The following is a 286,000-nucleotide window of genomic DNA, read 5'->3' on the forward strand; positions in this document are numbered from 1 at the left end:
TGAGTTAGCTCTAAGCTGTTTTGCTACTCAGAAACAAGGGTAGTATCGTATTTACTCAGTTACAGATAGATGACAGATACATATACAGCTATGCATTTAATGTCTACCTCCATGTGTCTCCATGCTTTTGTCTTCAGCTTTGACAATTTAACAACTTGGAGGGATACTTCATTAAGGGACAGGTAGGTTGGGATTGATGAAATCATCATTTAAAAGCTATGTATTTACTCAGGATATATTTTTCGGATATTAAAATTTGCGTGATCATCTGAAACATAATGCCACAGCAGCAGTCTCATTATATCTTGACAGTTTTGATATTGAAATTAATATTCATAATGTAATTGTTGCTTAAACTCATCAGTAGGACATATAAATCACACTTACTTCTGGATTTTTGCCCTGTGGATAAAAATAAAAGTCTTCATCCTTTTGCTTTCCATCTGCCAAAGTAAAGTTAATAGTCCCATTATAGCTAATGGATTGTTCTCATAGTTTATCCAGGGCATCCTTTTGCCTCTCCATTGTCTTTGGTTTCTGGGAAGCTGCTAATGGGACGCCAGCAAAGGATTAGGTAAACTGTTATGACTAAAAACAAAAGAGTGTCCTGTTAACAACAACAGCAAACAGACAGGAGAAGAATGAGAAGGAAAGAATAAACAAATAAGCACGGACATTTTCAGTTTGTCACAAAAATGTAATACAAAGAATGAAAGTTTGAAGAATAGAATCTGATATGTATTTTTCAAACTTTGTGTTTTAAGTTATTTAGGTATTACAAAACGGGGTGATTAAATCCAACGCGAATAAATCTGTTATGCAGTAAATGCAAAACTAATCAGCTGCTGCTAACAGCCACTTTACTGCCTTACCTTAAAGGAGGGTGTAATCAGTGTAAGTGCAAGCAAAGTGGATTTGGACTCCCAAGTGCTTTCTAATCAGCCTAGATCAAGTTTGCATGAACATATGATTGAATGCTTTTGTTGCACATGTTCTTTCCTAACTATAGACACGCTGCCGCACCTGAGCCCAAGTGAAAAAACCTTCCCCATTAGATTCAACTATTTTTAAGACTTGCTTTTTGTTGCAAAAGCAATACACTGTTCAATGGTTAAAACAGATTTGTTTTCAACATGAGGGATATAATGGATAACACACATGCATGCGCTTTGCTGACTGATCCTGCAGAGAAACAGGAAGGAAATGTTTGCTTATGCACAATCAGCTGATGACCACAACAATGTTTCCTGTTCTAATGACCTTCTGACTGTACTGCAGGTCCACTGTCAGGTTGCAGTAACGTCTGTAGTGTATGAATGAGCCATTCATAGTGGCTTGCTGGAAAATGAGGATATCCACAGATGATTTATCAGAAGAAAGCAAGCTCAGCCAAGGGCATGATTTACCCAAATACCAGTCTGTTAATCTGTCTGCAGCCATAACACACCAACACAGAGCCGTCAAAGTACAGCGGTCTCAGTTTGAGGGTGACAGATGGTCACATGCTGCCATCAGCTGGTCAAAACATATACAGCACTTTTGCTGGTTGTATAAAAATGACTACTTACTGCAGTCATCCGTAAATAAGTCAGTGTTAATGGGTTAAAAATCTTTTTAAAGGCTACGCAATTAGCTTGAACACTAAGTAACTTGAGGGATATTTCTCCAGGCTTCTTGAAGAGCATTCAAAGCTCTTCTTTGGATGTTGGCTGCCTTTTACTCTGTTTTCTGTCCAGATGATCCTACACTGCTTTAGTAATGCTAAGGTCCGAGCTCTGGAGAGGCCAGTCCATCACTGATAGTGTTCCAATGTTCAGCATTGGTAGAGTGTTAGGGATCATTGTCATGCTGAAAAATGCCAAACACCTTCCAGATGGTATTGCATGATGGATCAAAATCTGATTGTATTTTAATGCATTTACAGTTTTATCAGTTTTGACAAGATCCCCAACACCACTGGCTGAAATGCAGCCCCAAACCATGACAAAGTCTCCACCATGCTTTACACATCGCTATGAATAACTGTTCGTATTAATCACTAAACCTGATGGTTCATGATTTTTGCTCTAGTTCTTGTGTAAATTGGCATACCTCATTCTTTTCTCTTTAATTCCTTGATTAAGAAAGGCTTCCTGACAGCCATCTTTCCACTGAGACCATTTCTGGTGTGTTGACAGGGCGCACACAGCTAAAGGGGAGGACAAAACAAAGACGAGGGTGACACTACACACAACATAACAAGGGGATATGACGCTCGAAACAGCCGTTTCGACACTGTGCTGAACTTCTTAAGCGGGGATGTTTCCAAACGCTTCTCCGAAGCGTGAGTCAAAACACCCAGATCACGTGACCACGCCTAGGATTTGGTGATCCAGTTCCTGCTTCTAGACATATCCAAGCGCAAACTCCCATTTTTTATTAACCAGAATCATTTGGACTTGTAATTACTGAATCAATGTTTTTTGATGCGACAATTTTAATTAAATATGCGCATGCGTAAAAGAAAACAATACTCTATTTCATGGATTGTGAAAACTAGACAGAAGATTCTAGACTATCTAGAACATTATATAAGTATACAAAACCTATGTAATTTATATATCACAATATATAAATATCTTTTTTGAATGATTACTAGAATATAGATTAAAGAAAGCAAGAAAGAAAGAGACTGGTGGGTGAGCTCCATTCACTCCTATAAGTAGAAAGAGAGAGAGTTGCACACTTTCAACAGAAAATGTCATTTGTGGCATTAAGTGATTCCTCAATATATATATTTTTTGGAGGGGCGGGGGCGCTTTTTAAAAAAAAAAAAATTCTCACTGACGCTTCTATTGTGAATAACTCAAAAACAACTGGAGTTATGCAGGTTCACTGTAACCAAAACTCCAGACTCACACTGAGTAAAACACAGTGTTACAATATGGAAAATCCATAGCAGTGTAAAGTTCGGGAAAGCTCCCTCATGGTTAGAGGTTGCTAAGCAGAGGATGATTTAAACATGCCTGAAATGTATTTTTCCGATTGGTCAGAAAATGTGATCGACGTTAACTCCCAGAAAACTCAAACAAATATATCCAAAGTTTGAGGGCTGTGAGCAAAAAAACGAAGACAGCTGTAACCCTGTGTGACTATTACAGTAAATACGGCAGTGTTTTCCCTCTGTTTTACTTAATGAATAGATTTATGGTGAAGAACGCGAACGTTAACAGATGGAGAATTTTGCTGATGACTACAGTCACAGGTTGCGGTGTTTAACAGTCTCAGATTTTTTTTTCCCCTTGTTTTGGGGGAGATTTCTCCAAAACGTGATGATCAATTACTGACGGTTTGGTATAATAAGTAGCTTTGTTTGGAATCGTGCAGGGTTTGCCTGCGTCGTTGTTTCACAGAAAAATATCGAGATGTGGCGATAGCAAAGTTGGCCAGCAGGTGTCACTGTTGAGATAGAGTTCAGTGTTTCACGAAGCCTTGCTTTGCCCATCACTAGGGATGGGAAACAGGTGGGAACACAGATGTCAACAATCAAGAGAGACAAGACAGGACAAGACAGGACAAGAAGCTGAATCACAGACAGATAAAAAACTACAGACAAGGCATGAGAAGACAGAGGAAGCATGAAAACTAAAACGAGGGACAGAATACAAAACAGCCTTAACTGAGAACAGGTCAGTAAAAATAAGAAGACCTCAAGCTAGAAACACAACACACAGAGAGAAAACTAATGAGAACCAGAACTACAGGCTAATCACTGAGGAATTACAACTAACTTGACACAAAGGGATATGAGATAAGAGACAAAAATGGCACTAGACCAGTCATGGAAATTCAAGGGATACAAGGATTCGAAATAAACTAAAACCCCAGATCTAGATGTGAAACAAACCCTTTGAATATCAATATACAGAAGAAATCCTGAAAATTAACAAAACTGAAAACACTGCATCCTAAACAGAGGGATCCTAACATCAACAAACAGTAGATTAATTGATTTCATCTCAGGTTCTGTGTCAGTGTTTTGGTGGGTTAAACAGCCTTACATACTTTAACATCATAAACTAATTATTTTTTTCCACAAGAGCTTGGTCTATACATTTAACTTTTAAGCAACATAAGGAACACTACACTGTTTTGGGGTTTGTTTGTTGTTGTTTTTTTGAGTTAGTGTTATCATTTTATTGCCATTATTGAGGCACTGCAGGCCCATAGAAGTACAAGGTACTGTAGTTGATGTGTTTTCTTTTTTTAGGTTTGCGCTCTTATGTCTTCCACTTGTTCAGTTTCCTCAGCTTTTTTGAGGAAACACTGAACAGCATGCCGAAATCTGCCAGATTATCTGCTAAAACCTCTTTGGGAATGACCATTTGTGGCTAATAATAATATTAATATTTTATACCAGTAAAACTGTCTCTCATGGCATTTTTTATTTTTTTTTTGGCAAATTCAAACACAAATTATGTGTTCAAGCTACAGGCCGCTATTAACAAAGTGCTTAAAGATGCAACTAAAAACTGTTTCTTTGCTAAACTGGTGTCATGTGTGGACACAGCACCCTTGAGTTAGGTGCCTAATTCACAGGTCTGTGTCAAGTTGTTCAACCAATCAGGACTGGACTGAAAATAAGTGACAAAAAACTTCGAGTGTCTGGCTACGTCGAAGCAAACTGTATATAAATGAGGTAGGCTAAATGCTTTTTCATATATTATTCAGAAAATAACCTATGAAAGCCTATGTAGAGAAGTAAAATATAAAGCTATAAAAGACTGTTGTTATCGTCATCATCATTATTACTATTATTATTATTGTTGTTGTTATTATTATTAGTGGTAGTACGCCTTTGTCACCAAGATTGCGCAAGAACTGACCGAATATCGCAGCACTAGGAGGAGTGAATAAACTGAGATCTTTTTAGAGCCTCGAGAAAAGAATAAAAGAAAAACCTGTTTCAATTTCCTTCCTCGGACCTGCCCACCCGTGCCTGCAGCCCACCTTCACGAATCGAGCACACCTATTAGGGGGTGAAACTCAAACTTTCACGTTAACCAATCAGCTTTCTCGTTCACCGACGGCCTAGCAGTTGATTGGTTGAAAATCCAGCTTGTCAAGTCTGACTGCACTTTGACATTTCCGCCTTGTTATGTTTTTTTTTTTTTTTTTTTTTTTAATCTACAGGGGCTTTCTATGAACATTGTGGGCTTCGTGTGGAGGTGAATCAGTGATCAGTAACTAATTTCGGGTTTTGATGAGGTACTTGAGTCTCGGTGACTTCTGAAATCCAGAGACATGTCGTCTTTAAGGTAAGCAGACTTTACATAAACCTCAAAATCCCTCAGTCTGAAAGTTTTTGAGTTTGTGTTAAGGCTGCATGATCGATAAATGAATAAAATTACGTCGGGTTATTTATTAATACGTTAATGACTAGATTTTTGTTGATAATATTTTCTTTGCTGCGGGTTGTCGGAAGTTGAAAGAGTTTTCTGTTAAGTTACAGTTGTGTAATTGCGTGTTTTGCCATATCACTCCTGTGTTGCTGATTGTGACATTAAGTCTGCTTTCTCAACATCCCAGAAATGTCTTCCGGCGCAGCTGGTCTTGTGATGAAAAGCTGGAGGGAAAAGTTGTTGTCATCACTGGAGCCAACACTGGCATCGGCAAAGAAACTGCCATTGATCTGGCAAAGAGAGGTTCGTCTGACTGAAATCATGAAATTTTAAACCTTTCTTAACTCTCAACTGTTTTTTTTTTTTTGTTTTTTTTTAAAGTGGGGATTATTTGTGTTACGTATCAGGATATGGAGTTAGGAGGAAAAGGGAAATATTAGCAGGAAATGTTGACTTTTAGATGCACAGATAAAAGACTACAATGAAGTAAACCTTGGAGGAAACTTGTTCAAACCCCACATAGAAAGGCCTCACCTGACCAGCAGGTTCAAGGTCAGGACCTTCTTGCTGTGAGGCCACAGTTGGATCACTCTGCTGCCTCTAAATTGGTTGCAGGTGCGGACGTGAATTTGGTTAAGATAGATGGATGGATGGATGTTTCTGGCCATCCGTTGAGTATAAATCCATCCAGGGCATGGCGTGCCTCTCACCCTGTTCCCCCATAACCCTGAAGTGGATCAGCAATGGGGATCATAGTTACACACAAGATTTTGATAGTCCTAAAAGTTGGGAAATAATTTTGTTTTTACTGCTGACAGTGTGTGCTTGTGTTAGATGCCTGTCCAGGGTTTACCCCGCCCTATGTCAGTTTGGACAGTCTCAATAGCAGTTGCCTCTGCCACCATGAGTCCTCCCTAGTTATTGCTAAGCTCCACATACATGTACATGTACTTCTTTGTGAGCGTCTTGTCACTCTCATCTCCGGTCCTACAGGTAAGAAGAGAAGTTAGTCATGTCCAGCATGTGTGCCACCCTCCTCATCAGGCACCGCTCCCCCAAACACACTGCTCCACCTCTCCCTACTGCGACCGATCACAGGAACCGCGCCGTGCCATCAAGAAAATGATTACGATAAAAGCAGTTTATTTAAACACAGATCTGCCAGTATTGATTCTCCTGTAGATAAATTATAAGGAAGGCTAACACAAGTTCTATTGTTCTGTGTAAATTCTGAGCATGACTCAGGCGTGGCAATCCTCCACTCCCATGATGTTGGTATCATTGTCGTGCAACATGTGGCTGTCAGGAAATGTAGCTGAGTAATGGAACAATTTGGAACCAGTTCCTGATTTAGATCTTTAGGCACAGTTCTTGTTTGGTATAGTAAAATTTTTCTTTAGTTTTAAAGTAAAATACAAGGACAAAATGAACTCAGACACAGAGCATGAAGCAATGTGTTAGTGTGTCTTAATTAGAAGAAAAAAAATGAATAGTCGTGGACAATTATTCAACAATAAGAAGCAGAATTTTTGCACCTACCTTAGTGGGTCTTCTTACAGTCATTTTATGAAATTGTCTTGCTTTGTCAGAACAAAAATATTAGTTACACACAGCCATTCACTCTTTTAATGAAAAGGCTGTTTTCAGTGGTCACTTTAGTAGCTACACCTGTTCAAGTGCTTTTTCAAGCAAATATCTAATGAGCCAGTAACATGGCAGACAGCAGTATTAATGTTAATTAATATTTTAAAAAAAGTATTTTTGTATGTGCACATGGCTGAAAAGGCCAACTTTGGTATGTGGTGTAACAGGAGAATTACACAATTAAGGTTCTGCCCAGAAATTAGCAATTGTGTGCTTTTCATTTCGACAACAGTGTCTGAATAATGTTTAATCTGGGAAGGGTTAAAACGCCATTTCCAAACAATACGAAGTCCCTTATTTTATACTGAGAAAGATTATTAAAAAATATTCAGGACAGTTGCCAATTTTCTCAGGAGCGGATGTCCCAGAAAATTAGCGCCAAGGTTCAGTTCAGTTCAGTTCTTTTTTTATTTCAAACATATACATTCACCAACGTTTCATAAAATCATTCCATACAGTTGTTTGAAAAGGAGTAGGCAGAAGTATATACTTATTTAGCCCTACCCCCTCAGGTTTACATCCTCATCATCTAAATTTGAACAACAAAAACGTATACAATGCCTTCAACTTAGAACATAACATCTCAAAAAAATATTTTCACATGTTCAACTAAAACTATATTTAGATTTGCTAATTTGCAGAAGAAAATAAACATGAGTTTGACTGCTGTCTTGGGTTAATTGCATTTTCTTCATTCTTATACTTATTTAATATTTCTTTTTTGAGTTGTATTTTAAACTGGTTTATATCACTAGTGACCTTTATTTCTTCTTTTAACTCATTCCAGATTTTAACTCCCGCTATTGAAATAGACATCCTTTTCAATGTTGTTCTTACTCTTTGTAATTTTAAATTCCACTTCCCTCTAAAATTATACCTCCCTTCTCTTTCTAAGAACCATTTACTTATTTCGATTGGGAGCATCCCTTTCCTTACCTTATATATTATTTGCACTGTTTTAAACTTCACCAGATCCTGGAATTTTGTAGCTTGCATCCTAATAAAGAGTGCATTTGTGTGAGCCCTATACCCCTCCTGATTTATTAGTCTAATGGCCCTTTTCTGCATTATGATTATAGTCTGAATATTACTTTTATATGGCGACCGTGGCTCAGGGGGTTGGGAAGCGCATCTGTAACCGGAAGGTCGCCGGTTCGATCCCCGGGCTCTCTGTCCTGGTCGTTGTGTCCTTGGGCAAGACACTTTACCCTACCGCCTACTGGTGTTGGCCAGAGGGGCCGATGGCGCGATATGGCAGCCTCGCTTCTGTCAGTCTGTCCCAGGGCAGCTGTGGCTACAACTGTAGCTGCCTCCACCAGTGTCTGAATATGAGAGTGAATGAATAGTGGCATTGTAAAGCGCTATATAAATCCAATCCATTATTATTATATGTATTTCCCCAAACCTCTACACAATAACTCATGTATGGTAATAGTAAAGCACAATATAACATATACAATGTTTTCCTATCCAGAAACTGTTTTACTTTCCCCAAGACAGCAATGCCCCGTGCTAACTTTCCCCTCACATAAGTGATGTGTGATTTCCAACAGGCCTTTTGATCACTGATCACACCAAGAAATTTTATGGCATTAACCCTTTCTCGATATATATTATCGACACAAATTTCAATGTTAATGTTTTTCTTATAGTTTCCGAATAACATAAATTTTGTTTTATTTAAATTTAAGGACAATTTGTTTCTATCAAACCACTTGTTTAATATCTTCAACTCCTGTGTGATCACCTCCGGTCATGCAAGGTCATGCAAAGCAAGGCCATGCAAAGCTCAGAGAAATTGCAAAAAACCCAAGAGCTACATCTCCAACTCTACAAGCCTCAGTTGAATGTTAAAGTTCAGAAAAAGACTGAACAATTGTGGGGTGCCTGGAAGGGTTGCGTGGTTAGAGAAAAAGTATCTGAAGAAACAAGATTAGAACAAAAGTTGACCAGTGGTTGGCAATAATGCATAATGCCACATTTGGTGAAAACCAAATACAGGAAACTATCACCTACACCTCATGCCAACTGTAAAGCAAGGTGGTGGAGGTGTGATTATTTGGGTTTTGCAGCCACAGGACCTGGGCACATTGTAGTCATTGAGTCGACCATGAACTCATCTAGTGTACCCAAAATATTCTAAAGTCAAATGTGAGACTGTTTGTCTGACAGCTCAAACTTGGCCAAAAGTGTGTCATGCAGCAGAAGCAGAGCAACTCTAGCAGAATGGCTGCAAAAGAAAAGAATCGATGTGTTGCATTTGTCCAGTCAAATTCCAGACATCAACCTGATTGAAACGCTGTGCATGAATAAATGCATGCAAACCTCAATGACCTAAAGTAATATTGTAAAGAAAAGTGCGCCAACATGTGTCCGCAACAATGTGAGAGACTGATACTTGAAACAGTTACTTAGTTACAAGTTATTCCTGCTAAATGTGGCGCTACAAGCTGTCAAATTATGGACTTTTCCCACAGTACTTTTTGTTAAATAATGACACAGTGTAATATGGCACGTGTTGTTCAATCTGAATAATCGAAAATATTTAAATAATTGTAAGACCTGGTAAGGACCAACTTTTTTTATAATTGACTGAGGGTGTAAAGTTGGCTCTAGAATTCTTTGGGTACAAGTTTTGTTTGTGGATTATTTAAAAAAGAAAACATGGACAAATCCTTTTGCAGTCAACGGTTAGTCAAGTCTGACGCTGCCTGACTCCGAAACCCATAGATATCATTATACGATGTGTTTCTTTGCTAGACATGCTGTGGTGCTGCTTGTTTGTCGGTCTTTCTGCCTGTTACTTTAAAAAAAATCTTGCTTTTGCAGTGCACTATATGTACTGCAAAAGCATATGTGACTATATGTGCCTTTGGGTATCTCAGACAGATTAGTTTCTGGGTTTTTTTGTGTTTGTCTTTTCCGAGAAATGTGGTTGTTTCTGATATCTTAAGTGATTATTGGTCTTTCTTACTGTCCCCATTAAAAGCTTCGCAAGTTATGAAAAATGTAATGTGCACATTTTGTCATGAGAGGGCACTCTCCACCCACTGAGCTACACCTTGCTTTTATGTATTTTCGCCATGCATTCAGTGCATGTGCTGTTTTAACTCCCGTCTTTTATTTTTCTTTGTAGGGGCAGAAAAGGTGATCATAGCATGCAGGGACATGGAGAAAGCAAACGCAGCCGTGAAAGACATCATCGAAAGCTCAGGCAATGAACATGTCGTTTGCATGAAACTTGATTTGTCAGACAGCAAGTCTATACGAGAATTTGCTGAAGCCATCAACAAAGGTAAAATGATTTTCTGGCTAAAGAAACATCCATGTGAACACACATGAAAAGTTGCATATTTTTAAATCCCCCCCCTTTATTTTTTTCTTTTACTTTTTTCTACAGACGAGCCAAAGCTGAACATCCTCATCAACAATGCAGGTGTAATGGTCTGTCCCTTCGGGAAAACAGCTGATGGTTTTGAGATGCAGATCGGTGTCAATCACCTGGGTAAATAAAATCAGGCCTCAGTCACACCTGGCCTGACTTATACATTAGTACCAACTAATCCTTCTCCAGACTTTTTGATTTGGGGGGAGAGATTTGACAAATGAAGTTGTACCCAAAACAATTAGCACGTCCCAGGACATTTCCAAGATTTCTTTAAATGGGGTGAAAGAAATGAGAAAATAATATCTCAGGTAAAACTCAAACGGAAGCACACAAAACTGGTTGAAAATTCTTTAAAAGGTTTTTAATAGAGTTAATAAATTACAGTCTGCTTATGACAGGAAATATTTAATTTTACTCAGTGGTACAAGTAAATAACAGTGCCTCACATCCTAAATGACTCGAGGAGTAGTAGGCAGTGGCTTCAAACCACTCTGACGCACAGTGCTATGCAAAAGTCTTAACCCACACCTTCCACTTCCACTCCCTTCTATATATTCTTCTCCCAAGGAAGCAGACTTTTGTATTTTTATTATTATTTTTTTGGACCTATAAATCATTCAAATATAAAAACGGACTCAACTTAACAAAGAGCCACTTTCAAATAGTATCTTTTGCCATTTTTTTTGCAAACAGTCTGTCACAGTAACACATAATTTCTTCCCGTTTTTTAGCTCTATCTGCAACAAAATGCCAAAGATGACACAATTTGACAGGCATAAAATTATATTTGTGTACCAACAAGGTGATTCCCAAACATAAGTCAAAAACTTACTATGAGCATTGGCCCAAGACGTGTTTTTATGGTATCGTATGAACTTGAGTGCAATTTCCATCCGTGGCTGCATTAACATGTCAACACAATTTTGAGGGTTGCGTTCAAATTTCAGGTTGGACTAGTCCCACCCCTTTTGACTTGCCCCTCCCGTCAGCTGTCAAATCCTTCAAAAGGTCACAAATGCATAGAATTTTTCAATACTCATTTCGTGATGTTGAAGTTCGATCTGACACTTCAGCCTAAATGCAACATTTCTTTCATAATCAGCATTTTTATGACTTTACTGCAGAACCAGTAAAGTTTAAGCACATGCTTTAGATGTGACAGACAGACATGAAGTAAAAGGTCAACTTCCTGCGACAATATTTCCTGATTCCAGCTTTTGGAATCAACTGATCATCAGTTGAAATGTTGTTTCCAACATGAATTTGTGTTAACTGACCATTAACATAATGCAACACTGGACAAACATGAGATGTGTCACCAAAATTTTACACATCACAGGTGTCCTCGTGGTTATTATAGAAATTTAGTTTTTAAAAAAGGGTTTTGCCCTTTTAACTATATTTAGGAAAATAACTTCACACATCATAAGTCTGATAAACATGCCCCACCAAAAGACACAGACTCAAAACTTTTAACTGACATCTCGCACTTTTTAATTTGATGTTTTTGTGCAGAATTAGTGCAGCAGGATAGCATTCCTCTTGAAATAACAGGAGCCACTTGTGTTGTTTGTTATTTAATTTAACGTAATTAAATTATAAGGTGTGGGTGGTCTTTGTAACACATTCTGTCTTATGGTATTTATTTGATGTAGTACATTTATTGTGAAAGTCTTTACCAAGTTAAGGTAAGTATTTTGGTAAGTACAGTATTTCGTAATTAGTGAAGTGTCACTATTTCCAAATACATTACCCTCACTCTGTTTTCTGAAACTGAAATTTGGATTTTAAAGTCATATTTCCTCCTCCTCCAGGTCACTTCCTGTTGACATATTTGTTGCTTGACCTGATTAAAAAGTCGGCACCAGCTAGGATTATCAATGTATCTTCCATGGCTCACTCCTGGGGCTCCATAAATCTAGAGGACCTCAACAGTGAGAAGCATTACAGCAAGAATAAAGCCTATGCTCAAAGCAAGCTAGCCAACGTCCTCTTCACCCGATCACTGGCTAAACGATTAGAGGGTAAATAATGCACCTTACACGCTGTCATTTCTTTCTTTTAATTTGCCAGTTTTCTGTTCAAATCAAATGCATGACTAGTAGCTTTACTGTTGGTGATTTCATTCACTTTTTCCTTACTTTTAGGCACAGGAGTGACGACCTACTCTCTCCATCCTGGAGTTGTTCAGACTGAGTTAATTCGTCATCTGAATGGTGTCCAGCAATTCTTCATGAAGATGGTCAGTCCTTTTACCAAAAACTCTGTCCAGGGAGCGCAGACAACAATTTACTGTGCTGTTGACCCATCATTAGAGAAGGAGAGTGGCGGATACTACAGGTACACTTTTTGCTGTAACACACAGAAATTATATTGCAGCTTGTTACACATAATCTAGTAGCATATTAATACAGTGGCTTTCAACACTTAGTAGTTTTAGACCAATGAAAGGTAAACATGATGTTTAACTCATCAGCTCAGAGTAAAGAGTACTTTCTCAGATTTTGCAATCTGGAAACTAAATCAGATGAACAGTAAAGATATTTGCCATGAAGCAGTTATTTAAAGGTGTGAAATATGCAGCGAGATAAATGTCCAGTTAAAGTCAGAGTTTTCTGTGTCCCAAAAGTGTCTCTCTTTTAACCTGGACAAATCACTGTGATGACTTGAGCTGAAGACATAAGCTGTTCGGGAACAGGTTATGTTCAAGGTTTTAGTGAAAAATGTAATGCATTTAATACCATGTTTTAAATGCAATATAGATTCCCTGGTAGGTGAATACATGTCATATGTGGAACTTAGACGTGAATTACTAACATCACAAATGAAGCTAAGCTGCAACGTTACAGCAGTGTAAACTGTGCACATATTGTCACCTGAATGTGCTTCAATTCATTTGGCAATGCAGAAAACGTATGCATGTTTGTATACTTGATTCAAATCTGCTGCAAAGTCTCATTTTACACTCCTGGCAAAGCAGCTCCTAGAACACAGAATAGAATAGGATTTCCTCATTGTTACAGTAACATTTACAACAAAATTAAGTGCAATCTCAAGAGTGTAAAGATCATTAACAGCAGTCTATAAACTGTAAACTATAAACTGTAAAAAAAACAAAACTATGTAAGATAAATAATACAAAAGCAACCTGTCTCTATTCTCTCAAATTGCACAACCCCTAATTACACCGATCACATTCAAGTGGACATTGTAGCATTTTAATACTTTTTATAGCTCTGAGAGAAAAACTGCTATTCAATCCTTCTGTCCTTTCTCTAACTGCACTGTCTGGCAGATGGTAAGAGTTCAAGAAGTAGGTGACCAGGGAGAGATGTATCCATTATGAAATTTTTAGAATCAGAATCACTTTTATTGCCAAGTTTGTACACAGTGTCATGGTGCAAAAATATATATATATATATAATATATACAACTCTATATAAATATTACAAATAAGTACACAGAAAAAGAGTGTATACAAACTACCTACAGATATAAATATTATAATGTATTAGATATTATAACTATAATGTTTAATATTTAAAAGACTTAGTATCAAATTAGAGAGCACACATTTGTTAAGATTAAAATGTCCATTCTGCCGCACTAGATCTCAAGTTCAGCAGTTTTTTGTGGCATTAATCTTGCTTCCTATATTTGAAACAGTGTAACATTTTACTTGGGGGGGGGGTTAAATCTTCTTTGTACATTTCTGTCACCTTTTATGGTCATTATCTGATAACATCTCGAGTAAGCGGCACCCATAGCGATTATTTTGTGGAGAAGAGCTTGAAGAATGAAGAATGAAACACCAGTTTTTATGTTAGTGTTCACAGATCCTAAAACAAATATAGTTTGTAACCATCACCTCTATCTGTTATCACTGACTGGGGTTTTAGGCTTTGTCAAGTCAGCTAATGCAAAGAAAACACGACTGTGATGAATTCCCATCTTAGTACAAACCTCTGGACTGGCAGGCATCCATCCATTCGCTTCTGCTTATCCTTTTCAGGATCGCGGGGGGTGCTGGAGCCTATCTCAGCTGTCTTAGGGAGAGAATCGGGGTACACCCTGGACAGGTCGCCAGTCTCTCGCAGGGCTGACAGACAACCAATTGTACAACCAAATTTCCCCTTGTGGGACAATTAAAATATTAAAGGATTATTCTAACCATTCGCACTCACATTCACTCCCACATTCACACCTATGGGCAATTTAGATTGATCATTTAACCTATCCCCACCAACTGCATGTCTTTGGACTGTGGGAGGAAGCTGGAGTACCCGGAGAGAACCCACGCAAACACGGGGACAACATGCAAACTCCAGACAGAAAGACCCCGGCCTGATGGTGGAATTGAACTTAGGACCTTCTTGCTGTGCGGCAACAGTGCTAACCCACAATTTGCAGGCAAAATATATGAAATAACAGCTTCTCTCCATTAAAGAAAGTCGGAAGCAAAATGAATTATTCAAATGCAACGCAGAACAGAAAGTATTTAAAAACTGCAGGATTGTATTTTTTGATTTTGTTAAATAAATAAAAAAGTGTAGATTATTCTACATTATTTGGTTACAACTGAATATTAAATTCCTAAAACATTTTTAATGGCAAACTTTTGATTCATTGGATGTTCTTCATGCTTGCTAGTGTACAAATTTAGAAAAAGAAGCCACTGTTAATGTTGACTTATAGTCTTTAAGCAACAGTGGCTGACAAGCAGAGTGTTATTTGCTCAGTAGATGTTAACAAACATAAAATGTTCGTGTTACACAAGTGAACAAAGTGCTCACGTGATACATCCTTGCTTACAGTGACTGTGCTCCTGCTAACTGTTCTGCGGCTGCCAAAGACGACAACGTGGCGGAGAAGCTGTGGGAGCTGAGCTGCAGTTTGCTCTCTTTAACGTGGGACTGAGACATTCAGAATTGAAAATAAAATCCTGGCAGTATATTCTGTTTCTTTATTACCTGATGATTTTCATTATAATGTAGGCCACGACAATCTTTAAACACTTCATTTTTATCTCAACAACACAGCTGTAAAACTTTCTTCTGCACGCTGCACAGTTCTGACGTTTTATTTGTTCCTTGGAAAGAATTTATTATGGTCACATTTGCCTTTGACTCACACAGTGAAACTGGTAACTACACTGTAATTCTGTGAATAGCAAGTGTAAGATCAGTGGAAAGCTTATAATACTGATTTATAAAAATTAAAAGAAGCTTAAATATTTGGTTTATCAATGTTTAATATAAGGTTTGTAATTAATTGGATAATATCTGCATGATAATTCATAATAGACTGCAGTCTTGTCTACATTGTTTACAAAAACTTTTCTTTTTACTTTCTGACATTAAACAGACTTATGGAGAGCATTCATTTGTTTATGTCTGCTTTCAAAAAATGTTTAGGTTAATTGTGTTATCGCCAGTATTATATTAGTCAACTGGATCAATATCACCTCAATTTTTACGGCCTCATTAATCCATAAAAGGATTTATAGTCTAGTTTTTTGCAATAAACAGATCTTATAATTGTTAGCTACACACAGTTGTTAATGTAATTTTCTTTACAGTAAGCTTACTGTAAATAACAGTTACAGTTACTTCACTGTAGATAGACAAACACACAGCAAAAATAAATAAATGTGCAGTAACTACTGTAAATGTAAATTTCTGTGAAATCCCGTCAAAGCAAATTTATAGAAAATGCTGTTTCAGCAGGATGTAAAAAGTGCTTACAAACACAGTTCCTGCGAATCCTTTTACAGCTTATTACTTGCATCCATATGCCAGTAAGTTGCTGTAAAATTTACAGCAACCTGTTTACAGTGTGTGACGCTTTCATGATAACGCTTAAAGTTTAATGGTTATACGTGGCTATAAAAAACTAAACAAAAAATTTGTTTTTTCACTTTCAATAAAATAAATTTTAATCAGTATGGCTGTTATGCTTTCATGTCTCGTTTTGTGTGATAATAAATGTTTTTCTCCAAAAATGAGTGTTTATTTCATTCACCAATAATTGTCCTCATTTCTTTTCTGACGAAAACAGGATAACTATGATCACATGTACTGACAGTTTTGTCAACGAATAAAAATGAGGTCGAATCAGAACTAATTGAGCTGTGTAGAAAATTGGGGCGAGTTTGGAAGTGATCAAATCAAAAGTAATTTCCTTGTTCAGAAAGGTTAGACTGGTGTTGTGCCAAACAATGATCATCTGCAAGAAAGTGATTGCCACCCACGGGAGCGCGCACAGCTGCTTAAAGCTGTAGCGCCCAGATTACTTACAACTACTTCCATGCAACTGATATAAGGTGCGGTAAGCTGAACACAGCTTCAACTGTCTGTTTGTTGAAAAATAGTAACGCGACCGCACCGCATTTTCTTGTTAGTAAGGGTAACAGCGTTGTAATGATAGGAATAGTAATTAGTTAGATTACTTGTTACTGTAAAAAGTAATGCCATTAGTAACACCGTTACTTGTAACGCTGTCATTCCCATAAATTGTACCAAGACATTGCCAGCGGGTTATTTGGACTTTCAGTATAATACTGTACAGTAGTTAAAAAGCTACTGTCTGTAACCTGCCTGTGCACCAATCATTTGTTTTTTTTGTTGTTGTTTTTTTTTTATATAAAAACTGACTCAACAAAGAACAACTTTTAAATAGTATCTTAGGCACTTTTTTTGCAAGCAGCCTGTCACATGAGGGGGAGTGCAATTTCCACTCATGGCTGCATTAACATGTAAATACAATTTTGAGGGGAGCGGTCACATTTTAGGTTGTACTAGTCTAAATCCTTCAAAAAGTTACAAATGCATAGGATTTTTCAATTCTCACTTTGTGATGTTGAAGTTGGATCAGATACTTTCGCCTAAATGCTACACTTGTTTCATAATCAACATTTTTATGACTTTACTGCAGAACAGCAAAGTGTTAACACATGCTTTAGATATGACAGACAGACATGAAGTTTAAGGTCAACTTCCAGATAAGAGATTTGACGTTACAGTGTACTGAATTTTCACTTCCTTTTAGCCACACTCACTTCAAAATTCATTTTCCTCATTGTGTGTGTTTAACCCTGACATTTCCATAAATAGTAGTTATATTGATTGGCTTCTATAATTAGACACTGAAGCAATAATATGTTTAAAGAGGTAGATAGGGCTTTGGTTAAAAAAAAAAAAAAAAAAAAAGTACAGTTTATCGACCCTGCTATTAGAACATTTTTCCCTACCAAGGTTTAGTAGGCCACTCTAATGATACAAAAAATCTTTAATAACTTTTGTATGGTACCGTTTTACAGTCTAAACACAACACTCCTTTCAAGACCAACATTTTTATTACTGCAGAACAGTAAAGCTGCAGGAAAATGTTTTGAACAAAAGGTAAGCCTTTATTTATGGCTGCTCAATATTGCAAACAGGTGGAACAGAGAAAACATGGGACAGGAGGGCACAGAGTAGACAACACACAACACAGGGAAGCCAAATAACAAACCCTAAGAACTAGAACTCCGGAAATACTAGGACAGAAACATAAATAACAGTGACAACCATGAATACGAACAACCAAGAAACACAAATTAACCAGATACAAAACACTGGGTCACCGACCCAGGACCGTGACAGTTATATTGATTGTCTTCTAATATTAGACACTGATGCAATATATTTGAAGAGGCAGAGAGGCCATTGGTTAAAATCAAAGAGTACAGTTTATCAACCTTGCTATCTGATCATTTTTCCCTCCTGAGGTTTATAAAGTCACTCTAGTGAAGATATTTTTTTGTTTCAATAACTTCCTTGCCTGGAAGCTTAGTCACTTTAACATGTTATTACTATTATTTTTGTCTCTCACGATAACAGTTTAAAAGAAATCTGGATCTATGTAGTGCCCTTGACTTATTAGAGGGCACAAATGGACGACGCTGTATTACCCATGCAGGCTTCATCGATGCAATGTGAAGTTACATTTCAAGTGAGGTACAGGTCAAGGTTTTCTAGTTACCCACATACCTAGATTACAATTCACCCGTCATTAACTGTTGTTTGGCTATTTCTGCTCTGAGACTGGAAAAAACAAAAGATTTAAGACATTTGTGTATATCTTCAAGTCTATATTGAGGACTTTTGACTTGTTGACTAGTTGCAACAATATTTACCAATTCCAGCTTTTGGAATCAGTTGAATCCGGAATTACTGACCATCAGTAAAAATGTTGTTTCCAACATTTCCAACAGAAGACAATGAATCCGTGTTAACTGACCATCAACATAATGCAAAACTGGACAAACATGAGATGTGTCATCAAAATTTTACACATCACAGGTATGCTTATAGTCCATCCATCCATTTTCTTCTGCTTATCTGGGGCTGGGTCGCGGAGGCAGCAGCCCAAGGAGAGAAGCCCAGACCTCCCTCTCCCCAGCCACCACCTCCAGCTTGTCCGGGGGAACACCCAGGCATTGTGAGATTATTATATTATCTTATGCCACGTCAGAGCCGTAATTAAAGATTGTGAAATCATTATGTAGTTTTAGTTTGCATTATTCTCCTGACTTAGAAGAAGGTGATAACTATTACAGTTATTAAACTGATTTGTATTACATTAGACTGCTGATTTATTGTGAATGAATGATATTGTTTTATGATGTATTATACTGCTGAGGTATAAGAAATACTGTGTGCAGAGAGTCATCACCTTATTTGTCTTATTAGAAAAGAACAGAACATACTGCACAGGAAGCCAAGGTCATAACTTAGGCTCACTGAGAGAGAAAAAGAATGTGGATGTTTAGGTTTTATGACTAGGTGGAGGGGGGCTGAAGCTATAAGAATGTGAGGAACACTCAGACACTTCCGAGATCAGGCGGACACCCTCGTGCGCTCATCTCCCCTCTGGATGGTTTGTGCGCAGAAGTGTTGTTTGGAATAATAAGATTTGTATGGAATAAAATGGTTGTTGATTGAGCATTTATACACCGAGTATTGTCCTTCCTTCAGCCCAAAGATCAAAAGAATTGGGAGGATTTAACAGCGTTCCCAGGGCAGCCGAGAGATATAATCTCTCCAGCGTGTCCTGGGACTGCCCCGGGGCCTCCTCCCGGTGGGACATGCCCAGAACACCTCACCCAGGAGGTGCCCAGGAGGCATCCTTGTCAGATGCCCGAACCACCTCAACTGGCTCCTTTCGATGTGAAGGATCAGTGGCTCTACTCTGAACCCCTTTCGAATGTCCAAACTTGTCACCCTATCTAAGGGAGAGGCCCATTTCCGCCACTTGTATCCGCGATCTCGTTCTTCCGGTCACTACCCACAGCTCGTGACCGTAGGTGAGGGTAGGGACGTAGATCGACCAGTAAATTGAGAGCTTCACTTTTACACTCAGCTCTCTCTTCACCACAACAGACCGGTACAGCGTCCACGTCACTGCGGCCGCAGCACCAATCCATCTGTCAATCTCCCGCTCCCTTCTCCCGTCACTCATGAACAAGACCCCAAGATACTTAAACTCTCTTAAACTCTCACTTGGGGCAGGAACTCGTCCCTGACCCAAGTGGTCACTCCACCCTTTTCGGGCTGAGGACCATGGCCTCAGAATTGGAGGTGCTGATTCTCATTCCCACTGCTTCACACTCGGCTGCGAACCGTTCTAAGGCGAGCTGGAGGCCATCCCCCATTAAGCTAACAGAACCACATCATCCGCAAAAAGCAGAGATAAAATCCTGAGACCACCCAAGTGAAAGCCTTCCGCCACTTGGCTACACCTAGAAATTCTGTTCATAAAAATCATGATCAGAATCGGTGGCAAAGGGCAGCCCTGGTGGAGCCCATCACCCACAAGGAATGAGTCAGACTTATTGCCGGGTATGCAGACCAAGCTCTTGCAATAGTTGTATAGGGACTTAATGGCCCATAGCATTGGGTCAGACACCCCATACTCCTGGAGCACCCCCCACAGGACCTCCCAAGGGACACGATCACATGCATTCTCCAAGTCCACAAAACACATGTAGACTGGTTGGGCAAACTCTCATGCGCCCTCAGTATCCTTGAGAGGATGAAGAGCTCATCCAGTGTTCCATTACCAGGACGAAAACCGCATTGTTCCTCCTGTATCCGAGGTTTGACTATCGGACGAACTCTCCTCTCCAGCACCCTGGCATAGACTTTCCCTGGGAGGCTGAGGAGTGTGATTCCCCTGTAGTTGGAACACACCCTCCAACCCCCCCTTTCTTAAAGATGGGAACCACCACCGTGGTCTGCCAATAAAAGGGTACTGCCCCTGATCTCCACGCAACATTGTAGAGGCATGTCAACCAAGACAGCCCTACAAGATCCAGAGCCTTCAGGAACTCGGGGCGGACCTCATCCACCCCAGGGGCTATGCCACCAAGGAGTTGTTTAACTGCCTCACTGACCTTGCCCCCAGAGATTGGCGGGTTATCCCCTTCGTTCCTAGACTCTGCTTTCTCCAAGGAAGACATGCCAGTGGGATTAAGGAGGTAAGTATTTCTTCCACCGCTCGACAATTTTCTCAGTCGAAGTCAGCAGCGCTCCGCCCACACTATACATAGTGCAGGTAGAACACCGCTTTTGGGACAATCCATGTCCCAATTGCCAGTCTTGGTAGCCGGGGATCGGTCCACCAGGACCTCGCTCCTGGCTGCTGCCTGGCTCACAATGCACCCGTTCGTGGTTATTATAGAAATGTAGTTTTTAAAAAAGGATTTTGCCCTTTCAATTGTATTTAGGGAAATAACTTCACACATCATAAGTCTGATAAACATGCCCCACCAAAAGACACAGACTCAAAACTTTTAACTGACATCTTGCACTTTTTAATTTGATGTTTTTGTGCAGAATTAGTGCAGCAGGATAGCATTCCTCTTGAACGTAATTAAATCATAAGGTGTGGGTGGTCTTTGTAACACATTTTCTCTTTTGGTATTTATTTGATTTAGTACATTTATTGTAAAAGTCTTTAACAAGTTTGGGATACAGTATTTCGTATTTAGTAAATTGTTACTATTTCCAGATACATTAACTTCACTCTATTTTCTGAAACTGAAAATTGACAATTTTAAAGTCATATTTCCTCCCCCTCCATTTACTTCCTGTTGACATATTTGTTGCTTGACCTGATTAAAAAGTCGGCACCAGTTTGTATTATCAATGTATCTTCCATGGCTCACTCCATAAATCTAGAGGACCTCAACAGTGAGAAGCATTACGACAAGAATAAAGCCTATGCTCAAAGCAAGCTAGCCAACGTCCTCTTCACCCGATCACTGGCTAAACGATTAGAAGGTAAATAATGCACCTTACACGCTGTCATTTCTTTCTTTTAATTTGCCAGTTTTCTGTTCAAATTAAATGCATGACTAGTAGCTCTACCGTTGGTGATTTCATTCACTTTTTCCTTACTTTTAGGCACAGGAGTGACGACCTACTCTCTCCATCCTGGAGGTGTTCAGCGTGAGTTATGTCGTTATCTGAATGGTGCCCAGCAATTCTCCATGAAGATGAAATTGAGTTTTTGGGTAAAAGGACTGATCATCAGTCCTTTTACCAAAAACTCAATTTAAAACACAATTTACTGTGCTGTTGATCCATCATTGAAGAAGGAGAGGGGCGGATACTACAGGTACACTTTTGGTGTAACACATGGAAATTATATTGTTACTTGTCATTACCTAGTAGCATATTAGTACAGTGGCTTTCACCATTTGTGGTTTTGAAAGTTAAACATGATGTTTTGCAGCAGCTTATTGGCTTAGAGTAAAGGATACTTTCTCAGATTATGCAATTCAATATGAAGCAAGATAAATGTCCTGTTAAAGTCAGAGTGTTCTGTGTCACAATAGTGTCCCTCTTTCAACCTAGCTAAATCACTGTGTTGACCTACAGTTGAACATATAAGCTATTCGAAAACAGATTATGTTCAAAGTTTGGGTGAAAAATGTAATGCATTTAATAGTCAAAGGAGCTTGCAAAGAAAAGCGTCTGGACTTCTTTAAGTTACTTGAAATAGTCTCATCTGAGAAGCTTCTTCAGTTCTAAGGTCAAATGGTGGGGAGTCCCAGATTTAAACCTACTGAGAGTATCCCCCCGCAGAGGGACAAAAGGACCCACTGATGATCCTCTAATCGCCTGAGCCAAGGTGTGAAACTGGGTGTGGGACAAGGGCGTAGATTTGGCATGGACGGAAGGGACATGTCCCCACCAATATCCAGCGATTATTGAATTGTCCCCACCAATAATTTGATCTCTCCGAGTAAAGAAAAACAAAACCGATAGAAATGTAAAAAAAAAAACGATCTGTCAACGTCTCATTCACCCAGCGGTGCAGAAAGAGTTAAATTACGTTCTCTACCGGAGTCCTATATCATGTGACAAATATGGCCAATGTGATTGGCTGTGCCTTTCAGGGAGCTCTGTTTAGTTTTAGCAGCGGCAATCCTGCGCTGCGTGGACCTGCAAGGAGGAGAGGAGGATGGCAGCAAAAAGAACCTGGATATAAGAAAGTGTTTTTCAAAGAAACCTGTAAGTCACTTAAAGTCAAGTTCACTCATAAAATCTGTCCATCATAATAACGTTACAGGCTATGCAAGGCAATACATGCCCCTCTTATTACTCTTTCTGGGTTGCAAAATAAACTCTTAAAAAATTTTCAGGTGAGAATGTAGCTGTGCAAACTTCAAATATCTGAATCGGGGAGAACAGCAAACTCCCAGCACATCGTTTTAGGCTTTGGCCCACATCAGTCTAAAATTGTATGTAACCATGAATAACGTGTTACCATGTCCACCAGGAGAGACTGGACAGTATAGATGTAAAACAAATATGCCAGCAGTTTATCTCAGTTAATGAGAGGAGAAGGCATGTGTTTGGCTCCTTCACATAGTGAACATTGAGTTGTTGTGTGGGACACCAGTAGTACATATCTGTTGCTGGAGCAGTAGTTCATGTTTAGAGTAAATCATCCCAGCTCACTGACTTGATCGGGGCAATAGTGTGCCTAAAATGTTGCATAGTTTTGCTAAGAGATCTTTTACTTTGTGGTAATCTTAGATGAGTAGTTTTATGGACAAAAACCACCAGGTCATTCAGTGTTCTCTTAGTGCTAATGTATAAGAGATGATGGTGTAGTATAACTGAAGTAATGTTGCTAAGTCCTTAAAGTCATATTATTTTATTGTCATGACTGTATTTTAAGCTATTTTTATTTTTGTATGGAATATGGTTGAAGTAAACTAAAGTATAAAATACTTAGTCAGTCATTTGTTTAATAGTAACTTAACATTATATAATTCACATATAAAACTATGAATTATAATTTTAAATGGTTTAAAAGCATGTAGAATAGCATATGTAGGCAAGTATATTTCTCCTTTTTTCTTTTTTTAAATCAAGAAGCAAAGACGAAAAGGAAAAAAAAAAAGAAACAGGGCAGGGTTCGGTGGTTGAATCATCCGTCCCCACCAATGCCAAAACCAAATCTACGCCCTTGGTGTGGGCGTATCAGCCAGAGTTTTGGATGAGCTCATTGTGAAACCTGGCCCCACCTTATCATGCGAATTCCTGAGGTCAGATGGCCCAGGATGTGAGTGGGCGTTAAGGCGTCTGGGGAGGGAACTCAAAACTGGATTATAGATGGAGTTTTGGATAGATTATCTGGATTATCTATGGATAGATATAGATCCATCTATAATCCAGTTTTGAGTTCCCTCCCCAGACGCCTTAACGCCCACTCACATCCTGGGCCATCTAACCTCAGGAATTCGCATGACAAGGTGGGGCCAGGTTTCACAATGAGCTCATCCAAAACTCTGGCTGATTGGGTCCCACACCCAGTTTCACACCTTGGCTCAGGCGTTTAGAGGATCATCAGGGAGCCCTTTTGTCCCTCTGTGGGGGATACTCTCACTAGGTTTAAATCTGGGACTCCCCACCATTTGACCTTAGAACTGAAGAAGCTTCTCGGATGAGAGGTGAAACGTCTTCAAGTAACTTAAAGAAGTCCAGACGCTTTTCTTTGCAAGCTCCTTTGACTACGATGACCTGGATGACTGAGAACCTTCACAGACAATGCATTTAATACCATTAAGTGCGATATCAAGAGTGCAAACATCATTAACAGCAGTCTATAAACTATAAACTATTTTAAAAAAAACTATATAAGACATAGAAAAGACAAAAACAACCTGTCTCTATTCTCTCAAATTGCACAACCCCTTATTACACCAAGCACATTCAAGTGGACATTGTAGCATTTTAATGTTTTTTATTGCTCTGCTATTCAGTCCTTCTGTCCTTTCTCTAACTGCGCCATGACAGTGTCATGGTGCAAAAAAAATATATAATATATACATCTCTATATAAATATTACAAATAAATACACAGAAAATGAGTGTATACAAACTACCTACACCAGTTTTTATGTTAGTGTGCACAGATCCTAAAACAAATATAGTTTATAACCATTGCCGATATCTGTTATCACTGACTGGGGTTTTAAGCGTTGTCAAGTCAGCTAATACAAAGAAAACACAACTGTGATAAATTTCCAGTGTAGTACAACTGAATAATCAATTTTTGGCATCATTGCCTGAGCACTTATGGCCAGGCCACACCAATCTTTAAACACTTAATTTTTATCTCAACAACACAGCTGTAAAACTTTATTCTGCACGTCGCACAGCTCTGATGTTTTTATTTGTTCCTTGGAAAGAATTTATTATGGTCACATTTGCCTTTGACTCACACAGTGAAACTGGTAACTACACTGTAATTCTGTGAATAGCAAGTGTAAGATCAGTGGAAAGCTTATAATACTGATTTATAAAAAATTAAAAGAAGCTTAAATATTTGGTTTATCAATGTTTAATACAAGGTGTGTAATTAATTGGATAATATCTGCATGATAATTCATAATAGACTGCAGTCTTGTCTACATTTTTTACAAAAACTTTTCTTTTTACTTTCTGACATTAAACTGACTCATGGAGAGCATTCATTTGTTTCTGTCTGCTTTCAAAAAATGTTTAGGTTAATTGTGTTATCGCCAGTATTATATTAGTCAACTGGATCAATATCACCTAATTTTTTTACGGCCTCATTAATCCATAAATGATGTCTCACAGGTTTGTTGCCCATGGACAACATCAACACGCATTCATCAGGTATAAAGTAACTGTGCATCCCCTTCATCAGGTTTTCATCATCTTTAAACATTAAGCGCCCTCAAGTAATAATAGAAACAGTGATTTAAAAAACTTTAAACTGTGCAAAAAAGTTAATGACATAGGTTAATTTTCTTCAAGAGTAATGGATGAAAATCGGCCTGTAGGGCTAAATCTGGCTTATTTACTTAGTAATAAGTAATGTCACATCAAATAAACAAAAGCAAGAAAATATCTGATAGTAGGGCCAAACAGGTCAGGGGGGAAATGCTAAGAGAGGGCGGACAAAGCAGAAACTCGGGAAACGCTGCAGACCTGAACTAAACAGATAACAAATTGATAAATGGGTTTAAACTGTGACTCACTGCCAGAACAGGGTTCAAGAGGCCAAGTTATCAAAGGACACTTGAAATAAAACTGACAGCAGCTGGTGGGAATCCGAGAGAGAGAAAAGTGTAGGGCTTATGAACAGGTGAAGAAAACCTGTGAAGTCAACTCTATATTTTTATACTTGGACTTCACTGGAGCAACTTCACATGGTTCACAGTTCAAAATAAGTATGATCATATGGAAAATATCCCCTCTATATGGCACAGTCTAAAGGAGAGAGGTGCATCTGCTGGTCTTTAAAGGCTCATTGGCGAATCTTCAAGCAGTTTAACAGCTTCACCTCTTGATACATGGTGCACATGAGGAAATGGGGTACCCTCACACAGATCTGAACTAGGGCCGCGCAGTAGCTCTGGTTCGTACTGTCGCCTCACAGCAAGAAGGTTTCTGCTGTAAATCATGACTGGGGCTATGAGGGAAACACAAGTGCAAGTCCTACAAATGTGATGTTTCCTGCTACAGCTTTAAATTTATAGTCTAGTTTTTTGCGATAAACAGATCTTGTGTCATGCATGTTGATTTAATATTGATGATTATAATTGGTATCTAGACACAGTGGTTTCTGTCATTTTCTTTACAGTAAGTTTGCTGTAAATGAAATTATGGAAAATTACTGTAAATAAAAGTTACAGTTTGCTTTAGATAAATAAACACACAACATAAAAATATATTTGCAGTAACTGCTGTAAATGCAAATTACTGTAAAACCCAGTCACAGCAAATTTATAGAAAGTGCTGTTTCACCAGGATGTAAAAAGTGCTTACAAACATGGTTCCTGTGAATCCTTTTACAGCTATGACATGTATTGACAGTTTTGTCTACGAATAAAAATGAGGTCGAATCAGAAGTAATTTAAGTTGTGTAGAAAGGCGGGGCGAGTTTGGAAGCGATCCAATCAGAATTTATTTCCTTGTACAGAAAGGTTCCCGGGAAACGTGGGTGTGGGTGGAGGGGCTCATTTATTCCCATGCTCTTCTCACGGAAATCCAATACAATTTCAGCATTTGTAAGGAGAAGAGCGCACCTACCAACGCATTTCGTATTTGATGTCAAGGAAAATAAAATGGAGCAACTCCTGCTGGTAAAAACAGACAAACTTTTACACTTTTTATTTTTCAAATCAAATGAGTCAAATTTAGATTTATTCTGCTATCATCTTGTGATGCCTAGTCGACTGAAACTAAAATAATTTAATGCCTTAATTATGACTAAAACTAAATCCTAATTTGCTGTCAAATTCAACACTGGACCTGCTAAAGGTTAAACCAGCCTGAAGCCTGAACTCACACACTGGGTACATTACTTTATCCTTCATTACTTCAGCTCATTATTATTATTTATTACTGAGACAGACACATTATTTATCATCTAATAATAACTTATGAACGTCTGCGTTTCCTTGTACCAAAATATTCAATGTTCTGCTGTGTTAAGACCCTGAAATATTTTTATCAAGTTAATAAAATCATGGATTTGATTCATTTAATCATTAAACAGAAAGGGACGGTAATAAAGACAATGCTTGTTGGTTGCAATTCTACCTTGTAATTCTGTGGGGCTGTGGTTTCTTGATAATGGTAATAAGATCATAACACTAACCAGGAAAACCAGTCTATTGTTCCTTATGTTGCTTAAAAATTCAATTCATAGACCAACCCTTTGGGGGAAAAGATAAATAATTATTCATTGTTTTAAAGAATCTTATGCTGCTTTATGATCGATTGATGATTCAACATTTAACTTCATATTTTAAATTCAAGTCAACCATAAATTTGTATTTTTATTCATTTATAATTAGATCAACTGTGATCATTTTGAGTAATTAGAGGAACTTTGACATGCAGCATTTAATAAACATCCTCCTAATAAGTAAGCTATTTGTTCTGTGGTATTATTAGAAACTATTTCAGTTCAAAAGTTACCTTAGAGATATTGTTACTCCTGGACATTCTTGGCTTTGAATATCTACTTTGACCTTAACTTATCTAATCAAGTAATCAACAAAGTTATGTACAATCACTGTGGTATGCACATTGTAATATTGTATATGTAATAACACTTATGGCTTACTTATTACTTACTTGTCTTATTAATTAACAATATGAGTTAGTGTAAAATGTCTTTTTTTTAACCATTTCCAGATGTTTCCAGGATTTTAAACATGATAATTAGTTAAACTGAAACTGTGATAGGGCCATGCTATTATAGAACATATTGACTTGCCCATTAAACATGGTCTAATCATTTGCGAGGCACCATAAATGTGTGCACTGAAGTCCTTCATCTCCATGGCCACGTATAGCATGAATCATTAATGTTTGATAAAGAAAAGAAGCTGCCTATAAGAACGGCAAGTCCAGCAGTGATACCATCAGTGAGGGAAACTGCCAACGGGATGGATGTAAGGATACAGTGTTGCATGACTAAACTGGACTAACTACACTGTTTCACTAAATAACTCGCTCCACTTTTTTCTGATCTGCTGCCATGGCGACTGCATGCTGACAGAGTAAAGATTTCTGTTTTTTTTTTATTTATTTATTTTTCAGTGATTTTCTGTCACAATGGAAGAAACTGAAGACAGCATTGCAGTGGTGGGAATTGGATGCAATTTTCCAGGCGGTGAGGACACTTTAGGAAGTTTCTGTCTGTCTGTTATTATTTTACTACCTAATTTGATTGTTGTGCATCACATGGTGTATAGTCAGATCTAGAAGTATTTAGACATGGACATTTTGTGTTTTTGCATCTGTGAACCACCACGGTGGATTTGAAATCAGTCAAGATTATGAAAGTGCAGACTTTCAGCTTTGATTAAAGGGGTTTGACAAAAGTATTAGATGAATTGTTTAGGAACTGCGGTCATTTTCAGAGGCTCAAAAGTAATTTAAAGGGTTGTTACAAAAAACTTGATAGCTGTCCACTGGAACACCCAAAAGATTTGTTCCTGAGGTGAAGGAGGCATTGCTAGGCTTAATCTAGTAGATTCTTAAAACAGGGGCGATTCTAGGATCAAAGCTTTGGGGGTGCTGAGCACCCAGAGAGCTGCCCAGCCAGGCAAGATAAACCTGTCTCTGTCAGTCCCTGCATCCTTAAATGTTGTCCCGAGTTCTCCGTGACTGTCACTTTGGTGCATTTAAACCCCTGTTCCTCCCCGTCCTCGTCGTCTGTTGTCTTCGTCTCCGTTATCAGTCATCATAATTTTATCATCTCTGTCCAAGTCTGCAAATTTCTTTATTAAATCATAAGATTCTTAAATTCATCAAGTCTTTCTGTGCCTGGGTCCTCGTCACAAAACACGACATCATCGTTTTGTACATTTTAACACAATTTAATCCCCACATTTGTGAAAGAAAAGCAAAACACTTTTTTGAAAAGTCTGTAACCAAACCATCAAATCTGATCAAGGTTATTTAAATGCTGCCAAAGAAGAATGGATTGGAATAGAAAAAGTACATATCCTAACCTTAATTACTGGGGGAGAATAATGAATGATGCTCATAGTGAGTAAAAAGTAAACTGAGTACATTTTTTGGACAGAGATTCACTTTTAACATGTATGTATAATATAATACAGATACATAAAAAACACTCCCAAAACAGAATAAATTATTACAAATAAATTATTACAAAATATTAATAAAAACTATAAAAATGGAGGCAACTTTGCCTGTGGTAGAATGTATACCATGCATGAAAAAATCTTTACTGCAGATACTAATTTTACTAATTTAATAATAATAATTTTGTGTTGTAAGATTTATGACTTTCATGCTTTCATAGTGGTACTTAGGAGAGCTTGACATTTTTATCAGGTGGTACACACTGTAAAAAGTTTGAGAAACACTGATAAGTTAAGTGTATGTGTGCTTTTGGAAAACATTTGAAGCTGCAGTACAGAATCTTTGAAACAAGCTTAAAACATCTTTAGAATATGAACAGAGCACTCTGCTTCTCTTTACAGCTCCTCACTCCACCAGGACACTGATTGGCACTTTCTGATAGTGTGCAAATGTGATGTACGTACTGCGGCAGTCATGCAGACAACTGGACAGTCCAAAAGTTGGCCTACCTATTACTGGCTGAGGTTTTAGTAGAGTTGTGGCTGAACCACATAAAAATATATCATTAATTTTAATCTCCCCAATCAATGATAATGTTATGTTGGAATGTTGTTAAAGAGGGTCAAAAATGTTTCAACCCAGTTTGTTTAGCAGATTCTGTATAGCAGCTTTAATATAGGGAGGACACAACTTCCAGATTGTATGAGTAAAATCTTTTTTTTTTTCTCTTTGTCAGTTTAACAGTTTCTGTTTTGCCTGTCACTGTTCCCTGTCTGTTTTCTTACCTGGTTCTTCCTGACCTTGTACTTTCTCCTCACATTCCCCTCTTTCCTCTCTCCCTATTTGGATTGACAATCATACACAAATAGATTGTATTCAATTAGATGAAAAATTACATTAATGTGAAAAAAACTTCTATTAAGATCACTAACAAAAAGTTCTCTCTAAGTGTACTTTCAACCAAAAGGCAAATAACCAAACCACATAAACATCTAATACAAGATATAAATATTGAAACACTGATCCAACATTATTCTTGATTGACGGATCATTTGATCTTACACTTTTACCTGAATGTGGCTCCTTTTTTTGAAAAAACTTCCTTATATCCATTATGAACCTGGCTGTCTCTCTGTACGTACACACACACACACACACACACACACACACACACACACACACACACACACACACACACACACACACAACAGGAGTTATAAGGTTAATGGGCATTCAGTCAGTTAGCTAGTTAGTATCCATTTCAAACAGGACAGTAGTAACAACAGCAGGCTACGGACAATTCTAAGTTTTAGATTTTAAAGAGGCTGTATACATTTCAATGGGAGCAACAGGACGGTCAACACTGCAGGTTACCTGGTGTAATGTTTTTCAGCTAAAAAGAAACATGGTCTGACTCCTACCTAACTATATAAAGAGTAACTGAAGGTTAAATGCAGCCAACATGTCCTGTTTTAAGCCAGGCACTTACACCTCCACTCCGCTGCGTCTCAGCCAACATCGCTCTGGCAGCAAGAGCGCTAAAGCCAGAGTAGGGGAGAGGCGAGCTGGAACAAACCATTTTGGAAGGGGGGGGGGGGGTTATCTATACTTTTGTTGTTAAAATGTTAACTCAAACAAGTACAGTACTGTATGCTTTTTATATTTTTAGTAGTGTGTCACACAAACAGCAAATATTGTCAAAAAAAAGTAAGAAGTCTTTGGGGGTGCTTTGATTCATTTTGGGGGTGCTGAAGCACCCCCAAAAATGGGCTAAAATCGCCCTTGTCTTAAAAAGACACAAATGGTGGTATACAGAGGTAAAAACTGTACCATTCCCCAAACAGTACATTAAGAACAGTGAAAAATCTTTCACTATAGTTACATAAAATTTAAAGTGTTTTATATGTATCTTCTCCCCAAAAACAGGAGAGGGGCTTGACAATTTCTGGAAGGTTCTGGTGAACGGGAGAAACTGCTCTGTGCCAATTCCCAAAGAGAGATTTGACTTAAGCAGCTGGTATGATCCTGATGACAACAAGCCGGGTAAATCCCGCACAGCCAAGGCTGCTCTGATTGACGGGTATGGCCCCTTATCTCGTTTAGATCTGCTTATCTGTTTCACAAATGTGCGCCTATCAATACAGTCATATTAACTTTTGTTTGGCAATTTCACACAATGAAGTGTTGATTAATGAAATCACACTGCTGCTCCTAATTTGTATTAAAACAGAGACGTACCATTTTGATGCTTTTCCAAAGACGGTTTAGTTTTTTCCCCTTTTGAAAATAAAACAAGTGCTCCAAACACTGGACTACTCAAATATGGCCTCTTAACATGATAAACCTCCATCAGTTAGCACAATGTTCCATGGAAATGAGTCTGTTTACATATGTCTAGATGTCCTATTAATACTCGTGAAATAATTTATGATGCATGGTTCAATTTAACCCATTAACTGTCACTGAAGGTTTTTCTTATCAAGTCCATGTTATATTAGATAACAACAACCCTGCTTTATTTTCAAACATAGGGCCATTTCAGAGTGACTACAAAAATTATGAAAAGCAGTTCATTTCTTAACTTTAGGCATCATATTAGATTACTTTAACCTACCTCTGTGCAGGGAGGCAAATTGCCAGTTGATTCAGGTGGTGTTGTTCCTGCTGGAAAACTGCAGAATTCACTCGGTTTTGGCCTTTCCTGCTGAATGTTCTCAATCAGATTCTTTGGGATCTTAGAGTGTAACTCCACAAAAACGTTTTCACCCTGGGAGACCAATTCATGAAGCATAAGTGCTCATAATAGGACTTTTGGGGAATGATAATAAAATATCAGTTGTGCTGTAATCCACCTGGATCGAAGATGACCTAATGGACTGAACATCACCTATTGGCTGTATATAACTGTGAAATACAAATAACAAGATAACCCACTTACAGTGAACTGACTGAGCTGCTTGTTTGACGCTGACAAAGAACAACTGTCTCATATGTTAATCATAAAATATAAGCAATTTAGTGCTCAGTCACCTTCGGTCATAAATGTAGCACATGAACATTAAGGCAGTAAAATGAGTCACAGCGCTGATGGATGCAGTTGTGTTAAGAAAAAAGTTTTGAGGTTTTACATATCAGGATGTAATAAAAATCATCCAGTTCTATCAGGTCTTAAATTTGGGCAAGTACAACCTCAGATGAACTACAAAACGTGACATATTACGCTGTGTCATTATGGGTTTAATTCAAATTGAGCCAAAATGCAGAAGCAGTGTGTGAAAACCTGAGGACACCCCATGATTCAGTAGCTTATAAAATCAACTTTAGCAGCAATAACTTAAAGTTTTCTGCATGACTTTATCAGGCAGGCACTTCACTGTGGAGGAATTTTGGCCAACTCATCTTTGCAATGTTGTTTCAGTTTATTGAGGTTTGCAGGTCTCAACACATCATTTCAGTCTGTTTGAGGTCTGGACTTTGAGGTATTCCAAAACCTTGATTATTTTCATTTTAGCCGTTCTGTTGTAGGATCATTTTCCTTTTGCATGACTCAAATTGGGCCAAGCTTTAGCTGTTAGACAGATTGCTGCACATTTGACTCTAGAATACTTCGGTAAACAGAAGAGTTTGTGGTTGACTTAATGACTACAAAGTCCTCAGATCCTGTGACTACAAAACAAGTCCAAACCACGATCCTGATATGTGTTTACTGTGTGTTATGGCCAAACATCTCCACTTTGGTCTCATCTGTCCAAATGAGTCCTGTGGTTTCTCCAGATGCAACTTTGCAAACTTAAGCAGTGCTGAAATGTTCTTTTCTCTCTTGGCGAAGGCGGTCGCACTTTTTCTCCTCTCCTCCTTCCCCTTATCTTCCCTGCTTAGCCTCTTGTGTCCTTGTCTCGTCTTGTGTGTATTACTTTCCCTCGAACAGTCTCTCACTGTTGTTCTCTAAAACCTAAAGAGAATTATGGATTTGATCAACTGGTCTCTGAATGCTATTGACACCCTTTAACGAGAAGTCTGGGCTCGGGAGAGCCCGAGTGCCCTGGAGGGACTTTCCCTGCCGGATACACGATGGACGGGTGGCAGAACTGGAGGGTCATGTGCCTGGCGGGACTGTCGATCGAGGACGCTGAAGATATCTACCTATTCGGAACCATGATAACAGGGTTCTTGCTGATCGGAGCTGGCTTGGCCCTGACTTATCGGAGAAATAAGAGAGCGGAACCAGCTGTTCAAACCCCCCCCCCCCCCCCAAGGCTGACCGCTGGAATTGAAGCGATGGAACGAGGCGCGACCTCTCACAACGAACGCAGCATGGTTAACACCTTGGAGACGCTTACAGCTGCCGTGAAAACTCAAAGTAACAACATTGAGCGTATGATGGGATACATCAGAGAGGGGCCTGCTCAAAATGACACCCTTGAGCGAAAGTTGGATCACATCGCAGAACGGCTCACTGCAGTTGTGGGGTCTCAGAACCAAAAGAATGACAACACCACGGAACAGAAGTTTGATACCATCATGGGGAGGCTCGCGGCTCTCCAACGGGAGATCGAGAGACCAGTGTCTCTTTTTTTCCTCTTGTACTTTTCCCATTGTTGTGTACTTTTTCAGTGTTTTTTTTTTCTGTAACGCTGCCGATCTCCGACTGTATTCCCATGTGATGTCTTTGTTGTGTGTGTAAGTCGGGGGGGGGGGTCCTATTCCTCTGCGGGGCAACCTGCATATGGCCAATAAAGTATTCATTCAATTCAATTTAGAGAGAAGAGGCTGGTAAACCTTTTCAAACACACCATAAATGTCTGAACTTGAACATTTAATGTTCTAACTGAGGCCTGCAGAGTCTAAGATTGCATTTCACAGGCTGACCTTGAGGTAAATTTGCTGGGACTTCCACTCCTGGGACAGTGAAAAACTGTCTTGAAAGTTTTCCACTTGCCTATAATAATTACCACTAGTCATTGCTGTCTTACCTCTCTGACATTGTTATATCACAAACCCGAATACTCCAGACTAACAAACCACCAAAACACAACTGATCAACAAGTGTGAGGTGCTCAAACTTTCGGATCAGTAAATCAAGTTTGTTTGATTTACTGGCTTGGCTGCTAGTAAACCAGTTAATTTCTATGGAAGTAGTGAAGATCTACTTAGTTTTTCAAAGTTTTTCACACATCGCTTCTGCATTTTGGCTTAGTTTGTTTGTTTGTTTTAATAAATAAAAAGCATGGTGTAATATGTCATGTGTTTTACTTCACTTTAGGTTGTATTGACCTATTTTTGTGACCTGGACCAAATTATATTTGTCATGTCCAGATATGTAAAATTTCCGACTGGAAAGAGAATGTACTTTATTTTCACCATGATTTAGGTTTTTTCTTTCATTGTGTTTTACCAAACTGCAGTGTTTTGTCTTTAGCTCTTTGGATTTAAGCAAATCTGTCTTTCATTTGCATTAGTTTCCTTTCTTTTGGTGGAGTATTGCACAGAAATTGTGGACAAACCAAAAATAGAAACTGATTATAGCAGGGGTAGGCAACCTTTCTGATGGCGAGTGCTAGGGCTGGGCGATATATCGAGTTTTTTAAAAATATCGATATATTTTCATACGAGATATAAGATCTGACAATATCGTTTATATCGATATAGTCTATGTTACGTTATAATTATACTTGTGGAGCCACAGGTTTGCCTCTCTTTCGTCCACTTTTGTCTTTACGCAACGTTACTCGGCCTCGCCTCTCCTTCACTGAACACAACTCCCCCTCCCCCATAGCTTCACCTGCAGGCAATGACAAGATGAAAGCGGAAAATCTCCGTTAACGAGCTACTGCGGATCGCCCCGTGCGTGGGGCTGGACGGCGTCAACGTGTTAGCGAGCTAACCGCACTAACGACATGCAGCCCGGAGGGGCTGCACGGCCTAAAATCCTTTCCTTTTCTCAAAAATCGACAGTGCGCCTTATGTATGAATTCTGGTTGTGCTTACTGACCGCGAACCGATTTTATGTGGTACACAGCGCTCAGCAATCTGTCAAAAAATGTTTTAATATGACTTTGCTAAGCTACGGAGCTGCACCGCTTGATGGATTGTCGGTGGATTACGGCTACCGGGGAGGAGCCTTGCGGAGTGATACGTACTGTGCTTCAACGTAATATTACCGTACTGTGTGTGTATAAGGACCACAAATGGCACCTGTTCAGAGACGTGGTGCAGCTGTGAAATCTGTCTCTTTGTTATTATGCTCAGCGTCTATTAGTTTACATTTTGACTGCACAATTGTGAGCTTTTTGTTATGCACAAAAACAACATTGTTTTCTTTTATTTATGGACCATGATTATTTAATAAATGCTGATAATTTATTTTTGAGTAATTTCTTCATGTACATCTACGCTGTATGTAAATAAAAGTGCCCGTGTGACATCTGGGACACAGTGTGACTAAGAACTCTCTTTTTGTTCTTAACTTATGGCTTAAAAAAAAAAATATCGAGATATATATCTTATATCGCCATCCAGCTAAAAAATATCGAGATATGAATTTTGGGTCATATCGCCCAGCCCTAGCAAGTGCCATTTAAAATTTCCTCTGAAGTCAGTGTGCCATATGATTGCATTAGCAATAAATTTCATAACGCTCTATATGAACAGTTACACAATATATAGAACCACTTTCTAGAATTATATTTGTTTGCAGATGTTGGCAGCTATCAGCAAATAGTTATCAGCTATTTTGAAACAATACAGACACCTTTTATCCATAACAAGAACTCCATAACAGCAAATGAACTGTACAATGGAAAATACAAATGCTTTTTATGGTCTCCTCACAAGAATGATAAGAAAAATAAACTAAGCCAATATGGCATGTCTGTTAATACAGAGACACACATGTTAATGTGATCTTTGGTCTCCCACTCTGAGACACAGGTCTCCGAGTGTCCAGCATTCAGATGGCTACCTGAGGACTCATATGAGAGAAAATCTGCTCACACAGATATGTAGAGCAAAATACTGTCAATAAGGCCTCTGCAATGTTCTGAAGACAGTTAATCTTGTCAGGTAGTGATGTCCAGCAGGTGAAAATGGATTCCAGCTGCTTCAATGTTGCATTAACTGGCATTAACTCAACCAGTTAATGCGAGACAAATCTAGCTGCTCATTTCTGGTTCGATCAGAAAATAAAACATTGGTCCATACACCTGAAAGTGCCAAAAATCCATTGTGTCTCGAGTCTACGGATGTATCCATGTATTTCCGTGGTGCTGAGGCTGTGCTGAGCGGAAAGCTTCTGAAGCTTTTGAAGTGTCGGAATGTGGAAAGCTAACAACGTCCCCCTCACCAGTAGGCTAAGTTATTTTTAGCCAATTACAAGTTGAATCTGGTAGTTGGGGTTGTTAGCTAAGATACCGTCATTAAGAAGAGAAAAAACTAATGTGTCTATGCGAGCTGATTTGCGATGTGCACCGCTGGCGCAGCCATTTATTTTTTGATGCACCTTCTCAGATTAATTCACTGCGTGTCGTGCCCAGGGCTGGACTGGGACAAAAAAAAAAAAAAAAAAAAAACAGCCCGGGCATTTTAACTAAAGACCAGCCCACCAGGTATTAAAGCCATAAAGCCTTTGAATGAAAACAAACGCTGTTGTGACAGTGATGTACAATGTTGTTGGTATATGTATGATTTCTATACATTTTATGTCAGATAAAAACTTTGGTTGTAAGCTTCAGATAATTATTTAATAACAGCCAGACATTTTAGATGAGAATTAGAAAGTATTTCTTTGTGCCCCTCTTTCCCTGCCCCACCTGGCCCCCCGGGCAAAACTTTGCTAGATCCACCCCTGCACAGTTACCAGTCGTCAGCTACATAGAAAAGGATCCTGATGTTGTCTCTCAGAAACAGTTCATAACTTCCCTCCAACTTATTCATGTCACCTAAAAGGTAAACCTGTTTCTCCATCACCTGTTCAGCTCTGATGATTCAGTAAGGACATCTCCTGGTTTCATCTTCATGTTTCCCTCTCACCAGATAACCAAACCGACATAATGACCAGCAGCTTTTGCGGCTGTGGCTCCAGCAAACATCAGCTGATACTAGAAACTAATATTAAATAAATTCTAACAACAGCTGATCAAGCTTAAACATGCTGCTGCTGTTTAGCTTGACATCTGGCACAAAGTGGGTGATAAACAAACTAGAGAGAAAAGCCAATCAGCTGATCATTGATCAGTTTCATGATTAAAGTAGCAACAGGAGAGGGAGGGGGAGAGAATGAGAGTAGAAGAGGCAGCTGTGCAGCATAATGACAGAATAAATCCAGCGTTGTGTCTTTTTCCATCCTAGCTGAAGTACGGGACAAACTGCGTCCCTTCTCAGCACAACACAAAACGCTAATAATTTCTCTGAATGCGGGACGATTCTGTCTTTTTACAGGACGGTAGGCAACTCTACTAACTAACCTTATGAATAAAATAAAGTTCACTATCAGTAACACCATAGCACCCACCCAGCTGTATAGAAATTGTTAGCAATAACATATAACATGCTAGCTAGTACGCAGCACGAGTTATTGTAACTGACTGTAAAAAGTAAGCACAGCGAAAATAAACTCCACCTAAACTTGGTTTATATCTGAACCAGATAGACTGCAGGTCATAACTTCTTACCTGAAGTTCAGTTCACCGGACGGGTGGCTGCCTCGGGTCTCTGCTCCTCCTGCCTCCCCTCTCCCTGATCCACCTGCCAGCCTTCACTACTTGCTAATGTTACTGAATCTGTGGAAGCTCTGCAATGCCACCACCAAACAACTGAGTTATTTTTACACACCGGCCAGCATCTGGCCAATCCACCACCTTTCATTGTTTATACCGTTACAAAAAAAAAAAGAAAATTATCGGGCCACCAGCAAATGCCCGGGATGGCTAGTCCAGTTATGGTCGTGCCATCAGTTAACCCTTCGCGAGCCAACTGTGGCACGTGTGCCTAGGGTTGCCGACCCCTGGATTATAGGTTTGTACAATAGAAACAGCTGTACAGCTTTAGAGTCTGTACATGCATTACACTGTAAATGCAAATGTATGAGAAATAATCTAAGAAGGAAGAATTTAAACCATAATTAGAACATCCCATTGCCCGAATCTGACCTTGTTATTTTTTTGGTATTTTCAGGTTTAATGAATTCGACCACAGGTTTTTCGGCATCAGTGACAGTGAAGTGGAACAAATGGATCCTCAGCAAAAACAGCTCCTTCAGTGTGTCTACAGGGCTTTAGAAAATGCTGGAATTCCAATGGAAAAAGCCAGTGGGACCAGAACAGGAGTGTTTTTTGGTAAGGTACTAAAAGCTTACTTGTGTTTTGTGTTTTTATTGTTTTGTGTTACAATAATGGGTGCTTGATCCAAAACAAAGCTACTTTTTATACCAGAATTACCATCAAAATTTACATCCATTCAAATGAATAATGTTAAAATGATAAGTGCATGACCCGTGTGTTTTATGTATCTCTGTAGGAATAATGAACAGAGATTATGAAACAAATGCTGCACATGTGCACCCAAGTGTGATCAACCACTGGACTGGCACAGGGCTTGCCATGAGTATTGCAGCAAACAGAGTCTCCTATGTCTTCAACTTCACCGGACCTTCGCTGTCCTTAGACTCTGCCTGTTCTTCATCCCTTGTGGCTCTTCATCTTGCCTGTCAATCAATAAAACAAGGTCTGTCCAGCATAGATAACTTCAGGTTAATTAGCAATAGAGGAAATCATTCTGTAGTGTTGTATTTATTTAGAAAGTGGCGTTAGCGTTTAATTAGTTGGGATGATATGGTGTCTTTTATCTTATCAGGGGATTGTGAAATGGCTGTCTGTGGAGGGGTCAGCTGCATCCTTGAGCCAAGAGTTTTTGTTGCGCTGAGCAAAGCCAAGATGATCTCACCTGATGGAACCAGCAAACCTTTTTCCAGTAGAGCAGATGGATACGGCAGAGGGGACGGATGCGGAGTAGTTCTCCTAAAGCCACTGAAAAAGGTCAACATATGCAGATTAATTATAAGAAAATGTCAAATACTTCAGGAATTTAAACATTAAATGGACAGTTTGCCAAAGTGCCAAACCCGGACATTGGCAATGTAGTAGATCAACCAGCTGATGATCCATCACAATTCATAGATTACTATAATACATGAAGTACAGAAAGGAAGTTATTAGTTGTCTTGTCATTGATTGCCTCTGTTGCACAAACTAATGATAATTAAAATCCACTGAGAAGTACAGCAGGATCACAAACTGTCATATTCATTACAGTTAATCTAGTTTAGCTCAAATCTGAGAAATATTCTAGGGGGAGTTGCAATCCTTGTGAATTATGGAGTGACAGACAGATGGGCGATGAACACATCTCATAGACCTGTTGGTCCTTCGGGAGGATGAGCTAAAAACACAACAATGACTCCCTTTTTTTTCATATTGAGTGATAAATTGCAATTAACTGCAGTGACCAACTGTACACTTTCCATCAAACGTGATTGACCTGCTCGCCTAGCCTATAAAAATTGTCTCCAACAGATTGGTTTAGCATTTCATTTTCATTTTTGCACACTTAGTTTAGTTCTAATTAACCAGCTTGAACAAAGGATATTTTCAAATGTATTTTCTGTAGCTGTACAAGTGGCTCCATAGTGCAGTGGTTAAAATGTTTGCCCAAAATGTCAGGAGAAACATGGGTGATTGCACTGAAAGGGCAAAATATTTTTGCCAAATCAAAAATATGGATCCATCCACTGTGTCAATTCGTTGTGAAAAGGGAAACAGTTAAAAGAAGGGTTTCTTTTTTTTATACCTTTACGCAAAATATAGAACATTCCGTTTGATTTAAGACAAAGTGGAAATCTCTGCGGTATTTATCCTTCAGCTGAGTAACTCACATCAGTGCAATCTAGTTTATATATTTATAACTATAAGCTAAAGTTCAAATATGTCATGTAATATGTTTGACTCTGGTGTTAGATGTTCTTTATCAATACACACTTTTATTCATGTTTCATTTTGATCTTTTTGTTGCTTGTCAGGCTCTTCAAGACCATGACTATATCTGGGGTATAATCAGCAAAACTGCTGTAAACCAAGATGGCCGCTCTGTTACTCCAATCACCAAACCATCCATGACACAACAAGAGGAGCTTCTCCGCAGAATCTATTCAGAGTCTGACCTTGCAGATGTCCAGTACATAGAGGCACATGGGACTGGAACCCCAGCTGGAGACCCAACAGAGGCAAGAAGCATTTCCAATGTCATTGCTAAATCTAGACCTCCCGGTTCAAAGACACTCTGGATTGGCTCTGTAAAGAGCAATATTGGACACACAGAATCTGCTGCTGGAGTCGCTGGACTCATTAAGGTTCTCCTGATGATGAAGCATGAGACCATTGTTCCTTCGGTGTTCTACACTGATAAGGCTTCCAGTGTAGATGCCACAGCACTAAACATTAAAATTCCTAAGGAACCAGAAAAATGGGAATGCTCTAGTGCAAGAGTTGCAGGAGTTAACAACTTTGGTTTTGGGGGAACAAATGCACACGCCATTGTCACACAGCACATCCAGCCATATTCTAAGCAAAGGCATGATGAGAAGCAAGTCAAGTATTTTGTCATATCTGCAAATTCTTCAAAATCACTTAACATGATGATGGAAGATACCATCAGTCAGCTACAGGCAGAAAACCGGTTTGATCTAGATTCTTTGCTCTACACGTCAGCTTGCAGAAGAACCCACCAAAAACATAAATACAGAAAAGCCATCACAGTGTCTTCTGTAGTTAATCTAAAAGAGAAGCTAATTGCTACTGTTGGTAAAAATATCAGTGTTGCCTTCTCAGATCCAAGGTTAGTGTTTGTCTTCTGTGGAAATGGTGTCACCTACCATGGTATGTGCATGCAGCTACTAAAAAACGAGCCTATATTCAGAGAAAAGATCAAAGAAATTAAGGAACTTTTCCAAAAGCTCAGTCCTCTGGATATACTGGATACTCTTGAGAGCAAATTTGAGAGCAGTGACTTCAGAAACCCAGACGTTGTCCAACCCCTCCTCTTTGCTATTCAGGTTGGGATTACTACCTTGCTCAGGCACTGGGGAGTCAAAGCTGATGCAATTCTTGGACACTCTGTTGGTGAAGTGGCAGCCGCTCACTGCTCTGGACTCTTGTCTCTGGAGGATGCAGTAAAAGTCATATATTTCCGCAGCACTCTCCAGAGAAAAGTCACCGGGGGGAAAATGCTCGTGATCAGCAACATGGCTGTATCAGAGGTATCTTCACTGCTCCCTCCTTACTCTGGTAAAATTTGCCTTGCTGCATATAACAGCCCACAGTCCTGCACCCTTTCAGGTGAGACAGACGCAATTGAGCGCTTCCATAAGGAGCTAAGCACCTCAGCCAATAGTCAGAATCTGTTCCTTCGTGTGCTGGATGTCCCTGCTGCTTATCACAGCCACATGATGGACCCAATTCTACCAGAAATTGTGGAAAAAATTGGTCTCTTTCAGGCAAATGATCTTGACACAGAGTTGTTCTCAACAGTGACAGGGAAGGAAGTCCAGCAGGGAGATTTCTGCACAGGTGAATACTGGGCTAGAAACATTCGTGAGCCGGTTGCTTTTGAGCAGGCAGTACAGTCAGCAACTAGAGGAAAGAAGCACACTGTGTTTGTTGAGATAGGTCCAAGAAGGGCACTGCAGAGAAACATTATGGAATCTCTGGGAAATGACACGGCTGTCCTTGCCTCTGTGCAGCCAGAAAGAGATCAAGAATCAGTCATGTCTGTTGTCTCTAAACTGTTTGAACTCGGCGTTCAAGTAGATTGGAACACCTTCTATAAAGGCTATGAGACAGTACCTCTGCCTTTTCCTAAATATCAATTTGACTGCTCAGACAGGGATGTTATCATTGGGGCAGCACAGAATAACACAGCAAGCAATCATCCTGTGCTGTGTCAGACGGGAAGTGAAAGCAACATTTTCACTTGTGATTTAAAGTCTGACTCTTCTTTCTACTTGAAAGAGCACAAGCATAATGATGTACCCATCATCCCTGGTGCTTTCTATGCTGAGCTGGGTTTAGCTGCGTACATGGCCAGTGCTAAACCAAAAGTACCTCTCAGTTCACTGCAGCTCAGTGTCAATTTTCACAGACCATTTGTTTTAACACAGAATCCACCTGAAATGAAAGTGCAACTAGAACAAACAGAGAGGGAAACCAGATTCACCGTTTTCTCCTCATCTGTAGCTTATGCATCAGGCACTGTGGTTTCAAAGAAAGAGAGGCTGATTGAGGAGCAGCGCATTTCACTAAGCTCCATCAACAAACGATGCACATCTGTAGTGAGCTTTCAGGAGTTTTATGGGTATCTCTCTCAAGGAGGCTTTCAGTATGGAGACATCTTCCAGAATAAGAAGGATGTGCACTATGGAGATGATCTGAAAGAGGCTTTTGCAAAAGTCTCAGTTCCAGAAGAACTTCAGCCTCATTTGCATGACTACTGCATTCATCCTGTCTTGCTGGATTATCTGATGCAGCTTCTCCCAGTTGCAGTAGAGCACATCTTTGCTGGCAGGCCAGGATTTCCTGCCAAAATAGGAAGTCTTACAGTCTTTGAACCTTTGCAAAATGAGATGACTATTTATCTGAGAGCAACTGATGTGGGCACTGATCACTTTGGGGTTTGTGGGTGCTTTGCAGACAAGGAAGGCAGAGTGTTGGTTGAGGTCAAAAATGTCATAATCAAGTACCTAGGCAGTCGTTCTCATGTGGTAGATGAGTACTTCTACCACAATGCCTTCGATGTTGTCCCAAATGATCACATTGCTACTCTTCCTCCAAAGGCGTTGGTGTTCTGTGATACTTTAGGGATTGCTGATGGTCTAAAGAAACATTTGGACTCAGCATCTACTTACATTCCCATCACATATGCAAAGGACATCTTGGGCAATGGTTTCCCTTCTCTTTTGGCAAGTCTTAAAATCAGAGATATTAGAGAAAACTTTGATGAGATCTTATTTTTGTGGGGCAATGAAGACTTCACATCACGGCCAGTTGAAATCATCCTGCAGAGTCTAGCTGACTGCTGTGAGATTTTCCGCCAAATAGTTGTTGAGCTAAAGCGAATTCACTTCCCAAAATCAATTAGAGCCATAACCTACCGTTCATCTGACATCACAGTAGATCATGTAAGTCCAGGTTTTGCTCTTGTTGGTATGACACGATCGTTCGCTGCTGAGATACCAGATCTTTCTTTTCAGCTGATTGATATGAGCGGGATCTCTCCTGAGGACATTGCAGCTCTGTCTGATGTCCTAAGGTCATACCCATGCAGCAAGCACCCAGAACTGGTGGTAAAAGACGGACAGGTTTTAAAACCTTCCATTGTGCGCACCCCACTAGAAATCACTGACAATGAGATTGGCACTTATACATCTACAGTGTCTGAACCTTGTATTTTTCTGACAGCTGATCCACATGAAATTACGAAACTGAGTGCCATTCGCTCTGACGAGGAGGCTGAGCCGATCAGTGATACATTCATTGAAATCCAGCCCAGTAAGATATGTGTTCACTCATCAGACTATTTCCCAGTCAGCACTTCAAATCTAAAATTCGGCAAAACACTGTATTGGAACAAGCACTCATCTCAGAAACACAAGCTGCTCGCTCTTGACTTCAGCGGTACTGTCATTGCAGTTGGAAAACATGTAAGGAAATTCAAAGTGGGAGAACATGTTGCTTCCTGTTATCCTGTGGTGGCAGCAAGTAAGATCAGAGTACCACAGGAAGTGTGCTACAGCACCAAAAAGTTCCCAGTCCTCAGAAAAACACCTTGTGTTTCCTACTTTGTGCTAGCATGGGAAATCCTTCATCGAGCCTTGCTCGGAGCCAAGCGTAATATAACAATCATATGCTCTGTGCCTGATTCTGCACTATTGAAAGTCTTGGCACTTAGTGCTTGCAAATCAGGCTGGAATGTGAATGTTGAAACGCAGTGCAATGGGACTTTTGTAGGTGCCAGTCAGTTGGGTGCAGTTGTCATTCTGCCTCCATTTGATGAATCCCTAACTGCTCAAATTTGCAACTTTTCAGGGTTACAACATGTTGTAATCGTATGTGAATCTCCGAAGCAGGATCTAGTCGTTGAGGAAGTGTTCCAAAGTGCAAAGGAAGGTGTTCATGTACAGATAACTCAGATGCCAATCATTTTCCAAAAGGGATCCCTGAGAACACACAGGCCATACCTTTATCACTGGCTTAAGTCCTTAAACCTTAATGTGAAATTGGCTCTAGAAAGCTTTACCTTTCAGAGTGCAAAATCTGAACAAAAAAGCATTGATTCAGCAAAACCAGACTCATATTTCAGCTCCAAGAAATTGGCTGTCGTAGCTCTAGAAAATGATGTTGGCAGCACACTGTCTGAGATTCCACTTCTCCCAACAAAAAAACGGCTTTTTCAAAAGAGGTCTGTGTATGTAGTGGCAGGTGGTCTTTCTGGTCTGGGCTTTGAGACTGTTAAGTTCATCTCACAAAGAGGTGGTGAGTACATTGTCATTCTCTCCAGAAGCAAGCCCACACCAGAAGTCCAGCAGGAAATCAACAATGTGGAGAAACTGTGTGGAAACAGCATCACCAGCATGCAGTGTGACATATCTGTTTATGAGAATATGCACAAAGTCATCAATGTCATTGGCAAGAAGTTCCCTGGTTTTCCGATCAGAGGTGTGTTTCACAGTGCAGTAGTCTTGCATGATGGACTGATTGAGACCCTTAACAGATCTCTGTACGAGAAGGTTTTCAGGCCAAAAATAAACGGTGTCCTGAATTTGCACTATGCAACAAAGCACTGTCCGTTGGATTACTTTGTATGTTACTCCTCCATCTCCGCTTTCCTGGGAAACGCATCGCAAACAAACTACGCAGCAGCCAATACATTTCTCGATCTGTTCTGTCAATACAGGCGCAAACTCAGCTTGCCTGCACAGTCTATCAACTGGGGAGCTCTGAACCTTGGTCTGCTCTTGAACAAAGAACATTTCCAGCGTTTTCTGGAAGCAAAGGGAATAATGATTTTAGATGTGGCTGAGATTTATCAATGCTTGGAGCAATGCCTTGTGCTCAACCGACCCCAGCAAGCTGTTTGCAGGTTTCACTTCAAAAACATCAGATACAATATCCTCTCCCAAAATAACGCCTTGACTATGCGCCTTTCTGCATTAGTTGAGGCAGCCTTCCAAAAATCTAGAGAGACTTACTCTGAAACTAAACAAGATGTCTGCGTCTCTCCAAAGGACTATGTTGTTTCTCTACTTAGTGAGACTATTGGGATGGAGCAGAGTGAGCTGAAAGATGATTTACTACTTTCATCCTTAGGCATTGACTCTATGCAGGCTATGACTCTGCAGAATTTGATCTTTCAGAGGAGAGGTGTGAATGTGCCTTTGGTGAAACTATTGGATCCCAATGCAACTATTGCAACAATGGCAGCTCTACTGAGTGAAGGAGCTGAAGGCGAAAGTGTCAGTGAGAACCCAGAGTCTCTACCAGATGAAGCTGAAGTTTCTACCAGATTGTGAAAAACTCAAATGGAGATATTACTTTATGAATACAATCAGCCATCAACAGTAAGAACACTACAATAAGGGATTCAATATATTTTTTCCACTGAGATTCAGTTAAAAAATAAATAAATAAAATGGCCATTGCAATAAAAGAAAGTTCTGATATTAATGCTACTTGTTTACAGAACTTTGCATCCTTTTTGGCACTCATTTTTAGATTTTGGTTGATTTTGTTTTTTGTAATGCGTTTTTTTTAAACAAATGGCATATATTGTACTAACTAGAAGTTTTTAAAAGATATTTTATGTCACTGTTTTACTCACCAATATGGTACAGAAAAAAAGCGGATTGCAACTAAACATGTAAGTCTGTATAAATGCGTTTACTGCTAAATTATGTAAAGTAAGTGCCTTATCTTGTATTATTTTTTAAAATTGAAATAAATGTTTTATCTTTATAATTGGTCTTGCTGCATCTGTCACTGGGTTCTCTCCTTCTACTATCTACTATCAGTGCTTATCACTGTTAACTGATTAATTCTGAGTGTTTATCAACTTTATGACACTAATGGAAAAAAGCTTTATGAATGATCATTTGGCAGCACACATGATTTCTGAACCTTCTGCTGAGCACAAAATTATCATATCGTATGGAAAGGTCAATTTGGTCCCAGAGAGATGAATATGTGATAAAATAAAATAAAAAATATCATAGAGCAATTTAATATCCACTGCACTTTGGTTTTAAAATTTGAAAAGGTTTCACCTAAGCTATCATGATGTATCATGTCTTTATTATAATTCTTTCTTTTTTGACACAGAAAAATCAAACTTGATAACATTGTTTTCTTCTTCTTTTTTTTATTTATTTTTTAAAAAAGGTACATAATACATGAACCATTTCTAACTGGCATAGTCATTTCAATATGCAAAGCTTTCAATGGCAAAAGTCATCTATTTTGTACACTTAGACACAAATACCCTACGTTTCAAAGCTGAATTAAAAGAGATTTAAGCTTATTTTGTTCTTTAATTTATTTATGTACATACATCATAGATCATAGGGATAATATGTGTAACTCACTGCTTCATAATCAATGCTATGCAGACTTAAAATATTATTACAATGGAGCTATGACAAAGGGCATAACAGTTTTAGAGTACTAGACACAAACTTCGTCAAGCTTTTAATACACAACACCAAATAATGAAGCAATGTTTTCAAAGGAGGATTATTAATTTCTTGAAAATACAAATTAAAAAAGTAAAATAAAATAAGTAATTAAAAAGTAATTAAATTATGATCTGAAACAAATTAAAGAAATTTGTAATCACAACAAATAGTCGAGGTTCTCATAACAAGTCTTGTACAGAGCGCTTATAAGGTGACTGTAATACTCATGGGATAAAGAATTATTATGTTTTGTTTTGTCATTATTTTTTATTATATTTTGGTTTCAAGCAAACAAGCAGCAGAAGAGTTTTTAGCAGAAGCTATCTAAGAGTGCTCACTTATAATAAACACAACTAGCTGCTTCTTAACTACGTCTACATGTTCAAAAGTATTTTTAAAATGGGGATTTTTCCACTTTTATGTTTAAACATGTCCGTCCACATAAAACAAAAAAATGTGTCATATACTGCCAGTACTATGCCAAAGTTAATCAGCAAACCGGAAGCTTGCAAAGAATAACACAGCACAAAGTGTGACGTCCAAAAATGGGGCATAAAAACGCAAGAAGACAAAATCTTAATTTTTCCTTGTCCACACTTAAGCAGAGTTTCTGAAAGGAGGGTTTTGAAAGCTCAGTTTTCAGTGACCTAAAATGGCATTTACATGTGGACAAAAGGCCAAAACATAAAGAAAAGCCTATATTTACCAAAATACCTATGTATATGTGAGCAAGGCTTTATACGCAAATGTACTGTAAGATGTGTTGTAAAGTCTGTTGCAGCATTTATTCAGACACATGTGCCATGGGGACAGGATGTACTGTACTAAACCATTAGATAACAAAATAGCGTGCATTAGCAGGATGTTAGCAATGTATGTACGACATTTACTCCCCTGGAACCCAAATTAATGGACTTTAGCATCATTTAAAATCTATACATACAATCAATACAATAAATGTAGAAAAGTAAAATGAAATGGAATTTAGGGTTTGTTTAGAAGCTGGGTAAATAATTATTTTAGCTAATTAGCTCCAATTATCTTTGAAAACACTGCCTGGGGTTTATTTAACAAGTTAGACAAATGTAACTGTTTAGTTAAAATGGCATCAGTAGTAATAGAATAGCAATTAATTATTCACTCTTTAACACATTAGTTACCAAACTGGTAAGTGTACTGTTTGGGTCCAGTATTACAACCAAAGGTATATTTACGCCTGCCTCCTGGAAAATCTTGTTCTGCAGAGTCATTGCTAACATCGAGTCAATCCCCAAAGCACACAGATTGGAGTCATGATCCAGTTCCTCTGCACTTACATTGATTATTTCACTCACAATATTCCTCACATGTTCATATGTGGAAGAACTTTGGGTTTTGGGTTTGTTATGTACTTCATCTTTGAGCTCCATTTCTACCAAAGGTAACAATCGCTTTCTGAGAGACCCATTTTGCGAAAGGACATGGATACTGAGATTTTTAAAGCTGAATTTGCATATTACCTGTTGGGGTCTGTTCATCAAAAGACTCTTTTTAAGTGTCTCGTGAACCTCACAAACATCCATTATCATCATCCCCTTTGCCTCTAGAAACTTTTGTAAATGATCTTTGTTCAGCAGGAGACCAAGGTTCAAAGGACCCCAGTTGATGGACTGTGCAGATAGGCCGAGATTTCGTCGATAATGGCAGAACAGGTCGAGGAAAGAATTGGCTGCGCCATAGTTACATTGTGAGGCATTGCCAATGACTGATGAGATGGAAGAATAGCACACAAAGAAGTCCAGTTTGTTGTGCAGTGTTGCATAATGAAGATTTAGAGCACCACAAACTTTGGGCTGCAGCACCTTTCTGAAGAGAGACTCATCAAGAGATTCAATCAATGCATCGTGCAACACTGCAGCACTGTGAAACACTCCTTTGATAGGGCAACAAGGGAATGTTTCACCAATTTTTGAAATTGCATCAACTACCTGCATCATCACAGAAACATCACACTGGATGTTTATGATAGCAACCCTATATCTTTTCTGGAGGAGATCCATTTCAAACTGTGTTTTATCTGAAGGTCTTCTTCTTGACAGAGTTGCAATACAAGCTCCACCATTGTGGGCCAAAAACTTAACTGTCTCAAGACCCAAACCAGACAGCCCACCGGTTACGATATAAGTACAACTTTGTTTAAAGAGTTGTCTAGGCATTGCAAACATAGGGATTTCAGATGCCAGGCTACACGATTCTTCATGGCCTAAAACTATTTGCTGCACTGTCTCTGTTGTGAAATAGGACTCAGGTTTTGTACCGGACCAGGACACTTTTGAGTCTGAATACAGATACAACTCCCTTCTTAGAGGTAGAGATCCTGTATCAAAGCCTAATGATTTTAACCAGTTGCAGATATTCCTGCTTCGTGCTTGTAGATAAGCTTTCTGGAGAACAAAATCCACATCGAGTTTATGCACATGAATGTGTTCGCTCTTCGGAGTAAACAATCTGTCTGAGACTGAGGGTGGCATATGACTGCTAAACACGAAAATCATGTGTTTTTCAAGAGCCCCATTGTCATACATCTCCTGCCAAGCGGCATCAAATGGTGGCAAAAGAACGAATGCGTGACTCTCATCAAAACATGGAGGTTCTCCAGTGAAATGTGACTGAGAGGAAACACTCCAGCCTGACCTGGTTGCTGTGAGAGCCAGAACCTTCGTCAGAGCAGAGCCTGAGTTCGGGGAAACAATAGTCAACTTTCTGTGCTGCTTTTTATCTTCAAACAGTATGCTCTGCAAGACCTCCCATGCCAGTATGAAATAAGACACACATGGAGTCTCTTTTAGAAATGGAAATGTCTTAATGTTGTAGCACACTGCTTCAGGAATTACAATTTTTGAGGTGGCATGAACTGGATAACATGACGCAATATGGTCTCCAACTCTCAGATTATTGACATTTTTCCCCACAGCTGTGACAATGCCACTGAAATCTAGAGCCAGAAGTCTGTGATTCAGTGATGTATGCTTGTTCCAGTACATTGCCTTACCAAAGATCAGTTGAGAAGTGGTCACAGGGAAGTAATCTGATGAATGCAGGCAAACACTGATTAGCTGAATTTCAGCTGTCTTCTCTTGGAGAGCTTTTCCATTAGTGTCACAGTGGGTGGCAGACAAATGGGCTATACTGTATGGATCAGTACTGTGTAGAACAAAGTCTCTTGGATTCACTGAATGTGTTTCACCATCAAACAAAGCTTTATCTGTCAATCTGGTCCGTGCCATTTTTGTTACTGCTGCCTTCCCTTTACTGATCCAAACCTCTTGGTGTCTGCAGGTGTTTATTACCTGAGCAAGTGTTTGTATGTTTTCACTGGTCACAGAAGCAAGGTCAATCAGCTGAAAAGAAAGATCTGCCAACTCTGCTGCACAAGCCCTTATCATACCAGAAAGTGCAAAACCAGGGCTGACATGGTCCACACACATTTCTGATGATCTGTAAGTAATGACATGGACAGAGCATGAGCGTTTGCTCTCTTTCACAGCCAGAACAATATGGCGAAAAATCTCACAACAAGTCATCAAGCAGTCCAGCATCTTTTCAGATGAAAGATGAGTGAGGTTATCAACACCCCAAAGGAAGAGAATATTTTCCACATCCACTCTGCTGGTGAGACACTGGAGCACTAAATTTCGAACTTGGTATGCCTTCAAGTGCTCTTTGCTCTGCACAGTGATTGATTCTGGGTGCAAATATGGCCCGAGTCCTTTAGCAATACAGAGGTTATCTTCAAAAACAATTGCTCTTATTTTGCCATTTTGCAATTCTTCTTCAACAGCAACCACTTCATTTTGGAAGAACAGTGACTGGGAAACATTTGAGCTGCAGCCCAAGAATGAAATCCTGACCCCCTTAAGTTCCACTAATACGTTGCCCTCTCTTGTGGAAAAGCAACCACACACATCAGTAAAGTCAGGAGTTTCTTGAGTTGCTCGCAAGTACATAATCATTTCTTCCTGCAGTGGTGCTGATATGACTATATCTGTAATACCTGAAGGGAATCCCTGCTTGACTGTTAGCTGTCCCATTGCTAACATAGCAGTCATTTGCAGAAAATAGTCAAGCAGCACAGGATGAATAAAATAGTCATGAAGATGTTTCAGAAGATCACCAGGGACTTGAATTTCCATCACAGCTTCCTTGAATTCATCCCCAAAATGCACATTATCAAGCTGTTTGAAAAGAGGGCCATACTCAAATCCTGCTTGAGAAAGAATTGAATAGATCTCATTTCTCGTCCAAACCAACTTGCACCGTTGGAAGATCATTCGAGGACAAATGTTTGATTCCTCTAACAATGGCTTGATATCTTGATATGTGTATCTTCCAGAGGCATGCGTTGCATTAGAGGACTGTATTGCAAATGAGCCCTCCTTCTCTCCATGTTCTACTCTCACTTTCAGTTGTTGAGAGTGTGAGTTGAGTGTTAACACACTTTCAAATCTAACACTGAGATGGAGCTGGGTAATAGTTTTACGTGGCTTAAAACTTGCCATCACAGAGGCAAAAGCTAGTTCGACATAAAATGAACCCGGCACAATGGAAATGCTGTTGTTTTTATGCTCCCAAAGGTATGGCACGGTCTCTGAAGAGAGGTTGCTCATGAACTCTTTGTTATCCCTCTTTATCTGGGATATGAGTGTATGGGGAGTAAAGGAAGAATGCTCATCACCTTTCCGCACGGATTCAAAATTCAGGTCTTTCTTTGTGTTGTCAAACTGATAGACTGGAAGAGCTGTGGGCAATGTCTCCAAACCCCTGTATAGCTTATGCCAGTCCACGTTCATGCCAAGTTCAAATAGCTTTGCCACTGTTGAGAGGATTGTGCCATAATCCTTATCAGGGTTTACGGTGGAAAGAACTACAGTATCATTGCCCAGGGTCTCACATATGTTCCTGTGGAGAGCCCTACGAGGTCCAATCTCCACAAAGACCACATTTCCCCTCGTCGACTTGTCTTTGATGGCAGCACGGAGCGTTTGTTCGAATAAAACAGGCTCTCGGATGTTCTTGGCCCAGTATGTGCCTGAGCTGAAATCACCATCTGAACATTTGTCTCCAGTCACTGTTGAAAACAGTTTGCACTCCATGTTGTTGGTATCTAAAACATCTATTCTTCTCTTAATGTCCTCTAATACTGGATCCATCATATGGCTATGGTAGGCTGCTGGAACATCTAAGACATGAAGGAAGAGAGTTTCATCTTTAAAGATGCTCTTCAGCCTCTCATGGAGGGTGTCTATGGCATCAGCATCTCCTGACAGAGTGCAGGACTGAGGGCTGTTAAAAGCAGCTACACTAATTTTCCCAGTAAAGTTCGGAAGAATTTTTAATACCTTATCTACAGCCACATTGCCAACCACGAGCATTTTCCCTCCTTTGACTTTGCCCTGGAGAGTACTACGGTGGTACAACACCTTGACAGCATTGTCCAGAGACAAGAGACCTGAGCAGTGAGCAGCAGTAACCTCTCCAACTGAGTGGCCAAGCACGGCATCAGGTTTAATACCCCAGTGTTTCAAAAGAGTAGCAATGCTGACCTGAATCGCAAATAGAAGAGGTTGCACAACATTTGGCTCATTGAAATCATTGTTATCATGCTCACTAGAAAGCCATCTACTCATGCTGAAAGATCCATAACTCTGGAAGAGAGTCTCAATTTCTCTCACCTTATCACTGAAAACAGGAAGCTTACTCATTAGCTGCCTGCACATCCCCTTGTAGGCAATCCCATTTCCACAGAACACAAAGACTACCTGGATGTTAGACCTTACTGCCTGAACCTTAGCCTTCAGTGCAGACATTAACTGGTGTTCTAAATCTGAGAGAGAAGATATTAGGAAGGCCTTCCTATATTTGTGTTTGTAATGACTTCTTCTGCACGCTGAGGTGTATGAGAGTGTCTGCAAATCAACTGACTGGTTCCTGCAAAGTCTTTCATGGGTGTCAGTGATGGACAGGCTTAATGATTTCTCAGACGCTGCAGATATGACAAAGACTTTTGTACAGTCTTTCGGTGTTGGAGAGGGAACTGTAGCATTTGTATACTGTCTTACAATTACATGTGCATTTGTACCTCCAAACCCAAAGCTGTTGATCCCAGCCACCCTTCCCATTGGCCCATTTGTCTCCCACCTAACAGATTTAGTTGGAATACTCAGATTCAAGGCTTTTACATCTATACTTGAACTATCTTCAGAGTAGAAAACTGAGGGAACAATAGTGCTGTGCGTCATCATTAGCAGTACCTTAATGAGTCCAGCAACTCCAGCTGCAGATTCTGTGTGTCCAATGTTGCCCTTTAGAGACCCAATCAGAAGTGTCTCAGAACGAGTGGGTTTAGCAATGACATTCGAGATGCTTCCCGCTTCTATTGGGTCTCCAACAAGGGTTCCTGTCCCATGTGCCTCTATATATTGAACGTTCATGATGTCGGAGTTAGAGTAGATTCTTCTCAGCAGCTCCTCTTGCTGAACCATGGAGGGTTTGGTGATTGGAGTGACGGAGTGCCCATCTTGATTGACTGCTGTCTTGCTGATAACACCCCATATTTTGTTGCAGTCTCTTAAAGCCTTGACAAAGAAAGTCACATCATTAGAAGACTGGATAGTATCTCAATTATATAAAACTACTTGACACTAAAGATCAAATCATCAACCTACATGTTTCAAAGGCTTGAGAAGTACTACACCACAGCCCTCTCCCCTGCCATAGCCATCTGCATGGGCGGAAAAAGGTTTGCTTGTTCCTTCAGGTGAGATCATGCTTGCCTGTTTGAGGGCAACAAATACCTTCGGCTCAATTATACAGCTAACTCCTCCACATAGTGCCATTTCACAGTCTCCTGGTTGAAAGAAAGGTCGTTAAATAATTAATTTTTATACATCATCCAATAGTTTATTTTTTTGGCAGCCAAGCATAAGTATTTTACCATGCTTTATAGCCTGGCTGGCTACATGAAGAGCCACCAAAGATGATGAGCAGGCGCTGTCGATGGCAAAAGAAGGGCCAGTCAGATTGAAGGTGAAGGAAATCCTGTTGGCTGCAAGACTCATGGCCGTCCCAGTGCCATTGTAGTGGGTTATTGTGCCAGGACTATTATTTCTGAGCATCTCATAATCCCTGTTCATAAGACCTGCAGCAGCACAGTCACAATCAAAACAGACTTAAAATTGCTGGATTTTTAAAATTGCTTAGGATTTTTAATGTATCATAGATGGTAGCAAGAGTACCTATGTAGACACCAGTTCTGGTTCCACTGATGCTTTCCATAGCTATTCCTGCATCTTCTAATGCCCTGTAGGTACACTGCAGCAGAAGTTTCTGCTGAGGGTCCATGAAGTCAGCCTCCGATTCAGTAATACCAAAAAACTTGTAATCAAACTCATTAAACCTAGAATATAAAATAAGTAGATCCATCATAATTCAAAAATCTCAAAGAAAAAAAATAACTTAATTAAACTTTTATATATTGTAGGTAACAAAGAAATAATACAGTTTACTCATCACTTGTCATTTGTAATTTATGTCACTTTGTTAGTAGTTTGTGTTATACACAATACTTTACAAATCCTGTATTGTGTCATAGCTAACAACAGACACCTCCATTTAAATTCTGATGCAAAGCTGTTGTTGCATACAAATTTTATTAATGTTACTGTATTATGTTTTTGTTGACCTTTACCAAACATTTTTGTCATTGTGTTAAACCAAAAACAAAACAAGTCAAAAACAGGCCATTACTAATTTCAACTGTATCCACTTTTTTTTGTCCTGAAAGGCTTAGATTAAGCCTATTTCTGTCCTTTACTCTGAGGGCTGTGCACCACACAGCAGCTTTTAAGTGTGTTAATTGTTAACCAGCAGGCAAGGAGGCACTCAGGTCATACAAACTCAAAGGACAACCATGAGTTGTTTCCCATCCAGAAAATACAAAGTTTTACACCCACCAGGTTAAACTTCATAATTGTCCTTTAAGGTTTACAAATTGTAATCAATAAATTTGGTACATTTAACAATTTAACGATGTATCATAACTATAAGCTGCAGCTTTATGATCTCATCTAAACATAATATAATAATATAAGATAAAAGCACAATAAAAAATATATAAAATATATGAATAAAATAATATAATCTTTATAATGCTTGTTATGAATTATTATATTATGAACATTGTAAATATGAATATAAACATAACACATAACAACATTTTAAATTTCAAGCCAACTAGCCATTAGTTTACAACGTAAACTCATAAATGTTACATATGTGATTCAGTATTTATACACAACTTCATCAAAGCTTACAAATGATTAGTAATTAACCAATTAATTGTGAATAAATAGTCTAATAATTCTATTACAATGAAATTACTGACTGCCGAAGCACTAAAAGCAACAACATCAATAAGAATACTAATAATTAGTAAACATTTCATTTTCAATTACTTTTTTTTTCGTTAACAACTTAATAACAAATTAACAATGAGCTTGCCATTTATTTAAGAGTGGTTAAAACATTTTTAAACTCACCCTTCTATTAGAGCTGCTTTGGTTGTCTGTATCTTCCCAGGTTTGTTACCTTCTGCATCATACCAAAGAGTGGTGTCAAACCTTTCAGCTGGAATATCCACCACACAGCTCTTTCCCTCCAACAGAACCCTCCAGAAACTGTCCACCCCCTCACCTAAAATATAAAGTATCACAACAACCTGAGTATACATTATCTTAGAATTTCGACCTTTGGAGAAAAAAAAATGCAGATATTCAGTATTGCTTTAAATGGTGTCAAAATGAAGTCGTACCTCCGGGAAAATTGCATCCAATCCCAATAACAGCTATGTCATCATCAGCGTCCTCCATTGTTCCTTTGGGGCAATCATAAGATTGCTCCGAGAGCTTTTTTGAAAACACAAAATGAAATTTCAAGTTTCTTCATAGTAAATGTTTCGCACTGGTTGCTGCTTTTGGTCAGAACAAGTAGTGTTGCACCAGCCTTTTTAAATAGATGAAACAATCGGACAGTGTCTTGGTCTCTTAGCCTCTCCCCCAGAGTCACCTGGAACTTAAGACACTAATGGCAGGTTGAAGGTAATTTAACCGCAGCCATAATTAAGCCTTTGCTCCTGTTAACTGGCCAACAGAAGATGCAATGTTAGAAATGTGCCACTCAGTAGATTAAATAATCTGATTTGTCATTTTGTCTGCATTTCCAAAAGCATGATGTTCTTTGACACTGTGTAACATTAGAAAATACACTCATCAGCCACTTTAGTCTAGATTCAACAAGGTGCTGTAAACATTTGTCAATTTCACTGTGATATCACACATACTTAATGGTTTAAAGCACTATTTAAAATCTATAAACCATCACTAATATTGACCTGAAGTTCCCATCAGTTCTTTGGAGTACTTTACAGTCTTTCAGCTGATTGGTTTAGTATTCTAGCTCTTACGAATATTTTGATTGAGGTTAATTTCCACTCCTGTTTTCAGCTATGACAGACAACAGTGGAAAAGGCTTCAATAAACTCTGCTACCTGAATTATATTGAATTCTAAGCAATGTAGAGACATATATTAGATGTTATTTGTTGTATATATTAATAATTAACTAAGGCCTTTTTATCAGTTTTATAAGGTGATGATGTGTTAATGCTACAACTTGTTTTAAGAACCACAAAACAAACAAACAAACTCCAAAAGAAGAATCAGGGCTGATTTGTAAGAGGAATCTTTATTTGAGCTTTATGAAGGCTTTAATCTAAAGACACAAACAGAAGCACCAATGCATTTCTTTTACAAGCTTACAGTATATACACAACTTCTCATTTATCAGCTACAGCTGGTCTTACCTTTGGGCACTTCAATAAATAAGAACAAAGGAAAATAGATATGTATATGGTAAATGCAAGCATATTAAAAAAAAAACAAACCTGAAGAGTTCAACAATGAACAGCAGTAGCACCTGTGCCTGATCATAGCCAAAAGGTACTTTCCAGCTTAAGGTACTTTAAGGTCCCATTGTGATCACTGGTTAGTACAAATATGTGAGAAAAATCTGACGGCAAACAAATTCATATGAGACGAAATATGACCTTGGTGCATAAACCGCTGCTGAGGTTTTGTTTTTCTCTCCCTGTGAGAGCTGAGAAAGAAAAAAAATGCCCTGAATGAAACCATCTTTGTGACTTTTTGGGGAGAACAAATAGTTATTTTCACACAGTTAAACTGAGATGATTTACAAATCACTGAAGGAAAGTAAATGATGAGACGTATCAAAGCGTTGATGATTGTTTCAGTGTCATCTTCACATTGAAAATAAAAGGGATACAAACAAAAAAAGGCCTCCCAAAGGCCTGTGCTTGATTGCACAGTTGTGCATATATATGTATGAGTCTACAACGCCTGCTGCTGCTGCTGAGGTCTGTAGTGGTCCAGTGATTTGCCCTCCAGCACCATCTGGATCTCTTTGGCATCCAGAGTTTCATATGTTAGGAGGGCATCAGCCAGCTTCTTGTGCTCCTTACTGTAAGTCTTGAGGATATCCTTAGCACGTTCATATGAGTCCTAAATAAAAGAGAGAGAAAAAACATTTTGAGAAATAGAATAGAAAAAAATTCTAATTATTATTTTTAAATGACACATATTTTGCTCACCTTTAGTAAAGCTCTGACTTCCTGCTCAATGGCTGCTTGTGTTTCGGGGCTTTGCTTTGAAATGTCTCCATAGGTCATGACACCGAGCTGTAACAAACACATAACCAAGATGAATGAACAATGGGTCTTCTCATGCATCGACCACTTGTAGCTAGTGATTACTGTAAAGCGAGTTACAAAGGGCTTTTCACTGAGCTGTGTGTAATTACACCCAATGACACAGTAATGTTAGAGACTGCAGTTTTTAGGTCCACTCCCCTCTTCTTCTTCTTCTATTACAGATTTGTATTAACTTCAAGATTAATTCATTCAATACAGTAGCTGTAGATGTGCTACTGTGTTTGCTTTTAATATAACAAAGTTTGGCTGACATAAATTGACTGAGGACAATTGTTGTGTATGGCTTCATAACTTGTATCTTACTGTAAATAAAGACGTACGTCTGCAGCAGTATGTACAGTTAAAGCCCAGATCAGCACTGCTAAGTCCTTAAATGCTGATTGGAACAAAAAACAGACAACAAAACAAACAAACAAACAAAAAAACCCCATAGGGATCATCTGCCACACAAGTCTAAATTCTCACCTTGTCACTCATGCCGAATCTGGTCACCATCAATTTTGCGATTTTGGTTGCACCATCAAAGTCGCTGGAGGCACCTGAAATGGTTAACAACGTTTTTTTTGTCATCTTCCAAACAATCAGAGCGTGAGACTAGAGACTAGTAATTTATAAAAACTTCTTCAAACCACACAAATTTATTTTCTTATGTTGATAAAAGCACACAAATAAGTGTATTTATACTTGGAAAAAAGAAAAATCCCAGGGTGTTAAATGGTAAATGGCCTGTATTTGTATAGCGCTTTACTTAATCCCCATGGACCCCAAAGTGCTTTACACTACATTCAGTCATCCACCCGTTCACACACACACATTCACACACTGGTGATGGCAAGCTACATTGTAGCCACAGCTGCCCTGGGGCGCACTGACAGAGGCGAGGCTGCAGGACACTGTCGCCACCGGGCCCTCTGACCAAAAATCAGGTGTTAACCTGATAAACCTTTAAATGTTATAATCATAAAATACTATTCATAGCTCAAGCATTTTATATTTATGAATCATGTCCTACCAATCAGTCCCTCTGTGTCTCGTACCTGTGGTGATGTTATCGTTCCCAAAGATGAGCTCCTCTGCTACTCGGCCGCCCATGCTGACGTCCATCTGAGCCAGCAGCTGGGCTCGTGTCTCGCTCCAGCGGTCATTCTCTGGAAGCATCGACACCTAAAACACGGCACGCTTTATCAAAAACACCCAAAAAGATCCCAGCAGAAATACGTACAATACTGCAAAACTGTAACAAAAGCTCACATGGCCCAGAGTTGGTCCTCGAGGCATGATAGTAGCCTTATTGATGGGCATTGCATCTTTGGTGTAATAGGCAACAATGGCATGGCCGGACTCGTGGTATGCGGTAATGGTCTTATTCTTCTTGTCAATTACAACACTCCGCCTCTCAGGGCCTGAAATGTGAAATGGAAACAAAGAAATAATCATGATGGTGTTCCTGTCTCCTCACTTAATAATGTACAGGTGATCAGTGTAATGTGAAATGTAGTGCTGTGGGCTGCACCGTGATCACTCATTTACCCATGAGGATCTTGTCCTTAGCGAACTCCAGGTCCTTCATTGTGACCATCTCTTTCCCATCCACTGCTGCCTTTAGGGCTGCCTGGTTGACCAGGTTCTCGAGCTCTGCCCCCGAGAAGCCCACTGTGCCTCGGGCAATAATCTCTGCATCAACGGCTGGGAAAGAACAAACAGTGTTTGTAAAGGTGATCAAAGACAATGGCGTCATTTAGAAAAATGGCAAACACAGGTTTCTTCTCAGGCTTAGCTCCAGCAGAGAAGGATAATAGGAGAAAAAAAAAAAGGTAGTTAGAGATATCCTTAAGATTGTTGAATACTTTACACCCAGACCTACCTGGGTCTACTTTGATCTTGGACAGGTACCAGTTGAGAATCTCTGTGCGGCCTTTCACATCAGGGCGAGGGACCGTCACCTGCATGTCAAACCTTCCTGGTCGAACCAGAGCGCTAAAGAGTGATGCAAAGCAGCAATAATTAGTACACAGAAGTTTATTCTGTTTAAGTTTTATTTAGGAGAACAAATACTACTTAAAACTATCGCAAAACGACACTCAAAATGTCTTACTAATATCTGTAAAACGAATGTGTTTCATCAGAAGCTGCATAACTGCACAATAACTACCTCTGATAGTAAATGCTAAAAAATGGTTTAATTTTACTGTCACTTTACAAAAAACTTAACATGTTTATGGCATACATAAAAAGCATTTCATCCTAAATGTTTACATACTTATCCAACGCTTCAGCAAAGTTTGTAGCACCAATAACAATGACTCCTTCATTTGGTTTAAATCTGTAAAAGAGCAAAACGAAACATTAGCAACTGTAAATTTAAGGTATCTACACCACTTATCACACTATTCAGTTTAACTAACACTGACCCATCCATTTCAGCCAGCAGCTGGTTGATGGTTTGTCTGGAGTAAGGATGCATAGGGGACTCTATTCTCTTTCCACCAACGCTGTCCAGCTCATCAATGAAGATGACACAGGGAGCATTGGCTTTTGCCTCTTCTGCAAAACACAAAAATAGAGGTTATATTTGTTTTTAAAATACAATTTTAAGTGTAACTAAACTTTCTCACATCCAGTAAACTTACTGAAAAGGTTCCTGATTCGGCTCGCACCAACGCCCACAAACATCTCATCAAACTCCGATCCGGAGGCGTAGTAAAAAGGAACATCGGCCTCTCCGGCCACGGCTCGTGCCAACAGAGTCTTTCCTGTGCCCGGGGGACCAACAAGCAGGATCCCTGAGGAGACCCAAACAGAAACACATAAGAAAAAAAACAAAAACAAAAATCCCCACCCTATTCAATTCACTGAATTTTCTTAATGATCAGTAAAAAGTGATGAAAAGAATTAGCAGCATCGATACCTTTTGGCAGCTTTCCACCCAAAACGGTAAATTTCTGTGGGTTTTTCAGAAACTCAACAACATCTTGCAGTTCGCTCTTTGCCTCCTCCACTCCTTTGACATGCTCAAATGTCACATTCTTCATCTGGATGGGGTCGACTGCAGAGTCAAGACCGGATGTGGTGCGGAACCTCACTACGAGATCCCCAAAATAATCAGTTCAATAAATACATATTTGCAATGTCTGACAGTAACAGCTGCTTCCTGCAGCACACATTTATTTTCTACCAGTTATTCATAAAGCACGAACACAGTAATGAAATAAAAAAAATAGTTTGTATAGATATTTACATGTTAAAGCACAGTATCATGCACCAAAATAATCTGTCAAACCCTACATGCGCACTAGTACATTTATTGTAATAAATACATAAATATATATATATGAATATTTAAGCTGAAAATTTGGTGAACATTAAGTGAAACACTCCTTTTCTAATGCTTTTGCACCCTTGGAAGGTGTAAATCAGCAGGCAGTGTGCATATAGGATTATGATTTAATTTGAAAGCTTAAGAAAGAATGAAGACTGAAACAAACCAGCATCAGAAAAGGGGCCTTTACCGGAGAGAAACGGGGTTCTTGAGAGGCCATAAATACCAATGAGGAGGAGGACCAAGAGGATCAACCTGGTTCTCCTCAGTGAGTCTGTAAAACATAACAGACAAAAAAAACAAATCAGCCAATCTTCATCTTTGTACTCAGCTCAGCACTGCCACCAACTGTTATAATGAAAAACAGGTAAGTGTGTCTTTGTCGGGACCACATGCCTTGTGTTCTCTGAGTCAAAGCTTGAGACCTCATGAACCCCTCAGTGAAACCCGTCTTGAAAGCCTCCTGCTGGTTTTCTGGAAGGTTTTTTTGTTGTATCACTTGGTCCAAAGACTGCGCCTCAACTCCTTTTTCTTTCAAGAGCAATCCCTGAGAGGGAAAAAAGTAGACATGTAAATCTGCTTTCCCCCCTCTTTTAAATGTGTGCTTCAAATAGCAACTCAAAATCTGCAACGACTTGGTCAAGTTGTAGACAGAGCTAAAGGGTCAAAGTACCGTAAATCCCGGACTACAGAGTGCACCTGATTAAAAGCCGCATGCTCTAATTTTAGAAAGAAAATCAATTTTGTACTTGTACAGGCCGCACCAGATTTTAAGCCGTATGCGTTTCACTTGTAATATGAGATATTTACACAGAAATATTACACGTGAGGATTTTTAACGTTTAATTTAATCCATAAGGTAACATAAACATGGAAACATAAACGTTATGGTACAAAAATACATACTGCAAATGCTTTTTTTCCTCGAACAGCGCCTGTAACACGGCTACCTTTAAGTATACGTACGTATCGGTAACACACAAATTACGTTGCTTATGGTTTTTTTACAGAACAGTGCACAAACAACATTACAACGTCTCTTAACAACCGGTAAAAATAAATACCGTATATATACTACTTATCAATTTTATTGGTCTACTGTTACCAGGCAAAATATTTTTGGCCGCATGAAAGAAAATATGCATTAGCTGCACGTCAGTATAAGCCGCAGTGTTCACAGTGTGGGGAAAAAAGTAGCAGCTTATGACCCGAAAACTACGGTATGTTGTTCATTCTAACTGCATAACTAACTGTGCGGTGTCCGAGAAATAATGCTTATTCAGTAAATACTGAATTTATGTTGGATTAACCAACAGTCTGTATTCAGAACAGTGCAACAGATACATCAGTCGTGTGGTGGCATACCTTCATGAAGCCTGGAGTGTAGGCTTCAGATTCCACAGGACCGTCATAACCAGACTCCGCCCGTCTGGTCCTTGATCGAAGTGTCTTGAAACCGCGACTTTGGACCCATACTACACAGACAGAAAACATGTGACTATATGTCAAGTATCTTTAACCTTTTTCAGACATGGGGTATATAACATTTCTGGCTTCTTCAGTCTGTTAAAATGACAGCTGTTTATCATAAGTAAGTCTAGCTGTGCTCTAATCGCATGTAACTATACTTTTGAAAATGTAATCATTGCCAGTGTCGTTGCAAAACAGCATAGTTTTTGTGTGCAGCACGGTATTGCTGTTTATATAGGGGCCCCATTGGTGGCTGTGCTTTAGCTCAGGCCCTTCTGTGAAGTCCAACTCATAACAAACAGAACCTGTTTGTTGTAAAGTGAAACTGAGTGTTAAGGACAGTGAAAGCCATCCAGTGGAGCCATTGATAGCCCCAAATTGCTTTTTCCATCTTACTGCTATTGAAGGCCTAAACCAAGACTGCTTTTTGAGAGCTAAACAACTTAACAAAGAGCATATACAGAACATATATATTGGACCTGTATAAATTGTAAGATTGTGTTTTGACTTTTCACTCAGGCATGAGGCCAAAAAAGCTCAGGTGCCTTCAGATAAATGGAAAGGAGTGCATGCCTGAAAGGGGCTTTAATGCCTCTAAGTTTGTATAACGTCAGCTTCTTACCAGGCAAAAACTGTAGTTCTGAGCAAGCTTGTCTTAGTGGGCTGTGGTATTGTCTGTGGAATAATCGTGAGCCAAAAAGCCCCAAATTCCTGTGTGAGAACCCTGTGAGAGAAATCGTACAAAAAGAGAAAAAAATCTCAAGGTCTGTTTCACATTAAAACATCTGGTTAAATAAATAAAGCTCGACTGAGCTGCTCACCGTGCTTGTTGTGAAAGAAGCTGTCTGCAGAAACGTGGCTCGTTCTCCATATCGAAGGAACAGCGGGAGGCTCTTCTGGTCCCGGTGTAGGCAGTAACCTGCTGACGAGCTCGTCCAGCTGACTCGCCCTGAGCTCGGACAGACCCAGATCCTTCAGACTCACACTGGGCTATAAGTGAAGGACAGCAAAGGTAGGTCATCTACAACTCTAAGGTAGGGCTGGGCCATATCATACTGTTCACGGTAATACCGGTATAATGTTAGGCAATAATAAGAAAATGAAATATCGCGATAGAATATGGGTAAAACGCAGGTGCGCAGTGCCTTTGTTCACATATTATATTATCATATCGTGATAAATACTTTTGGCCATATTGCCCTGCCCTACTCTATGGAGGAACTGATCACCTAAAAGTAAGTAAGTACATAAGTAAAGATGACACAGAAAAATAAATAAAAATGAGAAATAGTCACAATAAAAATGCAATAGCCTCCAGTCTTCAATCTCACCTGAGGAACAACCAACAAATTCTGAGCCTAGGATCTCAGACTGTGAGCAAGAGCGTGTTTAAGAAGAAGTTTAGATAAACAGAATGTAACTTGGCCATTTAGTGCTCTTTATTCTAAAATAAACTGGGAACAAATGTAAGGAGTATAAAACAGGAGTAACACAAGCTTGCTTACTAGGATATATCAGCATTTTGTATCAGCTGGATTCATGACATTTTCTCAAGTTCATCTGAGAAAACTATACCTTACAATTTAGAAATACTCCTTAAATTGAAAAAACAAAACAGGTACGTCAAAGTAGATGTTGCATGTGAGTCAAAGCCCAGAGAGGAATCAAATATAACACCAAGATTATGAAGACTGGACTTAGCAGATAAGCAACACAATGAACTATAATCACAGCCTATGTGTTTTTGGAATACATAGCAAAGTAATTACTGCAGATCCAGTAACTTATCCGGATAAACATTCAGTTAGGTTGGACAATCTATCCAGCTGATAAGGCTTGAAATTCAGCTGTATGTGCATTTTACTGGCATGAAAATGATGAAGGTTTTCAGAAAAAAAACAAATCTAATAATGCCAGCTAAAGGAAGAATGTAGAACGAAAGGCAATAATGGACCCAGGATTAAGCCTTGCAGCTCACAGGTTAGAGAAACAGTGTTAAAGGAGAATATATTCAACCTAACAGAGAAAGCCCAGTCAGATAAATATGAGGAAAACCTGTCTAATGCAGAGCCAGAGAAGAGTCCCAAACAGGTAAAATCTCTAACGAGGATGATGAGGGTTTTCTTTTTCCAATTTTGGTAACCAAGACTTTTAGTGTTATTGTCTTCATAGAAACAGGGAGACTTTTCATGGAAAGTCCACTGCCCTTTTCAAACATCGATTTACAAGCAGACTACTTTGACACTTTATCAGAGCATGTTGATGTAGAGGATCACTCCTATTATGATTCATGAAATTACTGAAATAAGAAGATCTAGCCTCTTTCACTTCCTCATTAGAAGAGTGGAGAAATCCTTTAAAATTTTCTCTATGGACAGTCAGACCCGTGGTCTTCCTTAGTCGCTTGTTGCAAAATAAGCTATGACCTATTTTCTGAGGAGCAACCTGATCCATAAGGACAAGGCAATGATCGTTAAAACAGCGAACAAAGAGATATATCCTTTACTTAGACACATTACTATGGTACAGTATAATATAGTGTGTGGCCATTAAGAGTAGTGAAGATTCAATAAAGTTTACTCATAAACATACTTCCATAAAGTCGCCATCAACAGATCTGTGGTTTACCTTAGATAGTCCACTTTAACAGAACATGTACTATGTCACCATCAGCTACTATCCTCAGGAGATGGATCTCACCTCTCTCAGAAATGCACTGTGCTCTGGATGGAAGTCTTTGTGAAGAGCCTGGATTGAAGCTGTGGCTGAATTCTTCAGAGAGTGGAGGACATTGATGAGCTGGCTGAGAGGCACTATCATCTGGGAAGACACAAGAACAGCAGTAGCTTAAAACACTCTCATAGCACCTCACATTTTCTGCATGTACATTTAACGTTTCCCATTCTACTTGTTTTTTGTTTTTAAATGAGACTTCCAGGCGGAGACAGCGTGGTCAGGACTGTTATGTCAGTGTTATTCTGCACATAGAGTGGTTTGGCCCACATACGGCAGACGCGTTACGTAACCTCTACTCTTTGAATGATTTTTTCAAATACTTTGCTTAAATTAACCTAGATTTTCCTTCACGTATCTCTGGGTAAAGTCACGACCGAAACCTCACGTATCACGCTCGTCTCCGCACCGACACAGGGCGACAGCGTGACGTAAGCATGGGCTTATTCTAGAGTAATGTTCTTGCTAACACTAGGTGAGCTAAAGGGAAAAAAGGGGGTGAAATAAGCAACAGGCAGCAGAGCTACATGTCGATATAACTCCCATAACAGTCCTAAAATAAACACTAATTTACAACTAAAGACTAAATTCACTCCGAGAAGAACAAACATGAGCTAGCCAAGTCAATAAGCCGCTATCTAGTCGGCTTACCTGCTGTGGCTGAAATGACGAAGACAGCGAAAACATTTTTGCCGATGGATGCTACAAAAACTGACTTTGGAGGGCTGGTTTGTAAGGACAGACCCTCTATATAACCCAAATGAATGCGTCCTCCCGAAAGGGGCGTCCTTTTGGTTTTCCTTGTTACACAACTTTCAACAGTTACACAACTTTTTTTTCAGCTAACAACGCCAAATGGATCCCCCGGCATCTGAGGTCAAACGGACTACAAAATGACGTAACGAAGAACTACAACCGGGTGATGCTTGCATCATTGCGATTGTTTCCTTGAACTCATTAAATTAATTTATAATGCATAGAAATGACAAAAGAAATCTTCACTTGCATCAGGTGCCTTACAGTAAAAAAAGCGCAGCAGTTATTATTAATTTTTCTATTTAATTTTCACGTTCTTCTCATTTTGGTCTGTTCGTGAGTGCCTGATCAAAATTTAAAAACAGTTTCCAAAATAATGGATTTCTGGTAAATAATTGTTTTAATTGTAATTAGACGGCCAAAATTAACTAGCGTCTAATTACACTACACAGGTTGTTCAAGTACAGGTTGTTCTTTTTCACGCAGGCGCTTTCTTGGACAACTAAGTGGGGTCCCCGTGAAAGATCTGCGGAATTCAAAATTTCAAAACAAACCAGAGAATCCGTTCTTTTGCAAGTGCGTGTTGTTTACTTTGAGCTGGCTGGCTTACACAGACGTAACCCTCATTTTAAAGCAGTTAAATAATGGACGCAGAGGAAGAGCACCGCTCGTGCGCCGACGTGAAATCTGTAGATCATCACCCTAAACCGCCGTCTATCAACGATTTCGTCGTGCTGAAGCCCATCAGCCGTGGGGCTTTTGGCAAGGTCTACCTTGCACGTAAGAACTGCAACGCACGCTTATATGCCATTAAGGTTAGTGGGTTTTTAACCTGTGCTTATTCTAAATCATTAAAGGGAGATCTAGCCTACTTAAATGCACATTTCTTCTGCCTCATAGGTGATGAAGAAAGCCGATATGGTGGATAAAAACATGACAAACCAGCTGAAGGCTGAGCGAGATGCCCTCGCTTTGAGCAAAAGTCCCTTCGTGGTTCACCTGTTTTACTCCCTTCAAACAGCCACCAAAATCTATCTGGTAACGCCCAGAGATGAAAAAATAGACTCGCGTTAAACATGTTAACGACCCCGTTTATTAAGTCATTGTTTATGCTTACAGGTAATGGAGTACCTCATTGGTGGAGATGTCAAATCTCTCCTTCATATCTATGGCTATTTTGACCAGGATATGGCTGTAAAATACATCTCAGAGGTCGCACTGGCTTTAGACTATCTCCATCGTCATGGTATAATTCACAGGTACTTTTACAGTGTATGCAAATCTTGCACTTTCATTCAATTTGATCGACGTTTATATGCATTTTTTGAACTGTAACAATTTTTTTACAGAGATCTGAAGCCAGACAACATGCTCATATCCAACGAAGGCCACATTAAACTAACAGATTTTGGCCTTTCTAATGTCAAGCTGGACAGAGGTTTGACTTCCCAGCAGCTTTTGCACATTGTAACCATCACCTTTAGAAATATTATTAATAGTTCCTTTACCTCTGTGCTTTCTATATTAGAGCTGAGTCTTATGGATATCCTCACTACCCCATCTTTGGCTAAACCCAAGAAGGATTATTCCCGCACGCCAGGCCAAGTCCTCTCTTTAATCAGCTCCCTTGGATTTGTAAGTGAATTCAAATCACTTCACATGCAGGAAAACAATCAGATGTGTTGTTTTTTTTGTGTGTGTGTGTGTGTGTGTTACATAATTCCTATTTTTTCCTTTATTCTGTTAAACACAGAATACACCAGCAGCAGAAGGCAAGCGTCACTGCAGCGCTACTGTGGTGTCCAGTCCCATGTCGTGCGGCAAAATAAAACCAAGGAATAAATCTCTTGATTCTCCTGTAATGAAGAAAATAGATCGCCTGTCTTCACCTGCTCTCTACCCTTGGAAACTGAGTATGTCATCAAGGACATTTTATTTTGGGGGGTTGATTTATTTATTTTCTTTTTGCCTACATTATGTTAGAAATTTTACTAAAAAGGGGAAATAATAAGGGTTCCCGTTAAATACATGCTTTAAAGTTGGTAACAAAATGGTTATCAATATACCAGGAAGTTTCAACATGAAAGCATATGATGCAGATTTTTAAGTGATAGGTCATTATTAGCTGATGCTGTCAGGCTGTAGTAGACAGCCAAGAGCTATCCTCTTGGCATTTTGTCATTCTTTGTTCACGTGGAAAGACGAGTTATGCAGATAATGAAAATGTATGCTAATTTCGCCTTTATTCAGTTTTTTTCTTCTAAATTTTATCTGATAGGACCAAAGAGCAACGTGTTTAGTCCTCATAATTTGACAAAAAATCTGACTCCCACATTGATGAAGACCAGGAGCAGGTTTCAGACGATGAGTGCAGGCAGCACTACTGACACTGACGGTGGCACCAGTCCACTGTGGGAGTGTGAGGAGGTAAGTGGATTTTCTTAATTCTTATTTTTATCCATGTGTAATTAAAGACCAATAAAGTTTTTTGGCTTGGAGTTTCCTGTTCATAAAGTGTCTCACTCACATTTCATTGCATATTGTGACTTTTTTTTTTTTCTTCAGAAAGAGAATGAACACATGAATGACCAGAACGGGAGAGGGCGATCTGAGTTGAAGGTGCCCAAAGAGGACAGTCCGCCCACAAAACGGGACACTTTTTGCTTTTCTGATAAGGCCTCTTGCAGTCAATCAAAAAAGTCAAATGAAGCTCATCTTGTAGAAAATAAATCCCATACGAACAACCAGGAGTCTGTCTCCACAGCTCAGGAGAATGTTTGTCAATTAGCAGTTCCCTCATCTGTGAAGAGAACATTTTCAGATTTACAAAGAAGTCCAGGGACGCCAGAGATCCGAGCCAAAAAGAGAAACACAGACTACAAGAGGTTCTATGAGATTCCTGTGGAGACTGAGAGGTTTCACACCGGCTTGACTGGAACATTTTCCACCATCAAAATAGGCGACTTCATGGTCTCCACTGAAGGGATCGGGGCAACTGAAGAGCGGGTGCCGAAGCGCTCCAGTCCCGTTGCTGTAGCCAAAAGTCTGTTTTATGAACTGGAAGAGCCGGGGGAGGATGTATTTGAAGGTGGAGCCAAAGACCTGTCACACACGAGTTTCACGTCACCACTTCCTGGGACAAGTGACATTTGTAGGAACCTGAGCATGGACTCTGACGGGTCTATGCACGAAATGTCTTTCACTATAGACAGCCACCCATCCCTCCAGCCAACTGAGCCTGTCAAACACAGGAATTCATTATCACCAGAGGAGGACAAAGAAAGTAAAGACTCCTTCTATACTGCATCACTACCAAAAACTCCTGTGGCCACTGTTGAAACACCTAAACTTGGTCATTTTCTGGAGAGAGATGAATCTCGCTGTTTCTTTGCGAACCGACTTCCCGAGCTCGCTTGCAGTGATGCGGAGTCCCCTTTATTCCTCAAGCCGCGAAATGTCGTGGCCTTCCGTAGTTATTGTAGCTCCATTAATCGGTCCAACGTGTCCGGGGTGTCCCGACTTAGCATTGGATCTGTGGAAGCTATGGACGTGTCCACAACGGCTTCTTATAACGTCGCATCTGGAGCTGCAACACCAGTGCAGAAGAGACCCAGCTCCAGTGGTTCTCTCTATCAGGTAGGCACGGAAGGACGAGGAATACAGCAGTCTGCATAGCCCCAGAAACGCAACCTGACGCTCTCATTGTTAAGACAGTACTTTTATTTTTGTGCTCAACTAGAGTAATTTTGCTTGTCTCACAATTTAAATCAATTGCTTTTTTATCTTATCAACTTCCTGTCCTCTGACTTTAAGTTGACTTTCTTCTAATTGGTTGCCCCTCTTTAACTGAAGTTCGAAGATCTTCTGCATAACTGACAATGACAACCACTTTAATAAAGTTTGGCAGTCACAGGTTACATTTATGATTCAATAAAAGGCAGTTCTATAGGATTATGTACATATTAATGAAATTAATGCTTTTGTTTCCTCAGACTCCTCAGCCCATGTCGACCTCTCATACCCCTTACAGGACTCCAAAGAGTGTCCGAAGGGGAGCACTGCCTGTTGAGAGAGTACCAATTTTAGGAACCCCTGACTATTTGGCTCCAGAGCTGCTTCTGGGAAAACCACATGGTAAGAGAGAGAAATCTTCAAAAGTTCTGTAACGATGACAAAGCCAAAGTCAGTCAGTCTCAGTCTTGTTTTAACTGAATAGTTTGCTTGACATTGTAGCTCTTGTGACAGGCACTCTCTTTTAGTTTCAGGAAGTGGTCAGTGTGGTAAGTTTTTAACATTAATGTTTCTTTGCAAGCGAGCTTGCATGTTCCCCGGCCTGCTAATACGCTGTAGGAAGTGAGCGGATTCCTGCCCCGTTTCCCTTTCCCCGCTGTTTCTGCCCTTTGGATCGGTGAACAAACTGTGGGCCTAATTAAAGGGGAAAGGGATGGTGGTTCAAGTGTGTGATTCTAAAGGTTAAAGCATTGGGTCTTTCAAGTCTCTTTTAACACCATTGTGCCAGCAGGGGAATCAGATTAGCTGTGGCTGATGTGCTTTTAATTTGGCAAAAAAAGATTTTCTTCTTTTTGTTCTTATAAATCTATAGAATTTGAGCAATTCTGACACACTGTCAATGCACAGTGGCACTGGCATCACACAAAATGTCATCTAATAATAACTTATTGATCTGCCATGCTGTTATTAATTCAAATGTTAACACATTGAGGGCAGTGTCGCCTGTCAGTTGCACAATGCCATTTTGTAGCTTGATCGCTGCTATTTGACTTCTGTGACATGAATTTATTCATCTATTGTCTTATTCGCTCAATAGTAGAGACTTATAACTGTAATCATGGTTTTAAGTCTGTGCAGCTATCGAGAACTAAAAAATAAGTCTTGAGAAGCACAACGTTTGCAGGCACCCTGTTTGTTTTACCCTCAATGAACTCTGCTTGTTTGAATTGACATCAAATTTTAATACAAACGAATCCTAATGATTTGTTTTTAGGTTTTTGTATGTGAGAATGAAAGAATGTTTTCTTCCCCAGTACTCAGTATCTAACGTAGTCCCTGCTTTTGCCACTGCGGTGCAGTTAGTGTGCACTCTAACAGAAATCACAGGGAAAAGTGAGGCGTTTGAGGCCCACGGCTGTACAAAAATGTGACTATTCCTTCTTCTTTTGTTGTTGTTGTTGTCGTTGTCTACCCGGGCAGACTTCATGGTGGATTGGTGGGCGCTTGGTGTGTGTCTTTTCGAGTTCCTCACAGGTGTGCCGCCATTCAATGACGAGACGCCCCAGCTGGTCTTCCAGAATATTCTGAACAGAGGTGGGTTTGCTCTTCTCTTCCAACCCTCAACCACAAAACCATCTAAAATATGTAACTCATTAAGCTTCTTTTCAATTACCAACACGCCTACGTTACTATCAACTATTGTAGATATACCCTGGCCTGAGGGGGAGGAGGAGTTATCTGTAGACTCCAGGAATGCCATTGAAATCCTGCTGACCATGGACATGACAAAGCGCGCTGGCTTAAAAGGTATAGACCACCTTTCAAAATAAAAGACCAAAAGAGAAAGAAACAACTGGCTTTATAAATAACTATCCCATGAAGTGAAAATTTCAACAGTATTTGTCATCCAAACAGAAATAAACACATCAATAAAAAACACAAATTATTATATTTTTTAAACATGAATAAATAAGGAAAAATGTAATGTAAATGCAGAAAATTCACCCCATTTTAGAACAGATTAACTTAACATAAAATACTTATACCGACTTTAGAAGTTGGAAGTTAATGTTCTCAAAAACAAAAGAAGAAGAAGAAATGGGTTGTTGTGTGTTTTGCTGTTTGTCATTTGTCTATATTTTCCATTAGAACTGAAGTGCCACCCCCTGTTTCACGGCCTGGACTGGGACAACCTGCAGAACCAGCCGATGCCTTTCATACCTCAACCAGACGACGAAACCGACACCTCTTACTTTGATGCGAGAAACAATGCTCAGCACATTGCCGTGTCCGGCTTCAGTCTATAGAAGTTGTTCTCTCGCTCGAATGTATGATGTGAGAGTGATTTTTAAACACTTCAGATCATTACCTTGGATTTCTGCAAGTAAATGCGAGGTGAAGATGTGGATTAGGGTGGCTTTTCCGTTCGCTGTTGTAATATTGTTTTTAAAGAAAACATTTTACATTTGTTCAATCCAAAAGGGCCACTTAGCTACAAGAAATATCTTTTTAATGTTAGCACTACTGCGTTGCATTACTCTACTAGCAAGGCATCCCTTTATCTGCTGCTTGATTTTGTTGTGATGAGGATGTTAAAGTTAATATGCTCCATTTTCTGCTGTACTGGTACTTACTGTCATGTTTCAGTGTTGAAGAAAAACATATTCATAAATAATGTCTTATATACTGTGTGTAAATTTAGTGTAGCGTCGTTTCAAGACAAGACTGTTACTTTATCCCAGCAGGACTTCTTTTACGTAATGTTTCTAATTTTGATTGTTGTACCTGCTCAGTTTTCCACACTACTGGTTAATTCTTGCTACATGCACAATTTTATCTTAATTCTGAGGAAAAAAGAAAAAAGAAATAAAACCTGTTTGTAACAACATGTGTTCTTTGAGTATTTTTGCAGAATTTTATTTGGAGAAAAATCTCAACTATACACTTCTTAAAGAAATTAAATGTGAAGGGAATACCAGGAGATGAGCAGTTACACAAGGTGGGCTGGACCAGGCCATAAAGTGGTATAAACCCAGCAACAGGACTGGTATCTGCTGCTTTTTGTGAGGTGGTCTGCCACCCTACTGCTCATCTACATGTACACTCAGAACTAAAAGACCTGGTCACCCTGTTCTCTTCACAGATGAGAGCAGGGTCACACTGACCATATTTGACGGATGTTGAAGAGTCAGGTGAACGTTAATCATCTAACATGAACAGTTCAGTGATGGTCTGGGGAGGCCCATCCAAAGCTCGACCTGCGAACCACTTGTACTCAGAGTGCTCTTAGGTATTTGGGATGAAATCCTCAGACCCACAACTGCTGCTGGTGTGGAGGCAGTTGTTGCTGGCTAGAGTAGATTTATTGTGAGGTCTCAAGTAACCACTTATTTGAAATAAAGTGGACAAACCTGCTTTGTGAAAACTTTATTTCAGGCTGAGATTATCACATGCAAACACCACTCTATCCACAGGCAGAGAGGGTGAGAAAGCCTTAGTACATTTCAGTAGAAAGGTAAACTATTGCATTTTTTTTTCTTTAATTAAAACATAATAGCGCTGGAAAGATCAGTGCTAATGCAGATGCAATACTTTGTAAATATGGCATCATATTACACACAGATGCAATTAAAATATTGCATTTTTGTTTGGACTGTACAGCTATTGTATACAATTTATATGGAGCTCGCTGCTCTGCAAACAATTCACGATTACTATCATCCCAATGAAATTCTTCACACATTAAAATGAAACAACACAGAAAACAAAAATGCATAAACGACACAGACGGTGACAAACATTATGCATTAGATATCGGATATCAGATTGGAAGATTTCTGCTAATTCATGGCTCACTAAGTAGTACAATTAGTCTGAATTTGGTCCAGAAATGCAAGGGTTATGCTACAATAAGAGAATGTAAGAAATCATAATGCCTACAGTACAAAATACCTTGTAATGCTGAGGCACTTCTTCTATTTAGAAACTGAAGTACAAAACAATCTGAAGTGATATGTAGCAAAACCGTTGATGAAAACATCCTGAACCTGGTCTGACCTACACGCAAACGTTCACTTCAACAGAAATCTCACTTTTACAGCTGAAAGCTGGCCAGCAACGTCTTCATTGCAACTGTTGCTAAAAGCAATAAATATTAACTTAGAATTAAAAAGAATCTCACATTTCAGTACATTAATACATTTATTCCTCATTTCTACAGTAATTACAATATTTTACTATAGCAGCATTACTTGGGCAACTAATGAAAGGGAATTGGGGACATTTCTAGTAACATCAAATGAAACCTTAAGCTGAAAACGCCGATTTGTGTGCAATAATATCTCGGTTACGGAAATAATTGAGAAGCTACTCTACAGCTGGACTCAGACCATTTCTTACAGAGAAAAAAAAATCCAATACAGTAGATTCATCTTGAAACAGTTGGATAATCACAGACAGCAAGCCCATACTTTCATCTTCCTTTGTGACTCCACATCCATGCTGCAACGCGCCTGAGAGACTGCTTCCTCGCTCTCGTTAGTTTTAGGGGCTTTCTTTATAGTGCAAGAGCTAATTACTGGGCCGTGGGTCTAAGCAGGGGAAGAGTTACAGCCATTAGCAACCCATCCGTAATATTTTGGGGATTTGTTATTGTCGTGCCCACGGTGATTTAAGGTGTCACTGGGTTCAGTTGATTCGTCTTTTGGAGAAAAAGAAAAAAGAAAATAGAAAATAAATGAAATTAGTTAATATGAGAAATACCTGAAAAGTGTGGGACACTTTACGAAAGCAAAGACCTTTTTTTTTTTTTTTTAAACCTTAAAGTCAGACAATCTTTTAAGCACTTTATAGCAAAACCACTGTAGCCAAAGAAATGGAGTGAACCTCATATGAGTCAATACGATTTTAGTAAGATTAAAAAACAAACCAAAAAACTTCCACTCACTCATCTTTATTGTTAACGACCGAGGAAAAGTCTGTTAAGTGCAGGTTGTGAATTTTCACCTAATTTTGGACTGTGTGTGTTGTCCATATATTTCTTACCTTCTCCTCCTCTGCAAGTATAGGCGGATAAGCCACTGTACCACAAATGGCCATATAAGAGCAAAGGCCAAACTGGTTGGTGAAATGTCAAAAGGCCACCAGGACGGTTTCTAGGAGGACAAAAAAATATACATTGCTATTACAAATGAGACTTGTTAACTTCTAATAATGAACACATGGTTTAAATTAATTGAATCAGCTGGAAATTCAGTAGATTGTTTTCAAAAATTTAATGAAGACTGCAACTGTTTACCTGACTCCTATTATTCACTGGGGGAGATGCATAAGTAGGAGACAGAGCCACTGATCTTGCCTGCCAAAAGAAAGAGTCCATAATCTGTCATTATGGGTACATTTAAAAAGAAAGAACTTATATTTATTTTATTAGTGATTTATTAAGCAATTCATTTAACCTTTATGAGATTTAATTTAAGAAACTATTTTATTGAGCTAGTCTGTTTTTTTATATTTGTTTGCTGTCAAAGTGATTTCCCAGCTTTTGGGATAACTGAAGTATATCTTATCTTAAATTTCTAAAGCCACATAGAAATCTATATATTATAGATTTTTGATATTGGGGGGTTTTTTTGCACAAATTTTACTTCCTTTTTGTAAATGTTATTAAGCGGAGCAGTTAGCGGATTCCAACAAGCATTTAAGCTTTTAAATGAATGTCTTTTGCAAACTCCTTCTGGGTAAACAGTAAGCATCAACAGAAGCTGAAGGTTCTTTGTGTCCAAGGTCTGGACCGTGGCTAAAAAAAATATATATTTATTTGCTTTATACACACAGAACTCATCCTGTGCTACATCCTGAATATGATACAAACTTCTGTTTGTTTTGTTAGAGTCATCTCTCCCAGTAACTGTTATTTCAGCTGCTTTTCCACTTCGTCTACAAATCTGCAACATCTCTTTCTCAGAAACCATTTCTTGTGAGTTACTGGCCTTATCCACTTGCAAGTAGCCTTTAAGTCCTTATTATTCCATGTCCTTTTCCACTGGCACCAAAAGATGGTGACAGGTTAACCTGCAGTTTTGGATGAAAAGTGTCTGTCAGGCCGTGTTAACTTTTTAATATTAGAGTAAATCAAAATATGGGACATTATCTAAATGTGTGAGACAGGATGGAAATGAATGATATTCAGTCCCACCTGAAGCGGGATACCTGATCGTCCTAATGAATTCAATACAGCAAAATATGGCCAGGTGCATTTCATCTACCTCACATCAACGGCGAATTACAAATGACTGATTAACTGAACATGTCTGTTTTTGGACTGTGGGAGGAAGCAGCAATACAAAGAGGAAACCCGCGGAGGCACACGGAGATCCTGCAAACTCCACACAACAAGTGCTAACCACTGCACTGCTGTTTTATGTCAATAGTCTTATTAAGACAAAGTTCTTGGTTCTTGAAACAAAGACCAGTTCTTATATATTATTTATATTAAAAAATCCATGTAGTTTAGCATAATTCACCACTACGTGCATCATATTTGAATTCAGCTCTTCAAACTGTTGCCTTTCACTTGTTTTATTTATGACACTATGACCACCTGTGGTTCCCTTCTCTGTCCTAATGTCACTGTGTATAAAGTGTAACCACTGCTGTTTGAACTGCAGCCAATTTTGGACAGGAGACTCTTGCACAATCCCGGCTTCCTGTTAAAATGAAATACACATAAAAATAAACCTGTAGCATTATGATAAGAAAGCACCTACTGTTTAGAGAGGTTACTTAGGTAGCTTCAAGTTTTGTTTACCTTGTCTTCATTATTTCACAGTAAGTTATTATCCTGTCACTAGCCAGCTGTCCAGTCCTGTAGCTGATGCTACTTTATTTAATATATCACTGAAGATAATTAAATTTGCCTAAACATTATAAAATGAGTAGCACAATCAAATTCCATTGCCAGCTCATTTTACTCACCATAGATAGCTTAACATTGCTGTCAGCCTTGCAGCCTATAAACCGCAGAAAGCCACCACGAGTAGTTTAATCATTTGCTGTATAGTTCTAAGTTTACATATAGTGTAATTATGACAGGAAATTTTGATTTAGATTTAGTCATAGTTTTTTGACTAAAATGTCATAAGATTATGTGTGTGTGTGATTATTGTCGCTTAAATCTAAAGCTGATTTAGTTAAATAAAACAAAAAGTTGTAAAAGCTTGCCGTGTTTTTACACATTTGATGTCAGTTTTTTTCCTGACATCAAATGTGAAATGTGTCCATATGCCTAGTCGAGTCAAATATGCATGTCTGTCCTTACTGCACTAGATTAATTTTCAAAGAATTATTATTTTTAAATAAATTGTAAATAAATATAAATGATGAATAAAATAAAAATAAAATAATACTGACATTTTTAAAAAAGGCAAAAAAAAAAAAAAAAAAAAAAAAAAAAAAAAAAAAAAAAGAAGGCAAGCTTACTCTTTTTTTTTTTTTTTACACAACTTACTTAGCTCTGATTGGCTGTCACCTCGCCAGACTATTTTCATCTCATTGTTATGCGCTGACAAAAGTGTATGTGCACTTTATCATAGTTTTCTCTTTATGCATTAATTTTTATTTAGTTATTATTTTGTTTTCATCAGGAAAAAAAATAAATAAATAAATAAATAAAAGGTTGTTATTTTACTGATCAGCGATCAATGACATTGACACAGCTATGTTTATATTTTAAAAAATAGTGTTATATTTAACTTGCTTATAAAGACCAGAAAGTATTCACACAGAGTGGAAAGATGTAGATAACACTTGATGTTATCTATTTTTTTTTTCTTAGTTAAGCCTCAAAGAAGCCACATTGTATTTTTTGTTTCGAGTCACTTTCATTGGAATATCATCAGACCTGGCTTGCAGTTAGCGCCTCCAGTGTGTGCAGTCTCTCCAGGACGCTCTGCATGTCCTCCTGCAGTCTGGCCAGCGCCACGACGATCTGCTCATTCAGGTTCGCTCCAGGTGTTCCTGCGCCTCCCCACTGGCCCCCGTCTCCATCTCCAGCACTGTGCATGGGCATCTGAGATCCAGGGCGAAGGCCTGGAGACCTGGAGCCTAAAAATAGAACGGAATTTGAATAACTGACACATGCTCGGGTGTCAGCGCATACAATGGAAGGACAGTCTTTGTGACACTGAAAGGCCACTAAATGGAAAAACAAAAGCCACACAGAGCTGCCGGCTCCACAGAATCATGCTGTCATCCTTGTGATTGCATTTCATAACATTTAAATGTGAGTGTAAAACCCTGTGAATGCAGCCTTACCCCTTCCTCTTCTGACTGAAGAGCCACCAGGCACAGTCACATTCAGCCTCTGTGACATTGCTCCACCTGCCTCTCCATCTTCTCCTCCACATCTGACAACCTGCAATGGACCCTGTACATCCTCCTGAGTCTCCCGTCTCTCCTCTAGAGGCGGCTGGAGGTGGTTCTCTTCTTCATCCAAATCATCCAGAGAGCGGTTATGCTCCGAGTTCTTCAGAAAAACAACAAGATGAGTAAAAAACAGTTCAGTGGGCTAAACCCAGCTGATATTTCTGTGATGTTTAAGTTTTTACTTGCCTCTTCCTGTCCGAACTGGTCCACAGAGTCACAGTACACCTCGCTGTCTGAGTCGCTGGTCAGGTGACTGGGTGCAGACGCAGCTACACTTGGATCTAATGTCATTACAAAGAGGGCAAAAGGGCACACAAAACTCAAGACTTGTTCTCCATTATGATGACTAGTCTGCACTGTAATTACCAGAGTGACAAGGAGGAAGTTCACTGAATTAGGGGCTTTTTCCTCAGTTTCTACAGAACCATTAATTTTCTCCATTAAGCCTGTCCCAGGAGCAGCGGATGTGTTAAGTGTTGAGATTCAATGTGTGCTGCAGCTCTGGGAATGAAGCTTAGCAGATTATCTGATCACATGGTGCTCAGACAGCTTGAGTGTTGGTGAGTCCTCAATGACTGTTTTGGACCGCTGCAGGGATGTACTGTGGGCTGAAACAGAGCCCCATGTTGGAATATCGGTTTTCCTACCTGGATTGTGTCCGTTGAGCAGAGGCTCGCCAAGTGAACCCTCCTGGGACTTGTCGCTGTTCAGAGCAGCTCTGGAATGACTGCCATTGGTCAGATGGGTGGCCCCGTTAGCGACTTTACCGTTTGACAGCGGAGCTTTTTGTCTCCTAGCTAAAGTTTTCTTCTTTGGTTGTGATGGTCCAGATTTTTTGTCTGTGGAAAAAAATATAGAAGATAGAGGAAATCTGCATCTAACATGTAATAATGTCATTTCAGATATTCATACTCAAAAGGAGCAACTTTGTTACCTTTTCTGACCTCCCTTGTCACCATTTCTTCTTCTTCTTCTTCTTCCTCCTCCTCTTCATCCTCCTCATCGTCATCTTCCTCCTCCTCCTCCTCATCATCATCATCATCCTGCAGCGCATCTTCCTCTGACCTCACTTCCTTCTGTTTAAGCCTTGCAGGCCGTGTCTCCAGAGTGCCGTTCATTTCCATGTTTCTAACAATGCTCTTTGCAACACTTTTTGATGCCATTGAATTCATCATTGTGCCAAACCCTACAGACAACCACACACAAACAGAAAGAATTTTATAAGCTCACGAATACTTGCTTAAGATGTTAACATATTAAAATGAAATGGGTCCATTTCTGATTGTAAGGGGAACCTTAACTGTGGTAAGCTACAAGCAAGCTTTCTATGACTGCTAATAAGGACTCAAAGCATCTGAGCTACAACACCAGACAGGAAGTAAAGTATATCAACAGACCCGTGTGTTTACACAGTAATGTACTTGCCTTCCAGTTGCCTAGCAAACTGAGTCAAACGGGCTGAGCGTATAACAAGAGGCAAAAAAAGAGGTTAAACTCCACATCACAAAGTAAAACGTGTGGGCAATCCACCTGGCGAGGAAACACCAACCTGTGCTCAGGTCTGATATCTGCGCGATCTTTTTCTTTTCGTCCACCAGCTCGTAGAACGGGCCGAGGACCTTTAACAGCTCCTCCACCTCGTCAGTCATGGGCATCCCCTCTAGGATCTGAAAACCAAATCCAGAGCGAGCACAATGAGAATATTATCCCACAGTCACAAACAACCAGGAAGTGCTTTAAATTCAAAGTACCGGTATTGCGGCATAAATTATTTGGTGTAACAGGGTTATTCCTGATTCAGATGACTGTAAAGGCAATGTATCTGTGTTACTCTTCACATGGCTTGTGTCATTTGATTACACACAAGGACATGAAACACGGACAGGTTAAAAAGGTGCTTCAAGAGGTGGGAGATGGACGGCAAACGTACCAGTTTCATTTCATCAACATAGGATGCCATTGCTTCTTCTTTGGACATTTCTCCAAGAGAATTCCAGGCATCCCTATCACAATAAATACATAAATAAAATAAATAAAAGCAAGTGAAAGAAGAAAACATGCACTGTTATATAATTTAATAAGGTGGAACACACAGAAGAGAATGTCATGTGTTAGCAAAAGTGTGTTTGAAGGCCTTTGTGCCAGTTCCAATTTTCAGCTGAGTCAATATGGAAAGACTATTTGAGGACACAAACTAATTTACTAACTTTGGATCACAGTCTGACAGACACTTAAACATTCATTAGAAACTGTACCTACCCATGAAACGTGTTCATTTAGCCTTTATTTAACCACGAAAATATCATGTTTAAGATTAAAAATAACTTTTTCAAGGGTGTCCTGGGCAGAACAGGCAGCGGTGCAATCAGCAGCTGCGTAGAAACCAGGCCAAAAACAGGGCAGGAGAGTTCAAGCAACTGCCTCAAAGTCCTTTAAAATTCATTTATGAGACCAGATGCTTAACAGGTACAAACAAATTGACCTTTTTGGTATTAATCAAGTTATCTGAATCTAAACATTTAAATGACTACAGAAGGAATAAGTCTTGAGACCAAAAACAGTAACATCCCGCACTTCTTTTGACCAACCTAGTAGATCAAAAACTGCCTTGCAAATAAGAATATAGCTATATCTGAGTCTACAGAAGGACAAAGCAGATCATGGTGAGCAAGGGCTTCAAGGTTTGTGATCAAACTCAATGCTTAATGACAGACAGTATCCAGCATGTGTAAGGACTGAGAAAACACACAGGTACAAGCCCCTCCTTGAGAGAAACTGTCCAGCTTTGTGGGTAAGAGGTAACTGATATATTTTAATGAGTCCAGAGATCACCTGACACAGCCTGAGCTTAACAGAGTGAGATTTTCATTTCTGAATATCACAAGCTGTCTTGATGTGATCGTCAGAGAATAATAAAATATGATAAAACATTACAGCAACAGGGTTTGTGTCTGGGGGACTATTCTTAAAAGTACACTGATCCACATAGATTTAAAACAAGGAGTGTGGGGAAGTGCATGCATCTTCCTGTTACACCATTAGTGCAGGAGAAATAGAGTAGAATAGACTTTATTACACACATCGAGGGAAAATTGTCTTTGGTTCACCAAGCCATAAACAAATCAAACAAATCATAGCAACACAGCATCTCATTATTTAGTATACTGATTGCTCTTGGCACAAATTATTCCTTTTATACCCTGAAATCACATTTTTTTTCCCCCATAGAATTGAGTTCTGAAGGAATCCTAAGCGCACAACCACCACCGCCCCCTAACTTACCATTTTGCCTTTCCAACTACATCCCAGAAGCTAGGTCGGGGTATGCTGCATGGTCCCACAGTGGCCTGTTTATAGTAGCTGTAGAACTTGAGCATCATGTCATTGGAGGGCTGAAAGGGACCTGAGGAAAAGAAAACTCTCATCACATAAAAAAGCCTTACCCTCCACGTGCAGAGTTGTGGCTGATTTCTATTTCTTTCAAATCTGTGATGGCTTGGGGACAAAGTGGATTATTTAAATCGCACAAGCTGCTGCACCGCACCTGCCCGGGGGTGGCTGAGCTGGTTGAACTGGCCTGTGTGTGTATATATGTGTGTGAGAGAGAAAGAGAGCTTCGAGTGAGGTGTTCACTCACCATTCGGGGGTAAACTCTTGATCACCTTCACGGCGGCATCAAACCTCATCTGGGTCAGGCGCCCTTCATCTTCCACGCGGACGCTCTCCACCTCCATCGTGTCACTCGCAGACAGCACAACAACAACAACAACACCTGCAAGCAGTACACAAACTCACGACAACTGCAAAAACAAAAACAAAACGTTAAAAGCGTTTGTTTATAGCATTTATGCTAGCTCTGAGCAGCAGTTTGGTTTGTTTTCGTCTGCAAACGAGCAGACTTTTGCGACGCTAATGCGACCAGCTATACTTGAAAGTTAACTGTCTACAATATGTTACGACCACCAGTAGGAGGAGGCTGAGCCAGTTGGATATCTAGGACACAACGTTTAACGTGTGGCACAGCTTTAGCGACACTGTCGTTTCCGCTAAACGGTATCTACGCTGACACACTTTCGAGAAAAAAACCGCTTAAAACCGTCGTTACTTACCGTTAAAATCACGGGCCTATCTGTTTGTCAGAAGGCGACTTGTCATTAGCCCTTGACCAGACGCCATGAACAGCACACACTGTGGGAATTGTAGTCTTATTGTTGTATATCGACGGCGCCTACAAACTCCACAATCCTCTGCGTCCACATGAAGAAAACAAACTGTGAAAATATGGTTTGGATATAAAAACAACATATTAAAGTCAAACGAGTGAGAAAGCTGATGAGAAGTGAAATATATAATGTTACTTCGCTCTTATGGCTGAAAACACAAACTCATGTCGCGACAGTTCGACACGCAAAACTACATATCCCAACATGCTCTAGACAGATCCATGTTTTTTCTTTCCCCCTCCCTCTTCGTTGGAAAACTGATAGGTCGACAGCAGAAAAAAGCTAGAGCTCTCACTTTGTCCTTAGATCCTTTATCTTATCTGTCTGAAACACACCTTTTTCCCTAAAGCTGCGACACTGAACGCGATCCTACAATAACTGCATGCAATATTCTTCTACCTAATTCCGCGTCCACACCTCGCGACATACATTCTGATGTAAAGTGGACTTACATTACATATACACATTACATATACATTCCCTGCTAATATATATTCCCACATCTGTATAGGTATGTATCTTTCTGTATTCGTGGTTCAGTATGAACTCAGGGCTAGAGGTATGCTTAAAACATATATAAAATAAATATTTTCTTCAAATCAAATCAAAATTCTTTATATTTTGCTTTCAAGTAGCCAGATGTTCTTGTATTATTATTTTTAAGTGCTCTTGAGCAAAAGTTCCCCAGGCTTTCTGAATTCTTTCTAAGTTTTTCTTTGGGTATGGGCTGCTGAGGATTTTCTTCCCCTGTTCCTGTTATCCCCTTATAAAACTGACCTGTGCATCATTTAAGCATAAGGAAAGAAGCCCAACTCAAGAGAGGACCCACTGTTGTATCTATGCATAACTTTTTGTGCACTTTATGTTCAATATATGTATTTTTGTTGTGCCTGAAATTTTTGTTGTGCCTGAAATGAACAAATAAATGAACGAATGAAATGAAAATGAATGAATAACAGACAAACCTGTAAAGAACCAATTTTTAAATTTAAATAGTGTCTTTAGGCACTTGTTTTACTTTTAGTCTCATCTAAAAAAAAATCCCAAAGATAACACAGTTTGACAGGCATAAATAGAATTTTTGAACCAAAAACCTGAAAACTCAGCACAGTGTGCAGTGCACCCTTAAAAATTGAGGAAACTGGACAAGTGGAGGACAAAAGAAGAGGTGCTAGGCCTAAAAAGCAATCAACAGCAGATAAACAGTGTCTGGAAGTCTTGTCCTTAAAAAAAAAGAAAGAAGATAAAACCCCGAAAGAGACTGGACTCATCAAAAAGACATTCAAAAGAAGACAATCAAGCGTATTATAATTGTACAAACTGGTTCTGTCTTTCATGCTATATTTCGCATGTATGTTTGCTCATGTTTCAATAACATGTTTGACATTTTCCAGGAAAAATATCTAGAAATGAAGGCTGGGTCAAAATTTTGCTCAGTACTGTCACAACAATGAATTTAAAATGTCTAAAAGTGTTCTATTAATTTTTAAAATGTAGCATTTTCTCTGTTGTCATAAAAATGTTGCCATTTAGAATATTGTAGAATATACTGCAATAAGATAACGTTTTATTCTTTTCTTTCTATTTCCTTCAAAAAATAAAACAATAACTCACCTAAAATTACTTTCTTTATTCCAAAATTACCATTTTCATCCAAAGTGAATTAAAATTTCTAAGTAAAACTGGTCAAATACATATATTCACTGTAAATTATCAATTTGGCTTTTTTTTTTCTACAAATGTTTTCCTAATATATCTCAAATACTCTCAATACACTTGTTTCTCCTGTTCCTTGTGCTGAATTAAAATGAAATGAAATCGAGAGTAAAATGTTCGTACACAATATTGCGGATGTAGTGATCCTCCTCATTAGTACACACGATCTTCGCTTTGACGTTACGCCAAAGCGAGGGCAAGCAGGAATCCCACAATAGCAGGCAAAGGTTTTTTTTGTTTTTTTTTTGAGGCAGAGCTGGGCTGGTGGCTGTTTCAATCAAAGGAAAGGCAGAGAGGGAAGGGAGGCTCTGCGGAGAGATGTTAAGATGGCAGAGCTACAAATGTTGTTAGAGGAAGAGATTCCGGCCGGTAAAAGAGCGCTCGTGGAGAGTTACCAAAACCTGACGAGAGTAGCAGACTACTGCGAGAACAATTATGTCCAGGTAAGTGAGTGAGCCACAGGGTTGTTGTATCTGTGGTCCGCCTTTTGTCGCGGAAAGCTCCGGACTGAATGGTTGTTGGGGCAGGAAACGTGGATAAAGAAGTGGACTGGCTCGTCAAATGATCACTAAAAGCTCGGAGCTGTGATAACACTTTACCCACGGGGCTTTTACGGCCGTGGGACGTTTTAAAGAGCCCCCGTCTGCCCCGCACCATTGATCACATTCATTCCGTTTACACAGAGGGTGTGTCTACTTTTTCTTTTTTAAACAAAAAAATTAGTAGTACACTGGCTCGCTTCTAAACTGCCTCCACTGTCACTGCTGATAAGGAAGGCCCGTGTGTTTTTCTTTAAGACAGGCCATTGATTATGTTACACCCTATCCTAAAAAATAGTTTTATTCCGAGGACAAAGTTACACCAGTTTCGTTGCTTTAGTAGTGAGTTGGGTTTACGTGCGTTAAAGTGAAAGCCACAGTATAACTACAAGTCCACATGAACGTAGCAGTCCTTTACATTCCTTAAGGTCAATAAACTCACCATTTAATACCACAAAAACAGTTTAAGCCCCCCACTGGGATACTTCAGGGACGTTAAAGTGATGCTATACTGTCTACATTATGGACTTGCCAGCACTTAGTGCAAATGCTCTGATGTTTATTGTTGCTGCATTACTTCTAAACTGTTAAATGTACTGTAAAATCATAGAATGTGCAGAAAGCAGCTTGTTCAGGATAATATAGTTGGCTTGGAGCTGGGTTGTGAAGCAGAGAAGACTATAAAGTCCTTGTTAGTTGGTCAATAAAGGTTGGCAGTATTGATTTTTTTTGAAATCCCTCATCCAGATTATTCATGCTTTAATTTCTGCTAGGTTTCTTTTTCATAACAAGGCAGCTAATTTACTGTAACCTAATACGGGGAGTATTACTGTGTCTGCGTGCTGTTTTTCTAGAATAAATGTGGGCCAGGATGTGATGTGACGTGATTACCATGCTGCAACTTCATTACAAAGTCTAATAACCACCAATGGCTTTGCTTTTTTTAGGGCACTAACAAATGTGGTGAGCCGCTGCTAAAAAAGACAGAGCACCAATGTGACAGGCAAACATTTGCAGTGAAAAGAGAGCCCACTTTTTTTTTTTTTTTTTTCTCAGCAGGAAGACAACCCACCCATATCAGCTAAAGAGGGTGTGTCCTCTCCAGCTGTACTCCCCAAGGACTCCCTGTAATTTTGTTTTCTTCCTTGTCCTCGCAAGATTAGGCAACTTTGCCCTGCAGCAGGGTGCCTGCGCAAATGCTGCAGGGCAAAGCTTTGACCACTTTGTCTCATTTTTGAGGCCGTCAAGCAGCTTTTCTTGCCACTTTTGCCATAAAGTTGAGAGTTTTCGTTTTCTTTCTGTTTCCTGTGAAAAGCAGTGCTGTGGAACTAAACGTGGGAATTTCCTTGTTATGGGATTTTCTGTGCTACAGCCAGTTGTAGAACGAGAGGTCTCAATGTGATTTCCCACAGTGAAGCAATACTGACAAACTTTAAAATTAAAATAGTCACTTAAATCATAGTTTGTCTGCTGTAAGTTCATTTTTATCAGCGTGCCTCGTTTTAAACGCTCGCACTCAGATCTTGTGGTCGAGATGGGTTTGCTTTTTTGTGTTGAGCTCTGAAGTTATTTAAGCTGGTGCGACACAGATAAATTTGTATCTGTATGTAGAAAAAGAAACTCGACGATCAGCTGATTCTCATATAAGCAAGCGTTTGGCAACTGTGGGGAGGAAGAACTCCCTTTTAACAGGAAGCCTTAGGCTCATGAAGAGCGCACAACTGGTAGAGGGGTTAGGAGAAACTATTTAAAACTTTTTAATCATAACAATATTGATTACTAATTTCCAGTTTTTGCCCCTTCCTTCCCTCCTTCCTTCCTTCCTTCCTTTATTTATTTATTCTTTTCCGTCATTTTTGCTGCCTTAAATGAATTGCTCAGTTTATTTGTGCTTTGTCCAAAGTGACTTGCAGTTAGTGCATTTGGGGACTAGAACCAGGCAGATTTCATCAGATTTCATCACATTAAAACTAGTAAAATAGGCTTTTCTTCTTCTGCTTTCTCAAAAATTACTTGTAGATTGAGCTTGATAACGCATGCTTTTTTTTTTTTTTTTGCCGTGTAGATCTTTAGAAGATGCTCCCGAAATGGTGTCATAGGACTCAACCCCCTCCAAACTAATGAGCTGAAAACTCGCAAGAACATCTCAGCGGCTGCCTTCTGATGTCTTTATGTGTGCGTGGCTGTACATAAAAGGTGCAGCAGGAGTGGATGATGCTGACGGGCCGCAGCTCAGTATTTGATGTAAATTTAGTTCAGACTTTAACTAAACTGTACAAAAAGTTCTGCGGCGTGCGTCTGATCCTGCCTCTGTATTTTAGTCGAGCACCTTGTTTGAAGCGCTGACGTCAAAAAAAAAAAAAAAAAGAGGGATTTTTAAGCTTTTCAGCACACGTCGCCAGCTCTCTGTGAAGCGAGTGCACTTTTCATAAGCCCTTTCTGTCTGCTGCAGACACTCTCTCCTGCTCTCTGTGTCTGATAGAAACGCACACACTCGAAAACACGCACATATCAACATGCCTCAGCTTGAATCGGCCCGTCCTTTCTGCACTCCTCCTTCACATTTCCATCCCTGCTTCTTTCTCTCTGTGCTTGTGTCATCGGGACTTTGGGGTTATGCGGACTATAGTGCAGCTCAGCGGGCTGAAGCAGATGGTGAGAGCTCTGTTTAACCAAGGACAGATCTCTGCCCCACTTTTCCAACTTGATAGTGACTTTTGCTGGTCTGAGAGCGCGTTTCGAGCTGTGCGTGCGTGGCATATGACACACTGACGGGTCAGAGTTATGCTTCCTGTTTGCCCTGCTGACTCTGAAGACCGACTCCCTGGAAATGCCTTTTCTGTGTGTCAGGAAGTGCCTCTAAAAACAAGACAAGATTCGCATTAACATACCTCAGTTCAGTTTATTCTGATTGATCTTTTGATTAGAAAGATTGGAATATTTAGCTGTTTTCAAAACCCTTTTTCATTCATGCAAATCAGAGCCATGTTTGTGTAACCTCTGCGACAAGGACGCGTCTACCGTATGCAAAGTGGGCCACCTGGCCATGTTGGCTAGAGGACGCACTGAGAGGGTTGTCAGCACAGTAATGACACAATTCAGGCTTTAATAGTCATGCTTAGGCTATATTTGTTATCTATAGAGCTCAGGAAACAACATCATAAAAATGAATTAGTCAGCTGAGTTATTTTTCAAGCAAAAGCCAAACATGCTCTGATTTCATCTTTTCAGATAAATGTATTTAGGAATTTGTAATAAAGGTTATTAAAAAGAAGCTAAAAAATAAAAGTATGTTTCAAAGAAAATAAAAACAGCTGGACTGATGAAAAAGACTAAAACTAGCTGAAACAATTTTTTACTTGAACAAGAATTATTATTATTTTTACTTTTTGACTGTGTGTTTAAATTTGCCAAACCAACAAGGATCAGGAAGCTAAGATTCCTCTACAGCATGAGGAGATATATTTGTATTGTAATGTCTATTTTCCACTGACAAACACCACCCACATCATGGTGATTTAAAACCAAAACTAAACGGAAATGACCAAAACCCACTTTGGAAACTAACCGAATGGAAATTAAACTGAAATTAGAGCTAATAACTATAATTGATCGGTTTCTTATGTGTATATCATGGTTAACAGGATCTTGGGGAGCACTACTGCATATACATTTAATGCTATTTGTGGCCCTAAAGGCAGCTGCCTACTGTCTGGATAATTCTGCTGAAAGCTAAAAATGTAAAACTAAAGCTTATCTAAACTTAATAAATATTTAATCTTTAAACTAATAGTGACAAAGTGGTTAAAACCAATAAAGGTTTTCAAGCAAACATGAGTACCACCCAGATTGTGGTAAAAACATTAACAGCAGCTTATCCTTGTTCCTTTTTTCTTGGTCTTTGGGCAGGTATCCATCAAATGTCTTAAGAGTTCGTCCAACGAAAGTTCAGAGTTTTTTGTTGTTGTTTTTTTTTTTTTCAGCATAAAATATTGTGCCCGTCAGTTTTTTTACTTAAGGATAAAATCCATTTTTGTTTGTCAAATGTTCAAAAAGTGCAGTAAAACCGACAGATTTCTGTTAAGTAAGGTAACACAGACTCTGTGTTAACTGTATGTGAACAAGTCATGCTTATGTGCATAGTCACTGTTTAAAGGCCTTCTTTAAGCCAGATCTCAGCTGTCATAGGGCAAAAGGAGTGGTACACCAGATCAGATGGTCAGTCCTGCCGATCATATTTAACTCTCTCATCATTTAATCTCTACATTTATAGTCAATAAATCTTTAAAATTTTCAGCGGTCATTGTGCACGATCATTGTCCAGTCATTTCCAAACAAGGAAAGGCGTTTGTGGCACTTAATGTATTTTGAATGGATGCTTTTCTGACACTCCTGAAGCCACCATACAGGGCCATTGTGTATTGTATGTGTGGTCGGCAAGGTCAGTCTCTCAATTGCCCCTCGGGGATAAATAAAGTCTTCTGAATCTGAATGTTTCCACTATCTGAATACCAGCAATGCACACGCCTTTACTACGCTGATAATTGGGAATTCCTTAGAAAGGTCTTGCCTGCAACTTGGTCCAAATTCCTGATGAAATCACAGCGATGTGTGGCAGCGCTGTATAGTGAGATGTGTACAACGGAAAAAAGAAAAAAGGGGAAATGGAAGTGTTATGTAGAAAACCAGGAGGTCATAAGTCAGAGTAAATTCTGTCTTGCAAGAAAGTGGTTTTTTTTTTTTTTTTTTTTTTTTGTTTGTGCTGAGGCAGCACGATGCCCACTTTTTCTTTAAAAAAAGGAAGTGCGGGCTGCTCCTGAATGAGTTGTTTTAAAATATGAGCTTGTGATCGATGCAGGCAGCATCACATGAAAGAAGCGAGGCCTGGCCATCGATCAGTAGTTTGACAATCCCGGTCATATAACCTTGGTGTACCTGTCCTGTGCTGCTTTTCCCAGGAGAATTCGTGAAAGTTTTTCTCTTGGAAGAGGGCCAGTCTTGCCTAAAGGTGATAAATATAGGTTTGTGGGTTTTTTTTTTAACATAGCTTTGCCTCTCTGGGTTACTTTGAGTCCTCATTTCCTGTCCTTTCTCTCTGCCTCTCCCTCTCTCCTGCTCTCTGTGGAGTGGCCTGGTTTTTCTTGCAGCACGGAGAGGCCTAGCGGCTCTGAGCCTACCAGCCAGACCCATTCATCCTTTTGACCACCTGTCACTCCTCCCCCTCAGCTGATGGGGTTGGTTTGATCCAGACTGTTGAACTGATCTGTTACAGTGTGGGAGTTTTGGACAGTCGGATTCATTCTGATGGTACTGTTTCGGCTTACAGTTGGATTCATAAGGAGTAAAGCCTTTCCCAACTTTTAGTGTTTCTTTTATTTTGCTTGTTTATCAGTTAAGCACTTTGTGCTTTCTGCCAGATGAAGCAATTACCAAGTCTCTCAATAAAGGTTAATGAGTTTCCTTCATGTGCAAACTTCCCCTTTGTGTCTCTTCCCTGACACACTGAAGGAATTTCTAATAGCGTGCTGGCAGATTTTCAAGGTCAGGTAGACCTTATGGCCTTTCAGTCAGCCTCCATCTGCCCCTTTGAGGGAGGAGAAGGAATTATGAATTCACTTATCGTGCTGCAGTGTTATTTTTTTTTTTTTAATTTTTAATTTTAGAGAGCCGAGACCTTGTAAAAGGAGGGACTGAAGTTGTTTCATGTGCAGGTTTTCTTTATTCCTCACACGTTCCAGAGTCACTTTCACCATCCTGTCTCGGCAGGTAGGTCGTTCTTAGTTTAATCATCTCAAGGAGTGGATATAATAATGTATACGGAAAATTGTTAATTCAACACTTAGCACCTTCTTAAACATTTAGGCTTTATAAAACAAAGTAAAGCTTCAACAGTTCTGTGATAAACTGACTTATTAATTGGCACAGATTTAACCAGAGAGCATAAACATGTCTTTATATGAGTATGGAGAATCTGTAGGCAAGGGACAAGATTTGTGGTTCTGGTATCTTTCTGGTTTCTGTTTGTAGTCCGTTTGTAGTTCTGTTGACCGATCGTGTTTGGTTGCATACAGGTGTACAGTCATTCTATCAATTTATCTTTTTATTATCTCTTTAAAAAATGTCTTCATTTGTAAACCAATGGGAATAACAGATGGAACAGGACATCTTGGCTTGGGCAACTTTTGAAAACCCCAAGAAATTAGCTGTTCCTCTGAGAGGCTAAAATAGGAGATCAGTTGATGGGCTCCCAGACTGATACTTGATCATTTCTGAAGTCAGTTTTTAAAGGACAAATACCCCAAAGTTAGTGGTAGCAGCCTCTCCAATATAAATATCTGATGGGTTTTCTTAGAGGTGTATGGTAGCGAATTGAACGCCCTATGAAGTTTGGATTTTCTCATTCATAACTGGTAAATTGGGAATGTGGCAACCAGATACCATCGAAAAGTTTTAGCCAAGCAACTGAAGCAACTACCAACCACAGGGAAGAATACTGTCGATTGACATATGAGGGGGTGGTAAATACATTGGCAGTAACCAGCACCCAGAGCGGTAAATGTCAACTAGGGAACAAAGTGACCAGCAAATTGTTTCCAATGTAACCTTAGAACAAGGAAGTCAAACAGAAAACCTAGTCAGTTCAAGAAAATCTCACATTTGTCAGCTGTGGTTTTAGTTCAGAGTGAAGTCCTTTCATGGTTGCGTCAGATACCTGCTGCACCGAAAGTAGCTTTATTTCCATCATACGTAAAGCAACAGACTGTAATTGCCTTGAAATGCATGTTACTAGACTGGTAAGAAGCAGAAAGCAAGGTATTGTCTTAAGCTGGCTGCAAAGTAAAGCTCAACCACAGTTCAGCCATATCAGCTGATCTACTTAGCAAATATGATGGATGCGTGGGGAAGTCCCAGTACAGGCGGACACCACCAAAGATAAATCACAGCAGAAGCAAACTGGAAACGACAGTCTTCCTTTAACTTTAGTGGTACTGACATAGTTACATTTGGTCTCAGATTGCTATCACAGTTTTGCCTTCCGTTTGAGCTGTAATATATCGCTGCACGATGGCAGAGGGAACTAATTGATCAGGTAATAGCTTTGGTAACACGTGGTCAGATCTTAAACGTGTCTCTCGTTCATGGGCTCCACCTTCCGCACATCAATACAACGGCTCACTAGCTCTCGGCTGCCTCACTTATCTTGCCCCGTCCAGTCTGCAGTAATCAGCGGTCGATACATCACTGGGCAGCAAAGTGCCATGTGAGCTCTACAACCTTCCAGCTGGATTTAGGCTCATTCTTTCAGCTCAGCACAGTACTGCTTTGGGAAGAGGATTGATCCCTGCTAAGGTTTTCTTCCTTTAGACAAAGTTGCAGGAGTTGTCAAGCCTAATATCTAGGATTAGTTTTTCCTCATGTTCAGTCTGAAGATTATAGATAAGGAAAAAAAAAGCTCTGTACTTCTGTCCCATTGTGTTTGTTTTTGGCTTCTGCGAGCTCATCCCCCACACTTGTGGTTCATGGCGAAACCCCTCAGCAGCTCTTGAGGATGTATGACATGTTGCGGAATTCCAAACATTCCTGAAAGTGTGTGGGATTTAATTTTTTGTGTGTGTGTGCTGAGCACACTTGTGAACAAGTGAGAGCGCATTAACCCAGATGGGTTTGTCAGCTGTGTAAATCAAAAGAAGCAGAAATGTTTATGCAAGTTCTAGCATTTGCTGCAACACCAACAAATGTATCCCACCACTGAACCCTTTGTGGGGGTTTTTTTTGTTTTTTTTGTCATGTTCCTAATTTCTGGATGATTCAGTGAAACAGACATTTGGTCTCAGTTCCTTGAGTCCTCTTTTAGTCGTGTTAGATCATCAGGAGGAATACTCATTTTGTCCATTTCCTACTTCTGCTACTGCTTTTGGGCGGAACGGAAGCAGGAACCCGTCTGACCCCGAGGAGTTTTTCCTTTTTACGGCACTTAATGCAGCCAGCAGAGCCTGACATGGAGGCGTCTTGTTTAAGAAAAAAAAACAGAAACTCGATTGCGCTTCAGTGGCCGTTATCTTGCCAGACTGGATGGGTGAGATGAAGAGTGTCTATCCTTCCAAGAGCTTCAAAAAACCCTGCAGAAAACAGGAAAGCCTTTCTTGTGACTGCCACTCCTTTATCTTTTTGTGAGTTTTTTCAGCTTGAGTACGTGCAGCATTCAATTATTTTGGGTTTTTGAAGAATTGTCACTCTGATTGTGTGTTTGTGTTTTATGCTGTCAGGGTGGTGGTTGATTATCTCGCTTGCCCCAGCTCCCAGCTACATATTTATTGTGCGTAGTCAGCCCGCGCATTCCTCTCTACTCCCCTTATAAACCCAGCTCAGGTGCTGACAGCCTGTCTGCTGCTGCCTGGATATTCCATAGTCTCTTTCACTCAGTCATTACTCAGCTCAGAAATATGAGATAAAGTGCCCCAGGAGCGCTAAAGCTCTCTCAGAGCCCACCTCATTCTCTGCATCTCCCTGCCGTGGAAGAGTGTACTCAGCTTGCCGGTGCTGTTGTTTTGAGCTGATTGTGCACACCCTTTGTTCCTTGTCTGCTAAAGCGCTGTTTGTTCTCATTTTTTAGGATCTACTACATCTCTCCCATTGTCTTTTTTTTTTTTTGAAGAAATGTGCAGATTGCTGGGTAATTGGACAACAAATCTGGTTGGGTTTGAGGATTTGATGCGTGAACCAGCAAAGGGACTAGGGATGCCAGGGATGTAACTAGAGCAGGAGGATCTAAGATTGCCGCCAGTGGCGATGCAATCAAGTGTTGCATCTGTCCTCCCGGCACCCACCGCTGACCTCATATCACGGCTCTGGCAGCTAATGCAGAGTGAATCATTCTGTTCAGAAAAAGAAGAATAGAGGGCAAAGAGGGATCTGTTATTTAACTATTTGGGAAATATATAGTGAAATAGCTGAAAAGCGGGCTGTGCAGCTCACTGAGAGTGTCAGTTTTTGATTAATGTGCAGGTAAAACATTTACCTTCGTGTAAACCAGGAAAGATCAGCCTGGCCTTTTTGCTTCGTCACGTCAGCTTTCTTGACGCACGAGTCGTTGTAGCGTCTGCGTCTCAAAGGAGAGGAAACAGCAGCGAAGGGCAGCCTGTGGTGCACTAATTTTAAGTCCTGGCCTTGCACCTTCAATTTCAAAGTGATACAGACTGGTTAATTTGTGCTGTCATCAGCTTACATGTTCTGTACTTAACACCGCGGGAAACTTTGAGTCAGCAGGACGGGCGATCGTGCATGTTTTGGAGCGTTTTGCACTGCAGCCGTTCGAGAACGCAGGCCAAACAGCATCACGTTGTTTTCTTTTCTTTGGATTTAAGCTTTGGCAACCTTGAATGAATTTGTATGTCTGACAGAAATGGAGACAGTAGAGTTTACACATCACACTTGAGCGTTTGTGATCCGAAACATCAATGGGCCTGGTTGTCTGTGCTGTTCACAGCTGCAGTGCATTAACAAAAACAACATAATCATGCAGTTTTTTTTAGTTATAACAGCATTGCAAACAACATATTTGCATTTGCAGTCTGTATATCTATAATGAATGGATCTTGCACAACGTCTCTTCGGGGCCGTGTTTATTTATTTTAAACTAACTTGTGGCGTGATATGTAGGCCAGCAGTTCTGCACAGCTAAGCACGAGCTGTTCACTAATCTGTTTATACAGCAAAAATCTGCATCCTCTTGCAATTTGGAAATTGCTATCATGGATGTAAAGGCTGGTTTGTTTGTTTGTTTGTTTGTTTTTTTGTTTGTTTGTTTGTTTGCGGTTGTTGTTTCATCTGTTTCCCTCCAGCTGTTAATCCACGCACCACATTGCATATTGCGGCGTCAGTGGTAGGTGTCTGCGTGCACGCATGAACGAGTGTGTGATTTCAACAGATGGCCTTTTGCACTGAACCCTCTGGAGGAATCTTTCCTGCTTCCTGAGGCTGTTATCGCCCAACACATCTGCCGCTTTGATTCCCGCTAAAAGAAACACCGGCCGTGGAAAAGCCGGCGCTGCAGCTCTCCTGGTCAGGAGCTTTTAGCCAGCCACATGGACAGTTTGTGTATTAGTTGCGTCGATTGTTTGTTTTCTTTTGCACTGTCACCTCTCTTGTCTTCATATGGTCAAATTTTTTTCCCCCCCCCTGTTTTGCCCCCTTAATGCTACCATTAGCTATCATCACCTCACCCACTGCTGCCACCACCTGTCTTCTATTACAGCACCCTGTTATCAAAGCCCAGCGTTTACCCTCCAGGCAGTGCTCTTTGGACTTGGTGACTGAGAGCAGTGTAGGGAAGAGCCCACAGAGATCAAACACAACAGCTCATCAGCTTGGAGCTATGCCCGTCTGAAGGGAGGTGGCTGAACAACATGTCGTTAAATTGTTACTGAATACATTGCTGCATACATGTAAATGTTTAGCTTCATATACGTCGAGTGGGCCAGTTATAGGCCACACAGACATGCTTGATTATACCAAAAATATGATACTAGGTGTTTTTCGACATGATGATATATAAAAATGTACTTTAATTGTGTAGCACCTTTTTAAAAAAGTGATTGGGTAGATAAAAAGAAGAGTATTCATGTTGTAAATTCACATGGAGAGCCAAACAGAATAATTGGAAAGCTTTTTAAAAGGGTGCAAACAAAAAAACATAAAAAGGAAAAACTAGATTAATAGAAACAAGAGAAGACAGAAGGGGACAATAAAACTGCACGTAAGATAACGTTGCAAAGTTTCCTACTTAAACTAGATGTGAAATAGCAGAGGTGTGGCTGTTATCTGATCTTGAATTACAAGTGAACTGTTGCTATCAACGCTGTGCTTTATTATTGATAATACGAATGAATTATTGTGTTGAATCTGTCAGGTTCAGCTCTGTGAAGCAGTCTCTGAGTTTAGAAAAGCGGATATTTTGCTCTTGAATGGTGGCTTCAGGATCCGTTACAGTGTGGTATCTCAGAACTGAGAGTTGGGGGAGAAAATGGTCTTTGCAGTGTTTTTGGCCTGAAGCCAGCACAAACCTGACTTGTAGATGAGGTTAAAAGGTGGCTGTTATGTCAATTTTAATAGTAACTGACATTTTTATTTCTGTGCACAGGCCCAGGACAAGAGGAAAGCTCTGGAGGAAACCAAAGCCTACACCACCCAGTCCCTGGCTAGCGTGGCCTACCAGATTAATGCCTTAGCCAACAATGTGCTGCAGCTGCTGGACATCCAGGCCTCGCAGCTGCGGCGCATGGAGTCCTCCATCAACCACATCTCTCAGGTCAGAAATACACACAGAAACTCCTGGCCACAGACCAAGCAGCTGTGAAGATCGCTGCCCCACGCTTTCCACTTCTCCTCTCACTTTCACACAGACTCGGTTATTTTAAGTCACAGCATGAAACAGTAGCATCCATGGTTCCCTTTATTGGTTTATCAGTCTTACTCACGTCCTGACTGGTGGTCTGTTTGTTTTTATTTTATGTCAGCGTGGTTGAGAAGCATAAAAATGATGAAACAGTTCCCCCAACAGCCATCGACATCCTCAAAACACAGGGTTAGATTTGTCATAGCTGGTTGTAATCCATTCATCCACAGCATATTACTTTTGTTTTTTAAATAAATAAGCGAAAATAACAGCATTTGAAAGCTTGATTCTGTCGCCTATTTAAAGAAAAACTTTTCTGTCAGTCACAAACTGTCAGAAGTCTATTTAATGCTGTTTACTTTATTTGTTTTTTTAGATTTTAGCTTGTGTAGAAACAGGCATGTTGCAAGAAACAAAGCCACACATCACGCTGTTTATTGCCCAAGCAAAATGAATCCTGTCCTAGATGTGCTTTTTAAAGTACGCAAAACTTTGCATCACATACTTTACAGCTGAAATGTAAAAGTTTGAAAACAAATGTTCTCCGTCCTCTTCGGTTTCTTTACTACTTAGCAAGTCGTTTGCAAGTGTTTGCAGACAAGCCGGTGTCTTCCACACAAAGAGCCGGTGACTGCACTTTACTCGCCAAAGAAATGCCAGCAACGTACCCACAACCACTCACCAACACGTTGAGCAATACATGTTTTTCCCTAAGTGGTTACCAGTGGGTCATTGGCAGATCTGTAGGTCAGAGCAAGTTTGGCTTGAGCAACCAATTTCACAGCAACTGCCAGCAACCTACAACTGATGGCAAATACTCAGTTTTAGCAACCGGTGGTTGCCAGGCGATTGCAGCCTCTAGGCCTGTGCGACCGGAGCCTTTGATACGAAGCCCCTGGTCACTTTTGTTCAGTGCCAGTTCCAATAAAGCTTTTGCAAACACGAGGTTTGTATCCTCAGGACTGACATGAGGGGAAAAAAGAGATGATGGAAGTTTTTCTCTGGGGAAAATATCAACCTGAAATTGCATTATGTAGTTCATTATGAATGTGGTTCAATTGTTAGTACTGTTAGTACTGTTAGCAGCCTAACTGTTAAACGCTTTTGTTAAATGACTTTAACCACATTGCTAACACTCCTGTAGCCGTTCCTCTCTGCAGGGTGAGGGTTTTGCCATGTGCAGGTAAATCCAGCCGCTCATCCAATGAAGGCATTAAGAGCTCAGACAAATCAAACAAAGAACTCCAGCCATGTGGCATCTCATAGATTAGAACTGGGAGAGATTCACCACACCCTGAGCACGCCAAAATTTGTGTTAAAATGACTATACTTGGAGTGGTTGGATGACGACTGGAGGCTCTAGTTCCTTTGATTTAGTTTTCCCTGCTTTTTCTTGATAACAAGACGTCCTGAAGGTCACATTTTTAGTCTGGTGGTGGAAAAGATCATTTGCGACGCCGGAGGGTTTGTGAGGGAAAGGAACAGACGATGACTGATGATGAGCAAAGAAAGCGGAGAGAGACTCCCAAAAAGACAAATTTACTTTAAGTTTTGAGTCAGTATCCTGACAAACAGCCTTCAGCTGATACCAAGGTCACTGTGACACCACTGCCTGCCTCAGTCTCCATGACAACCCCCTGAGCTACATCTAAAAAATATTTGAAAGACAGCTCGACACGTTGTTTCAGATCAGCAAAGAAGGCCGTGCACTAAACACTCCGCTTAGTTTACACTATTTGACTTTGTTTCCATGGTCTCGTATCTTGTCGTGGGAAATTCCAGACTTCCTTTGCTATATTTAAACTCAATGTTGTGCACAGTGTGTAGCCATGGAGAAGCCTCTAAGATGACTAAATAGTGTCACTTTAGGTCAGCTGACAGCCAGGTTTCCCCTCATTATGCTTATCTTTATATTTATCTTTATATTTATATCTTTATCATTTATTTAAAAAAAAAAATTATAATAATAAAGCAAGAGCACCAAAAGAGCATCGATGCACCAAATGCCACTTTCCTTGGCTGATTCTGATTTTGCTTTTTAAGAAACATAAATTTGCATTGTTCATAAAAAATGAACAATAAAAATATTTTCCACAGCTACACCTGATTATACTTTTTTTTTTTTTTTTTCATTTAATCACACACTTGGATAGATCTTGGAATAAAGTGCTCCCTGTTACTGGGCAGAATTTACATTGTAAATGTGACTTACCCAACATGTTGTACCTTCTTGTAAAGCTTCTAATTTTAAAGGAACTTCTTTCCTAATCACTTGAATTTGAGAATAAATGTCAGACTAACGCCTACATCCAGCGTCGAAGAAAATGGCCAACTCTGACCACAGTGGTAGAAATCAAAGGTGTGTACTCAAAAGCAACGTAAAACCATTTAATATCACATTGTTATGTAAATGAAATTGATTTTAAATGGCAGATAGATGCATTGCACTTATTCCAAAAGCTAAATTAATTTGATGAGTGTGGCTTATGTTAGCCAGTTGGCATGTTTTACAGTACTCTGGTCAGGTGGTTATGCTTGTTTCTGCAGCCTTCATGGAGCCATCTATTTTTGGTAGTGCTAGTAGTGCTACTGGTAGTGCTATTTTTGCTCTTTTTGTCAAACTCTTGAACGACACACTGCACATCATACCAAGATTTGATGTTTTAGCTAATAGCTCTTTGGGAATCTCCCTGTTGAAAAACCTTAAAGCCTGGGGAACTGTTGCTCAAGATCATTGAGCAATAAAGTTTTTACACAGTACTCTATTATTATTATTATGATAGGAAGGCTGGTCAGAGGTCAAGGCTAATTAGCTGAAAAGCCAGTGACCAGTTGGTGCATATCTACTTCAAACTACTATTTTCCCCAGCTGACAGCCTTTGTAGCTACAGGAATAACACTCTGCAGCCTCTTTTTTTTTTAAATATAATTGGTCTCTGGAAATGTAAAGGATTTAGCAGCTTTGTCTGTTGCCAAACATACGCCACAGTGCTTAATATCCTTTTCATTCATTACGCCTTCTTCTCTGCCTGGTTGTTTTTATGAATAAGTGAGAGCAGAGGTCTTAATGAGTTAGGCATTATGAAGCATATCTCTGTTTTTAATAACAAAAAGGGAGGGCTGTGTGAGCTCTGCAGGCTGTGGGTTTGTTATAGCTCTCTGCTGTCGTGTTCAGAGGTGGATCATTATCGTGATGCCCTCACAGCTCATGGATATGAGATTAGCGGAAGCCCTAAAGGCCACTGTTGCATTCTGCTGAATGGTTAATGGAGAGGAAAGCCTGTAACTTGCGGGGGAAATTTCCTCATTTGCCTCTGAAATATGATGAACACGCTGTTGCGTGCGCTGGATGAGTCCTATAATTCTCCCTATAATCAATTTTTATCAGTATCATAAGCCTGTACCAGTTCCTGCTCAAAGCTAGAGATGCCTCAGAGTACAGTCAGTGCCTGTGGTGAGACGTGTGCTGGCGTCATGGCAGCTTTCTTTGGTTTGCCCACAGTTAGGAGGGATTCACTCTGGTCAGGGTGTGTCTGCTTAGTGATGGCATCTCTCCGTCTGGAATATAGCACATTCATGTTGTTTACCTTTGTGCTGGGGTGCATACGAGTGACTAATGGGTTCGGTTTTGCCAAATTAGAAAACTGTAGGGTGCTCCGTATGGCACATGAAAGTTATTTTATTTGTTGTAAAAATTTCCACCATGTGTTTGTGATGTCGTACAATAGGAGTCCAAAGAAATCAGGCAATCCCTGCTTCATTTTTCCCGTTTCTTTCTTTTTCCAAACTCGAAACAGCTGTCTGTGCCCTTATCTGTTGGCCTTCTTGTTTCCAGTACTTGGTCCCTTCTTCATCATGAGTCTTGAGAAATGCCAAGCTATGACTGGCCAGCGACCAACTTGTAGTTTGTGCTGTCTCTGCCAAGGCACAGCAAGAAATTATGACTTGTTTTTGACTCAATCGACAGTGTGACCATCTTGTCAGACAAAATATTGTGCTTTCTGCAGGCTCGATATGAAGCAGGTGGACACAGAAGATGAAGCTCGGCTCATTTGTAGCAGATCAGAAAACATAAATGTGATGTCTTTATATTTACAACATTTTGTAATAATTTAGTCTCTGCTACATTTGATCGTACCCAAATTACTTGTTGTTATTCAGTGGATATCAGTGTCCTGCTGCAGTACAACTTACATAAATGTTTCAATGTGTTCCTCTGGGTGTTTGTTGGCGTGTCACCTTCCCTGCTGTCATTGCCATTTACAATCTCTTTGCAGTATTCAGGCGGAAGGTCTAAAGGGAGAATAGAGTAGCTAGCGGGGCTTCCACCTTGTGCTGCGTGTGAAGTGGCTGCTAAGAGGCTGCGAACAGGGAGTGCTTTGTTTGTCCGGCGGAAGAAAGCGGTGCCTCGCATTGAGAACCTCTCTGTGATACCCCGAATAGAGAGGGAGGACGGGAAGAAAGGGTGTATGTGTTTTTGGATGCGTTCTCCTTAAATTCAGTCTCCATTGCATAATTTGATTTCACGCAATTCACCCAGAGGCACTGAAAATACAGCAAGAGAGAGTAAAGCCTCTCTCATTTACCTGCGATAGATGTCTGATTCAATCATAGTTACATCAAGTTTTTCATGAGTAAGTGTTAGATATGGAAAGATGGGACATGATGGAAAAACAAAGTAATTTATCAAGAAAGACACCTGAAGAAACTCAAAGATGGCTCTTGGCTACTATTTTGGTCAACACTTTCTATTAGAGGTGATGACGTACCTCTCCTCTGCTTGCATGGTGAAACAGAGAGCAGAGGAGAGAAACTTGACCAAATAAAGATATTAACTATTAAGCATTTCATTTAAAAGCAAAATTGATGAGCCATAGATGGGGCCGCCACGATTAGTCGACTAGTCACGATTACGTCGACTATCAAAATCGTCGACGACTGATTTAATAGTAGACGCGTCGTTTGAAGCTTTGTAAAATCACAAAAGACGCAGGAATAAGTAGTAGGAATTATGAGTGCAATAACGGACTGAAACAGAAGATGGCAGCACTGCATGTACAAGGATGCCAGCTGCCGTTAAACCCCGAAGAAGAAGAAGCTGTGTCCCAGAATTCATAGCGCAGCCCAGCTCAGTTTCCAACAATGGCGGCAGCTAGTTAGTTTTAATATTACTCTTTTTATTCTTTCTGGGTCACAAAATTAAACGTTTAACATATTTTCAGGCGAGAATGTAACTGTGTAAACCTCAAATATCTGCTCAGTTTATCAAGACACCACATATTTTCAAAAGCGCTCCGATGTTTTCGGAGACGTCTGTTACCCACTAGCTCGATAGCTAGCCGGGTGCAAGGCTCACTAGAGCCCGTGAGAACACTGGACTCCCGGCAAATCGTTTTCAAACTCACCGCCGTCTTTCACTACTCAGGTTAAATATATATAAGTCACTTAGATAACTTAAAAATGTTATTGTTTGGCTTTTTTTAGTATTTTATTTGTTCCTGAGTAAATCGGTTTGGCTGAGATTAAAGTTATAGTTTTTACACAGCTGAATAAACGTCAAGCAGACAACTGATTATCAGAAGTGTGACATGCTCCAGAATATACTCCGGTGTCCCGTTATATTTTAGATAGCAAGGAGTTTATTAAACACCACCGAAACAATCTGCAAATTTCATTAAAATTTAATAAACTATCATCTTGTCTTTATTTTTAGTTAGCACATACCTTACACACTTAAAGCTGTAAGCTAATGATAGTTCTATAAGAGCAGATGCATGCTGGTGCAGTAAGCTGTACGTTTTACGTCCAATGGATGCATGATCTGATTAGTTGACTAATTGCAAAAATAATCTGTGACTAGTCGACTATCAAAATAATCGTTTGTGGCAGCCCTAGCCATAGAATTACTGGAAGAGTTACAGGCCAGAGAAAGGGGAGAAACAACCTAGTGAATATAATAATGTATCTTAAAGCTTCCAGGGTAAGTAGGTATTACATAAACGCTTTTATGCCAATACTTTTGGGTGGTGGTGAGTCTGCAGTGTCGTTATCAACTCAGTGACATGACTTCCTGTTCTTTGCTGCTCTGCTCACAGTGAAACAAAGAGCAGAGGAGAAAAACCAGCACAAATAAACAACAAATGATGCAGCAGAGACAAACTGAGCTTAAATGAAAGAAAATATATTAGATTATTAGAATGAATATGTGATTTTTGTGATTCTTTATTTTTGTTTCAGCTCTGCTCTCTTTCACAATGGTGGATTTTTTTTATTTATTTATTTATTTTTTGTTTGTTTGTTTGTTTGAAGAAAACTACACAGTATTCACATTTTCTTTAATGGGAGTGAATTAAACCAACATTTATAGTTGTTCTTATTGGCTACATTTTGGTGAAAAAGACTATTAAATAACAAAAGACATTTGTTAACAGATGTACAACATAAGGAGTTAAAGATTTTGAACGTCTGCAGTATGAGCAAAATTTTGACGGTAATCTTCTTATCTTTTTAAATAAAATGACTCAATTTTTTGTAATGCTTACATTTGCTAATCGAAGACGAGAACGAAGCAAAGGTAATGTCGGTAAATTGAGCATGAAAATATGCCACACTAAAAAAGACAGGCACATACTTAAGCTCACATTCTGACCTATAAATAAAGACCCGGTGATTTGTGTGTATATATGTGGTTATGACCATTTTTAGTGGCACAGTCTTAAGTTCTCTTGACTCTTGACTGATCGCATCGGGGAAGAAACTCAATCTTAGGCCACAAATGGAGGAAACTGTGATCGTTAAGACCTTTTAAGATGGTGCGAATGCAGCATCAATACAGCACAACAGAGTAAAATGATATCAAAATAAAAGGAAAAGTGCAAGTAATTAAAGCCTGTAAAATATTCAGATGAATTGATTTAACTTTTTAGCATTTATCCTGTGAAACTGTAGATTGCACTTGCATTATAGCACAAATCGATCTGTCAGTGTTGACTAATCTAATGAAAATGATCCTTTGACAGTGTTGTAATAAATCAAGTGACGCATGCCGTTATTGAAAATACTTTACTGTTTGTTTTGCCAGCTCATATTTATTTGTAGTGATTTCAACCGCTCTGTCTTACATTTGGACCTGGCTTGTGTGCAGACTGAACTCAGTGAACGCAGTGAATGCAGAAAGCAGCTGATACGCACACACACACGCACGCACAATGAAAACTCAGTTTGTTCCCACAGCTGTGAGGTTCACTCAGATGGCGTTTCTACAGTTACACAATATTCTTATCTGATCACATGAGCCAGCCCGTGTTTGTGTTCAGAGTCCGATTCGGTTTGTGTTTATGAGGCCAGGTTGGCACACTTACTGTTTCAGTTATTTGTCATTTCAATCGTCATTCCTTGCATGAGCAGTTGCATGCCTTTACAGTCCACTGCTTGTGTGTGTAAAAGGCTGTGATAAGACAGCATGCATGCTAGGAATTAAGGTTGTGTCTGTGCTGCAGTGCTGACTTGCTGACCTCCTGTTGAGGAAGAAATGGCTTCGCTCCAAACAGGAACTGGAACCTTCTCGTTCTGTCTGCGTTTCTGTGTGCTTCTTGTTTCCTGCTGATCCCTCTGCTCGCTCTCTCCTTTCTCTCGCCTGGTGGTCTACTTTCCACTCTTAGATATTTACACGTTTTTCTACATGACTGTTCAGTGGATTATAGTGATGTGGCAGGATTGGCGGTCAGATCCTTGTGTGGTCTCTTGCCTCTTAACAGCAGTTATTTAAAATATGGGGTTTGTATTGGAAGGTTTGGATTCACGAAAAAAAAGAGGGGGGGGGGGTTAGAAAATGATTCTGTGGAAAGAAATTCACAAATCTGTGACGTCTAAATGAAGTTAGACCTTTTTTTTGTAATTCTATTGATTAAATCACATTGACATCTTTTCTATGTCTCTACAGATTCACAAGCATATAACCAGTAATTGAGTGTCTTTGTCCAGTAATTCAGCAATATTTCTGAAGCCTTTTTTACTCATTATGTTTAGCAAAATGCAATGTGATTGCATTGGAGATTTCAATGTGTCTTTGATAGATTTATAGACTGTACATGCTCACTTTTAAGGATCTCTGAGTTGACTTTGGAAACTATTGTGCTATTTTTCTTGGCATTCCTTTACACTGCAGTTTGTGGGATGTTTTTTTTGATGGCTGAATAAGTTAATTGTGTTGCTTTGTGACACAGACGCAACTCCACATCACTTGCACTAAAGTTTCCAAACAGTGGATAATGACGATCAGCTTGTAGGGATCACCTTCTGTTTTGCCAGACATTTGGTTTGTGCTTCTCTAACCTTTTATCTGTTGTGTATATATTCGTCTTTTGACTTGAATACATCCTGTATATGTAAAGCTGCACGGTGCAGGGAACGGCTGTAACTGCCACTCACAGGCATGACATCCAGCAGTGATTTAGGGAGCGCTTAATTTGCTCATGCTTGTGTGTCATTGGCAGAGCTTTTTGAATATCGGTCAGTCGTGTTCATTTAATTCTGGTTGGACAAAATTAATTATGATTCTTACAACCCAGTTGGAATCTTCTCACATTCTCATGGATCATATCTTGAATGAATGTGATTTGACTCATAAAAATAACATCTATAAAAACGTATAAACAAGTCTGACCTGAAAACAGACTTTTACTTTTGCTGACGTAACAGCAAGCATTAAAAAGAAAAAAAAAATGGATGATCTACAAAAAAATTTGTAAAACACAAAATGTAGCAAATTTTAAAATCAATTTTGTTGATCAGCTCATCAAACCTGTAAGAAAGGAGACCAACAGATCCTGTTTTTTGTTTTGCTTTAAAAGAAATCTAACTGCCCCTTTGGGAATAAAGTGAAACTTTTCATTCTGTTTGGCAGTTATTAAATTTTCCCCTTTTTAATTGAAACATGTTTGTTCTATAAAATATTTAAAAACAAATCTTTGCATTTGAGAACTTCAAGAAATAATTGTTTGTCATTCTCGCTAAATAAATAATTTCAGCGTTTAATGATTTTTCTGTTAATCTCATATTTTCTGTTGTCGCATTTTTCTCGTCCTTGTAGCATTTGTAGCTTGAATGCGACGCGTGACTCTGTCCTGCATGGGTGGATGCTAAAGGGTGGATGTGTGATGATGTGAAATAAGTGGTGACTGAGGTTGTTTAGTGATTCATCAGCTTCTCTGCTCTGTGGTTACTCCTCCTTCCTCACTAGCAGAGTGCCTTCTCATTATTACCAGTGCATTCTTTCCCAGCCAACAACTCTCCAGTTGCATCTAATCATTGCACCTTTGTTCTGCACCACAAGAGCAGTGTAGGGAATTGTTTGACACCTTTGCATCAACACGGCCGATTGGGAAATGCTTTTCCTTCACTTTTCCTTTCATTTTGCAGCTGAGTCTCAGTTTTAGGTGTTTGTTCTCCTCAATTTTGTCTACCTCTTAGTCTGGGAATGGTAAATACTTGCTCTCAGCTTTCAGTTTGTATGTAAACTTCAGCTCTCAGTCAGAATGCTGCCTTGGCTGCCGCCCAAGTGAGACTGCAAAGGCCAGCTGAGGTGTTTCCATATGTGCTGTGTTAGCAAACACTGCGTCGACCTTGGCATGCTTTCCCGGCTCATTTTAATAGTGTTTTTCTCTCTCTCTCTGTCTCTGAGAGCCTTTCTTCGAGGTTTAACACTTGTCCAATCCTGGCTCCGTCGTGTCACACGTGGGTTGTTAGATTTACCAGAGGGATCGGATTTTTGAGGGATGTTTAACCGAAGCTGCCAAACTGAGAACTCCCCACAGTGCAGTTGACCTCCCATTTTGGCTCAGAGTGCACATGGAAGCTCTGGCATGCTCTGTGTCGCTTTAACCGCTCAGAGAAGCGGCCTCGCTGCAGGGCCGTTTTGGACAAATGTTAGACTCTACAGATGACGGGATTCAGATGTGCTGGCTGTAATCATGCTGAGAAACGCATTGGACAAAGAGGCATTTGCTCTTGTTCAGCAGCCGTTTTGCCTCACTGTGGATTTGGGAGTGTTGGATGGAGCTTCTCTTACAGATGAGGCTGGACACAGTTAGTGGGAAGCTACAGCTACAACGCACAAACAGAGTTAAGAGGTTCAAATCTAGGGCAAAGTCCTCAGGGCCACTGGTTCACAATACTGATAACAAAGCAGAAAAATATAATACATATTTCTCAAGGAAATCAGAATATTTCCTCTGTTTTCCCCCCAGTGTTGGCTTTATCTTGTGAAATACTGACAACTTTTACATTTTCAAGCTCCTACGCTCTATTAAAATGCAGACTTTATTAACAAATAAAGCTGTTTCTGCACCAAAACAGCACTTTCTTTAACATCCTACTTTGAGGAATGCGAATGCCCGTACAAACCATTTGTACTATGTCGCAAAAGATAAAAAAACCCACAAACAAACAAACTTGTCTTACATTTAAAGGAAAAGTTTGCATTATGGGACATTTATTTGTTTAGTTTCACAGGGGTTTTATATGACTGTAATGTGGCCTAAATTAACCCATACATGCATGAAGGTAGCCTGCACACATCTGATTCCAAATTAGACAGAATTAGGATTTAGATTAGGAACGTTTTAGACAGTTAATAAGTGTAATGATCATGAATCTGACAAACTTTTGTCATTATTTCACAAAACTAACTGCTACACAAAATGCCGGGCCTTTATTAAAGCCACCAATGATGTTCATTTTGAACTACAATGTTAAAACAATCAAAATAATCCTTATTTGTGTTGTACAGTTGCATGGCACTGCAGGAAACAAGCCCTTTAAACTCCTCTGCCTTTAAGGACTCTGTATTCTGATTGGCTCCCTTGTAAACATCTGTTCTCATTGACATCATAGGGAGCCAAAAGTAGAAAAAACTGTCTGAAACCTGAGCGTTTGGCCCACGGGCATTGCTTGCACGTACACTGACCTTGTTATTTGAAGGCTTGGCCATGTTTAATATGGGCAATGAAAGCAATGAAAATTTGCATATGTGACAGAAAACAAGGAAAAGCATAACAGTTCCACTTGAATGTGAAGCAGTGTTTTGTACACTCAATTAGAGCAGGGCGATATGGCCAAAAATATTTATCACGATATATATTTGAAAATTTGCGATAACGATATAACTGACGATATAATTGATGCGAGACAAAATACAACTCCACAACATTACTAGCGCAAAAAGACAACCTTCCATTTATTTTCACTTAAACAAGAAGCTGGTTTTTATGTACATTAAAGCTTTATAAAAATGCAACAGTGCAAATGCAAATTCCTTGCTGAAAGTTTTAACCAAAAGGCATTTCCAGTAGAAATGGGCTGACATATCCTGAGCATAACCATGTATAATATCCACTGAAGTTAAAAAGAGGTGCTTTGCAACATTAAACTGCAGTGTGCAGTACGTATTTTTCGGACCATAAGGTGCATGGGATTATAAGGCACATTAAGCGAAACAAAGCAGTCAGATAAATCAAACTTTATTAAATTCATTCTTCTTGCTTCCTCCACTTCTGTACCATTGATTCATTAATGTTGAATTCTCTGGCAGCTGCTCTATTCCCATGTTGTTGCAGTATATTAATCACTAACCTTGTATTGTGGATGGATTATCTCAGTTGTTCTCCTGACTGAAGTTTGGTCCGTTTACAGCATCCTGCCATGCGATTGCATTTGTCTCTAACTATCAGGAACCTTCACGTTAACTTTTATAAGTGGAAAAGTGTTAGTGTTCTCCTCCAGCTTCACTGTTTATGTTATGCTAACATAGCTGTGTCGCTAGCGATCACGTAGCACATCATTATATACCAGCTAGCCCAACTTCAGTAACCCTACAAACGTCACTGCTGTTTAGTTTTCTGTCTTCATTTATGTTGGAAGTGATAGCAGAGCTGTACGTTTGATTTTTTTTTTTTTTTCAGAAATCTCTCAGTCAGAACATGCAATATCATGCTTAGCTCGCTAGTTTCGAAACTAGCGAGCTAACTTCCGCTAGCTTCCTGCTAACTTCTTACTCCGTTAAATGTAATAAATTTTGTTTTCATGGATGCCTGGAAGTTAAACTTCATAGTTACACCTGGTAAAGCAGCAATGCTGATCGTTTTATTAAAGATGAAAGAATTTAGACAGTTTTTAACTCTCAGTGATGCTGCAGTGTTCATTTGACCTGAAAAAGACGGAGTTCAGGACCCAGATTACTCCCAGATTTAAGAGCATCTTAGTCCGACAAATACAACAATAACGACGGCCGCTTGCATGTTCTGCAAAAAAATGTGCTTTGTCGTGTATCTGACGGACAAACACCAAACCAGTTCCACATCACTGAAGTTGCACCATTTTTACAAACCAATTCTGGTTCATCTGTTTCACTCAACAATCGGCCATGTGCGTATGAAAACAAAGGCACTGCGCATGCGCGTTTTACTCATATTCTATCGTGATATTTCATTTTCCTATCGTTGCCTAACATTATACCGGTATTACCGTGAACGGTATAATATGGCCCAGCCCTACACTCAATTTTTAAGCTTTTAAGAGATCGCTCACTTAACACCAACACTTTGTTTTGCTTTCATTTGTTCCATCTTTATGTAAATGTCTAATAGTGTCACTGGCAACAGGTTAGATTGACTCGGGTAGAATTACACATCGCACAATTAAAAACCCAAGCCCAAGTTTGTTTGTTTTTTCTTTCAGCTTTACGTGCCAGTGTTGTGAGATTGATTAAATAATCCTTTTAAATGATGTATCAAGTTTTTTCATTGGCTTGCGTCCTGCTACTTCTCATATGCACGACTGCAGAGGTCGCTGATGAAACGCACTGCGTTATGCAATAAATATGGACTCCTGGCAGGCAGTTTTATATTGATCAATATGAATGAATATATTCATATTCACAGTCATTTTCTCAAATATAAATCACGTCAAACCCGTTTCTGCATTTCATTACTTGCGGAACATTCACTTGTGTAGCAAAGTCAAACTTTAATGCCAGGCCTGCGTCATTAAAGAAGGAAAGGATTATGCAAAGATGAGAAAGCACATCGACTTATACATGAGTAAATAACAGTTCTTCATCTGACACGATGGCTTCTCCTTTTAAAGCCACGCCTTATGCCTGATGCTGAAGTACACAGAATGGTTTATGGTTATCCATCTTGTGGCATCTGTAAGAAGTTATAGTTGATCACAGAAAAAGCTTGTAGAGCCTCCTCTGTTAGAACCACACTACAAACTAAAAGCAGTCATTTGCCTTGAGATTAACAAGTAATGCTGCCTTATATGGATTCTTTGGGAGTTGTTTTGTTCTTATTTTAGGACACCGAGGGTTGGATTTTTAAGAGATCCTTGTGGTTTTGTGTCTTTTAATATAAAAAAGTTGTTTTTATTTATTTTTTCTTCCATTGAACAGTCACAGTCTCTCCAGCCAAGATGAGCCTAATTATATAATTGTGAAACACAACCACAAGATGTCTTAATAGTACGTCTGAACTCTAGATCCTTTGTGAGCTAGTGTTTCCACGTTTCACAATAGCAACATTTTCAGGACTCTTCTGTCATGAAGTTATTTTGGGAAGTGTAGGAAATGGTCTAGGTCTGTGGAAGCAGACCTAGAAGCAGGAAAACACTTCATCATGAGATAGCTGCTTGAAGACACCGAGCATTGCAAATTGTTCAAATCTGCTCTTTGTAGGTGGGGAAAAGTGCTTTGCCGAGAGAGTGTATTTGCACATGGTCAAGATTTACTGGAGATGTAAGGCTGAAAAGAAGAGATGGCCTGATTAGGCTGTCTTCACCTCACTCCTTAATCTGCAGCAAGGCTGAAATTGAGGTTCAGATGTTTGAGTGAACGGCGTAATCGCACAGTACAACAAGGACCTCCAATGTCTGGACATCATCATCATGTAGTCCTGATTTATGGTGGTAAAAATAGCTCTCATGGACTTAAGAACATAGATATTCTCTTCTCTCATCAGTTTACTGAACCATTTTATTCAGATCTTATAATTATCTGTAGCTGAAGTCTGTTATTAACTATTGACACATTTGTCTGGTCTGGCAAGCCACACACAGAAACATCGGTATGTAGGGTGTGTTTGTCTAGCTGTAGGTTTTTCCCCATGCTGAGTGTAAGTGCCCAGCTCATCCTTACTACGCCTACAGTACACGCTGGGAAGCTTTTTGTTTGTCCGTGCGTTTATGCATAGTTGGCGTTTTACCGAGGATATCATCCTGCGGCCAGTCTGCCAAAGTGCTGAAAAAGGCTGTTTTCTTCTCTTTCCAGTACGTGTCGAAGGGAAAGCAACTGTCTCAATTCCAGATAAAGTGTACTCGTTTTTAGTTCTTTTCTTTTAAGTCGCTGCTCAAGTCGCTCGCCAAAACACTGTGTGCTTGTCTGGTGGGAAGTTGTCAAGTTACGTTTGTTCAAGATTTTGAAATTCCAACCCTAGACCTCTGCTTGGCCGTTCCCACTTCACTCAGAGATTTATGCCCCTTCTGCTGATCTCGTGTGGATACATTCTGTCAATGTATGACCTCCTTTCCCAAGTAGTCCAGCCTTCCCCCCTTATCTGAGCAGTGGGCTGCACTGGCCTGAAAGAGGCAATAAGCATTCATTGAAAGTGGGGGTCGACTTAGATTTGAAGACCAGAAAGCGATGTGTTCTCAAAGTTGGGTATTGTTTTTAAATTAGAGGAGTCCTCCTCTACAGTGGGTGCTTAAATTATGGGGCCTCGGGTTTTATTAGTAGACTTATAATTTTTGTGTCAGTTGTTGACCAGTTGCTAAGTGAAATTGGACATAAAGATTGTACTACATCAAAAACCTCTGTGCAATTGCTTTGGTTACTAGCAGATTGCCATGGGCGTCCATAGTTTGCATGGAAGGACTGACTTGTCTGCAAACACTTACCAACTGCTCACCAAATGGTCATGAAGCTGTAAATGTGCGATGTAAACTGGAAATGGAAACCCTTGGCCTTTCTAAGTAAAAATTGTGCCTTAACACTGCAGTCGATACATCTCAAAGGTCACAGCTATCCATATACCTCTTTGCGACCAATTTCACCTATCAACTGGCATCAATCACTGGTGAGCAGGCTGGGAGGGACATTGATCCAAAGCGATCTGTTGTTATTGGGTGGGCTACACTGACAGTTACAATAAGTTGTTTGCAAAGTTTTTTTGGCTTTTGTTGACGTTGTGTTGTATGTGTTTTTGTTTTTTTTTTTTTATTTATTTTTTTTTTATATGCAACCTACAGTGAAAGTTGAGTACACTGCATAATGCGAACATTAGCAAAGTAATGTTGATGAACCCAAATATTTTCTTTTGACGAAGCACTTGGCAACATTATGTCCATATTTCTGTATGGACATATTGCAAATCAATTTCCCATTAGGGACAATAAAGTTACCATTGACCAACAGTGGGGATGCTGCTTAGAAATGAAAACCAGGCACAGCCTCTACCAAAATGGTAACAATCTGGCTTCAAAATAAATAAATCCTAAATATTTAGCCACTGGTTGCTACTAACAACACAACAAGAATTTCTCATTGTGGCAAGCACTGCACAGACTCCCTCATATTCCAAAATGGGGAAAAAGTCTCCAAGTCTAACGCATTCTTGACTGAATGTGGATGACGCTGATGATGTTGGCAGTAGCTCCAATTTATGACCTAAATCCCTGCACTAGTCATAGATGGGTGACTCCTCTGGGTGTGGGAAGAACTACAGGGTTAAAAAAGAGAGGGGGAAAAAAATAAAAGGATGCCAAAAAAAAAGGACTTCAAGGTGACAAATGAAAAGAGCAGTTCAATAAAAGCAGACAACGAAGTGGGGGGCACTTTAAAGTCCTAAAAGCCCTTAGATGATGGATAAGCCAAACACCAACTGCTCAGTGTTTTGGGAAAACAGCCGTAGGCCTGAGACATATGGGTGGCAGTGGTTGAGAGCACATGTGAATCATGCACCTTTCAGTTTGGCAAGACGTTTTCCACCCAGCAGATGGACCATTGGGATCGAGTAAACACCTTTTTAGTGCCAGTTGAAAAGTCAGGGAAAGCGTTTTCCCGCTCAGTCGAGGGAAGAGATGGGCTGTTAAGTCGCAGTTGCTCAGATTTGGGTTCCCTGCTGGGTGAGTCCGATGGGGTGAAGCCAGAATGCACTGTCATACTTAGACCTTTTTGTCAGATCCATTTAATGTTCTTTGGACAGTGGATTAGCAATGTGATATCCACGGGGTGCTCCTGCTCGCTGTGTGGAAGTTTGCTAAACAAGGTGGGTTCAGATTTACCCTTCTGTCAACACTTGTGTAACATCAGGGCTCTGCACTGCTGCAGCAGGGCTTGTACAGGATGGAGATGAACTGTTACGCTGCTTCTAACTTCCTGCCCCTGCCAGCTGCGATGACGTTTGTCTGAACGCTGTTCTCTGATATGGGGAGTATGTACAGCCAAGAACAGATGCTTTCCCAGTTTAGCTGCTGCATTTCAACAACTGTTCTCTTTCCAGTTTCAAGTGAACTTTTCATGTTTTGTCTACTTCCTCATAGAAACTTATGGCAGTGTGCAACGCCTATGACTTCAGTTTTCTTTAGAATCAGTGGTGAAATGTGAGCAAAGCTGTTTTCGAAGTAAAACCAGGTCTAGATTGACTGAGCCCATCCCTCGTCCTCCTTCTCCCCTCTTTCTGCCTTGTTCCATCTCAGCCGATCACTGAGCTCCATCACATCCCCTGCAAATGGAAGCCAAATGGGCTGATTCGATTTTGGCCCAGTTGCTTTCAGATGATCATGATATATGACAATTTGGGAGTTATCTCTGAGCTGCATGTGGAGTCAAAGCTATTGGCTCAAATCCCATCATAATGGGGCTCTTATCCACTAAATTGTGCATTGGTTTGTTCGCAGCACAGGGAAGATATTGTCACTACAGTTCGTTTTTATGTCAAGAGCCTCTTGTATCCTGGCAGCTTGTCTCAGGTTAAAAAAGATGACTGTAATCAGCACTCTGTCATATCTCTTAATTCAAATAGACACAACAGGGCACTGGAACAGAACGGACGCTCCTTCTTTGCATGGGAAGTCTCTTAGGGAGCAATTATGCAAGAATATCTTTGGCTCTTATAAAATATTGATTGCTCCTTTTTTTTCTGCAATTTTGAACAATCCGCTTTTTTAATACCCCTGCATGTCCTGCAGGAACCTGCTATGCGTCAGTCTTAATAGATATTCGAGTTTGTTGCCAGTTCTCAGGCGAATATCTCATTAGTGTCATAGTTTAAAATTAGATTTGATGTTACCCAGAGAGAGGAGAAAAAGAGAGATGTTGTTGGCGTGATTGTGCTGTGCTGAGCTACATATAAGCCATCCCGAGTGTTACTAATTCCCTCAACTCTGGGATGAATGATACTTGAGGGCTAAGTCTGTACATACAGTGGAGCAGTGCAGAATAAAGAGACAAAGCTCAGTCCAGCCTCAGATCACTGTGGGATGAAAGGAATCCTCTGTTGGCGCTGGTTTCTGACTCCTTCCCCTCCACGAGAGACCACCGTTTTCCTGGTCTGGCCTCTGCAGACATTGCGGCCTTTCATCTCCCATTGCAACAGCAGCAGCTGCTCTTGGGCTCCTTTTGGCTTGATGGGAGGCGTTCAATGTTTGGTTGTGTAGTGAGTACTTGTGAGGTTATAGCCGTGTGGATAAACATTAAAGGCCACAAAACAAACACCAAAAAATACACAAATGTGTCATAGACAAGCACAGATTATATTAAGGTTTGTGAAGCCCTGTTTGAAGCACCATTGTTAGACACAGCTACCTTCTACATAGTGCTAAGTAACAATCAAGTAAAACACTAGAACTGGACTCGCAAAAACTGGAACAAATGCTTTTATGGATGAGCTGTTAAGCAAACCTTGTTATTTGTTAGATCACTGCATTATCAGTGATCACAAACACAGTAAAAGGCGACTTACCCCTGTTTCAGCCTCTAATTTTAAACCTAAATAAAGTTCTGAGTGTCTGAGGAATAATAAAATGAATAAAGCGCTGGTGGATAGCTATAATGATGTGGTCTCATCTTTCCAAGCTGTTGCATCATCTCCCTCTGTATAATCTGTGAATCTGCACTGATACATCATCAGTACAGAAACTCAGTCTTCAACAAATCTGCATAAATCTTGGGTTCGTTGGCATCTAACATACCCTTGATATTCCTTATTTATGATGCTTGGAAAGAATAGAATATGACCAGAAATAAGTGAGCGGGCCCATAAACTCATTAAGAAAGTGTTTACAAAGGTCATCACTCAGGGCTGTTTTCCAGTAGACGTCTAAAGGACCAGAAGCCTTTTTCTGCAACCACAGGTGCCACCAGCTGCTACTGGCACCTCTGTGTTGTCATTTTCCATAGAAGAGAGAAAAAACAGATCTGAACTCCTGACAATGTCATTTCTGACTCTCTGAAAGTCTAGTTCTGGAAGTCTCTGGAAGCTGGTGCTTGTCTCGTGTGCACAAGCGATAGTCATCTGCCCAAATTTAGTAATACATGATCAAGTGTATTAAGAAATCCAAATTTGTCATGTCATTTGGAAACAGCTGTATAGGAGTGTGACCAATAAATGAAACAATGGGTCAGTTTCAGGAGAAAAGCAGCCACCAGAGGCATAAATGAAGCATTTGACCCTTGCAAAGCATATTGGAGGGACACGCTTCTCTGAAAAAGTGAAAATTGTGAAAACAGGATTTAAACTATATAGTAAATTTCAGTTTATTCTTCTTTTGAGAGATTTGCGCGATCGCTCCAACAGCTCTTGCAACCGTAAGTCATCTTTGCTTAGTGTCTGCGTGCTTTTACCTCGCTAATATGCTGAATTGCCGTGTTAGATTTAGATTAAGGCCCCACTGATGAAAAGCACAGCCTCATGATTTAATTAAGCCTTGTTAAGTTTTCTGTGTGACACACATCTTCACTTCTCTCATTTACAGACGGTGGACATCCATAAAGAGAAGGTGGCCAGGCGAGAGATCGGGATCCTGACCACTAACAAGAACACAGCAAGGACTCATAAGATCATAGCGCCGGCCAATATGGAGCGGCCAGTCAGGTACATCAGGAAGCCAATTGACTACACTCTACTGGATGATGTCGGCCACGGCGTTAAGGTGAGCAGATTTTTCTTGTTTTGTGTGTATGTGGCACTAATTTTCTGCTCGCATATAATATTTCCCTCTGCTCAGTCCATTAGTTTTCCCATCTTTTTCCTCTCCCTTCCCCCTCTTTGCTTTCTCGCCAGAGGTACTCCTATCTCCCTCTCTCCTCTCCCACTTTGTCTGTTTTTCTCGCTCAAACGGCGTCTCTTGTGCTTTCTCTTTCATCTTCAGAAAACACCCCTCTCTGACCCTGCAGGAATATGTTGCAGTGTGTGTTAGTGGGAACTGGTTCGGGAGGGTGGAGATGGAGATAAACTTAAAAAGCAATTACGTCATGTAGCTTTCAGAAAACAGCTCTGTTCTTGGATTGTTGTGAAAATGGTGATCAGAGACACATTTGTGGGACGTTTTTTTTTCCTTTTCTTTTTTTTAAAGGCACTTTAGCCGCTCTCATAATCTCATTATGGCGATGATGTTATGGTTCGATTTGTAGTTTATCTAACTTCAGTGTGAAAGGTAGCAAAGAAGCTTTTTGATGTGATAAACTCTTCAAAACAGAGACTCACCCGCAGCTCCCAGCCATTAGGGCTCGCTCTAGGGGTCGCTCGGTGACATCATTTCCTGACAGCTGCAGGCAGTTTTTCTATTTATTTATTTTTTTGGAGATCTCCATTCTCCCTCATGAGCGTCCTCTGCGCCATCAGTCAGCCAATCAATCTCAGCTGTCAGACAGATTGGATTAAAGACCCCGCCATTAGCGTCCCATAGTGTTACAGGCATTGATAAGACCAGATAAAAGCCATTGTGCCACTCTCAATTTTCTGTGTGGGGAGTTGCATTGAAGCCCTCTGTCACGGTTAATGGGATGTGAAACATTTTGTTCGGGTGTGTTTCACCCTAGACTTTCTAGACTTTCACCAGTAATTATGACTATTGGGCCGTAAATGTGAGGCTATTTACAGTTTCAGGAATAATAAAAGCAGGAGTCTTTCTTCCTGTGAGTAAGATTCAGAGAAAATGAAATAATTGGCAGATACAGTTTACAAAAAGAGATAGTGATAGTGGATTTGGAGTGGCGATACAGATTTTTAGTTTTGGGTCCAGACCGAAACTACCACAGGAAATATCACACAATCACAAACTCCAGAGGTGTGGCTGAGCGATAGAACCAGAAATAACAGATTTCAACAGACTGACAGTCCAGCCTCTTAAGTCTTTCTTTTTTTTCACAGCAGTGGATTGATGTGTCATATTTACAGTGGTTAGCCACAATGTAGAACAACCTTGCAGTCTTATCGCTTCACTGCTATGCTACTCTGCTACATGTGGTACAGACGGCCCTGAAAGTATTGTAAGCTGGACAAACTGTGATGATGCTATTTCTTAATTATTCCAACTATCTTTTTTTTTGCAATAAGTCTTTGTTTTATTTTTTGTGCTTATCAAACATCTTTCCCTACATTGCTTAAAGAGGGGAAAAAAAGTAATACTTGCAAACTTTGAGGTGAGGTTGTTGTGTCCACTGTTTCCATCTAGTAATGTTCATATCTAATTAAAACCAGGATCACCAGGCATAACCGTGCAATAAGGTCCATTTTAATCATCCCCAGTTCTGTACCTACTCTTTAGATTGAATAAAAGAGACGCTCAAAATTAGGCCTCGTCGATGCACAATAAATTTATATCACTGTAATTGTCGTGCTCCTGCACGGCTGCTTTAAAGCCGTTTGAGTCTATTTTAAGATTATCACGTAGTACTCTGAGCCTAATCTCTGTGGATTTTCTGCCTTAAACGTCTTTGTCTATGCCGCGTTTAGCCTGTGAATGTGGGGAGCGCACACCCGCACATCCGGCAGCCCTACATCACTCACCACCTCTCATCTATGCATGTCGAGAGCCAGAGAGCGATCGATACGCAACATCAATACTCCACATTAATTCATAGCGCATGCTGCAATGGCAGCTGTCAAAAGTCTGAACGTCTGTAGCCGCGTTTTATTTACTGACCAGAATCGATACCTTAATATGAGTTCAGATCGTGAATATCGGCTCCAGTTTGCTTTCAGACTTGCTGTGTCTGCCTGAGGGTTAGCTTTGGCCTAAATGTTGAGTTGGCTTTACGACCTTACAAAAAGTTGGTGTTAGACACCTGCGGAGAGGAAAATAAAATTTGGTTTGCTAACATACATTATTGAAGAAAAGTTTTTCTATAAAAGGGAGGTGGGGGGAAAAAAAGAAGGAAGATGAAATTCATGTGGTATAAACAAACAGAACACAGCAGTAATCACTGCAGTCTCACAACTGACAGATCAGGATGCTCCTGCAGGCTTTCTGACAGCAACATGATGCTTTTTAGCTTTAATACGAAAGATGAGATTTATTCTTCCAGTCAGATGATGCTTAATCTAGTCAGCGAGGCTTTCAGGAATGCACCAGGCACGTCGGCTGTTTGAAGTCAGATTTCAGTCCTTTGATATTCTGTCCTGTGTCAGTTAAGAGTTTACAAGATTACTAAAGGGGATGGTTCAAGTTCTTCATGACAAAGACGGCGGCTGCTGTTGTTCCTCTGTATCGGGGATGTTTCTGGTAACTCGTTTCCTAGTTGAGTAAAAATCTGACTAATCCACTGCTGTGAGTGTATGAAAACGGTCACAAGTGAGCACAATTCTAATCTTACACATTGTCTGTAAACATATTTAAACTATATGAAAGAATCAGTCTAGCATACATCAGGCTAACATACATATGACATTTGTGGTGTAGCCAGGCACGGCTGTACGATCGTATTTGTTTGTACCGCCAGTTTAATGATTTATCACTGATATATCATTAAACTGATGGTTCATAATGGCCCCGTTAGAACCAACAGTTAAGTGGTGTTGCGTTCCAACCAGAGACTGTATAAAACATGGACATTACACGGTAGTTTTGGCCTCCACCAACACTTCGAGCCTTAACATTGGTCAGATAAATTCAATGAAATGCAACAACGGCACAAACATGGTAGAGAGCTCTAGTTCAAAGACGTGAATTAGTTGAGGTGAGGCCTGTCAGACCCATTCAGCTGCCTCTGCAACTCAAACCTATCATGTGTTTTTGGAGCAAGCCTGAAGAAGGCGAACTGCAATTTTTGGCGGCTCATCTTTAGATTAATTATTTATTTATTTCTTAAGCACCGCAGATTGCTCCCTTGGTGACTGCTAGTTAGGGCAGCAATGGTTAATTGTTCAGTTCTGGCAGATGTGATGACACCCGACAGGCTACTGATACAAGACCTTTACCCTTAGCAGCTGCAGGCATGTTCAGATTTCACACAAAGGCAGGCGAGAGCGCTGCAACTTTAACTGGTTACAGTTGCTAAGTTTTGCCTTAAAAACCTTTAAATGAGCATTTTCCAGCTGCTTTTTTTTTTTTTTTTTTTTAAAGCTCAGTCACATTAAACTCCAGTGGCAGCGGCTGCTTCACAAGAAGGGCTGCACCACATTAAATAAGTTCAACGCTTTTAAAGGGAAGCGGCCGTTAACACAGGTTTAATAAGATGTAAGATATATTAACCGGACCTCCGGCAGTGTCTGTTGCCTTCATGCACCTTTGACACACTGCAGAGCTGTAGTTTCTTTTTTTCACCCTGAACCTGTCAGTCCATAATTCACCTTTGATGTCAGTAAAGCATTTCCACACTGCCCGTCTGTTTTATTTATTTATTTATTTATTTATTTAGTACAGCAGAACAGAGATGCAGCATTTGCCAGGAAGATAAGGCGAGGCAGTAGTGGGCCTTGGCATTTCCAGCATGACCTAGATTGTAAATTGAATCTCTTCTAGCTGTGATAACCCGAGGAGAGTGAAATCTGAACATGAAGTTAGCCTTTCGCAGCTGCACTGAAGCCGTTTCCTGTTTTTAAGCGTGCAAAGGTCGGCTCCTGTTGACCTGTGCTATGAATTTACTCTTGATTTCATCCGTTCTTTCTGTTGTGGTCCTGTGACGCTACAGTGCTTTCTGCAAAGGCCACTGGGGAAGCTGCATTATAGATGAGCCACTTGACTCTGTAGTTGTCAAACTGCAGATCAACCCCGCTGCTATGCTGGCTCTGTTTTCAGACAGAAAGCTACACAAGTATGAGTTTTGAATTCGTTTTCTAGGGGTGCCAGTGAAGCGATGATCTGAAATTATGCAGTTCACATCATAGAAAATGCATAAAAGGTTACCAAAGGTTGGAGTGGTTCTCTGCAACCTTTTCTTATGTCATTTTGTCGATGCACAAAAATAAATTCTTCAGTTTCTTTTGCCATTAGATCCCTGAAAAATCTTTGCTGTCTGGCTCTTGCTCTGGGTGTGGTGCTGGAGTAAAGGGCACAAGTCAGGAAACAGTGTTTTTCTATAAATGGCATGATTTTTACTACTGACTTTCTGAGGTCTTGCTACGAGTTAACAGTGTAAATACAAGGAATCATTTTTCTGCTGCTCACTTAACTTGGACTGATCCATTTACATGTGGCTGTTTTGACATGCCCTCTTTCTGTCTCTTTCTCCTGTGTTTTTTTTTTTTTTCTTCTTTTTTCCTTCGCCCACACTAAGTGGCTAAAAGCCAAGGTAAGTCTGCTTTGTCACATGACCCATTTTGCTCCGATGTATTATTGATAGATTTGTTCAACTCCCTTCCACGGCAGACTCGTCCTCGTGTGATTACTGTCATCATCTCCCATGTTACTTCACATTAACTGACCTGTAGTCCTCCCACAGATGAGCGTAGTCTTTGTCACACTCCCTTGTCTGTTTACCAACCATGTATGTGTTGTTATTTACTTTCATGTTGTGTACTCGTCCCTTAATGTCACGTAGTTTGTTTAACGCTTACGGGTTTCCCAGATAACTGCTGTTGCTCCAAAATTCCATCAGAGTGTAAACTGCACACCCTGGGGGAGGGATTACATCTCCCCTCAAATATTACGCTGTGTCATCTGGGCAGCCTGTAAGAGTAGATTGTGATCACATTAGTAATATTCACCCACTGTGACTGGAGGAATGTGTGCATAAAACAAGCTTCTTCTGGGGTTTCTTTCCAACCACAGCAACATGGAAACAATCAGTCGATCAGAGGAGGAACACTATCGAGGACCAATCCGCCGACGCAAAAGCCGCCCAGTCCGCCGATGTCTGGGCGTGGCACGCTTGGGTAAGATTTCCATCAGAGTCACCAGAAAAGGAAACCCAGTCCTTTAATTATGAATAATTTAAGCACGTCGCTTGTCTTTATTTTTTGCTTTATAAGTCCAAGAGATAAAAACACAGGGCACATTTGCTGAGGAGTGAACTTGATGGATCAGTGGTCACTTTTGCTGGAAAAGAAGCTGATAAGTGGCAGGATCCAGAAAAAGAAACATGCAGGGTTGTTGTAGTGCGTCCTGCCCCGGTGCACAAACACAGACGCTGATCAGATATTAATTCCAGGGATAAACAGCGATGTTTAGCGCGCCTCATCCAGCTGGGTAAACTGATAGGATTTACAACGCTTTAGTGGACACACCCATAACGTTCAGATAGTAGGCTTTACGCTCAGTGATGATCATTCTTTTCTTTGATTTTATCATAATTTGTTTATCGCGTTTCATTTTTGGGCCACTCCAGACGCAACACGCCCTACAAGACCCTGGAGCCAGTGAAGCCGCCCACGGTTCCCAATGACTACATGACCAGCCCCGCCCGACTAGGCAGCCAGCACGGACAGCAGCAGAGCCCCGGGCGCACGGCGTCGCTCAGCCAGAGGCAACGCACGCACAGGTAGATGAGGAAAGAGGGAAAAATCAGTGCATGCAGCTATGCAGGAGCTTCTGTTGCTTTTCTGTATATATTACTGTAACCAGAATATTATATTATAACAAGTTAGGACAGCAAGCTGTTTCCATAAACTGTGCAGTGATGCAGAGACCTACTAATACCAACTAAGTAACACACAAATAAACAACTACACTTCGACACTGAAGAAAAACTCAGGACAAACTATTTAAGGACTTGTAGTACAATTAACCACATATAAAATTCCAATACGGACGTAAAGAGGCTGAAGCAGTTAAAAGAAGTGTGGTAGTAGCACGTGAGAGGAATACGATCCGAGTACATGACCAAAAACTGACCAAATATTGATGCTAGAAGAGGATAAGAGTCACAGAAAAATACTTTCATGCAGAGTGCAGTTTAAAATCTGCAATGCTAATCAGGCAACAGGCACGTAACACTTTTTTTTTCTCCAAAATTTTGGGAGGTTGAAGTGGAATTAGGTGTTCCAGCTACACCACTAAAACTGCTCACTGAATATAAACCTAGGGTTTGAGTAATGTGTGTAAAGCATCTATCCAAAAACACCGGTCCCCTCTATGTCGGCTAGTTCTAATCTCTTCATTCAGTTCAGCGGCTTAGAGCACTTTCACACCTCTTCCTCTCCACTACACTAAATCCAGCATTTGTCTGACAAGGATTGGAGGGCTTCTGAATCACTCTGATATTAATATCTGTAAAAGCCTTTGAAATAAAGTGCTGTTAAAAAAAAGAAAAAAAAGTCCGCCACAGCATGGAACCCCTTGAACATTACTCTCAAGGATTGTTCCCCAGAAATCTCCAGGAGCTTTCATCAAATTTGAGTTACGAGTGAGTGAAGTCTCCTCATTAGCTAAAAAGCCTGTAATGCTGGCTGTGATGCTCGTAAATATTACGTATTTATGAGCAAATTTTATTTATTTTTAAACCCTCTTTGTCCAACTTCCCTTTTAGTTTCATGCTTGTTGCTTCTTTCCTACAGCTGTTCTGCCTCATCTGTTAAAACGTATTTGAATGTGCACAGTTTTAGGTTCTTTGGCGTCACCGTTGCCGATCTGCTCTGATGTCCCCTTAACAAACCGAATGCTGTCCTCAGAGTCCCAAACTCCCTGCTGCAGCTAATATTGCTGTGGCATCACTATTTGATTACACTGCCTGGAAGTAAGCTGTGCTTGTTCAGCTCAACAGTCTCTGTCATCTTCAGCTGAGGTCTGAATTCAATATAGGCTCCCGTGTGCTGCTACACGTTCCCTGCTATCATCTAATATCTTTGTATAGGAGCGATTACACTCTTGCGTGCAGGGAACGTTTTATTTTAGGAGCCGTGCTAATTTTAGTCACTGCAGAATGCTTGGAGTAAAAATTTGCTCTAATCTAGCATTACAGGTTTGGATATCTGGGCAGAGTCTGTATGTTAAAGATGGTGTTTGGCTTTGTGGACACAGCATGTCCCAAAACATAAATGTTAAACATAGTTCCTGTAGAACTATCAACTTCTTCTTTAACTGCTATACCCATATTCTTTATGTCATTATAAAGCAATTCAAAAGTGCAAATGGTTGTTTTGCTATCTTTCTGTTACATGGTACCCTAAAAGAACACCCCAAAAAATGTTTGCTGTGCAAATCATACAAAACATTTTGTGCCATGTGAAGGAAATCAGCTGTTCTTATGGTTAGATTATGGTTCCATACACAGATGCATAAAATGAGTCACAAATGCACAACTGTGGAAGCACAGATTAAAGGCTTTATACATTTATTGCTGTTTAAACTCACTACCGCATCAGGTCAGGTTTGGTGTTGCTTCTGCAACTTTACAAGTGGGAAGTCCGACCGTTCCGGTGTTGTGCCAAAAAATAATTGCTGGTATTTAAACTGTTAGGCTGTCAAACATATCTGTCAAAAATGATGTCAAGCCTTTTTGAACCAGGAAAAAAAACCTTTCCATCAGAGAGACACTGCAATCAGCTTTTGGAAAAGTGTCTTTACATATCTGTATTTATTCTTTATACCCCATATTTATAGGATGTATCCTATATCATATCCAGATCTGGCTGAGCTGGGGAAGCAGAAATAGCGACAAATGAAACTGGGCAGGGATAGCTCAGTAGGTACAGTGGTGGCCCCATGATCGGACGGTCGGGGGTTCGAATCCACTTAACAGCGACCCTGAGGTACCCCTGAGCAAGGTACACACTGCTCCCCGGGTGCTAGATTGGTGGCTGCCCGAGAGGAATTTCCCTAAAGATGATCAATAAAGTATACATTGGTCAATTAAAAATATATTTTTAAAAGGACAGGATTGGATTTAATGCAACAACAACAACAAACTTTATTTATATAGCACATTTAGAAACCAATGGTATACCAAAGTGTTTAACATACAAGAGGGTCAAACGTAAGTAGTAGAGAAAGATGAAGGGCACGGCAAAGTACCAAACATGCTAACAGGTTGATGGCACTAAAAACACAGAGACAAAAGAAATACATATAAAAGCATAATAGAACAATATGTGTAAAAGACAAGAGAGTCAATAAAAATTTAAAATAATTAAAAGTAGTTAAAAATAGAACGAAAGTAGCAACAAACATTAAACTAACTAACAAACGAGCATTAACTGGTATAAAAGGCGACGTTAAATAAATGAGTTTTTAACCACGATTTGAAAGATTGAAACTGGGAAGATGATCTTAGATTATACACCCCTGCTAGAGCACTAAGTAGTTCAGTGAGGTAACTTGGCACTATATTGTTAATAATTCTAAAGGTGAGCAGCATGATTTTGAATTGAATACGATACTTAACGGGGAGCCAGTGCAGGTCAGCGAGGACAGGGGTGATAGAAACACGCCGCCCAGTACCAGTAAGAAAACCAGCCGCCTCATTCAGAACAATTTGCAGTTTATGGAGAAGAGTAGAGTTAAGACCAGTAAAGGGAGTTGCAATAAGTACAGACGTCCTTGTGCGGGACATAATGTCTGGCCTTGCAAATAAGACGCAATTGATGAAAGCAAGATTTCAGAGTCATAAGGTCCTGGCAGAACAGGTAATTTCCTTATTTTATACATAACTTCTTTGCAAATCCTGTTAACTGCAGTCTTCATCAATATAACCAAAGATTTTACTTTTTGGCTCAACACTGGCTTGAAATTCCAGTTAGGAGTTTGGGATTCCCGACTTCCCACTTCAAATGAAACGTCAAAGCTGCCTATTTACAGTGAGTATGGATAAATACCAGACGACTACCTTTAAATATCAGTGTCACAGATGGCTTTAAAAGGTGAATGCCTCCTTCCAGGAGATGATACTCGTGTACGCTACAGAATGCTTTTATTTTTTTTGTTCATTTTCATGGAGAAAGCTGTTTTTTCCATATTGGCTCTAGAGATTTTTGTCAGTTGTGAGCAAGTGAGCTGGAACTTTCTTACGCCTCACAGTTAATTTATCAACAGTTCCCTGTTATAAGTACAGACTGAAAGAAGGAGGCGGAGCAGCGGAGAAAGAGCTCATTGGTTTTATTTGACACCATTTTGAAACAAAGACCACTAAAGAAAGCTAAAGCAGGGGAAGAGATAAATGGGTTGGCAAAGGAATGGTAAGTTATAGAGAGATTAGAAGGGATAAATCTAAATCACAGAGATGAGGAGGAAGGGTGTTGACTTTAAAAGAGGGCACAATATTGTTTAGCCTCTATAGTCACAGACAGTTAGCTCCTACTGCCACCGTCGTCCTTTAGAGGAGTAACTCCCGCTGTTTGTGCCCGGAGAGCCCCAGGGCTTGACTGACACAGATCAGAGAGGAGGAGAGGGCAGAGGGGAGGGGAGGAGGGGTGAAGGGAAAGGGGGATAAGGGGATGTGGGGGAGGTGGGAGTGAGCAGGGGTTCAGAGGGGTGGAAGGAATCAGAGGAGATGAGGGAGAGAGGGGTTCTGGTAGATGAATGGGGAATCACTTTACAGGCGATGAAGAGATCAGAGAAAGAGGTCAAGGGATGGTTAAGGGTGAGGGGAGGATCAGTTGAAAAACAAGGATGAAAGCGGCAGGGGAAAAAAAAGAAGAGGTGGGATGAGGGGTTGTAGCAGAAATGAGGATCAAGGCCAGCCTGAGAGATGGCGAAAGAGCGGGAGGAGGGAATTATTTGTCCTGGCCATTGATCTACGAGCTGTGGGGTCATGTACAGGCTGAAAATGCAGAGCTGACGTACATATTACATACACATGACCTACATCCAAGTGCTGGGCAAAGCTGCTGAAATCCAGTAAAAACATTATGTCTGAGCAAAGCTCCTTTCAGTTGCTCCTTTATTCACACGGGGTGACAGGAGAGCGGAGCAGGTAGCGCCACATATTTGACGTAGCTAATTGTTATGACGAATACCTTTTGTGACACAACCCACAAAGGCTTTGTCTCTATGTGGGATGGAATGGACAGACTTTTAAGGCAAGTCTGTCAAAACAATGTCGATTTTCCACAGAATCGCCTTTTAAATGTTTGATGATCCATGCATTTATCTTCTACCGCTTATCTGGGTCGCAGCGACAGCAGCGACTTCTCTCACACCGGCCACCTCTTCCAGCCAGTCCTGGGTCTTCCCTGGGGCCTTCTCCCAGTAGGACATGCCCCTAATACCTCGCCTACTGGGAGGTGTCCAGGAGGCATCAAGTCAGATGCCTGAACTGGCTCCTTTTAATGTGGAGGAGCAGCGGCTCTACTCAGAGTCCCTCTGAGCTCCTCACCGTATCTCAAGGGGAGCCTAGGCACCTTTTGGAGGAAAGTAATTTCCAATACTTGTATCTGCGACCTCATTCTTTCAGTCACTGCTCAGAGCGCATGATCGTAGGTGAGGGCAGGAACGTAGATGGACCAGTAAATCGACAGCTTCGCTTTTCTGCTTAGCTCTCGCTTTACCGCAACAGATCAGTACAGCATCCACATCACTGTGCTGGTTTCATGAATTTATTATGAGTGGAATATTTTTTGAGAACAGTAGATAATTTGTCATAAAAAAAATATGAAAATTGCCTGTGATTTGGGTCCTGGGAACGCATGTCTTAAAATTTAAGTCCAACACCTCAAAATATTTGACTTCAGGATGTTGAAAAAGTTGTTCATCTGTAGCTTTGGTTATTTAAAAAAAACAAACGGCTAATCAGTATTCACCTCATTCTTTAACATGACTCCATATGTCCTTTTTCTTAACTGCAGTGTTGAGTGAGAATCAGGATCCACAGTTCACAGGTCACCAGTTCGTCGCAGAGAGACAACTGTCACGTCCACATCTACAGTCAATTTAGTCACCAGTTAGCCTAACAAATAACTCGCACAAAGAGCCATCCAGTGATAGACACTGCAGATTTGTTCAGGCTATAAATGCAGTGGTGTGAGGCGTTAATTCACGTGTCACACTTATTCCTGTACCAGTAAGTCTACAAATTCTACATAATACTGGGTGTGTAGTAGGAAAACATTCACAAATACGTGCGCGTTGGTATGATAAATTCCAATTTCAATAATCTTTAAATCCTGCTGACTAACCTGCTTCTCATAAATGTGTGCAAGCTGCAGTAAGCGTGCGCGCATGTGTGTGGCCTGCTTAAACTGATGTGCAGACTGATGTTCCGGTTATACAGTCACGTCTTTGTTCCTTTTATTTCGTTCTCTAAAAATAAATCATGTGGAACATTTAGACGTGTTTGGCAAGGCCTCGTATCATGTACAACAAAAGTGACTGTTCCCCCCCATTACTCTCAAAGCAAGGCTTAATGTTGGTGATTATCATCCACACTATATGATGATCACTGTAAATTTGTGTTTGGGGGGCAATTGGAGTGTCAAAAGCAAGATATTTTAAGGTGGTTTGCATGCTGAATGCTTAAATACCCTCTTAAATCCTGGAATATTTACTTTTTATTCAGTTTCTTTGACAGACTGTGACCAAAAATGCTTCAATAGGGTGACTCACGTCTTTTTCACTTGGGTGTGTCACCCTGCAGCTCAGTCTTAACAAGCCAATAGACTGAATAAGTGTGGAAGAGCAAAGTCACCCTGGAGTATTACTTAAAAATGTGGAGTTTTTGGCCTTTTACTTCTAAATGGGACATAAGCAGCGAAGCAGCAGAGTCCCCTATATCTGCAGTGTTACCTGCTGTGCAGTCTAAGCAGGTTGCCCTGAATAAAACAATGTCCTCTTTTTCCTTCTGTCTCTCCTCCCTCAGTGGAAGCAGCGGGGGCAGCGGCAGCAGGGAGAACAGCGGCAGCAGCGGAATTGGCATTCCCATCGCCGTGCCTACACCCTCCATCCCCAACTCTGGACCAGGTGAGCTTGACAGTGATGGTGACTTAAACAGTAAAAGGTAACAATTGGCCAGTCGGTGTCCAAATTATGCTGATTTTCAGTGAGGCTTTTATTGGCTGTTGTTTTTTATTTTTAAGTGTTTTTTTTTTAATTTTTGTTTTTTTTACCTGGATTAGAAATGCAGGGAGAAATATTTGCTTTAATGAGTAAGAAATCTGTGTACACCCTCAGGAATGTTGTCACTTGAGTTTTGGTGTATTTTCCACCCAGTTAAAACAAGATAATGACACTACAGGACTGCTCTGTTTGGCAAGATGCACACCATAGACTTCAACTAAATCAAATCTAGATGTAGCTTCCAGGTCTGAAATGGTCACCAAAGGGCGACTGCTCTTTTTAACCCTTTAAGACCTACCATAGAACCAAGTCCGCCAGAGCTTATATTATATTTTTACATGCTGTGGAGCCATTTTTGGGAGCATTTCAAGTTGCTATACATCAATACAACCATTACAGCCTAAATTTTAATAATATGTATGCATTAAGTGCATAGTACCTACATAAATTGCAAAAAAGTGCAATAAACTACAAAAAAATTGAAAATCGTTTTTGTTTTTTTAACATATATTTCTAGTTAGAGAAATTTAAGAGGCTTAACCCTCAAAACTGTAAATACAAAAAAGTTGCACAAAATAGTTTCCCACCACAGGAAATTTATTTTGAGTGTCTTCTTAGTTTTATTTTTGAAATACACCAATTTCTATACACTGCAGGAAAAACGAAAATAAATATTAGAGTGCAAATTTGCAAAAAAGCAGCATATGCATCAAAATAAACTATTTCCAGCAGTGCAATATGAGTCCTAAGCATCCCAGAAACGACACAGAAAGTCATAAAGTCAAACATAACTTTTAAAAACACCAGTATAGGCTCATGAGGCCTTGATGGTAAAAAAACTACATTTCCGCGAAAATGACGTCACTTCCGGTTTCGGGCAGGTCATGGCAGACATGCGATAGTTCGCACTGATGGACGTAGGAAGTTTTACGAACAGCTGATCGGATCGGCAAAGCGTTTTTCTGGAATATTATGTTTTTGTTGCTGCAAGTGCTTTTTATGCAGTTTTTGCAAAGCTATATGTGGAAGGAAACTGTGACCTAGGACAAGCTGATGGCATAAGATGTAAGTACAACTCCTCCGGTTTCATATGCAAAAAAAATTATTGCGCTAGCTCACGTGGTTGCAGAGCTACCGGGATTTAAAAATAGTTACGCAAAACGGAGCGTGCCCGCTCTGACCGGTTTTAAAGGGTTAAAGATGAGTCCAGTTTCACAGAAGTCAATGAGAAGATGATCCTACAGCTCAGTTGATATTCGACCTCCGTAAACATCTAATGAGAATGTGTCCTCATACATTAGCTTTAGCTAATAGCTAATGCAACAGTGTTCATTTGTTTAAAGTCATTATCATTATTTAGAGTGAAATAGACAATAAAAAAACAGTATGCAAGGTGACAACCTTGGACTTCTTATTAAACATCTGGGACAGATCAATGTTGCTACTGATTGTCCATCTTTTAGGTACAGTCTGTGGTGTGTTCTTTGTGAATCAAACTTTAAACACATACATTTCTCAATCAATATATGGCTAAAAAAATACAATTTAAATAAGTATTTTTAAGCGTAAAATCTGAATATATGATGAAGTTTGATAAAGTGTAAATGTATGACGCTATTGGCAGATAGAGAGAGTGTGCATCACAAAGCCTGTGTTTACCAGACAGGGATTATGGAGCCCCATTGTGTTCTAAGCACAGCTGATTCTCTATCCTACTGTGTAAATAGGCCAAGCTGCGTGAGGCCTGACACTTTACAGTTAAACAGTGAAGCCCACGTAACACGACGAGCTGCTACACGTGGTGTCGCGCTGTACCGTGATCACGGCGGAGGTGGTGCTGCGTTTAAGTTTGGAGCATTGTAGGTTGACGTAGCAGCTGTTTTACCTCGGCGCCGGGATCAGGGCGGCAGCACAGGACTTTCCACAGCACTCCCTCTCTCTCTCTCTCTCTCTTTCTCTGTGATGTGCAAGCTGGTCGCCATGGAAACACTCGATTCATACCGCAAAGGAGTGTGTCCAAGTGCGCGAGAAGTCGGAGCGCTCCTCCGGGCCCGGAGGGTTCTTAAGTAAATTGATATGATGTTATGTAATCGAGGTGTAGGAGGCGGCGAGGACACGCTCTGCTCCTGCCTCACCGCTAAATGGTCACTAACGTGAGTCCTCCTTTCAGTCCCAACCATGCCTGCTCCCCCGGGAGCCCCTCCGCCTCCCCCACCCCCTCCTCCTCTACCTCCACCTGCTCCTCCCATGGCCGGGATGGCCCCTCCAGCGCCACCACCGCCACCTCCCATAGGTGAGATTCCTCGAAGCTCCAGAGCCGCTTGTTTGACCTCTGCTGACTGGATGGCGGATCATCACCTTGGAGATGGAGATGCACAAAATAAGGGTGCTGTGGGTGCCGATGTCAGTCTGTGCACACTGCAAGCAAAGGGTCCTCTTATCAAATCTTATCAAAAATCAAGAATAAAGCAACAGAAACAGCCGCATCATCTCTGAGAGATTTCTCTGTCATCCACTTAGGCTGAAGCGGTATTCACAAAATGAGGAAACATTATTAAGGAAATGGGGGAGAAAGTTGGCCATGACGAGCTTTCCCCAGCCAAGAAACTTGCTGAACTAAACACATCAGCCAAAGATTTCTGGGTTGTTCAGCTCTGTCGTTGCTTGCAGTGTGGACAGAGTTTCGTGCTTCTGTTAAGCACAGTGTGACATTTAACTTAATCCTTCACGGTGGTGGTTTTGGTGGTGGTGGTGCTCTTCTTCACTGAAGTGTAATCGGTTAATACAGAAGTCTCATGTCACCTAGGGCCTGGCTAAAGTTAATTAGTGCCTGTAATTTCTCTTAAATTGGTCCTTTACATTTTAATCTCAAGCTGTTGTGGATAATAAAATAAGTTTTTATTTCAAATCTGTACAGATGTACAGAAACGTGACTTTGAGACTTCTACTGCAGGTACAGTATGTGGCTCATTTGATTTATTTTTTTTTTTTTAATTTCCATAAACATGATTGTGGTTAAAGCTGCATCAGACAACACTTTCCTGAACTCAAGATCATTCACATTCATCATCTGGAATGTCCAGACTCTGGTTTCATAATTAACCCTTTTAATTGGTAATCGGCGTGGCTACGATTTGAGATGAGTTTGCATCTTTGAATCTCTCCATTTGATTGTCAGCCGTCTCTGTGCCGCATCGCTGCTACTTTCTATTTGCGTGTGCGTTAGCTGTGATCATAGTCTGTGATGAAACAGAAAAACTATTTTTGCAAAGTTGCAAAAAAAGATTGACACATCCCCAAACTCGGTCGTTACTGTAAATGTTCACCCATCAGCGGGCAAAGCTAAAGATAACTTGCTGATGCAGGGTGCGGTCTGTTTAGACAGATGTAGTATAAAAAGTAAAACGTTCCTATTGGGCCTAACTTTTAAAATTACAATTGCTGCACCAGCATTGTTAGACCGAGGGGTCAAACAACACATCACATCTAATACATTTAAAGCTAATTTGTCCCTCTAAACCTGATTTATTGGAAACCCTGTTATGTTTTTATGTAATTAGTTGCCTTTTATTGAACACTGTGCTCAATGCGTCTTTGCAACAGGTTTAGAGAGTGGGTAAGCTGAATTCAGAGATGCTAATGATTTTCACTGGTAGAAAGTAAAGCAGTGACTCAGTATGGAGACTGTTTGAGCCACAGCAAATGCCACATAATGATTTCAGGGTAATGGACTCCCCAAACCATTCAGCCAGCCTTTTGGGTGCTTCAGATACTCAGCAGTGCCTGATGTAGCTTTAATTTACACGGCCTCTGAATCACAGATTCGTGATGCTGGGATTGATTTAGAGTTCGAGCTCTGTAAAGCTTAAAGCATCCAGCTGTTTCATCGGTGTCCACCGGTAAGTGTCTAAGCCTGAGCAGCAGCCGCTCTTCGCTCATCGACTCCGGTAATCTTTGTGGCCGAGATGATCACTTGAATTGTGCACATTTTATCATCTGAACATCACAAGACTCTTTATTTTCCACTTATAATTATTCTGCTGGTGACACTGTAGCGAAGTTTATTTGTGGTTGTTTTCCTCTGAATCTTTACTTCCTCTGGTCCCACCCCTTCCTATCTCTCCCGAGAGGATGTATATTATCTAGAAATGTGAACAGGAAATGCTCGAGCAGAAGAAAGAAAGGCAGAAAAAAACGTAAACCCCTCCTCGCCCTCTCTATTTTTGTCGCCCACAGCCGCACACATTGCTCCAATCTTCAAATAATTCTTTGTTGTTGTTGTTTTTAAAGCTGTTGTTCACAGAGATGCTTCAGTTATTCTTTGATGGGCGGTGTAGTGATGCACGTAATCCTAAATGCTACCTGCAGTCTTTTAAACCGTGTCAAACATACGGCCCGCGGGCCTGAATCGGCTTTGTAAAGACTCCAATTCTGCATCCTTGACAACTTAAGAAAATGTGAATGAAGGACAAAGATTTTGAACAGTTTTTCCTGTTGATAAAGATCCCCCACACACCCACTGCCATCTATACTACACCAAAGTGAATCAATGAAAGCTTCATATTCTAAATCTATACTTACAGGACACCCTGACCAATGAACTGTGGGAACCTTTTGTTTGCTTCATACATTTATCATGCAGTTTCACTGGTCCAGCTCACTTCACATCAAAGCGTGGCATATAAAATGAGTTTGAAATCCCTGTTTTAATTGTTGCTTCAGCAAAAACCTGCAGGATCCATCTGTTCTGTTGCTGCGTTCTTATTCCTCAATCGATCCTTCCTTTCCTTCTTGTCTAAGAAAGCTACATTTAAGATAACTTGTTGATGAAACTCTTCATGAAGTGTCTGTTACTTTTATAACCAAATTACAATCTCTGTTGCTTCCCCAAGATCACCTGCTTCCTCTGACTTTTGTTGACTAACTTTAACATTTTTTTAATAGGCAGGGGGCTCTGATCAGAATTTAAAAGCTCATGTTATCTCACACGGTGTTGATGATTCATGTTTTGGTTGGTTTCCCCCTTCCCTCTCATTTCCAACCTTCTTCCCTCCTTTGCTACCGTGCTTGGCTTTCCTCTCTTTCCTCCCCGTCCTTGGGGTTTCTAGCTGTGGCCCCTGGACCTGGTCTGGGACCCGCTCCAATGTCCCAGTTTGGAACCATCTCGCGGCAGATTTCGCGGCACAACTCTTCCAACTCCTCTGTCTCTATGGTTTCGGCCACGGGCACCTACCGGCGGGCGCCGTCGGTCACTTCGCAGTTCTCCTTGCAGCAGCAGCAACAGCAGCAGCAGCAACAACAGCAGCAACAGCAGCAGCAGCAGCAACAGCAGCCTCATATTAATGGAGGCACTCCTGGCTATGGTCAGAACTCAAGTAAGGCCCGCTTGTCTCCAGCTCCCAACTGCTTTCTAGATCCAGAGCTGTCACTGAAGGACACACAACCTCACATTCTTCCCAAATCATGCACCCAAAGCGAACTAACCTTTGTAGCCACACACAAAATCTTTATATTTTATATTTGCAAGTAAATCAGTGCTTTCTGAAGGTCAGGCCGAGTTCTTCACAGAACTATTGGCGTTTGTTTTTAATCTGAAAGTGCAGGTTAAGGCTTTTTATCCAACTGTGGGGCGTCTTTAGTATTGATGCAGAATGCCTCATCCTTGGATTTGTACACAGATGCAATGCAGGCAATCAATATTAGCTAGCAGTGCAGAGTCAGTCTTTGGCATCTTGTAAAAACTTAGGCAAAGTTTACTGGCTGTGTATTGTACTGCAGTTTAGTTAGGTCAGCTGTTAACCTCACTTCAATTATGCCTATATTGCTAAGAGATCTCTTTGCACAGATTTATTAGGTGGGGTCTTGAAAATAAAGGCAAAGCACAGGCATCATTGATTTTTAAGTCTCTTTTTAAAGGGTAGACTTGCAGCTTGAGATAGCAGGAATAGTTAGGTGGCCTTTTCACGCTGTATGGATCCCATTTATACAGATCACAGTGCAAGCCAGATGACCTCCAGATGTGCAGATGTGCCCGTTCCGTTCCAAACACTTCATTCAGAGAGAATTTGCACCTCACATGTGGTCTTTCTTGCACATCTGCAGATTCCTGGTAGCTTTGTCATTGCCTGAAGCCTAAAAGTGATATTTTCTGAAACACTGGTTCTTGACTATTACTTATTCACAGCATTTAACCTAAAATTGATCATGTGATCTGAGGAAAACTAACATGAGAATCTAAAGTAGTCTTAACATTACTAAAACAGGTCTGAAGGGAGTTGCTTCACATGAGTTCAGAATGAGACATCTAAAGTAAATACTGCCCCCTTGTGGCTATTAGAAGTCCCCCGTTTTTTTTTTCGATTTAGAGGAAACTGTCTGATCGACAGAAATCAAACATAATCTGCTTTTTATCCTCTTGCTCTAATGATCCCCTGATACCATGTGAATCTCATCACAGTCGCAGATGTTGCTGAACTTTTCAGCTCATGTTTGCGTCTGATCTGTGATCTCTGTCAAATAGAAGAAAAAAAAAATTAATTTATTTAAACGATCAGTCTTCCAGTATAGTGCTTAACTGTGCTTTTGTTAGATGTGTACATGCTCCCAGTTCTTGCAGTGTGTCTGTGTTGACTGTTGTTTGCTTGGGGGTTGGGTTGGACCCTGAACTGTCTTTCTTGGTGACTGATGGGCTTTGTCTTTTTCTCCTTCTCTGATGCTCACTCTGTCGGCCTTCCTGCCTTTTTCTCCGCTGGCTTTCAGTGTCTATCGCTCCTCCTCCTCCCCCCATGCCCCAGCTGACTCCACAGATACCTCTGACTGGCTTTGTGGCCAGGATGCAGGAGAGCAGTAAGTGAAGAGGCTAAGACACACACACAGCACTTTCCTCGTTATCTGCGCCAACTGTTCCAACTCCCAAACACAGAGCATGCACTGTGTGTTCATCCTGTTTAATACGTCCTCTTCCAAAACTGAACTGATTCTTACTAGATTCCACTCATTATGTAAGCTTCTATTAGGCAACTTATAGTTTAGTTTCTTTGTTTCTGCAGCTACAAATCTACACTACTATAGAGGTATAATACAGAGTACTTGTAGCACTATAGAGTTACGCTAAAGTCATTGATGATGTTTAGGGTAAAACGTGCCAAAGGTCACCACTCTCTGCTGTCCCCTCTGATCCAAAACCTGCCATATGCTCATTTATTGAAAGGGAACTAATATATTAATGGTAAACTTCACTAGAATAGCTCTGGATAGTTTGCTGATACCACAAACTATTTATTTTATAGTGGCCTGTATTGAAACTCCTTAATTCACACTTTGTTAGCAAAGCATTTTAGACCTTTACTAGTCCCTAAGGACCCCAAAGCGCTTTACACATCCAGTCATCCACCCATTCACACACACATTCACACACTGGTGATGGCAAGTTACATTGTAACTGGGGCGCACTGACAGAGGCGAGGCTGCCGGACACTGGCGCCACCGGGCCCTCTAAGCTGCTGTTACTCTCAACTGCAGAACAACATTTTGTAAGTGTTAACAAGATTCTTAAACAAACCCTGGTAGCTATGTTGTGTTTGCAAAACGTCTGCACAGAAACTGTAGTAACTGTTTGGTCTGATTTGGTCTCACCAATATTAGACAGACGTGCCAGTGAGCTCAATTTGAAGTAACACACATACACACACACATCCACCTTGGCTTTTGGGTGCTGTTGGTCTCAAAAATGAAATTGTATATATTGTAAACCTCAGAGTCAGATGGATGAGGTGTGCCTGATTATACCCATGTAAGGAAATTCCATCTTTTTGACACCAAGCAGAGAATTTAGCAAACAGTGACCCCGTTGGCCGTGTTTAATGGCAGCATCCAACACTTTAACTGTATATTCTAGACAGTACGGCGTCATATTTTCAGTTTGTTATAGTGTCAGATGCAGTCACTATACGTTTTCATACCTTTTCTTGTCCCGGAGTGGATGCCGTCAGCTCTAACCTACTAAATGGCATGACTTGGAGTGTATTTTTCATTTTTTTAAGTGCTCATAAATAATATATATAGGTGTCCTTTTTTCTGCATATGCATGTGAAGCGATGTTCAAAGCTACAACGGGAGCACAAACTACATGAGCCACTTGAGAGGTTCACACACATACAGCATGTCATTTGTAAGAAGCCTTGCAGCCTGCTTGATTGTCAGACAAACTTCGCATGCCTTGATTTATTTCTTATGCATGATTCTCCCACCGCCGCCACCTCTATCACCAAGGACATCTTGTGACTCAAATCAAAACGAGTCTCACTTTTGATGTCCGTTCAATAGTTGCAGATACTCCTACTCCACCTCCCCCTCCTCCTCCGGATGACATGCCCATGTTTGACGACTCGCCGCCGCCTCCGCCGCCTCCTCCGGTGGATTACGAGGAGGAAGACGCCGCAGTCGTGCACTACAACGACCCCTACGCCGACGGAGACCCTCAGTGGGCTCCCAAGAGCTACATCGAGAAAGGTTTGCTTAACGTTTCTAATTATTTGCAGGCGAAGTCCTGCCGTTGGGAACAGAGTCCAAGAGCAAACCTTTTCCCTTCCTGTTCGCAGTGGTGGCCATCTACGACTACGCCAAGGACAAGGACGACGAGCTGACTTTCATGGAGGGCGCCATCATTTATGTCATCAAAAAGAACGACGACGGCTGGTTCGAAGGCGTGTGCAACGGCACCACCGGCCTCTTCCCCGGCAACTACGTGGAGTCCATCATGCACTACGCCGACTGAAGGGACCTTTCAGTTAAAGTACAGCATATTTATTCAGTCATATCACAATCCACTGAGAGACTGACGGCAGAAATCTGACTCCCGAGATGCATAACCACGTGATTCCCCCCCGCCGCCCTTTTTCTTTTGATATGACGGAATGTTTTTCCCTTACTGATTGCAAATAAAATGACAAAGGTATATCTATTTAGTTAATTTTGGTGTTATGGACAGGTGGGGAACATTTAAGGAACATGTAAAATAAACTTTTTTTTTTTTTTAATGAATTGGACTGCACATGCTCACACAGTTGAAGGATGTACGGTGAGATCTTGCCTGAACAAAACACTTTGTGAACAAGAGTTTTTAGGTTTCGATGGAACAAATAAAAATATAACGTAAGCACCTTCAGTGGAAGTGTTTGTACTGTTGGTTGTACATAATCCGAGCTGCAGCCACTCCGGGAGGGAAGGGGGGGGGGTTCTGTAATGTAAATTCAGTGAATGTCGATCAGATGATGCTTTTCATTAGTGGTGCCGCCCTCCTCCTCCTCAACTCTGTAAATGACAGATGGACTGTTGGTGATACGCAAATAAATACTGTAAATCTTATTTCAAAGGAAAGAAAATTTACTGCGGGAAAATCAGTCTCAGCGTCGAAGCATGCAAAATTTTTCAAGATCTAATGTAATTTTAAGTTTATTGCCATTATCCTTCCATTATGTTGTAAATGTATACACCTTTGCTTTCTTATTACACTGTTGAAATCACTTTTTTTTTTTTTTTATTTTAAAAACTGAAGTAAATGACAGGCTCGTCCCTTTTATCGCCTTCTTTTAAATTTCATGAATTTGGGTCCATCTAAAGCAAAGACATTCCATCCATTTTCAGCTTATTATGGAGCATTTTAGGATTCACTGTTAATTTTATGTGCAGAAAATGTGGAAGATCTTTCAGTGACTGGCAGGAATATCATTCCTGTGCATATGGGTGACAAATTAAATGAAAAACATGAACCCGTGACCCCCAACCTTAACGTGAAGGGACTGTTTAGGTCCTCAAACCTTGTCTTTTGTGCCCTGCTTCTGAACCTGTGCACTACAATTTTAGCAAAGTAAAGATGAGGACAACCACAGCACAGGGTTTTTTTTCTTACTAAGTGTTGAAACATTTCTAACCCTTTCTAGGTTACTAATAATCACGGGCACAGAGGGGGGTCACTGGATCATTTGTGTATGAAAACTGTGATTATGCCCTCTGGAGTCACCAGATCTCATCACCATCATGAAAACCGCAAATTGTTTTAACCTCTGTTGACCTGGCAAACACTTCCTGCAATTTGTCACCTGAGAGTGGAATCGCCCTGCCCCAAAACTGCCACGTGACAATTCAGATGTGATAACGTAGACCATTTAAGCAACTAGTACCTCCTCGGTCTTCTCAAAGCACCACTGGCCCCGTCTGGGTTCAAAGACCGCGCTGACTGCTAGGAACGTGTAATCCTCTGGGCTGCACGGGTGTATATAATACATTATCTCCAGTATAAATCAGCCAGTCCATACGTAGGTGTCTCTCAGGTATAAGAATCATCATCTTGTACTTTTTCATGCTGGTTCTGTCATCTAACATGACCTCCAAATGCAGTGTTAAACCGCTACCTGCTGTGGTCACCTTTCACCCACTTTCTTTTATTTCCAGCTCAGTTTCATCATAGATCTCTCTCTGCCCTTCATTTGTACATAATAAAATGTTGATTGAGAAATTTATGTACAGTGTTTTATAATAAACAAATCTATGTACAACATGCGCGTGTCATTACTTTTGACAAGGAACCAAAGCTTCGGCTTGAATGAAATAAAAAAAAAAAAATAAAAAAAATGAAGCAGTTGGTTTATTGAGCGCACAGTCATTGCAGATGTTAAGGCCGTGGTCGTTACAGGACACTTTGCATCACAGAAGTAACCATATAACACTTCAGAGTGGAAAAGAAAGACACGTGACTGATTGGCCTTTGAGGTGAGGACGGATCCAAGCGAGTACACAACGATGCACTTCCCTCTCCTTTGGAATTACACAGATGTTGCAACGCCTCGGTTGCAGCTCAGGACCAGCGGGTAACAAACTGTTCACTCACAGTATGCTAGTCTGAGCCACAGGAGGCTTTTGCAGTTACAGTACTGTAAGCAGTGAAGGGTTCAGCTGCAGTTTTCAGTTGTAATTATTCATTTACATATCATAAGTTTCCTGTAAGAAACTCAAACATCACAATTTGCCTAAATACCAAGTTTACTTGCGCTTCGTAAGGATGCACAAATTTGACGGGCTGGTTTGGGGCTTTCAATAAATCTGGTAACATTTGTGTTGCACCAACTTTGGCCTGTTAAATGTTCAAAGACCGTTTGACGAGGAGCTGAAATACTTTAAAATTCTTCTTTTTATGATGATTCTTGTCATCAACAACAAAATAAATATTGGCATTGGCGTCAGGTTTCAGTCAAACTAAAATTTTAAACATCAGAATGAGCCCAAAACATAAATCAGTGCATCCTTAATACCAAACCTCAAGTCAAGAGGAAAGCGCCACGATTCAGATCAGAGACCCCTGCTTGCCGTTTTGTTCTGTTAAGCCAGAGTTGGCACTCAGATCAGCACCAGAGGTCCATCCAAACCAAACTCCTGTTGCCTCCCTTGCTATTTTTGCCCAACCCTGCTGGTCTAAGGACTTAAGGGTGGCAGGTAAATTGCTTTTCTCCCCTGGAGTAGCTGCCTGAAGAGAAGCCCAGCAGAGGAGGATCATTTGTCTCTGGTTAGCACCATCTCTGTGAGCCTGATGAGGGCGTCTCTCTCTGGGGATGGCCTGAGCCTACTGATCTGCCTGATTGCTTCTTTGCAGTAGTGCCGGGCCAGGTAGTTGGTCTGCTGCACGCCATTGCTCTAAAACAGAAGGAGGAGCACTCACATTATTAAAGTTTTTAATCTATTAACCTATATCGGATTTTTAAGACTGACCAATACAGATATGTGGTAATTTAAAAAAAAAAAAATAATTTTCTAAATATTTTTAGCAGAGTCTCCCTAACATTTAGCATTTATTTATCTAAATGTGTCTGCTTGGATCAGCTCGTTCCAAACATGTTGTCAACAGAGAAGCTGCACAGCTCCCTCTGGTGGAGAAACTACATAACTTCAATGCACAGATTTTTTTATTTTTATGTATTTTTTTGCTTTTTAGGCGGGCCTTTTTTCCTTTAGTGATCGGTTAGCAGTGAAGAGGGGACACGAAGAAGAAGTCAGGCAGCAAAAGGCTGCAGGTTGGATGTGAACCCGGGCCGCTGCATTTCAGCCAGAGGGCATATGGGCATATGGGCACCTGCTCAACCAGTGAGCTGGCAACCGGCATCTGCCACTCATAACATGGTCGAAGGGCGGTTCTCCTATCCTTTACAAAAAAAAAAGTCATTTATCAACTGCTATAAATGCTGATACTATCAGCAAGTAGCTAATACTGGACGATAATATCAGCTTGCTGATAAGTCTGCTCCGGCTCTGCTATCAACAATAAAACACTAAAATCATTGACAACTGCTTTTTTTGTCACGCAGAGCTCAGCTTCGTTTACTAAACACCTACTTCTGGTTACAGTTTTGCAGCCTTTTGTGAATGATTAAATATTACAGCAGGCACTGCTCATAACCTGGTTATACCAACCCTATGGTTAAATACAGTGTGGCAGCATCATGCAATAAGGGAGAAATTCATAAAAGAATAAAGGAAGCGAGTTCACCTTAAAGCACAAGTAAGACCGGATTAAATTCTTGCTTCAGAAAATGTCCTTGACCAAGGCACTCCACAGCGTTTTTAATAATCAGGACCGATCCCTCTCTAAGGGACGCACTGGGACAAGTCTCTGTCTTTGAGTGATTCGGCCAAATCCCAGATCTAAAGCCCAAAGAACATCTGAGGAGAGACCCTGAAGATGACAGTTTAAGCACTTTCACATCTAATCTGACCAAGCTTTGGAGGATCTGCACAAATCCAGGTGCGATTTGTGCTCGCACAGTTTACACCACAGTGACAGTGCTGCTAAAAGTACCGAGTGAGTTCGACTACTTCTGTAAATGAGACTTTGGATTTTTAAATGCATTTCCAAAAATCTATAAAACCATCCTACCATCGTTAGTTTCAGAGTGCAGATTGTTAGACTTTGACCTACAGCGTCACTTCAGACTAGGTAAAGTTCTTAGCATCGCTTTTAGATCTCTCTCTGCTCTTTATTTGTACACAATAAAACGTTTATTGTAAAGTTTATGTACAGTGTTTTATTATAAACAAATCTATGTCAACATGCATGTGTCATGACTTTTAAGAAGCTAATTTCACATCATTTTATTTTTTAATATAAATGTTATTAAGAGAGCTCTTCTTTTGGTTGGACCTTTAAGGCTTTCACTTATGGCGTATTACGGCTCATACCTGAAGGACGTACTGCCAGGCTCGATCTACGTCTCCTTTGGAGGCGAAACGTCTCATGATCATTGCATGAAGCTCAGGAAACTGAAATGACAAACAGATAAAAACTAAAGACAGTTTGCAGTCCATCTCATTCAGCTAGTGGTGCACGGTTTGTCTGCATGTCCTGAGTAAGAGCGATGGTGGCGGTGTCTCACCTGCTGACAAGCAAACAGGACCGGACCAGTAGCCAAACCCAATTTCAAATCGGCCGCTGTGGGCTTCCCCAGCTGACTGGCTCCAGATGTGAAGTCCAAAACATCATCCACCAGCTACAGGACAAAACAAACCGCCTTATTACATAACTACTGTGCAAAAAATCATTACTGATATTTGCTCATCACTGAGGGCGACACTTTGCTTAACAGCCTGTACCTGAAATGCAATGCCAACATTCTTCCCATACTGGTACGCTATTTCATGCACTTCAGGATCAGAGTTTACCAGAATGGAAACCTTAAATGAAAGAGTGCAGACAGTCAACGAAAAAAACATTAAAAGTGCAGAAAACGAGGCTTTTCTCCATCTCTCTGCTATTTATGTGAAGACAGAACGTACATACTGCTTTACAACTGTTTGCAATAAGACTCGCTGTCTTCTTGAAGGTCTTCTCGAGGTAGTGTTTGAATCGCTCGTTCTCGTTCTCTTTGGAACCCAACTGCATGAATTCACCTGCAATCACAAGGCTATATGTAAATGCATTCTTCCGGCCAGTTCTTCTGCATGCTGGTTCTCGGCTCATCGTGACTTACCTCGCACCAGGTCCTCTATGACCTGAGATAAAACTTTCACCACTGTGATGTTACCGATACGAGCCAAGGCCATTGAGGCAGCCGAGAGGATGAAATCTCCGGCTAAGATAGCCTGGAAGAGAGGAGGCCGAATGATATACGAACGGGTGGTTCGGAAAAACATATCAGACCAAACGATTTTATCTCCTTTACCTTTTTTTCACCCCACACTTCATTAATTGTTCTCTTCCCTCTTCGCTTATCCGATCCATCTATGACATCATCATGCACCAGGCTGGCAGTGTGAATCATTTCAGAGATCATAGCGATGGCCCTCTGCCCTGGGAGCAAATCTCTACAGTGACAAACACAGACAGCAAACAGGAGGAAGTCAAATGCAATTATCTGAAACAAAAGAGTTTGTCATAACGGTGCAATCAGGACTCTGACCCGTGTGTCGCAGAGCAAAATACAACTGAGTTTAGGGTCGTTTACCCGGCTCTGTTGCTGTGGATGTTAAGGGCGCGAGCCATCAATACCACTATCATTGGTCGGATGGCCTTCCCCTTGCCATCGAAATAGTATTCACACAGAGATTTCAGCTCTACTTTGGACACAAACAGCTCCTGTAAAGGACAGTAAAAAAGCAAGCGTTTTATTTCCGCTATTTTTATTCCCTATTTTTAACAACCGCTGTGCAGAAAGAAATCTGCCAATCACCACAGGCCAGGAAACCGCCCACTCTGACCCAAAAAGCCTTCATTAATTTGTCACAGCCATTGCAAAAATATTTCAGACAGACTTCCTTTTAGTTTTTCTCTACGTTCTTTAGCAGCTTAAAACCCCTATTGTGAAAGAAGGGTGTGGCTTTGCTCTGTTGGCGGGTGAGAGGGGAGGCAGACTGGTTCAAGGAGAAATTCAGAGTACAGTTGAATGGGAAAGCTAACAGGCTTGGTGGTTAATAAGTAGTAAGAAGGTAAAAACCTGCCAGTATTAGTGAATGAATCCTGACTGCATTAAAGATAAAGTGTGTGCTTTGCAAACATCTGGATTTAACTACTGATTTGTTCAACTTTAAAATTGGGTTGAAAAACTAATAAATGTGAGCTGAAGCTGTTACTTTTCGAGAAGTGACCAGAGAAAGGGATGCAACACAAAACAGAATACAGCACAACAATCGCTTCAGCACAACTATTCTATTTGAAAGCTAAATTGGATTGATCTCTTTGAAGACTTACTTTTTTGATGTCGTCATATAAACTCGTCAAGTCTTTCTGGGCTAACGTGAAGGGGTCCTTGGGCTTTGTGTCACTGTGTGTCGCTCTGCAACAGCAAGACTGTAGTGTTGGAAGCAGCAACCGTGACTGGTGTCTGGAAAGAAAGATATGCAAATATTTATGCTGAAACTGAACGTGTGATTTGAAATGCACAAAAGATATATCTCCTAAAATATATTAATAAATAAAAATGTAAAAATCACTACTTAGCTGGACTACCTAACAACTCACCTGATTAGAAAGTTTCCTGCTTTCATGTTTATCTGTGCAGCTGTTGGTGGCTGAAATTGAAAATGAGATCATAACAAAGATGAGCTCAGGCATGTGCAGCACATCAGGTTTGCAGAGGCTCTAGCACCCTGGAGTTATTGTTATTAAACAATTTTAAACCTACACAGGATCAGTTATTTATGGACCCAGATTTTAAGCCCTGGGTGCATTCACTTAACATAGGAACAATAAAATAAATAATACGCTCACACTAACTGGGATTGATACAAGATAGAAACATTGTTTTCTGTTTAAAATGCACGTGTTACATTTCATATAACTGAAGTGTTGCACATGTGGGTCAATGCCGAATGAATGAATCAAATGCAACTGAGGCAGGCAGCTGGCCAAGTCAAAGACAGCTTACGTGCAAGCAGGAAGTCTCAACCTTTATGAGCTCAACAAGTCACCAATCATTTCATTTAAACACACAGATATAAAATTGTCTTTACTGACGAATGGAAATAACGTTTCACTGGCATGGGATATGACAGATAGTGGAATAAAGCAGAAGTGGGCATTGCCTCTAAACCACCACTCTGCAGTGTATGACCTTCCTGGTTTTGAAAAGTCCTCCATGCCGGCTCTCCAGCTTTTTATTAACCGCAAACTCACCCTGGTTTCCGGCGTGGGGATGCAGGAAGCCCGGCTCAACAGGGATGCAGAGGCGGAGGAAGACACAGGCCTGCCCTTCAAGTGCCACAAATTTTCTAATATATTCGTGGCCGTGCAGCCCGTAGTCAACCTCGGGCATTTCCTCCACCACGGCCCCGCCATGTTACCTTAGGTTAACAGCATGCATCGGAAGTTACATATCGCAACGTGAACCGGAAAAACAGTAAAGGAATATCCGGTGACGTCTCATAACGAGGAGCAGCAGAAGGCAGGAAATGATGGAGAGAGTAAATGCGCAATAATTTAGGTATACATACCTCAAGCTAGTGCTGGAAAATGTGTTTTCAAGCTCGTCTTCAGATAATATACGGGTGTCTGGGATGAGGCTAGTTGCTGGGTTGCTAACAGCTAAGCTAGCTCTCGCCTTTTCATGACACTTTATTATTATTTGGGGTGTAATATGTAATAATAAACTAACGTAAGAACTAAAATTACCCTATCGTTATTTACAGGTATACGGTAGAGCTGACAGACAAAGTTAAGGTTGTTTAGTTCATGTTTAACCCGTTATTTATGTAAGTTAATAGTTAAAAAAAAACCTTAAAAGTTGATTGGAGGAATTGTGTATGAAACGTAACGTGCAACTGATAATTTATTTACTCTGATTAAGGTTTAAAAGTCCTGAAATACAATTTTAAGATCCTTTTACATCACTCTAGTATTTCCATTTAATGCCAAACAAAAAATTATATTTTACTTAACACTTTAGTAGCCTATTAATAGCGACTAAATCTTTTTTTTTTACTATCATAAGTAAAAGATCAGCTGTTTGGCTTAGAATAAGCACTAAGGGGAAGTGTGGTTTACCCTTTTTTATTGCTTCCCTCAGATCTGCTATCTTTAATGCAGTACTTCTCAAACCCTGGGCTGTGGATGTGGATAACCAGGTGAAAAATATAAAACAAAATTAAGGTGAACTAGAATATAATATGATTTTTTTTTAAAGTTAATGATTGATAAAACTGTGGGGCGTTTGGTACGAACCTTCTTAAAGTGGGGCATGCCAGAGAGAAGTTGAAACCTGATTCGATAAGTCAGCTGCTCCATCTGTGAAAATGTGGAGCACCTGTACAGCACTAGTGTTTGCTCTGGTGGCAGCATCGAGCTTCACACCTGCGTATGTCCTGGAGTTGTGCCAAAATATAAGTCCTGAGTGTCACAGTGACCACAACACCGCATCAAACAGCCAATCGTCATCGCACACTGTGAAGTCCAAGTGGACCTTGAATGCTTCAAGCCTCATGCACGACCTCAACCAGTTCAGAGTCTCCTGCAAGAAGCTATTGGGTAAAACAGATTCTTGTCCTTACAGGTCAAAATATAGAGGAAGGCTCTAATGTTATCATACAATCCCCTCTGTCCTCTCTGCAGAGGCACTCCCAATCGACAAAGTTGATGGCAACTTTGTTCGCACTGTGAAGAACTGCATATTTTCCAAGTCCATTCCAACTCCACTGAAAGGTCCATTGAGGTTGACAGCAGCGTCTAAGGTGAGGATGCCATGTCACTATCAGCACTGTAATTTCACAATATAGTGAATTCATTTATGTCTAAAATTGTCTTAACAGGATGTCATCGAGGGGATCTTAGATTTAGATGCGTCAGTGACTCGGTCAGGTGATTTTCTGCATTATGCGAGTGGTGGCAGACTACTGCCGGGGTCTGTGCCACTTGCTCACAGATATGGAGGTCATCAGGTATAAATGATTTTTATACCTGATAACTTTTTAAAAGCTATAAAGCTTTTGCTTATTTGCTGAGTTGATCTTTTTGACACGCTTTACTTTCCTCGATAGTTTGGCTACTGGGCAGGCCAGCTGGGTGATGGTCGAGCTCATTTCCTTGGTCAGTATTCAAACAAGTAAGTTAATTTTTTAAAATTATGTTTTTATGTTTTAAGTAATTTTCTGCCACTTAAAGCCTTTACATATTTTCCTTCTCAATTTTCATAGAAAGGGGGAGGTATGGGAACTCCAGCTTAAAGGATCTGGAAAAACACCATATTCAAGGTTTGTATTTATTTGTACATATATTTGTGCAATAGCTATTACATTTATTATTTGTAGTAATATACAGGTGTGTTAGGAGATAGCTAAAGAGAAGGAAAGGCAGGAGCGTGGAGGTGAGAGTAGGGGCTTTAATTGTAGGGTCTATGATGTTTTGAAGGACGGCAGAGGAGGATGCTAGGCAGAGGGTGACATGGAGGCAGATGATCTGCTGTAATGACCCCTAAAAATGAATAAGTAGTACGCATGGTTATTAATAATAGTATGCATGGCTGTAGAATTTTGCAGTCATGCAATGCAACCAAAAAAGTATGACTTCACATCTGGCTGCAGGTCAGGAGACGGTCGTGCTGTAATCCGGTCTTCTGTCAGGGAGTTCCTGTGCAGTGAAGCGATGCATTTCCTGGGTGTTCCCACCAGCAGGGCTGCCAGGTGAGAATAAATGATTTTGAGAGCTATAAGTTTGGTATAAGATTACAAACTTAGCACAAAAAGTAAAGGAATGTGTTTGGTTGATGATAATTATTTGTTTTTACCATGATTCTATGTAGTAATAATAATTTGCTTAATCAGACATTTACAAGCAATCAAACATTCTTGGTACCTCTGATTCAGATTCAGTAGCAAAGACGGATGTTTGGCTTCCAAGTGCTTCTTTACCTGATTTGGCACTGTATTATCATTAATTAACTCCCAGCAAGTGATTGATTCGGGCTAAAGGCTGTTGACATCCCTGTTTAGCCGAAACCATAAAACTTGTAGCTTTTGCAGTAATTTTTCTGGCATTGGACTTTGTGTTTTTATCCACACAAGGCAATGATCAGTTTTACCTACTACAAATTTTACCCTAATAACTGTCAATCAGGACTTTTGATGTGCAGAAATGTGTTATCAATTTATATTTCATTCATTCACATAAAATTAGTTCAAGTCATACGAGCTTGACTCATATGACGAGAACATTTTTTTGGCATTTGCAAAAAAAGAGGCGTTTTTAAAGAAATTATAACCCAGAAATTGTGTGAATCGTGTGATTTTTGTCGCCATTTAATTGTTATGCGTTTTAGATTTATCCGCTAATTCTTTTTTTTTAGTCTGATTGTCAGTGAGGAGCCAGTGTTGAGGGATCAGTTCTACAATGGAAATGTGAAAGCAGAGAGAGGTACAGGATTTACCCATGACTGGAGCCTTTTATTTCAAACTGCATTACTTTTTAACAATCCAGCATCATTTTTGTTTTGTCTGCTGCCTTAATCTTTGTTCTGGTTCAGCTTTTCTTTATTCCCCACAGGAGCTGTTGTTCTGCGATTGGCCAAGTCATGGTTTCGGATTGGATCCTTAGAAATTTTGTCTCAAAGTGGAGAAATAAATCTTCTGAGGTAAGACTGCCTGGTCACATGACAAAGTTTACTTCATAGTTGTTTACATCTGGCTTTGTTCTGTGTCCTGTTGTGTTTGTAATGTTATTTTATCGTTATTTTCGTTTTAGAAAGCTGTTGAACTTTGTGATAGACGAACATTTTCCTTTTATAAATCCAGACAACCCAGAAAAATATTTGGTGAGTAATAAAAAAGCACAGCTGAATGTACCGCTTTTGTTTTAAGTAAATAAGCTATTGAGGTTTTCTTTGCAGGTGTTTTTTTCCACAGTTGTAAATGAAACGGCACATCTGATTGCCCAGTGGGTGTCAGTCGGTTTTGCACATGGTGAGAAACTGAACATTCGTATCACACAGTTTAAACCAACGCTACTTATAGCTGTCGCTGTTCTCACCACAGGTGTGTGCAACACAGACAACTTCAGTCTTCTTTCTATCACCATCGACTACGGACCCTTTGGCTTTATGGAGTCATATAACCCCAGTGTGTAGACTGTTTCATGTCGCTTTTACTCCAAAATAACTGAAATCCTCTTGCTGTCAGTTCTCAGACAAATATTTTTCTTTTTGTTGCAGATTTTATCCCCAACACATCTGATGATGAAGGCAGGTACAGCATTGGAGCTCAGGCAAATGTTGGCCTCTTCAATCTAGAGAAACTCTTGGTGGCTCTGATTCCTGTGCTTACACAGACACAACAGAAACAGTAAGAATACCACAACATCACTTTGTCTCAAGGGGGATTTACTAAATATAGGACTTGAACTCTTTTTGTCATTTCGACAAACTGGAACAGCTTTGCTGTTAGCTCGTTCTTACAGAAGCCTGTTTGTTTGTCTGAAAAACAAAAGCACAGAAACACGAGCAAAATAACTTCAGAGTCACACAAAGCCATGTGAAAAGAATAATACATCCCACAATTTATTTTCAGCATATTTTAATTCAAATATATCTTTAAAGATTTTCTTTGAGAAAGTGTGGAAATAAAGTAGTCATACAACGCAACAAAATTAAAGCAGCCACATGGAAAGTAAGTACACCCCTCACTTTAAATCTATCCCTCTTATGAAAACTGACCCCAGCAAAGCAAACAACCATTTAGTGTTTCTTGTCATCATACAAATATCTTCAAATCTTTTTAAGGTGTCAAAAAAAGTTCTGGATTATTCTTGTAAATGTATTTTTCCCTGTGAGACGAATCATCTATAGTTGTTTTTATATCCCTCGAAAATGAACTGGGGATGAAAGCAAAAACAACGGGAAGATCTGTGTGAAAAAGCAAACCATGCAGTTTTTAAAAGAAACTTTATTAAAAGGTTCAACTTAAAGAGACAGTTCAATCAAACAACAGAAATGAAGGTGTCAGCAAAACAGAGGTGCTGCAAAAAAAAAAGGGAATTTAACAAACAGACCAAAGAAAAACAATTCTGCTCAAAGAAGGCAACAACTATGCATTCATAGCCCCTAACAGAAAACACACCACAGAACAATCCTCTGCAGGATGGAGAACATAACTACTTACTGCTAGTGCAGAAACACGCATCACAAAACTACTGGAGCTGACCCACACTCTGAGGCTCAGGGGCTTCTCTCAAGCTTTTATACTGCAGTTGGAAACAGGACACATCCACCAACACACACACACACACACACACACACACACACACACACACACACACACACACTAGGCCTGCTAGGGCTGTAACAGTCATGAAGAGATTGCACAAATTCCATGGATAATAAGTCACGAGGTGTATCAATTGCAGAACTACATACAAGAACTTTTGGAATGATGTTCTCTGGACAGACAATTCAAATGTTTTTAGGAGCTGTTCAGGAGTATAACTTAACTTGTGTTGACTGGAAATGTTCCAAAGAGTGGAGGAAGACAAAGTGATCTGAAAGTTTAAGCTGCAGTGGATCGTGAAAACCCTAAAAAACTAACACAAATGTGGTTCAAAAAGTATAAATAATGAGCTGCGTAATCAAAGACTGGATTTAAATCCTATTAAAATATTGCAGGTGAATTCAAACTAGGCAGTAGAGACAGTCAAGAGATGTTTAGAGGAGTGGTCAAGAATAGAGCCTGAGTGAAGCTATTCAATGATGCAACCTAAAACGCTAAAATTCTTATGCTAATGCTTTACTTACTTTTTTGCATAAATATTGTAATCTATTGAAAAAGCAAATAGGTAAAAAAAAAAAGAGGTAAAAGTTCAGTGGGATATACGTAGCTGCTTATTAAACCTTCAAGTTTATTAATGTGACTTCTTTTCTAATTTGAAGAAATTCATGAAGTCAAATTGTAAACTTGTCATCTTAACTTTTTGCAGGGCGAAAATTATTCTTAAAGGATATGCCAACATTTACCAAATGAGGTGAGCTTCATGTGAAATGTTATCTTACTTGTGTTCATGCTGCAGCAAAGCCAAGACTGCTTTTATTCATGTCTCCACTTCAGGGTTCACCAGATATTTAAGGCAAAACTGGGACTTCTTGGTGAAGATGAGGACGATAACGACCTCATTGCTTTCCTGCTTAAGGTGATTATACAGTTTGTTTCAGTCTTCTAAATCAGTTTAGTCTCACTCTCTGCACTGTAATTTCACTTTCCCTTTACAGATGATGGAGGACACGGAGTCTGACTTCACCATGACCTTCAGGGAGCTCAGCGAAGTTTCAGCCAAGCAGCTTCTTAACAAGAACTTCACGCAGGTGGAGCTAAAAGTGACAAAATGTTGTTGTTCCTTTCAATCTCTAGATTTTGTTGTGAAGCTGGCCGATCTGTTGAATCAGTTGTACCAATACTGAGCTTTCCTTGCACAGCATGCATTTCTTATAATTAGGCATGCAGGAAATGTAAAGGATTGTATTATTTCTAAATCAGATGTGGGCTCTTGATGACCTATCACATCACAAGCACTTTTCTGATTGGCTTAACAAGTACCTGTTCCGGCTCAGTAGGTAAGGAAGGTCACGAGAGGTCATTTTGAATTTACTTTTTTACATTTGTGTGACATCAGGATGTTTGTTGCTGTGAATTAATCTCTTTCCTCTGTTTCTGTTCAGACAGCAGGATGATAGCGATTTGGATCGTCAACACAGGATGAAAGGTAAATCAAACTGTAACTAAATCTTAATGTTGATTAAACGATGAGGGATATAAATATTTATATTCTTAGATGTTTGTTATGCAGTGGTGACAGAAACATCTGATTGGATTAAATGTTTTACAGATGTAAATCCGAGATATGTGCTGAGGAACTGGATGGCAGAGTCTGCAATAAGGAAAGCTGAGAGGAATGACTTTTCCGAGGTATGTGTCTGATAAAAGGACCTGTCACACAAAACAAATAAAACGACACCCAAAGTTGTTTATGATTTGTTTCTACTACAGTTTACTTTACCACTTTACCACTAGGTGGAGCTGCTGCACCACATCCTGTCTTCACCCTTTGTTACACAAGAGACTGCAGAGGAGGCGGGCTATGCAGCAAGACCTCCACAGTGGGCTGGGAGGTTAAAGGTCAGCTGTTCGTCATGAGTGACCTCCTAATAAAAAACTTGTAGCATATTTTGGTGTGATGTGTCATTTGTTGGGCAATATATTTGCTCCAAAAGGCAAAGAGATCCACAAACAAGCACCGACTGCAGGTGGTTACTGTAAAAGCCTGTCTGAGGGGAGGAAGCACAGCATTTAGCCATGTCCATGAGGTCTAGACTGTGCTGGCCCTGCGGCAGACTGACGACTTGTCCAGCAAAGCAACAACATATTTTAATAATACAGATCTTGATGGTGCAGCACAGCCAGGAGATTCAAAGGTTTATTTAGGTGGGTTGAAGAGTCAAATGAAAACAAACTATCTAACTTGTATATTTACTGGTAACACAATGACTGTGTTTTTACAGTATTTACAGCTATGTATGCAAATATATATACAATATGGAAGTATGATAACAGCATGACAAAGCAAACTGTAATAGTCTTTTTGAGCCCAACGTTTTCAAATGCTTTTCAAAACTGAACTTTTTTTCAAAGGTTAACTCGTTTTTGTCTTGGAAGCTGTTCAGAAAAAGGATGAATGACTAAAAGGGGAAATCTACAGAGAACTCCACTAGCTTCATCTTTGAGAAAAGGCTGATTAAGTTGTTGGCTGTGCAGGCATAGTTCATTCTGTATTTATAGTCCACAAGTTCTCTGTTCAGGCTACTGGTCTGCATGCTTCTTCCGCATAGCTAGCATCAGTTCTGACATGAAGTCTCCACCTCCTCCGCCTCCTTGCGTTGGTGCAGTCCTCTTTGGTGGAGCCGGAGGAACCTTCTTCAATGACCCAGAGGTCCTCACAGCTGGTCTTAGGGTGGCGACAGGAGCAGCAGGTGGTGGTGGAGGAGGTGGTGGTGGTGGTGGAGCCCCAGAAGCTACAAACACTGGGTCAGGTGGAGGTGGTGGCAAAGACACTGGATCTGGTGGTGGCGGGGGCAGAGAGTGGTCCACGCCACCAAAACTAGGAGGTGGTGGTGGCAGTGAATTAAAGCCAGTAGCTGGAGGAGGTGGTGGAAGAAAGTCTGGCGGAGCCTCTAAGTGGTCGTCAGTGGGTGGAGGTGGTGGTGGAGGAGGGAGATTGTCCATATCAAGTGGAGGTGGAGGGAAGTTGTTTGGTTGATTCCGCTTTGGGGGGGTGGGTTTTGAGGCAGTCTTGGCAGCCATGGGAGGAGGAGGAGGAGGGAGCACTGGGTCTGGGGGTGGTGGGGGGAGGACCTCGGCTAATGGTGGTGGTGGTGGTGGAGCTGGATTCTGATAAGTTAGAATAAAATTGAATGATATAAGATTGACAGGAAGGGAAAAGATTCTTAAACAAAAGAAGAGGAGAGGGCTTGTACTGGATAAATGGTGTTGATGGCATTATGGGAAATGTAGGAGCTAGCTTCAGTTTGTCCTATGCATGGTTTGTTTTTATAGACTAAACTATAAAAACAGTCACAATAACGGCTAACCAATGCTTCCCTTCTGATGAAGTGCTGTTTACCTGAGAAATAGGTCCTGGCTGCGGCTTGGTAGCATGACCGTTGGCCTGGTTTGGTGATTTAGCTGGAAGAGGAAGAGAAACACTCAAGTGAACTTTCAGTACAAGTGAAAAAGTGTGTGCTAATATCACTGCATCAGATCAATGAAACAATCAGTGAAGGAGAAATTGCATGTCATGCTACCTTTGACTGTGGGTGAGGGCGTTGATTGATTGGAGCTCGATGGAGTGCTGCGGTTCGTCCACACAGAGTTAGAAGCCTTTATCTCTGCTGTTTTAAAGTTTTCATACAGCGATGCCCCGTACTGGAAGAAAAAGAAAAAGACAACCCGATTTTGTATCTTTGCTTAAGGAAAAACTGTATTTTGTACAGTTTTTATATTTACCTTTGCAATCCGTATTCCGGTCACCCAAAGGTTCATGGTCCAAATATCATCACAGCAGAGGTACTTTATGTACTGAGACTCTTTCTGGATCTGAGGATGCTGCAGAGGCAAAGCCACATACGTTTATACGTTTTTGATCAGCCAATCAAAAACACCACATGGAAAAAACATTGGGCCACACCTTTTAATCTTTGATTCCTCGTGTTTTCAGTCCCATCACCACAGGTGTATAAAATCAAGCACCAAACCGTGCAATCTGCTTTACAAACATTTGTGAAGGATGTTTTTTTTTCTCTACTAAAGAGCTCACTGAATTTGAATGCTGAATTTGGATGTTCCAACAGGATGCCACCATTGCAACAAATTCGTTTCTGAAATATCTTCCATTCTCAATATTACACGATCAGCTGTAAGTTATGTTATTACAAACTGTAGTGTTTAGAAACTGTAGCAAGACCACATAATATTACAGAGCTCCTTTAGCATTAGCACAAAAACTGTGGACCAGAGGCTTTCATGGCTCCTGTAGATGTTATGTATATGTGGCAAGTGATCAGCCGGATTGCATCAATCCCACCTTCTAAATTAAACTCGCGATGTCCAAAGAAATGTTTTTTAACAACTTTAACAACTGAAATTAACAACCCATAGCCAATTAGGACTTATTTTACCATTAAATATAAGGTCTTTCATGTCATTCATTAAATTTCTTCTCTCCTGTATATTCCACCATTGGCTGTAAATGGGATTATTGCAAACTGCAAACAAGGAATATCAGCAGTTCAGCCACAAAGTGTCAAACCACATAAAGTTCACTGATTGCTGAGGCACATAGTTTGTACAAGTGGCCAAGGCTCTGGTGACTCAGTAAGTGCAGAGCTCCAGATCTCCTCTGACATTAACATCAGCACAAAAACTGCGCACCAGGAGCTTAACCAGGAGTCCAGTTCCTTTGTGTCCATTCTGGCAGATTGATCAGGATTTAAAATGATTGTAAGTTGAAACCCTGAACAGTTTTATGCACATGCAGGGTCTCATCTTCTCATAAAAGCATTAATAATTTATGAGTCTTCATGACTGTTGTCATGCTCAGATGTACAGATTTTAAAGAGTTCAAGAAATTAGCTTGAAGTTTCCATGATAATTTATGTCCTGAAATATATTTTAAAAACCCAACTGCACAAATCTGCTTCATTACAGGAACCCTATCTTAATTAAATATATTGACAGTCACTTATATTAAATGCACACTAAGCTAGTTTTGAGGCAACGACAGGCTAAACCTGCTACACTGTGACCTACTTGTTGCTATTGTTTACCTTCTCCTCGATATTACAGAGAGCCATAAGGGGGCAGCGTGGGTCTAGAAGCAGATAGTTTGGTGCAAGTCAAATAAATAATAAATATGTATATTCACTTCCTGTTTTGTGGGATATTTCTGTTTGCAGGTGTGAACAGAAACCAGTCCTCCGATGGATCATGTAATTCAATATTATTGCGACTAGTGAGAAGGCTGATGTTCGTTTTGCTTTTGTTGTTGCTTCCATGCAAGAAGATATCCACATATGCCAACTTTATGACCATAAACACTTACTGTAACATTAATTCCCCCAGTCTATTGTTTCCCTCCCTGAAGCCGAAGTTAAATTACCTTGTAATGACACAATATGAGTTATAGAAGCTTGGTTATTCATAATGGGGGTGGTATTAGAGATCACCTCCGGCTGCTCCTCTGAATATTTAACAGCAAATTGATGAGGCTAAATTGTTTTGTTGTCGTCCTTGAATTGCAGCAGTTTTTTGTCAGCTCATAAACGCCACCTCATCAATCTGTCAAAACGCTAATTTAACATTCTGGCAGCTAAGAACAGCTTCAGCTATTACTGTATTTACTTTGTAAGTTTAACTTTAAGGTAAGGAGGCCAGTTGAAACCTGGCTGGAGTTCTGAAAGGTAATTTTCTGTTTGCCCTTGCAGCAGCGCCTTATTCCCTTCAACCCAAGCCTCGAGTATTTTGTCTTTCACTTGAAGCTAATTCAGTTTCTTTGCTTCTCTAAGCTCTTTTTGCTCTGCTCCTCAACATCTAGTCTAATGGGATCTGCTGATTCTAGTGTTTCCCAGACAAGATAGGGGAAAAGAAAAAAGCAGACTTTCACATCCCTTTAACACTGACCAGCAAACCATCTAATTCTTGCTTTTGCGTCCGTCAGCATTTTTTTACCCTTAAATGATTACTGTAAGTACCTCAAACTACTGCCACTATTACACTTTAAAATCACTCTTAAATAGACAAAAAGTACTTTTGTGTAAATGATTACAAGAAGTAGGAAGTTTCTTAAAATTCTTGCCACTTTTGAGATTAAATAGGACAAAACGGTGCTGTTTCACTTCTTTAAATCTAAGTATTAATTGCTTTTGAAAATTTCCAGCCATGCAGGCAGCTGCAGGGCTTGCCACGCTCACCACTTTGGTTAGCATCTTTTAAATAGTGCAGCACTCAGTGTAGCACACAGTGTGAAGGAAGTCGCAGCTTCTGCGTTTATCTGGTCCACAATGAAAGGGCGTGTGGCGTGTGGCTTTGAAGCGAGCTGAATCGATATGCAGCCTTACCTTCAGCACAAAGCAGAAGTCAGTTGGAGCTTTGTATTTGCTCTTAAAGTCTTTGCCGTAGTAGACGTTTACGTTGTCGAACTGGACGAAGCAGACGAGGTCACGGGACGACTGAAAGGGAACAAAAGACGATTGTTCGGTTTGGGTTTTTTCTTTTTTGCCATTTACCTGTTTCTGTGCCAACTAAATTCAATATCTACCCTACAGATGCAGTAGCAGGGTATAATGTGATGCATAAATGGGTATTTGGGAGCAGGAGCTGCCAAAAGATCTGAGATATGTGGCAAGTACACTGCAGGTATCAGAGGGGGAGTAATAACCCCAGTTATATCCAGCGGTGCATAACACAAAAGTGGGGTTAATAAAGCTGAAAGACTCTTAACAGTCCCTTGGAAAGATGAAAAAACTTGATATTACACTTCATTAGGGTTTCAGTTGACATAGCAAAAATATCTCTGTATCTGTGGGATTTTCATCTTTCACCACTCCTGTTCAGCATGTCTGAGGCCGGCTGAATCAGAGCATTAGCAGTTGGACGTGTGTTTTCTCTCTTGCATTCTCCTTTTGACTCCTGACCTTGGTCTTCCCTTTGGGCACATAATAAATTCCCGAGGCCCTCAGCTGGAAGAGCCGCTGCTTCCAGGACTTCTTTCCGTCTTCTCTAAGATGCAGCACCCCCTCGAGATCAGGCACGATGATGGAAGTCCCGCAGAAGTTCTCCTGCAGAGATGAGGAGGGGATGAAAGGGTAAGTTACTAATAGGAAAAAGTCACCTTATGGATGATGTTACACCTATAGGTTGTATGTGAGTGTGTTTTACCTGTATTAATAACTCTTTGTCCTTATCTTTCATATCTCTGAGAGTTGTCTTATCCTTCTTCCACAGATAAAAGTTCTGCAGGAACAAAACAAAGTGCTTGAATTATTGCTTTAGGGACGGGCATGTTGGTTTATTGGTTAGGCCACCTCTTTGTAAAACAACTTAAACTGGACCTATTAGACTTATTTACAGCTCAGTTCTTTTCTTCTTGGAATCATATGAAGAAGGTTTGCATGAATAACGATTCAGAAAAAAGCTTATTTATCTCACTGGGCCTTGATGCAGCTTGTCGGTTCATCCTCTGTCTGAAACGAGCAGTTTTAGCTCCTCTACCTTCAAGGTTTTAAGGGTTAAGGAATTAAACTAAAGGATATCATTCTCTAAAAGAGCAGAAGAAGTCATATAACCTTTAAAAAACAAAAAACATCGGGGTCTCAATCCCTTTTGTCTCTGTATGAGTGAAATACTTTGGCGTCATATCATAGTCCGAGCCAGTATGTTTTCATTGTGAGGAAAAGCCCAGAGGGAAAATCTATTTGGTAGTTCGTGTCAAAAGCTCAAATAGTAAATGAATAAGGACATACTGTATGAAAGAGATCTGTCTTTTGTTGGAAGACATGATGGAATACTTTAAAAACGAGAAAATCTTCGCTGGTTTTCCAACCCAGCTGTTTGCCTCTGCCAACAGACCAAATCCATTAAATACTGTAAGATATTAAAGGGTCTCATTGTATCACAAACATGCCAAGATCTCCTTTTTTTTGCCTGAAGCTGTTTCGCTTGATATACTGCAGTGTGGACATAAACGTAAGAGGTCGTGCCGCACGGACGAAAAGACATTGCATAATTGAGAAGGTGAAAACAACCAGACGGCGCAGAGCTGAAACAACGTGCAGATAGATTTGCACAAATTCAGTCCAAGAATAAGGACCCACACCACATCTCACCCAATGGATGTGTGAGATCCCACACGAACGCTGCTTATTATCAGTGTTCATTTATAGAGGTTCATATAGTTTTATAAAAGAGAAACTATTGAAGTAGACCAACCTGTGGGTTTTTGAAAACCTCATATTTCTCTGGTCTCTCTTGGAAGAGTACTTTGTTCTCGCTGTCCCTTGTCCACGCTGAGAGTGGGTCCACAAGGTTCTCGTGGTCTTCAAACGCCCGTTCTGCCAAAAGAAAAGAATAGATGTATAACTTATTAGTCTGGCACATTCATAGTGAAATATTGCTGGAGAAGAGTCATTTTGATGTACTGTTTTTTTTAATGAGATGACAGATTCTTCACATAGTTTAGCTTTTGAAATTCCACCATGCAAAGTCACGCCAGGGGAATGAAGAGGCTTGAACTGGAGAATATTAAGGTACCAAAGGGCCAGAGCGACTTTAAGCCAGACCTGAGTGAGTCTCTCAAGCGTATGACACACATATTGCTATTTATAGTCTCTATTCTGATATGTTATTTGTCTACTTCCTAAAAAACTGTAGTTCAATATCTTGTTACACATAAGTCCACAGTATCAAGTATCAAGCTAAAGTAAAGAAAAAGAAACCTTCTAATTAAGTGTTTAAAAGCCGTGATTTTAATGCTGGAGCTTATCCATGTGGTGCTTCATCTTACTTAATTTTAGCTTTATTTAATATATCACTAAAATTTATACCTGCTGTCACTGGACAACAGTGGAAATAAAGAATATTATTACCCTGTGAAATGTCAAGAAAGGCTCACATCTAAAAGGATGTGATTAGATGACTGATGAGGACAAAAGTCCATTATTTTTAAAAAATTGTATTGTGACATTAGTATTTTTTCGCTTTGAACCTTCATCGGGGTCTGTTTTAAATTCAACAGAAGGAAACAAGTAGTTTTCTTTTTGTTTCTAACACAGTCATCATTTGCAAAGCCAAAGCAGCCTGAGGTTCAAAGAGCAACACGTTTCTTTTCCTGCTCTGAAAAATTAAAAAACAAAACAAAAACAGCTTCTGTATTTTATTTTTTGCTAATATATTTAGCTATACATGCATAGCAGCCTCTGCAAGTTCCTCCTTGGTCTTCCCCATGCTTTTAGGAACTGTAGAGTAACCTCCCACTTTTGCATTTTAAAACTAAAATGACAGAAAGCAGTCCAAGGTCTTCAGAGCCGGAGGTGAAAAGCACGCTGAAGGAATTTATTTTTTATTCCCTTGTTCTCAGATGCTGGTCCTTTCATGCAACATGTGGTGGTTCTGAATGTCAGATATTATTAGCACATTTAAGTAAAGCACAATTTTTTTCTATCTCTGCAGTAAATCCAGCTGATCTCTCTTCAATCAGCCATGAGATATAGTTTGGCTCAGCCACTTTGGAAGATTAAACTGTCTCCAGTTTACTTTCTCGGTGCACTATTGTTCAAACCAGAAAGCACGCCAGACTTTATCTTTGTGCCATGAAGCAAGTCAAAACAAATGCTTCGCCGCAGTAGATCACTCCATCGCGAAATCTTTAAATCAGCTGCACTTGCTTCAAAGTCAGTCGCACAACTTTATAATTGTCTATTTCAAATGAGCTGAATTAACGGAGGCCCCAATAAAATCCAACCTTCAGCATTTGCTGGCAGGACTTTAAATGGTACTAAACCTCCAAAACACATTAAGAGCTTTTTCCTTCTCCTCCTCCTTCTCCTCCTTTTTCCTCCTTTGCCCACCCACATGCCTGGTGCTGTAGATCTCCATCATATACTGGCCCTTTGAATGTAGTTTAGCCCTGGTCTCAAATTATGGGTTACCAGCTGAGGCAGAGGTAGGCATTAAATAAATTGCTGCCAGGGTTCCAGACTAGTTTGACTATTACAATCATTAAATGGATGGTGTGACTTTGCTTGCTGGAGTGAGTTATTAGGAGTAAAAGTCCCTTTGAACTGCATTAACCACATGGTGCTTTTCAGTAGTGTGCATGGCGAGCACATGGGTGAATGTATGACAGCGGAGATTTTCTGGAAAGCTGGTGTTGCTCGTTGAGCTCTGTGGGTGTTTATTGGGCATGATTTGCTTTGACGTTTTGCTGAAGAAGATTAAAGGTCAGCTGCAGTGTTAGTAATGTTCAAGGGTTTAAAAATGAATTAACTGTTTCCATTTTGGAGCTGTTTTTCTGTGCAGTTAGCCAAAGGTGACACAAAATCCAAAAAACTCTTGTGCTTGTGAGTCAAATGGCGCACACAGAGGAATTCTTGCATGGCTGGCACACTATAGATAGCAGTCTGTGTGTCAGACGACTAATTTAAGCCAAGAACTATGATTTGGTTAGTGCTGACCAAAGGGAAAAACGCACGTCGGCTCTTATTTTTTGCACCAGCAGCACAGATATGTCATCTTTATCATGAGGTGCAAATAGAAGTGGGAATATAAATCAAAATGAAGGAAGAGGAATTTAACTTGAAATTGAGATTAAAAACATTACTAAACCCTGCAGTTCCTCTAATGGCCACTTGAGGCTTGCTTTAAAAGAAGAAGACACACATAAATCCCCCTCCCTGTACACATAAAAAACTTTCTAGTTGATTCAGGGTGTCTGGAATATCTTTCCGAAGCCATGTCTCTCTCATTATCATGATGTAGTGTGCTGACAGCCAAAAAGCTAATGCTGAAGCTCAGAATGGAGAGGCTAAATCCAGTAGCTGATGTAATATGCCCAAATTTACAGTTGAAATACATGCCTTGTATAAAAATCGAACAAACAACAACAAAAACTCTGTATTGTACTGTATTAACTGTACAAAGGCTTGACGTTTGCATTGTTTGCTTCAAATAAGAGGTTGGTGATAACATTAGCATAGCTGCTATCCACATGCTAGGTATCATTTCATCTAATTTGTTACTTTAAGAGCATTTGTGTATAATTATTTGAGAAATAATATGGCTTATTGTGAATTTAATTTCCTCCATTCAAGAATTGTTTTTCAGAGTTGTTGAGAGTGATATTTTAGTACTTTATTACTTTCTCTATATGACACTTATAACTAAATTGCAGGTTCAGTCAAGCTAGTTAGCTTTAGCTGATACCTTTAGCACTCCACCTTAACTTGTAAATGTCATGATTGGTAGTTTAGCTCACTGGGTTTCCACATTTGTCTAATCTTCCCTGTTTTATCTAACAAAGGCAAAAATGTCCGAAAAATTATTTAAAAATTATTGTGAAAAAGACAATCTAGTCTAAACCAATAGGTGATGTCACAGTGGTTTTGTCCATCTTTTATGTACAGTATGATATATATATGAGAGTGCTTTGTTGATTTATTCCATCCGTACCAAGAGTAAAGTCTTAGTTGAAGATTTTATTTTTATTTTACATCTATTATACCCTTTAACAGACACATTCTTTGAAAGGAAAACGTTTTTAAAACAAGTGTTATGAAAAAAAACCTAATGATATATATCCCAATCTGATAAAGTTTATTATTCTGTACCATTGTCCTCTCATGTTGTCAGAAACGTGTATTTATCCTCTGTTGAAAACAGTCATTAACAATTTATGATTTTTCTGTTTCTGAGTAATATTTTCTACACACCACAGTCCCCAGCAAAATAATATATTATTAAAGTTATATAATTATGATGAATGTCTAAAGATGTAAACTGCAGTGGATTAACATGTTCTTATTCTTCATCTTCAAATTTAAAATAAGAAATTGAATAATTCAACGCTTAGCCATTAATTTTGTGCGTCACAACAGCATATAAAATTTCTTTAAAGCAAAATAATAACGACTCATATTTTATTGCTCACAAAAGTTAATGGTTTTACCACCAGTGTTTGATTAAAACTGCTTCAGGATGAAATAAAACAAATCTCTGTGCATGATATAGAAAAATGTCTATTTAAAAACACCAATTATCTCTGTTAAAATCTGATAAAGTGGTAAGAAAACACAAAAAGCAGATGGTACCGCCAATGGAGGTGCAGCCCAGCAGCCGAAGTAAATATAGCACAGACAGCTCAGACGGAGGACTGAGATCATAAGGCTTCTATTTCCGCATGACAGGGAGGATGACTGACAGTGTCCGATACAGCAAATTAAACCCACCTGTCTACACTCCTCGTGTGAGTGTAAGCAAGAGAGCGACAGAGAATATAAATATAAAGGAGAGGAGGAGGGCAAGAAAGAGATGGATGGGAGTAAGATCAGTGTTTCATTGTGAGCTCGGTGCAGTTTGGCTGCCACCGTGCCAATAAAAACACAGTCCATCATCTCGACCAGGATGAAATATCCCACCGTGTACAGTGAGTGTATATTTTTGTGTGTGAGTGTGTTTGAGACAGTTTGACAGTTCATATAAAAACACACTGAAGTCTGGCGTTGTTAACACAGTAATATACCACCACTGTGTTTTTCTGGTTTTGTTGATATATTTGCTGCTCAGCTATTGCTTATTGCCGCGGCGTTTCTGCACTAAATTACCCAGATGTCACTTGTCGGTGAAGCGGTGTCAGCACAACTTTGACATCTTTCTCTGTATTTTCTGCCAATGTCATTTAGGTAGTTACTCATTCGTGCGATCAAGTTCTTTGATTTATTCCAAACTGCTCCTCGAATCGCAAACGTCTTTTTCTTTGCACTGAAAGATTTCTTATTTCCCCCTGAAAACACTTAACCTGTCTGCGGGTTTTTAAAACGGCAAATATCTTATGAAATAACTACATATTGAATCATAGTGCAATGGTGCCTTAAAATCATTTTCCATAAAGGTTCCATCAATACTGCGGCTGCATTTCCCATCAGACTCACTGCAGCATTTTTAAAGGTACATATAGTATATATTTCTACTAACGGACACTGTGTCACTTACCACAGCTGTGCTGATGACACACAGCTTTATACAGTACCGTCTCCTAGAAATATGTGACCAAGCTATTCTGCATATAATGCCTGTAACTTCTGTTCAGTTCAACTTAGACTTACCATTAATTAACAGTGACTGAGATTTGAACTTCAGACTCCTTACAGGGTTCCTCCCTTTCTGACGCTTGTAATAACCAAAATTTACAAAACTGACATAACTTTTCAGTCATCATGAATAAAAATCAGTGACTTGGCCCATAAACTCATTCAGAGAAGATTTTAAAGGTCAAGACAAAGAGTCATCTATAGAGTTTTTTGGTGTGACATTATGCTCACATTGATCAAGAACTGTCTCCTGTATTGACCATGATACAACCACCAGTCCGTTACCCCTGACCAGTTAGCGAGTGGCTGTTGGAGGTTGCTGGCTGATAAAATTGGTCACTAAAAACCTCCTCATGATTGCTGTAGTTGCCATGGTTGTCCATAGTTTGCATGTAAGACACTGACTTGTCGAGCAGTAGTAAAATAAAAATTCAAAAAAAGTGTAACAGAAACCAGAAATGGAGAATCACCTTCAAGATAAAAGCTAAACTGTCAACACATTTCAAATTGCATGACGGTTTCTGTTTCTGGTTCACTAATGCTCAGCGGTTACTTAGCAAGTGTTTCCATGGTGTCTTGATACAACCACAGCAATTTGTTACTGACCAAACCAGTCACGAGCATTTTTTGTCAAACGGTCAGGGAATATGTATCTTTTTCTAGCAACCGATGGTTGTCAGATAATTTCAGACCGGTCATCAGACTAAGTCATTTGACCCTAAAAGAAGTTAACACCATCAACATATCACTGTATAGCATCTACTCTATGGTAGCTTACATGCTATATTATGGTAACTCACCAAGCTGCAGTTCTGGGTTGGTCTCACATATGCTCCAGTTCACATTGCAGTCACAATGAGACTTCTCAAACATGTTGTCCAGAACTTCCCTGACATTCTGTCGCTCATCGACCATCAGCGTCTTGGAGCTGCCATCATTCATTAGTACCTTCACCACCAACTGTCAAACAGAAAAACACAGCTTTTTAAAAATGTTTTTTTTTTTTTTTTTTACCACACAAGCACAAAAAATATCATTCCAGTATATAAAAGTGATGTTTTCTGGTGTTCTTGCACAACTTTAGATTTTAAAAATTCTATTTTTATGGCAAACTGGATTAGCTTACCTTAGCTTGCCAAAGCAAAAGAGTTAAAGCTCATTTTTACTGTATACTTCTTGTAATCTTTGGACAAACAAGCACATTCTTCGTCTTGTGTACAGAACTGCATTCACAGTATTCATAGAAAGCCATTTACAGTATAGATTAGCATTAACTAGATTTAGCCTGCATCTTTTAATCTAACTCCCAGCAAGAAACAGAGCAAAAGGTTTAAGTTTAAGGTTTTCAACATGTTGGACAGCAGCAGGTGTAAGACATTAAATCCAGCCTTTATGCACATGCAGCTTGTTTGTTTGCCAGTTTAATTACAGGATATGCACAGTAAATGGATGTTTCTGTCTCCTAACGTTAGCTTTACTGGAAGACTTCGAGCATCAGCACTTCTGTCTTCTGATTCGAGCTTTGCTGTAATTTCTTCTTTATTGTCTTTTTGCAGTCTTAGCACCTCACTCAGAGTGTTGGATGAGATTAATTTTGCCCCAGAGCAAAGCATTTTTCCCCCTGCAGGCTCATGTGGTTTCACAATTCCTCTCATCTGGTAAGAAATCCTGCTTTGGAAAAGCTGAGGAGTTTCACAGCACTAAGGTCAGCCAGTTGCTGGCTTTTTGTCATAAAAATGGGGGTTTCAGAGATGTTATCACAAGAGGATTTAGAGCTTCAGGTCACAAGTCACTCAGTTTCACCCTCCCTTGAAAAACAGTCGGGTTTTGACATGTGGTTGAATGAACTATCGCTGGAAATTTAATTTTCCTCCTAGCACTTCCTCTCCCCAAGATGCTATCTTATAAAAAATATCCCCAAACATGCTAAGAAACCAGTGGGCTTATCTGAAACTTGTGGTCCTCTGACCACTTTCTGCTGAAATCCCTGGAAGTGCACCTGGCACTTCTGTATCTCTTCTATGAACCCAGAGACACACATCCATATGAAAGTGGCCTGTGTTTCCTCAGCTTCCACACGCACACATGGCTTTTTAGAAAAAGTTCCTTTTTAGTTTTCACTTCTAAGAATTTGTAACTACCATCTTAACAGGGAACTAGGTCACTGCGAAGAGCCAAATCACGAGTAAAAGAGTAAAACTTGGCAGTCGTATCAGTCACAGTCATCTATGATAAAAGAATGGCATGCCATCTGCGTGAAACTAGTTTGGTTTTGTGTAAAAATTGCTGCTCTGGAAGTGTAGCTTTGCATGCAAGAACACATGTCTGAGCTTTTGAATGCTGCTTTGAAGATGAGAAAGTGTCCACATATCACCCCCAAACAGGAAACCACGCTGTCTTGCGGGATGTTGGCTGGATGAAAGTAACCATCCATTACTGTGATTGATGGCTCTTCCAAAAGAGAAAAAAGGAAAGGAAACCCATGCTATGTTTGACCATTAACTCTTTTACAGTAATGTTCAGGTAGCTGTAATTCTATACGTCTCTACTCTTGCCAGTGGACGTCAGCTCAGAGGGCAAAACAAGAAGTCGGTGTTTGCTTGTCTTACCTTTTTAACTTTAGCTTCCTTTAGTTTCTCAAGAGCGAGTTTGATTTTGTCTGCCTTCATCTGCGCCTCGATCTCCTCCTGAATAAGATGTGCACAGGGATGAGATGGTACATGGTCGTCAACCATTTTTTTCTTAGAAAAGTACAATGTAAGCACCAAAAAGAAAATTAACAAACTTCACAATCATAAAGAAAATGTGTTAATTCACTTTTTAACAGACTGACGACCTATTTAGGGTGTACCCTGCTATAATCTGGTATTTGTTCGACAATATACAATTATTATCTTTCAAGGAAAACTGTTTTTAATTTAAAATAAAGGTTGCCAAAAATTCCTTTCTTATCATATAAAGTCATGAGTCACAACAAAAAATATTGCAGTTTTGTAACAAAAAAAAAAAAAAAGAAAAAGAAAAAAGGAAAGCATGAGACATCTCTGTGAGTCATTTTAAAATTTTTAACGGGGCTAATGATGAGGAGGGGGATATTGTACATCAAAGGTGTAAAACACAAAGTTCCCAGCAGACAACTCCTACTTAATTGCATTATGTAGTATTACTCCATATAATGACACTCTATGGGGTGTTCTGAGGTTAACAACATGTGTAGGTTAATGAGATTACTGCAGTTCACTTGAACTAGGAGCAACCTCGGTGACGCACTCTCAAGGTGTGATTCAATGTGAAAATGACCCACTAGATCATTTATGAATACTGTTATGACTTATAGCTCATTTTACTGTAAGGCAGAACGTAACATCTGTGCGAATAAGAGCATGTAAAGTATATCTTCACCTTTAAATGAAGCAAAGCTCAACACTAGTACACCAGTACCACCACTGGAAGCTCAGAAAATGGAGCTTTCTATTATTATCTACTGCTGTAAAACTGTTTACTTTAACAAAACCACAATCTCTTCCAAACACTAGTCAAGTGTTTGGGGGCTGAGCCTATCATCCCACCTAGGTCCTACTTTCAAGTGGAACCACTCCTATGTGTAGCCTCAGGTGTGTTTACATGTGTGGATTCAGGCCTTAGAAACAATACACAACGTGATTGTTTGGTTAGAGACCTTTGTGACTCATTAGTGACCGACTCAAAGTCTTTTTCCATAGAACCAGTTCCAGTCAGCTCTATAGCTCTCATCATTATACATCATTTAGGAGGTTTATGTTGCATAAAGCTGTATACAGATCCAATGATTAGGGTTAACTTTTTCTGGCTGCTGTTTGTAGCTTCATATTTCACTGTGCAAAGACAGTCGTATCTGTGTCAAAAAGAAAGTAATGACACGTACTTCTAGTTTGCAGAAAGGGTCCCAAGGGCGAGTCAGAAGATCAAACTCTAGCAAGTCTATCTCTGTGATGTAGCACTTCAACATTTTTCAAGAGGTGTAATGTCTTGTTTTCACTTCATCCCCTCCTGTGTGGGTGTTGAAATCTCCATGCAAGACTTCCATCTCGGACATTAAATCCTACCTGCTAGATCTCAATTAACTTGGGTTACTGTTTTCTCCAGATGCAATCACCCGTGAAAATCCTGACTGCAACTTTAATGAACTCGTCCACGTCTACCTTACAGTGACGCACTCGCTGCCTCAGCACAGCTGGTGTTTTTACCTCAGACAGATGAGGTAACAACCTCTGCTAAAGCAATAAGCTCCCGTCTACCCCCCCCCCCCCCCCCACACACACCTCCAAAACTGTCACATCTTACCTCCCTTACTCCAAGCCCAACCTTTGCTATCGATCCCGTTACACTTTTCTCATTGCCGTATGTGTTTGATCTGTTCCAGACAGACCCTCGGCTGTTTCGCCTCACACGTCTCTGTAACTGTAACAGATGCCTCCATCCAGGAACGACTTTGCTATGATCTCACCGTTAAGAGCAATACCACTCTTCCAGGTTTCACAAAAACATACAAAACTCATCTTAAATTTATGTGCTGGAAACTGGTGATGTTTTTGTTGTAAAACTGTCTTGTCACGCATGGCTTATAAAGCATTTACTCATGGTAAACCAAGACATGCGCAAATAAAAGAAAGATTGTGACGTTGTTGATTCGTTCTACCAGGAGCTCAACAAACGGTTCTTCCTTCTGACCTGTGGCACTGCCCTCGAAACTAGCTCTCTCAAGCCTTGATTAATGCTCTGGTTTAAACTTGCAGAATTGCTGCATGTGGGCTCACTCACCGTTGTGGGCTTTGCACCAGAAGGAGGTGGAGGTGCTAAAGAGGAGGCAGCAGAAGGGACAGGAGTGCTAACATTGCTGCTTCTGCTTCCTGCAGATGACGGTGAAATGTGCGATGGGGCAGGTTCGATGCTCAGGCCCTTGGGCGGTGGTGGGAAGTCTGGTTGAGACGCTGACGGTGCCTTCAAGCATTCTATCTCTGTTGCCAATTTCTCTTCCGTTGCATTGAGGTCAGCCATCAAATCGGCCATGAGTGCGTCCAAGTCATTGCCCTCCAGTTCATGAAGGGACTCTGGTGAAGCAGAAACATTTTGTCAGGAAGTAACTCAATAGAGAATATTGTTGGATAGAATTTCCCTTTGTTCCTTTTTCAAAGTAATTTGCCTTTTTTCCCTAATTATGAAGAACTTTCATTTTTTGAACAAGTTCCCCTTTCAGTTATGTTTTATTAAACAAAGTCAATGAAAGGAGTTCTTTCATTTTATTCCTCATTCATGTTCCCAATATTGCTTCACTGAGGAATCAAGTTTCAGAATTCAGTAGAGGAAGCAACAGTTTCGTCTGCATGCAAATTTTAGTTTTGCTTTTTGTAACTGTCCTGTATTTAGATTCCTCAAAGCATTATTAAGTTAACACATTTATAAAGAAAAGTAACTGTATGTTATAGACCAGTCAAAAATAATTTGCCTTTGCTGATTTGGAGCGAGTGCAACCTGGATTACTTTGTTTTGGCTTAAAGTTACTGCTATGAAAAGAGTCCAGCTCTGAGGCCATTCTCACTTAACTAATGTGTGTGACTGTGGCTTTTCAAGGTAAGGGTTGCAGCTCTGGAGAACTGCTCATCACAGGAAACCAAAGACAATAAATAAATCTTACTATAATAACTGTATTGTTAGTAATTGAGTGTTGAGCTCTGTATGACCATTTATTATTTATGTATCTCCCCCTAATAACTAGGCCAGTCTGCATAAACATCATCCCACACAGAGCAATTATAGCATCTAGTCTGATGTTGCGTTTACAATTACAATTGCATTAACGGTCGCTAAAGTTTGCATTCGAGACAGAATTTTGTTCGACTCACTGCTAACTACAGATACATAGAATTTGAGAAATATTTTTTGAAAAATAATGGCATGTACTTATTCAACTATCTCTGTGGGATCATGTGAGGATCAAACTGATAACATCTCAAAATTTCTTTGACCAGCCCCCTTTTTTTCCAAGTATTTTTTACACCTCTGCCTAAGGATTAAAACATTTCAGGAGGCCCCTGACCCCTTATCTTATCTTATCTAATCTTTTCTTGTCTTATCTTAATATAGAAATACGTTAAGGTTAGATTAAAAATTTTGCACATTGTTTTGATGGTTAAATTTGTAGCCAAATACATATGTGTGTTGATGGTGAGATTGAACCCTACACACAGAGTGGAGCAGGCAACTTTTAGCAACCCTTTAGCGCAAATGTGAAAGCACCTTATTAAATCTACCTCTCACTCTGCGCTGCACGTACTCTGGTCCCCAGTAATACATTTGCTAAGTTTAAAGTGGATGGCATTAACAGTTTGCACTCGTGCATTTGGGCACAGCCTTACTGAGCTGCAAGAGCGCATGTAGATTATAGTCTTTTATAAAACATAGCCATTTGTTGTGATTGATAGTTTATTTATATCAAGGACATTTTCCATTTGCAAAGTCCTTCAAGGCAGGCATTTGTTATAAAGTGCTGCACAGCCTATCAACTCACTCTAACAAGATTTAATGGCATTTACAATGAACGAAGAAAAAGGGAAAGTTAAATGCTAACACCAGCTGATATTGTGACCTTGTTCTAACATTATTGCAGCTTTTTTTTTTTTTTTTTAGCTTATTAAAGCCAGAGGCAAACAGTGAGTAATTAGACTTTAATCTGTGCCCTCAGTTGCCAGGAAGTGCACCTTTTTTATTTTTTATTTTGTGTATTTCCATGCTAGTTCTTGTTAATTTGAGCAAGCACACGACACATCCCACCCTTGCACAACTCGGGTGTTGACACTGCACAAAAGCTCAACGCCCAGCTCTTTGTAGTGTTTCCACACATAATGTCAAAATGTGAAGTCACCATTCAGGTCAGTGAAGCCGATGGAGTAGTTGACTTCCTTCTGTGTGCCGGAGAGAGCTTCAGGGGGCACCGTTTCCTCTCCAAGACTCTGAGACAAAGAATGAAGAAAGCAGTGTGGTTGTAAGAACGCAAATACAATTTCTGCACAGCCAAAATACTTCCCCACCCCCCACCGCAGAGGAGCACACTTTCATGTTTGAGCGCTCTGAAACCAAACTGTTCTAAAACATTATGTCAGAGGACAGAGTTGTATTTTTTTTCTTTTGGGGGGCAAGAGTGAGAGTGTACCCACTGCATGAACAATATGACACCCCATCTTGGAAGAACTGAGATGGAAAACATTAAAGTGATCAATGGGGTTTTTTACTAAGAGGGAGAAAAAAAAGGCGTAATCTTTACTCGGTTGGGTTTTGCCATTTAACCCACCCTTCCAGAAAAGGGTGGTATTTATGGTTCTTACATGACCACAAAGTGTGTTTCGTCCCAGTCACGAGCGTCTCAGTTAAGGATGGTGGGTTTTTGTTACTTTGTCATCTTCTCTGAAGAAGAAAAGTATCTCTAAGTCCTTAGGCGAGATAATTAATCACGGGCAGCTTGAACAAAAAAATGTATTTTTGTCTATGTGCTGCATGAACATTGAGATTTATGCCTTTCATTAACAGAAAATGTGGTAGTGGCACAAGCTCCTCTGCTACTTTATATTGGTATCATATTAAATCCTGTCATGTTTAATACATTCTATACAATATAATTTAAATATATTTAAATTTAAATGGAGAAAAAGAGATGAAAACGTGACACCCGCTTATTTCAGATATTGGAAACTGGAGGAAAAAAGAAGCAGAAAAATGTATCTTCAGGGTGCGCCTGGGTACGCGTCATCCACTCATTCTTTCCTCTTTCAGTTCTTGGTTTTGTCTTTGTTTTATTTTGTTGTCACAGCTACAACTTGTCTAGCTGGCAATCGTGGCTCAAGAGTTGGGCGTTCATCTTGTAATCGGAAGGTTGCCGGTTCGAGCCCCGGCTCTGACAGTCTCGGTCGTTGTGTCCTTGGGCAAGACACTTCACCCGTTGCCTACTGGTGGTGGTCAGAGGGCCCGGTGGTGCCAGTGTCCAGCAGCCTCGCCTCTGTCAGTGCGCCCCAGGGTGGCTGTGGCTACAATGTAGCTTGCCATCACCAGTGTGTGAATGTGTGTGTGAATGGGTGGATGACAGGTTGTATAAAGCTCTTTGGGGTCCTTAGGACCAAGTAAAGCGCTATACAAATACAGACCATTTACCATTTGTAAATTGCTATACACACCAGAACGGACAGGAGCTATCACATTATTCATCCACTGAAAATTACCTACATATTCAGTGTTTGTGTTTTGAAAAGATGGCTCTAAGGGTATTTTGTGCTATAAAGCAACAAGAATAGAATAAGTATATATAACAATATATAGGCAAGCAATGGCTGGTAAGTTACCTGGGTGAGGAGGTCCATCTCCCCCAGCATGGCGCTGAACATGGCGTCAATGTCGTCCATCTGGTGAAAGAATCAATAGAATAATCAGATATAGAAATTATCATTATTTCCAATGTGAAAAAATATAATATTTATAATATGTATTAATGAGCTGCACTGAATAATGAAGATGAAACAGACGGTATGTCCATTTGCATGGTTAAAGGCAAGTGCAGGCAGTGAGTGCTGATACAGTGCTGCTACTTTGCTGTGAAGTATTTGCAGATGTAATACGTTTCCCCAGGTTACGCTATATTGCGAAACATGTCCAACCCAGACTTGAAGGAACAAAGTGTGTATGCATAACTGCAGTCAGTCATTATTTGCCATAACATGTTGTCTCTTGTTGGAGCAAGTGAGTGAAACAGCGAGTAAATATTATGTTGCCTTTTCTGTCATATTCAGAGTTGACTTTTTTATGCTGTGTCCTTTAGTAATCTGGATTTTGAAATCATGCTTCGTGTTGTATGATGAGTGTTTGTTTGAATCATTATACGAAGAAGAAGAAAAAACTGCATGCAACATTATGATGCCTAAGGAAAGTGGAAGAGCATAAAGTATGCAAGCTTCCACAATGTGCTTAGCTCGAAATTGCTCTTAACTGCTGATCAAGTTTCAAAATGGACTCATACATCAGGCTGGTACAGATTTATATAGATCCCCCATTGTGGATGGATGAAGCGAAATGTCAGGATAATGAAGGTTATGTTTTTCATTTTAAGCAGAGTAACAGCCCGAGGAGCCACCGTGGTCACTGCGCCTTTTTTGAAAACCACTCCGAAAGCCTCGCTTGAGATTTACATTCGTAATTATGCACAGTAGGCCGTCTCCCCTGCACGTATTATTTGAAGCCTCTTTTCTCAAAGCAAATGTTATGATGGTCTGGAATGTGCAGTCAAAACAGAGTCCCTGTTTTCATATGCTGGTACGTGAGTGGTACTACAGAAACACTGAAGGTGTCAGTGGGAGTTCATCCAGTTAAAGTGGTGCTAATGGTAGCTTACTTTATATTGCTTACATGTGGGCTCTCCTAATTCTTCTGCTTCTAGTATAGCATGTTTCTGATAATGACCACTGTACTGCAAATGAAGTGCAGCCGATAAATCAATGAATTATAGAACCATCTTTTCTAATCTAATAACTTTATGACTTTATCAGTCTCTCATTGATAAAGATGCAACTTTGGCCCACTCTTCTTTACATCAATGCTTCAGTTCTTTGAGTTTGAAGACACTCATTTATGCACCGCTCTCTTAAGATCTCGCATTTCCATCGACTTGAGGTCTGGACTTTGACTGGGTTTTTGCAACACCTTGATTCTTTTCTTTTGCAGCCATTCTGTTGTAGATTTGGTGCTGTGCTCTGGATCTTTGTCCTATTTCGAGGCAAAATTCGAGCCAAGCTTCATGTGTCAGACAGATGGCCTCACACACTCGATCATATTTCTGTATACAGAGTGGTTTGTTCAGATGCAAATTTTCTAAACTAAACAGTGCTGCCATGCTGTTTTTAAATAGAACAGGCTTTCTCCTGGAAACCCATGCAAACAAGTCTTCTGCTAACTTATGCTAACTGACATGCTAACTGAGGTAGAGTTTGAGGTGTAGCTCTTTTTGGAGTTTCTCTGAGTATTGCATGATCTGACCTCAGGGTGATGGTTTCCTGGGAAGATTATTCAAACGATCCCCTTGCGAATAATCTTTCTCACTGTAGATTGATGGACTTCAGAGTGTGTGGAAACGGCCTTGTAACCTTTCACAGACTAAAGGACAATTAAACAACTGCTTCTTTAAGACCGTTGATGTCTTTTTTCCCTTGGCATTGCATTAACACAAACCTGAAGAGTTCAGATCTGCTTTTGTAGACGTGCTCACACTTGCTCATGATCAGTTAATCAAATGCATTTGGTTAGCAGCACCTGGCTGCTACTTCTTAAGAGGATAGTGGTGGTGGCCTACTTTTCACATGTTGCAAATATATTATTACTAAAGGCTTGTTAACATAAGGTATGAGTGGGTAACTGCTGAAGCTGTCACTACTAAATTAATTCATTAGAGGAGTTTCATGACCAGTAAACCATCCGGATTCACTGGTTCCACCTTCTCACCTTCTACTGACCTGAATGCTACAAAATAACAAGTAAACATTTGCTTGTGCCTGGTTGTATTACCAGAAAGACTGCATTAAAATTAATCACCGATTTCCATGACTTTTACTACGTATCTACTGAAGAGATTGAAGGGAAAGATATAAATATTCTTGTTTAACATGCAGACTATGCAGTTATTAATGAATTAGAATGAGTCTGAATCTTTAGTACATTTAGCACCATCATCAGGTCAAAAGATCTCACTGGTCAGAACTTGTACATTTGTGAAACAATATAAAAGAAGAATATGACACTCAGCTGCAGTTAATGCTTTCAGCCAGATCTTATCCTTCTGTCATTCTGAGATAGAGTGACGATGACAAACACATCCAGCTTATCTAAACATCTCAATGTGAGTCAATGTGAAAAAAACAGCTCCACTTTGCATAATGTTTTATACAGATTATTCAATATTGTAATATGACATCACAACAATGTCAGCATGGCGCAGCACAGTTACTGAGTAACACCTGATTCACTGTTAATATGTTCAAAGTAAAAGCAATAAAATAAGTGCGACCTTTTTTTAAAAAACAACACTTTTTTAATCAAGACATTTTACCAGCTAACCCGAGTGTTGCTGGCTTACTAATTTTGACGGACTGTGATTAAACTGCATGAATATAAGCTTCGGTTTGCCTCAGGTCAGTTATAAATTGCTGGGGTTAGTCTCAAGTTTGGTGTGGTTAAACTGATTAAGAAACCGATGCGCTGTACTCACTGTGTCTAAGCCACACCTCATATTGCAAGAATGCTTAGCATCAAAGAGCTTCCCTATTATTGTGTTTTTTCAGCCTCTGTATGAGTCTTTAGAGGGTGACTAAGCATGACAACGTGTATGAGTCTGTTATGTAATGCATTTTCTTCTTATTTCTGACTGGTTTTGTGAATTAAGCACTAATTAAAAGCGTTTCACAGGGTGTGCAAGAGGAAGGGTGGGGGTAGCTGCAACCTTTTGTTAAATCAGCCCTAATCTAATTGGTTTAACTCATGCAGTGAGATTCTCTGCACAGATGTTTGCATTGCTATCCTCTAGTCTTTATTTTTTCTCTGCTGCGTGGTAGCGTCCATTAGAGAGGAAAATATTGGGCGATGCTGCAGAGTTTAACTCCCTGCTTTCACTCGTCACAGAGTCTGGAATGTGTTTAATGACATTTAGATCCAACACGAAAAAAATAAATTGCTGGAATTTAATTAAAAGACACAGGGGTACATCTCTCATTGACACTGTGTAGGAGACAAGAGTGACTGATTGTGTTCCAGGAAAGAGTTTATACAGGATCAATACTGTTTCAAACATCTAACAGATGCTGCGTGTTGGAAGCTCACGAGAAACTGTTAATCTTCTGGTGTCATATATCAAATCACACGGTTCATAAACTGAAACGCCTCTGCGCACTGATAGAATTTGTTTGCGCACCATAATTTCCATGTGACGTACATATGTGGGGCTGCTATAGCACGTGAGTGCAATCCTCCACCTTTTACACAAACGGTTTACCCCCAGGAGGAAGTGGTAACTGGTAAACTTCCTGGAACTTGAAATGTTGAAATGGTATCGGAAATGGTGACACAAGCAGCTGCCTGCAAATTTCATGGTACTGCTTCCTCAGTTCTCATTATGTCACTTTTTTTCACCTATACGTGGTCGGCGTGAGACGTTTCGAGTAAAAGAACGCACCATCTCTGAACGTCTGGTGCTACTTTTTGTTAGTAGTTTTGAAGTCACTGGAAGAGAAGTTTAGTCAGTCAATCAGATTTTGCTGAGAGGCTGTGTTTTGACACCAAATGCATGAAATGAACCGCTCCCAGATTAGCGAGGAGAAGTGAGAAGCAGCAGGAACAGACCATGAAAACAAGACTGCTTCCGCTGGTGAAAACAAATCGACCCAATTTTAACACACTCCCTCCTCAGTGTCTTAGACGTGTGCATTAGTGGAGTGATATCTCAGACACAATGTGAAGAATGGACTTTTTCTGTGCTATTTGTAGGTGTGATCCTGCAGCTGATACACAGATAAAGGTGTTAACCTCAGAGTCATTGCAGCACCACTAGTGTGATTATGGGTGGACTAATTAGTTTTACTCAAATGTGACTTTAAGGAGGGGGGATTCTGAAGCTTGAAGGTATCCTAGATTTGGTCAAAGATGACCAAATCCACCTTTGAAATTTTACTTTTTTTTTTTGAGAGAAACTAATGAATATAATGTACTCTAACTTTTCAAGCTTTAGGGGATGAGTTTGGTGTACTTTGGCAGAGCTTACCTAGTTACAGTAGCTGTTTGTGAATTTGAAAACAAGCAATTTGTCAAACACAATGTTAACAGGTTGTGAAATATACCCAACTTCAGCATCTACTTTACTATAAATGGAAACATAATGAATAAAGTTAGTGTTGCATTATATTAAATGAGGGTTTAAAACATAACATTTTGCAACCAGAGGAGTCGCCCCCTGGTGGCTACTAGAACAAATGCGTTTTAGATCTGGAAGCTACACTGATTATTTCTACAATCTGTGGAGTTGTATAAATTGGCTGTTCACAGAAAACACAATAAATCCTACATTTGACCAAATAGTCAATAATACCTCACAAGGAAACGACCATGATTAAAGCACCGTTTAAAATCAGACTTTTAAAGGATTCTTAAAGAAATCTGGCCAAAGATTTTATCATCAGTAACCGGAAAAAATTGCAAACTTAAAAGCTGAAGACCAGAACAGCTAAACTATTCAAAGTCACCCCAGTGTCCCTTTTATGAATGAGTAATAGCTCTACAAAGAAACCAAACTAATAACACCAGGAATTTTTCCTCTGCAAGCTCTGTAGCTTTATGTGCCTTTCAATATATCAATTTACCGCAACAGAGTTCATGTTTGTGAACTTCTAGTCACATTTTCACACTTTCGATTCACAAAACTGTGCCACTGTCTCTTCACACTTTTCACTATTTTATTGTCAGACAAAAGGCATTCGTGACCTAAATGTTATTGTTGGACGTCAAATGAGCGCATTGTGAAAAGCGGCAACTGTACTGTTGTACTTTTTATAATAAAAAACAGCAAATCTAAAAGCACCTCGTAGCTTATAGCCTCTAGAACACCCCCTCCCCCCTTCCCTCCCCCGATAATCTCAAATACATGTCTCAGCCTTTTACATGCCACACATATGTAGCTCCAGGGTAGAAAATCAAAAGCAGACATCAACTCCAGTGTTTACCATAACATACAGAAACTCTCCCTCGTATGATCGGATCATATTTCTGTGCTAGGCTTTTAAGCAGATGTGTTTACAAGACTTGATGTGCTCTTTTTGCAAAGTAGGCAAATTAGAGGTTGAGCAGCAGGCACAAACCACTGAAGAGTATGAAAATGAATCAGAACCCTAATGTTTGCTGAAGCAGGTTTCAAATCAGACTCAAACCTACTACAATCAGTACCCTTAATAAAATTTCTTGCTTAACATCTCTTAGAAAAAGCAAACACCCCCTTGACCAAAAGCCTTTTAATCCATCGCTCTGAAAGCAATGCGTTCAGTTATACTCATAACAAATTCACTTCATATTTTTGTGACATGATTTAAAACCAAAAATGCCACAAGCCAAATATACAAAATGTTCCCGTTATCAACAACAAACTGACAGCACTATTAACTTTAATATAAGAGGCCGGCCCTATTAGTTTCATGTGGTTATTGAGTCATGCAGCACTATGAGACGATAGCGGGGTCCACCCAGTTGGAAAGATATGAACTTACATTCTTTTCACCAAATTAAAACATGGTAAAAAAAAATCTTCTAAAAAGAGTTTTCTTTAATTTCTCGTACTATTAAATTTAAAACCTTTTGAGAGTTTTTATCAGAGTTTGTAACTCACAAAGTTAAGTCTGTAACTCACAAAGTTTGACAGGATGTCTAAGATTCTCATCTACAACATATCTGTACATAACGTCCTCAAGCTAAATTATTCTGCTGTAGCTGAATATACAAATATTACAAACAAATCTCTCATTTGTTTTTTTATTTTGTTCTTTTCCAGCACAACAGCCACCACAATCCTCACTTGTAACGTGCTCAAACATCAACGAACAATGTTCTCGCTCTGCGTTCAGAGGAAAGCAGCTTCGGTTGTTACCGTTATATCCAAAGGCACAACATCCAAGTTAACAGAGATGAAACTCACCTTTTTAAAATGTGTTAATCCTTTGCTTCGCCACTAAGTTTCAAGATAACAGCTTCATGGACATCAGCTCCACTTCGAAAAACTATTCTCTAATTAAGCTCGACACCAAAAATTAAAGTCATATGCAGGCAGATTTTGGGTGTGCGAGCAGATTGAAGATTGCATTTGTCTGACTGTTGGCTTCTTCCTGCTTAACGCGGAAGTTCAGGTCTAGACCTGTCATTGCATTCCTGCTACAGAGTTCAGCACTTTCACAACACTCTTGTCTGGGCAGCGTTGATCCATCCTCTCCTTAACAGTGCTCCTTATCTGCACTGTACTGTAACTGTGCCAACGGGGACAGAGAGGGAGAAATCATAAATGTGTTGTGGCTTCTCACAAAGACTTCGAGGGTGACTGACAGCCACTCGAGCAGATTGGGACGTTTTTTTTTTTTATTGAAAGAAAAAAGAAATGCCTCAGTTGGATCGAGAGAAAGGCTGAATCAGCGGGAGGAATGTGACGGGTCTTGGTTAATAATTCTCCTCGCTGAAACTGATTTACAGCAAGTCTGTAGACAGGAGTGGCACGCTGTAGTGGTGAAAGACACTTCAGCTGGGCTTTACTTGTCTAAATTCTTGTTAGAAAATACAGTCGCCTAAATGAAGTGCATTATTTGCTGTACAACCTCTAACATATCTCCTAAATGTAAGCAGAGTGCTCTAGAATATATTAATTAACATGAAATCTTAGCTTTTATTGTTAAAATCAGGAAGAATTGTCTTAGGGTAATGGTGTGGTGCAACAAAGTCGGTTATCTTTAGGAGGAACCAAGGAGAGTTAAACTGTCAAACTATGAATAGCCTCTGGCTCTGTTATCTGACCGTGCAGACACAGATAGCTGTATTTATTTGCATTTCTCCTTGAGTCATCTTGGGAGGCCAAAAACAAGATTTCTGGTCTCTTTTTTTATCCTCTTTCCACCTTAAAAAGAATTCACATACAATATAAAAAAAAGAATTCGAAATTATGCCTAACAGAACAGATTATCTTGATTTTTACTAATATTAACACTTCTATGTCCCATTTCCCCTCAAGACCAGCCTGAGCCATGACAGCAAAGACAAACCACTGTGGCAAAATCCCGTCATCATATGGTAAATCTGAGCACCACGAGGGGGAAACCAAATAACCTTGAATGCTTCCAAGAGTCTTTCATGACTCGTGATGTATTAAACAAACACCCTGGGTACAAGCATGTGTCCCAACCACCCTCATTTCCTCATTCTCTCAGGGTTTGACAAACAGATGGACACCAAAGGCAGCCTCCCATTAGCTCTAAACATCTCCCAAACACAAGCACGCCAGTGCCTCTGAGAACATTTCTCAAATAAATACACTGATTAACAGTTGTGGAGCTCGGCAGCAGAGAGCGAGGGGATTTTTTTGTCTGCTCCGCTGTGCGTTTGCGCTCTCCTCTGAGACTGAGGGTGGTCCAGGAGAGCTGATTCTGATAATGGTTTTTGCCAGCATATGTTGCAGCTCATACATCACAGCACCGAGCCAAGAAGCTGAACGAGATTGTTATTTTTTAGTTATTTAATCAAACTGTGCGCTTAAAGGGGGATCTGCAGTGTCGAGCCTTGAGTTCTACTGCACAAAGAAAAGTCTGTCGGCTTGAAAGTTGCAGAACTGCATATGGTAAGGTGTGAGGTGTGGAGCATTCTTTTTAGCCATTAGTCTGCATTCTGAGCGCTCCAACACACCTCAAGATGCATTTCTTGTGCCTGGGCACTAAAAGGAAATGGGGTAATAATGACAAAACCAGTGGGCACCTTGCAAAACGATATGTAGTGCTGCAGAGGAGAAACTGTCACTGAGCTGATGTGAAAAGTGATGCGTGCAGGAGTCTTTTAGTGCCCTCTGTTTGTTCTTTGCTGTACTGTACATGCCAAACATGACTGAAATCAGTGGGAGGTGTGAACCTACCAACCTGCGGTTATTTTCCCCACTCCCTCTTTGTGGTGCAATGATCAACACCGCAAGTTTGCACCGGGATAACGAGCAACTGCTAGCTGGATGTTTTTGAATGCAAGAACATACAAATGGATTCCTGATACAGCCCTCCTTATTCTGCTTGGCTGAATTTATTTGCCATCTGAGCCCAATAAATGAGTACAATGAGGTTTGCTTTTGTTAACATGGGCTAGGATGACTGCTGTGACTGGCAGAGTCGAAAACGTGAGCAAAAAATGCCCAAAAGTGTGACACGGAAAGACAAAATTAAAAGAGAAAAAGGCATGATTATGTTATAATAAAATCATAAGGTACATTTTTACCAGCATTAAACTGTTTAATTGTACAGTGTGACTTCTTTAATCAAATTTACACTGCTGTGTGTTATAGAATACAAGCTTTACAGTAAATTACTGCCATTTGATTGGCCGTCATAAGCAATTAATTAAGTAACCTTTCGTCTTTACTTTGAAGATGAAAAGTTGCACTCTGGACGCAGCTACTTGTCTTTCTTGAGTTCTGCTTCGCCTCAGCTCCTCTCTTCTTTGCACCAGATGGGTACAGGAACTCTTTTTGATTGAACATTTTTAACAGCCACCCAGAATAGAAACGGTGGCTGGATGTGATTAATCGCTACAGGAGCCTCGTTCACAGTGGCCCCTTTCCTTTGCTAAACCCTAACTCTGCTGTCAGTCACACAAACACTCTAAACCACATCCACACAAACATGTCCACAACAATCGAAGTCTAAAGACAAAATAACACCTCAGAAACCCTGAAACAATAATCACAAAACGTATAAATGAGTGATGTAAACTAAAACATGTACATTTCTAAGAGTCTGTGCCCACGATGCTGTAAAATGTCCAGCATTTTGCTTTAAATATTCTGAAATTTTGGCTAAATCTTGAGTTATTCAGTTAAATATGATCATACAACTTTTGCATCTATTCATTTGGCTCCTGGACCTTTGAATAAGACAGTAATATCAGAACTGCTTAACTAATAACATCCATGCAGACGTCATCCTCAGATAACCTTATGTGCTTGTGCAGAAGCACTAAAAACAAAAAAAGGAGAGAAATTGGGAGCGAGTCCAAAAACCAGATGTGTTTTCACATTCCTGACTTCTGCCATAGGTCTCTTCACAAAAGTTTGACCTCTGCTCGCTTTGTCTATAAAAAGGGTTGACAAGGCCAGCGCTAAAGCACGAAGGACGCTGGGTTGAGGAACCAGCAGCTGTCTCAACATTCAGGGTGTGCTAAACAAAAAGTACTGTATGTTTTTGCAACTCAGAGGGCCACAGGGTCAAAGAAAAGTCAACAGTGAGCAAAGTCAAAAGTGAAGAGATGAGATATAATTAAAATGCATGTCATTTTTTCCCCCTTTCGTTTATTTGTTTCAGGTTGAAATTAAGGATGTTTCAGTTTCAGGCATCAAAAATGTTATTTTATTCTTGTTCTTTCAAAACCTTTTAGTTCAGAGGGGAACTCAAGGGAGAGGAGAGGGTGAAGGGTTAATTTGGAGCTGGGGAAACCTGATGCTAATTAAGTCTCAGGAATGCCACATACACTGACATTATAGTGCAGAAGCCCTCAGAGTGGGTCAGGCATGGAGAGAGCCGGCAGTAATGCGTGAGTCCAGTGTTTTTACTCCTTTGTGACGGTCGGGAAAAGCCAGCCTCACCAAACCCTGGAGCTGAAGGTAATGTGCACAGATGAGCTGCCAAGTCTGTAAAGTTTGTTTCAGTTGTGTGAGAGGTGGGTTTAATCGAAAAGGAGATCAGTGATGGCTTGAGTTATCACCTTTGAGATTTTTTCCTCCAGGTTTTCCATTTGGGACTCTTACCTCGCGTTTCCTTCTTTTGCAGGCAGAGTAAGCCCACATATTAGATGCGAAAATGCTTTTACTGACATCTCTGCTGTTGCTGCAACTCTCCTGGGTATCGCTGCACAACGCCGCGCAAGCTGTAGCGGAGATTTGCCGGGGGACGCACTGCTATGGCGGAGACACCGGCGATCCAAGACCGTGCACCGGGGCGCACTGTCCGGGGAGCCGATCTTCCAGACCCCCGCGGCAGTTTAACCCGTCAACGCAGGGGAAAACGGCTCATGTAGCCGCCGGCCAACACCGCGTGTACCCGAGCTCTCCAAGAGCGGCATCGGAGACTTTTCCAGGCGCCCAGCTGCTACTGCGCGGGCGGCACAGCGACGGCAGCACTCGGAGGAGTGCGCCTGAAGTTTTACCTGCAGGATGCACCGATGCGGAGTGCGCTGTTCATGTGAGACAATTTCAACCCAGCAATGACACCAGAGACTGTAAAGGGATCGAGTGCAGACTGCCGCTGAGGATACGGCCAAAAGCTCGAGCAGTGGCTTGTGTGGGAGAAGGATGTCTGGCCGGTTCAGAGGAGAGCGTGCCTCCTGTACATCTGTCGGACAGAGCCGCGCAGTTTCTGGGGGATTTTCCGGAGTTTGGATATCCATCGTCGGAACTTGGCGCAGCGCCTTTAGGTGTCCAGCTTACATGTGATATCAAGCCAGGTCTGCTATGTTCATCAACATTATTATATATATATTATTTATTTATTTATTTATTTATTTATCATTATATTATAAGTTCCTGCATGCCAGGAACAAAAAAAAAAAATGCAGACATGCACATTGTGACTCTTGACAATTTCCTTAAAAGTGATATGCCTTTACTAAAAGGTGGGTGTATATAAATAACTCAAATGCATGCTGCCCTTTACCGACTTACAATCTCTCACTAATGATCAACACAAGAGTGTTCTGGAGACAAATGACAACTTTGTTGACCTTCAGCTTCCCCCCACAAAAAAGAAAGAAAGAAAAAAAAAGATACCTGCAGGGCAAAGAGTAGCTGGACTGGAAAAATGTCTCAGAGTCAATTGCCCAGAAAATTTTGAATGCTTTGATGTGGCTCCATACAGGAAACTTTTAGTAGGCTACACTTGGCCGTGGCTGGCTATGCAGCTGGAGTCACAGGCTGTTCACACTTACTGTCAGCACTGTTTGGAGAAGTCACACCTCAGTACAAGGCTTAACGACATCTAATCAATTTCTTCTCCCTGTTTTTTTCCCCCCTTCACTGTGCATTTATTTCATGACAGGGGAGAATGAAGTTCCTTCAGAAGATGCCCTCATCTTGCACCTCCAGCTGTCCAAGGGGCAGGAGAAGCTTGTGGAGGCCCTGAGAGCCCAGCAGATTATCATCCGCGATCTGCAGCAGAAGCTTGCTGACCAACAGGAGGCCCTGCTGTCACAGCAGCGTGAAATCCTGGAGCAGCAGCAGCGAATGTATGAGCAAATGGATGTGGTGAAGGCCCAGTACGGTCTCCTCTCAGACACCTTCAAACAGGTTTCCTTCCAGGGCCTGAAGGGCGAGCTGCAGAGCTACTTCGAGAGCCAGCTGGCTGGACTGCAAAGCCAAGCCCGCAGCCACCTGCAGAAATCCTACGCCGTCCACAAAGTGGACATCAACTCTAAGGTGATGGATGTGGTCGGGGAGGCTCACTTTCCTCAGCCTCTCCTGGGATGTCCTTCACCCTGTGGATCAGAGGAGTACTGTGACTTTCAAAAGGACCCAGCTCGGTGTGAAAAGTGCACCATGTGTCCACCAGGTTTCTTCCTCATCTCACAGTGCTCTCCAACTGCGGACAGAATGTGCCAGGTATGCCGTCATCTGATGTGTCAAAACAAACTGAGAGCAAAACAGGAAAAAAAAAGGAAACAAACAAAAAAAAAGTGTGAAGCGGTTTTAGCTGATAGTTGAGGTTTCACGTGGTGGTTTCCAGTTAGTGGTTCCCAAGCATATGCCAGCATATGCCAAAATCTAAACATAGCTGATGTGGAAGTGAGAATGTTTATACCTTTGAGCTTAGATGGCTCATCTTATCTATTTCCTGATCAAGCATAAATGCTTTAAAGAATGTGTCAGTTAAACCCAGTTATTGATGTACAGGATACACTCATGGTGATACTTTTAATTTGCATGACTTGCAGGACAGAGACGAATGCCTTGAATTACCAAATATTTGTGGAGAGCGAGTGAAGTGCCTTAATACTCCAGGTGAGTTCGCAGTGCTTATTTTGCTGATAATTAATGAATCCTTATTCCTTATTTTCACTCTGATATAGAAAAACTTCCAACCAGTTTATCTAAAACGTTATTTGCGCTGAGAAAACAGCCATACTTTACTGAGCTATGTGTCTATGCAGCTGTCAGAGCCTGTTTGGACCTTTTTATTTTGCAGGGGGATTCAGGTGTCTGGGCATTTCTGAGAGAGACGCAATAATGGGCTTGTGCGGTCATGAATATTTCTACAACCAGGAGCTGCAGGAGTGCCAGGCCTGCTCTGACTGTGACGGAGAGCCTGTCACTGTTCCCTGTACAGCAGTCAGTGACACCATCTGTGGCCAGCTTTCGGAGACCCGGCTCTCTGAGTCTTGGATGGCGAATGTGGCAGTTCCCCCCGCCAGATCATCTGGCACCCACATCTTTCCTGGGCTTCAGCTAAACATACGAAGCAAAGAAAAAAGCGATTTGCTGTCCAACCAGGTGGGCCAGTTGACCTTCCAGCAGCACGGGCTGGTGTGGTTGGATCATAACTTTGCAATAAAGCACAGTTGCAGGAACTTCCTCCAGTTGGGGATGAGGCTAAATGGGAGCCAGGAAGAGGAGGGTAAGGACCTCAGCGGTGTTCGCATCGAACAACCGGATGGGAAGTATTTCCAGGGGGTCAGCGTCAGTACCGGGGTGGAGGTGGAGCCTAACCACAGCTTCACACTGCTGTTGAGGAGTCCAAATCAACATTGCAATCAGAGCAAAGATCTTCACGTGTATGATGCTGCAGGGCCCTCTTTGAGTCTGCTCTGGTTGTCTCATGATACTGGTGCTGTAGCTATGACAGCTCAGATGTCCCTGCTGATGCACTACCAGACCAGCTACCGCCCAACTTTCCGCATAACCTCAGTTTCAGACCCCTACATGATCAGCCTGACTCATGACAACCGTGGGGTGCGCTTCACCGAGCGCGGAGTGGTCAAGTTTGTCCTTCAGCAAGCACTTTACTCCATGGGGCACACCTGCGTTCGAGAGGGTTTCTCCTTGATTGCCTATATAAACCGCAACGGAACCGGCCAAGAGGTGATGCAGGCTTTTAAGACTGGCGTTAATTACAGGGACACTTCCATTACACTCTCAGGTGCTGTGAGCGTGGACAGTGGAGACATGCTCAACTTTGAGATCACATCCCCGTCTCAGTGCAACGTCCGCTATTTTGGGGACAGCACTGGAATCAGTATTTTGAGTCTTATCTGGATTCCTTCAGCAGTGTCGTCAGCCTTTACGGCTACTGTGTCCAGGACCGGTCTTCCCTTTGGAGCGGTGAGGAATAAACCTCTATTGTTCCAGCAGATCAGCCCAGATACACCACAGGTCCACTTGGCCCGCTCTGGGGAGCCAAACAGCCGGAAGAACTTTATATTCCGTGAGAAAGGAACAGTGAACATAGCTCTCAACCTCAAGCTGATCCACTCTTGTAATATAGTAAAACTCACTCTGCAGCGGGTAGGGGGTCAGGGCAAGCAGGCTGGTCCTGTGGCTCAGCAGGTGTCAGGATCTATGCCTGAAGGAAGCGAGTGGGCCAGTGTAGGGCTGAGAGCCTCATTTCAAGTCCAGAATGGCACGGCTCTGTACGTCACGCTGGACTGCATCCGTGGACGAATTAACCAGATAGCACACGAGGGCGGCACTAACATTTCAATTCTCTGGGTGGCAGTGTGATCCAAGAAGGGGCTGAGCTTTTCTCATCATCATTTTGTGGAAAAAGACAGTTTTGCACATGTTGAAGGACAAATACGGGCTAATAAAATGTAGTCTTCTTTTCCACATATCCTGTCACATTATCTTTAATGTATATTTCTGCACCTGTATAGACGTTTATGATTATTTTTTTTGTAGGGTGTAACACTTAGATGCTAAAAGTACTGCTTTTTGCTTGAAGTACTTCGGCTGGTTGAGCAGTGACCAATTCTACATCAAATGTCTGAATGTGTGAGTGTGTGTTTGTCTGTATGTGTAAATGGTGTGGATACTTGGAAATGGTGCTTATGTATGTCTGTGCGTATGTACACACACATTGGCATGTCTACTTTTGCGTATGAATCATTTAATATGTATATATTAATACTTAACATCCATATTGTATTAAACCTTTTTGTATTGAATTATGAGGTTGTTAAAGCAGTATTTTAACATTTGGGGAAATGCAGTGAACCATTTTCTGGATGGCAGTTTCATGAGTGGACCAGTGCAAACCTAGTGGTTAGTTAGCTTAGCACAAAAACCTCAAACAGGGGAAACAGCTGACCTGGTATTAGCCAACAGTATGGAAATGTATTAGCATCTCTAATACACAGCAGCATTTAACCAAAGGAACATCCCCTGCTTCATCCATCTGTGTCTACAGCAACCTGCAGGACCACCTCCAAGGGGACACCCCTGCAGCAGTTAAATATCTGTGACTCTCCATCAGTTTTTAGAACCGACAAAGCCACTTAAATGAAAGTTAAAATGTCTTCTTTCATCAGAAAGAAGTCCTGTTGCCTTTATTTCAAGCGCTTTAGTCATTCTAACCGTGTGAACCTTTGCATCCTCAGAGACACAGAAACTGTAACACCTTTAACCTATCAAATGTGTTAAGTCACAGCATTGCATTGTGGGGCACCCACACTTTGGCAGTTCTGTGGGCTAGCACAGAAAACCTGGAAGCATATAAATACGCTTCAGTTCCAAATAAAATGCAGGTTGTGGAGGTGTTATTTGCTTTGATTGGTAACTTCTTGGCTTGTGGAACTCACTAGTCAAAATCACTTGGCAAATGCTCAGAGTTAGGAAATAACCCCTCATAAAGCAGCTAAATTACACATTAGCTTTTGCTGAGTTGCCACGTTAAGATGGATGTAGTCGTCTTGATGTCATCAACTGAACTTTTTAACTCTTGTTTAATAGGCTTTTTTGTAGGGTCTTGGCACCGTTGTGTTGGAGAAGTCCGGTTCAGTCACTTCTAGCTAGCAGAGATAAACAGCTAATAGCTCCAGCTGCCTGTGTTGGCATTCACATGTAGCAATTCAGTCAGCATTACACAGACATCATGAAGAGGCACCAACTTAGGATGTTATTAGTCTGTTTAAAGGACATCAAAGAAAACCAGTTTTTGCATGAGGCTGTGAACATCTCTACTGTGAATAAGTGTTTTAAGTGGGGAGTTGAAGCTAGCCTCGAGGCTAACTTGAGGATCTGGAGTTTCTGGCACTTCTACAGTAGCTTAATTTTCTCAGCCCTTTTTGGCTCTGCTTTTTTGTTGTAATGATTAAACAAACACAATTTAACTTGTAAATTGTTGAGCTTTGACAATACTGGCAGGCTGTTTTTTTTTAACTACTGCACAAAACCAAGCCAGCTGTTTCTTTCTGTTTCAGTCTCTGTGTGTAGCTAAACTAAGCTAATTTCATAGATAACACACCGATATGAGAATGCTATCATTGTTCTCATTTAACTTCCTTTCAAAATATGGTAATTTGCTGAAATATATAAAAAATAGTCTCGCCAAATCTATTGTAGTACCATTTAAAAGAGCAGGGATTTAAAAAAAATGTTGTTTTTGGTATTTATTTTACGAAACAGGACCTTTGTATTTTGCTGTGGAATGCATATGAATTGTTAGATATGATAAAACAGTAAAAATATGTATAGTATGGAGTAAAGCACTGAGTAGACATGTAGTGATAGTGTCTACTTGTACACATATAGTTTTGCGTAGTATTATGGAATATGCAAACATCTTCCTTTGTTATTCTTTTGCCTAAACGCTGTTCCTCTGTAAAGAGCTGCCCATGCATATCCCTCCTAATTGCCTCTGTGTGTGTTCTGTCCTCTGAACAATTAGGCATAATTAAGTGTTTCAGAGAGCTGGCAGCAAAGGCGCCGCTGAAATTCTTCACCTTTTTTCTCACTTCTTTGCACGCGGTGATATTTTTGAGGTGCTTTTAGACTCCCTGCAAGTTTCTTGTGGAACGTCAGTGTATTTACAGTATTCTGGTTCAACACCAAATAAAATATACATATATTTTGCCATAAAAGGAATTTCTTTTTTCTTTTGAAAAAAAAAATGTTACTTTGTTGGTTTTATTCCAAAAATATTGACTTGTGGATGAAAAACAGTTTTGCTGCTAATCCTCACCAGACGAGAAAGGTATTTTACAGAGTTTTTGGATCATTGTAGTATATGTGAATGCGTAATGTGCCTCTAATGGATTCCTGTGTAGCCACATCATTGGACCTCTAATGTGACCTTTATTCTATCAACCCGAGAGTGATTTTATATTTTGGAACCACGTATCATGACAATCAACATTTCACAGTGAACAGCTATCAATTTCCATTAAATTGGCAGGTAAAAGTTTGACCTTCCAACAGTGTTCACTCAGCTCAACCTCAAACATACTGAAACTATTTTTAAAGCAGCCTTATTCTGCAGCAAAGGTGCCAAAACACCTGGAAAATCATACACTGTATTTTCCTCACAATTGGTCTTAATCAGCTTCATATTATTCTTCCATCTATTACTACCTATGGAAGGCCAGTTCTTTGACTTAAATTTAACAAATAGCCTATGAGTCAAAGAAGGGAGAGAGCAAGAAACGGGGGTGAGGGTGAGGGGGAGTCTGCATGCGAGAAACAATCAAATGTTTCTGTCGGCTGCCTGAATTGGAAACAGGTGTTTGGGCGCAGCACTGCTCCAGATGTTTGACGCTGTAGATCAAATGAGACTCTTAGCACATGAAGAGTTTCAGAGACATCAGAGAGAGAAACAGGGACAGAGAAACAGAACAGGAAAGGGAAAACACAAAGCTATTTGTGGATATTAAAAAACCCAAACTTTAAAGTTCTTCCACTTCTATATTAGCAATGAATTTAAAAAAAAAGTACGAAGTGATGAAACTCTTGTTCCCTATATTGCTTCTTTTTGTTCCTCATAGATTTGTGTTTTTGTGGTTTTGTTTTCACTGTAGCGCTAACAAATTCCCCTTCAATCAACTTCCAGGAGTCGACTGATAAAAAGCTCTAAAAAACCCACTTTATGGTACCTTTCTGGACCAAATGGAAGGCAGAGAAATGTAGCGATTAGCTGGGGAAGCTGCTAAATCAAATAAAGAGGCAGATTTTTCCCCCTTGAATGGATAGGAGCTAAAAAACTAAGACTATAGGCTTACATTCATCAAGAGTCCAGATTGTGGGAGATGGCACGGTGATTGTTGTGAGACTTAATGCCCAAAGGTGATCCATCACAGTAGCACTTAAATATGAAGTTTAGCCAACAGTTTAGGAACTACCTGCACCACAGTCTATGCGTAGCAGGCATTTTTTCCTTTATTAGAGGAATTATGTTACTTGGATGTCAATTCTGTGAACATTAATACAATATTACCATATTGCTTGGCTTAACCCTGCTTAACCCTCAGTAAGGCTGAATCTAAAAAACAAAATAATATATCAGCTGTAATTAAGACAGATCAAGACACACAAAAAAGATGAGGTCAATATCAAATCGTGTTTTTTTTTTCTTTTTTGTGTAATTGGTGGCAGTAGAACGAGGTTAATAATGAATAAAGTAATCACATTGTAAGTACTAGGGGCTAAACTGCCTGCCTGCGTAGGTCTGTGACTACGCAGAGTGAACGATTTTGGGTATGGCTCATCTCCAGCCAACCAAGCCTTCTGCTCAACCATCTCCGACTTGCACAAAAATTTTACGGTAGACAATTTGAACATTTACAATGAGTGCTGTGAAATTTACTGAAATTTATCGATTATTACCGATAAAAGCCTAGAATTTTCACTGGTATTTTTTACCATCAAAATGAACCAGGATCTATAATTTGGGAGAAATGCATCAAACATTGTCAAGTATTGGCTTGTTAAAATATGGAAAAAACACCCAGCGCTCCTGCTAAGTTCCATATTTGAACACACATTGCAAAAACTTCATGTTGCAAAAAGACAGCTGATCACAGTTTTTTAATAGCATCTAGTTACATTTTACAACAAAAAACCCAAAAATAATCTTAACATAAAATTGTGGCAAAATAAAGAAAAAATTAAATTCGCGTTCAATTTGAAGTATTTTTTCTAGTGTGTGCTTAAATATGGGGCTTTGCGGGAGTGATGGACTAGACAAAATGAAGGCATTTTTAAAATGTTTTTGCATTTGACGGGCTGTTCCACACATTTTTTTGTCACTGCCCCTGGTTACAGCAAACTGCTGTAACATGTAGATGAAGATCTGCAAAGCTGTGTGCAGGCTCTGCATATGACCAACAAACAATATGATATTTATACATAACAACCAAATGCTAGTCTTAATGAGCAAGTATTAGCAATTGAGGGTCTTATTTAGCATTTACAGGGATCGGGACTGAGTAAACACCAAAGACCAGTATATAAAAATACCAGAGAGAAACAAGCAAGATTCTTTGAAGAAGAGCAGGATTGGAATATGATGTTGCATCTGGAAAAATCGAAGGGAGAAGAAGCAGAGGCAGAAGAAAACAAACCATTATTGACCGAATGAAAGACTAAATGAAAAAAAACCACCAAACTGTTTAGAGAATCTTGGAGTAACACAATCGCCATTTGGCACAGCACTTAAGAAGAAGAAGAAGCGGGTAGAAAAACAGTAAAACCACTGACAGGTAAATAACTCTGATAAAGTGTTACAAAGTACTGTTCTGCTCGGAAACCTTCGGTCCTGGCATTCATGTGGATGTTTGCTCATGATTTGGGTTGCCATCCAACCAAACATTGGTGCAGAACAAGCACACCAACCAAGGCAATGGCATTTTGACAGCAGTGGTCTCCCCAAGCAGGACAAGTACGCCCCTCCACACCACAAAAACTGTTTAGGAATGACAGGAGACACACTTCAAAGAGCCCCAACTTCTCAAGTCCCAATTTAAAACCCCCAGAGTTCTCCCATTCATGCCCCAACTGTTTTGTCAGAACTGTTTTAGCAGCACAAGAAGGACCTATTTGCTATTAGGCAGGCAGTTTAGCTGGTTTTGATCTTGCAGCTGACTTGTGTTCGGAGATGTGACGTAATTCTAGGCAAAGCAATTGTTCATCTGTTAAACGCTGCACTACGTTCAGAACTTTTCACTCCTGGAAACTCTGATGCAGATGCAATAAATATGAACAAAAATTGTAACATTACAGCCTGAACAATCAGTTGAGAAGCAGGATGGTATAAAGCTGCAGGAAACTGAAAAGGAAGTCTGGTTAATCTACCAAAAGAATAAAAAATGGTAAAATTCATAAATGTTGTCATTCCAACAACATAAAAGGTGCTATGCCTTTTAATGGGCTGCAGACTTGCATGCCAGTATTTTTGTGGCTAAACAGAGAGACATCATTTATCACCACGATGCATCTGTTGTGAGTTTATTTGCTTTCCAAGGGTTTTTGTGTTTGTGGTTCGCTCAGTCGATGACATGCGAGCTACTTTGACAAAAATCACTGATTATTCCAAAAGCAGCAGTGTTGCAGCAACCAAACCATCCGGCAAAGTCTAATATTACCCCTTCTCGTGTTTAGAAAGTGTTTAGCTTAATATTCTAAATGTGAATCAGCATCATTTGTTTATGTTTGGAGCAAAAATACAACATGGTGTCAGTTCAATAGACACATCAGTCACAGTGATTTGTAGTCGAGGTGAACACCCTCCTAACCGAAACCTGGCCCCAGTCTGCTCCAATGTTGACTTAAAAAGGACAAAGCCGGAGACAGGCTTGCTTTAATCAGAAGCGGATGTCACTGTATGAGCCAAGGTCTCTCGTCTACGGGGAAATGTTTAGACCATGTGGTCACGTTAGACACTGTAAACCTCCACAAAGTGCGTTACACTAGTGCACTATGGTGAATTTATGGGGTGTGAAGAAAATTTGTATTGGTGTTGTTGATGTTTTACATCCAGATTTTTCATTTCTTTTGAGAATTAATCAAAGCAAATAGTCAAAATGGGGAAATTAAAGCCGCTGCAAAGCCTGAAATGTCTTCATTGTAAAGTTTTTACCAGACACTTGAGTTATGGCCATTAAAATCACTTTCTTATTATACAGCACACCGGCCAGATGACTGTAGCTCACTTTGCTTTTTCCTATAGATCTTTCCATGATGTAAATCTTTAAGTTTTTCTGTTTTTTAAACTTTGTGCACTGACTAGTTGGATGGCTCTCAGTGGATACAATCCTTTAGACAGGAAACTGAGAGCCATCGTATAGGGCTACATCTTTCAGCTACGGTGACATCCCAGATAATATCCCCTCTGAGAGGTTTTTAAATTGCTATTTGGGGTTGTGAAGCATATGTTTTAATGTACACATTGGCTCCTTTTACTTCAAAATTGTATGGGACAACTTATTTTAATAAATGGAAAAAGTCATAGTGACTTGTTGGTGAGAGACGCTTAGCCAGTGAGCATAATAAGAAAAAAGAATCAAGACATATGCATTATGGCACCACTGCTTTGAGAGACAGGTGGATGCTGACTAGTTTGGTAGATGTCTGTCAGGTATCAAACCAGCTAAGTTGGATTGTCTAAAATCAATGAAGTTTCAATCAAATTATGACTTTAACTCTGCTTATGCTGTTCTGTGACATAGTTTAGTCTAAGATAAAGCCCACTGTGTAACTGCCATGCACTCAAGGACAGATCTGCTGCATCTATATCTTGACTGGTTGTCTCTCAGTCTTCATTTCATCACGAATTCTCCATCATCCTCCTCTTTTATGCATCCAGTCATCTGTTGCAGTTTCCTCCCCTCCTTCGTCCATCTGTGCTGGTGTTTCTCACCTCATTAGAGAGGTTACTGATGCATGAGGGAATGAGCTGGCAGGTCAGTAGCCACAGTGAGATTCATATTGAACAGCTTGTGAAAAGTTTGCAGTCTCACAAAAAAGGAAAAAGTTCACCACCGAGCTCCTTTAAATTGAATTTTTTCTTTAAATGTCACTGGATAGATTTTGTTCTATCAAGAAAAAAAAAAAACACTTAAAAAGAAAATAGCTATTCTGCAGAAAAATTACGAAACTTGTTTCTATTGGATATTGTCGCTAGACGAAAACTATACTGGCACTGAAAATAATCAGGCCGGACATTCTCTATCTCCCTTTTCCAGACTTGGCAAAGGCTGTGCATAGTTCCCTCCAGTGTCTGGTAAATTCCCAGATCACTAGGAATGCAGCATTTAATTTTCTTGTTCTTTAGCTGACCTTAATCATTTCTGCGTCAAGGGCAACTGAAACTCCAGAGCCATGGGGATCAGTCAGCCTTGCTGTGGAAGTGAATGTGTGTGTGTGGGGGGAGTATACACATGTATATGTAAAAGGGAGTGAGGCCTGTCTTGCTGTCTTCATGAAGAGGCCATTTAATGCGCTGATGATGAATAATAGGTTGACTGAATGAGCGTGCGAGCCCCTCTGGTGTATATTTAAACGGCGGAGAGATGCTCCCTCACTCGTATCAACTCCCCGGTGGTCGGTGAGGTTAATTGCTTTCTCCGGCAGGAGCTTACAGATTCACTATCTCACAAAATGCATCCATACAAATGACTCTGCGCATACCACAATAAGTTAAGCAGAGTGAGTGCTGTGTGTGTGTAAGGTTGGTATGCTCTGCAGCAGAACATCATGTATGCTTAGGTAGCAGACACGGTGCACAGTGAGGTCATAGAAGCTAATGAGGACAACTGACTCTGACTAATGAAGTTGGCTTAACAGACTCGCAGAAAACAAGACAGAAGTGATGCTGTATTCAGAGTATACTATACTCACATGCATATGAACTTGAGTGACATCCCATACTTAATGCATAAGGTTGGCCTACCCTTTGCAGCTATAACACCTTCAACTCTTCTGGGAAGTCTTTCCACAATTTTGTTGGAATTTTTGACCATTCTTCCAGAGAGCCTTTGTGAGGTCAGACACTGATGTTGGACGAGAAAGCTTGGCTCACAGTCTAATTCATCCCAAAGGTGTTATAACGCATTGAGGTCAGGGCTCTGTGCAGGCCAGTCAAGTTCTTCCACACCAAACTCACTCATCCATGTCTTTATGGACCTTGCTTTGTGCACTGGTGCGCAGACATGTTGGAACAGAAAGGGGTGAACCCCAAACTGTTCTCACAAACGTGGGGCAATAAAACTGTCCAAAATGTCATGGTTACTTTCACTGGAACTAAAAGATCAAGCCCATCTCCTGAAAAACAACCCTGCACCATATTCACCTTGCCACCAAAATTTACACTTGGCACAATGTAGTAAGACAAGTATTGCCAAACCTAGATTCGTCCATTGGCTGATTGCCTGACTGAGAAGTGTGATTCATCACTCCAGAGAACAACCCACCACTAATCTAGAGTCCACTGGCAGTGTGCTTTGCACCACTGCATCTAATGCTTTGCATCGCGCTTGATGATGCAAGGCTTGAATGCAGCTGCTCAGCCATAGAAATCCATTCTATGAAGCTCTCTACACACTGTTCTTGAGGTAATGTGAAGGCCACGTGAAGTTTGGCGGTCTGTAGTGACTGACTCTGCAGAGTTGTGGCTGAGCTGCTGTCATTCTTGACTGTGGAATATTTAGTAGCAAGGAAATTTCCCAAATGGTCTTGTTGTACAGACGGCATCCTATCACGGTACCGTGACGGAATTTGCTGAGCTCCTGAAAGCGATTTTTTTTTACACACCTGTGGCCATGGATGTGATTGGAACACCTTTGGATGGGGGAGTGAATACATTTGGCAATACAGTGTAAGGAGATAGCGCCTATAATTAAATATGGCAAGTTGGAGAGGTTTGTAACTGCTAAACAGTCAGTTGTTTTCACACGAAATGCAGCTTAAATGAATCCTTGATGTCTTGTTCCATCTTTTCTTTGGTGTCTCTCTGCACAGTCATCTGGCCTCGTAGCTGATGTGTGTATAATATAAGGGATTACATGATTAGTCATGCTGTAAACAAGTGTTTGCCAAGATTCTCTGAACCACATCATGTCAAGGTGAAACATGAAACTGAGCACCACTGAAATGTCGAATTCCAGTCCTGAGTAGGAAATCGATAAATGAAAACAGGTTGATGGGTTAAAGCAAAATGTTAAAGTCAGCCATGAAACTATAAAAAAGAACACAATTCTTTTTGGTTTCATCAGACTGTGTTTTTTCTATTAAGTTGTGTTCACAGATTTCTGTAGTGAATTTAGTAGAAAAATACCCCAGGCTGAATTGTACAGAGGCTGAAACTAATGCAGTGAGGAATAAAAACAACACTGATGTGTCATCACGTTAAAAAGTCAGTACGACAAACATTTACACTTTCACACATTTATATTTTCACATACACCAGTAACATTTTAGGTCTATAAAAAGAGCAGACTGAAGGAGGAACTGATAGGGAAACCCTGAGGGAACTAAACACACTCTGAATAAACTCTAAACAGGAAGTGAAGCTCCATAAAGACCAAGAATTCAAAACTAACCCTACTTAATTGATGCGTGAGTTCAAATAAACAAGAAAACTAAATGTTGTTTAGTCAAGCCATGATTAAACAAACATAAAAATTCAACAATCTGACTTCCAGCACAAGAATAACAGCACAACATAAACATAAATAACACAAATACAGCAAATAAAACAAAACCAGAGGACCATAAAAAACCTTTAAATACCAGCCAAGCAGTGTCACAGAAAAATAACAGGAAGCAAACAAACGTCCATAAGGCTGCGATAAACACATGCAAACTCCACCCCGCCTAAATAATAATAATAATGGATTGGATTTATATAGCGCTTTTCAAGGCACCCAAAGCGCTTTACAATGCCATTATTCATTCACTCTCACATTCAAACAAAAACATAAAGCTCAGTAACTTCTTGCAATTAGTAGACACAATAAACATTATGCTAAACAGGTTGCAACCACAAGTCTGGCAATGTCAAAACAACAGCAACAAACACAGTGCAGAAGTGCTTTTACGCTCACATAAAGTGCATTACCAGTACCTGGATGGTGTGCTGCTCAGTGGATCCAACAACTATCCAGTTTTCAATCAATAGGCAGAGGATACTTTCACAGTGCCAGTAGTGACGCTAATGCTAGCTGCCTAAATAATAGCATCAGACTTTTTCGTATTATTATTATTATTTGACATTAAAGCTACATTTGTTTGAGCATAAATGTACAATGAAGTTGTAATGATGTTATAAATATGAAGGATTGTCATTTTCTTTATGAAAACAAGTAATATTTTATGTTGCTAAAGCTAATCTTGGCAACCAGTTGATTGGCACAGCATTAGCAGCTGATGTTAGCATACCCAGAAAAATTGCATAACTTGCAGGATCTGACCAATTCTAACCTTGTAAAATTGACTTACTAAGCAATTAAATAGATTTTTAATGGGGGGGAATTGTGAACTCGATTAAAAAGAAAAGGTCAAAAACTACCTAACTAATTCAGCCTCCCCTCCAAACTTATCTCCTGCTCACCTGTACTGTCTTTAGCTCATGTTTGTCTTCAATGAACTGGCTGTTGTCTCGTTGATAAGGGACCTAAGATACTATTTTAATCTACTCCTGGCTTTCAGAGTTGGCTGGTCATCTGACAAGTAAAGCTACATGTTGAGAAACAAATGCATGCTTTGTTTTTTTTGTTGTTGCTGTCAACAAAACCCTCTTTCATAAGCTGAGAAGGCTTTCATCCGAGCAAATCCAAACACTGGGTATTACCTTACAGATTCCAGGTTAACATAGAGGCAGAGGGAGAATTTAAGCAACTTAGACTGCATAATGAGTGCCACCAACTTCAGCAGACATCAACATCTGGCTTGGCTTAGTCATTGTACACACACGCTTGTACACGCACACACTCGATTTGTTTTCAGGAAAGACTTCAGTCGTTTAAAAGAGAGTCTGAGAACCCTTTTGCCCTTTTTTTTTTTTTGCCTTTTCTGTCAAAATGCTTTGGTAAACCTCTCTCGAGCCAGCTACCCTGATTTTACCATCTGCTGGTTCGCTCATAAATCACCGGCAAGTTTCAGAAAGGAGTAATGTCGCCATCTTAAACTTTATGACATGTTTGCTACATTTCTCCTAACTGCAGCCTGTGTGTTTGGAACAAGCAGCTTGTCTCCTCTTTGTGTAACAGCATGTAGGATTATACAGTGTCGGGACTTTACAAGGCCTGTGACACGGTCAAGGCTACTGCAAACACTGAGCAGATCATCCAGGTGATAAACTGCTCATGTGGGAACATCTCTGATCACTCAGCGGAAGGAAGCTTGCAGAGTAAATCCTTGAGAATTGCCAGACCTGGTCAGGTAATCGTTGCGCTTTGAGGTAACTTTTAATCTGTAAAAGCAGCGATGAAAATGTTTCGACTCTGGGGAAGAATGAACTGCCCGTCTGGAAGATAGCAGTGGCAGAGAATCTACAGAGGCAGCACATCAGAGTTGATTGAAATTAATTTGGAAGTCTCATGACACAAGAATTTAAAATGTGATGGCGAGAATACACATAGGTAATTCCTTGATGATAATTAATGGAGAATGAGCTGACAAGCCACTTTGTCTCTGTGGAAGATTTAAAACTCCCACCGTGTAAGGGAGGCTAGCTCTCATAATGACTTTTCAGATAGTGAGGAGATAGAGATTAGATTTCATTTGAACTTTTAATGTTTTACTTGAAAGTAGTTATTATAACATTATATTTTATTAGTTTAGTTTTAATTAGATTTTTAAGAATCTGTTGAATTTATAAACTTTATAACTTCAGGGTTGAAAAAGTGCTCTACTCTTCATTAGCTCATAAAGGCTCAGCTGTGATACCTCCCTCCTACTGACAAATCTCATTTAGGGCACAGTGCTTCAGAAATGAGTCAGAAAATGAATTTACATTTTATAGTTTGGATTTCCTTGACACAATGTCATTGGGCTTTTTGAAAAGTTAGATACTAGAAGTTGTTAATACGACCTAATACAATGCTTTTCTTCTTCTACATGAAATCCCAGAAAGTTGATTTTGTTCATCTGGACAAACTTTTAACTTCCCTACCTGGATGATTGAGCATGCATCAGTATCTTCATGAAATGTTTAGTAAATACTATCCTTGTTGCATGCCCTGGTGAAAGTTGCGACGAAGCCACTAAATAAGTCTCAACCATTGTTGATGACATTCAGTGTCTTAATACCAAAGGCGGGAGTTTAGTGGTGGTGATATTGGCATTGTGGTGTTGTTGGTTTGTAGCATAAAATTTGTGTTTTATTCAAATTGATTGCATTCAAAATCACAAAAACTGCATAAATCTGTGGTGATTCTTATTGAACAAAAGCAAGAGCAACATAAAGATTTATTTTTCACATTGGAATTGAGGTTTCTCATAGATGTCATGCTCACATTGTCCACCATTTTGGATGCGATGAAACCAACTGTTGAGAGGGAGAAATCTGTGTTCTGATTGGCAGTGGTTGTTGGAGGTTGCTGGGCCTTGGGGGATGAAATTGGTTGCACAGCCTCCTAATAATTGCTTTGGTTGCTAGCAGATTCTTGGTAACCTGTAGTTATTCATCTTTGTCTGAAAATACTTGCTAACAACTAGCCTCGTGGTAGTAAAACTTGTAAACAGTTCACGGTGCCCCAGCGCTGTAGCTAACATGTTTCACAGGGCACAACTTTTAATTTGATGGCAAACAGTTTTCATTTGTGGTTTGTGTTGCACTTTTTGCTGTTTCACTTGAGCTCGGAGAGTAACTGGACAACTTTGTGCGCACGTTTGTCACTTCTATTTAAACTATGACTGCAACAATGTGCGACCAAACGAGTCTCAAGGAGCTTTTTGCCAACTGGTTAGGGAATATACATTTTTCTTAGCAGACCAGCTGTTGCTAGGGAAGACTGTGCATTGGGGATAACTGATAGAGGAATTACTGAAATGCTATAACTGGGTGGTCTGAAGGGTCTGTCTCTGGGACTTTAGCAATAATTTGGTCAGCAATCACTTGGAACCTAAGTGGATGGGCAGGGATGCCCTACAGAATAGAGGCTCGCCATGAAATACAAATCACTGAAGATGGACAGAAGAATACATTTTGGTTATAAAGTGATTCTAACTGAAATGCTGAGGACTCCTAATCTGATAATTAAATCAAATCAAATCACTTTTTTTTTTTATTGTCACATCACATGTGCAGGCACACTGGCACAGCACATGCGAGTGAAATTCTTGTGTGCGAGCCCCACAGGCAACAGAGATGTGCCAAACACAACAACACAAACGAGCAAAATACAAGAATGGCCGACCTGAAACTAATAAATATATGTACAATATATAATAGTGTATGCATTTCTGGATGTGTATACTAAATATTTTCCTACGTGTGTGTGTGTGTGTGTGTGTGTGTGTACACATTTTTACAAATTAAATAGTAAAAAAAAAACAAAACAAAACAAAACAAAAAACAATAATAATAATAATAATAATAATAATAATAAAATATATAAAATATACAGAGTTGAATATGTGCAAAACAAGTGGCATTTATATACAGTGTGGAGTGCATAATGTTAAAGTTCCAGTAGTGAAGCTGAGGTGTCTATGACGTGTTCAGCAGTCTGATGGCCTGATGGAAGAAGCTGTCTCTCAGTCTGCTGGTACGGGACCAGAGGTAACCAGAGGTAACCAGAGGTAATTAAGAGGTAACAGATAATATAGAATGAGAGAGATGTGTACATGTAACGCATATCTTCAGCTATAACTGAACCGGGACCACTTCAGTCTTGTGGCATGGGCTATAACCATCTGGCTACTAGAGCTCTCCAACAAATTTTCCAGATCTGATAAGACATAAAGGCAGGATTTCTCCTGTTGGAACAAGAATATCAAAAGCTAATGTCTGGATTTCCAAAAGCTTTTCTGAGGAAAATGTGTGTCTAATAACACCTTTGGCCTCGGGCTCTTTTCTGAATCTAATGTTTTCAAGAAGTAAGTTAAGTAAGGAAGCTCTGTTCTCTCACAAACCCTCTGGTTGTATGTGCTATCCTCGATGCTATGTTTGTCAGTTCTGTTCGGCCATGGTGTCAAAATCCATCCATTCAGAGTCACAGCAGGGGTCGGAGCCTTTCCCAGCTCTCACTAGGCCAGAGGAGAGGACCATCCCGGACAGCCAATCAGTCCCTTTTTTCAAGCACTTCAAATTCACTGTAACGTTTGCTTCACCAACCAATGGCAACCAGACTGACGACTCCAGTTGCTATCTATTACCTTCAGCTTCACCCCTGCTATATGAAACTGCTACTCAGTGAAGTCTGTCCAAAACATATTTGTAAAAAAATGTACATTTTGAATCCCCGTGTGTTTGCAATCACTAGACAAGCTGTTATTTTCCAAATGATCACTTTTTTTAGAACTTTAATGAACTTTTGATTTCCTACACAAAACATCAAATTCACTGCACACATGTAAATGACATCTTAAAAACTATTAAAACAATATTTATTTGACTTCTGGCCACAGTAACAAATGAAGTTACTGTGTACGTGCTCAGAAGAGGAACCCGTTTCACTTCGAGAACTTCTGCTACACTTAAATTAGAACTTAAAAAAAAAAACACATAGAAGTCGAACATTTCCATTAGTGCAATCATGAAAACAAACAGCATGTTGTTTTTGTTATATTATATGCTCTTAATGATAATTATTGCACCCCCTGAGGCTATTTTTTTTTTGAACAGAATTAATCTGGATACATCTCCTGCATTTGGCTACTATAAGCAAACAAGAGAGAACCACTAAACATTAAGAAATACAACCCAGATGTGCTAATAATGATTTTGCTGTGGTATAGGAAACACAATAACACGGTCGCCAGCTTAAACTATGAACAGCGTAGTTATACAGGAAGAAGATTCGACACAACTGATTATCTGTTAAAATCAGGTCCACAGAAGGTTCAAGAGTGAGATACTGATCAAGTCTGAAACTACAATGATGCAAAATATAATCTCTCTTACTCATCTACATCTTGGGGAATAATCAGGTGTTGGAGTCAGATCAGTGGCTGCGCTGAACTGTCTTGACCCGCTGTGTGGAAACAGTTAACTAACTGAATGATTCCAGTTTTTATTTGTAATGTTAAAACCATCCATTTCCTCTGAGTGCTGTCAGCGGAGCCAGCTGATAGTGAGCTCCCCAGATGTTTTGTTTAAATCATGCATCTCTGTCTTATCGGGCCTTTAAATCGCTCGAATAAACAAAGTGTGATTCTGTGTCTGGTTGTGAGGTGAAAATTGGTCAGAGAGAGACATCAGTCAATACAATTTATCATATTTTTTAAAAAAAACTTCTGTGACGCAAAGCATCTGGTAATCCTTCGCATTACTCGGGATGTCTTTTTAAATCTTTTCTTCTTTTCTTTGGACTCAAAAGGAAGCTGTAATCAGAAATGAATGAGCACAAATGTAAAAATAACAACTCGTGGGGACAACACAGGAAAAATAATTTTTATTTGCCAAAAAAAAAAAAAAGAATTTCCATCCACATTTGCTGGACACGCCTGCTTTGGTGGCAGAAACAAACTCCCTGTGGCTTCCTTGTGATGGAAATCGTGAGGCGGCAGTGCCACCTAGAGGGACGAGAGCAACCTGCCAGTGAAGATACTCAGAAATACTTTTTTTTTTTTTTTTTGCTTATTCAAAACTTACCAAGCCAATTTTCATGGACCACAGTAGCGATGTGGAGCACATGTAGTGCAAAATAGAGCAATGGCCTTGGAGAGAGATCTGCTGTTGTAGATTGAAACTGTGACAGTGCTGCTTTGCATTGTCATTAGAGGGTGTTCATATTTGCACTATAGTTTTTGGTGTTTAAATGTATTAGATAAGATCATTTTTATTATGCACATTTGATTATTAAAAGGGATTTTAATCTGCTCTAACTGCTTGTTAATGTATTTATACATGTGGAGATACATGTAATACTCGAGTTCTAAATTCCTCTTTTCCCTCTTGTGTATGTTTTAGAGTTAATTATCGGAATGTATTATAAATTTAATGAGAATGCTGCCTTGTGGATTCATCTGATGTCTGAAAACTGAGTCCATGCACTGCATTTTGACTTTATAACTCAAGAGGCAATAAAAACCATGACTGTAAAGGTCTGAAAGAGATTACATAAATGCCAACAGTCCTCCACTCACACTGCAGATCCATTTTTACTTTGTAGTGCTGTAAAAGTGCCGCTTATTATGTCCCACTTAACCATTCAAGGACTTTCTCCCCAGTTTATGTAACACGTTAAATGTTTTCTGTTCATGTAACACTGTGCTTTGGCCAATATGAGTCCGAAATAAACTTTTATCAAGCATAAGGTGGTGAGTGAAAAGGTAGCTCTGAAAACTCTAGGTCTGGATCAGAAATTTCTAATTTTGCAAACGTCATGCTATGTTGGTATTGTTCCTGCAGTATCATGATAATGGTACACAGAGTTGCAACTGACCAGTTGCATTGTTGTGATGTCATAGCTTTGCGCTGCATGGAAAAAACAAAAGATATGCCTTTGTTCATGGTAATCATTTTGATTATTTTCTTTATCAATGTATCTAATGAAATAAATAGATTATCAAGTTAGGTTTGCTGTCAGCCAGATTTACTTTACTCATGTCAGTTTGCTAAGGATAGGTTTTAATAGCGTTAAATTCTTTTTCATTTAAATTCTTTGCTAATGCTAACTGACTGCTAAGTCTAAGGAGCTTGGAAAGAAAAGCGTCTGGACTTTCTCTGAGTTGCTTGGAGATGTTTCACCTCTCATCCGAGAAACTTTTTCAGTTCTAAGGTCAAATTTTGCCTCCTCGACGGGACAAGACTTGGCTGTCCATCTGCATCTAAAGGACAAAGGTCACTCTTTTGAGGACACCAGTGTTCACATTTTGGACAGAGAAGACAGATGGCTTGAAAGAGGAGTGAAAGAAGCCATCTGTGTCCACTGTGAACGACCATCTTTGAACAGAGGCGGTGGTTTACGACACCAACTGTCTGTCATCTATAATCCAGTTTTGAGATCCCTTCCCAGATGCCTGAATGCCCACTAGGGCTGAACGATATATCGCATTTGCGATAATATCGCGACATGATCAAGTGCAATTTTCTAACCGCAAAGGCTGCGATTATACTCTGGACATGTCCAAATTCATGGGCTGCATCCTCCTGAGGCCGCATTTGTAGACCGATTACGTCACAGCGACGCGCCGAAGGCTGTCCAAATTCATAGACTCCTCCGAATGTAGCCGACAAATGCGTCCTCCTTTTCCCCGAATTTGAAGGATGGGTCGTGGCCTACCATATCCCAGAATTCATAGCGCGGCCCAGCCAAACTCCAGTTTCCAGCAATGGCGGCTGCTACTAAGTTTTAAAATTACTCATACTAATCTTTCTGGGTCACAAAATAAACTTTTAACATATTTTCAGGTGAGAAAGTAGTTGTGTAAACATCAAATATCTGCTCGGTTTATCAAGATATCCCATATTTGCAAAAGTGCTTCGACGTTTTCAGAGGCGTCTGCTACCCACCAGCTCGACAGCTAGCCGGGAGCTCGAGGGTTACTGATGCGGCCGAGAACGGCACAACTCCCGGCACATCATTTTCAGATCACCGCGGAGTTTCGCTGCTCAGGTTAAACGTAATATATAAGTCACTTAGACAACCTAAAAATGTTATTGTTGGGCTTTTTTCAGTGTTTTGTTTGTTCGTGAGTAAATCGGTTTGGCTGAGATTAAAGTTATTAGATTAGATAAAATAAAACTTTATTAATCCCCCGGGTGGGTTCCTCCTTGGTTTTCACACAGCTGACTAAACGTCAAACAGAAAACTTATTAAACAGAAGTATGAGAAAGTCGAGAATTTACACCAGTGTCTGGTTATATTTTAGATAGCAAGGAGCAGACGGCCGAGTTTATTAAACTCCACCGAGACAGCGGTGACGCTAATCTGAAGGCTAGACCGTCCAATTTCACGCCTTTAAATTTTAAAGGCGTGTTTGTGTGTGTGTTTATACAATTGCTATTATGTTTGCACTTTATGTGTAATGTTACTGACTGCAGAGATCAGTAAGATGTGTGTATTTTTTATTTATTAGTTTTATTTATTTAATATTATTTTTTAATTGAATGACTGTCTAGTAGTTCACAGATGTCGAAAAACTGAGTGTGGTAAAGCCACTGATTTTTTTTATGTATATTTCTGCAATCTGCACATTGTACTGACTTTCATTTTAATGTTTACACCAGGGTTCCTTGTCAGCACTTTATGCTCAGATGTTTGTAAGCTAAAAATAAACTATTGTGTATGTTCAAATATACTGTTGTGATTGAAGAAGTTAAATAAAAATGTCAGTCATCAATTCATGCATCACCTCATGTCATCATAACAGAGGTCTGTCTTCCAGGAAAGAACAGTTTAAAATTAATGTAATATAGTATTGGCCATACTATATGATGTATTGCTTGTCTTTGTTTAATAATACAGAAGACAAAGACCTTAAAAAATAATCGCATATCGCATCGCAATTGCAATATTGGGGCAAAAAATCGCAATTAGATTATTTTCCATAATCGTTCAGCCCTAATGCCCACTCACATCCTGGGCCATCTGACCTCAGGAAATCACATGATAGGGTAGGGCTAGGTTTCACAATGAGCTCACCTGAAACCTTGTCTGATTGTGACCTACACCCATTTTCACACCTTGGCTCGTGAGGGACACTCCCACAGGGCTTAAATCTGGGCCTCTCCACCATTTGACCTTAGAACTGAAGAAGCTTCTCAGATGAGAGGTGAACCGTCTTCAAGCAAAGAAGTCCAGATGCTTTTCTTTCCAAGCTCCTTAAACTACGAACCTTCACAGACTGTCCAGAGAAAGTCATTGGTTACTTGTAATGCTGATCCTGGACGATCATCATTATGATGATTTAGGAACAACACTAGCACGGGATCATAATAGTCCAAGGTTGCATCAATGTGTTCATATTCTCATCTTATTACCAAGAAATCGAGACTCATCAGAGCAGACGATGGTTTTTAGCTGACCAGAGGAACCCAGTGTGGTCTTCTGCTGCTATACGGCATTTTCACCCAGAGAAGTTCAGATGATGGCATATTTGCTGAAATCTGGGGAAATCCCAGTAGATCAGCAGTTTCTGAAATACACCAACTGTGTGACATTCAGAGTTGCTGCCACAGAGTGTTGCTAATGAAGTGGCCCTGAGTGTATACTGTAAAATTTTACAGCTTTTTGTCTGAAAGCAGGTTTAGATATTTTAGCCATTTGGCTCCATTCACTAGTGTTTGAGGACTCATTAGTGCTGCAGGCTACAATGAGTATACTCATAAAACTGTAGGTTTGAGTAAAAATAACAGAGACTCACACTTTTTAGTTTGTTTTGGCAATATTTATTTCTATTTTCCCAAGAGCAACATATAGTTCAGGACAAATGAACGTTTGATAAAGCCAGCACAGCAGTTTGCAGAATGTATGATTCAAAATTGCACCATATTCAGTGAAATGATCTGCACTCTGAATACTGGGAGTTTTAACTGTTCTTATAAACAATATTTCTCATAAGCAAGAAACTAGGGTCTATTTTTTCCTTATATATTTGTTAAAGTCTAAGTTAAATTTATTTCGCATACATCCCACAGAGTCAAGGGCCTTTGTGAAACAAACATCAGAAACGGTGACACTGTGGGCACCATGACACAAGCCAACACACCGTCTCAGACACGCGAACAGAACGACAGCGGGCAGCTGAGAAACGTCAGAGGAAAGCGCGAGGATACGTTGTCACTGCTACCAGAGGGCGAAGCGGAAGAGAAAGAGAGAAAAAGGTCGTATAGGCGCAGAGCAGAGAGGAGCTTTCAGAAAGACATGCTGAGGGACTACACATATAGATATAATACGCTACGTTCAGAGCTGCGACAGTCTTCAAGCAGAAAGACAGAGGATAGAGAAAGTCAGATCAAGCGCGGAGAGGAGTACAATGCTAGGCGAGGTTAGCATGCTGGCGGCACAAAGAAACTTTACAGGAAGCTCAAGACACAGAGATCACATGTAAAGGCTAGAGCGACAGCACTAATCTACAAGCTAAGCTATACATCGGACACTAAAGCTAATTACAGGAGCTACACAAACTGTATATATGTATATATATAGAGATAGATAGATATAAATAGATATATAGGAGACTGTATATCAAACAAGCTGGATAGGCAAGGCATCGCATGCATGTCGTGCAAAGGAAGCAAGTCTAGCAGCAGCAGCAAGAGAAACAAAGTGTCTGGCTTTCCGAGACTACCAAAGTGAGATTTTATTGTCGCTGTAATAAATCAGATGCTGTCTGTGTCACAGTGTGGAAGCCAATTTTGGTTTGGGGCGAAACAGAAAGTAAAAATTTGAAACTTTAGGCAACTCTCCGTTGAGATGTAAAACATTTAAAGGAGAAGCTTTACAATATCTACAAACTGAGAAAAAATTAAATCCTTTCATTTCTGGCAGACCCTCGATTCAGTGCACATTCAGACCAAAGAGCTTAAATTACATATCTTGAGCAGTAGAATTTTTTTTAAACATCAACTTATGGACAACCATCGGACATTGCACGTTATTTGATCATGTGTATACTCTAAAGTGCACAACCTCCCATTTGGAGGAAAACTAGACAATACTGAAAAATTCATACTAAGGCAACACACTTACAAACACACTAAGGTACACAGTTGGCACATACCGTCAAGTATCACTTGTGCACGAAAAACACGGGGCTTCAGAGTCAAAATGGCTTTGCATATTCATTGAAAATCCAAACACCCGAGTCTCTGAGTAAGACTTGGAAGTATTTCAAAGTAAAATCTATCAGTTTCTTTAAAGCCAGTCCCTGAAACACATCTTTGAAATAGCTAGAAGTCACAAATCAAGTATCGAACATACATACATACATACACACAAGGAAAAAAGCCTTTTGGACAAACCGGATGAAAATACAGGTAATCTATATTGGAGATAGAGAAAATATGAAGAACTTTACCTCACAAATAGTCTCTGGTTAAATGTCTTATATACACGTATGTATACACAAAGATATGTACTTAGGACATCTTGAAATACTATTTACAGTCTATGATCAAAAGTGATTGTTCACTGACCGACCATGTTGAGCTATAATTGTGCTTTTCTAACTTGTTCTAATGAAAATGCTACAGAACCTCTGCCTGACAAATCAGGGTTCACATTCCAACTAACCCGCCTATGATAAGCCTGCTTTTACTCCAGGTTTCTTTTTTTGTCCTTGTTTTTTGCAAACTACCATGGGTTTGGTCTGGAAACTTGATTATCATTTACTATTGATCCTTTTGATATTATGCAGGATACATATATGCGTATGTATATATATATATAGATATATATATTGGACCCATACTCAAATATTGCTTGTGAATGCAGAAAGACAAAATCTCAGTTGCAATGCAAAGGGATGCGGCTCCTCCCAACAGTGATTTAGTGCAAGTAATGTCAGGTATACAGTAGCTGCAAATCTGGTTAAGATCCTATATCCCAACAATACCCCATTATTGCCCAATTCTTGGTTTCTTAAGATCCACAACCTTTCAGTAAGTGCTCATTCAAAAGCATGACTACAAAAAGAAAATATTTTCTTTCATATTTAAAGTTATAATCCTTAAGATTTCTGTCCTGGTTTGTTTGGCAGGCTAGCGGCAATTCGGTGCCACACAGCTTTGGGAGCAGTGCCCAGAGATGGTACTGGAATTAAAGAACCTGATGGGGCGAAAAAAGGGGATATGACTTAAACTGCCACCTGGGCAATGCACCATGTACCCTGTAACATCCAAGTTCCAGTAGGTTCACTGCAACCAGCACTAAAAAGCAATTCATTTGTAACATTTTAAATAAAACAAAATATATAGGAATTTTTTGCCAAACGTTGACATAGACTCTCTGTACAAGGAATATCCACAAAGTTAGATAACAGATCCATTCATAGTGAATCTTTAGTACTGCAAATTCCCTGTATATAAATGGCAGTGGGCATGCAGTGAAGCCAGGGCTATGATGCCCTTTGGGGCACCTTGGTAGCACTTTGCCTAAATGATCAATTGGACATACTTCCCATATACTGTTGTGCAAAAGAAACAAGGCAAGGACTAAATTTCAACATGCTTCCTTGTATGTCTTCCCCTTTTCAAGTCTCAAAGATGTGAGTTAATGATGCAGGCTGGCAGGAAGTTGTTCGTTCGGATGGAGTTGGTAATCCTACGTATTTGGGGTATACCTCTACTGAGCAATGAATTTAATTTGGGAGCTGTATTGGAACATCAGGGTTGTGATCAAATAGTCAAACAATTACCTAATTTGTCCTCCTTTAAAATGAAAATGTCAAGCGGTCAAGAAGAATTCTAAGAGAATTTGAAGTAATTTACATTAGACTCATTATGTTGTTTGGACTAAACTAATGTTCCCAACACAGCCTACATAAAGCAAACTGTAGACCCTTGGACATGTCTGGTCATGTGCACAGTTGGTATCCTTTCCAAGAAGAGAAAAAAAGTCTACTCAACTACTACCTTGGTGTGCTACTCAGTGCAAGGAAATGAATACATGTATGTAATGGCCCCTGGAAGCAGCAGATTGGCTTTCAGCAGTTAGTCTGTCAAATATGCAATGAAAAAACAAGGTTGTTAGGTGAAATGCTTTGGAAAACAACTGGTACTACTACCACACATAGCAACAGTAACAGGACACAAATACAGTTGATGACTACTGCAGAAAATCTGAAATCTATTCAATGCAGTTCAATACACTGGAAACTTAAGGATTATAGCTCAAGTGCCGATCTTCATTCTAACATATGGAGCAAAGCTAATTATACAGCAAGGATGGAAATGGATCCCATTTCGATGTATTCATGTAGCAAGTCAACAATGTCCAGCGACATGGGTTTTACAAGCCTTTATCGCCTAAACACATTAGAAAGAGAGTAAAAAAGTCTTAATAATCAATAAGCAGAGCAGCATCATGAGCTGCAGGTTGAACTGTCAAAGGCAGAGGTGATGGGTGGTGAACTGGCTTGATTGTAAATGCTTTGAACTGCTCTGTTTTCACGTTTCCATCATGCAGTCTGCTCTGGCTGGGTTATGTCTTTAACATGTGCTGGCACTGCGTAACAACACCAGGTAAGAGAAGGAGTTCTGCCCTGCTTTGAGTATAATGTGCAGATGTAAAGGCAGTTGATTAAGCTGAGGTAAGGTGAAGTGCTATTTTTGTTTTAAACGAGAAGTTTAAAATGCTTTAAAGTTACAATAGAACACAACCACGTTTGGCACTTAACAACGGACTCGGCAAATGAGAAATGATTGAGAAATAAACTCTTTCTCATCGACTTATTGCACAAGCATTTCATATCACAAAAATTACATATAAAGTTACGTCACTTACACTACTCTGGGATCTACTACACTACAGGAGAAGCAGACAGAAGCACTTTTACATAGCTTTGGACCAAGTCAGCCCACGGCAAAGCTACAATACGTAATATATGGATATATCTGCAGATCTTTTTTCTCAAATATACTCTTAAATATGAGACTTTGGAGGAAAGATTGAGAGAAAAGAAAATAAGTTTACCAGTACATTCACGACAAACAATTCATCCGTCAAGGGGAAAAGTACAAGAGGATTTGCAGAGATGTGTCTTATAGATCCTGGCCAAGTCGTTCAATCTCCTCAATAAGAAAGTCGATGTCCTCAAAGGTAGCAGCAGGATTTGAGATCACCATGCGAAAGAAGTTGACCTTGTCCCCTTGTGGCTGGTAGCTCACCATAGTTGTCCCGTACTCCATCATTCTGGCTTTTATGACGGGAGCCACCTGACAACATGCAACAAATACAGCATGAATTGCTGTTCCTTCAGGAAGAGAAAATAAAATATGTGAAAGATACACAGAAGGTCAGGGCAGAGACAAAATGGGCCATTGGGCGCAAATGAAAAAGTCTCCCAACCGTACCTCACAAACATGGTGAGCTATACAGCTAGATGCTTTGCAAGGTTAACCATGTTAACAAAGAATAGGTAAGCAGGTAAGCATCCTGTGAATTCACAGCGTTACGTGTCTTACCTCCTGCGTGCTCTAAGCAAGAAACACCCAGACCAGCACACAGTATTTTCAATAAATAGAGCGGGCCTGAAGCGGACTGTCCTCGATTTAGTGTTAAATGTGAGAAAGGATATCCTCAGACTATATCCTGACCTTGTGTTTGTTTTGAGTTTGTTTATGGTCATTTTGTGTCCTTCTTCTATTTACGTCAACTCATACTCATTTTGTGCAGATTACTACAGCAGGTTATTAATTTTCTAACGAGGCTGAAGGGGAAATAAAACTAAATGCAAAACACATGAGACAAACAACCACAAAACAAAAACAGGAAATATATTCAAATAAGGACAAACAGAACTCGAGTGAACTTAACAGAAGAGATGGGACGAGATGAGGAGATGAAGGGGAATACCAACGGGGCAAATAAAGCTGCAATAATGCATACAGTAAACAGAACTCAAATATAATAACACCTAAAGGCTAAAAGTGCTCAAGAGCAAAACAAAACCTAAACAAAACTAAAAAAAAGAAACACAAAACTATTAAAGAACAAGAATTCAGCAAACCCTGGGACGACTGTAGGATCTTGACATTTTCTCATAAATTTTGTGTCTGCATTTAATAAAATCACTGTTTACTTGCATTTTTAAATTTTTAAAATAAAAATGTAGGAAAATAATATTTTATTCTCAGTACTTTAAATGATTTGATTGCAGAACTACTTTTTTTCACAGATAATATCCCATTTTATTAGCATTTAGTTCGTGTTTTTACATTTTACATGGTTGTTAACTGTCGTCTAACTCAAATTGCAGGAACAGTTTGGGAGAGTATTGCCTGACTACTTCTCTTTCTGTGTAATCGGATCTAAATGGGTGCTTGTTTGTTTATACAAGTCAAAGTTCTTCCCAGGTTCATCAGACCTACAGACCATGTAGGTCATTTACCCCCCATCGATCTGACAGCTAAATGTAACAGCAGCTGGGTGCACAGCCCCATGACTACTGCTCCTGCCACGCTGAGAGGTTATCTCTAAGAGCGAAGCCAGGGGTGATGCTCATTTATTTTGTACTCAGCAGAGTCACGATGCTGGTGTAGATTCTTTGCAGTGATGAGCGGCGACAGATTCAATTTCATGTCTGAAACTCTCAGTGCTCGTTTTGACCGACGCTCGGCCTGTTAGACGGCTCACTGAGAGAAAACTCCTCAGCGTCTGTGTCTCTGGAATATCATTTTTAGGGCTTGGTTGGTTAGAGGATTTGTATAAAAAGGTTTCGTCGTGACCAACTTCAGGATATGCAGATGAGATCCAGCAAGTTCAAGTGACAGTTTGAGTGCAGCTTTAGCTTAAGGGCTTAAGTTAACCGTGGCTCATATGACCCAGAATAATCGTGCAAGAATTTTAATAAGTCTGTGGGTATTACCAAAACAGGCTTTAACACTCAGCTAACTTCTCGAGGAAGTTGGCTTCAGTTTCAGATTACTGCCTGCTAGATTAGTTAGTTGTTTCCATACAGCTCTCATCACATAATCAGTCATTTCTTTCCTAATGTCTTGCAGGTGTCTCACTGCAGTTGGCGTGCTTGCTGCAAAATAATTTACTGTGTGCTGATTTCCCTCAAATCAATCTTTTAACAGTTCCTCCCATTCTCCTCATCCATTAGAGGATGTCATTAAGACACGTGGAAACTGATGAGGGCTCCTTCAGTTCTCAGCTCTTCCTCAAAGTGCTAATCTGGCAGCATTACATCACCCCTCAGGCTCAGAGTCAGAGTGTGGAAAAGCTGTCCAGTCAGTCTGTCTACTCGGTGAAGCATGACCATGGTGTTTTTTCAAGTAATTTTTCAAAGAAAACAAAGGGAAACATCTGCATTTGCAGAGCAATGATGAAGCTGGTAACGATTTCTAGTCAACGGGAAGAGAGAGAAGTGGTCTTTGTATGGCAGACATGAACGCCATCTGTTTGTCCTGATTGTCAATTATGAGGCCCCTGCTGCTGTGGTATCCTCTGAATGGCCAGCACATTAGCCAGCTGAAAAGCCTCACTTCTTTTTAACCCGTACTCTGTGTCCTGTTTAAGACTGCTGCCATTTTTTTCTCCTCATGTGCAGGGCAAAGTATTATTTTAATCCTGAGTATAAGCTGCCCCTAATTAGACAGATGTGTGATAGTCGAGCTGGATATGAATGACGGGGCTCGTGAAAGTTGTGTTGGCGAGATACTACAGTGAGACTTCTTATCTGAGAGTACCCACCTTGTGCAGGTGTTTCTTTCTCTCCTCTTTGTCCTCCATGTAGCGGATGCCAGGCGGCAGGTACCAGAAGCAGACGTTGGTGTGCTGAGGCTGAGGGGACACACAGACGACAAGATATCAGAGGAATAAACTGAGGAAAAACAAACAGCGACTGAGTGCAGTTGTATAAAAAAAATAATTTAAAAAAATGCTGATTTATCTTGGCGTTCACGAGAGTAATGATTACTCAGAAGCCCATTAAATTTTAGAGCAGGTCTTGGTGTGCACATCTTTAAAACTTCAAAAGGACCCTGGTGCAGAATATGTTCTACTTTTTTATTTAATGGCAAATTATGAATTTAATTATATATGGCAAAGTAAAAAAAATATAGTAGGCAGGGCCAGACAGCAGAGGTGATATAATTTAGCACTAACCAATTCTGAAAATTAAGGATTCAACATGGATGAGGCGGCTATGTCCATCTTTTATATACAGTCTGTGTGCGTATTGCATATACCTACACCTTTATACACGCAGTTTAAACATGGTATACAGCCGTTTTGTAGAATTCAAAGCTATTCATGCCTAAAATCCTGCAGAAATCTTATGACATTAAAATGCTTGTATCCTAAGCCAAACTGATTTTGAATGAAAATGCTGATTTGCATCCCTGAGCAACAATCCAATATGAGTTCACAGCATCGGACAGGTAGCGTGCCTTCTGTCACTAGATGTCTGAAAGCTCCTCACAGTGCTATTTTCTGGCACCCGAATCCCTGCAAGAACTCCCCGCCTGCCTGTCTGCATAAGAGCGGAAGGGCATTCATTACCAACAGCTGACTAACCATGCACACCAGCCTCATTTATACAGCTGGGCTGGTTTGGCTGTAGTATATTCAACATCAGATTGATGTAATGGCTCAATGGAAGGCACAGACAAGTGAGCACCTGGGCCATTGCCCAGAGGACTTGGCTTTTTCTCATCCCCCTCTGGGTTATGATGCTCATAGCCTTTTTGGGGCTCAGCAGGAAAACAATAAGGCTTGAAACATTAAAGAGCTTTCATAATAAATTACCCCATGTGTCCAAGCACCCCTTTCATAAGAGAGTTTTCTTCATACCCACATATGTTTGTGTTGTACTTCAGTTTAGTGCAGGATATTTCAGACACCACGCTATTCATATGCATATGAGCAATTATGGGCCGTTGTGCTATTCATTAAACATAATAGCAGCACATTACACTGGCATCTGGAGGTAAAAATGGCATTCATCCAACTCAAAGCCAGAACACTCTGCATGGAAATCAAGTCAGCAATAATGACACTGAGGAAAAAGGAGCGACATGGGCTAATGTCAGCTACTTTTCCATGATTGTGTGACTGCAGATGAATTATCCTTTAGAGAGAGTGAAAGATGAATGTGAACATACTTTGCCATCAAAGACCATCTCGTATCCTTCCCTGTCTTTAATCTTGTTGTAGAGGTACTCGGACAGCTCCAGACACTTGTCAATCTGAGCCTCGAACCCAATGGTGCCCTGTCAAAGAAAAGATGTTTATCTGTAATTGCTCAAACTCCACAGCAGTATATAAATTTATTATATAGTATAGAGAACATTTGGCTTTGGGCTTCATCAGGGTCAATCTAAAACGTGTTACATATGCAGCCAAATGCATTTTAGCCAATGAGGGACCAACAAGGATAGGTTGAATATTTGACCATGTGATTTAAATCTGGTCATCTGGTCCCTGGAAATGGGGCGTGTCCAGCAGAAAACCTGTGTGGCATCTTATTTGGTCCATAAAACTTAAAAGTGGTGTTTTCCCCCCACCTGATGTCACATATCCACGACACAAGACACTTTCAAACAATAAATAAATACTGAATTAATATATATTAGTATATAGATTAAAGTATAAAAGCAATTTTAAAATGACAACAAACAAATAAAAGACATTTAGAAGTTGCTGTATGATCTCAGAGTTTGTCCTCTTCTCCGAAATTAAACTCAGTTTCCGTCATTTAATTTATTTGACGTCCATAATTCAAAATTTCAGGTTTTTATTTTTAGTTTTGACTTAATAACTCACAAAGTTTTTCTCTGAGTTTTGACACATTTTCTTAGAAGGGTGAATGACTGAAATTTTGAGAAGCTTTCATATACAATCTATGCATAAGCAATTAAAAAAAAAATAAATGCATTAATATAATATAGCAGAGCCAAAACGAAGATGAAAAGTGAAACAAGTGGAAGCAGCTTAATTAACTGAAAAAAGAGAGAAAGCATTTGCAACAGTCTGACAACAGCTGGATTAGCTTAATGACAGCCAGCATCAGCTGATGGTTCATCTGATACTCTTCTAACCATTAGTCTGACAAATCTTGCACAAGATGCACTTTTTAAGACAGTTTAACATCCTTAAATCTGCAAGCTGCTTTGCAACACATCTGGATCCACAGCTCTTCCTTTTCTAGCTGTGTCTGAATGAATAGTACGGCTGTTGTTACTGATTTCTGCTCTGTAGCAGCATGCCATCACTTTATCAATCAAAGGTGAGGTCTTGCTGCTGCTCTCCCTGCCTCTAGCTTTCCATGTAACAATGCAGAAGGCCAAGGAGGTCCCAGAACAGACCCATGCTGCCAAATATATACATTTTTGCAGACGGTACAACAATCGTCATTGATTATAGTGTTCTAGCATATTATTATTATTTATACCCTATTAATAGCTGCTTACAATCATCAAACTTTATATTTATATTTATATTACCTTAGCTCTCCACATGAGCCACAGCTTGAAGATGTCCACATGACGTCCACACTGCAGCGCCTTGTCTCCGGTGTCGTAAGAAAGATCGTAGTGTTTGTCCTGCTGGAATAGGTAGCAGGCGTGCATCTGGTTGCAGTTCTGCATAAGACCCTGTGAAGTGAGAGCCAGAGCATTTACAGAATCACCTCAATAAACAAAAGCAGGAACACGCAGCATGGGGCTGAGAATTTGAGGCCTACCTCCTCTCTGACCAGCAGGGCAGAACACTGCAGAGGGACGGACATCATTTTGTGTGGATTCCATGTGACTGAATTGGCCCTGCAGTTTAAAAAAAACAAAACAAAAAGAACCAACCATCATTCAACGTTATATCAAATGCTCATTAGCTTGTAATATTTGCCCATTTGGGGCCAAACCGCATAAAACAGTTACTTGCCTCTCAACTCCGTCCAGCTTCCACCTGTGTCTCCTGGACATGAGCAGACTTCCTCCCCATGCTCCCTGAAACACGAAGAGATGAAAGACATTAGCATCCACATTTAATAAACCATCCATGTATAAAACTGATGGTGAAATCCTGACGCGTCTTAAGAAAAATGAACTGTCTCAGTCTTTCCACAATACAAAGAAGTACTGCTGTAGTAAATAAAAAAACCTCAGCACTGCTCCTTGTGGTTAAACTTTCGAAAATTAAGTCTGAGCACAAAATGACAGACATCATACTGGCAGCTCATTACCCGAACTTTGTGCCATAAGTTTAAAAAAAAGAATTGCTGTTTTAATTAATACAAAATGTTTTTTTTTACTGTAAAAATTATTTCTATCCGATTTCCTGTCATTTAATGGTTTGTGTACTACTGACTTCATCCACTCACACAGTAAATACTCCAACATGTATGCCAAGCTCCTCTGCATTTTTCCTATTTTGCAAAGCCATCTACAATGCCTGATTAGACACCTGGGTGGGCCAATTTTGCCCCCCTGGCCACATGTTTAACACTCCAGCACTAAAGCCTTTGATTTCTGTAGAAGTTCTGCCAACTAGCCCAACCTCATTTAATATTTAAGCTTTAAAAACACAACAGGGACTATTTTTGTGACACACACACACACACACACAGTAGTAGTATTAGTACACTTTAATATCACTGTTTTGTCTATGAATATATACACTGCATCTGTTCAAGTGCTTCCTAATGAATATATCTAATCAGCCAATCACATGGCAACATCTGAGTGATGTGGTCATGGACACTGACATGGTCAAGACGACCTGCTGAAGCTCAAACTGAGCATCAAAATGGGGAAGAAAGGTGATTTAACTGATGTGGGATGGTTGTTGGAGTCAGACTGAATAATTCAGAAACTGCTGTTTTATCAGGATTTTCTTACACAACCATTTCTAAGGTTTAAAGAGAATGGCCGGAAAAAGCAAAAGTATCCGGTGTCAGAGGTCTTAACGGAATGGCCACACTGCAGATACGAAGGCAAGAGTAACTCTAATAATTATTCGTTATAACCAAAGTATGAAGCAGAGCAGCTCTGAATGCACAACTTTGACTTTTTGTCACCAGATCTCAATCTAATAGGGACCTCTGGGATGGAGTGAAATGGGAAATTAGCAGCATGGATGTCGAGACAACAAATCTGCAGCAACTGTGCAATGGTGTGATGTCAAAAGGGACCAACACCCCTGAGGAGCGTGTCCAGCACCTCGCTAAATCTATGTTTGGAAGAATTAAGGCAGACCTGAGGGCAAAAAGGGGGCCAAAGGTGTACCACATAAAGTGCATTAATAAGTGAGTATATGTCTTTCTGGGAGCTGTAGCTAGAAAATTTAGCAGATAAACCAATGAAAATGATTAACAATCACAATGTGTGTGTGTGCGTGCGTGCTTTTTTTTACCCATCTCAGCTAGTTGAGGGATGACAGACAAGGCCATTTATTGCTCTTAATAGAGGTGTCCCCCTGTCAGGACTAAATCACTTTCATTAAGAGATAGAGTTCCTTCAGTGAGACGGCCCATGATGGTAAAGTCAGGGGAGGAGATGATTTACAGCCTCTGTTCCAGTTTTTCTAATCTCCAGTGTTAGATAGGAAATGGCGCGCTCTCTATCTGGGTCAACCGCAAGCAGTTAGAGGCGAGACAGACATAATAGATTTGTCAAACTCAGAGGTGAGCTCTTTGCTTCTGTGTATGCCTCCATTAAAATCCCTCTTGTGCACAAACACTCCAAAAATCCCACATGTGAAAGGTCAATGTGACACTTTAAATGAATCAGGAAGCTTTACTCACATCCACGTGCATCCAGATGTTGTACTTTTTGCAAATGTCAGAAATGGCAATGAGGGGGTCAAAAGCTCCGTACACTGTTGTCCCAGCAGTCGCACTTACGAAGAAAGGTACAAAACCCTGCACAAGAGCAACCAAAATACTGCATATGAGGCCGTTATGTTGTTACAATATGTTCCCAAATTTCCCTCATCATCTCTGCAGTTTCAGTCGAGTGCACCCCATAAAATCAAAACTGTATGAAGTCATATCTGTCTATTTATAGCAGGGTAATAAATGTACATCATCTTACCTTCTGTTTTGCCTCCAGAATTCGCCTCTCAAGGTCAGCTGGGATCAATTTACCGCTGCAAAGGGAAAACAAGCTTTAGTTGGCTTTAAAGTTGTTTGTCATACTGTCAGTGGGCAAAGAAGGCCTCTACCTTAAAAACAAAAGGCAACACAGGAACAGAAATACAGAAAATATAAGTGCAAGTATTGCATTTGAAATTCTACTTAAAGGGACAGGACAGCGTCGGCACCAGAGCACATGGAGTGGATGGGCAACTAACTTTGACAGGGAGGCATAAGACTTGACTTACTCTGGTATTTAACCTAATAATTAACACTGGCATGATTGTTACTACAACATTTGAGGTATTAAACTTTTTTATTGCCAAATTTTATTGCTTAATTTTACTTTTAGTTCTAAATGCCAGTAGAATTCAGCTTAGGGGGCACAGTGACCTTTATGGATGGGCTTGGACCCCCAGAGCCCGTCTATAATGCTCACACTGCGACTATACAAGCCAAAGTCCACCCGCTCATCCATTTTCTTCCAGGCACGCTGTAAACATTAATGTCACCTCTCTTGACTTTAATGTTTAATGTTAGCTACTGCTTCCGTTGGTTGGGGAATGTAAGCAACGGAAACAGTTTTGTAGGTTATTCGGTTGACCTATTCACGATTACTTGAAAGAGACAATGCTGATACTCTGTTTGATGCTCTTAACGCCTCGAGGAGAGTTCCATCAGATTCAAGAGGTGGACATCTCTCCATAACTGAGCACAAAACAGATCAGTTGGATAAAGCGAAACACAGATGAGAGGGAGAAAACAATGTAAATGTAATTTTGGGAGGAACTGTCCCTTTAAGTACAACTATAAGCAGTAATATATAAAGGATTTCATATCATATTATAAGGTTACAAATAGTCATGAGTCATTGTTAAGTATTGTAGTTACACATCATTGAGTGTTTTCCAGTCTAGGGTTTGGACTTCTTTTAAAGGGTCACAAGATGAAATATAAATTTGAATCCTAAGCTGAACAGGAGAGACACATTTTTACTGTTACTTGTGAACATTATCAGGTCTTTAGGCATTATTGGTTTGGATAAAACCAGTTTGTGAAGATTAGAAGGCTGTAGTGTTTCTCCACAACAGTACAATAATAACTGTTTCTATATCGAGTGTTTTTAACATCAAAAACAATGAATATGCCTCATGGTTTAACTGAAGTATGATGCACGACTGAAGCCAGTTTTACCTTTGATCTGCTTTGATGCAGATCACGCTTTCGGTCCCAATGCCGAGAGCTGCTGCACCTTTTTTGATTGAAAAATGGCTCTAAGAGTTGAAGACAAGGGGGGGGAGAAGATAATGAGTGACTGGATCTGTAAATATGTACGTCTTATGAAAGATTTGTTTGTAATTTCATTGCTTTTTTCCTCACAGCATCTTTCAGCTGTCCTTTAAAGATGAAGGTGACATGCACACCAGTCACCTCGTGTCCTTCTGCATGCGACGTGCATAATGTCAGCTTTTTATCAGCAGCGGTGGAGTTAAAGTGACACGTAGTCACACATCAAGCACAGCTACAGTTACCATGAGATCTTTTTTGTGTTATTCTAGCAGCTGAAAGATACATTTTTTGACATTTGACTTAAAGAAATGTCCAAATAGTGTTCAGTGTTCACCGTTTGAGCCAAGCAGACACACACTGACGATGCCGTGAGGAAATAATCGAGCGGATTTTAAACACGGATGCCTACATGTTCGGATGTGAAGGCCACCAGTCTGGGAACGGATGACATTCCCTTCTCTTTCACCTCAGGGAACATCTTGAAGCGGGCCAGCAGCATGGCGTACATGTTAGAAATAGCACCACCTGGAGGACAGACAGGATTGAGTTAGGGACGTGTCTCCAGGGAGTGATGCAGGGTTTCTAAACGATTGCTCCCTTATTCTCAAGGAGCTGCCACAGTAGATAGCTCTGCATGTTTCCTGACACAAGACCAAAGGAATCTGTGTCTTCTCCTTGGATTGAACCACAAATCTTTTGCTTGTTAGGTAAATGTGTAAGCCAATAAACTACTGATAAAAAAAGTAGGCTGCTACATTGTTTCAATATGTCCATGTTCATGTAAAACAAACTTTTGTTTATCAAGAGCATATCAAGAAATGACAAAGCATCCAAAATTGCATCTCGCTGTCCACAATGTCACAGCCAATCACAGGCTTTGTCAGTAAATTCTCCGATGATTGCCTCTCATTATGAAGTGCATGGGAGAAATTAAAGATTGGGGTGGGTGAGGGGGAGGGGGCTTAAACTGAAAATTATTTTATGCTAATTGGCTTTGAAACACGTTCCATTTATATCATCAAAATGCAAATTGACACGTTACAACACACACATACACACACACACACACACAGCCAGTTCCATCTCCAGTCAAACAGAGGGGTGTCAGAGCGCTCTGCGCCACCTGCCATGCAAACATACCAGGAGAAAAAATGCCATCTCCTCGCCCATCCGGCCAGCCAATGATCTCCCTCATCTTCTTCAGAGTGACGTACTCCAGCAGCACAAAGACAGGAGCTACCTCATAGGTGAACCTGCACGTTACACAAGACGCATCACATGGCGCTCGTTACATGAGCACGGTGCCATCGTGACTCATCAACAAATAAAAAGCTGCCATTAAACTGACATTATTTTTTTAAAATCTGAAGTTTGGACGTTTCAGGAAAGGAGGGTTGTCGTTGGCCTGTGCAGAGGTTCATTTAAAAAATGCTCAGATTCTGAGGTTTTCTGGAGGTTTCTGGCTTCACTTTTGAAGAAGTGCAGAATTACTGTCAATCGTGTGCACACATTTTAACAGCTCTGATGCATTCTCAAGTTTTTTCCATTCATATAGAAACACTTAAATGCACATGAAAATATTTTTTTTTCAAGCCAAACACCCAAAATTTGACTGACAAAATGCACTCCTTTAATATTTTGAACTCCCACATTTTCATCATCCTGCTCCTATTTAAAACTTGCATCTCTGTTGTGTGCTCCCTAATATTTCTATATATATTTCTAAATATATTTTTGCATTAAGATACTGGCTGTATTCATTTGAACCTCCCTCCACTGTAAACAGCAGGTTCACTTTTCATTTCCTCACAGTTGCCAAAAGAGTTTATCTCCCCCAAAACACACATGTGAAATTAGCTCCAGATTAGTCTGAATTTAATTTCAGAGCTAATTTTCTCCTCTTGAATCCCCAGGAGGATCAGAGGTGAAGGGGGGGGGGGAGGGAATAAAAGGCTGAGGGGGAAGAGGGGGGAGCCTTGTGGGTGCAAGGGGGGGCTGAGGGGTGGGGGCCTGCCTTTCATTTCACCCCTTTTCATTTGCCATGACTGAGTGTGTGTGTGTGTGTGTGTGTGTGTGTGGGGGGGGGGGGGGGGGGGGGGGGGGCGCTATCAGGCCATGCAGACGCAGAGCAGACTGCGCGCGGATGGTTCGGAAATGGAATCCATTGTCATTATCGTTATCACCGCTTAAAATCGCGATGAAGCAGGCCACATACTTACATATTGGTGTTGGCGGTGGATGTTAGCCAATCGGCTGCAAGTCCGACCATGTCTAATCCCGTGGAGAGCTGATTGAAGTACCTGGGGTGGGCTGAAGGGAAAGGAGCAGAGGATGGAGAAGGCAAAGAGGAGGAGTGTGAGATGGCTGCAATTTTAAGGTTTTCCTTAGCGAGCAGAAGCTGTCATCTTCTGAGCGCTTTAATTGCGGGTTAGAATTGTAGCTGCAGAGTCAACTTAAAAAAAAAAACACCTGAATGAAAACACCAAATGATGAGAACATTTGGTGTAATGTAAAAGGTAAACACACAAACCATGTTACAGCACTGACACGTGATTAGATCTCAGTGTGCGTCATAAACACGGGCGTTAAAAAAAAAAGTGTAATTTATGGGGGTGATCAAGCAAAAAAAGAAAGAAAGAAAAAAGACAAAGGAAGGAAGATATAACTGCACTTATAAATCTGGTGCAAGTCCTTCTCAACACCATATAATTCCTAAATAATAATAATAAACATTTTTCTCGTAGCAGAGGAAAATTGCTGATAAATGGTTACAATAAATGATTGAAATCCTCACATCTTTGCTCATATCCGCATTACAGTGTGATTTAAATTGTTTTTAAGGTTGTTAAATATTCATCACCACCATAAACTATTTTTTCAGTTTTTCTCTTTCATTTTTTTTGGAGGCTGAAATCTGTCCTGTGGCGTTGCTGTAAATCCCCCCCTGCGTGTGTCACTCAGGGGAGAATAATGGACTTGGCCTATGAAGCCTGGTTATTAGCCTATTATCTCCTACTTGGTGAACCAGATTTACTGCGTCACTGCATTTATCGGTCTGGTGGTCAGGAGGAGGAAAAGGAGCACAACTGTGTTGATGCTTTATAGGCATCATTTATCATTTTATTTATTTATTTATTAAACCCGGAACACGTTAAAGACGTTTTCTTTGTTTGCCTCTCTCTTTCCGGGTCGGTTTTTTAAGCTTACCGCTTTCGTGTTTCCAGTTTAGTTTTGCAGTAACTCGAGTTTTAAATAATTTGTAGGGTGTAACATAATTTTCACAGTGGCTCTCTGTAGTTTATATAGCTTTTCTTTTTATTTTATTGTAAACGTGTTTTTAATTTGCCATTTATATGCGTGAATATTGGAATTTTGGCAGATTTCACACAAAGATGAGCGAAAGGCCGGGATTCAGGCCTGCGCGTGATGATACAGCCTGGGGGGAAATTTTTTCCAACACTCCGAAGCATAAATTTTTTTTTTTAAATAAACATATGTGTATATTAAAAAGTGAATTTATTGATTTGCATGCATGCAATAAAATCAGACCCAGGCCTACCTGTTTTGATGGCGTATTTCAATGTAGCGCGACAGCTGATCAAGATGTCGTCCAGAGTCGCAGGTTCGTCCTGCAGCTCCCAGTTGTTCATCTGAAGCAGCTCGTTCGGATAATGAAAATCAATAACTTTCGTTTCCCGGTCGAAAGACTCCACTATGTAGGCCAGTAAAATATCCACAACTTCCTGCAGGAAGGTCATCGTTTTGGTATCACCGTCCGTGGCCGGTAACAGGTCTGCGAGAGGGGGGTGGATGGATTACAGTGGAGACATTTTGTGATTTTTATTTGAGGACGGAGGAATGTGTGCAAAAAAAATGCTCCCACGCAATATTAAGATTCACATGTACACGAGTCAAAGTTTTATTTATTTTTTTGTCTTTGAATTTTTCCTCCATACAAACAAATAAATATTTCATATTGTTTCCACGTCCGAACACTGATTCTGCTTTATACGAAAATCTCGTGTTTTGCGCTCAACACCTCAAAACACACGATTCTGGTGAAGGTGACCTCTCGGAAATAGCCCCTCTCTGAGGAGAACAGACCAACATAACTCCTCTCTCAGAATGTGGTGAAAAAATGAAAATGATGGACAAAACTATTCATCCAATACACAATGTGTTATTTTATAAATTGAGATTAAAGCGGATAACTTCAGCCAATCATTTCTCAGGAGTTTGTGCGATCAGATGCAAACATTTGGTACGCATTTTGAGATTATTTCCTTTTATAGTTAAGATGATTATATACAAATATTGCATAAAAACAATGTCTATTTTCTAGCCTACTTCGCACAGTGAAAACTGCTCAATGTAAAGCCAAGTCTGGACTCGGGGAAGAAAATAAATCTTAAAATTAATCCAGCTTCACAGTGCACTTTCGTACCTGTTGAATAGAGGTCGGAGAAGCCCACAGCAGCTTTGGTGCAGTTGCAGGATTTGTTGCAGCCGCAGGTTCCTGCAGCCGTCTCGGGCGGCTGCTTGACGCCCGGCTCGGCGGCTTTCTCCACCTCCCCGACATTTAGCAGCGCTTTGGAAACCCACAAAAAAGAGCATCGAAATATATATTTTTATTACTCTAGGGCCAGACAGTTATGATGGAAATAGCTGGCACGTTTGCCTAAAAATAGCTTCCCCTCCGTCTCCACCCCCACCCCCGCTCCTTCCCCAACATACCACATAATTTCGATCCAATTCCTCCGGATAATTTCTGGGCCGCTGCTTGGCACCAAGCCCTGGCTGAAAGAGAGAAGTGGGATAAATCAGATAAGGGATGTGCTGGCTTCAGCTTCAGTCCAAGTTTAGGGAAACACAAAAGGCGCCATGCAACTTGGAATAAAACAGCTCTTTAGATACACGAAAAATGTCTCATGTGGAGAAAAATAAGAAAGAAAGAAGCAAAAAGAAAAAAAAGAAAGCAGGATTGTTGCCTATTATAAGGCCTGTCTGGTGGTTCGGTGAATGCAGGGCACTGGCTTGAGACAACGCTCAGGAATTACTGCGCCCGGTCCATCAGGAGGTGGTTTGAAGACAAAAAGCCACTCACGCGTACTCGGGCTCTGACTCCCGGTATTGGCCCCAGCATTATCTCCGCCAAGAGACCAGAACCCGTGTGATGCCATTGTTGCCGGTAGTTAGGAGCTGCAGGAGGCGCGGAGACCGACAGAGCCCATCCACACGCGACGACCGGGAGCTGTTCAGAGCCGATGTGGTGCTGAATCTGACCAGACCTTTCAGACTGCTTGAAATCCAGCCGTGCATCCGACAGACGCTTTAATTCGCTGGAAAGACACTACAAATAAACCGACCCTCGTATGTGCGTGTGTGAGCGTGGGGTGGGTAAAAAAAAATAAAAGAAATCACAAAAGGCGTCCTCGCTTCCTCCTTTGCAGGCGTCCACAGGTGCACGAAGCATGAAGCGCCGTGTCCAGAAAGAAATCCGCAAACACTTGACCGGCGCAGAGCAGCCACGCTCTTTACTTAATAGGGGAAAAAATGCAATACAGCGCAAGATAGTTTGCGCAAGTTCCGGATGTAGTGAAATGTCTTTTGATGCAAAGCTGCTACATTATACAAAAAATGACTCAGAGAAAAACAATAAGCAAAAAGAAAATGGTGATGAAAATGGTGGAGGGGGAAAAAAGCAGCTATGAGGCTACAGCTGCTGGTAAATATGCGGCGCACAAGCCATGCCTAATTGCAGCCAACCTAAATTTCACGTCACTAAAGCAATCCCGTGGTGATTCACTTCAGGTCATGACGAGCCGCGCTGCGTCGTGCGTCGTGACTCCATACATCCCCGACATTTTTGGCCCCCTGCGCACAGAACTTACCCTCCATACAGACACTGAACGCCAACTAATTCATCTGCCCAGCAATCGCAGACCTATTTTTTCAGACCTCTAATTGCCCGCCTCCGGTGGAGGAGACAGCGGGGCGGAGAGGGGACTCGGTTCAAATGCACAGAGTGTTCGTGGGTCCCTCCTCTCTCCGCTCACTCCAGGGGCGCGTTACTCCGAAAATATTTATTACTGAGAGAGGGGCTTGCTTTACTTTCTTTACTCACAAAGTGGTTTTTTTTTGTCTGATTTTGAGACACCCCCCCTCCACCCACCCCATCCAAAATAAAGTTAAGCCGGTAAATCTGTAGTTTAACTGCGTCAAAATATCCGGATACAAGGAGGAAAACAAATGGGAATAGTTAAAGACAATATTAACTCTGTTTTTCTTTGCTCTGGTATTGTGTTGTGAAGCAGTGTGTGTTTGTCTGCAAAGGTGCTACAGAAATAACATTTTATGTTACTTACAATATCTAGTTACAAATCACCACGTGGAAGTCCAACACTGTCACCTTCTGTCTCCACGAATTAGTGTAAATTAACCCTGCAGGCATCAAAGCGACACTGAGCCTCAGCTGCAGTGATCTATAAATGCACTGGTCAACAGTTATCTAATACCCAAAAAGCCTCATTAACATAAACTGAACCCTTTAAAAAAAAAAAAAAAAAAAAATATATATATATATATATACACACACACACACACACACTCAGTGTATTATGAGATCACTCTATTGTGTCATTTCCGAGTTTTTTTCTTTGTTCAAACTTGGTGTAACATTTTGTAATATTTCTTTATTTTAAATAATTTGTCTGTTAATCCTGTGTGTGGAGGAAGCTGTAACAGTTTTTCTTCCGTAGTCTGCATTTTGTCAGGATTTCTTCAGCCCTATGTGTTTTTGTGCCACTGTGCACTGTGTGCAGTCAGCATGTAGCTGGGGATTCACTAACAGCCCCCAAGGGGGGCTTCTCTTTCAAAAATGTCACATAAAGGTCAGAGGTTGAATCTGGCATCAATATTCAAATAAATACATAAATAAAAAACATTCTGTCCTTCTTACTTTTCCACCAAATATTCACAAGAATCAAAGGCTGCCATTTGAGTGAATGCTATTTCAAATGTAGTGATTATTGCGCACAAAGCAACAATAACGCGGGATGGAGGATAATGTGAGGAATTGATGTACTTTATACACACAGGCAATGAAACACTGAATGTCTTTGCATTTTTCCTTCTACGTTATTCATTTTGCACGGTTATGACAAGTTTGCGATTTCGGCTAATTTGAGAGCAGCGAACTAAAAATAATGAAATGGGACGAGGAATTTAATATATTTTTTTGTTTAAGTGAACAAACTGAACATTTGAGCAGATAAAATAATGTACATTCTTCACAATATGAAGCTGATTAGTCTTCAGAATGACTTGAAATGCAAAGTTTTAAGAGCACAACCTGCAAATTTTTTGAAAGAAAATAAAGATATCGAAGAAAAAACATTGGAAATACAGAATACCAGTAACTAAACTGTTGGTCTCATAAATAAAACCTTATTTTACAGCAAGTTTAAAAGTATGACATCTTGTTATTTACATTGACTGTACTCTGTGTTCACTGTATGCATGGAAATCAATACAGTCTGTCCAGTTAAGTCCAGAGGAGTTTCATTTCCTACCCAAACTGTTGTACAATGTGTCTGAAGATCAATAAAATAAATGAAACATGTGCTGTGGTTAGCAGGACACCAGAACAAACTGCCACATGGTGAGATCAGCGATCCCGACCGATCAAGTCCCGAATAGCCAAAAGTCACTTCCTGTATTCAGTAATGTTTGATCAGCCTTTGTCTCTGCGAGGTCTTCCTCAGTAGATGTCTGAAATCGTATGGATTCTCTTCAGTCCGGCTCTCTGTGGAGGCCATTCTGGGAACAGAGCGTCTGTCGATTACACAAAGGAGACAAATTTCAGCACAAGTAGATAAAAACAGAAATGTTGAACACAAGGTAGGACGTGGGGATGTAAACAAACAAACAAACAAAATTAAATGGAAAGGAGATGAAAAGATTCATGTTCAGGGTTCAAGGTTTTCATACTGGTTATCATATTTGGGCCATTTATCATGAGCTGTCCAAGGGAGCGGCCAAGCTGAAGGGAAAATAGATTAAATTCATACATGAATTTATCCTTCGAGCAAGTAAAAACTAAAATTCAAAAACCAGACTCATAAACAGAGGTGCTGGTACCTCACAAGTCCTATTATGGAGTAAGGATGTGGCCAGACTAAAACTACAAATCAAGTAGCTGATTTGTAGTCCTGATCTGAAGAATCTTTAATAATATCTTTTAGTGACAGGCAGCAGAATAGCGCTGAAAAATAAAAATAAAGTTGAAGTGCCAAAAGCTGCAGTTCCTCAAACAGCCACTTGAGGCAGACTGCAGTAAGCTCATGTTAAACTGAACAACTTTCTGTAAAAAATAAACATGTTTACAGCCCAGTTGTTGGCTCTGCAGATAATTTACCTCTTCACAAAAACTTTATTGTGGAGTGAAATTTTTATTATGAATCAGCAAATTAAATTTAGTCAAGGCTTAAAACTATGCATTATTATGGGTGAGACTGGTTTGAGTGACAGGTGGATGCAGGCTAGGCTGCTAATCTGTCTGCTAGGCTTCACCTCAGCTAATTAAAGTCACTGAACTGGAAGTCTTGACTGTGTTTGTGGTGTTTCTGCCTTTTGTAGCCTTTATGATGAAATTATTTGACCAGCTAAGTGATACAAACTCTCCAAGTCTACGCTTGTGATGAGTTAAAGTCTGGTATTTTATTTGCATGTTACAAAGCACTAATTAGTTGATATCTGTGCACTGTGCCTATACATTCAAGCACAACGTTAGAATTAAAGACAAGAGACAACTACATCACTATTTGTGAAGGAATTTCAGAATTTCTGTCTTATATCTGTGAGGTTCTGACTGGACTATGAATATAAGTAATTTATGCGAACGTCTGTTGAATGTGTAGACTGCAACAGATTAGCAACGAATGACAGCAATTTTCCTTATTATCATAAACACACTGCGTGTAATTATTTACTTGACCTTATTCAGCAGACTGACTTCATCTTATTGCCATTTTATTACCAACTTTAAAGCAGCAAAGTCACTTTGAAGAAAACAATTGACTGAGTTTTCATAGACTTGCTGTGAAGACTTTCAAAACTACAAAGTTTACTGTACACAGTTGCAAAATTGTAGCATGCCATGGTCTCTAACCACTATTGTCCTTACTGTAACTATAGCCATACCAGCTATCCAACATTAGCTGCTAGCTTAGTACTCCAGCCTCATTAAAATACGATCAGATCTGTATTGACAAAGATTAAAATGGCATCATAAAAAGTGGAAACTGATTTCCAGCTTAAAAGTGGTTCCACCTTATTGAAGCTTATTGATGGTGCTGATTACAACATAGCTGAAAGTTATCTCTCAGGTGCTTTGAATGGGGTTGGTTCATGTTGCAGCTGAAACCTAGCTGGAGGTCTACAGTTGTTATTATTAAAAAAGCAGAAACAAGTAATTAATGCAGTCATGCACAGTTTCACAAAAATACAGGGACACTTTATAGGACATTTACTTATTGCCAGAGACACTATGAAGAGGACATAAATGACACACCTGTTTTCTTTGGCAGATTTGGGACGCTCCAGTTCAGTGCGGCCCTCTCTCGGATCTGTCGACTGGGAGCAGTCAGTCTCTGCTCTACAGACTGCCTCCTGTCCCCAAACTGCCTTCTATCCATAGATCGTCTCCTGTCCATGGACTGCTTCCTCTCTACGGACCGCCTCCTTTCCATTGACTGCCTCCTCCCTATAGATTGCTTCCTCTCAGGCATGGATGATGTGTTCTCTTTGGACATGGAGGGTTCAGAACGGCTGGTAGAGAGGGCTGGGTAGTAGTGGTCATCCACATCCAACAGTTTCCCTGAGCTACAGCAAAAATAAGAGGACGGGGTCAGACAGACATTAGAGTGTCATCAAACAGTCTTTAAACAGGTTCTCCGGATGCAAATAGAGCACAGGTGTGACTGAAACCAGACGCGAATGCTGTAAAAATCAATACAACGCATTTCTCATAAACACTATAACCTCAATAGTAGATTTTGATCGAAGTTAAGTGCTTTCCCTCTCGTTATGTTTTTCTTACTTTACGTTCAAATCTGATTATAAAGTCATTTGTTTAAGGTCAGATAAAACTCTATTCTAGTTTTTATTTTAAAATTAGGAGCAGGCGCAGGTTGGCTATATGGACTTCAATGCAGCTACCTCAGCAACTCTTTAAAGGGGACCATATGTGCTCATTTCATACTCAAATTTTTAATTTTGACTCGACTGAAGCTGCTCTGCACGAATCAGACTTCAAAAATAATACTTGTTTTTCTTATACTTGACTGTTGTGAAGCTCTTTGCTTCCTGTCTAAAACAAGTCAAAACATCTCCTTTAAGGCCACTCCCCTTTAGGCTAACTTTCCTTTGACTGGTTGCCCCTCATAAACATAGGGTTTAGCTATTCTGCTCACATGCAGAGCTGTTGTTTTTTCTAACTTTCTTCGTCTATAAGCAGGTCTTTGAGATACTCATGATCTTCTGCTTTTTGTGATTTTTTTTTTTCTTTTAGAAGCCACTAAATGCTGGCATCAATATAACTATTTCTTTATTGTAGAAAAGGAGAAAAATATTTTCCCCAAGTTAATTCACCAGCTGATTTCACATCTTTAAAATTTGTCTCTGTGATAGCAGTGACTATAAAATTAACTGAGCAGCAGAAAGAAGACAAATCTTATTGAGAAGAGGATAATTATCAAGTCCTCATCATCCAGGTATCTGCTCACCAGACTGTGTAAACTGTCCATCTGCACTGTGCAGCCCTTCTCTCAGCCGTCACTTTGACCTCCATTTGAACAGAAGTGTGAAAAGGACAGTTTCAATGTGCAGATCAATATGTCTCACACATTGTTAACATAAGGTAATAACCACTATCAGAATATATAGTCAGTACTGCCAGTACACTGATCTCATTCTTACATTGTGATGTGTTTGAAGCTTGACCTGAACTTATCACTGTACTTTTGGAGGCGGGGTTGGCACACAATTATCCCACTGATGAATTACAATAAATGTGCTATTCTAAAGCTGAAATACATTCTTTCTCCTTGATTATAATTACCTCTCCTGTCCTCTAAACTATTAGCTCAATTATGTGATTGACACAGCACGGACAAAGAAAAACCACAATGACAATGGCTAGCACAAGATTTAGATCTATTATATAAGAGCTTTTAATTTTTTTAAAGTTTTTGTAGCACTAGATAATTCACAGAGGAATGCAGATGTTCAGTTTGTTTGTTAAGATGGCTCTGTGACAAAGACTTCAGGTTATAGCTGGTCGTGTTTTAACTAGCTGAAGTACTGCCATTCCCTACAACATCCACTGATTTTTCTTTTTTTATGCCATATACAACTCAAACATTACTAACACGACAACATAAATTGACTGAATATCTCAAGGCACTTGCCACATTGAACTAACCAGATATGGCACATTTAACAAGTCCTTCTGAACCCCTTATTGACCTTGGAGTGGCAGTGCATGAGTCTTATTCAGGCATACCAGATAAAGGTATACCTGGGTTGGGGGTCGGCTTAGGCCTGCCACTATTGGTAAAGTACAGCATATAGTCTTCACTGTTGTTTTATACTGCATCATCTCAATTTTTAACTTTGATTGTTCAGTAATCTAAAGCTCTGAAATCACTCTTCATTTTTTGTACTGGCTAATGAGCCAGGTCAGAAAATAAATGGGGGCTCGTCCGGGATCTTCTGGATTCTTCTGGGTTGACTAAACATTTGAGTTTCTTTGATAAGGTGAGAGAAGCTTTGAGGAGTGACTGAGCAAACTTTCTTTTCTTTTTTTTAAAGCTAGGTGGCTATTCTGCCATTTTACAAGGCCCTTAATCCAAAATAAAGAAGTGGTTTATAAGCTGGGTCAGAACAAAAAAGGGGGGCTTGTCTGGTATCTTTTGAATTCTTCTGGGTAGACTAAAAACTATTTTTTCTTTAATTTTTGGGAAGGTTGACTTTATATTCCTGCCTTTCTACGCTCGATTTTACTCATATAATTTATATAGACATGAAGTACATACATGTATTACCACATTTCAGAGATTACTTTTAATTACTGTTGTCATTACTGATTTATGTAGCCATGCATGGCTTTAGGGACAGCAACAGCCATATATCACTCCAGACTGAAAGTGAAATTGTTTTAGACAAATGATTCATTTGATTCAAGTGAAGTACCTTGATATGCACACGGAAGCATTTTTGGATGACTTCCCAGCATTGTGTGCTTGATGAGCAAGATGAATGCAACTTGTGGGGTATCTAATTTCAGACCAAAATCAACATGGTGGCTTTTTTTGTAAACATTCTCTTACACTGAGAAGCAAAGATAATGAGGTAAGAAATAGCTAATGTCTAAATCTGGCCTCATTTTAGAACATAAAAGGTTAGCTCACAGTTAGCTTTTTATGAGTTGTCTGTGGTGTAGTGGTTAACACATTTGCCATTTACACAAAAGATCCTTGGTTTATTTCTGGCAAGAAATCCAACCGCAGTGTGTCATATGTGAGTGTAGTCCTGGAAAAAAGGGACGTTTGCTTCAGGAAGATGTGGTGTAAAATGTAAAATGTTATCACCCCTTGGGGAAAAAAGCAGATGGAAGACTATTTCATACCAACAAGAAGCAGGCAAATCTAAATGTCCTGAGTTCTAATAACTTAGATAACAACTTTTTCTTAAAAATAGGGTTACAGGCCTTTTTAATGCTCTAAGCAAATATTACCAGAGATCAACATTTTAGTATTTAGCTTAAAGTAGCAATATATGATTAGCCACAAGCATACATTAACCTATAGCTGCAGACTTGTTTGAAATGTCCCAAATAATATGACAGAATTAATTATGCACTGAATGCACAACGATTACAGACATATTTTTGAAATGCAGTGTGGTGAGAAGCCTATAAGTTTTCACAAGCTTGAAATAGGCTGAATAACCAACCAACTTGTAGATTTCAGAGTTCTGATAGTGGTACTAAAATATAGATATCTGTGCTATGCAATCATACTTTCCCTCCCCATTTCTCATGTATTCACTCTCATTTACTATCATCACATCAGTATACTCTCCAGCTTTCTATCCCTACCACCCACGTTTTCCCATTTCCCAAGCCCAATTGCTGTCAGCTTCAGCCAGAGACACTATTGTTCCTGCTGACCTTCTCATCCTTAATGATGCATGTAAACTGCGCCTGTCCATCGCTGGCTTTATTTATTTGCTAACAAATTATTACCCTTGATGTCTAGCACTGTGTTGTATTGTGTGTGTCCACATCAAGGGGGCTCAGTGTGTGTGTGTGCATGTCTGTGTCTCCTCAGACTGCTGTGATAAAGTACCCAGGCCCCTGCTTGTTCAGCCAGCCCTATCGGTCTATCTTCAACCCCTCACTCTGTGCGGGATGCTCACCTTGTGGCCTGTACGGCACATACATATGCATGACTGCACACATCCACAGATACTTTCTGGTTTCATTTTCTTTTCTTTAACAAAAATGCTGAAAACATTTACCAGTATATTCGAAACATGTCACATAATGCAGAAACCCACAGAACAACTCCTATAAATGATACCAAACCACCAATTTGGGATTCCTTACGTTACATTTCTCTAAGAATATGATATTCAGCCAATGTAAAGAGGTAAAAGATGAGGGCAATTAATTTAACTGTGGATGTGTGTATCACTGTGGATCATTAAGTTTGGACCCTATGCCCTTGCACTGTCCCTATGTCGGCACCAGGCTGTAGTTGTTACTATGGCCCAGGAGTAGCAAGCAAGGAGGCAGCATGCCAACCTCATAAAACAGTAGCTAATAGGTTGTTAAAATAAGAGTGGGACACTTACCCCTCTTTCCTGGGTTTGCGTTTATCATCTTGGACAGACCGCTGAATGAAGAGAGATGGAGAACTGATTATTAAATGTCAAACAGCCAACAGTAATATCTGGATGGATTTACCCACAAACACTCTATATTCATGGTTTCTAGATGACATATCTTGTTGTATAAGACGGTGACATATCATCTTATAGGAGAGCATTACCACTAATCACAATCAACTAATCTAGAGAAAAACACAACAATTTGGAAATAATGCGTTAAACTGAAGCATGATGGTCACTGATGTCTATGAGAGGCATTTCAGTCACTCAGTGAGAAAACGTCAGATAAAAGACCCCCACTAGCCAAACTGCACATTAATGCAAGTATCTAATCAGCCAATTTGATTGCACCATATAGACACAACCTGCAGAAGTCCATACTGATCATTGGAATGGTGAAGAAAGTAATTTAAGTGACTTTGAATGTGGCAGACTGGTCTGATTATTTCAGAAACTGCTGATCTGCTGGGATTTTCCCACACAACTATCAAGCAGGCAACAGTAACTCAAATACCCATTTGCTGCAATCAAGGTATGCAGAAGAGCATCTCTTAAAGCACAACATGTTGAAACTTGAAGAACATGGGCTACAGCAGCAGAAGAAAAAACATTTTCTGGTCTAATGATTTCTGATGAATTATTCAGATGGCAGGGTCAAATCTGGGTGTAAACAACATGAAAACATCTCTCCATCCACCATAGTATAATGGTGTCACTGTACATTTTCTTGGCACACTTTGGGCCTTGTAGTACCAACTAAGCCTCATTTAAACTCAACAGTTAGTTTTGCTATGAAGAATTTAGGTTATTCTGAAGGTAAAAGAGGGTCCAACCTCATAGCAGCTAATAAAGGGTCCAGCGAGTGGATTTTTTTCCCCTTAGCCATAGGTTTTCTGTGACATGTCTCTTTTTAATGGGATGCACCACCATTTTAGTGGCTGTTCTCTCATATTTTCAACAATGCAAAATGAAATATTGTTTAAATATTAATTCCACTAAAGTTTAACGGAATTCTTCTGTTTTAAAACTACTTGAGCAAATGTGAAAGCACAGTAATCGATTTAGTAAAACTCTGCTGCTTTGAGTGTTGAATGCCTAAATGTCTAAAGAGATCGTCAGTCTAATTATCGACTAGATTGTATCTGCAGTGTTTACTACACTACAGAACAAACAGAACAGTAAACAGCAATCAGGTGCTATTGTGCACCAAAATGATTAAAAGATTTCTAACAATAAACACTGAATAAAAAGGGACTACTTTTAGTACAAAAGGGAAACTTCTGAAGAAAATCACTCCATTGACAAAAATACTTTTCCAGACAGCTTCATAATAGTCTGATATTTCTCACCTTGGCAACATACGGTGTGTGGTAAAGAGCTCTACTACAGGGTAAAATTTGACAATCAATAGTGCATTATTAAAGCTAGATGCTGGGAAGGCGGTTACAGGTGCAGCTGACGGCAAAGCTTTGTTGTAGAAAATATCTGAAATCGTTCGTCGCCTTCTCTTAGCCTTACATGAATCAGGTTGTAATAGGTGGAGTCCTCTGGTGTATTCAGGGTCTTTGGCTGCTGGTTCCTGCGGGGGGTTCTCGACAATCTTTTGTCAGCTGAAAAGTAACACAGACAGTTTAATGCATCCGGCACTGGTTTTGCTGATGATAATTGGGCAAAATGAGGCTGACAAAAATGCACAACTTTATTTCCTGATAAACTCTCAAAATATCTTCAACACATGATCAGTTTGCATTTTTTTAAGTGTCAGTTGGTTTTCATGGCATGCCCACCACTGCTGCAGCCTCTTATTTCACAAAAGTACTCTTAGCTGAAGTATTTTGGGGCATTTTCTTCCCTTCTTAAAGAGCAAACATGGCAGATGAGATGGTGGATGGTGAGACAGAGACGACTGCCCAGAAATTGCTGCCTTCAAATCAGTTTGTATTTCCATCTTTTTACTTCCTACTTTTCACAGAATACGTTTCTGCAGCCTTTAATAACAAAGAGTGCTGCTGTAAAATGCAGATTTCTGGAAATATATAAGGATTTATGTTAGCATTATGGTCAATTGGAGAGGAGGAAGGTATTTCTACTCTGTGATGGATTTCTACATCTGGAGGTTAGCCTCAGCAATTCATAATATTTTTCTCCTGCAAGATGCCAAATAAATTAGAGTAGAAAACTGAACATATAACATGCACATAATGTGTTTTTGCATTATGTTATATATATATATATATGTATATATTTATATTTTTTTTTAAACTTTTGACAGATGACTTTAGAGAGAAGTCGTGAAATGAAAGATGACTAGATTCAAAGCAAGAACCACCAGTGCAGTCCAGATTAATGATACAGGTATAAACATTTGATGTTATATTTCATTTATATCTTACTCAAGATTATTGTGTCATTTTTATGAGGCTCAGGAATATTTTTTAGTGTATATTTTCTAAGGCACTTGTGGAAGTGCAGTGTTTGATAACTTCGTAATGATCCACGTTTAATTCCGAGTACGGTATTTGAACATGCAGTGATTGGGTGGGCAGCTTTCATGCCTGACATCTCCCACCTTGCAGCGGCTGTACTGCAATCTATCATGTTTGTCATACATGATGTACTGTATCAACAACCCTCATCTATGTTATTGCAATTATAAATATATTACAGTGACCTTTGTTTGATGCTCATTATTAATCGCTGTTCACATACGGGAAAAAAACAATCCATCACGTACAGAAGCTCTCAGGTGAAGAAGGTAAAAAGTTTGTAACATTATTGAACAACTCCATCCAAAGGTCATTCTGAATTGCAAACAACTAAAGCCAATTTTACGTACCTACTTATTACTTCTTGCCATAATTGTTGGAAATGCTAACTCGCAAAACATGATTAACATCTGATGACCTTTCCTGAAGAACAATGTGACTGGGATTCCTCTGCTCTCTCTCTCTCTCTCTCTCTGTGTGTGTGTGTGTGTGTGTATTGCAAATGATTTTGATTTATTATGTCAGTGAAATTCATGAGGACAGATTAGCGCTGTCAATGGAGAAATGACTTTGTGAAGCTGAAAAGGATAATTTCATAGGAGTTGCACTAGCCCCTGGAAATAACACTGATAATTCATTCTGCTTTACCTCAGGCAATGCACTGTGCTGGAGAAGAGTCTGTAAAGGGCAAACATGCCTGGATTAAAGGAAGACTGTTATCTGTGTAGCTCACTCTGTGATACCACTCTTTTGTCTGCAGATCTGTACACTGCCGCAAGTTAGCTTAGCCTAGCATACAGACTGGAAACAAAAACATCTATTCGGGCTCTTTCTGAAAGAAAATAAACTGAGTAAGAGTCATTAAATGCTCTCTAGTTAACACACTCTCACTGGCCATTGTATTAGGTACTTCTTTTTAGCTGCTTGCTTATGTAAATAGCAGAAGTGGGATGTGTAGCCAACAAATCAGCAACTGTGTAGTGTCAACGTGGACCAAATATCTGAGAAATGTATTCTGCACCGTGATGAATTTATGTCACAAAGAAGAAAAATTACTTGGAAAGACCAATGAGGGTATAACCCAGTGCAATTGAGTAGTACCAGGTTATCAACTGAGTTAGCTAGTTTTCTCTTTGTGGTAAGGCTTTAAGACTAGCTAAGCTTTATGTTCCATTATGGATTATTATTTTTTACTATATCTTTTTTATATTAAATATAGCATGGTTAAGGATAAAAAAGTATTATGTTCAGGACAGAAACACCATAAAATAATGTAAACACTTGGTCAAAGGGATTAAGTTAGTGACAAACTGAAGGAAAAAAATAAAACACTCTTCTGCGAAATTAAAAAACTATTTGAAATCAAAGAAATGCAAGATCATTCAGTACATTCAAAGCATACAGTCTGAAACTCAAAGGCTTTACGTTATTCATTTGTCTGTGGGCAGTATCCTTTTGTGGCTGGCTTTTGGTTTTGTCTTCTCCCTTTAGATTACTACTTTCATATTACTATTTAGGGTACTAGTCAAAGAATGAATATGTATTCATAATACAAAATTAATTAAAATGTGGGCTTTTCTGGTGACAGGTGAAAGTTAAATGCTACAGTCTTACTGAAGGTACCCTGGTGTACTGTTACAACTTCCAAAACAAAAGTGATTATTCAAAATGTTGACTACTAAAAAAGTTAAAACTGAATTTACAAACAGAGCATTACAAGGCTATCACACAAGATTAAAAAGGTACTGCAAATGCAATGCCCTTGTAATAAAACTCAAAAGACTCTAAAGCTTGATAAAAAGCAAAATAATTGAGATTGTGGTCAAATATGACCCTTCATTACATAAATATTAGATTGTTTACTTGAGACACCTGAATGTACAATGACAGCTGTCATCTTTATTTTTGCAAAGTGAACTTTTCAAATTGCTGCCTCTCTTCATTGACCACCCCAAAAGCAATTACAGATATCACCCATGCAAATCAAATGTTATCTTTGATGACACATGAAGAAGAGAAATGCTTCCTGTTTGGCACTTGACCTTCTCAGGTTTCCTAATCTAATAGAGCTGCAGGACACGGAAAGAAGATACTGTCCATCAGTAATAGGGATGCACCGATACCGATACCGGTATCTGGTATCGGCCTCGATACCACATTTTCTAAAGTACTCGTACTCGTTAAAAGTCCCCCGATACCGGGGACCGATACCACGGTCTGAGACCTGTCTATGTTTGAGCGGCATGTAAGGGGTTAATCACAAGTGCCAAGTGCCCGCCCCCAGGCCCCGGCTGCAGTTCAGAGCTAGGAGAAGGCGAGGCGAGACGTGTGGAACTATTTCAAAGTGAACGAAGACACGAAAACAAAGGCGGACTGCAAATTGTGCTCAGCGAAATTGTCCAGAGGAGGCTCAAAAGGTAGCACATTTAACACAAGTAATTTAATCAAGCACCTAAAATCCCAACACAACAACAAGTACAAAGAGTTTACCCACGCTTATTTACCCACGCTTATTAGCACAGAGGAGCATAGCTGATGCTATAGCAGTGGGATGGAAAATAGTTGGGCATTTTAAACATTCCACCTTAGCCTACTCCCGCCTCGAGGACATTCAGGGACAGCTCAACCAGCCAATAAAGAGACTGCAGCAGGACGTACAGACGCGCTGGAACAGCACGTATTACATGCTCCAGTCCCTCATTGAGCAAAAGCGAGTGCTGGAGGTGTATGTGTCCGAGCATGAACTCCCTGACTATCTCACCGCTCACCAGTGGGCTCTTATGGAGACAACTGTTGCCATCCTCACCCCCTTTGAGGAACTAACTAAAAAAAGTGAGCAGCTACGACGCACTAGCCTCTGATGTCATCCCAGCTGTGACTGTGCTAGTGAGACTTCTAAACAGAGAAACAGACGAGGACCACGGTGTCAAGACAAAGAAAGCAACCTTACAGGCAGCTGTCAAAAAGCGCTTCAGTGACGTCAAGACCAACCCACTGTACTTCATCTCCACCATACTTGACCCAAGGTAAAGTCTGTGTGCTATAGGTATTCAATGATAAACTACAGTACTAAATGTAAGATTATTTTACATCTGAAATATTATATATTTGTAACTAAAATACACAAATACAAATGTATGCAATATATATAATATGAAATACATTTCCCTTATTACTACCAGAGAGTCAAATGGCTGGCATTTGTCAATGAGTAAGTACTCGGTATCGGTATCGGCGAGTACTGAAATGCAAGTACTCGTACTCGTACTCATTTTCCAAAAAAGTGGTATCGGTGCATCCCTAATCAGTAACATGGTCATCTACCAGAAGTCAGCAATAAAATTGCAATCTCCTTGTTTTTTTTGTTTTGTTTTTTATCGATCAAAATTAAAGAACAGGGAGAAAATAGCTGGAATTTATTATCCTTGAAAATGAGCACCCACTCCTGGCCCAGATTGTTGTTTTCAGTCAGTTTGAATAGAGCTAATAGCTCAGTCGCATTTGACAACTTTCGGTCAATGGTTCTGAGCGCAGTTGGGCACCATATCCATTATCTTCAGTTCAGCAGACTGAAAAAGACTAGAGAAGCCGAGAAGACAGTGAGAATGGACAGACTGTCTTTCTTAATTATCTAAAGGTCCAGTGCATCAAAAGCTGAACCAGAACTTCAAATTAACTTTGGGTCAATCCATGACAGCATTATGAATTGTTTTTATTGCTTTATAATCTGTTTTTCACCTAGCCAACCTCACTTATCTTACTTGAATGGCGACGCTGGGGAGTGAAGCTACCATTGATTGCGTTTCCTCTCACAAACAACATGCCATTGTTCTCAGGGTCTGATTGATGGGCCTGGATGATCTCATTCAGCTTCTGCTGCAGAGTCAGAAAGTCCTCAGACGTCTTTGCAATCTGTTGGAGAGATTAGAAGGAAAAAGAATATATGACTGGAAAGAAAATGACAAGATAGTGAGTTTTCAATAAAATCTGTTTGAGGCTATAACCTGTCTGGAGAAGCTCTCCAGCCTTCTTGTCTCTTTCTGTGCAGCTTCCTTGTTGGCCTTCAGGTTCTTCCTGTCCTTGTACCCTCTGAAGTTACTCTGGATCTTCACTGCAGCGTGTTCTTCCTCCAGTCTTTGGTTTTCAACGTCTGTCTCATCTTTACGTTCAATTACCACATCAGTGAGGTCCACAGCCTCCTCCTGTTCTGCATCAGTGGGAGTCCCAGATTCCTCCTTAGCTTTCAATTGCGCTTCCCTCTCAGCTTTCATTTTCTTTCGGTCCCGGTGGCCTCGGAAGTTACTCTGGATGACAGTAGCTGCTTTCTCTTCATCCAGCCCTTCTCGGTTCTCACTAGAAGTGTTCTCCTGGGGTTCTGGAAGAGATTCCTCTGTCTCTTCCTCCTTTGGAGGCTCTGATGGAACATCTTTCTCCTTTTGCTTTTTCTTGGGGAGCTTTCCCTCCTCTTCGAGTCGTTTGCGCTCCTTGTGGCCTCTGAAATTGCTCTGAAGCACTACAGCCGCTTTGGTCTCATCTGCATTTTCAGCTGTTGTTGAGGCTTCTTTTTCTGCCTCATCACTACCTGGTTCCTTTTCCAGCTCTTCGTCCCCTGCAGGACTTTTTGCTTTCTGTTTCTTAGCTGGGATTTTGCCTTCTTCCTCTAATTTCTTCCGCTCTTTGTAGCCCCTGAAGTTACTCTGGAGAACAGTGGCCGCCTTGGTTTCCTCTTCTAAATCAGCAGCTTCCTCACCTGCAGTTTTTTTCTGTCCACCATCCTCCTGCTCTTCTTTTTTAGGCTCAGCATCCTGAATCACTGCTTCCTCTGCCACTTCTGTGTGCTCATCTTCTGGCACCTGAGTATTATCACTGTCATCATTCTCCTCTGCTTCATAAGTACTTTCTTCATCTTCCTCATTCTCCTCTTGTTTATCAGCTGACTTTTCACCTACTCCTTCTTTGTTAGCCAACTCTTGGACATCTTTTTCCTGTCCCTCTTCCGCTGTTGCATTTGGCAATTCCAGCTCTGCTCCAGCCATCGTCTTTTTTCTCTCCTTAAACTTTTTTCTCTCTTTGTAGCCCCTATAGTTGCTTTGAAGAACCACTGCAGCTTTAGTTTCGTCCTCCTCGTTCTTTGCATCATTTTCTGGTTTTGCTATCTGTTCCTCATTTTCTTTCGAAGCAGTCTCTGCTTTCTCTTTCTCTCTGGCTTCCCTGGAAGCAAAATAGACACATTTATGTTAAAAAGAAGAAAAGAAAAAAATACATTTCACTGCTGCTTTGTGCATAGCTTCCATCTCTCTTACAGCTTTCTTTTAAAGCTCTTCCTTTCTTTATGCCCTCTGTAGCGAGCCTGAATCTTGGTTGCCGCTTTATTCTTCTCATCTACCATCTCTTTGTACCTCTTTTTTGCGAGATAGCCTCGGCAAACTGAAGAAGAAAATGGAATAAGGGTAAGCCAATATAATACGCACCACATATAGATAATGTAACTAATTTAATATCAGACTCCTACCAGCCTGAAACTGGATGATGAAGGCCTCCAACTTTGCTTTGCTTTTCTCATCAGCTACCCTCTTCCGAGCTTGATGGCCTCTGTATGCTGCAGCACAAAAAAAAAAAAAAAATTTATGCCTCCTCTATAACTTGTTGACATTGTGGTACACAACCAGCGTGCACAGTTTACTAACCTGACTGCAGCACCAGGGCACTTTGTTCTCGCTCTTTTAATATCCGCCGGTACCGCTTGGCTCCAAGCCAGCCTCGAACACAAGCCTGAACCAGGATGATTCGCTGTGTTGTCTGCTGTACCATCAGATTCAGATGTTCAACGTGGTAATACTTGAGAAACACCTAAGCCCAGAGGGATAAAAACAACTGTTAGTTATTGAAATACAAACATAACACTGTAGGTTTAGCCTCAAATGCAGAATCACGCAAGCACTGTTGGATTCCCTTTTCAGGCACGACAGTGCAGAAGTTATTGTTCTTTCACAGCAGGAGATTTCTGGGTTCAACAATTTAAGGTACCTTTGTATGTGGCATTTGCATGTGCGCGTCAGTGCAATATGAATGCATATGAGTCTCATAGTGTAAAGTGTTTTAAGTTGTTATCAAGATTAGAAAAGTAATAAATAAATGCTAATCCATAAAGTAGCAGAAGATAAAGCATTACAAAGAAAGTAGCCTTCACTAAACTGGCTTCAGTTTGTATTAATATTTACCCTAACCCTAGGTAATCAGAATAAAAATACTGGCAGCTGTCAGTGCTACCCCTTAGCCTCCTAGTTAATGGACCTAAGGTATAAATTTGAAAATCTGACCTCTGACCTTGAGATCATGTCATCAGGATTCAAACTCCAAGATTTTCAGGAGCTGTACATACTGGATGAAAACCTGACCTTTGACCATAACCTTGAGAAAGAGGTCACTGAGATTCAACATTTTCCAACGTTTTTAGTGGATACATCTATGGTATAAATTTCAAAATCTTATGTTGCTTTGTTCTCGAGCTATTTTAATACAGAAACTTGAGGGTCCATGCCACCCAACCACCTGACCCCTTGGCAGGGTGACGACCACACCCCATCAGCCTTTTACAGTTGTGGGATAATCACTGTTGTTCACTCAAATCTATGAAATTAGATGATGATGATCTTTGAAATGCTCTTTGGTTATAGATTTAAAATAAAAAAAATAAAAAATCAGAAGCACATTCTTTTATTTTCATGCCTTGTTTAACCTAAATGGTTTGGGTGTATGAGCCTTCATCTGGAGTCCTTTATTAACTTGATTTGAATCTATTCATGACCATAACGTGTGGAAAAAAGTTTTATTTAGTATTGAAGTTTTAAATTGGCCTCTGGCAAAGGAGACTCAAAAAAATCAGCACAACTCTGAGCTCAATGTACTACATTTGGATGTTTGTTCCGTATGTTTGAGATTCCTGCTGGATCATGAAGGGATGCAACAATAAAAAGGTGGAAAATTTCTTTTAATTTCTTGCCTCAACTTAACCAAACAGTGACAAACAACAGTAAACACCAAATTAAATCTCTCCTTACCTTTGTCTTTCCCATAGCCCAGTTTTCCAGCTTGGCCTTCTCCAGTATTGCAGCACATGTTTCTGGGGTTGCAGCGGGCTCCTCGTTAGCATGGTAAGCCAATAAGTAGTACCTGCAGCAATCAATGTAATTATCTGGACACTAATATCAAGGTTCTACACGCTGATTTTGTAATCACTTCATAAGCTCTGCTTTTCACCACTGACCTCTTAATGAAGTTGGCAAACAGGATGCGGTGAGAGTAACCCTGGCGTCTGATCTTGGCAGTCTCCAGAACACCAGTGTATCGAAGCTGGACCAGAACCTTTTCACGGTCAAACTTGTTGGCATGGCGATCGTTGTTGGGCTTGATGCAGCGCACAAAGTGAGGCTGACCTGCCACCATCTTGGACAGAAGGTCCATCAAAGAGTACTAGAAGGAGCAGAAGAAGAAGATTAGGGGTAGTTGTGGTAAATATATGGTAGTTATAATGTCTCTGGTGAGAGAAGGCACCCAAAGAAAGCCAGCTAGAAATTTATGGTACAATTCTATAATGGTAGATGGCGGTTATCCAGCCCCGGCCCTAAAAGAGTATCTATATATCTGAGTTTGTATGTATAATTTCTATGTTTGTATTTATAATTCTGACCCTGTGTAGAAAATTCAAAATACATGCATAAATCTTTAGGATCTTTGCTGTACAATCATTCCACCCTGGAAACAAAACACTTAAAAGAAATTATTAAAAGCTCAAAATTACTATGAAATCACGCTCATGATGAGTGTATGTGAACTACTGAGTACAACTGTATTTGTTTGTTAATTTGTGGCTCTCTCTAAAAACCTCCCAAATAACTGATCCAAGCAAATAAAATAAAATAATTTAAAAAAAATGTTCAAATCTTACTCTGAAGTAGGAGGCCACTGTCTGTGTTCTCATGTTGGTGGTTTCTCTAGGGTGGTAAGGCGTGTCTCCAGATTCACCTGGCTAAAAAAAACCCAAGAACATAAAACATATTAAAAAAGGCCAATAATACTACTCTTTATATTTTCTGCTTGTACACTATGGATATCTGACTAAATAATGAGACATGTATGAGGTTTATCTTTTTCTCCTGTGCAAATTTTACTCCAAACATTTGATTGTGTTTTTGAAAAACCACCAATCACCGTTTTCATTTGCTTACATCAAGCAAGAATTTTTTTGCAGGCTTTAATTCCAGAGAACGCTGCAAAAGAGACGCATAAAGTGGATAAACAAGTAGTGCCAAATCAAGAATATGGTCTACTTATATACAACAGTGTTACACTCAAATCAGTCACATGTCAATGACTCAATGCTTAAAAACTGCTTAGAAAAAAAACAAACAAACACCCCCCCCCCCCCAAAAAAAAACAAAAAACAAAACAAAAAACAAAAAACAGACAGCTAAATTAAAAAAAAAAAAAAAACCACTTAATTGTCCTTTACCACATATTTGGTAACATTTTAATAAGCTCTACATCTAATTCTCAACACAAACACAACGGGGAGAAGACCACCTTTATAGCACGCCATCAGCCTAATGCTGTTTTTTAGCATTTAAATCGCTCATCGTGGCTTCTCAAGAGCAAAACCTTTGATGAGCTTTTTCCCTAAAATATGCAGATGAATGGAAATAAATTCAAGAACTAATCAAACAGTTCTTGTAAATGTAGCCGCTGTCGATTGGTTTTAGGTGAGCAAATGGCTTTGAGGCTTACATTTAGCAATGGTGTACGGCTGCAATCTAAACTAATTCACACCGGCACGTAAAGCCACGCAATTGAGTTGCCAGGAGGAGTTTTATTTGGATACTGGCACCTGAAAGAGTCAGGCTGATTACGGAATGCTTGGAGTGCAAAATTTAAAGTTTTAACACTGTTTTAAAAGCATTTTTTAAAAAATGGATTGACTATGTAAGCCATTTTTCTGAAATTGCTTAGCAGAATTAGGCATGGTGCTATAAACACAAATCCACCACAGTGATATATGAACAAGTCTAGTATTAGCACGGCATAAGAGATACATCAGAAGGAAGTAAGGGATGTTTTTAGGTGCATTTAGCATTTCGCAAAGCAAGGCTGCAAATACACATAATGATCTGCACAGAGACTTAATGCAGGAAAATACTTTTAAGTAGACCTTTTATGCTCATTTCCAGCTTTATATTTTTATGCTTGGAGTCCATTAAAATAGCTTTGAGTGATTCCCATCAAATCACTCTCTGCTTCAGCTCTTTTCCCTCTTCCTTTAAGCCAACTATCATCTGATTGGCTGCCTCTCACAAACACATTATTTCAACAGCAGGTAGGCGGGGCCTCTGTTCAGACAGAGCTGTGTGCCTGAGATAACCACATTAGGGATACCTGCTCTCCTTGGCATCATAACAAGCTTTTGGCTCATTAGGGGCTCATGCTGAACTGATACTTTAGAACTTTTGTCATGTTAAACATGAGGAGCTATGCAAAGTTGTATATGATGACATATAAAATATCATCATATCTTTGTTTTAAAACTGATTACTGTGCATTTTTAATCTTTTAAAAACCCCAAACACGTTGATTAGCTTTCAGTTCTGGTTTTAGTTAATGGAATTACTATTTTGTTAACACAGGAGGCACGGAGGTGTTGCTTGCACGTCCAGAGGAGGCCATTCTGCAGGTTAAAAGTCTTATATATATACATATATATACTGTATATGATAGTTATGTTACTTGTGTTTCTTTTTTTTGACAAGTATATCAAATAGAAAATAAGGAAATGCATAATAGGTCGCTTTTCACTTTGTTGAACTAAGTAACTTTAACTGTAACTATCTCAAACCAAGCTACAGGCCACTATATCGGGATCCAATTGGTTGTTATAAGGATATCTAGAGTGAGGAAAGGGTATAGTTATACACACATCTTTATTACCTCGCTAAAAGAAAAAGAACTGTATAAACTTAGCACTCCCATCTTTTGAAACAGAAATGCAGCGAAAAGGAAAAAGAAAAACGAAAGAAAAGTGAGAAAATAAATAAAATAAGCAGTAATTACAGTTGGGTAAAAACAGAGAGAGAATGAATGAAAAACACAGTAGACACAAGTATCTGAACTGTAATTCAGCAGCAGGTCTCGACTGGAGTAGTGAGAGTAATATGGAGAAAATAAATTGAACAACTTTTCAGAGGAAGTTCTTTATGTGGGAGATAATACAGTGATAATGCAGACAGTGCTGTAAGTACCTTGGCGAGGGTGATGGTGCGTGTCGGGGTCCGTGGGCTCCGTATTGTGTTTATGCCTTTACCCTTGGTGTGGGCAAGGTTGCCTGTGAAATGAATAGTGGATTAGAGAGCGAGTCAGTGAACAAACTGCCCTCAACAGAGAAAAGAGACTTAGTCACACATCCAGAAACCATCTGAAGAAACAGAGCAGTGCACGTTATTTTAATCAGGTGGGATAATTACTGAGGTTACTTTAAGTCTAAACAGTAGGCTCCTGTCATGCTGAGAGTTACTGCTGATCAAGTCAGTGAACGTGAACAGAGGAGGAAGCTAAACAGGCTAAGAATGGCCTGTCATTTTATTTTAAGTACTTCTGCACCGTTTTCAAGTAATTGAAGCAAAAGTTAGAGCTTTTCACCTTCTACCTTTCTTTCTTAACTTGATTTTAACTTCATTCACAAAGAGCTGTTGTGTCTGCTTCACCTGTTCTGGTGAGGGGGTGAGTGACAAGCTTGCGAATGAGCTCATTCTCCGACGACCGCAGCAGCAGGATAATGTCAGCTGGAAGGGTTTCTCTGTTCTTGGCCAAGAAGCCCGCGGCATTGTAAATCACCTTAAGGTTTGGTAGAGAGGTATAAAGAAAGATATGAATAGCAAATGCCAAACAGCTTCAGTTTATGATTAGAATTAAATGTTAAATTACCTTTCCAGCATAGTGGTGAATCCCAAAGCCCAGGTCAACCCTCATTGGCCTCCAGAAGCTTTTTGTCTTGAAATTACCTTCAAATTTCTCTAAAATATCAGACTGCATGAGTTAATTATCCAAACACCCAAGGCCATCCGAAGGTCCCTACACACCCCAGATTCAAGTTATAATATTATATAAATATCATATAAATCTATAGTATAGTATATGTAGGGCGCAGCAGCAGCCAGGCTTGTGAGAGGGTCAACCTAAATTTCTGATATTATCAAAATTTTGTTCCAAGCTATATTTGACTGTGAAACCGTCACAGCAGCCAACTTTAAACGTCTGTCACTGTGTGGTCATCGTTTTGGAGCCACAACCTAAATGATCACCACAACTCAACCACACTTGTTATCTTGCTCTGGGACAAAGCAAAATATCAGAGTGTATAGTTGGAGAAAAGTTAGATTAACACCTCATATGTAATCAGCCTCTGCACTAACAGGAAGTTGTGGTTACCGAGGTTACCAAACTCAAAACATGATAACATAAATAATAAAGCAAACAAAACAAACATTTCTCTATTGAAATCTGAGCAGCTCACCTACGAGTGTCTGGTCAGTGGCCTGCGGGAAGCGGCTCTCTTCATCCAGAAGTGACAGCATCCCCATGGGCTTCTGCAAGAACAGGTCCAGGAGTGGCCGGTTGTCCTCGTACTCGATCATCCGAGCATCAACTTCTTCATTCAGGTACTCATCCTGCACAGGAGTGGAAATAAGCACTCGTGATGTAATGTCTTTAATGGCCTCCTTTCATGGGTCAAAACACCTTCCAACAGCTTGAAGAAAGCCTGAATTTCTTAAGTTTTCCATCGATTTCCATGTTACCAAATAAAAAGGTCCAAATAAGATGTCAAATCAACCTCTTTGTGTGTTTGGGATTCCTTTAGCTAACCCTAATATATGATAACATGTTAGAATGAATTATGAACAAGTGAATAACCTTTCATTGAATGCTGATCTCTCCAGTTGGCTCTAAATATCAAACTAATTCCAAGGTTAATCTCCTAATCCTAGCAAGACACTGTAGCTTTTCTGGTCTCTGGTTAATGACACATATTCACTGTCACAGGACAGCCTTTAGGACTGGGTTACTATACATGGTCAATAGTCATTACTCCTTGATCTCCTTGATACTAAGATGCTATTAATGCTGCTGCCTTAATAATAAAGCCGTATTTCTGCATGAGTGAAATCTTGTCTTACAATACCAAATGCACTTTAAGATCCATTAAACAGCAGTACAGTTTTATATCCTCGGTTTTATTTCTTTAATGTCACGCTTTAGCGTTCACAAAGGCTTGACCTTTTAAAATAAAAGCGTCTAGAAATTTACCTACATAAATTGCCCCAAAACAGCTGTTTATGGACATAACTATATTAAATCAACGATGTTGATTTGTTGTCTTTTATCTCCTCTTAACTCGGCTCTGATAAATCTGATCTGCAGGGCAAAGTGAGCAAACCTGATCACATCAGGCTGACTCAGATCTGCTACTATGACTCAGCAACATCACCAGGGACTTCTACTCCACGGAGAACAGGTCAAAATGGGAACAAACAATATCAAATCAATCTGCTTATTCGAGCATGAAGTGCCACTGTGAAGAAAATGAAGTAAAGCAGAAAAAAAAAATCAGCATGGATGCAGATAGATTGGGACAATATGCAACCACACGCATAAACATACATGAAAACATGAGGGCAGCGGAGTAAATGCACTGCTGATAAAACCTTACCATACAGCAATCCTTTAATTCTGCCTTATTTATGTAGAACTATTAATCTCACAGCACTGTACATTTCCCTTATGCTCTGGATATACATATGATGGCTGCATAGGACAATATATTTCTGGGCTTGGTTCCAACAATACCCAAGAGTGAATTTAAGTCCAGCACTAAGTGTCTTCAACTCCTAATTGACCCTCGTTTAGAATGATTTATAACACCTCCCAATGGGTGACTCCAAATCATTTAACATTGGCAAACCATTCTCTGACCCCCCCCAAAGGCAAAACCCTCTCACGAGACTGCACGAGGGGAGAACAGAGAACCTCATTCTGCCGTGAATAAAGACGGCAGCATATTTTACCCTTGCCATCTCTTTTAAAATGCAGACTGACAAACGATGACATGTTATCTCAATTTAGATGGAAATGAGTTAGAACCAAGGTGAAAACTGCACACAGAGAGCTGTTCAGGAGGGATTCACGTTCTGAGAAAGTGTTATTTGAATTCAGTGACAGGCTGGGGGGCATGCTGGTGTGAGGTTCGTGGGCTGAACTTTACCTGTTCCCACGCAAAGATGTGCTGGTTGAAGTAAAACTGGATCTGCTCGTTGGCAATGTTGATGCAGAGCTGCTCGAAAGAGTTCTTCTTGAAGTTTTCAAAACCAAATATGTCCAAGATGCCGATGTTAAGGCCCTTGTCGTCCTCTCTGGAGAAGACAAGGATAAAATGTTAAATCTTTAAATGCATTCGTAGAATAGCTAACCGTGTGGTGCTAGGGATGGCTATGTTGTTCTGGTAGCCTGACACTTAAATGGTAAGTGGACTGGTTCTTATTTTGCACTTCTCTACTCTAGCTGACCACTCATATACTTTTCTTATTTTTAAGTTATGATTCTTACTTGTGTAAAAAGCAAAAGGTCTTGGATATTTAGTTGGAAGCTTATCTGCCACTGATTTTTTTCCCATCTTTTTTTTTTTCCCCATTTCCCATCCATACAGTCAAAATTTCAGATTATTTTTTGTCAAAATTTAAACTTACTCATTCAGACTTTTGAGAAAATAATTCAAAATGAACAAAATAATGTAAAAAGTAAAACTTAAAGCCTTAAAATATTTTATTATTTGAGTTTTTTTTTTTTAATTTACAAACATACATCTGTCATAAAGGTGTAAATTAGCTAGAAATAGCAAAAGAGAATTTTGTAGCAGGCTGCAGAAATGTTTATTTCTGCTTGAAAACTGGGCATGGAGTGTATGACTCTAGAGGCTTCTAGAATGAGCCTCTAGTGGCCATTAGCGGAAGTGCAATTTTTAGCACTTCAGCTGAGAGGATGTTAGTAGACAGACATCATTTAAACGTTAGAAAGAATTTATAGTCTTTTTATGTTTAAAACTGTTAAACTGTTGGTTTTAACATCTCAAATGTACAGGGTTTTTTTGTGTTTTGACACTTCATTAATTCTTTTACAACTTAAACCAGTATAGTGATGCTCACGAGTATAGTGATGCTCACTATACTCGATGCAATATGTACGCAAGTAGATTTTAAAGTATATTCTGCAGTTTTAAAGACTTGGCAGTGAATCTAGTTGTGTATCTATTTTAATCCAAAAGCAGGAACTTTGTCAGACGACCTCATTCGTGACAACCAAACACACCGTTACACTCTCTGCCCCCCCATCTTACCCTTGGCTGTCAGGCCGCAGCAGCGCGTTGATTCGGTTGACAATCCAGCTGAAGAGGCGGCTGTAGAGAGCTTTACCCATGGCGTCCCTCACCTCCACTGCTTTTTCCACTGTGTTGGGTCTGACGATCGTCTCTCCGCGGGCCACAACACAGTGGGAGGTCAGGGCTTCCTGCAGCTCGTCTGAGCGGATACGAAGCAGAGATGCCACTGAGGTGACATGAGATAAGGAAGGGGATAAAAGTTAGCATTTATAGTGTGGAGTTTACTCAAAGCAGCACATCTTATGCAATATGTAGCCTCATTCTGACTGAGCAGGAGAATATTCATTCAATTAATAGGCCGCATCTATGTTGTTTTCTAAATTACCATTCAGAACAGGTGTTTGAATTCAGAAAATATAATGCAAAGCATGCACTATAATATCTAACCATTACAAATGTATGCTTCTTAATGATTTTTATGTACTAATGCAGTCTTGGGTAATTGATTTAACCAAATCATTTCCTGTATTTATCTAAACATGGAGGACTCCTGCAGAGTTAATGATGGTTAGCAAAAGAGGGAGGCGGATGAAGGGGGTGTAGCAGAGGAAATTCAGAGTCATATTTGGTTTTCTGTCATCATGCACTGTGCTTCTCTCTCTCTTTTCTTACCGTTCTCCAAGACAGACATGTTGCAGATGTTGCTCTTGTCTGTTTGGTGCTCTGAGGCAACTGGAGAAAACTCAATGTCCCCAGAGTTGAGGATGGCAGCCAGTGTGCTGTAAACATTTCCGAGCTCCTGCAAAAATTAGAACAAATACAGTTTGTATGGAAACATGTACCAGTGTGTGCAACTATCCCTAATATGGTCACCTCAGCTCAGACTCAAAGCTCTAGCTTTGAGCACAGAAGCTCCGCCCACCTGCTGTTTAAACCTTCTGTTTGCGAGGAGTAGCCAATCCGAAAATAGGTGGCTCAATTATTATTTTGAACTATGAAAGCAGTTCAAATAGACCAAAAAAGGGCACAGTTTGTTAAAATCTTAAATCTACAAACAATACAGATTTGAACAAACAAACAAAAACAAAACACTAATTCACCTGCAGCACATATATTAAGGGATCAGCTTGAAGTGCATTTCATGGACGACAAAACGACACAGTAAAATAGCACTGCCAAGTGATTATAACATAAGTACTATTGATGTGGAGATCCCAAGAGCAATCAGTACTTTGAGCCTCATTAGGTTTTCACAATGTCAAGAACTGATTGCCTACATGTGCCTGCAGCTTTATGTTCCATCACAAGCCTTATACAAGACGAGAAGCCGGCATGATCACACTGATTCTGAAATGCCAGCAATACTGGTGCTATAGCTAGTAAGATTGTTTACATGTTATTTTTACATAGAGTGACTTTAATGGGGAAGAGTGAGAACAAGTCAGTGTGAACACTGGGATCAAGGTTATACTGCTAAACCTGTGGCCCAGTAATGAATACATCAGTTTATACCTCCAGGGTGAATCCAATGACTTTGAAACACTGCTCGACTGCATCAAACTGCTCCTTGTAGGAAGCGTTGTTCACTATGTCAGGCCCAAGTTTAATGTTCTCGTGGTACAGATACCTGCAAAACAAAAAGGAACCACTGGGGTCTCTGGAAGTTGGGAGTTTGCAGCATGGGACGCAGATAACAGTGTTTTGGGAAAATTGCTAAGGAATGTCAAACCTACTTAGGTGTTTTGCTGTCAGAGAGCTTGTAGTGGGCTAGCTTCTTCCTGTCAGCCAGACCAGCATAAATGTAGTAAAAGATGTGGAAGTTCCTCTCCCCCCTGTGGAAACACGCACATATAGTGGAAATCAAATTCCTGAAAAGGAGACATGCTAGGTAAATGTTTTCGCCACATGATTAACATGACTCCAGTTTTGTTTTCTTAAGAAAATTTCTAACAAAATAAACATGATCAATGCTAAAATATGCACAGGAATAGTTAGTTAACATGTTTCCAGCTTTTTAAAAACCTGGTGTATCTGATATCTCCATGTTGGTGTTACTCCTGCATCATGTTAATAGTGTCCAGGATCAACATTGCTACTGACCAATCCCATTGTTGTGATGTCATAGTTTTGGAATTTGGAGGAAAAACAGACAAACTAATATAATCTGCAAACAATCCTACGCCTTCCCATATTCGTTTGAATAAAGAAGGCTGACGATCCTTCTTTAAATTCAAAACCAAGTTGTATTTCCACCAGTAACACAAATTGTAAGACTTTATGAAATAAATTACAAGCATAGATGAATGATGATGAACACTGAATGCCTTTGGTTGTTTATTATGAATAAAATTTAAGCTTAAATTTATATTAATCATGAATATGGTGAAGGAAAACCTGTCTAATCTTTTGCTAAATCCATTAGTAAATAACCATTTTTGTTTCAACAGGATAATCAAACTAAATTTGATTCAGGACACTGTCACCAAATCCCATCGGAAAGCATCAACAATCATTTCAGGTGTGTGTGTGTCATTAAAATATACCCATAATGAAGCAATTGAAAATTATCTTGCAGGGGTAACAAAATATGCAACATGTGAATAAAGATTAATTCATGAAAACATAAGAGTTCAACCTGTTTTCTATTAACCCAAATACGACACCCATTAACAGACTAAATATTCATACAATGTACGGCCTAATCGAGCCCTCTCTGACATGTGTCTGTTTTCCAATGCAGTACTTGAGTGTGTCTTTGAAGTTCCACTAAAGACACACGCAAGACCACAATCTTTGATCCAACAGGAAATAAGCTAGCCCTTCCACTTGACCCGGTCTGCTCCCCAGACACACGATAAGAAGAAATGATGGACCGAGTGAAATGCAGGTGAAAGCAAATGCCACCAGTTTCAAATGAAAAAGCAGATGTGAAAGAGAGCAAGAAAAAGAGACAATCTATTATCCGCTGATCCGTGGAAAGCGGGCAGAATAATAACCTTCATGGCAATGTTCTTTCAGAAAATGAACAGAGAGATTATTTGTATTTTTCTATGAATGTCACTCTCAAATGAAGGTAATAACAGTCAAAACCGGGACCAACACAAGAAACAGGAAGTGATATTTACATCGCCTGGTGGACAACTCTGGATTTTTCCAGCAGATACTCGGATATCTGTGCTCCGACCACTGTTCCACCACCGTTGAACTTCATTTCCAAGTACTTGCCGAAGCGGCTGGAGTTGTCATTGATGACAGTGCAGGCATTTCCAAATGCCTCCACCAAGCTGTTGACCAGCAGGATCTTCTCCTGGAGTGTCCTGTTATTGGCCTAAACAAAATATCATTCCACTTTAGTTTGGGGGACTAATTTAAAAAAAAAAAAAAAAGTAAGTGTTACACTATGACAAGTAGCACTACCACTTCCTGTAATCTGCTCATATAAATACAAAAAAGGTCAAGAGAAATGACATTTCCCTTTTAGTTAGCCTTCATATCATGACTGGCACTAACTGCAGCACCAACGAACTCATTACAAGATCTTCAAACTGCGTTAACAGAATATCTACCAAACGATCAAGCGTTGTGCTGGTTGGATTTCATGACTCACCTTCCCGAGAACCGTTAGCTGCTGCACCAGCAGATGAGCACTCTCTGTTTTCCCTGCTCCACTTTCCCCACTGATCACAATACACTGCACACAAGAAGTCACTTGAGTCACATTTAATTATATATGCACTCTGACTCCTGTGGTGTCAACAAAAAAGGCTTTGAGGCTTAAACGCGAATAATATTAATAACGTTATTAACAGCTTAACTACCATTGTCACTAAAATATGTCACTGAATGCAGACAGTGGAGAGAGAATCAACATACTGGCTTTCTTTTACAAAGAAAATTCAAATACAGAGTCCATATAGGACAGGCATATTATATTATTAGCTTTATTAACAATAAAATCATATTGCAAGACAATGATCCCAAGCACACTAGCAAATCTACAGAACGCCTGAAAAAGAAAATAATCAGTTTTTGAAATTTCCCAGTCAAAGCCCAGACCTGAACCAGATTGCAAAGCTGTAGCAGGATATTAAGCGAACTGTGTATAAATGAATGCCCACAAACCTCAATGAACTGAAACAACACTGTAAAGAAGAGTGGGCTAAAGCTCGACCACAGCTACTGGCTCTGCAAGCTATTGAATCGTGGGGTGTACTTAATTTTTCACAGTACTGTTCAGAGTCTTGTGCAAACTTTCTTTCTTAGAAAAGATGTACTTGAATTTCCCCAAAGACGATCCAATCAAAAGGCCTTAATTCACTTGCCAATTCTCCAATATCGAATAATAGACACACCATGCTAACCATCCTAGCAAACTAGATTTAGCATTATTAGCATCACACAAAATGACGCACAAAATCCCCCCAACCCTGCAAAAAATGAATAAATGAAAAAAATTAAAAAAAACAGAACCTGCTTTTGGTACTTTCTGGTATCTGGTTTCTGTATTTTTCAGGGTCTGTGTTGTCAAACTGCTGCTCTGGCATCGTGTGGAACAGCACTTAAACAAGTAAACTCAAACAGTTTGTAATAACTGAAGAGCTTATTACCTGATCAGCATTGTATGACACCATAGATTGGTAGGCAGTATCAGCCACAGCGAAGATGTGTGGTGGGTTAGCTGTACGCTTAGCTCCTATGTACATCTTAGTGTGCTATGAAGAGAGGGAGAAAAAGATAAAAGCTTGTTAAAGACGTGCTCAAGAGTGTAATGAATACAACAAAATAGATATTTTTAGAAAACTAAATTAATGATTTTACAAAGCGGATTTGTAATAATCTCTCAATTAGCAACAAACTTGAGGCAAAAACATGATAATTGAGAGGAAAATAGAGCCACTGAGTTATGGACGAGGCAGAAAAACAGCGGTAGTATCTGTGAAAATGTGTGTGCACTGTTTGAAGCCAAATGGGATGCAGCAGACTGAAGAACTGCAGAGGCTCTAATGAGCTATGCCAGGCTACATTCACTGCATTATTGACCAAATGTAGAGATGCATGTACACGGAAAGAACACAGATCCAAATAAAACAAAGGTCTATTTATCTCCACGGACCTCAGGCGTGTATATCTCCATTGTATGGAAAGGATTGACTGCAATGAGGGTGTCGCCCACATATGTGTAAATTTGATCTTTTCCATAGCGATTCTGAAGCTGATCTGCGACAGTGTTCTGGAAAAAAATAAACAAAGACAATAAATATCAGTATGAGATGCTTGCTAAATGACAGTCAGAACTATATTTATAATAAAAACAAAAACAACAACCCACAGAAGTTTAATTTATGCCAACGTTTCCATCAAACCAGCGGCCCATTTCAGCTTGAAGGATGGGTGGAAATATCCGCTGGCAACTCATTCAATATGTCAGTTCATCCCTCAGATTTGATAAATTGTTCCAAATGTTCTTTCTGTCAAAGATGCTGCTGTGTATTTTTGCTTTGTTTTGTTTTGGTTCTTGAAAGACCAGAATGGGTAATTAGGAAAAATGATGCTAAATGTCATAATGTGACATAGTGTACCTTCAACAGCACTTAAATACAAATATATCACAGTAGACGCAGTAAACGTTCAATCAGTGTTCATTTTTGATTATCATTTCTAAACTAGTCGTTTAATCACTCAAGCGACTTTTTATATTGCATATTTTGTCCAATGGTAAATGGACTTGTTCTTATATAGCGCTTTTCTACTCTGTCTGAGCACTCAAAGCGCTTTATACAACTAATTCATTCACCCAATCACACCAGCACTTTTTTCTGACCTAAGTGCTAAGTAGTCTACCATTCACACACATTCACACTCCGATGGATGCATCGGAGAGCAACATGGGGTTAGTATCTTGCCCAAGGATATTTGGCATGCTGACTGGAGCAGCCTAGGATCGAACCACCGACCTTCTGGTTAGTGGCTGACCTGCTCTGCCACCTGAGCTACAGCCACCCCAACACCCAATGCAACAAGAGGACTTCGAACAGGAAAAACACCACTCACTACTTTTAATCTTAATATAAAAGTATTAGTATTGAATATAATAAAGACAGAATTCACCATATCATAAAAATATGTTCCTCTGCAAAAGGAAACAAAGCCATGTTCGTTTTGGAGTTTTTGTTTGTTTTTGTGGCAGATAGTTGCTCCTCCCTGAGCCTGGCTCTGCCAGAGGTTTCTTCCTGTTAACAGGGAGTTTGTCCTTCCCACTGTTGCTTGCTCGCAGGGGCCCATCTAATTGTTGGGGTTTTCTCTATTACTGTAGGGTCTTTACCCTAAATATAGTGCCTGTAGGTGACTGCTGTTGTGGTTTGGTGCTATATAAATAAAACCAAATTGAACAGAATTGAAATAATATGTGGTGACTTTTCTTGGTTAATGTTAGAACAACATGTTGGCAGCTTTTTACAGTGTATATTTTAAATTTACCTGACTTGTTATAAGTAAAATACTTTTGTAACTAATTTTGTAACTTAAACGCATTAATCACTATCTATCAAATAAACCAAATATTTTTTTCTCCATCATATCATACATGAAAATTTTAGCTGTTGTATTTGTTACCATCTAGAAAGGCAAAAATAAAAGAAATAATTTTTTCCATTTTATTCCAGCTAAGTGCGGTGCCAGGATTCCAATTTTGATTGGGACAGAGCAGTTTGGGCTTAGCAGGTAATTACAAAGTTAATATTTTATTAATACCACTTATATGTGCGTACATATGGGTGTGTAAGTTAAGAAAACAGTACTTGATCTATCATTATTTTTGGTGTGGGTTGTGAAGACCAGCACAAGTTATCCTTTCACTTAAACACGAAAGTGTAATTAAAAAATAGATGAAAGTGAAAGACTGAGAGAAAGAGGCTGTTGGGTGAGCTACATTAACTCTATCAGCAAAGAGAGAGAGAGAGCAGAGCACTCTGCTGTAAATTCATAAATGTATCTCAATAGAAACTACCTATGCTTTCAAGGAGAAAAATAAAACAGGCAGAGATTTTCAGCTCTAACTCCCATCAATTCTCTGGGTTTTTTTTCTTTTTCACCAGAAAATGTTTGCTGCATTCAGTGACTTCATCCTAACTCTAACTTGTTATCTGATGTTGTGCAGCCAGGAAGGGGAAAAAAGAAATTCTGTGAAAAAGCCTAATTCATTTTTTTTTTACCTCATCTAGAACCTCAAGGGTGGCGAGGTCATCCACCTCGTCTGCGTCCTGTGTCTTCATGTGGCTTCCTTTTTTGGTATGAATACGCTCATGCCTGGAACACAACAATGACATCTCTTAGTGAGCATGCTCTGAAAAAATGAATGTTAAATTTTGCAGATTCTTCTAGAACTGCAAGCCCCGCTACTTTGCAGAGGAGCTTTTACTGGGACGCACTGGTCTGACTATGACTCTAACCTCAGGGACGCGTCTCTATTCAAGCATCTTCTATTTTCATCAAGGAAAGAGTAGACACAGAGAGGGATAAAATAAAACAAAAATAGTCCCACAGGGAGGATAAACTTCAGAAGTGGGTGACTTAAGTTTAGTAAACATATCTTTTTTAGTTAAGTAAATGTGTCTTTCAAGAGATTAAATCTGCACAAGGGAATAAAATAATCCCACAAGATTCCAATTACCCATTGTAGGAATTGCAACATCATCTTATTACCACAAGTCAGTTCATTTACTGACAAGTGATATCAGGAAACCAGCAAATTTAGTGCTGAACATAATTTACTGAACAAGCTTTTAGCTTTATTGTTATTTAACTTTTAGAAAGACAACATGACTCTTATGTTTCTTTATACTTACGTGTTGTTGATCGGGTTCAAGTAATTTTGTAATTTGGGGGTTTGTATGCATAACGTTCATTCCATGTCAGCTGACCACACGCTTCCAGCCTGACCATCCCAGATATCCTTAAATAATTCCAAGATGATCCACTTTTAATAGGAAAACTGTCACATTTTAGCTTTCTGTGCCATTTTCAAAGAGCTATAGAACTACTTAAGCTAGGTCGCTCAAATGTTCATGTCAAATATTAGTTACTATATTATGATTTCAACAACATACAGTTTTAAGAGTGTAGCTGAAGGCTGTGGATGCTGCCTGTAAACAAAAATATCAATATGAAAATAATTATTTTGGGGAAAGTGAGGCAGAACACATCATGATGTTACTGTCAGACACCAACTCTTTTAAGAAAAGTTGGTTGTTACTTCATGTGCATGAATTAGTTGTCCTCTATTTTCAAGCTCTAACATTTTTTCATGGTATGAAGTACACCTCATTTATGGGATATGGCCTTTCTACAGGTTAAGCTGCTGCTCAGGTGGTAAAGCAGGTCATCTATAAATCGGAAGGTCAGAGGCTCAATCCCTGAAAACGTTCCAGGGTCAAGTTCCAGGAATCCTATTTCTCTGTGTCTCTACTGAAGCATCATTTATCTGATAGGTAATGCTGAACACAAGTGAGCTTTTAAGCTCCTGTAATTGATTTACAGTAAATATCATAACCACTGACAGCATCAAATGACATTACAGTATTATAAATGAAAACTCATAAAACAGAACAAACAGTGACAATAACATGATTTGAACATTAAAACAGACAACGATGTAAGAAGGGCAGGGTGGCAGTTGATGGCAAATACGTGTGCAATCACAACTACAACAAGAGCTTTGACTGAATTATAAAAGCTCCTACTGCGTCACAAAAGCATCCTCTATAGTTACCTGTCATTACTGTCTGAGCTTCTGTCTGTCTTTCCATGATGGCTTAAATGACAGAAACGGGATCGACATGTTATCACTGTACAGGGAGAAACTCACTTTAAAGGGCAACATTTTAACTCATGCTAAGGAGCCTACAGCTCAAGTGCAGCCGGTGCAGGATTGACCTGTTTTTTGTGTGAGGGTGACAGGGCTTGTAAAACATCCAGCAAGTAGGGTAATTTGGATTATACTGTCGGCAAAAGCTAAGCAACAGCCTAGCATATAACAACCGCTGACAGGAAGGGCGTTCTGTTTTACGTTTTTCATGGGCTTTGTATCAAAATCGATCAGACACTTTATGGTGTGGGAGTATTTGGCTCATACAGCGAGATATCGGGACAAAAACATAGAGACAAAAGCCATAAGGACACAATACCTTGTTTTTTCAATCACTCCAATTTGCTGGTTGAGATCAATGAGCTCAATCAATTGTTTTTGCAGGATTTTCTCTCTGCCGACAGTCTGTTTGATGAACACATGCTGGAGCAGGTCTTGCACATTCGGTCTCAGCTCAAAGTCCTTAATCAGACATCTGTGAGGTGGGAGAACGAGCATGAGGCAGAAAGAGGAGTGCAGTGCATTTCTCAGATTCATATTCAAAGCAGCGGGTTATCTGTGTAAATATTTATTATTCACACAGGAAGGATAAACACTAGAAGCCACACTCACTTGCAGATGAAGTCATTAAACTCATCTGACCAGAGCTCCGGCTGGTGGAGAGTAGGCGGCGGGTTTCTGTTACGGGAAGAAATGGAAAAGATAAATGGAAAGATAAGATGAGATAGGATTTAAGCGGGCAGGGCGGAGAACAGAAGGCTGGGACGATTCGTCACTGAGGGCATCCAGAGGTGTTTCTCTGGTGGCAAAAAGTGGTAGCTTTCAGCCATCAGAGCAGTGCAGCTGGAAACTTGTGTATAGACTCAAACCAGAACTTCTTAAATACTTTACCCTGAAAACATACACACATTGTTGTGGGGTTAAACTTAACAAGGCCTCACAGCAGAAAAACAACTCGGCTAATTGGATTCCCTGTTCGGCTTTAAGTACCTCTTTACGAGAGGGTTCCAGGTACTCGGCAGCGAAGTCACTGCTGCCTGTTAATGCATGGAGGCCTTTCGCACGTTGGCTCTGACAGCAAATAATTGGTCTAATGAGAGGACATTCGTCTCCTTTTTATCACACAACACAACCAATATAGACAGGAAATGCATCAGGCCTTTATTTTCAGGCTGTTCAGCTAATACTGTGATCATTAAAGTGTTTTTCTTATCCGAAAGACAAAGAGAGCCCTGCAGAGATAACTTGGGGTAGTTGCATTGGGCTACCTGAATAATAAAGCTACTTTTTAAAGCACTATAAAGGCTGCAAGGACTGTTTTAAATATAATTTCTTGTTTGTACCCCAGTTCGCTAAAGCAATTTGTTCAGTTTCGCCTGCCAAAAGTTCACTTAGTAAAGTATTGGAGGCAAGTTTAAATCCTCTCTGTTACACATAATGAAAATGAAAGCTTAGCTATTAACACCTGAGCACAATTATAATAGCACTTTAAATCTTTTATCTGCTCCAGAGACCGAAGCTTTGAGCACAGATTTGGCTTCCATACATATACTGTTGTCTTAGTCCTTCTCTGCAGTCCTCATTTTCTCTTCCTATTTAAATTCAAGGTTCAAGGTTCAAGGTGACGAATAAAGAACCTTGAACCTTGAAATATAAGGCAATGAGGAAACAACATAAAAGACTACTGGACTTCTTCCTCTGTATGTTTACTCTTTATCTTTTTGGATTCAGCTCCATATGTTGAAATATGATACAATGTATCCATTGAACACTCCTTTCAGTGTGGACCTATGTTTTTTCACAATTCATGATACATTGGTAAAATATAACAATCATGTTGAAAATAACGGTAATCCATCAGTACGTAATGAAAGTAATCTGGTCCGTAGGAGGACTTAAAGTTAGATAAATACAACCACATATGAAGAGCAACACATGACATATTACACTATTTACACAAAAGTGAAATCAAAATGCAGAAACATTGTGTGTGCTAAGTACAGCCTTCCATAGGAATAAATAGGAAACGTATCAGCCAGGTGCTGCTTATCAAATGCACTTTGTTAAATGATCATCAGCAAGTCTGATCTTCTCTATGAAAGCAGAAGATTTGTTAGTTTGCAGGTCTGGAGGATTCAGGTCTGTGTTAACACAATACCAAGGAGGAAAGAAACAAGTACTTCTGCGCATCAATTCAACACAGTTGCCAACCTTCCTAAATGGGAACAACCTTCCTAGAACAATGTTCTTGGACAGACAGGACCAATGTGGAGATGTTTCTCAGCTCCACATTTGGCAAAACACAAACACAGCATAACTGTCAAGCACGGTGGTGGAGGGGTGATGGGCTGATTTGCACCTTGCAGCCGTTGAGTCAACCATGTATATCAACTGCTTTGTTTACCAAAGCAATCTAGAGTTAAAATTTGCATCTTCTTAAGTGTGTTGGCTGCAGAGCTGAGCTGCGACTTACTTCGAAGGCGAACATTCTCCATTTCTGGTTTGTGTTTGGTTTGCGAGAGTTTTTAGACAAGTAAGCGCCTTCCATACAAACCACAGGGAGCTGCAGCAACCGTAGTAAACACAAGGAGGGTTTTGATGCAGTGCCAGCTTTGCAATCCATTTCACTCAGCAACAGCCAGCAATCTTCAAGAAACAACTTGCCAACCAGCAGGTTTTATGCATTTTCCCTCACAACTGTTGGTTGCATCACATCCAATATGGCAGACAATTCTCAAGAAACGTCAATAGAGAAACGGCATGGGCTTGTATGGCATCACTGTATATAAAATACATTATAGTATTATATGTTTGCATGCATTGTGTCAAGCTCTTGTGTGCTGCAATTAGTAGGTAAAACTGTACTGATAAAAATAACCATACTAGTTATTGATAGAAAATCAGGATTATAACAATCATAATAAAAATGAGGAATGGATTCGGTGGTCTGCTGTTTGGGGGGGAGGGCAAATGTGTACTAAATAAGAGAGAGTGGATGAACTAATGCCCTCAGCGTGGCTTTTTCCAAGACTGCTTGACAAATGAAGCCAGAGTAGTGAGCGGAGGGAAGTGAGGAGTGTGAAGAGGGAGCCTGGAGCTCTGGCTGCAGCAGTCACATAGATTGTGAGAAAGCTGTGTGATGGCTCCGTTGGAGCACGACCCCCAGAGCAAACACACAGGACAGCCGTGACACAGCAGCAGTCTGTGTGTGTAGGCGTGTGCGTGTTTCAGGGCAGTGATGGACAAAGAGCTGTGCTGTGATGGTTAAATGCTCTCACACTGAAATCAGGTGAAGATAAACAATTAGAAAATCAGCTTCAGCTCACAGTAGATACAAAGAGAAAGAGGGGCTGTGCCCGCAGCCTCCTCCCAGCAGGATCATTGGGATGAGTGCCAGGGAGGGAGTATGTAATGGATAAAGCCCTGCAAGCAGAAAAAAGCCATTTGAACTAAAAAGACTGTACTTAGTGTGGTGACAGTCTGTATAGAGGCACAAATCACTATGTTGGAAGTAGGAGAGGACTTTTCTTTATTGCAGTGCAAGCGCTATACATTATGCTATCTTTACAAGCCGAGGAGTCAGATAATGAAAACATGCCCAGTCTTGTGAGATGGTCCGTATCAGGGTAGTGAAGAAAATATCATCTTATTCTACTTCTGCCTGGGGTGAGCTGTATCTTAAGGCAAAGGCTATTGGCATGCATGGTTCCAGCTTTAAAAATGGAAGCAGAGTGGTTATAATTTTGTAGTTTCTGATTAAATTTTATCTTTATTTTCTTTCAGAGTGTATTTGACGGTTTCCGTTTAGTTACTTTAGTTTTTATAACTATTTTAGGTTCTAAAACCTACAGAATATAATATCCATAAACTCATATTGAGTACTATCTATGTATTTACTGATATAGACTGAAAGCTTAATACTGTTCATGCCTGTATTCGCATTTTCAATGAGCTGTGTTTTCTCAGCCCATAAACTGTAATTAAAAAGTCATGAAAAGTGTTTCAGAGGACAAAACAAGAAAAGAAAAGAAAAGAAAAGAAAAGATGCACAACAGGATCAAATTAAAAGGGTAGTCATTATTTTATCACTCTGACAAAGTCAGTACTCAGCTCTATCAAATCCAGGGATGGCAAAACAGCATAATAATAGCTTTAATCTGTAATAGCACCTTTCAAGATATCAAAAATGTAAAAGCATTTTACATTTTACAAAATGCGAACACAGTACAAATAAAATTAAGTAAATTATTTCTATGAGAACTTAATCATGTGCAGGAAAGCTGTCATTAGGCTTGAAGCAGAGTCCAGTTTGATAAAACATAAAATATGTCTTATTGAGAATCAATCTCATTTTTGAAGAGAGCACAACATGTTTTTGGTTTATTTGCAACCTTCAGCTCAGATTTGTCATAAGAACCAAATCATTTAAATTCATTCAGCACAGCAGAATATGATGCAATTATGGCAGGTTTACCTGGGTATTTTAAAAAGGGCTCTCATTGGGTGAAGGTCAGAGAGGGGTGGGTCTCCATCTCCTAGCTCTATAGCTGTGATGCCCAGGGACCAGACATCACAACGGGCGTCGTAGGTGGAGTCCAACTGCTGCTCACATGCTATTACCTGCAGGGATGATGAAATAAAGAACATATAACAGGTGGTCTAATGTCTGATTACAGATATCACGAGTAAAGCAATTAAATCAGGGTCTGCTTCCTTCTTTGAAAGTCAGTATTTAAGTTTTTTTTAATTTCTTCTTGTGCTTCTACACAAACAAATGTGAAAGAATATAAAATGTCATTAAAAAGTTGTGCACTAACAACAAAGGAACTAAACAAACTGCAGCAGCTCAGCCAAAACAACTTCCTCATTATCATTGGCTGTGAGCAGAACACACCCACGCGCACGCACACACGCACGCACGCACACACACACACACACACACACACACACACACACACACACACACACACACAGTCCATCATCACTGTCCTGCGGGCAGTATGGCACTCAATCAGCAGTATGACTCATTCAAGATTCATATTGTTATTACCACACACTCACATATAATACACACATTTAACAGTAATCAGTAATTTGTTTTTCTAGTTCTGAACAGGCAGAGTCTAATGCATGCAGACCAGACAAATCATTACCAGATAACCAATAAGACACACACTCCACAAAACCCCAAGACTTTCATTATTCCGTCATGTTACTGGCAAACACACTTAATGAAAACTAAAAGAAATCAATGTTAAATCGGTCCTCAAGGAGACTAATTTGCAAAGACATGACAAACTGACTTTTAAACAGCAAAATTATTTCCAACCAGCACACAAATATAGACACATAACGCGGCCAAAATCACAACTCAACAGCGACAACCAAACACAATTATTCTGGAAAAGAAAGCTCATCTACATAACATTGTGTATAACACGGTGCGGAAAAGATGCAGCTCACCTCCAAGTCAAACCTGCATAAGCAAATCCTCTTTAGAAGTAGACTTTATATAAAGCCAGCCCTGTATATTGTCCCCAAAGTGTATATTTAGAAAGAAGAAACCTCCGCTCTGTCAAGTGCTTCTTGTCTACTCAGTCCACTCAGGTAAATGTCCTTTCTTAGACCTTTGTGAATAAATGTCTTAAACAAATAAGATTAAAATCCTTGAGCCTTAACGACACCACGTCATGCAGCACCCTGCATTTGCACGGCATGCAAACTTCATGTAAAAGCTATTTTGATTTAACAAGTGAACATGCAAGGTGATCTGGGGTGATCATGTATGCTGAGTATAAGTTTACCCATCTCATCCCCACGAATTCTGCTAATGACTCATCTAATCTTGATCAGTGTTGAGGTTAAGCGTGCAAATGGGTGGTTAAGAGATTCCTCTACTTGTTGAGGGTTTCCAAAAGTGTTTGCTTCAAGTTCAATGAAAAATAAATGAATGGTGTCTGACTGAGAGGCTAAAAGTGCATCTCCTAACATTCAGGTTATCTCTGTTTTCTGCTATGCCGTTGCTCCACTAGGGGTTGCCGAGCCTTTTTCACGATGAATCAATTCACTGCACAGTCCAAATGTCATCTGAAGTTTGTTTTCCAACGTTACGCAATCTGTTTTGTTCTGCAGTGTGTTTTGTTTGTTGTCCCTGTTTCATTCTAAGATCCATTTAAATGTCTTACTCCTTAAAAACCTACTGGGGGCTGCTGGCAGTTGCTCAGTAAAATTGGTTGGTATTTTTGGTAAACTGAGACCTCCTTGCGATTGCTTTGGTCGTTAGCAGATTGTCGTGGTTGCCTGTGGTTTGCATGCTAAGTTCTGACTTGTCTGCAAACACTTGCCAACTATTTGCTGAGCAGTAGTGAAACAGCAAAGACTGCAGCACAAACTGAAAATGGAGACAGTTTTGCACATTATGAAATGTGTTAAATCGTACTGATCCATTAAAGGAACTAAGCTTGAATTTCAGGCCTGCAGTGGATTGTTTCAGGAGCCGATTCCCCGTATGGTGAAGTCTTGACAGGAATGTCATTCTCACTGAAGCCTTTGGAAGTATGATGGGGTGTTTTGCATCTATAAAAGACTTATGGACAGCCTGGCTGCTTGTTAATAATGCAGAGACACACTGTGTTCCCTTATGTGGAGAGCCAATTCGGAGGGGGAGTATGAAAGTCAAAATATACAGGACAAGCCCAAATATGCTGGAACATGTGTGTTCACCTGCTCTCCTTGATATTAAGGGATGTTTAGAGCCTGACAAGTATAGGAATTTCAGGACCAATAATATTCCAGTATGTCAGCTGATTCCTACTGTTATTTTAGACACATGATTTTCTGACTGCGTGTTAGTAGTATCTCTAGTTATTTATTACTCAGATCAGCTGGTTGCTGCTTTTCTGGTGCTCCAACCATGGTGCCATCAGGGACGTTCCAAAGTGGCCTCTGGTGAATAAACTGCGCAGCAACCACATTCATAACATGGTAATGAGCACCTCTTCTTCGCTTTTAAAATTTTCATTAAGTTATGAATTATCTAAAAAGAATTACAATATTTTCTCACTCAACTTAAAAGAAAAAATTAGATTACTTATTCTGAATTTGGACTTTTTACATTATTGAAAAACTTTATTTTTTTATTCCATGCAAGTGACAACACTTGAGGCGGTTTAATGGACTTCACACTGATCCCTCTGGAGGCAGCAGAAGGTGTTGCCGGACTTTTTTTTCCAAATACGCAGTAGCACATCCTCAAGACCTGTAAACAGACTTTGATGTGCAAACTCTCACCTACCACCACTGAACTTCTAACTTGCAATATAAAGGAAGCACAGCTTCCAACGCTGTCAATAAACATTGACAGTAGTGGCCACAGATAACAGCATACAAAAACTGCAGCTTAGTCCCTAATGCATTACTGAAGCAAGAAAAACACTATCATATAGAAACAGCCTTTCAGTCGGTGTCAGAGAGTCGTTAAGAACCCCGAGCTGAGAGCCCAGCTCACAGCACAAAGTCACATTAACCTGCTATAAAAAGAATAAGGTTCAAACACATACGACTGGTATAAAACGCTCAATTTTTGTTGCAGCCACTTCTCTACACAAGCTATACATACTGTCAGTGCACTCAGCCATGATTATACAAGAGATGAACGATGGAGGCTGCCCATTTCACTTTTTCCATGCACATTGTATTTGACAGTGTTATCTCTTTGATGATTATTAACTGTGGTCCACTGGGATCTGCTCCAGGCTAATGTAGCAGAAAGAGACGAGGCTGCGGGAGCATTTATAGGCCACTTTTACCGTACCTCGGGAGCCATCCAGAAGGGGGTTCCCACTGAGGTGTTCCTCCTCAGACGGGTATTTGTCAGCTGGGCTGAAACACCTGCAGGGTAGAAAACAAGACTCAGTGGAGACAATTCAAAATATCTCAATAACATGTTTTTATTTCTACAAAGATCACACTGGCAGGTAAAAGTGATGCTCTGTGAAAAGGGAAACAGTGCACAGTAAACAGCAGGACACGGCTCAAATGATAGAGAGCCCAACGGCTCTTGAAGCGTGCACTGATAGAGCTGTCGCTATAGTGACGAGGGAAAAAAACAATACACACGCATAAACATCTGCAGTGCTTTTTTTCTTTATCCAAATGATAGACTGCCATGAATTACAAATTCTTATTTGACTGCAAGCGATTTTGGCATTTCAAGAACAACATTTGAATACAATTCAACTGTGAGCACGATCTGGTGGCCAGAGACGTGTCACCTCCTCCCAGAACAAGACGCATCTGAGTGATTTATTGTCTGATGCTAGAGAGGCCCGAGTCAAGTCAGAGGCAGATACGTTCAGCAGAAATGGGACTGCAGAGAGAAAAAGAGGACACGTGTGTCATTACGTGTGTGTGTGCTGTGTTAATGTGCCTGACAAGGAACATGCTGACCCACAATCGTGACTTCGGTCCAGTCCAGACAAATCAGTGTTACGCTAACACTGATGTATCCCAGGGCGGGCTCTGCTGAAGCAGCCGGCCAGATCAACCGGGACAAAAGCAAAGCCTCGAGACAAAAGCGGCAACCCACAAACAAAAGGTGATGTAGTGATGCACGACATGCTGCTGCAGAACCGCGTCTCTGTCTTCTACTTCATGTTTTTACATGAATAATATGAGGCGCACAGATTCTGCAAAATGTGTTTTAGCAGCCAGACGTGCAACATAAAAGCTTTTAGGAAATGAAAGGGCAATTTGAGGAAATGTACCAACAAAACATCCAGATGGTGAACTGCATAAAAATCTGTTTAAAACATCAAAAGTGTGCAGACAGGCACAATCTCTAAGTAACAGAACAAAGCCATTTACACCACATGAATGTATTTCCAACCATGTCAGCAAATTTAGACATGGTGATGATTCTGCGCATCCATTTAAATGCTGTCACTGTTGGAGCTTGGGGGTTAAATCCAGGGGTGGAGAGAAATGCCGGGATGAGCAGTGTAAAGGAAAATGGTTCTGTGGCAAACATCAAAAGGGATTATAATCATGTGCAGGGCGGGGAGGTGTAGGCATAAGGCGAACATACACACAGGGACAGTCACATCCTGTCGTAAAACCACAAACACACTAACATCACCCCACATTAGTGAGGACAAACTCAGAGTTTTACAGGGATTCATCCTTATACACAAACTTGTATGTGTTTGTTATGATATATAAGGCGTGTGAGGAATATCAGCGCGTGAAAGTACAGGTACACAAAGAGCCCCCTATTAAAGCTCTCTCAACCCCTCTGTTTCCACTACATTAGCCCGGAGTGCAGCCTGGTGGGCCACACACTTAATAATCATCACAGAGATAATGCCGTCAATTAGAATATTCATGAGAGACCGATGAACGAGCAGCTCTCCTCATTCTTCTGCTGCTCTTTTTTGGGTCCGTCTTTTTTTTGCTGTTCTGTTTCTCCGCCGGTGATGAGTCACTGCGGGGGCTTTATCTCTTCAGCTGCTCAGTGTAGCATGCGCCCCTCCACACGAAAAACCATTAATCCCAGCGTGACGCAGTACCCGTGGAAGCTCGAGTCGGACCCCCCCCCAACCCCGCCATTTTCGTCACTCTGCGAGTTTGTTTCTCCTCCTTCGTGACGTCACAGACCTCATTCAAATCTCAGCTGTCAGCAGCGTACAAGCTGGCAAGCGGGACGTCACAAAAGAAGTTGGAGCTACTTTTATAAATGAGATTCAACCCGGGTGCCTGCATACTCTTTGAATCCAGCCTGTTGTCATTGCACTAAAACATTTCAGTGACCTTGCAGCTTGTTGTAATTGGAATGGAAACTAATCAAATAATCCTGTTTTTAATTTTCCGAAGAACAGAAGAAATAAATGAAAATGCTTTTTTAAGGTCTTTTTGCAAAAACTGCCTGACCTCAGTTCATGTTGGTAAGAATGGGAGACAAAGCTGGCGATGCACCTGCTCTTATACTCTACGTTACTTGAAACGGCATGAGCATGCAAAACAGGAAATAATTGCAAAAGCAATTATTTCTTCATGGCCATGAACAGAAACTGTTGCGCTTTTTCATGACAGTCAGCATGAATTCCTGACTATTTTCACAGGAAGTCCGTTTTGTGTTTGCAGCACGTACGATTGAAATCAAGAAACCAGAGTATTTTTTATGTATTTGAACCCAAGCCACAAAGATTTTTCTCATCTTGACCACATAGTGTTTAATGCTCAATGCTATGAAAGTAATAAAATATTAAAAAAAATAATACAAAGAATGTGTGATGTTTATGATGTTAACTTAAACCTCTAGTGTGTTCAGCAAAATGAGTCACTCCACCAGCAACCCCTCCGCTCTCGAAATATACGCATTTTTTTCCTTTTGAAAAGTGAAAAATATTATTTTTGAGTACATGGGCATGAATCAATACATATGGCATCATATTGGACCAGACAAATGAAAACATCCTGTTCAAAAGCACAAATCAGTAGATTACAGGCTGTACTGGAGTATGTATGGAGTATATATATGTATAAAGTGCAAAACTGTGATGAGGCCAGAAGAAACTAACCACAGCACACGCAACGTGTTACCAAGAACCTGTCAAGTCAACAAAGGTTAGCAATGAAAAGCCTAACCCAGAGTGAAGATCAAGCAGCGACAAAGCAAGAAGTGTGATTTACAGGAGAGCTTGTAGTGGAGGACATGCTGCTGCTTGAATAGTATGTAGGCCTGCGTGGTGTCATGATATTATGGTAGATAAGGGTTTTTGCTGTAAAAGCAGATGTGTGATGAGTTTTTTTAATCTGGCAAGAATATAAAAACTTAAAAACTATAAAAACGAATTATTATTTATGGTGCAAGGGGAGCAAAGTTTAATTATTGGGTAAACCCTGCTATTTACAGTGACTCTGACTTCCAACTAAGCTTTTCATTTTTTAGTTTTGTGATTTTGAATACATATGTTAAAAGGGAGTTTTTCCTTGCCACCGTCACCAAGTGCTTGCTCAAACAGGATCGTCTGATTGTTGCCGTTTTCTCTGTATTATTGTAGGATCTTTACCTTACAATATGAAGCAGCTTGAGGTGCACAAAAATAAAACTGAATTGAATTAAAAGTTACGGGACAAATGACTGATTTGATCTGCTAGGGAATTAAAATAGATAAGACCTCAACCAGTGGGAACCATCCAGTAGATGTCGAGAGATTTCTGTCAGGAAAATCTGTGGCTCTTCTTCCTTTAAACCCACACTTCAATATAAACTTTATTTCCTGTTATAATACAGCTTCTTTTAACATCTTCCCTAAACTGATCCACATGCATTACTTCTAACCAGCAACCACAAATATGGTGCGAACAGATAACAGTCATTCACAGCGGCAAATATTTATTCATAGAAGATAAGCTGATCAGCGGTGCCACTGCTTTCTTATACCTTAAAGTGAATGCAGAAACAATTTACTGATGATAACGTGTCCCAACATTAAACATAATTACTTCCTGTGAGAGTTACATGAGCTTAGCACTAAACACGGTGAATTGAAATCGGCTCTCTGGTCTAACCAACAATGTTTGTATGTAATAAATTCTTTTCAGAGATACGGTATCCTTCCTATCTTGGACATTCATTACAGGTTGAGCCAGAGAAACATCAAACACTTGATAAGATGTTCTTATTGTAAATAAGCAAGAGATGATATATCGCAGAAATAATGGCTGGATGCTGTTGGAGATGCCAGGATTGCAATAACCTGATTAATAGCTTCAGACAATTTGTGTGATATCGTCTGTGAGTGTTTATAGCATTTTAATTTAAATCAGAGTGAGGCAAAAGTTGCATAGACAGATACCATCTAGAACTGATTCTTTGCTAAGTTGTCTTTCATGTGTAGACACAACACTGGTTCATCGCTTGAGTTAGGTGCTTTTTTATGCTTGAATGGTTCATAGGTCGGGCTTAAGTGGCTTAACACACAAACAAAAAAACAAAAGAAATCCTCTGAAAGGAAAATCTTTGAAAGACCTTCAGAGAGAGAGATGGGAGAACTATTTGTCAAGTACAGAATTAGAAGAAGGCCTCACTCCTTGGAAGCAAAATTTAAAGACATGAGGGGTGACTCAAGACTTTTGCACAAGACTGAAACATTTTGTTTCACTTTAAAACTGAAACCAATAACAGGTTACTTTTTCTAGTCTATGAATACTCCAGCATTTCTCAGTGTTGAAGATGTAACAGCTGATTTTCAGTGTACAGCAGTAAAAACTAAGAAAGCAACATGTGTGGTCTCGGCCAAACCACCAGATCATACGGATAATTTGAGAAATTACAAACTCATGGAGGATTGTTTGGTTCTTCTTTCAGCATAAATACTTTTAAACGAATCACACTAAACACAATTAATAAATTAAGTAGAAAGAGGTATTTAATGGTTTTTTTTTAGCTGAATAAAGCAGTTTTCAGATGCAATAATAAGAGCCACTAGTACTGATGCCATAGTTTTGACCGATTACGAGGGATGTTTTTCTGCCATTCCATTCAGAATATGTTGTATTTGTAACTGTTTTTAGTTTTTAAAGCAAATATGTTCTGTATGCACAAATAAAACACACAACACACAACTGTTAAAAGAATCCAAGAATACCAGATCCTAGGATTCATCTCTTATCACCAGAAGCATTATCATATTTCTGTTTAATTATATGAATACTTATGTGATGCTTCTGGGTGCAGAGTTTGGACATCTCGATCTACTTCATCAGTAAACATCAAACAAACAAACAGGTGCTGAGAATCTCCATGACAGCAGCGCGAGGAGGAAGAAGCTGCTCTGGCTCAGTATTAGCTACTTCCCATTCAAGTATCAAGTGATTCCATTAATACCTCCCCACCCTCTAGTTCTTCTTGTGTAAAAGCAGTGCACTTTGTGCTTCATTGTTAGGAGAGGGCTTTTAAGAGAAGCCCACAATTAGCAGGAGTAAATGCAAACCTACGCACAAATGGAGAGGGGGATTTTATTTGTAATGAAAACAGGCAGCTGGGGGGTTTTTGGGGAGGGGTGAGTCATCTCCAGAAAACCATCAGAATCAATTTGCCTATCCCGATCCTTGAGCCCAGGAACTAAAGCGAGCCTCATTTGGTTAAGAAATCGCAGTGGGAGCAGCAGCAATGTCTGCAGCTGTTTGTGGCAGAGTGGAAAAGTATAACCATCCACCACGTTGTTGGATTGTGTAAATGTAGTCCAGCCTCTCAGGGAAACTAATTGTTGTCACAGTTTATTTGTAAGACAGCTGAAGGTAATTGATTTTGTTAAATAGAGCTATAACATTTTCTTTGCTGATTAGAGGACAGGGATGCCAAAAATTTTTAAAAAGGCAAAAAGAGGCACATACCAAAGTCCACGAGCTTGATCCCTCCCTGCGTCGTCAATAGGATGTTGTTGCCTTTGACGTCACGGTGGATGGTCTTGTTGATGTGCAGGTGTTGGAGGCCCTGCGAAACAAAGAGGTTAACAGCTTCTTTTATCCTGATGAGCACCTGCCTGTAAAATCACCCCGTTTACTCTGGGGTACATCATAGTCACCCCCCCTCCAATGCTTACCATGAGGGACTCGTGCAAGATGTAGGCAATAATGGATTCATCCATTCGGTCTCCTCTCTTCAGCATGCCCTTGGCCAGATCTGTCACAGAGCCACCATTGCAGAGCTGCAGTGGGGGGTGGGGGGGGATCCACAAAGGAAAGAGGACAATGAGCAAAAACTCACCATGAGTCAGCACACACTCTGCTTATACAATGTGTCAAACTCTGGGAAAGATATGCCGAATTTTCATGTGGAAACAGCACGGGGTGAAGCGTTTTGATCATAAGATTTCACAGCGAGAAAACAGGGGGATGATGCTGGAAGTAATTCTATCAATCTTTAGAGGCTTATCTTTCTCAGGCAGCTTAGCGGGAGAGAATGTACATTTTGTATGCAGGGTTTAATCTATGCGGTGATGACTAAGCGGGCTCAAATAAAGCAAATAATCGTATGCATTCAGACAAAGCCAAGATTTATATTAGAAATTATACACCGTTTATGGGACATTCCTCACTGCGGCAGAACACCTCCTCCCCCGAAAAATAGACTTTTGTGTTTGTAGGTGTTTCCTTGCAGCATACAGCATCTTGATATGGACTTCACCGTCAATAGCAATCCCTCTCGGAAAATTACAGAAAATTACCCAGTAGGTTGCCTTGGCAACAACAATAACCCTTAATTTGGGTCTTTCTTTGGGAGATGCCAGAAGTGCATAAAAAATAAAAAGCTCTAAGATGTCAATCAGTGACGCTGGGGGTTGGAAGTGGACTGAAATGGCGTCTCTTTGCATACGAACCCTGTTTGTAAACACAGATGCTGTTATTCTCTATGGTAAAAGATATCATCTACACATGCATCATTCAACTTTTTATGAGCAATTTTCCATCTTCACTCTTAACTGCATGCATAAAAAACATCCTTGACATTTTCTGGTAGACAGGAAATTTCCATTATAGCTTTTTGTAGTGATCTCTTGCTCTTTTATAACTACACTGATTTCCCTAACTTGTAATTTAAAAGCAAATCAGCCTATAAAATCAGCCTGTTTAAAATGTGTAACACGTGCGAGAAAATGTTAAGACTACCATTCACAATTAATGCAACAAAAATAGTTTTTAACACACATTTCAAATGGTAGGTTACTGCAAGTGGAAGCACACAATGAGGCTTACAGTGTAATATTTATTTTCTCAGGGAAAGGGATGTTTACCCACTGTGCTGTGTAATTTGGGGTAAAGAAATAGCTCCTTATTAGATGGAAAATAATGATGCTAACTTGCAGTGTTATTACCTGCAGTCCTAAGAAAAAGGTACAGCATAGCTCAACAATAGCACCACAACAAAAAGAGTGAAGTAAACATCTGAGGGCCCAAATAGCCAAACAATGAGTCATCTCTTTATAATTCAACCTACAGGGCTTTAAAAAGTTTTTGTGCTGACAACAGCAAGCTACAAAGTCATTCCTTTATTTAAAGATCTCAGTGAATACTAACTAAATACAAGTACATAGCATTGCAATTACTGATTTTATTGATTTATTTAGTCTATAAACTAACTGGAAGACAAAGATCTCATCTTCAAAATGCTTTTTAAAAATCCATCCAACAGTCTAAAACATAATAAATATAGATGAGACGCTATTGGTATTCACATAAAATTGATATAAGCAGCAAATCATGGCATTTGGGAAGCTGGAAGTAATAAAAATTGGTCCATTTTCCAAAGCAGTAATTTTCTAGAGCTTGGTGCAGAACTGAAGATGTAGACAAAGCTACTGATTTTCTGGCTGATCAACGTTCCTACTCTTGCTCATGGCTACAAACTGTAGTTGGTGGCCAAAAGAGTGAGATCACAAGGAGTAGGTAATTTGTAGAGCTGCTTTAAAGGATTGAGTTGGAATCTGACTATGGCAGCTCCTTGGTGAGGTGTTTTGGGCTGGAGATGGTGACTCGTGAGAGGGAGGTCTGGACATTCCTGCTTAGACTGCTGCCCCTGTGACCCAGACCAGATAAGCAGCAGATAATAGACTGATGGGTGGCATTTTAGCATTAACAGCTTTTTAAAATTGAGCTAGTTATTATCTTGTCCCAGAAAGTTCAATTTGTTCATCTGCAGGGGAAAAGTTTATCTAAGACTGAAATATGAGCAGTGAAATGTTTCTCCTAGAGAGAGCACTGCTTCCAGATGAAAAGAAGCAACTTTCTGCAATTATTATTATCTTATACTGTACTGTAATCTTGCATTATACCTCAACAAGACAACGGTAAAAGGCCCCGGTGGTACCGGCGGAACAAGAGCCACTAAAGACAAAGTTACTTCTTTGTGTATCTTGCATTTCCATAGCTCTTTGAAACACTTTGTCTTTCTTTCCTTGTGCATTTCAGGAATTATATATCACTGCAAATACATTTTATTTCTCATTAGTAGTTTTGTGTCATGTTCATTTGACTTTGTATCCTGATATGTTAACCTCAAATTGAAATGCTGGCCCAAGGTTGGAATGGTAACTATAATCTGTAATCCTTCTACGACACTGAAGGTGAAGCAATTCTTTGACCTTGGCGGTGCACTGGCATAAGTTTTCAATGATGTGCCTGTTGTCTGTTTTCTATCTGCCTATCAATCTGCCTATTCATCAGGAGCCCGGAGGACTGTTGCAGGATGGATGGCATGTATCTCAGCTGCCACATAGGAAGCTTAATCACGTCTCCTCTCGGCTATCAGACGTGCAGACAAACTGCAGTTAAGCAGAGAATACCGCAGAGGTTTTCACAGACAGCACAGCACTCTGACAATGAGCGGGGCCTGACGTCAGTCCACATCATTGCTGCCATATCACCTGTCATCATTAAATTACACGAGGCAGACGAAGGAATCCATATTAATGAGAGGTCCGATGTCCCGGATTTAGGTGAGCTAAACGTTAGTGCTCTCACCTAAGCCACAGCGGCCACATCAACAAGTGATCCTGGACATGAACATTAATTATTAGAGATGTGGTGAAGACCTAAATCTCTGCAGAAAGGAAACGACATTGGGAATGTCATAGATGATTGAATTTAATTGTTTAACTGCTTAAATCACATTTACTAACCGTTCTATGAGCTTTAGCACAGATATTCAAACACCTCAAGATTACGGTTTCTTTTCAGAGGCAGAAATTTTAACACTGACAGGAAAACTTAGCCTTTAATGTCAATCATGGATCTTAATTTTAATCTATGACCTCTTTGGTGCTCGTTGATTCCTGTTTCATTTTGTAATCCCATGTTGTCATGCAAACTGGTCAGCTTTACTTTACTTTTGCACTTGCTGAGCATTATCTTGAATCTCTCATGTATGAACTGGGCTGCTTTGAACCATGGCTTTTGCCATCTTCCAGTTAATCTTTGACGTTGTTTAAGCTTTCAGCCTAGAGCCCAGTGTTCATGCCCAATTAGAGGCTATGTTTTCACACTCTTATTAGTTTTCACTTGCTTTTTATCTTTACTCTTATTCAGTCATTATGTTTAGGCATCACAAATAATTGGCAAGGTTTAAAGTACCACAAAATCCTTGGTACGGTTAATGCAACAAAAACTGTTTGTTGAACTCTTGTTGTACTCACTTTTCAAACACTTTTTTCTTGTGTTATAAATGAAGTACATCCCTTTCCTTTAGCATTTCCACTCCCTAAAAGTTCAGTACAAGATGATTGAAAGAGAGCCTTTTGTCAATCAGGAAGTAAAAAGAAGGAAGTAAAACTCTCACGCTTCAGCAGCTAAATCTGGTTAGCTATGAGACCAGTTAGTAACCCAGTGTACTGTATTCCCAGTGCCAAAGGACACCGTTTCTACATTTGCAAAATCCCAGCAGCTTTGAAAAAAAAAACCCATAGTATTTGACACACCGAGATCAGGAATGGGTTACTTGGTCAGTTTTTGTGGATGGCTTCTCATCTGCTCCTTTGCCTTATTGAGAAAAACCATGTTGACATGTTGCTCACTATTGAAGAATGTACCAGCAATGGGCTTCAAAATTATTTTTCTTTCTGACACTCATAAAAATCATGAGTCATTTTTACAGTTAGAGACAATTCAATGGAGTTTGATCTTTCCTTGTTACACATTTCACAGATTTGGAAGGGGAACTCACCGCATGAAAAGATTTGTTAAGATTTGCGCTCTGTCTTGCTCATCATGTCAAAGAATAAACAAAGGAACACACTGAATATTGAGCGGTCTAGTCTCCATTACAAATGAGGTCAGGTGCTTGTTTAGTCATGTAAATGCAAGTTTTGCATCAAAGACGAGCAAAGAAGTAGATAAAAGAAAGGTAAAGATGAAACAAACTAAACACACAGGTGCTCGCTTTAGCCATCTTTCATTAACAGTGTGATTGCATAAAAGTTTAAATTTACATTGTATTTTTTTAATTACCTCATTTATGGATGGATATACCGAGTTGCAAAAGGCTCGAAGAAACATGTTCCCTGTGTGTGTGTTTGTACTTGTTTAAATATCTTTGTGAGGACCAAGAACTGTCATTATACTTGTGGGGACCACCAATAAATATGAGGACCAAATGCCAGTCCTTGTGAATTTGAAGGCATGTTTTGAGGCTCAAAATGTTGTTTTGAGTTTAGGGTTACAATTAGGTTATAGTTCAGTTTAAGGTTAAGCATTCATTTCTGGGGGGTTAGTGTTCGTGTTAGTGAAATCGAGGCATTGTATCTATTCAATGTTCTCATTAAGATCTGAAAACAAACGTGTGCGCGGCATGCTGGACCATCTCCAGAGAAGAGCACTCCCATTGTTACCGTGGCCTTATCGTTTACACGGGGCATAATAGCCGAGGTGTCCACTTTCTGGCACCGTTTATCGAAAGGTCTGATAGAGGGAAACTATTTCAAAACATCATTGTCAATTAACGAGTGCAAAGGTCAAGAGGATGAGCTTGGAGAGAGAAAATGGGTTGAACAATCCAGGACAAATTGTTGACTTTGACAGGGTGTCCAAGTGGAATGAAGCCAGGAAAGCAAAAAAGGGACAAGCAAAAAATTTTCATGTGTTTTCAAGCACTGATTCAATGACTAGGGAATTTGTGAACTGATTAAGGCTCACATCCTAACACATGTCCTAAAATGTGTAGGTTAGATTAGTTGGTGATTGTAAACTAACCATAGGCGTAGAGTTCAGAGTGTGTGATTTTCTGTCGCTCTGTGATAGACTGGCGACATGCCCAGGATGAGCCCTGATTAAGTTTCTCCTGAACCTTCGAGTCAAGTCCTCGTGCGATCCAGTTTTTGTGTTTTGTGCCACGCTGAAAGGGAAAGCTGTATAGGCTTACTAATGAGAAGCTTCGAGAGATTTATCTCTCTTTTCCACTTATCATTTATCTTTCCCCAGACAACAATGCTAATTATTGTTTTCTTCATGTGCAGACTCTTTATGCAATTTTGGTCCTGACAAAGAATCTTCATAAGCCAATTTCTCCTACCACTGCTGCTTGCTTTTGCTGTTCATTTCCTCTGTGATAGAAAATGATGGTGAAAAGGTTTGCGCTTCAATAGATTGAGTTATCTTTTTCTGCTTCTTCTCTGAGCTGCTCACTTTAGCGGTCGGGGTTTAATTTAATTAATTTGCACACATAGATGAATGACGGATGACATTTTTTTAGCAATCCCAATTTTTTTTAAAAAGCACATCCCCAGAGTGATGCAATTTTGATTTAAAACCCCAACATTTTTTATTTTAGCTCGATAGAAGATGGTGAACATTTAAAACAAATGACCTTTTAAAGTCTCACAAATGACATGCACATCTAAATTAGCTCCTTATTTCCAGTCAGAGAATAAAAGTCGCTCTAGCGTCACTTTCTTTGAAGTATTTTCAAGCTCTCTGGTAGCAATATTAGGCCTTTATACATGAAAGCATGCTCATCTCTGCCCACATCTGCTGTGATAAAGGAGAACACTACAGAGGCAAAGCCAAAAGCTCGTAGACCCCAATGAAGGGCTAACAAAGTAGCGGATGCAATTTGTATGAATTCTGCTCATAATGAGCGGTCTGCTGTCAGTGCAGGGCAGAGAAAGGCTCCTCTCAGCAGAGCTAAAGGATGGAAAATTACAGTTTAGAAAGGAGGGCCAGTAACCATGGTGAATGACCACCTCACTCCCTGCTTTCCTGTCTTTTTTACTGCTAAAACCCCATGTGCATCTACTTCAGAGCACAAAAACACACACGCACAACACAGCCACTTATTAAACTGTCAGGCAGTGATTTCAGCCTCAGGATTAGCCACCAGATTTGGACTGCTGGTTGCAGATTTGCAAGGGAAATTTTGAGTGGATATGTAACCACGGGGAGTAAACAAAGATCACAGCAGATTTATAGTTTTACTCATAGGAATTAAGCCCTGGTAGATAATTTCACTGAACACTCACATGAAACTATCTTAAAAAAACAATAGCACTTTCTTTGTTTTCCTTCAAAAGGATGGTGCTGTCAGCATCTTGATATCTGAGAGAAGTAAATGCAGGGTCCTCTGCAAAGGTCAGGAGAAAGGAGATTGATGAAAGGGGAAGGAAACTCAAGATGGAGAGGTGAAAACTATCTATTGGGCTAGCATAACAGTGCTGCTGTTGATGTGAAGCCCACTGAGCTTGGATTACAGAAATATGGACACTCTGTTCTAGCACTGCTGTACCTGACAAAGGAAAAATGTTCAGTGTGAAACAATAATCTCCTAACAGTGGAAAAAAAAGGTAGCGTAATAGAAGAACAGGATGAGTATCTTAAATGGAAATCCTGTCTGTCTTCATTTAGCTTTTGTATTTGTTTTTTTTAGCCTTAAGACTTTGTTTGGATGTTTAGGAAGGGAAACTGGTTGTAGATGGCCTGGGGAAATGGGGCTTTTGGTTAAAGGTTAGCATAATTTTTTGTTGGGTAAACAGTGGTACTAAGAGGTTCATTTATCTATGCCACAAGCTTGTATGTGGTTTTGTTTCAAGCTAAGTATCAACATCAACTATTTCAGCACATTTAGATCTAAACCTTTTAAAAAGTCTTTTCACAGAAATGACCCAGGGGGGCTTTTGTTTGTTAGGCAAATGTATAAAATACCACAGCATGGAGCCACTGAGATATCCAACATCAATAAAAAAAAAAAAATATAAGCATGAAAAAGAGATTGAAAATCATTCTTTATATTCAACATCAGGCTCGATTTAAATAATGCTTTCTTAACTTCGTAAAAAGTAAAAGGTAACAAATAAACAGATACACCAATAATATCACTAACTAGGACTAGAAATTATTAGTAAGATGATAAGCAACAACAGCACAAAAATACATAAAGATTTTAAAATTGCATTTATGTTATTTACTAAATTTATCTACACTGGTCTCATATCATCTCATGTGAAGTGTGAATGTCACAGGCTGCTGCATACTGCTGTTATTTAGAGCCTAGCTGGCCTATTTTGTCCTACTCTCAGTCTGAGTGCACCTCCTTTTACTCCTCCTCACACAAAAACACTTAAATAATATCAATGGAGTTGGTGACAACATGTTCTTGTCATAGTTAAGTCTGAGAGTGACGTCAATATAGCTGTTCAGTCATCTCAGCTAATTTAATCACAGCATGCTGTTGAAATAAAATCCCGAGTTGCTGCTAATACACAGTGTAGTGAATACTGAATATTGAAGTGAATCGATTGGCCTGTTGTCACCAATATCCAGTCTAGTATCCAATCCAAATGTGAAATAGGTACGCCTAGGGATGGGTATCATTTAGGTTTTATCCAATACCAGTCCCAAACCGGTACTTTTGAAACGGTGCCGGTGCTTAAACGGTGCTCGAACCGGTGCTTAAAGAATGAAGAACACAAACTTTGTCCAAAAACCTCTCATGTTTAGCTGTTTTTTTGTAAAAAGACAACAATGTTAGCCTTTTCTGCAGCTATAGGGGATTTATGATATCACTCTTGGCTGGAAGCAGTGCTTAAACAATGGAAAAAACCCCACAAACTTTGTCCAAAAACTTCTCATGTTTAACTGTTTTCCACTTTTTCTTTGGTCATTTTAGCCTTTTTGGCCAGGGTGAAGGGAGTATCTGTCATCAAACAAGAAGACAGCTGCATGTAACTACAACGGTGTTTCCTAGTTTACCTTACCTGCATTAATTTAATAACGTGGTTAGCCTACTCAATGTAAATTACACACGAACAACGAAAAGAAGTCCAGAAGTCCAGATGCTTTTCTTTGCAAGCTCCTTTGACTACGATGACCTGGATGACTGAGAACCTTCACAGACACACACGAACAACATTAAGCTACTCACGCAGAGAAGAACGGCTGCTGCTGCCATCATGATCATCATCATTTCTGCTACACTGGCAGGGCTAGGGGCCAGGACTCTCCTCTTCGGGTTTTTGGGGGATGTTGCTAACTCCGGGACCGATAACAGGCACCACACCCGCAGTAGATGTGCTCCATGTGAGGTCTCGCAGCAAGCTATCAAATACGGCGCATTTCTCGGCTTTTAAAAAACCGCTATGCGTCGCCAGGTGTTTCATCAGATTCGAGGTGTTACCTCCTTTGCACAGTATCACCTTAAAGCATTTGTTGCAGGCTGCTGAGTTTGCATCTTTTGCTGTGAAGTACAGCCAGACTTTTGACTTAATCACCGGAGGACTACTTCAGCCAGCTCTGAAGGCTTCTCCTCGCCTATCCGTAAGTCTCCTCCCAGTGACATAAATTGTCAAAGTCATACAGAAAACAGTGGTTTACCAATGGCAGCAAGAAATGCTCTCTGGGGCTCATGCATGTGTATTTAAGGGATATTTCAGAAAAAAAGTGATTAATTAACCTGCAGACCAACATTTCCATCCCTTGAGACAAATTACATTATAGTCCATTCGACAGAAACACCACACACACACACACACACACACACACACACAAAGAAACACATCAACCACCCTTTTGGACGATGGCTGTTTCATTTCTTATCAAACCTCCTTGAGATTGCTGACAGTGTTTTCCAGACATCTCCAGGTTTGTACTGCTCTCTATCAAAGCAGGAACACAAATTACATGGTCCGACTGCCAAAAGGCAAAGAAAACCAATATCTGACACAGTGTTCGACCCCACAAACACTTTCTCTCCTCTGAGGTTGACCTCCATTACATGTTTGTCTGGAGCTTGACATTTCTAAAGGGCTACAGCAGAAAATGAAAAAAGGAGAAAGATGGAGAACGGGGGGAGCTGACAGGAAGGATTTTGGAGGAGTACTGAAAGCAGCAGCAGTAGCAAGGTCTCCTTGAACCTTCATGAAAATATCACGGCTGCATGTAGCTTTTCTCGTGCACCAGCAGGTGCAAACAAGGAAAGGCTAATTCAAAAAAGGCAATTTCAGTGTGTTGTATCTTCAGTTCTACAACAGAAATCAACTACAACAAGGAACATTTCAACCCGTGCTCCAACTTTATACAGAGGGTGTATAAACTAATACATGAAGACAGCTCCTGTTAACAGAAATCCCTGCTGTGCTGCTCTCAGCAGGGCGCTCACAACACGCAATCTAACCTCCCCCCCTCCTGGTACTAACTGGCCTGCGACCAAATCCCCCAGGTGCTCTATAAGTAAACTCCTAGACTGCCCATTGTGGCTAAAACTGTTACATAATCCCTGACCGCTGTACATACCTGGCAAGACTTCCTGTTTGTAGTATAATAAGGCTTTTGCACCTACAGTATATGCTCTCTAAGATCCAAGTCAAATCTGCCTGTGACAAAAACACAGCCAATGTTGTGCTCTTACCTCTAGTACGAGCCACAGCTGATCCCCACATTTGATGTCCTTCTTGTAATACATCCCGTAAAACTTGACCACATTGGCATGGTCAGAAAGAGCTTTGAGGATGTTGTATTCAGCTTCAATTTCCTCATCGATATCCTGAAACACAAGAGCAAACATCAGCTAAGTGTGTACGACACACACATTTTAACACCTACAATCTCATCTTTAGCTATTTTTTTTACCAGCCATATTTTATCTTTGAATGTTTAATGCCAAATAACAGAGTAATAGAGGTAATACTAATTACTACCTGGACTACTGTCTAGGCACGAGTTAAATAATATTAATACCATTTTCATACTGGTAGAAAAATTTGAAATTATGAACTGGAGGGGGTTACTTCACATAAGATAAAAGCTATTACTTTTTTAATAATCCCAATGTTGGGGAATTTTTTTGTTACAGAAGCTAAAAATAAGACCAAACACACCCAATTAATAGCTTGAATCATTTTAGCTTAATAAAATAAAATACAATCTTACTTTAAAGTAAAAAGTAATTTGTAAAAAGAACAAAAATTGTATATTAAAATAATTTTATGTTTAAATACAAATATTAAGAAATGACAAGAAATACATAAGAGTAAAATATCTAAAATTCAAAAAGCAAAAGCCGAATTAAAATGAATTTAGTACAATAAATATATCAAATATCAGCTGACATGTAAGTGGCTCAGTAACAGTCATGCTCATTAATAACTAGTGTATGAAAGTGTTACATAATGTATACTTTTATCACTGTTTTTTACTTCAAAAACAACAAGCCATGTTGTTTTTGAAGTGATCTATAAATAAAGTTGGATTGGATTGGCTGATTGACAAGTTGTTACATTTACAAAAGTTATTTATTGCTTGTTACAGTGTTTATGCTAAGCAGAGCTAACCATCCACTGGATCCTGCTTCTCGGTCCTCTTAGTTTAACTCTAACCAAGAAAATAACAATATAAAGATCAGCTGAATGGATACTTTGTTATTATTGCTTACATTTTTTCTTTCATTTATTTACCTTCTAGACTTTGTGGAGAAAACTGTAATTTATTTGCTTTCTCTCTCAACTTTTTCTATTCCTACACCAGTAGTGATGAGGAGGATACTCTCAACAATCTTCATTCAAGAGAACAGTGACAGAGTTGTGGTGATATCACAGATACACAGCCAATGCAATGTCCATAAACCAGACTTTGAGAATGATTCATTTCTTTGTCCTGTGATTTCTAAGACATGTATCTGCAGCTCCTCATTTAACTGCTTTGCAACCTTTTTAAATATCAAGAACGTCATCGGTTGCCTGATTTGATCAAAGAAAAACAGAGCGACCGACCTTCGGACACTATGCAAAGTCTCCACCATTTATTCTGCAATTTAATATGGGCGAAAGGACATATCCAGGACATGTTAAATACAGCAGTTATCGTATACTCTTCTTCTGTATGTTGCACGGTTATTAAAGCCTAAAGACCGGGAACTTTTAGCATATAATGCAAATCGTGCTGGCGGACATTTAATCTTGTACAGTATTTAGTACTATATCACAAGTGATAAACAGTAGCAGTACTACAATAAATAGTACTGAGCAGAATCCTATTGTAGTTGGTGGCATCGGAAGTCTGACACCCCTCGTACAGAGTCCTGAAACCAGATTTTTGATTTCAAACATATGGTTTGGGGGTCAAAATGGGCACGGCAAAGACTCTAATTCCAATGGATGGTTTTGGAAAATGTGAAGGAGGGCATAATCTTTTAGATTTCCTACATTCATACTAAACCAAAGTAATTACATTTTTTTTCATGTTTTGTCTGTAAAAAACAAAACAAAAATAGTTTTATAATTACAACAAAGACAGGGCAACAAACTACTTAACACTTTGTTGAAATTGCACCTTTGATATGTGAAGATTTCTTAGGGACTAAATGTGCAGTTAAACTTTTCTTTACACTGACAGAAATGGGAATTTCAAAGATCCAGGCCACTTAAGATCAAAGTGGCTATATGTGGCCCACAATGTAAAATGACTTTGCTTTATACATTTAATGTAGCTTAAGGTAGAAAGCGAAAGTACAGAAAATTACTGGACTACAAATCGCTTTTCATCAAAAAAAGTAAAAAGAAAAAGATAAAGCTTTGAACTAAACATAACATACAGTATTTAAAAAATCTGTACTGCAGCTTCTATATGTGAACGAAATGAGTGCAGTGATTAAGATTATGGTAATGATGCGCTTTGCGTTTCTTAATAATTAGAAACAAATCCCCTCCCAAATTAATGAGACTTGAAGAGTGTGTTTAATAGAAGAACCCTGCTGCTCATTAAATTCCTCTAAATAAACCATGCACTATAACGTAGACTCAAAATAGACAACACAATAGATGAAGAACGGTAACAAACAGACTACTCAAATATGGTAATGCTCAGAAATGTAACACATCTGAAGTAATCTTCTGTAAATGGTAAATCTAGTAATTATAAAAAATGTTGACTCTATAGGACAGATCAGTCCCACAGTGTCATGTTTAACATCATGTTTCCCTGCAGCATGACAGTCTTCTTCTCTTTAGTCCGTTTCTTTTTTTTCTTCTCCTTCTTCACACACTTCCTCTGTAATGCCAAATTTGTGTTTTGGCTCTGTGCTAAAGCACCCCACAAGCAACGCAAGTCCAAAATGATCAGAGTGCTAAACTGATATCATCAGAGGCAATTTGCTGAGATAATTTGCTGATGGTTGTAGATGGGAAGAATAGTTACAAGAATCTCGCTTGAGGTGTTTCCAACCTGCTTGGCTTTATTCTCTTCACAGGCTGAGAACAAAGCAGAGCAGAGTGATGTTTATCTTACCGAGGGCAGAGCTAATGAGTCAGACTACACTGACGATTTGATTTTTTGTGCTTGCAAAGCCAGAGGTTTTTCACATCATAAAGGTTTTTCTTTCTTTGTGAGATGGCGGGGCCTTTACTGTTTACTTCTCAGTAAGTTTTCTACCCAGCTATTTAGATTTCCTTTTAAATACCAGCTGGTATACATAGCCTATGGGCACGCTTCAGATGAAATGTAATGAAAAATCATGACTTTTAACCTTGGAAGATCATGTGCACTCCCTGTTCCAGATATAAATCTCTAAAAAAAAAGGTAAAAATAATGAAACATATAAAATACACATTTTCAGTTTAAAAAGATGAAATTCGATCACATTTAAGGTGTCACACAACAGGGAAAACTACACTAACAATCAACTAAAACTAAAGTAAAGATGTAGGAAAGTAAAAACACCCAGAAATCGATGATGTAAATTAAACACTTGCCATGTCACAAGACATAAACGTGTACTTCTTGTGCCATCACTAAAAGCAAAACAATATGTATAGATATATATACTAATCAGGCATTAACATGACATTATGCTTAAAATTGTGTTGGTCCCCCTTTTGCTGTAGTTGGGGCCTCACACTTGTTTGACCAGCACAATCCACAGATGGTCGATTGTTGGCATCTTGTTGGCGCTTTTGGTGGCAAACAAGCCTCAGCATGGGCACGGTGACTGGTCTATAGCCCCATAAGCAACAAACTATAATGCACTGTGTATTCTGACACCTTTCTATCACAACCAGCATTGCATTTTTGCCGATTTGACCTACTCTCATCTGCTCATCTGTTGGATCAGACCCAATGGTCAGCCTTTGCTCCCTGTGTACATCAAAGAGCTTTGACTGTCCATGACACTGTTGCTGGTTCATCTGTAGCTGGTCAGTGAGTCATCAGAGCGTTGGTAATTTTTACACACTGTGCACTTGGCACTGATCAGTTTCGCTCTATAAGTTCTTGGTCTGACATTTTGTGGCTGAATCACTGTGTTTTCTAAATGTCAGATGTGAAATATGTGGAATATTTAGGGGGGGGAAAATTTCACAAATGCACCTGTTGCAATGGCGACATCCGTTGCAGTGCCATACTGAAATTCAGTGAACTCTATAGAACGAGCTATTCTAAGCGCTGGATTCCCTGAAAACACCTGAATTCAAAGATTAAGTGATATGATCCAGTACTTACAGAAACAAATTACAAAAACATATTACAATTCCAGATTTTAGCCGTTACTTTCTTTGTTTCAGTCATAAAAAATATTGAAGAAGTCTTAAAGCTCTTTCACAATGTACTTACTATGTAACAAACTCAACTTACATGGATCGGATCCAGTATCTTCACAGCTGCTTTACTTCCATCTATTTTATTAAGCACCTTATAGACTTTTCCATAGGTCCCTTTACCAATTGTCTCGATGATTTCCCAGGTGTCGGTCGGATCTGGAAAGTTGTCAAAGACAATCGATTTCCCTGATCGTGGAAACATCTTTAGGAGATATCTCCTGCAGAATGGGAAAAACACATGTACATGTGGGTCAGTGATAGAGAAGGGGCAGGCGGTAAGTTGGGGGGGGACATTGTGCTGTGTGTGACCTATATTATACACCAGTTAGTGCAGCTATACTGTTATTAATCCATGTCTGAACTGAGTAAACACATTAGTAAAGAGCTCAGATGAAGGGGATTTAAAGCTATTGTGCAAGTACATAATGTACAGTAGATCTTTTCCTTCAGATTCTAAATTCAACACCTGAAGCTTAATCAGATGAGTGTTCAAAGTTCACGGTTTGTTTGGG

The 286,000-nt window shown here is 40.0% G+C and overlaps 13 protein-coding genes and 4 long non-coding RNA genes across 39 annotated transcripts in view; 8 read left to right on the forward strand and 9 right to left on the reverse strand.

Moving 5' to 3' along the window:
- Positions 1–3,532: 3,532 nt before the first annotated feature.
- On the forward strand, positions 3,533–16,355 carry rdh12l (retinol dehydrogenase 12, like). Of its 2 annotated transcripts, XM_040044131.1 has the most exons (10): positions 3,533–3,668; positions 4,591–4,678; positions 4,985–5,018; positions 5,173–5,297; positions 5,569–5,684; positions 10,162–10,320; positions 10,426–10,530; positions 12,228–12,437; positions 12,561–12,753; positions 15,228–16,355. In XM_040044131.1, exons 4-10 carry the CDS (start codon positions 5,284–5,286, stop codon positions 15,328–15,330), a joined length of 900 nt encoding a protein of 299 aa, XP_039900065.1. In that variant the 5' UTR covers positions 3,533–3,668; positions 4,591–4,678; positions 4,985–5,018; positions 5,173–5,283; the 3' UTR covers positions 15,331–16,355. The 2 variants fall into 2 exon arrangements, with proteins under 2 accessions (XP_039900065.1, XP_039900064.1); XM_040044130.1 differs by lacking the exons at positions 4,591–4,678; positions 4,985–5,018 and having other exon boundaries at positions 3,534–3,668.
- Positions 16,356–26,961: 10,606 nt separating this feature from the next.
- On the forward strand, positions 26,962–46,623 carry LOC120741194 (phenolphthiocerol/phthiocerol polyketide synthase subunit C-like). 4 transcript variants are annotated; one of them, XM_040043925.1, is made up of 7 exons: positions 26,962–27,084; positions 28,553–28,625; positions 31,493–31,646; positions 38,738–38,898; positions 39,080–39,286; positions 39,416–39,597; positions 40,638–46,623. In XM_040043925.1, the coding sequence occupies exons 2-7, from the start codon at positions 28,568–28,570 to the stop codon at positions 46,179–46,181; spliced, it is 6,306 nt and encodes a 2,101-aa protein (XP_039899859.1). In that variant the 5' UTR covers positions 26,962–27,084; positions 28,553–28,567; the 3' UTR covers positions 46,182–46,623. The 4 variants fall into 4 exon arrangements, with proteins under 4 accessions (XP_039899859.1, XP_039899860.1, XP_039899861.1 ...); XM_040043927.1 differs by lacking the exon at positions 26,962–27,084 and adding an exon at positions 29,968–30,022; XM_040043926.1 differs by lacking the exon at positions 31,493–31,646.
- On the reverse strand, positions 38,720–40,355 carry LOC120741199. Its single transcript, XR_005697572.1, has 2 exons — positions 39,506–40,355; positions 38,720–39,266 (listed from the first exon to the last, which is right to left on the reverse strand). It is a non-coding gene; the product is annotated as an uncharacterized LOC120741199 (long non-coding RNA).
- A 398-nt stretch (positions 46,624–47,021) lies between the features above and the next one.
- On the reverse strand, positions 47,022–56,988 carry pks1 (polyketide synthase 1). Of its 2 annotated transcripts, XM_040043929.1 has the most exons (5): positions 55,916–56,988; positions 54,614–54,774; positions 54,313–54,516; positions 54,044–54,225; positions 47,022–53,953 (listed from the first exon to the last, which is right to left on the reverse strand). In XM_040043929.1, exons 1-5 carry the CDS (start codon positions 56,104–56,106, stop codon positions 48,473–48,475), a joined length of 6,219 nt encoding a protein of 2,072 aa, XP_039899863.1. In that variant the 5' UTR covers positions 56,107–56,988; the 3' UTR covers positions 47,022–48,472. The 2 variants fall into 2 exon arrangements, with proteins under 2 accessions (XP_039899863.1, XP_039899865.1); XM_040043931.1 differs by having other exon boundaries at positions 53,875–54,225.
- On the forward strand, positions 47,971–62,665 carry LOC120741201. The gene is made up of 3 exons (XR_005697573.1): positions 47,971–47,981; positions 50,389–50,390; positions 62,150–62,665. It is a non-coding gene; the product is annotated as an uncharacterized LOC120741201 (long non-coding RNA).
- On the reverse strand, positions 57,100–66,582 carry yme1l1a (YME1-like 1a). Of its 2 annotated transcripts, none has more exons than XM_040043935.1 (18): positions 66,334–66,582; positions 65,650–65,769; positions 63,771–63,939; positions 63,572–63,673; positions 62,845–62,954; positions 61,876–62,026; positions 61,670–61,753; positions 61,069–61,242; positions 60,791–60,943; positions 60,572–60,704; positions 60,421–60,483; positions 60,025–60,137; positions 59,691–59,846; positions 59,412–59,563; positions 59,198–59,324; positions 58,626–58,699; positions 58,041–58,127; positions 57,100–57,951 (listed from the first exon to the last, which is right to left on the reverse strand). In XM_040043935.1, exons 1-18 carry the CDS (start codon positions 66,367–66,369, stop codon positions 57,781–57,783), a joined length of 2,175 nt encoding a protein of 724 aa, XP_039899869.1. In that variant the 5' UTR covers positions 66,370–66,582; the 3' UTR covers positions 57,100–57,780. The 2 variants fall into 2 exon arrangements, with proteins under 2 accessions (XP_039899869.1, XP_039899868.1); XM_040043934.1 differs by having other exon boundaries at positions 61,646–61,753.
- A 235-nt stretch (positions 66,583–66,817) lies between these two features.
- On the forward strand, positions 66,818–73,055 carry mastl (microtubule associated serine/threonine kinase-like). Of its 2 annotated transcripts, XM_040043932.1 has the most exons (13): positions 66,818–67,253; positions 67,339–67,476; positions 67,558–67,697; positions 67,788–67,876; positions 67,967–68,073; positions 68,192–68,351; positions 68,717–68,865; positions 69,004–70,074; positions 70,431–70,572; positions 70,698–70,718; positions 71,650–71,763; positions 71,875–71,976; positions 72,319–73,055. In XM_040043932.1, the coding sequence occupies exons 1-13, from the start codon at positions 67,083–67,085 to the stop codon at positions 72,474–72,476; spliced, it is 2,562 nt and encodes an 853-aa protein (XP_039899866.1). In that variant the 5' UTR covers positions 66,818–67,082; the 3' UTR covers positions 72,477–73,055. The 2 variants fall into 2 exon arrangements, with proteins under 2 accessions (XP_039899866.1, XP_039899867.1); XM_040043933.1 differs by lacking the exon at positions 70,698–70,718 and having other exon boundaries at positions 66,835–67,253.
- A 526-nt stretch (positions 73,056–73,581) lies between these two features.
- acbd5a (acyl-CoA binding domain containing 5a) lies at positions 73,582–82,814 on the reverse strand. 3 transcript variants are annotated; one of them, XM_040043937.1, is made up of 13 exons: positions 82,704–82,805; positions 82,232–82,394; positions 81,877–81,997; positions 80,525–80,597; positions 80,144–80,261; positions 79,529–79,780; positions 79,242–79,433; positions 78,781–78,875; positions 78,484–78,694; positions 78,071–78,273; positions 75,467–75,526; positions 75,214–75,323; positions 73,582–74,869 (listed from the first exon to the last, which is right to left on the reverse strand). In XM_040043937.1, the coding sequence occupies exons 2-13, from the start codon at positions 82,326–82,328 to the stop codon at positions 74,857–74,859; spliced, it is 1,545 nt and encodes a 514-aa protein (XP_039899871.1). In that variant the 5' UTR covers positions 82,329–82,394; positions 82,704–82,805; the 3' UTR covers positions 73,582–74,856. The 3 variants fall into 3 exon arrangements, with proteins under 3 accessions (XP_039899871.1, XP_039899872.1, XP_039899870.1); XM_040043938.1 differs by having other exon boundaries at positions 82,232–82,367; positions 82,702–82,799; XM_040043936.1 differs by having other exon boundaries at positions 82,232–82,814.
- A 1,930-nt stretch (positions 82,815–84,744) lies between these two features.
- abi1a (abl-interactor 1a) lies at positions 84,745–138,444 on the forward strand. Of its 10 annotated transcripts, XM_040044016.1 has the most exons (12): positions 84,745–84,976; positions 96,213–96,380; positions 115,494–115,670; positions 120,238–120,252; positions 120,732–120,835; positions 121,288–121,440; positions 127,690–127,790; positions 130,057–130,179; positions 132,995–133,261; positions 134,646–134,732; positions 136,212–136,397; positions 136,487–138,444. In XM_040044016.1, exons 1-12 carry the CDS (start codon positions 84,860–84,862, stop codon positions 136,660–136,662), a joined length of 1,674 nt encoding a protein of 557 aa, XP_039899950.1. In that variant the 5' UTR covers positions 84,745–84,859; the 3' UTR covers positions 136,663–138,444. The 10 variants fall into 10 exon arrangements, with proteins under 10 accessions (XP_039899950.1, XP_039899952.1, XP_039899953.1 ...); XM_040044018.1 differs by lacking the exon at positions 134,646–134,732 and having other exon boundaries at positions 84,746–84,976; positions 136,487–138,442; XM_040044019.1 differs by lacking the exon at positions 130,057–130,179 and having other exon boundaries at positions 84,749–84,976; positions 136,487–138,402.
- Positions 137,432–144,247, reverse strand: pdss1 (prenyl (decaprenyl) diphosphate synthase, subunit 1). The gene is made up of 11 exons (XM_040044027.1): positions 144,043–144,247; positions 143,389–143,438; positions 143,119–143,251; positions 142,376–142,506; positions 142,094–142,235; positions 141,902–142,013; positions 141,712–141,821; positions 141,525–141,605; positions 141,308–141,421; positions 141,114–141,194; positions 137,432–139,574 (listed from the first exon to the last, which is right to left on the reverse strand). Exons 1-11 carry the CDS (start codon positions 144,202–144,204, stop codon positions 139,434–139,436), a joined length of 1,257 nt encoding a protein of 418 aa, XP_039899961.1. The 5' UTR covers positions 144,205–144,247; the 3' UTR covers positions 137,432–139,433.
- Positions 144,248–144,252: 5 nt separating this feature from the next.
- LOC120741246 (protein adenylyltransferase SelO-like) lies at positions 144,253–151,061 on the forward strand. Of its 3 annotated transcripts, XM_040044013.1 has the most exons (20): positions 144,253–144,349; positions 144,932–145,389; positions 145,474–145,592; positions 145,671–145,799; positions 145,899–145,963; positions 146,055–146,111; positions 146,442–146,540; positions 147,203–147,270; positions 147,400–147,487; positions 147,598–147,667; positions 147,743–147,815; positions 147,867–147,971; positions 148,064–148,193; positions 149,821–149,865; positions 149,949–150,030; positions 150,110–150,202; positions 150,375–150,451; positions 150,557–150,612; positions 150,724–150,803; positions 150,909–151,061. In XM_040044013.1, the coding sequence occupies exons 2-20, from the start codon at positions 145,158–145,160 to the stop codon at positions 151,029–151,031; spliced, it is 1,791 nt and encodes a 596-aa protein (XP_039899947.1). In that variant the 5' UTR covers positions 144,253–144,349; positions 144,932–145,157; the 3' UTR covers positions 151,032–151,061. The 3 variants fall into 3 exon arrangements, with proteins under 3 accessions (XP_039899947.1, XP_039899948.1, XP_039899949.1); XM_040044014.1 differs by having other exon boundaries at positions 144,253–145,389; positions 150,557–150,600; XM_040044015.1 differs by having other exon boundaries at positions 144,253–145,389; positions 147,888–147,971.
- A 223-nt stretch (positions 151,062–151,284) lies between these two features.
- On the reverse strand, positions 151,285–177,187 carry LOC120741245 (amyloid beta (A4) precursor protein-binding, family B, member 1 interacting protein). The gene is made up of 14 exons (XM_040044012.1): positions 176,991–177,187; positions 170,620–170,679; positions 169,152–169,239; positions 167,051–167,340; positions 164,860–164,937; positions 163,051–163,210; positions 157,377–157,498; positions 156,327–156,401; positions 156,083–156,226; positions 155,507–155,617; positions 152,898–152,996; positions 152,696–152,816; positions 152,515–152,576; positions 151,285–152,282 (listed from the first exon to the last, which is right to left on the reverse strand). Exons 2-14 carry the CDS (start codon positions 170,677–170,679, stop codon positions 151,695–151,697), a joined length of 1,998 nt encoding a protein of 665 aa, XP_039899946.1. The 5' UTR covers positions 176,991–177,187; the 3' UTR covers positions 151,285–151,694.
- Positions 177,188–180,553: 3,366 nt separating this feature from the next.
- Positions 180,554–187,150, forward strand: nell3 (NELL (neural EGFL like) family member 3). 2 transcript variants are annotated; one of them, XM_040044009.1, is made up of 5 exons: positions 180,554–180,689; positions 180,856–181,528; positions 182,119–182,678; positions 183,011–183,077; positions 183,262–187,150. In XM_040044009.1, exons 2-5 carry the CDS (start codon positions 180,886–180,888, stop codon positions 184,791–184,793), a joined length of 2,802 nt encoding a protein of 933 aa, XP_039899943.1. In that variant the 5' UTR covers positions 180,554–180,689; positions 180,856–180,885; the 3' UTR covers positions 184,794–187,150. The 2 variants fall into 2 exon arrangements, with proteins under 2 accessions (XP_039899943.1, XP_039899944.1); XM_040044010.1 differs by having other exon boundaries at positions 180,559–180,745.
- Positions 187,151–195,111: 7,961 nt separating this feature from the next.
- Positions 195,112–202,392, reverse strand: LOC120741250. Its single transcript, XR_005697582.1, has 3 exons — positions 202,200–202,392; positions 201,978–201,981; positions 195,112–195,123 (listed from the first exon to the last, which is right to left on the reverse strand). It is a non-coding gene; the product is annotated as an uncharacterized LOC120741250 (long non-coding RNA).
- A 2,363-nt stretch (positions 202,393–204,755) lies between these two features.
- Positions 204,756–224,219, reverse strand: gad2 (glutamate decarboxylase 2). Of its 2 annotated transcripts, none has more exons than XM_040044030.1 (16): positions 224,090–224,219; positions 222,933–222,995; positions 222,643–222,786; positions 221,758–221,991; positions 220,418–220,508; positions 219,339–219,451; positions 218,608–218,723; positions 218,103–218,182; positions 216,868–216,922; positions 216,579–216,695; positions 214,718–214,782; positions 214,521–214,599; positions 214,282–214,431; positions 212,941–213,048; positions 211,529–211,618; positions 204,756–209,046 (listed from the first exon to the last, which is right to left on the reverse strand). In XM_040044030.1, the coding sequence occupies exons 1-16, from the start codon at positions 224,094–224,096 to the stop codon at positions 208,873–208,875; spliced, it is 1,686 nt and encodes a 561-aa protein (XP_039899964.1). In that variant the 5' UTR covers positions 224,097–224,219; the 3' UTR covers positions 204,756–208,872. The 2 variants fall into 2 exon arrangements, with proteins under 2 accessions (XP_039899964.1, XP_039899963.1); XM_040044029.1 differs by lacking the exon at positions 224,090–224,219 and adding an exon at positions 223,303–224,076.
- Positions 224,220–224,803: 584 nt separating this feature from the next.
- The window catches only part of myo3a (myosin IIIA), a 70,615-nt gene continuing 9,418 nt past the window's right edge, over positions 224,804–286,000 (reverse strand). The window contains 36 exon segments of the mRNA XM_040044028.1: positions 224,804–226,031; positions 227,770–227,809; positions 227,812–228,080; positions 232,116–232,156; positions 233,670–233,761; positions 238,399–238,549; positions 238,642–239,848; positions 239,941–240,064; positions 240,150–240,236; positions 240,325–240,487; positions 241,699–241,810; positions 241,905–242,110; positions 242,586–242,666; positions 244,927–245,009; positions 245,389–245,518; positions 245,609–245,697; positions 246,198–246,351; positions 247,944–248,091; positions 249,072–249,279; positions 249,726–249,852; positions 250,566–250,680; positions 250,787–250,885; positions 252,179–252,381; positions 252,661–252,744; positions 253,661–253,765; positions 254,167–254,283; positions 256,265–256,358; positions 257,821–257,862; positions 258,236–258,391; positions 258,529–258,594; positions 262,391–262,536; positions 265,730–265,806; positions 271,315–271,414; positions 271,524–271,628; positions 281,309–281,443; positions 285,523–285,706. Coding sequence (XP_039899962.1) covers positions 225,917–226,031; positions 227,770–227,809; positions 227,812–228,080; positions 232,116–232,156; positions 233,670–233,761; positions 238,399–238,549; positions 238,642–239,848; positions 239,941–240,064; positions 240,150–240,236; positions 240,325–240,487; positions 241,699–241,810; positions 241,905–242,110; positions 242,586–242,666; positions 244,927–245,009; positions 245,389–245,518; positions 245,609–245,697; positions 246,198–246,351; positions 247,944–248,091; positions 249,072–249,279; positions 249,726–249,852; positions 250,566–250,680; positions 250,787–250,885; positions 252,179–252,381; positions 252,661–252,744; positions 253,661–253,765; positions 254,167–254,283; positions 256,265–256,358; positions 257,821–257,862; positions 258,236–258,391; positions 258,529–258,594; positions 262,391–262,536; positions 265,730–265,806; positions 271,315–271,414; positions 271,524–271,628; positions 281,309–281,443; positions 285,523–285,706 — 5,455 coding nt within the window. The 3' untranslated portion in view covers positions 224,804–225,916.
- Positions 236,956–242,032, forward strand: LOC120741253. The gene is made up of 3 exons (XR_005697583.1): positions 236,956–237,663; positions 241,716–241,791; positions 241,917–242,032. It is a non-coding gene; the product is annotated as an uncharacterized LOC120741253 (long non-coding RNA).

Source organism: Simochromis diagramma, unplaced genomic scaffold (genome assembly GCF_900408965.1).
Source record: "Simochromis diagramma unplaced genomic scaffold, fSimDia1.1 OVJJ01000602.1, whole genome shotgun sequence".
NCBI classification, from domain to species: Eukaryota; Metazoa; Chordata; class Actinopteri; order Cichliformes; family Cichlidae; genus Simochromis; species Simochromis diagramma.

What these genes read in the sequence shown, in the direction of transcription:
- yme1l1a (XM_040043934.1), bottom strand. Translation starts at nt 66,369, where the DNA reads ATGTTTTCGCTGTCTTCGTCATTTCAGCCACAGCAG. An exon ending in GGGTGGAAAGCTGCCAAAAG is followed by an intron (nt 60,944 to 61,068) that starts GTATCGATGCTG and finishes GGGTCTCCTCAG; the next exon opens with GGATCCTGCTTGTTGGTCCC. An exon ending in GATTCGGCATGAGTGACAAG is followed by an intron (nt 58,128 to 58,625) that starts GTGAGAATTTAG and finishes TGTTTGTTACAG; the next exon opens with CTCGGTGTCATGACCTATGG.
- gad2 (XM_040044029.1), bottom strand. Translation starts at nt 223,378, where the DNA reads ATGGCATCACACGGGTTCTGGTCTCTTGGCGGAGATAATGCTGGGGCC. An exon ending in AGATGGCATTTTTTCTCCTG is followed by an intron (nt 218,724 to 219,338) that starts GTATGTTTGCAT and finishes TCTGTCCTCCAG; the next exon opens with GTGGTGCTATTTCTAACATG. An exon ending in GGCTCATGTGGAGAGCTAAG is followed by an intron (nt 213,049 to 214,281) that starts GTAATATAAATA and finishes TTTCTTTGACAG; the next exon opens with GGCACCATTGGGTTCGAGGC.
- LOC120741245 (XM_040044012.1), bottom strand. Translation starts at nt 170,679, where the DNA reads ATGGACGACATTGACGCCATGTTCAGCGCCATGCTGGGGGAGATGGAC. An exon ending in CGGCTTCACTGACCTGAATG is followed by an intron (nt 167,341 to 169,151) that starts GTGACTTCACAT and finishes CTGCTTCACCAG; the next exon opens with AGTCCCTTCATGAACTGGAG. An exon ending in ACAAAGAGTTATTAATACAG is followed by an intron (nt 156,227 to 156,326) that starts GTAAAACACACT and finishes TCATCTCTGCAG; the next exon opens with GAGAACTTCTGCGGGACTTC.
- rdh12l (XM_040044131.1), top strand. An exon ending in TGCTGAAGCCATCAACAAAG is followed by an intron (nt 10,321 to 10,425) that starts GTAAAATGATTT and finishes TTTTTTCTACAG; the next exon opens with ACGAGCCAAAGCTGAACATC. An exon ending in ACTGGCTAAACGATTAGAGG is followed by an intron (nt 12,438 to 12,560) that starts GTAAATAATGCA and finishes CCTTACTTTTAG; the next exon opens with GCACAGGAGTGACGACCTAC.
- acbd5a (XM_040043936.1), bottom strand. Translation starts at nt 82,328, where the DNA reads ATGGAGGTGGAGAGCGTCCGCGTGGAAGATGAAGGGCGCCTGACCCAG. An exon ending in CAAGAGTTTACCCCCGAATG is followed by an intron (nt 81,998 to 82,231) that starts GTGAGTGAACAC and finishes TCTTTTCCTCAG; the next exon opens with GTCCCTTTCAGCCCTCCAAT. An exon ending in GACAAGGGAGGTCAGAAAAG is followed by an intron (nt 79,434 to 79,528) that starts GTAACAAAGTTG and finishes TTTTTTCCACAG; the next exon opens with ACAAAAAATCTGGACCATCA.
- pdss1 (XM_040044027.1), bottom strand. Translation starts at nt 144,204, where the DNA reads ATGGCGGGGCCGTGGTGGAGGAAATGCCCGAGGTTGACTACGGGCTGC. An exon ending in ATCCACAGCAACAGAGCCGG is followed by an intron (nt 142,236 to 142,375) that starts GTAAACGACCCT and finishes TTGTCACTGTAG; the next exon opens with AGATTTGCTCCCAGGGCAGA. An exon ending in CATAGAGGACCTGGTGCGAG is followed by an intron (nt 141,822 to 141,901) that starts GTAAGTCACGAT and finishes TTGTGATTGCAG; the next exon opens with GTGAATTCATGCAGTTGGGT.
- mastl (XM_040043932.1), top strand. Translation starts at nt 67,083, where the DNA reads ATGGACGCAGAGGAAGAGCACCGCTCGTGCGCCGACGTGAAATCTGTA. An exon ending in CGTCATGGTATAATTCACAG is followed by an intron (nt 67,698 to 67,787) that starts GTACTTTTACAG and finishes ATTTTTTTACAG; the next exon opens with AGATCTGAAGCCAGACAACA. An exon ending in CCAGAATATTCTGAACAGAG is followed by an intron (nt 71,764 to 71,874) that starts GTGGGTTTGCTC and finishes CAACTATTGTAG; the next exon opens with ATATACCCTGGCCTGAGGGG.
- nell3 (XM_040044009.1), top strand. Translation starts at nt 180,886, where the DNA reads ATGCTTTTACTGACATCTCTGCTGTTGCTGCAACTCTCCTGGGTATCG. An exon ending in TACATGTGATATCAAGCCAG is followed by an intron (nt 181,529 to 182,118) that starts GTCTGCTATGTT and finishes ATTTCATGACAG; the next exon opens with GGGAGAATGAAGTTCCTTCA. An exon ending in CTGCGGACAGAATGTGCCAG is followed by an intron (nt 182,679 to 183,010) that starts GTATGCCGTCAT and finishes CATGACTTGCAG; the next exon opens with GACAGAGACGAATGCCTTGA.
- LOC120741194 (XM_040043925.1), top strand. Translation starts at nt 28,568, where the DNA reads ATGGAAGAAACTGAAGACAGCATTGCAGTGGTGGGAATTGGATGCAAT. An exon ending in AAGGCTGCTCTGATTGACGG is followed by an intron (nt 31,647 to 38,737) that starts GTATGGCCCCTT and finishes TGGTATTTTCAG; the next exon opens with GTTTAATGAATTCGACCACA. An exon ending in CTGTCAATCAATAAAACAAG is followed by an intron (nt 39,287 to 39,415) that starts GTCTGTCCAGCA and finishes TTATCTTATCAG; the next exon opens with GGGATTGTGAAATGGCTGTC.
- abi1a (XM_040044016.1), top strand. Translation starts at nt 84,860, where the DNA reads ATGGCAGAGCTACAAATGTTGTTAGAGGAAGAGATTCCGGCCGGTAAA. An exon ending in CAGAGGCAACGCACGCACAG is followed by an intron (nt 121,441 to 127,689) that starts GTAGATGAGGAA and finishes CTCCTCCCTCAG; the next exon opens with TGGAAGCAGCGGGGGCAGCG. An exon ending in CATCCCCAACTCTGGACCAG is followed by an intron (nt 127,791 to 130,056) that starts GTGAGCTTGACA and finishes TCCTCCTTTCAG; the next exon opens with TCCCAACCATGCCTGCTCCC.
- pks1 (XM_040043929.1), bottom strand. Translation starts at nt 56,106, where the DNA reads ATGTATACTCAGGTTGTTGTGATACTTTATATTTTAGGTGAGGGGGTG. An exon ending in CAGAACTGGTGTCTACATAG is followed by an intron (nt 54,517 to 54,613) that starts GTACTCTTGCTA and finishes GTGCTGCTGCAG; the next exon opens with GTCTTATGAACAGGGATTAT. An exon ending in TTCTCAAGCCTTTGAAACAT is followed by an intron (nt 53,954 to 54,043) that starts GTAGGTTGATGA and finishes TTCTTTGTCAAG; the next exon opens with GCTTTAAGAGACTGCAACAA.
- LOC120741246 (XM_040044013.1), top strand. Translation starts at nt 145,158, where the DNA reads ATGTGGAGCACCTGTACAGCACTAGTGTTTGCTCTGGTGGCAGCATCG. An exon ending in CCCACCAGCAGGGCTGCCAG is followed by an intron (nt 146,541 to 147,202) that starts GTGAGAATAAAT and finishes CTTTTTTTTTAG; the next exon opens with TCTGATTGTCAGTGAGGAGC. An exon ending in AAATGTGAAAGCAGAGAGAG is followed by an intron (nt 147,271 to 147,399) that starts GTACAGGATTTA and finishes TATTCCCCACAG; the next exon opens with GAGCTGTTGTTCTGCGATTG.